General features: G+C 36.9%; 17 protein-coding genes and 1 long non-coding RNA gene across 30 annotated transcripts in view; 11 read left to right on the top strand and 7 right to left on the bottom strand.

Moving 5' to 3' along the window:
* Nucleotides 1-108591, top strand: part of LOC123321695 (slit homolog 1 protein-like) — a 145856-nt gene extending 37265 nt beyond the window's left edge. The window contains exons 2-8 of the mRNA XM_044909419.1: nt 9607-9655; nt 33602-33678; nt 54516-54601; nt 59166-59213; nt 85418-87130; nt 105746-106131; nt 106538-108591. Coding sequence (XP_044765354.1) covers nt 85445-87130; nt 105746-106131; nt 106538-108377 — 3912 coding nt within the window. The 5' untranslated portion in view covers nt 9607-9655; nt 33602-33678; nt 54516-54601; nt 59166-59213; nt 85418-85444 and the 3' untranslated portion in view covers nt 108378-108591. The remainder of the gene's footprint in view (nt 1-9606; nt 9656-33601; nt 33679-54515; nt 54602-59165; nt 59214-85417; nt 87131-105745; nt 106132-106537) is intronic.
* A 7839-nt stretch (nt 108592-116430) lies between these two features.
* LOC123321400 lies at nt 116431-118481 on the bottom strand. The gene is made up of 2 exons (XM_044908965.1): nt 118185-118481; nt 116431-117054 (listed from the first exon to the last, which is right to left on the bottom strand). Exon 2 carries the CDS (start codon nt 117051-117053, stop codon nt 116637-116639), a length of 417 nt encoding a protein of 138 aa, XP_044764900.1. The 5' UTR covers nt 117054; nt 118185-118481; the 3' UTR covers nt 116431-116636.
* Nucleotides 118482-119490: 1009 nt separating this feature from the next.
* LOC123321397 lies at nt 119491-122278 on the top strand. Its single transcript, XM_044908962.1, has 2 exons — nt 119491-121004; nt 121110-122278. The coding sequence occupies exons 1-2, from the start codon at nt 119510-119512 to the stop codon at nt 121898-121900; spliced, it is 2286 nt and encodes a 761-aa protein (XP_044764897.1). The 5' UTR covers nt 119491-119509; the 3' UTR covers nt 121901-122278.
* A 168-nt stretch (nt 122279-122446) lies between these two features.
* On the bottom strand, nt 122447-123481 carry LOC123321399 (GATA zinc finger domain-containing protein 1). Its single transcript, XM_044908964.1, has one exon. It carries the CDS (start codon nt 123337-123339, stop codon nt 122638-122640), a length of 702 nt encoding a protein of 233 aa, XP_044764899.1. The 5' UTR covers nt 123340-123481; the 3' UTR covers nt 122447-122637.
* A 3427-nt stretch (nt 123482-126908) lies between these two features.
* On the top strand, nt 126909-134353 carry LOC123321396 (chromatin-remodeling ATPase INO80). 2 transcript variants are annotated; one of them, XM_044908961.1, is made up of 22 exons: nt 126909-127222; nt 127292-127459; nt 127547-127719; nt 127782-127943; nt 128000-128338; nt 128403-128737; nt 128875-129173; nt 129252-129367; nt 129425-129803; nt 130002-130264; nt 130389-130657; nt 130710-131010; nt 131205-131297; nt 131380-131602; nt 131664-131791; nt 131848-132015; nt 132075-132233; nt 132289-132400; nt 132456-132553; nt 132610-132790; nt 133027-133179; nt 133296-134353. In XM_044908961.1, exons 1-22 carry the CDS (start codon nt 127171-127173, stop codon nt 133571-133573), a joined length of 4449 nt encoding a protein of 1482 aa, XP_044764896.1. In that variant the 5' UTR covers nt 126909-127170; the 3' UTR covers nt 133574-134353. The 2 variants fall into 2 exon arrangements, with proteins under 2 accessions (XP_044764896.1, XP_044764895.1); XM_044908960.1 differs by having other exon boundaries at nt 133278-134353.
* Nucleotides 134354-136407: 2054 nt separating this feature from the next.
* Nucleotides 136408-176920, bottom strand: LOC123321323 (beta-arrestin-1). 4 transcript variants are annotated; one of them, XM_044908790.1, is made up of 12 exons: nt 176646-176920; nt 173537-173687; nt 164996-165093; nt 150296-150326; nt 149487-149547; nt 142988-143181; nt 142071-142261; nt 141025-141306; nt 139028-139171; nt 138479-138565; nt 137436-137573; nt 136408-137134 (listed from the first exon to the last, which is right to left on the bottom strand). In XM_044908790.1, the coding sequence occupies exons 2-12, from the start codon at nt 173630-173632 to the stop codon at nt 137044-137046; spliced, it is 1413 nt and encodes a 470-aa protein (XP_044764725.1). In that variant the 5' UTR covers nt 173633-173687; nt 176646-176920; the 3' UTR covers nt 136408-137043. The 4 variants fall into 4 exon arrangements, with proteins under 4 accessions (XP_044764725.1, XP_044764726.1, XP_044764727.1 ...); XM_044908791.1 differs by lacking the exon at nt 173537-173687 and having other exon boundaries at nt 176646-176919; XM_044908792.1 differs by lacking the exons at nt 173537-173687; nt 176646-176920 and adding an exon at nt 166277-166389.
* A 2062-nt stretch (nt 176921-178982) lies between these two features.
* On the top strand, nt 178983-183925 carry LOC123321459 (ras-related protein Rab6). 2 transcript variants are annotated; one of them, XM_044909071.1, is made up of 6 exons: nt 178983-179215; nt 179796-179854; nt 181969-182128; nt 182189-182394; nt 182554-182620; nt 183500-183925. In XM_044909071.1, exons 1-6 carry the CDS (start codon nt 179146-179148, stop codon nt 183568-183570), a joined length of 633 nt encoding a protein of 210 aa, XP_044765006.1. In that variant the 5' UTR covers nt 178983-179145; the 3' UTR covers nt 183571-183925. The 2 variants fall into 2 exon arrangements, with proteins under 2 accessions (XP_044765006.1, XP_044765007.1); XM_044909072.1 differs by lacking the exon at nt 183500-183925 and adding an exon at nt 182743-182976 and having other exon boundaries at nt 178986-179215.
* Nucleotides 183926-184210: 285 nt separating this feature from the next.
* LOC123321458 lies at nt 184211-190208 on the bottom strand. Of its 2 annotated transcripts, XM_044909069.1 has the most exons (4): nt 189921-190205; nt 187469-187548; nt 186969-187246; nt 184211-185088 (listed from the first exon to the last, which is right to left on the bottom strand). In XM_044909069.1, the coding sequence occupies exons 1-4, from the start codon at nt 190019-190021 to the stop codon at nt 184345-184347; spliced, it is 1203 nt and encodes a 400-aa protein (XP_044765004.1). In that variant the 5' UTR covers nt 190022-190205; the 3' UTR covers nt 184211-184344. The 2 variants fall into 2 exon arrangements, with proteins under 2 accessions (XP_044765004.1, XP_044765005.1); XM_044909070.1 differs by lacking the exon at nt 187469-187548 and having other exon boundaries at nt 189921-190208.
* Nucleotides 190209-191751: 1543 nt separating this feature from the next.
* LOC123321363 lies at nt 191752-195705 on the top strand. 4 transcript variants are annotated; one of them, XR_006538857.1, is made up of 3 exons: nt 191752-192820; nt 193209-195027; nt 195295-195705. XR_006538857.1 is itself a non-coding variant. In XM_044908897.1 (3 exons), the coding sequence occupies exons 1-2, from the start codon at nt 194119-194121 to the stop codon at nt 195007-195009; spliced, it is 858 nt and encodes a 285-aa protein (XP_044764832.1). In that variant the 5' UTR covers nt 194047-194118; the 3' UTR covers nt 195010-195027; nt 195295-195705. The 4 variants fall into 4 exon arrangements, 3 of the variants coding, with proteins under 3 accessions (XP_044764831.1, XP_044764830.1, XP_044764832.1); XM_044908897.1 differs by lacking the exon at nt 191752-192820 and having other exon boundaries at nt 194047-194121; nt 194155-195027; XM_044908896.1 differs by lacking the exon at nt 191752-192820 and having other exon boundaries at nt 194035-195027; nt 195298-195705.
* Nucleotides 195706-196164: 459 nt separating this feature from the next.
* LOC123321364 lies at nt 196165-197344 on the top strand. Its single transcript, XM_044908899.1, has 2 exons — nt 196165-197118; nt 197219-197344. The coding sequence occupies exons 1-2, from the start codon at nt 196314-196316 to the stop codon at nt 197272-197274; spliced, it is 861 nt and encodes a 286-aa protein (XP_044764834.1). The 5' UTR covers nt 196165-196313; the 3' UTR covers nt 197275-197344.
* A 473-nt stretch (nt 197345-197817) lies between these two features.
* On the top strand, nt 197818-200977 carry LOC123321362 (COP9 signalosome complex subunit 2). Its single transcript, XM_044908894.1, has 8 exons — nt 197818-197980; nt 198348-198542; nt 198596-198721; nt 198778-199120; nt 199185-199323; nt 199543-199733; nt 199789-199930; nt 200113-200977. The coding sequence occupies exons 1-8, from the start codon at nt 197927-197929 to the stop codon at nt 200255-200257; spliced, it is 1335 nt and encodes a 444-aa protein (XP_044764829.1). The 5' UTR covers nt 197818-197926; the 3' UTR covers nt 200258-200977.
* A 3850-nt stretch (nt 200978-204827) lies between these two features.
* On the top strand, nt 204828-217493 carry LOC123321421 (sodium- and chloride-dependent GABA transporter 1). 2 transcript variants are annotated; one of them, XM_044909005.1, is made up of 10 exons: nt 204828-204957; nt 207810-208251; nt 213393-213494; nt 213990-214173; nt 214290-214661; nt 214722-214846; nt 214910-215154; nt 215305-215508; nt 215572-215739; nt 216141-217493. In XM_044909005.1, the coding sequence occupies exons 2-10, from the start codon at nt 207864-207866 to the stop codon at nt 216213-216215; spliced, it is 1863 nt and encodes a 620-aa protein (XP_044764940.1). In that variant the 5' UTR covers nt 204828-204957; nt 207810-207863; the 3' UTR covers nt 216216-217493. The 2 variants fall into 2 exon arrangements, with proteins under 2 accessions (XP_044764940.1, XP_044764941.1); XM_044909006.1 differs by having other exon boundaries at nt 204859-204953; nt 207804-208251.
* Nucleotides 217494-218538: 1045 nt separating this feature from the next.
* On the bottom strand, nt 218539-221611 carry LOC123321422 (ubiquilin-1). The gene is made up of 7 exons (XM_044909007.1): nt 221470-221611; nt 221176-221334; nt 220919-221102; nt 220277-220792; nt 219658-220010; nt 219202-219417; nt 218539-219080 (listed from the first exon to the last, which is right to left on the bottom strand). The coding sequence occupies exons 2-7, from the start codon at nt 221326-221328 to the stop codon at nt 218874-218876; spliced, it is 1629 nt and encodes a 542-aa protein (XP_044764942.1). The 5' UTR covers nt 221329-221334; nt 221470-221611; the 3' UTR covers nt 218539-218873.
* A 3472-nt stretch (nt 221612-225083) lies between these two features.
* Nucleotides 225084-239489, top strand: LOC123321694 (short stature homeobox protein 2-like). Its single transcript, XM_044909418.1, has 5 exons — nt 225084-225483; nt 232896-233116; nt 235776-235833; nt 238664-238884; nt 238943-239489. Exons 1-5 carry the CDS (start codon nt 225084-225086, stop codon nt 239132-239134), a joined length of 1092 nt encoding a protein of 363 aa, XP_044765353.1. The 3' UTR covers nt 239135-239489.
* A 390-nt stretch (nt 239490-239879) lies between these two features.
* LOC123322214 (ero1-like protein) lies at nt 239880-242346 on the bottom strand. Of its 2 annotated transcripts, XM_044910091.1 has the most exons (9): nt 242208-242346; nt 241915-242095; nt 241575-241838; nt 241264-241523; nt 241060-241205; nt 240607-241004; nt 240321-240457; nt 240214-240267; nt 239880-240138 (listed from the first exon to the last, which is right to left on the bottom strand). In XM_044910091.1, exons 2-8 carry the CDS (start codon nt 241999-242001, stop codon nt 240216-240218), a joined length of 1344 nt encoding a protein of 447 aa, XP_044766026.1. In that variant the 5' UTR covers nt 242002-242095; nt 242208-242346; the 3' UTR covers nt 239880-240138; nt 240214-240215. The 2 variants fall into 2 exon arrangements, 1 of the variants encoding a protein (XP_044766026.1); XR_006539077.1 differs by lacking the exon at nt 239880-240138 and having other exon boundaries at nt 240213-240267; nt 240630-241004.
* A 194-nt stretch (nt 242347-242540) lies between these two features.
* On the top strand, nt 242541-263728 carry LOC123322212 (protein MON2 homolog). The gene is made up of 17 exons (XM_044910090.1): nt 242541-242677; nt 242774-242902; nt 242957-243139; nt 243404-243608; nt 243721-243887; nt 243942-244139; nt 244201-244450; nt 244504-244648; nt 244981-245393; nt 245456-245569; nt 245623-246382; nt 246435-246597; nt 247082-247446; nt 247501-248517; nt 262352-262765; nt 262866-262948; nt 263003-263728. Exons 1-17 carry the CDS (start codon nt 242561-242563, stop codon nt 263164-263166), a joined length of 4887 nt encoding a protein of 1628 aa, XP_044766025.1. The 5' UTR covers nt 242541-242560; the 3' UTR covers nt 263167-263728.
* A 132-nt stretch (nt 263729-263860) lies between these two features.
* LOC123322215 lies at nt 263861-274756 on the bottom strand. Of its 2 annotated transcripts, none has more exons than XM_044910092.1 (5): nt 274555-274756; nt 267255-268057; nt 265550-265635; nt 265159-265322; nt 263861-264917 (listed from the first exon to the last, which is right to left on the bottom strand). In XM_044910092.1, exons 2-5 carry the CDS (start codon nt 267890-267892, stop codon nt 264585-264587), a joined length of 1221 nt encoding a protein of 406 aa, XP_044766027.1. In that variant the 5' UTR covers nt 267893-268057; nt 274555-274756; the 3' UTR covers nt 263861-264584. The 2 variants fall into 2 exon arrangements, with proteins under 2 accessions (XP_044766027.1, XP_044766028.1); XM_044910093.1 differs by lacking the exon at nt 274555-274756 and adding an exon at nt 269343-269494.
* On the top strand, nt 264823-265307 carry LOC123322216. Its single transcript, XR_006539078.1, has 3 exons — nt 264823-264946; nt 265009-265092; nt 265168-265307. It is a non-coding gene; the product is annotated as an uncharacterized LOC123322216 (long non-coding RNA).
* Nucleotides 274757-288358: the final 13602 nt, after the last annotated feature.

The raw sequence follows: 288358 nt of genomic DNA, 5'->3' as shown, positions 1-288358 counted from the left end.
AGGTTTTTGGTATTACGAATTGTAGCCGGGACTCCATCCTGTTCTGGACGGAGTATCGGAGCTAATCTACCGGAAATGTCAGAAAATCCAACGTCTTATCGTGATATCTCTGAATGTATCGAAAATGGAACATCGAGAGAAGTGCCAGTTGCACCCAATGGAACAGTATGAATTCTTGTTAGGCGAATATGCGCTTATTTCATTCTCACATCAACAGGGCAACACCAATAACGTCCATTGACATGGAAATCAACAAATGTTACGGTCCAAATCACCATAACAACATGATTTCGGTCTTATTCGACCTCATCAGAGCAACACAACTCACACTTCGATGTGCATTGATTGTACTACCGACAAATTTCAATCTGCGATATTTCTTGTTATATTTATCCGATCCAATTGAGGGCTGCGGATTCATAATTAGCATTGCCTAAGCTCACATATTGAAGCATAAAATCCCACTCGAAAATCTCTAATTTTTTGGTATAAAGTGAGCAAGGGGTTCAACCCCATTCAAATGACATATTTGTTCCTCTGGCTGAGAATGAGGGTGTTCTATCACTATCCTAGAATATGAAGTGCATGAAAACTGTTTTGTAGATTCCAAATAACCAAACAGTTGATGGTTCAGTGGAAAATCGTACTACAGAGAGCGTTTCAAAATGAATTAAAAAATGGAAAATAAAAAAATTCGATTTTCTCGAAAACAGGTTCGAAGATCCGAAGGTTTAGTATGAAAATATAGGTTTTCAAACACGCGAAGTCGATTGCGCATAAAATCGAAAGCCTAGCTCTGTTCGTTTAGATTTTCATGGTTGAAATGGTATTTTTCAAAAATTCTGCGATATCTCCTGTTCTATTTATCTGATCCTCGATGAAATGGACTATATGTTAAGGCTCCGAGTAATTAGTTCGATTTAGATCGTAACATTTGTTGATCTTTGTATCAATCTGAATTAATTTCGATTTTTATTGACCACCTTAATCCGAAGGCTTAGTCAATTGATTATACCAAAAACAAGGACTCACTTAACATAACAAAAATAATTAACATAGATCTGACTGTAACTTAAGCTAACCGGAGTATCGAATAAACTAAAGGAATAAAAATTTGGTGTACCTCCACACTCCTGAAAATGCTATCTTTATATCGAAACACAGTAGTGGTTTAATTACTCATTATCAGATGAATGTTCGATGAAGCTTTCGCATTAAGTATCAGCCACATCAATTCAATATATGATTAATGAATATGTTTACATACACGCAAGAGAATATCGGTATTCTCTTGGCACAGTCAGGGGATAATATGTATAATCATCATTAACTGCCAAACACAACAATGTAACCGATGTGAAAAGTACAAACAAGTATCTATATATTTCATTACTCACTGTAAATGACGCCAAGAAGATGTTGAAATATGTCAGAAAAGATTCTGATGATTCGAAGAAGGAAAGTTCTTGTAATATATAAGAACCCTTTCCTAAGGACGTGTACTGTCAGGAGCTTTACAGCAAAAACAACTGGTCCACCAAGAGACAATCCTTTTCATTTACATTTTCAGTGAACACAATATGTTGTCACTTTGAGACTGAAATACCTTTCGGTCCAGAATTCAGAAAGGCAATCGTCTGTGAATCGGCTGAAATCTCTCAGATTGGTGATCCGTCAATAAATCTTTAAATAAATGCGTTATTCATCGATTGATTCCAAAAATATTTCAAGTGGCTGCTATTGTAGCAGGTACAAATCTATTATTTGGACCACAACATGACTAACTTTCCTTAGTCCTATATCTTCCAATTTATCGTGACTCAATATAATAAAAGCATACCGTTTTCCACTTAATTATCTTAATTTTTGGAATGATATGATATCACATCGAAGGATGTAACCCTCCAAATGTGATGCCACGTCATGATAAGAATATGGACAGTTCTCCACCTCTTTTACGTTCGGTTGTAAGCTTTGACGGATTAATTAATCGAAAAGTTTTAAAACGTCGTGTGTTGAAATAATCGCAAAGTAATAATTTTCGCGGTCTGCACAGTACGGCAGCTGAATATTCTCATTATCGTCCCTATATCCCATGCAACTATAAATATTCACCTGACCACGCAAACATTTTAACCTGGCATTCGTGCGTATGTTTTTCACGTGTTTTTCCATACTTGCGTGATTTTTCAGTCATGCACCTATGACATCTGATAAAGATCCGACATTGGGGTAGACTCTGGAAGTAATGGGAAATTCGGTGTAAATATAATCAGGATATGGACAAAAAGCGTCATCTGGGATAACGGAATCTAACCTGAGAACTATCGCAGAATCGTTTCATATTTCTCGCAGAAATACGAGATTTGGAAACATCTTGAGCTGTAAGTGCTTGATGACAGACGAACATCTTTGGTCCCAATATCCTCAAATCAGTTGTGATGCATGTTTGTAGTAGATTGATAAGGGCTTCTAACTCCTTCTGACGACTTAGCTGTATGCGTGTATATTATTTGGCAGTTTTAATAATATGAACCATCTCCCTGAAGTGCTGTTGTTGAATTGGAGTGTCACTTTTTGTTTACTTTGTGGTGCAGGTTTTTTATCGATCAAGGGTGGATGAGTTGATTCTTTACATATATTTGTTGAGGGGAAATTGTTGTTATTTGGATATATAAGTGCCTGTATAATGTGAAGAAACGCTCTTTCTAAACCAGGAAGAAAATGCGAGCAACTTATGAATCAGATGATTTCGAATGCAGTTTTTAATGGAGTTCCACAATTATTCCATCGAGTTTTCGCTTCCATAAAAGCTTTCCGTAGGGTGAACCCGGCGTGTTCATAAATAAAAAATGGTCACTTAGGCTCGGCAATGATATCAACAACTTAATCGTTAGAGAGTAATTTATGCATGAATATTACTCACTTTGGATATTATTAGCACAAATTACTCTTGACATGCGAGCACGTCAAAGAGACATTTCGCATATGTAATGGACGCGAGAAAAGTGTCGAGCAAAATCGCATAAAACATGAAAATGCAAAATTTGCACTGTGAAAAATTCGAGCACTAAGCCTTTATGGAAATATCTGTACCGAATCAGATTACCCGGTGGAGTTTCCATGACAGATTTCCCTTTGTAGATACGGTTCGGGGGTCATTACTGTTTCCTACTCGAATCCCTGAAAATAAATACAAGCATTTCGAATATTATTTATCTCTGAAAGTGGTTCGCATTCGGCTCACTTCATGGGATTATTGCAATCACTTGAGGAAAAGAAGGGTGCGTTTTTTAAGAGGTATGGAATTTCAAAAATTGAATGGAACACGTGAATGAAACATAGTTTCATTCATAGGCTAATTTTTTCTCATCTGAATCTCTTAAACGTTAAGGTAATAGATGAAAATAGATGGAGATTTCTGAAGAATTAAACGACGATTTAAAATTTTAAAGAAAGAAGAGACATGAGACATAGGAAGACATCTTTGATTTTGTGGGATTCCTTCAGAAAACATTACCGTTCTCGATATATTATTGTTAATCCTAATTTTACTCCGATATGCTCGAACAATCTCGAATATTTTGAATGATCTTCCCAAGTCGGAATATCTCATCGAACGAAAGAGTCCTTCTGGCAATCTAAGTATCGAAATAGAAATATTCGTGCCTGTGCTATCGCCTCCATTTCCTTGATGGCATGTCACACCTCGCAATTTACCCCCTACATGCATACTGATAAGATATCACCTTAAACTAAAATTAAACGTTAACTTCCATTCTGACATACATCTTATTTACATTTTAATGTGCATAACGATAAAGGGTCTCTATTTCACCACGACCTCTGATCACGAGGGAGTCGAAATTGGCCTGGAGGAACCAACCTAGATGTGCGGGGTAGATGTAATCGATTCCGACATGATGTGCAAGAGGCGTAGTCGGAATCTCCATATAATTCAAGTGGAAAAAATATTAATTTCGGGGGAATCATCAAGGGATTCGGTTCTGTTTGATGTTTCTTCAATTGAATTGATTGTTGAATGAAAGTCGACACCAAAATCACATCTTAGAGGGGTGGAAGTACCAGTCAACACGAGACACAAAAGTTTAACTCCCATAAATTGACTAGCAGTACTAATGAATCGTTATTGACGGACTCAAATAACGATAGTTTGTACTTGCAAAGGGAGCAAGTGGATTTGCAAAAATGCCCAGTGAATTTATTGATGCCAATCTTCTGTTTTCGTTGCTCTCATGATAGAAATCTGCAGCATGATAAATATTCGAAATGGGCCAAGGGAGAAATTATTTGTCAAGTATTGTCCTCTGGAAAAAACAGCTTCAAATTTTCCATGAATGAAATGTGTATGGCGCTTGTAGTAAAGTTGAGCAATTCCTCATAAAATAAAATCTTTTTTTTTCAATGGAAATGACGCCAATTATAGTAGACCGAACTTCGTGCCCTGTAATAGGCCCCACTGGATAAAATACAGTCTTTCCGTAATTCATTGTCGGGGCCTGCAATAAATCCGGTCCAGAAAAATGGCCGCGGTCCCGTCGACAAGGACATAGTGCGACAGAAAATTTCGACGGGGCATACATCGATACAGGAATGCACATCGTTCATCAATCAAAATATCCTCCGAATGGTACTGGGATGTAAAAATATTAGTCATAAGAAAACCGTCACGGTCAATTCCACACTGACATAATAAAAAATCTGTTCTTCCGTCGTAGCAGTCTTGATTGATGTGTTTGCCGTTGACACTTTAAGAGGATCTATAAAATATTAAACAACATATCGAAAACAAACTTGGTCGGGCGATGAAAAACTGCACCCGCCTTGAGGGAGTTTCCAGGGCAGCATTCGCCTCTTTCAGCCCTTATACTTCATGGTAATTTATTACGGACGAATATTAACATAGACGCTCTGGAGATTTGATTGGAGCAGCTGATGTATTTTGCCTGGAATTAAGGTCTTAGGTTGTGAGCAGCAGAACTGACGTTAGGGCTGAATTGGGTCGCAATATTTGATTTCATACGATGCAATTTACCCTGAATACACTGGAAGTGAAATCAAAATAAGAACATTGCTGAAATTTCTTTCCATAAAGGCCCAAGCAAGCTTTTCTTAGACTTCTTGGTTACGTTTTAGTTGAGTGAATCTCTTTATGTATTTGCGACATTATAGTTGCTGTCAGGGCGAGAAGAATAACGTAAGGAGTGCCACAGGCTTCCCTTATTAGTCCTCATGGAGTTGAATCATCCAGGAAAGAAATTGCATCTAAGGATTAAACCAACAGAGCAAAAGATGGTTGCCGATTGGTTCTGGAAACAAGTGGTGCCTTGAAGTGGGCTCCACTATGCTAACTTGAAACTCGATCTTTCCATTTTTCCCAAGGTTCGGTGGATTAATCTTTACTCGGTTCGAAATATCTACATGGTCAGTTCTTCTGGGGAGGATACATTCATTCTATATGTGGTAGACTCTCATGGTTGGTAGATGTTGTAGAGCAGAAGGTTGTATACTTGCATACCACGCTCATTTTCACTTTATGTCAAGATATGGGGAAGATCACACGGTCTTTCTGCGGCAGAAAAATTCGCTGTGGGCCATAGCTGCAGGCCTTAGCTGCAGACATAAATCTACTTATGTTTTATCGACAATTCCAGCTGTCTAGTGTTTTGCTACATTCAGATTTGCGTATGCAGCATTGACCAAAACGAGAACAGGCTGAGAGGCAAAGAAGCTGTACAAAAATACCACAGCTAATCGTGCACAAATATAGACTCACAAAAATGGAAAATTTGTTAGAAACAAACATTCTTTTTGTTCACCAGAGATAGAAGGATTTTCAAGAAAGCAGTGCTAAAGATTCCTCGAGTTCTGCCAGGCTTTCTTAACACTCACACACATCAAAATTTTTCGACAAGCTTATGCGTAGATGTGTGATTTACGAAAAATATTGTATCTCGAAAACTATTCGTTAGAGGAGATTCAAACTTTTGCGAGGACATTCAAAACGCCGAGTACTCGGTTTCTATCCTTGGGAATATTGTGAACAATATTTTTTCACTGGAAGTCAAGCATCTTGTGGTGTGGTTATCGAATTTGAACAAGCACTCAAAAGATCCTAGCTTTCCTTCATTCCTTCAGTGGTAGATCAACGCCTCACCGCTCTGAACGATTGAAGGGTTTCAGGTAACTGCCTCGACCGTATCATCCAAACTTCACAAGAATTCCTCACCGATAAACACCTTCTGATGCCGCATCAATTCGTTGCTTGGGGCTCGTTTGTTTCGGGCGCAGAAATTGAATTGTCGACGGACCGTTCTGAAACGATCAGAACTGTTAGTTCGCCGGTCCAAAAACTAATAGAATCGTTTGCGAAACTTGTGTTCTACGGCCGGACAATCAATTCGGGCCCCTGTTCTATCGTGTCGTTTGCTAAATGAAAAATCAATCCGGGGGCTAATGACAAATTGGAACGATTGGGATGCTGCGTTAATGCGAACGCAAATGCATCAACAATAAACGAACTAACAACTGTTCTGAATAGACGGTAAAAACTCATTACAGGAGCTATTTCAATTCTGATTCAGCGGAGTGCCTGTTTCGGCTTATCGTCGGTGAGCACACTGTCGTTTTGCGTGCCGATAGAAGAACACCATAATATAGCTGGAATGACGGCACTTATCAGCTTCTTAACACTTGCCCATTTAAAAATGTGTTTGCATCTCGCGCCCATCGTTCGAGAATTGATGCTATTGTACCGTTATGTGTAGATTTTAGTCACGATAGTCAATGTGAATCTAATAAAGTAATGCTCCCCTGGCCTGAACAAAGCAGGGAATGTCGTCCCCCCTGTGTTAGAATACATAATGTATTTTTCGGATGGTTTCACACTCGAGCACTTGATCACACCCCCCATTTCTCGTAAGTCGCAAAAAAAACAAAGGGAATTTTTCACCATGAATTTTCCAACAAGGTTCTTGGGCGGCTTGTTTTGTTGGTTGTTGTCTTGCTGGTGTGATAAATTTTTCCAGTTAGTTTGTGCGAATGCCGATCGTTCAAGATCTTAGTGTTGTCATGAAGTTGTATCAGTTTCATTGACACCAAATTTGTTTTCTTCAAAATGTTTACTGTTAAATTTTTCCTGGGTACTGGATCTCAGCAGATGGCCTCCTCAGCTATGTGAAGCATGTATGGACAAGGATAACTGATCACCAAATTACTCTGTACATACAGGGAGTTTTCAAAGGTGAGGCTTTTTTTGTCAGAAGGTAGAACTCATCGAAATAAGTAGTTTAACCAAAAATTGTCTATATAAAATATCCAAGATAGCTAAAATACAAACCCTAGAAGTTCGACAAAATTTCATTGAATTTCAAGTACGGGACTGTGGAAGGTGACACCGGCATCGCAAAAACGAAACAAAACATAAACATATGGCTGGACAATGAGTTCATCGGATTAGATGCTTCAGGTCACCTCTGGAAGAATCATAATTGTTGTATCGTGCAATTTAGGGTGAAAAAAATGTAGAAAATCGAGGCAGTGTCTTGAAAGTGCTTATGTTATTTATGTTGAAGAAGTGCTATGATGTTTCCTCATTTCATCCCATTTTTACGACGATTGTTGGAATGTTCGAACAAGAAGATTGTGATGCCCATTGTGAAAAAATTTGTGAATAATTTAGACGAATTTTATTGGTGAGATTTTGAAGTATTATTCTATTTTCATACACTTGTGTCCTAAGTCTCTTCTGTCAGTTGGTATCGGAATGAGCCATTTCATAAAATCGAGTAAGTTACTAAAAAATAATAAGAACAATTCGGCAATCCTCAGTTTCCATTTTCATTACCACAATATCCTAAACGAAACCACATGGTCGAATCAGCAGATAAGTTTTTTCCCACTGTTTTGCGATAATTCAGCTAACAAACAGTCTGGGGTCGTATTAGGATCGATTCCAGTAATCATTTTCAATTTTTTTTTCAACTTTGTCATTGCGAAAGTTTTGTATAGGTGGTTTTTGGTGAAACGCTTCATTTTGACTAGTTCTACCATCTGTTGAAAAAAACCCTCACCTTCAAATACACCCGGTATGCTAAGCCTGGGATCGTGTCTGAAGCAGTCTGTTTCTTCTGAGAGCTTATGGTAGTGCTTGAAGAGTTTTGTAACCAACAGAAACATTGATGGATATCGTTGTGAATACCCCAAGGCTCAGTTTCATCGCCCACCCTCTTCTTGATCCATATAAGCGTGAACCACATCGTCACCTTCACTACACCAGTGACCCACCCTTAAATCTAACCTCCATGAATTTCACCAAATGGATTCCTTCAACGAAGATATCTCAAGACCATGAAAATCTTTTTTCGTGACTTCCCTTGGCGTGACTGTCAGTTCTTCGGTGTGTTGAAGTGTAACCAACATCGAGAAGTCCTTAAAAATAAGCCAGGATATCAGTTTAAACCTAGTAAACCCCTTTTTTCACATGGAGCACCCATTGCTTATCGATTATGGTACCTAACATGAGCCATGGCGACACCGGAAAAACTGTCTGGTTTGAGGACGCTTCCATCAGAATCGCTGATATGATTTTCCCAACTCCATCACTTTCTGACAGTGATTGAAACCACTCACTCTTGAGTTCAAGGAAAACCGCCGGCACCACCCCATTTCCAGATATTCCAGTTCGAATCGGAGAAGTATTAATAGCAAAGAGCTGCCTTCTCCATTTGGAGGCCAGAACTTCTGGCCGGCGTGAATTCCAGAAAATAGGAAATTTCACGGATGAATTTGAGAGCGGCTTCCGAACGAACTTTCGGAGATGTGTTAGCACTAAATTTAATAGGATCCCGAACTGTTCGAAAAAGAACAGATAGGTCGATCCTTCCCGCGCTCTGTACACATAACATCGATCCTGCTGCGATTCTTTCATCAACATTTTCGACGTTCTGAGGTGGAACGGGCGCGGGCAGCCAGCGATGCAGCGTGTATTCCGCGGTGGAACCTTTGCGATGAAAAGGAGGAAGATTATTTCTGCCTCGGCTGTGCTCCTTTGTTCTCCCGCCAGATACCGCCCGTTTTATGAAATGTTTAACGAACGATTTTGGGCCAACAATTTTTCATTAACTTTGATACGAAGTTGAGCGCGGAACAGGTGCATTTTAATGCATTTCACTGTTGGGCCTCATTCGGGAACGTTTCACGGCAGCTAAGCAATTTCTCCGGAGTCGGGAAATTCGGTATTAATGAGAGAAATGTGAACGAATCCGCGGACCGTCAGAAGTCTCGCAAACATAATAATGCCAATAAAACGTTTACGGATTTCATGAGCTGCCACGTCAGAAGATGAGTTTCAGAAGGGTCCACTGAGAACACCGTAGTCCTGTTAAAAATGGCTTCTTATTCTCTAAAAACAGAAGGAATTTTCTTCTACGTATTGAAGAATGTGGTTTTTACTGTTAAAAATCTTTTGGTTGGTTCATTTTTCAAAATTAAAAAAAATTCAAATGCCTTTAATAGGAGGTTTGAAAGAACCACCCCAATTCTCTGTAACTGATTTTGAGTATTAACCGAAGGTTTCTTTTGTAGGTTGTGCCACAAGGAGCGAACATCATCATCAAGAATTATCATATACCAGGTAAGTCTGACCGATCTTCAAAAATATTCCGTTCAATAACTTCATATCCGCATTTATCGAGATAGCGAGAATTCTTTCGGAAAACATTGTGAATTCATTTGAAATCCTTATCCTTATTTCTGCGGAAGTCGATCTTTTTTATCTACCCTTATTGCTGCAAAAGTCAATCTCTTTCAAGTGAAGCGCTCACTTCTGAAACAAGTTTCATTAAGTGCAATAGGCCGACACAAATATCTTTCCAAACACAGTTTTATACCGAATCGCGTCCAGCAGCAATCGGCTGTATCTCTATATCGTCTTCCAATTTTGTCATCGCCGGACGTTATATTATTTCCCCCAAATCGTTTTCTCAGCGTTATATGGTCTATTTGGAACTTTCACTCAAAGACGAAGTTCTCTTTTATCGAATTGCAAAGTTTGTTATTGTTGACCATTACAGTACGACATCTCCTATTTATTGGACTGGACAAAATCATAGAGGGAAGGCGGCGAAGTGTTCCTTTTCATCGACTATAATACGTCTGATAGGATACCTAGGCGAGTTCGCTAAAATGAAAAGGACCGGTCGAGTATGAATCGAAATAGGAGATTTTTATTTCTCATTTACTCCAAGACCAAAATTCTATTCACAATGGACAAAGATGTTATTATTTGGTTATATGTTTCTTGCATGTCCCAAAAAGTGAATTGTGGACATTTTAGTATGGACCATGATTCTTCTTCATGCCCGATGATAAAAAGGTTTTTCTTATGGGGTGATAAGTCGAAAACAGCAGGGTTTTGTCTAACTTTTTCTTGAGAACTCTGCAACCTTCTGTTTTATTCTTCTTTGATTCCAATTGAATACACGACAGAATTTTTTAACCAGGTTTTGAGCATACATTGTGTATTGAGAAGAGAGATCATTGAGCCTGACCAGTGAGAACGTTACTCTTTTCGCTGGTGTCAATTCGCAATACAAAAAAATTATTTGATCCTCCAAAAATCAACGAGTTCAGTAAATCGTAGTGAGTGGTGAACGATTAAGAGAACTACGTTCAAAGGTAGTACGAAAGTTCATAATTCGAAAACCCTATATTTCGATATATACCCCGTCATGGCTTGGGAACTTTTAACAACAATGCTATAAATTCATGAAATTTGCCAGTCATACAATGTATGAACAGGATTGGTGCTTTTACCCTAGGGTCTTTCCTTATCAAAATGAATCTGCGAATACAAATGGATTCCAATTATTTTCCCTATTTTCGTTGATATATTGAACGTGGCTTACTAAAGCGCCGATTGGGATACAAAGCTATAAATTATTTTACGGTATTAACCGCCATTGAGTATGAAATGTAGGAGATGTATTCTGGAGCTCTGAAAATTTTACGCGACTTTACTGCAGTTTCCGCATCATCACTGATGATGTATACCAAACGGTATACAGGGGAGTGCATTAAATAAAAATTTTCGTACTACATTATTCGTACTAGAATATGGAGGTTTGTTGACAATGATTTAAATGTTTACCATTTTTTTGATGCAATCATTTCCAATCATTTGTTCATTCCAAGTCGCGATTTTGAAAAGCAGGATTGTTATAGTTTCTTCTCGAGCTCGATTTATTAGGAAATAACAGAAGAAAATCACTTGATTATAAATTTGGGAATAGGTGACGCAGGATGCTCAATTCATATTTTGAATAATTGCGTTTTTTCTCAATTTCTCTGCTGTATTCGGAAAGTTCGGAACTCCCAGCGGTATCTGTATATTTTTCCACTCTAATCACCCCCCTTAGTGTCGCACTGTTTTCTATCTACCGAAAACAATTTATCTTTCGCGTCGTCTATTGTAATATCTGTGGCAAATGCGCCTTACTCCACCATAAGAAACTTGGCTCACTCTAGATTATCTCCTATAATTTCCTGAAAATTTCGGTCTGTTCCATGGGGGATTCTCTCGCGAACTCGCCTCAATCTGAAATCATTTTTCATTCGACTGAACCCCACTATTGACAATTCGTTATTGCTGGAAGAAACTTATTCCAATATGGATGGTGGGAGTTGTCGGAATCAGAAACCAATTTCAGTTATACACTTTTTGATGGGGACGGAAGATATTTTCGGAGTTGAATTATCACAATTCGAGAGTTGCAAGATTCTTTTTTCGAATCGGGCCATCGTGAATCAACCGGAATACTTCAAATCTCATCCGTCTAAAAATCAGGTTGTCCTACTACTATCCTTGGGCATGGAGTGCATAGGAGTTGTTTTGAAGATTCCAGAAATCCAAATAGTTTATGATTCAATAGAGAATTGCACTCCAGTGAGCTCTTCGAAGTCGACTCGAAAATGAAAAGTGGAAAAACAAAAAACATTATTTTCTCCTAAACAGTGTCAGATAATGGAAAGTTTGTTATGGAAATATAGGTTTTCGAACACGCTGAATCTATTGCAAGCAATTTCGAAAGCCTATCTCCGTTCGTTTAGATTTTCATCTTGGAAATGGCATTTTTCAAAAATTGCAATTTTCAATCTGCGATATCTCCTGTTATATTCGTCTGATCCAATTGGGATTTCCGGTTATATAATCAGCGTTGCCTAGGCTTCCACCTCAGCACAAAAACTCGATTTCGAAAATCTCGATTTTTTGGGTCAAAAATGAGCTAGGGGTTAGACCCCCCTAAAATGACCTATTTGCTACTCTGTCTAAAAACCAGGATGTTCTATTACTTTCCTAGGATATGGAGTGCATAGAATTTGTTCCGAAGATTCTAGAAAACCAAACAGTTGATGATTCAATGGAGAATTGCACTCCAGAGAGCTCTTCGAAGTCAACTCGAAAATGAAAAGTGGAAAAACAAAAAACATTATTTTCTCCTGAACAGTGTCAGATAATGGAAAGTTTGGTATGGAAATATGGGTTTTCGAACACGCTGAATCTATTGCAAGCAATTTCGAAAGCCTATCTCCGTTCGTTTAGATTTTCATCTTGAAAATGGTATTTTTCAAAAATTGCAATTTTCAATCTGCGATATCTCCTGTTATATTCGTCTGATCCAATTGAGATTTCCGGTTATATAATCAGCGTTGCCTAGGCTTCCACCTCAGCACAAAAACTCGATTTCGAAAATCTCAATTTTTTGGGTCAAAAATGAGCAAGGGGTTAGACCCCCCTAAAATGATCTATTTGCTACTCTGTCTGAAAATCAGGATGTTCTATTACTGTCCTAGGATATGGAGTGCATAGAATTTGTTTTGAAGATTCTAGAAAACCAAACAGTTGATGATTCAATAGAGAATTGCACTCCAGAGAGCTCTCCGAAGTCAACTCGAAAATGAAAAGTGGAAAAACAAAAAACATTTTTTTCTCCTAAACAGTGTCAGATAATGGAAAGTTTGGTATGGAAATATGGGTTTTCGAACACGCTGAATCTATTGCAAGCAATTTCGAAAGCCTATCTCCGTTCGTTTAGATTTTCATCTTGAAAATGGTATTTTTCAAAAATTGCAATTTTCAATCAGCGATATCTCCTGTTATATTCGTCTGATCCAATTGAGATTTCCGGTTATATAATCAGCGTTGCCTAGGCTTCCACCTCAGCACAAAAACTCGATTTTGAAAATCTCGATTTTTTGGGTCAAAAATGAGCAAGGGGTTAGACCCCCCTAAAATGACCTATTTGCTACTCTGTCTGAAAATCAGGATGTTCTATTACTTTCCTAGGATATGGAGTGCATAGAATTTGTTTTGAAGATTCTAGAAAACCAAACAGTTGATGATTCAATAGAGAATTGCACTCCAGAGAGCTCTTCGAAGTCAACTCGAAAATGAAAAGTGGAAAAACAAAAAACATTTTTTTCTCCTAAACAGTGTCAGATAATGGAAAGTTTGGTATGGAAATATAGGTTTTCGAACACGCTGAATCTATTGCAAGCAATTTCGAAAGCCTATCTCCGTTCGTTTAGATTTTCATCTTGAAAATGGTATTTTTCAAAAATTGCAATTTTCAATCTGCGATATCTCCTGTTATATTCGTCTGATCCAATTGGGATTTCCGGTTATTCAATCATCGTTGCCTAGGCTTCCACCTCAGCACAAAAACTCGATTTCGAAAATCTCGATTTTTTGGGTCAAAAATGAGCAAGGGGTTAGACCCCCCTAAAATGACCTATTTGCTACTCTGTCTAAAAACCAGGATGTTCTATTACTTTCCTAGGATATGGAGTGCATAGAATTTGTTTTGAAGATTCTAGAAAACCAAACAGTTGATGATCCAATAGAGAATTGCGCTCCAGAGAGCTCTTCGAAGTCAACTCGAAAATGAAAAGTGGAAAAACAAAAAAACCTATTTTCTCCTAAACAGTGTCAGATATTGGGAAGTTTGGTATGGAAATATAGGTTTTCGAACACGCTGAATCCATTGCGAGCAATTTCGAAAGCTTATCTGTTTTCGTTCAGATTTTCATCCTGGAAATAGAATTTTTCAAAAATTGCAATTTTCAATCTGCGATATCTCCTGTTATATTCGTCTGATCCGATTGTGATTTCCGGTTATGTAATCAGCGTTGCCTAGGCTTTCATCCTAGCACAAAAACTCGATTTCGAAAATTTCGATTTTTTGGGTCAAAAATGAGCAAGGGGTTAGACCCCCCTAAAATGACCTATTTGCTACTCTGTCTAAAAATCAGGATGTTCTATTACTGTCCTAGTATATGGAGTGCATAGAATTTATTTTGAAGATTCTAGAAAACCAAACAGTTGATGATCCAATAGAGAATTGCGCTCCAGAGAGCTCTTCGAAGTCAACTCGAAAATGAAAAGTGGAAAAACAAAAAAACTTATTTTCTCCTAAACAGTGTCAGATATTGGGAAGTTTGGTATGGAAATATAGGTTTTCGAACACGCTGAATCAATTGCGAGCAATTTCGAAAGCTTATCTGTGTTCCTTTAGATTTTCATCCTGGAAATGGAATTTTTCAAAAATTGCAATATTCAATCTGCGATATCTCCTGTTATATTCGTCTGATCCGATTGGGATTTCCGGTTATGTAATCAGGGTTGCCTAGGCTTTCATCCTAGCACAAAAACCCGATTTCGAAAATTTCGATTTTTTGGGTCAAAAATGAGCAAGGGGTTAGACCCCCCTAAAATGACCTATTTGCTACTCTGTCTAAAAATCAGGATGTTCTATTACTGTCCTAGGATATGGAGTGCATAGAATTTGTTTCGAAGATTCTAGAAAACCAAACAGTTGATGCTTCAACAGAGAATTGCACTCCAGAGAGCTCTTCGAAGTCAACTCGAAAATGAAAAGTGGAAAAACAAAAAAACTTATTTTCTCCTAAACAGTGTCCGATATTGGGAAGTTTGGTATGGAAATATAGGTTTTTGAACACGCTGAATCTATTGCGAGTAATTTCGAAAGCCTATCTCTGTTCGTTTAGATTTTCATCCTGGAAATGGAATTTTTCAAAAAATGCAATTTTCAATCTGCGATATCTCCTGTTATATTCGTCTGATCCGATTGGGATTTCCGGTTATGTAATCAGCGTTGCCTAGGCTTCCATCCTAGCACAAAAACTCGATTTCGAAAATTTCGATTTTTTGGGTCAAAAATGAGCAAGGGGTTAGACCCCCCTAAAATGACCTATTTGCTACTCTGTCTAAAAATCAGGATGTTCTATTACTGTCCTAGAATATGGAGTGCATAGAATTTGTTTTGAAGATTCTAGAAAACCAAACAGTTGATGATCCAATAGAGAATTGCGCTCCAGAGAGCTCTTCGAAGTCAAGTCGAAAATGAAAAGTGGAAAAACAAAAAAACTTATTTTCTCCTAAACAGTGTCAGATATTGGGAAGTTTGGTATGGAAATATAGGTTCTTGAATACGCTGAATCTATTGCGAGTAATTTCGAAAGCCTATCTCTGTTCGTTTAGATTTTCATCCTGGAAATGGGATTTTTCAAAAATTGCAATTTTCAATCTGCGATATCTCCTGTTATATTCGTCTGATCCAATTGGGATTTCCGGTTATGTAATCAGCGTTGCCTAGGCTTCCATCCTAGCACAAAAATTCGATTTCGAAAATTTCGATTTTTTGGGTCAAAAATGAGCAAGGGGTTAGACCCCCCTAAAATGACCTATTTGCTACTCTGTCTAAAAATCAGGATGTTCTATTACTGTCCTAGAATATGGAGTGCATAGAATTTGTTTTGAAGATTCTAGAAAACCAAACAGTTGATGATCCAATAGAGAATTGCGCTCCAGAGAGCTCTTCGAAGTCAAGTCGAAAATGAAAAGTGGAAAAACAAAAAAACTTATTTTCTCCTAAACAATGTCAGATATTGGGAAGTTTGGTATGGAAATATAGGTTTTCGAACACGCTGAATCCATTGCGAGCAATTTCGAAAGCTTATCTCTTTTCGTTTAGATTTTCATCCTGGAAATGGCATTTTTCCAAAATTGCAAATTTCACTTGAGAATTCGTCAAGACCGAACGGCAGCATCGAGCTCGATAAAATCTTCAGATTTTTAACTAGAAAAGTTGCTCTTTCAGAATATGTATTACATTTCCATCTACATTTATTTTTATTGAGAGAAAAACTTCTCGAACGTTGACTATCGAAAAATTTCCAAAAAGATGGAATCACTTAAATAATCGTCAAGACCGAACAGCTGTATCGAGCTCGGCAAAATTTTCAGATTTGTAACTAGAATAAATGCTTTTTCAGAACATATATCACATTTCCATCTACGATTACTTTTATTGCGAGAAAATCGTTCATACCTAAGATGAATTTCTTTGAAGATACGTGACTCGAAATTTGACCTTAGACAAATCCCGAAGAAGATGGCGTACCTCCGAAATTATAAGGGGTATAAAAAATATTTTGAAATGTTTTTAATATATTGTTATGATATTACTCCTTTCCATCTTTACATGATCTTGCTTGAGTTTTCCCACAACTCTTTTTGGAAGTATTGGCCTTAAAGATGCGCCTTCTGCAAACTATTAAAATGCATATTGCAAAAGGATATCCCTCACTACGAAGATTCACATCGTTGAGAACTCGAAACATTCTTTTTTTGCAGTCTTATTCAATTCTAAACTTTTGCTCCGCATTTATTGTACTCGAGCGAGCACAAATTGCAAAAACGCCGGCACCATCGACACCCCCGCGTACGGGACAAGGACAACCTGACCATTTCCCCGGCACATTTTCCCCGTTGTATGTAAATAAGCAGGAATTTGTGTCGTTATAGTAGCCGAGCGCGCGCCACCTATCGTTCCAAGTGGGCCGGCCGTCGTTTGTACAAAACCCGAAACATTTTTCCGACATTAAATCCGAATTTCGGTCGGCAATATGTTGAGGCATCCTTTGAATTATTAGGCCATATTTCGACGTCGCGCTCCACCACTTTCTATTTGGCTATTTCGGATATCTGCCAGAATAAAAGCTTTCCGTATATCAATCTGGTGGGGGCCCGGTTATGTTTTTCAATCACGTTGAAACGTGTTTGTCGAAAGAATTGCCCGCCGGCTCCCAGAAATTGTTCTAGAATGTTTGTAGTTATCGTTGATTTATCGAAAACATATATCAGGGAGATTTGGTGACAGTCCAGAAACGTGACATATCTCTTCTTTCTTTCGTTCCGCTTCAGCTCCATCCGAACCGCCACCCTGTGCGCAACGACAATATTGTAGCGTTGGGGAGGAGGTGGCCGCTTGCCACCCTAACAACTTCGCAAGATTACCCCGTGATTCTTTTGTGCTAATTAATACAATGGATAATTTCATGTTGCACTTGTTCGAGAGTCACCCCAGAAGGGAAAATTGAGACTGACGTACACTAGCACTTGCTGGATTCGAGGTGATCAAGAGGGAATGGGGAATTCTCCTCAATTTGGTTTAACACAGCGTATATGCAAGTCTAAACTGAATAATTATGAGTTTCATTCATGAATTTTTCAAATGCACCGTGGAAACTATTCCAAATCATTCTTCAAATATGAGGTTTTAAAATTTAAATCGCTTCGTTTCTAGTTTACGATTTGGCAACAGCGCCTATTAGAAAATAAAAAGAACAATGGCTTGTTTATAAAATACCAGCTGTTGATTTACAGCCATCATAAGCGCGTACCTACTCTCTAGCGAGTCTCAACAGCAACCGGCCATAAAAATCCCATAAAATTTTACGACCTTCCTTGTTCGTCGCAGACTTCATAGACAGCCATCTTTGTCTATCTCATCAAGATAGTGTATTTGTTGTCCTTTATTATCAACGCATATTTCAGTCGATGTTGCCAACTTATGCAATAGAAACGAAACGCTTTGAATTTCAAATACCCATTTTTATTTTTCATTTTAAAGTACTTAAAATAATTTTTTGGGAAACGATTGAAATGGTTATTTCAAAATGTGACGTTTAAGAGATATTTCATAGGAAATACAGGGAGTATTCCCTATTCAATACCGTTTTTTAAATCTTCAGAATTCTGCATCCGGAAATCCTTCATTGTCTTTGGCAGGACACCCAAGAATTGACACCTAAATAAGGGGCCGATCTAAGTGGTAGATGCCGAACACGTTTCGCAATCTGCCAATTTGTTCCGTCAAATTCTCAGGTCTTAGTTCTTGGTAGTCTCGCGAAAAAACAAATATTCGCACCCCAAAAAAATCACCAGATTCTAGCGCGTTCATCGTATTTCTTCTACAACCAAACCGTTAAACGTATGTTTAACGCTAACAAATCCCACCAACAATCGAAAACTGTTATACTGGCTTCGTTGTGTTCGTAATTTCCTGAGTTAACTTCTAAGTCACATTCTGACACAGCCGAAATCCGTTGAATATTCATCATGGAACTTCCACTCGAAAATGCATATCTTCATCAATGGAAAGAACCAAACATCGAATTCCCACCTCCGAAACGCTACCAGAGTGCGCTTTCGGAACTGTTTCACCATTGTCGTGTTACACGATCCGTCCAAATTAGCATACACATTCAAAACAGAACATTCAAATGGCGATATTACAGCTGATTTTCATATTAGAATGAACTTGTCCACAGTTAAACCGGCTCACAAAGGGAAACTTCTGGGGGTTGTCTGCCGAAAACACAATTACAAATCGGGGCAATCTCTCTTCGTTCCTCTCTTTTCGGCTGAATTTCAATTGTGATGTTGAAGGGGGGCGTTGATTGAGTTCACTGATCTGTGCACCGGTTAGAACAAGTTCCTTGAGGTTTTATTCCGTGTGAGGGAAGGTTCATGCCGGCCTGAACACTCTAGACGGCTTCATCTACCACAATGGGAGAAGGTATACTAACCTTTAGGCAAGCCGTTTTCATCGCCACTCTTTCAACTGCTCCGAACCAAGCAACTTCTATCAGGGCGGTTTAGGGAGGGATTACGGTTGGTGGTTTCCTTGTTATCTTCTCTATTTCTGCTCCAGATGCAGGCTTATTCGGCGAGAATGGACAACGGAAAGTCACGAGTTCAAAAAATGAGAAAGCACTGACATTAATCCAGTATTTTTCACAGAACCGTGCCATTTGTAAACCGGCAAAACTCCTTATACATAGATAGAGATCCTTCAAGTGGTTGAGAGTTCTGTTCAAGCTGATTTTTGTCACGTCTTAACTGAATGACCAAAAAAGCTAATCTGATGCTTCAGAAAGCATCAGGAGTACTGCTCAAATTTTAAGCTTCAGGAAGACAGTGTCCTCCTTCATCTACTCATAGAGATTTCTCATATTATTCCGTTCTGGATTATTCAATATCATCAGAGCAATCAGTCCAATCATGATATCTTGATTTGACTGATGTGCTCCTTAGATTTATGGTACAGTAATGTCCATAGCATCTGGTGCGGATTCAGAAACGTACCTGACTTCTGCGTTCACGGATACACATTATGTTACACCGTAATTATTCCCGAATGTCCGATGGTTATTAGGAGATTAGGGTCAAGCAATATTGGGGTTTGTGATGGAAGGGCATCGAACAAGGGTGGCTCGTTCAATAGAGATGAAGGCCTATTTCAGTCGCTTAAATACGCGGAATTTGCTGTATATCGAATTAATCGTGGGTGGCTTTCGATCTCCGACGAATTGGATACCCGGTTACTCATAGGGATGCAGACATCGTGAAATGAAGCAGCATCGATTTATCGATGTCTAAGATATATTGTTTCATTGGAAAATCGCCTGGAAAACATCGATGTATCGAAACATCGGTGTTATTCTGTTATAAAATTGAATTGAATTTGAGTTTTCAATTTTGTATTTTTCTCGACCGGAGTAATATACAGGGTGTCCCAGGAATAATAGAAATAAATTTGTATTTAGCATCAGAATCCCAAAATAAGACGAAAAGTTCCTATGGAGTCATGCCCGGAATCGCTACGTTGAAGAGCTAGGTGGCTTCAAAGATGACGACCTGATTATGGATTTATTTAATTTATGTAGGGAAGAGATGAACAAATAGAATTTAGCAGTGTTATTCGTAAAACACAGAGATGAACCTAGAACTCAATTCTTTACTAATCTGCCATAGCTATATAGGGGTGAAATCACAAAATCTGTTTTATTGTTCACCAAAACTGTTCATTCAAAAATATTCATTGAAAAGACGATTTTATTTTGAAACTTGTATGCTTTGGAGGAAGAAAACGAGTTTGAGATTAATCTCTATCTGAGAAATACCTCAGAGCAGACTTTCATATCCTTATCGCTGTCCTACATTGAAAAAATTGAATAAATCAAGAAACCATCTTTGAAGCAACCTAACTCTTCAACGAAGCGTCTCCGGACATGCCTCTATGGAAACTTTTCGTTCTATTTTGAGGTTCTGAAACTAAATCCACTATAAACTCATTGTTGCAAGTTCTTTGGTTGACTCGTGCAAATACTTTTGTCTGGAACTCCTCTGCAATGTTAGGTATAAGTGTCCGACTCATTATCCTGGCAGTAATTCGGCGACACATAAATTCGACGTGTGAGTAGTTCAGTTCCGGATGAACTACCGAACGGCTATCAATAACTGCTGAATTCGGCTGTCTTCAATAATGTGCCCATAAACACAAATTGAACACATAAAATTCACCTTAACGGTGCTTTGACGAGAGCCGTCAAATTTTTGCGTCGCTAACGGAATTTTGACCGCAGTCCTTTGGGATCCATGAATGGAATCCCGTCGCATGTACTTTATGCGTTTTCAGACCGAATTAATGTCCTGATGGCGCCTAATTTCCATTCATAGATTAGTCCGGGAGGAAGTCGCATCGATAAAAATTTTATTATACATAGGACACTGCACAATACCCCTTTGAATTATTCTGTTACTGATTGATATGCCTTAACGCCTAGCGAAGAGAACAATGGGCGGTCTTCGTATCATGGCGCTGGTCAAAAAGAGTGTCTGTTTTCATTAAACGCTGTTCGGTGTTTGAATACTAACGTGCAACAGAGGCTCTTCATTGTTGTTCGTAGTGCCGTCCCTTTTCGAGTAAGTAAATCGCAATATTTTTCACTTTAATTATTTTCTGCTTGCGATACCACGAAGTGAATTAAAATGGCATAATTTTGTCGTGACATCTGTTTGGGAATGAAGCGTTGATTGGGAGGAATTTTGGAAGTTCAAGTAGGAAGAAAACTCCATATTTTATGCTTTCTATTTTGACTGCCTTCTTCTTGGAACGAAGCACTTCTTTTCTAATTAGTGTTTGATTGTTTATATCCTTGTGAGATCATATTCTACTAGATTTTCACAAAAACTTAGAACAATACTACTTTAACAATCCACGTGCCCATAGTCCTGTGAAAATCTGATAAAATTTTTTCGATCATTTGTAACTTTCGGATTATGAGTCGAAAATGGCCCAAATGAAAAATTTCCATTTGTTTTGCAGGCGTTTTTATTTATTTTGGACATTCGATTTTCTCATTGTGATCTGTTCTAAATTTTGAGTGAACTATATTTCATATTTTCTTAAAGTTTTTCGAGTATGTATAATATTCGGAGGTAAGGGATGGTGATACCAAATTTCTATTTATATTTATGAGTACCTTTCGATAGTTGCGCATGTTTTTTGTAGCGATAAATTTATATTATGGATGTATTTAGTTGGTATATACAGGCCCCTATTTCGGCCTTCAAATCTTAGGAAATCCCGAACTTGTTGGGAAGAACCTGAGAATCCCACAACTAAATTTCCAAAAGTGTCAAATCGTGGCAAGACTATCGATGTTTCACATGCGGTATGTCAAATGCCCGAGTTCTATTCAACCCCTATTCAGATAGCCGGTATCTTTCGCATAAGGCAGAAAATAGCACATTAACTTCGGCCATTCTCCGTCATCGAATCAGCTTCTTTGTTTCTGAAGAAAGATGCTCCAATAATTCTTCCAGACCACACCCTCTCTACTCATCTGTCCACTTATCGAACCTAAATTATGTGATTACTATTGGGAAGGAAACCGTCAATGTTATTGACAAACCAGGCAACCTATGTGGGAGCTTTGGCTGTTTACTTGAGTATCCTAGATTAGCAAATTAAAGTGGCTGGACGGTTTTAAACACTTGAATACTTCGTGCTCAGCTGATTATTTTTTCGATCCAAAGATATTGCATGTTTCATCTGCTGACTTCCCCATGGGTAACAAAAAATGGTTGAACCGACAGTGTACAGTCAGGAGCCCACCATAATTGATAGCCTGTGGTAGCTAGGTGGTGTATGTTGATTGAAGCACCACGATTTTTTTGTCAGTGTAAGTAGTGGGTTTTTTCCAAGTCCATGATGGTTAAGGTCCAGCATTTCATTTTCTTCACTGCCAAACTGGCGATGTCATTCGAGCATTCTTCTCAAACAGGTTTTTTGTATCTGTTGCAAAGCGCTGATGATGTTGCTGCCCCAGAACCGCAGTTTCTATTGGTACCACTTGAAGTTTAATACACCCTACCCAGATTTATGCTCCACCCTGTATGGAAAACGTTACCGCAAGCTCAACGTACGTACGTATTACGAGCTGGGTGGAAATGGCGCGGTTACAAATGAATTCCATCCATCATCCGGCAAGAAATTGATATTACTGTTTACTCCTCCGGATACTATGATAATTCAGCAGTTGTAGCTGACAGACTACTTATTCAGAAGACCATCAAGCCCGACGCTAACACCCTTGATGGATCCCGCAGGATAATTCCGCCCGATATTCCCGTCTAATTGAAATAATTCGTGACCTCTTGGAGTCGCGGTAACTTGGATGTACAACGTATGGGGATTAATTAATAAATTAATAAATGTTTTCGAAGTTCGCGAATTGAATAACAATCAGAACCCTGTTTGATGTTCATTGTCCCGTCCTGTGTTTGCTTTCGGTTGGGGTATTTTGCTTTTGGAAGTTGATGTTTTATCCCCATGCAAATTTGAATAAATAATTCCTCGGTGCAAAACGGAGCTACGCAGTTTGATTACGGCTTGCCCTCAGAGACGTCCCGCTGTAAGAACAACAAAACTGGTTTTAAACGTTGGAACACTAATAACCCTGGATTTTTTTGCGCGACTCAATCTGCTGAAGGAGAGACGTTGAGATTGGGACAATTTTCGGGGAAATATTTGCCGAAGAGGTTTCTTTTCTGCGCTGTTGTTCCTAGGAACGAGAGTGTTTCATTTTACCAACATGTCTGTCACTTTGATTGAGCCGATGATTGTATCAAATTTGGACTCGTGGATGAAGAATGTTTCTACAAAAAATTTGGTTAATATAAATGATAATTTTGTTTAATTGACAATTGCTCCTGCTTCCCGCACTCTAGATATAATTCGGAAGGCGATATGATTCCAGTTTTCCCTAGTTCTAGCTTCATTAGTGTTTATATTCGAGCTTCGAATATTTCCGGGCCGATCGAAGTGTTCTCCTGATACCTCTCCCTTCCGGTTCTGCATTTTCCAGAACGGAAATCCGCCACAAGTACACTGGTTCTCAGATGTGTTAATTGGCTTTTCCGAATGTACACTACCGTTTCATTTGGCCCGCGGTAAACTTTTATTACTATCGCAGAATGCATTGGAATATAAAAGTTCATTCTTATCTCTGAATGAATGTAGATTTTCATGTTTCGCAGTCAGCTCGATTGTGTTTTCGCAGAATTGCCCAATTTCCCTTCTCGGATGGAATGAGGTCGATAAGAATCCGGCCAAATATGATTTTTTTCTCTGTTACGCCGGCGAAGGCTTCAGTTGATATTTGTTGAATAGATGTGCAGCCTCGTTTTAAGATTTCGTTTTTGCCGATGTGACTTTTATCCCCGCACTCCCAGTCTGAGAAGTGCAATAAATATGATACACACGTGAAGAGTAGCCAACCCTGCATACGATGAATGTTTGGACAGCACTTGCAGAATGAAAAGCAACCTGGTGGAAGGCAGAACTGGTACAATATTCTCACAACTCTCAGACGTATGTTGATGGAGTTATCAAAGGAGTAGTCCCACAGTTTCACTCAGCTCTGTATGATAATGCACTACCTCATCTGGGTATTCCACATCTACCGTTACTTCCAAGATTGCCTGATCTAAATCCAATTGAGCACACTTGGGACCAATTACAAAAGCCCTTTATGCCAACAGTTACAACCTTGGCAACATGTAATTCTCTTGATAACTTGGTGGAAAGCATACATAAAAGATGCCAAGCAGTTATTGATACACGTGGAGGTCGAGTCCCTTATAATCTTCCAGTATACAACTAATTTTTATTTCATCAGACAGATTATTCGTTATACAATAAATTAAGCAGCAGAACAATCCCTGACGCTGTGCCATTGCCAAAATAAATAGGCAATAAAACATAAAATTCAACCGTAAAAACCGATTAAACACCTTCGAATATCATCCGAAACTAACCGTGACCAACGAGGGGGGCGTATAACGTTTCCGATGCCGGTTACATATTTTTTTTTAATCCGGACGAAAAACGTAGATCATTCGGATTACGCTCCGGACTCGCACCGGAAACATAAACACACCGACACAAATTCGTGGATCTATAAAATCTGTACGTGTGTATTGTGTTGAGCGCGGTTTCCTCCCATTCGGCGAGATTTATCACAGGTCAATGGCAATCAGGTATTTGGGGTAATTTTATCAACCCCGTATTTCTACAAATTATCGAATTCGCTCGGCGGCTACGTCGCTTGAGATTCACGTACAAACGGCCCCCAAACATTGCGCTTCGTCGCTGCGGAAAAGTGAAATTGCATGTAATAAGGGTGATCGGACTTTCAAACATGACCTATTCGAGAAATTCACTCCATCGGAGTCACACAGAGTGGCCGATGAAAACGAAACAGCGCGCTGTTTCGATAGATCTGATTTTTTGCAGACTTGCAAAGCTCCTGTGAGAAAAAAGATTCAACTTTAAAAACACCACATAATAGCCGAAATTGGGTGGCTATTTTTTTTTGAAAAATTTGAATGTAAGTTCCATAAAAATGGAAATAAACCTGGGCCTGTATTCTTGAATATCAGGGAGTAAAACAACCGAGAGAAAAGTGAGAAGGAAATACACAATCGATCTGCTATTAAGAGAAATGAAAAATCCGCTTTATATTCGATTGAGCTCAAGAATATGGGCCCAGTTGTCCTTCCCTCACTTATTTCGAATCGAACAGTGTGATAAACAACAATTTCCATGCGGACAACAATCGATCTTCGTTCAGCCCTAAACTCGCCCTTACTTACGTCGACCGTTCCTTATTGTGTATAGAAATAGATACTGGAAATGCCGAAACGTCAGGCTTGCCAATTAGTTAATCAATTTATCGAGAATAGCATCGAACCCTCCCTCAAATATCAGTAAATCAGCGGAATGAAGTGGCAGACTGAAGTATCAGGGAAAATATGCAAATTTTGGGAGCGGTATAATCTCGCGACACAAGGGGTGGTTCCTGTGCGGTCAGCCCATACCGCAGCGTTCCCCGGCACCGTTATATATGTTTAGATTGCTTCCCTTATATTTACCCCATATACCAGTTTGCAGAATACATGCCGTTAATTGTTGAAAACGTTGTTTCAACCCAATTTGCAACTGTTTGCGAAGCTCAGCCGGTTGACGTATACTGCCTTGATAAAATTCGGCCGGTTTTATCGTCTGTGAAACACCGAGTGCAGTGATTTCCTGGGCTTCTCGGTACATTAATGCCCCAACTCGATGAACTTCATTTTTATTCGCAGACGAGTCGAAAACATGCATGTATTCATTGTATGTCGCATTTTTTTTTATCTAGCTCCGCAAAGAGCGCCGCCTCGGCTATCTGTGTACTGTGTGAGGCGATATTATTTTTTTGAATTGCGAGAATTACTTTTGTGATGGTCCTAATTTTTATGATCATACACAACAAAGTGTATGACTGGATGACAAATTGTCTGGGTATTCTCGCAGAAGATTGAACTAATCATAATAAATTATTTTAGTTAAAAGCGCATATATTCGAATTCCGATTAAATAATCAGATGCAGATGTGTTCAGTACCCTGAATAAATGAACAGTACTTACGATTGGTTCGTGGGATTTTCATGTATTTGTTATTTGATAGAAATCATCCCCAATATGGATAAAATGTTCGAGATTACCTAAATAATTTGTTTGCAACTATGCGAATGGGGCGTGACGGGGCAATTATTTGGCCTGTTGCTAGGATCAGATGTTTTTTTCTGTCATGAAAGCTCACCCTGCCCGAAACATTATGCTCTGCGAATGCAAAAATTTTTGTTACGCTAGTGTGAGACGCGAACGCTGACAAATGCTTTCCAGATATTTACAGCCTGAAGAGTAATAGAAAATGTACGTGTAGGCCCATAAAAAGCAGAGAACGTTTGTTGTAATCCACAAAAGATAACACCCTTGTGTAAAATATTATAGAAATATACATCCTCGGGAGTATTATGTTTTATATTTATGCCTAATACGTTGAAAAGGGGGCTAGAAACGCCCGGAAACATGTTTTACGCGAGGCAGAATTTGTTTCAACAGAGAATTCGTGTTAACGACTTGTTAGTGCGATTCTTTATTGTGTTGCTGAGCTGTTCTCGTATGAATATATTGATGGGAACAGTAACGAGCTTCAACCGAAATTCGTGGAAATTTAGTGTATTTATTGAGAGCAGGCTCGGTCATACAAGAAATGTCTACATTATGAAGAGAATCATTTCCAACGCTTTGTTAATGGTTCAACTTTTGTGTGAAGTGCTTAACAGATATATAATATTTCGTAAATAACTCGAGAGAGTCACTTATGTTCACTGCTATCTGAATGTGATCACGGTTTATATCATTAGAACTATTTATTTGTTGAATGAGAATTGTAAAGCTAAATCTGATTATTTGCGCTTCACTTCACAAGGAATATTCGCAAAAAATGTTGGTGAAATGGAAGAATTCCTGAATAGCCTTGAATAGCAGAAGGAGGATAACTTTCGAGAAGTTCCCTTCCACGATTACCAAAAAAAACTCTACAATTGCGGACAAATTACGGACAATGCGACAATATCCACAAAAAATAACGACTGTCTCGAAGAGATAAAGAAAGACGGAGCAGACCCCGCTGTGTTACCGTTTCGGCGAAGACATTAGGCAAAATTCAATCTAGATATGACAGTGATTGTCGAAATCTCGAAATGATACCGAGGGGTTGAATAGTAACAACAACCGAGATGACCGACATCAAGCACAACACCTTTCATTGCGCATCAAGCCGGGATAAAGACGGAATAAGAATTCGCCGAACATTGCTATCTCCTATACTGAAGGATTATTTTCATCCTTGCGGAGAGAACAACGTAAATGAGTGACGGGCGAGAAACTGGGGCATCTGGGCCAACAAAACATCCTGTCTTTCTAGGGACGTATCACTGGATGGAGGGTCCGTCCATCCTTTTTTGTTCGAATTCAACATCATTTTTAATCTTGAACTGGTTTTGACGAGGGAAAACTATTTTTCTTTTTTCGGGACTATCCCCATCACACTGGAATTGGGCCTACGGATAACTGGGATTATTGTGGGGAGGATTTATACTGGTGTTTCATTGTTGTTTCTGTTCGAACCTTTCCTAGGTTATTTTCGAGTACTATCAAGAATTTCTGTAGATTTCACGGTTGAAATATCGAGAAGGGTTAAAAACTAACCCTAAACAAAATTTGGGTCACTTTTGATTCTTTTAGAAGGAAATCTATCCATGTTACAATACAATAGACTTTATTTACTGGACTATTAGAAAGCGTGATTCCAAGATGGATGAGTTTGATTCTCGTTGAGATTTTTCGTCACATTTGCAGTCAGAAAGAGCGAAATGTGTAACGGATGAGTTTGAAGAAGACACTCCGGAAATGAAAAACCTACGTGCGAAATTTTCAGCGTTTTTTCATCGAATCGAGACACACCTCGCGTTATTGCTACCCTGTCGAGCTTTGCGGGAATTGCATCAGCTGGACACTTCGTCGAAGGGATATCTGTATGGAGTTTCGTAAATTCGTCACACACATACACACACACATTCGGGTCCATTTTACCGCAGCGGAATCAGCATAAGCGCCGGTTAGGCACATGTTCGATTTTTAATTAAGTCTCTGTGCGAGAATAACTCATTTCCTGAACGTCATATGAGCGATACGGGAAAATCTGTTCATATTTCTTCTGAAACAGCCAATCTGGCTGTTTGTCCCTGAAAGGAGATATTCGCATTTGGAAAGTACCTCGATAACAGGGTAAAATTTCTGACAATCAGCACAGTTGAGGGCTCGAGAGCATTCCAAAGGAGTTTTACATTTATGTATATACATAGATGCTTATGAAGCTTAGAGGTAGGAATCGAATACATTTACTGTATTTCTGAAGGTGTACCCTCCTTTCATTCTCGATTTCGATATATCATTTACTGTATCGCTGTTCTATTTTACTGGAAAATCTTTGTTCATGTCTTTTTCTTCAATTTTTAGTTTTACATTAATGTATACAGATGCTTATGAAGCTTAGAGGTAGGAATCGAATACATTTACTGTATTGCTGAAGGTGTACCCTCCTTTCATTCTCGATTTCGATATATCATTTACTGTATCGCTGTTCTATTTTACTGGAAAATCTTTGTTCATGTCTTTTTCTTCAATTTTTAGTTTTACATTAATGTATACAGATGCTTATGAAGCTTAGAGGTAGGAATCGAATACATTTACTGTATTGCTGAAGGTGTACCCTCCTTTCATTCTCGATTTCGATATATCATTTACTGTATCGCTGTTCTATTTTACTGGAAAATCTTTGTTCATGTCTTTTTCTTCAATTTTTAGTTTTACATTAATGTATACAGATGCTTATGAAGCTTAGAGGTAGGAATCGAATACATTTACTGTATTGCTGAAGGTGTACCCTCCTTTCATTCTCGATTTCGATATATCATTTACTGTATCGCTGTTCTATTTTACTGGAAAATCTTTGTTCATGTCTTTTTCTTCAATTTTCAAGCATTAAAATTCCTCAAGAGGATCAAACTCCCTGTACATTCGACTTCTACCTTTTATTCCTTAGTTTCACAAGTTTAAGTGTGAAATGAAAATAATGAACTGAACGGATTTTTCAGGATTCATAATAAAGTAGGTGAGACTGAACTACGTATTGAAATGTCTAGTGAAAAAAAAAATTAGATCCGTTACGAAGCAGGATATGTATCTCAAAAGAAGAATAGTCGCTATGTGAACGATCTAAATCTACGTCAATGCTCGTCTTGGGCGAGTTTTCCACAGTTTTTCGTTGAATTTTTTGCAAATTAGATTAATAATCTAGACGAGCTACCCACTTTGACGGCGAAAATTCCAGCCAGCGAGATTTCAAGGAACCGAGAAAGTTATCGAAGTAATTTGCAATCTACGAGCTTTTTCCCCCCCTTAACTAGTCCGAATACAAATTACGTTAAATCGTTGCAACACATTGAATTCATCAGCGTGACATGCAGCGCCCTAATGGCTGAGGAAAAATTGGGAAGTCCGAAGTAATTCAGTTTTTCGAAGGGCATTTCCTAACAAAAACGGCCCTCCGGTTGATTGATGAAACCTTTTTCCAAGTCTTCATTGTTAGGTAATACATCACTTGCTTCCAACATACTAATAAATGTACGTTTTCTGCGAGCGGGTCTGAAAACAAGAACCGTTTCGATATTTTTCTGAGCTGTTGAACGCTTAATGAATTCACGGTGGTGAAATTTGTGCCTCGAACTGAAAGGGGTGTTAATAGGCACCCAATTAATTCGCCCCGTTGATTAACGATTCGATGTTGAAAAATTGGCGTTTCTTATAGATGCTTTTACGGTTTGAAAATTCAACGGAACGCTTCGCTCCGAATGACCTCATGCTATCATCGTCAACAGAAAATTTGAAAACGCTGCTAATTTTAAATTAGGCAGAATTGCACAGAGGTCTCGATTCCCCTGAAGGTGAGAAGAAAAAAAATTTGGACACAGCTCGCCTGTGAAAAGAAAATTAATGGAAATAGAATTGAGCAGATATTCTAGTGACTAAGAAGCCAATAAAAAAAATTGTGGTGTTTAATGTCAGCATTATATCGGCCTACTATGGGAAATTTAATTTCGGAGATGATTCCAGCCTAAACGACTCAAGCTATTATTTGTAAGAGACCTTTTTTGTTCAGCTTGAATGAAAGTATCAAAAATTCATTTTTCATTGATATCATATCAAAAAGAAAAAAAGGTTCTTGTGAAACAGATATTATTGGTTCTTTCTATCCATTGCAATTTTAGGGAAACACCACCAAAAGTTCTGTCAGATTTCTGGTTTTTGGGGAAAAAATCAAAATGGCTTTTCAGATCCATCTTCAGGGAGAAGTTTAAGCAGTATATATGAGAGACCCTTATATTTTTCTACAGAGAATCACTCCTTAAATGTTTTCGCCACTATTCATTCACATATTTTTCTGCAATATCAAGCTTTCAATATAGGGTGTTTTCAAAGGTGTGGGGGTGTTTTCCGTTGGATGTTCATAACGATTTTTCAAAGGGTAATAGGCTTTTCTGAATCGATGATCGTTCATTGAATCAAATTTCGAATTAGAATAAATCGGAATGTATCGTTCCTAATGAAATTGACTATTAAACATTTCTGAATGTAACTCGGCTCAACCGAGGGAGAAGTGGAGCGAGAATAGCGAATGAACGAACGTTTTCCACATCCGCAATCGTCCCCCAAATTCATATCCAGTTTTTATGGTGGAATAAACCCGATCTACGCCAGTGACCGTGGACGATACCCGTCTGAGTCTATGCGGATATATATTCCGGATTGTATGTAGAAAATCAGTTATATCCTATTTTTGGCAGAGAAAAAGAGGAACAATGAAATCTCTCCGCGACAGCGAGAGATGCTCAGTTACCATCCCCGAAAAACGAACAAAAAGTTTCGGATGTAAAGTATTTGGCATCATTTCAATTTCGAATTAGGAGCATGTTCTGTTAATGGTTCTTCCAGCGATTTATCATTTTGATAGTGACAGAACGAAATATTGAAGCTCGCAGGATTCTCAGATATATATTTCGCATCGTTTCACATGCATGCTGAGTGGTTGAGTTGAATTTTTACACACTCTTATTTATTCAGACGGGAAGTCGCACCATTGTTGAGTTCTGTTTTTGGCTGTTTAACATATCCTTTGTTATTTTCCATTTCTTCATGTCCCCCCAAAAACAACATGAATAACTGAGTCTTCATATCTCAGTTTCCAAGGAAAAAAATTGAGTTATAATTTTCTGTCTTTAAAATTCTCACATCTGGCTTAGGGCATTTTTTGATCAGGTTAAATTGCTATGTCTCTTTATATTATTTTGAGGGAAAAAATAATTGTCCAACATTTCTTTGTTGAAAACAAATCGAGAATAGGACATGTTTTGCAGATTTCACCATACGTTAATTGGACGTCATCAGCTCACGATACCTCTATTTATTAAAAATTCAAATCGTTCATCCTATTCAGACGGTGACTCTACTTCCACTCATGGACCAGAGGAATAGAGCTTCTCGCGTGTCTGTTTTGTACGAGATAATTCTGAGTGCTGAAAATTTGATGAAATGATTAATTATTTCCTAGTTAATCTGTACCTCCCGTGTGCTACTATTCTGCTAATTTTCGGACACTTCCACTATCGGATTTTGTGGGAACGGTGCTTCAGAAATCTGCGTTTCATCAAGTTTATGCATTTGTAATGAATTCTATAGGATATAATTGAATTTCCAAGGTATAAAATTCCATGTTTCGAGTTCGCTTTGTCGAGTATTATCGACTGTTGTATAGTTCCGTGAGGAAATTTGTACTAGGTAAAATACATATTTATGTGTGGCACAAGAGATCGCCAAAGAAATATGATGAATTGATACAAAACAGTATTAAACTTGAAGAGAAAAACTTCTTATCTTCAAAGAAGGCAGCAAAGAAACCATCAAGAACAATATCCCAATTAATTGAATATTATATATTTCAATATAACAGTTTTCAAACATTTGAATTATCTGAAATTTTTACGGAGACAAAACTGTTGAATGAAAAATGGAAATTTAAAAACTGTGCCTAACATTCCTTGTATTTGGTGAAAAACCTATACAGGAAAAAATCACGGCTATTGGGAGGTATGAACAACAGAGAATATTGGATTCATTATTTATGAAGATTTATAAAAGAAAGCAATCAAATTGGCAGATGGTGGTAACGAGATCGCCATCTTCTCTGCACCAACCCACCCTTAAACTAATAACAACCGCGGGTTGGGCTGGTCCATTAAATAAAACAAGATTCCTTCGGTTTTTCATCTCTAAAGTCCTGCGAAGAAAATAACCATTTCTCGCTACACTACTACGAAGACATTACCATGAAAGCAACTACGCTGCTCGAACTGGAAGACATATCTATATGTTTTTTTTGGCGTCATATATTTCATGGAAATTCCGATGCTTTCTGCTCATTCCGTTTTATGTTCATTGCGATTTTTGGGGGCATAGAAAATTGTGGATTTGCCAGCGAGTCAATGCGCCAATGTGGATTTTCACGAGGGGTAGGGGCTGGGGAAATTCAACTGGGGTCCCACAATACCGTACATACTATTATTTCTTGGAATTACTGGAACGGGAAGAACTCATGAATATTTCCGCGTTGCACGATGTCGTTGCTTATATCCCACGGGGAAAAGAAAAGGTATATGTTTCCAGGGGATTATTCCAGGAATCGACGACTGTCTGTCAGAAAGAATTCTCTAACACTACGGTAGTAGACACGCTGTTGTTATTGTGATGACGAAGTGAATGATGGTGTTCTCTTATGGAAAAATGCTCAAAAGTTATTGTTTATTTCAGGCAGAATTCAAGATTTGTTTCAGTTCAATCAGGCGAGTTATCTTTAGAGTTACATTTTTTTATAAAAAAATTATACCCCCCCTTGTTCTTGTGGGAAATGATTATCAACTTCAGGTCGGTAGAATAGCAATTTAAATACGTGTTATTCCATTTTGAAAGCAGCGTTATTAAGAAAGAAAGAGTCCCCTTAAAAACGATCCAGACAGACTTTTTCACTCTTGTTCGGCATTCTTTTCACCGATAAAAGAAGCGAATCCACGAACTGAAGCGTTTTTTGAGCGCAATAAATCCATAATTGATATTCTGGATCTTTTCAGTTACCTGTTTCCCATAGAGCGTGAACCGATCGAATGTAATTAGCCCCATGATTTTCAATTCCGCCAAACATTTTTCCATCTCTTTCGAGATAAGCCGAGGGAATATGATTTTCCATTTTATATTCACGTGATATTTATCCAGCACGATAGATTCACCGAGGAATACATGGCGGATAATGATGTTGTACATCCCTTCATTTCATCTGCATTGTTAACCGAAAATTTTTTTTTTTCCAGAATATTTTATTGGACTCAGACCTAAGGATTGGAAATTTGAGAAGGATTTTCGTCTTGATTTGAGGACGTGGTTTTGGGTGAGTTCGCATGTCAGTAATTTTATTACGACCAATTATTTCAACCGTCAAACTTCTTAGAGTGTTCCTACTTCACCTTATTCTGTTTCTGCTGGGTTCAAACATTTATATGTTGAAAATCAGCCATAAACTTAGAATTCAGAGATTCAGAGATATAAGTTGTGATTTGAAATGAAATAACTGCGTGGCCCTTCCATACGTATTACGGAATCGCTATTAGAATTCGGTACCAGCAATTCAAAGAAGAATATCCTAGAAAAAATCCCCTTTGACCTTTTTCGTTTTCAGAATGTTTGTCCACTTCAAAGTCGCCCTGTGTCACTATTCAAATAGATACCAGAAATTCGGAGCTTGTGCACGACGAAATAATTCAACCATCGAATATTCAAAATGGGGGGTGGTAGTCGACTCCTTTCAATTTTCGGAACATCCTGTCGGGCGCATAAGTTGATAACCTGAAACTGTCGAGGATTTCTTCATCTCGGCTTCGGGATATACAGAAACCTTTCTCCGAGAATTCCCGAATATCTTATTTAAAAAAAAAGAGATGATCCCGATATCGGAACTTTCGGAGGAAGATTCGGAGATGACAAAAGGGAACGAATCCTGAGTAAGATACGAAAACACTCAATCACGACCTTATTTATGTGCTCGAATACTCTGAAGCATCATTATAAACTCCGGTGGAATTTCCGGCATCGGATGAAAAAATTATCTTGTTGAGCTGTCGAAGAAAAAAAAGTTGCGGTAAGCCGAAATCCGGCGAAGGGGGAGCGGCAGGAATTCGAGTTTACATCAAAGATAAGATCGTCGGGTTGAGTTCTACCGAAACTGACGAACAAAGAACAAAATGTAAGATTCATGAAATATCGTTTGTAATCCTTATCTCGTTTTTCCCTTGTCTTCAGCATCCCATGGATTCTGTGCGGTTCCTCAGTTTATAACGCGAATAAAAATACTGATTCTCATCTCATTTTGACGCCTGCTCCCGGTTTGATGGTTTACTAGACGAGATCCGGTGGAATGTCTAGATTTCCTGTTGGATTTTAGTTTATTTTGGACGAAATATCGACGTTTTCGTTTTCCGCAATAGCTCTCTCATCCCTTAACAAATGGGTTCTAACATTTTCCTCATACATATGCAGGAAGTTGAAGTTTAGGTCAACCGCTACCAAACCACAACAATATACGTTATTTGAATAATTTCATAATATTCGAAGTAACGTTACCGCAAAATATTCACAGGATCAGTGAGGCTCAGACATTCATACGTAGGTGTGTCAAACTCGTTAGGAGAGTACAAAAATGCTAGTAGGCTCTTCAAGGGCTTGCTTAAAGGACTTGCATCACCCCTACTCGCAGCAAAGGAAGGTTTCTTGGATCTGCTCCCGTTAAAGAGACACGTAGAGAAGGATACTGATCTACCGAAAATGTAGATCCCCTGATCTACCAGTACATAACTTATCCCACCCATTCCGTATGTGTTACATAATCAATGAGTGTTTGCTCTTCTGTTCATCAGAATCCAGTCGATCGTTATCTTTCACCTGTTGAAAATGTCTTCACACGATGAACAGGCTCCCATTCCATGCGTAACCGCTTTATTGCCGTCTGACGCTAAGTTCCTGCAAAAGGAATAAAAGTCCGATAATAAAAGTTCCGGCTCTTCAAGAGCATCTGGTTCACGTAATAGCGAATGCACGTATGTCGAATTACCTTCCATTTTCCACAGTAATGTGATGGAGTCTCGAATTGGCACACTCGAGTTCATTATTTTCATTCCGTGATGTGCAATGCAGAATCTTTTTGCCGCAAATATTACGTTTGTCCCTTGTCGACTGACCTTCCTCCGAACAAGCCCTTATTCCGTTAGATCCGTATAGATTGAATGAAAGGAAATGCGGTTGGGCGGCTGAGCTTTGATATGATTTTTCACTCGATACCATTCCAGTACGAGAAAGGATTACTGATCTCACATAGTGGAATATAAGTTGGATAAGAAAGAAGCTCGGGTATTATTATATCATTTCAATGATTTAGAAATGAATATCCAGTTGTTTTGAATTGGACTTGGATGAGTTCTTGAATTCATAGCATAACTTGGGATGCTGAAGGCTGGTCGGAACACAATTCCAAGTGGCCAATTCATTCAATGTTAGCCAAAGGGTGATAACAGGTTTTCTCTCAAGGTATACTTTGCCACTCGAGCTGTTCTTCAAAGACTAAGAACTGACACATGCCACAACGCCAGTAGAAGCTCGTTTTTTAACTCTCTCTGTGAGAAGGTAGCCTCTCAGCTCTTACTGTATGGCAAACCAAAGTTTTCGAGATGATACAGTTTCTCTCTCAAGGTATACTTTGCTACTCGATCTGTTCTTCGAAGACTAAGAACTGCCACGTGTCCCAACGCCAGTAGAAGATCGTTTATTAACTGTCTCTGTGGTAAGGTAACTTCTCAGCTCTTACAGTATGGCAAATCAAAGTTTTCGAGATGATACAGTTTCTCTCTCAAGGTATACTTTGCTACTCGATCTGTTCTTCAAAGACTAAGAACTGCCACGTGCCACAACGCCAGTAGAAGATCGTTTATTAACTCTCTCTGTGAGAAGGTAGCCTCTCAGCTCTTACAGTATGGCAAATCAAAGTTTTCGAGATGATACAGTTTCTTTCTTAGGATATACTTTGGTACTCGATCTGTTCTTCAAAGACTAAGAACTTCCACGTGCCACAGAGCCAGTAAAAGATCGTTCATCAACTCTCTCTGAGAAGGTTCTTCTCAGCTCTTACAGTATGGCAAATCAAAGTTTTCGAGATGATACAGCTTCTCTCTCAAGGTATACTTCGTTACTCGATCTGTTCTTCAAAGGCTAAGAACTGCCACGTGCCACAACGCCAGTAGAAGATCGTTTATTAACTCTCTCTGTGAGAAGGTAGCCTCTCAGCTCTTACAGTATGGCAAATCAGAGTTTTCGAGATGATACAGTTTCTTTCTCAAGGTATACTTTGCTACTCGATCTGTTCTTCAAAGATTAAGAACTGCAACGTGCCACAACGCCAGTAGAAGATCGTTTATTAACTCTCTCTGTGAGAAGGTAGCCTCTCAGCTCTTACATTATGGCAAATCAAAGTTTTCGAGATGATACAGTTTCTTTCTCAAGGTATACCTTGCTACTCGATCTGTTCTTCGAAGACTAAGAACTGCCACGTGTCACAACGCCAGTAGAAGATCGTTTATTAACTCTCTCTGTGGAAAAGTAACTTCTCAGCTCTTACAGTATGGCAAATCAAAGTTTTCGAGATGATACAGTTTCTTTCTCAAGGTATACTTTGCTACTCGATCTGTTCTTCAAAGATTAAGAACTGCCACGTGCCATAACGCCAGTAGAAGATCGTTTATTAACTCTCTCTGTGAGAAGGTAGCCTCTCAGCTCTTACATTATGGCAAATCAAAGTTTTCGAGATGATACAGTTTCTTTCTCAAGGTATACCTTGCTACTCGATCTGTTCTTCGAAGACTAAGAACTGCCACGTGTCACAACGCCAGTAGAAGATCGTTTATTAACTCTCTCTGTGGAAAAGTAACTTCTCAGCTCTTACAGTATGGCAAATCAAAGTTTTCGAGATGATACAGTTCCTCTCACAAGGTATACTTTGCTACTCGATCTGTTCTTCAAAGGCTAAGAACTGCCACGTGCCACAACGCCAGTAGAAGATCGTTTATTAACTCTCTCTGTGAGAAGGTAACTTCTCAGCTCTTGCAGTATGGCAAATCAAAGTTTTCGAGATGATACAGCTTCTCTCTCAAGGTATACTTTGCTACTCGATCTATTCTTTAAAGACTAAGAACTTCCACGTGCCACAGAGCCAGTAAAAGATCGTTCATCAACTCTCTCTGTGAGAAGGTAGGCTCTCAGCTCTTACAGTATGGCAAGTAAAAATTTTCGGGATTATAGAGGTACTTCAATCTAACCGAGCAAGGTCAGAAGATCCTTGTCAAGAAGAACACAAGCGTCGAAGATTAGAGTGGGCAACGAAGCCGATTTTACGCAATCCACTCGGGGATTACTGCTGGAGAGAACCAAGGTATTCCACATGTAGCATCACCTCCAAGATTCCCCGACCTTAATCCAATCGAGTACGTTAGGGACTAATTACAGACTTTTCTTGATGCCCACAGACCACAGCAAGAAACTCTTCAACAGCTCCGAGATCTTTGGCAACAAATTGAGCTCAAGGACTTGGTGGAAAGCGTGGATACTTACCTGAAAATTTTTACATTTATATATGTATTTCGAAAGTTAATTGGATTTTGCTGAAGAGAAAACATAAATTAATACATTATCCTTGACTTTTGACGAGTAGTCTGCTTCTTGAATCCACACTTCCTAGTGTATGTTAGATGGGACAAAATTCGAAATTTCTCACGATTTCAGTGCACACTTTCGCTCAGACTTCTGGTCTAGAAAAAGCGCAAAACGATTCCGCCTATTTTAATTCGAAGATAACTCCTCGAAACTCCATTATACGGAGCTATATCCGAACGGCTCCTTTTTTTTTTCCTTCTTTTCAACGAAATTTTTCGAATGCCGCATTCCGCCCCCGGGCTGTCCACCTCGCATGCGAATCGGAATGCCGTAGAGACTCCGGCAAATCTGAGATGATGTACAGCGGCGACGCATCGTTTATCGACCGCGAAACCCGAGGCTATCAAACTACCAATTTCTTATTTCCATATCATGATAGATTTTTACCATCCTCTCCAGATTTCAACCCCTCTCACCCCACCGCCCTCCCGGAGAATCGGCATCGGTTCCTTCGGCCAAACTATCGCGAAAGGAAGTTATATCGGATCGGCAGCCTCCGAATGCCGGGATTATCCGCCCCCCCTACCCCCCCGATCGGGATCAGAGCGCCCGCCGGATCAGGAAGGGGGGACCGTTCCTATCGTTTTTCGATTAAAAGTGAAATTTTCATTATATTTAGCGCGAAAGGCTTTGTAGTCGGATAACCACCGGATAGGATTCGCCCTTAATAAAGGGAAATCGAACCATAAAAATTGCCCTGGATAAGGGGGGAGAAGGTGAACATCCAGCTGATGGTTCCCGCAATTGCCACCGTTACTGCTGCATAAATGACTGGAAGGCCATCGCTGCGGAAAGTTCTTAGGGATTTATCAGGTCTTTTAGCATCGCCGAGATAATTCCTCCTTTATATAGTTTCAGGGAATGCCTCTTTTATGGGTTAAGATCTCAGGATAGTCACCAATACGTAGGTACCAGAGCATTTTCACTTCTAGTGACACTCCATTGGACATTTCCCTTTAACTGTGACTCAAAAATTGAAACCCAACTTTGCAACACGTTACTTATATTCTTTTGGAAGAAATTCATTCAGTCTTTTGGCACATATAAATATATACATAGCCACAATGAACAGATTGTCTTGGAAGAAAAAATCAGCACGATCCAAATGTTAACAAGGTTTCATGCATATCTACAATAAACACCATGGCACAGATGTAAAAAGCTCGAAGAAAGAAAATAACACATGACTTGAATGTGTCAACCGAAACTACCTCTCGGCAGTGGGCCTAGGATCATCGCAATTGGATAGTTGAAGAAAGGAGACGGTGTTTTTTACAGATGAGAACACACTTTTGTTTAAAAGGAAGGAGTTCGAAGATATTCAGAACAGTTTATGTTTTTTGGAGGTGGTTTCATATGTGTATGGGGTGGACTTGCTCGAACCGTGGACCAGAGTTGGTTGTTTTGAAGAACGCCAGAATGACCAGCCGAAGATATCACGATATTATAAATAAACCGATAAAGTCCTTTCTCACAGTAGTTGCCTGCTTAATGAAACGCTGGAAGCTCATGCTTCGGGGACTGGCTAGCTCGCTCTCCAGATATGTATTGCCCCAAGCATGCCTGGGCAGAGATATCTACCTAGACAACACTTCTTCCTAAAACAACCGATTAACAATATGAAGCAGCTTTATAACACTGCTGGATAGTTGGACCAATAAGTCCCAAAACGATAAATTGTGTCACCGAAAGTGTGCCTCGAGTTAGTTGGAACCAAGCAAGTAATAGCTTTACCTCTATATCAACTGAACTTACTCTAATATCTGATCAAAATAGACATCATGAAACGATCAGGTCAGTGATCCATTTGAATTTTTGGGCTGTGTTTTTCGAAAGATACGTCGTTTCTTACAGAGATTAGGGAGTTAGGTTAGGTTAGGTTACCTTAATCTTTGGTTTCTCATTTCCATACGAAATTGGGCAGCTCAAAAAAATTTGGGCATTTTAAAGTAAAACTGAAATTTCAATTTCTTTTCATTCTTATAATTTACCCTTGATGCAATTATTTATCACACATAAAAGGTGTGCATGACAAAATTAATCCAACAAAGACAGTTATTTTTTTTCAATAATTCATTGCACAAAACTTTGTATCTATTTTCATAGAATCGGTCTATTGTCGATTAGTATTTACTTTGGTGTCAACCTAACGAAAATATCTATTCGAATAAGTATTTGTAACTCACTGATATTTGGATGGAAATAATTTATGCTCTTTTTTCCATGAATTGAAAGTGTCGGTGAAATTTCTGCGACGCCTGTTTCATCTTCGAGTTTGGCATCCGTCCTACAAGTTTTCGTCATTCATGAGGTCGGAAAATCCGAGAGTTTTCATCAGGGGTTCCAACGGTTCCGAAGCATCCCAAAACGATCTGGGATTCATTTTGCGCTCCCCCATTAAAACGTACTCTAATTCCGAGATCAAAATTCAAATCAAACTCTAAATATTCCTCCCATACCGACCCATCCTGGTTTTCCTGGAATTAGCGACGAACACACTGCGAAATTTTATTAATTCAGTAAGCGGGGAACACACCCACAACACAATTATTCTCCAATTTCTCAATGTCTCCAGAAAGATAATTAATGAATGGGTCAGCGGCCACCCTTGTATCCAGGAGGCTTATTTATTTTTCCGTCGGCTCTTGGGCGTTTAACAGAAGAGGGAATTGGTAATGACGCCGCAGAGTTTATGCACAAGGACCGTTCCGGATGCGAGCGGATTCCGAAGCGATTTTACCGATACTTGCCTCGGTTTTTGGGTCGATGCGAATGTCTTTGAGATAGGACGACCTCATTATTAGAAGGAGTTCTCCGAAGAATCGAAGCCATTGGAAATGAACCAGTATCGTCATTTTGTCATTTTATTTTGCTCGGGAATGAAGGTTTGAGATCTCTAGTCGAATAGGGGATGCCATATTGTCTGAGGTTATTCGAGCCACTGAACTTGATAGTGTTTAAGGGGCCATTCAAGACATAAGCAAAATGTTAGTGATTTTTGTATACTGCAGATTCTCTCTCTTTTTTACTGCCTGGATAGTCACATTACGACATTGCAACATGATCCACTCATCAAGGATTGAGAATATTGCGTTTTCAGTAAGTTCAAAAACGATCATGATGATGATCATCGTTGCTGATCAGAATTTAACGAATTAGACAACTGTATAACTGTGGGGGTAGAAGAGAGTGTCCGAGCACCCTCGCGGAATGTGCGATCGTGTCGAAAACGCTGATTATAGTGTTCACTCCTCCTTTGTAGAACCGGCCTCCTAACACATATGACCCTTCCCGGAATAATTGATGAACTGTGTGTCAACAGCGATGCAGGAAAACACAATTAATCGTTCGTCAGAACTACAATTACCCTCGATAATGCCAGGGGGAGATGGGATATTTACTGAGAATTGGCGCTATGGCGAATATGGAAATTGTGGCTTCATATCGGTGTTGTTCCAAGGTGGAATCCTCCAATCAGGCTGAGATTATTGACTGCGTCCATCGGGAATTTCAGAGCGAAAGCTTTCAACAAGCTCCTTTGAAAAAAGAAGCTGATTCCATTCGAGCTGAAACAGTTACTGCCAGAGCGGCCTCATTTTCGATTAATTAAGGCCTATCCAGGATAGCTCCTGGAAATTTGCAATTCTTGTCGCCAAACTGGTGTTTTTGGTCTCTGGTCTCACTCGTTAACCTTCGAAGATGGGAATGGGAAAGCCAGTATATTTGTCATGATTTTCTAATTGTCCTCGATATTTTACCATGTTCTGTATGAAACGGTGGCTGCCAAACTGGTATTGTTGAAATATTAACCAAAAATAAAAACGCTTTGCTCTCTCGTGTAGTTATGCATCTTCAGTAACATTAGACTGTCAGATTTAGCAACGTTGTTTTTTTGTTGTTTGTATGTTCAACATCTGGAAGCTATGAGGAACATTTTCTTGGAGTGGAAACCCGATTCTTGTTCTTTCACACTTCACTCCAATCCTCGTGAGTGAAATATCTATTGCATGTGGCGTAACAGCGAAGACACCTATAAAACAGACGTTATGAGATACAGAACAATCGTTCGCAGAAGCCAAAGGATGGATTGTCAAGGAAGCATTTCAATATATACGTAAGGCGTCAAAGCGCTAACATCCGCTGAATTCTGAAATGATCTCGCTCCAGCAGGGAGAAATATAATATTTGTTGGCACCTTTCGCACGGAGATTGACGGAAAAGCGAGCGAACAATTTGTACAGGTTACGGCAATCATTTTATAAACTGCCCCACAAGAGTTAGGGATATCGTATTCAATCGTTTTTTAAAAGTATGTAATCTTCGAAAAAATCGCTGTAAAATCATTTAAAACTCAATAACAACTTGAATCGATCCAATAAAAATCAGTATGAGACATTTCGTCAATCTGGTCACCTTTTTTCTGAAGTTTGGTTCTGAAGCATATGCTTCATGAATGTTCTTATTTTGAAATGAAGTCAGTTTATCAACGGCTTCGATTCGAAACGAGTTTTCTGAAAATGCCAAGACGTAAATTAACAAACGCTGATGCTAATAGGGCTATCGGAATGCCACAGGGTGGCCTAACTCAGATTGTTGTAGCGGAAAGGCTCCAAGTCAGGCAAAGTGTGATATCTCGACTTTGGAATAGGTTCAGGGAGACAGGTTCCATGTTGGAAAGACCAAGGCTTGATGGGCGACGAAAAACAACACCTGCTCAAGATCGTTTCATCACCGTTTCGGCGAGAAGAAACCCTACATCTACGTGTAGAATGCTACGGAATACTCTTCAAAATGCAGCTGGTTCTAGACGTCCATTAAGAGGAGTTCCATTAACACGTGACCATAAGCGTCAAAGACTGGAATGGGCAAGGCAACATATCAATTGGAACGATCAATGGCGTAGTGTCCAGATATGGACGATTTTCAGATTCTCGAAGAATAAGGGTATGGACAATCCCACGCATACCCCGTAATCGTCGCTATGTCCAAGAAGTCCATCCATTCCGAGGGGGTAGTGTTATGGTATGGGCTGGGATATGTTTCAACGGGCCCACAGATCTACACATTTGTCTTGGAAATATGACCTCCTTACACTATAGGGAGCCTGTCATTGACAACGTTGTGCCATATTTTCACGCTGCTATTGGTGAAACTTTTCAATTTCTAGACGATAACGCTAGACCGCACCGTGCAGCCATAGTTGAGAATGCGCGCGAGGAGCTTGGTATTCCACATTTACCAATACCTCCGCACTCACCAGATTTGAACTGCATAGAACATACATAGGATATGCTCCAAAGAAGATTAGATGATCATCAACCTACCCCAGAATCCTTAAATGATCTGAGAGAGCTTCTGCCCCGTTTATGGAACCAAATTCCTCAAGAAATGTTCAACAACCTCGTGTGTAGTATGCAAAGAAGATGTCAAGCTTTTATTGATACCCGTGGAGGCTATACATTGTATTGATAGTCTTAAAATGCTTGAATTCTCTGGGAATAAAATATTTTACTAAATTTTTCTTAACCCTGTATACGCTGCAGACCAAAAGGCTAAAATTAATTTGCAAGTTGAAATCATATTAATATGAATTTTCATCACTAAAATCTAAATTCTTTTGCAATTTAAGTCAATATCCCTAACTCATGTGGAGCAGTTTATTTGTATACATGTGGATACTATCATGACGTGAAACATAGATTCTGTCAGACCCATTAACCTGTCTGGTTGAGCGGTTCCCCTGTTTTTTCTTGTTATATTTTCGTAAGCGCTTTCAAAGGACGCGCAGTGAAAACATTGACGTTTCATGGATAGTTTTGTTCGGAACGTTGTATTTATTTTCGGGCGTTTAAACGCCCGGGAACGAATCGAGTTGTCTGCAGTCTGTTTCAATGGGGGAAATAAGGCTTGAAGACTTTGGTTCGTTACTTCCGCCGAGAAACCACGGATATCGGAAAGGTCGAGTTTCGAAGCACGTAAAATCCAGAATGGAGCATAAAATTCCTTTCGTCAAACGTTATAATTCCCCCGGAATTTTCACAGCTCACGTTTGGACACAATCCGAGATTTGCAAATTTATAGCGCATAAACTGTATTATACTGCTATAAAAATCCAAATTTTATGGCTCGATAACTAGCTGATCTAATTATTGTAGGATTTGTCGGGCTATTTCAATCATTCTGGATCGTTCTCTTCAAAAATCTTGAAGGGAATCCCTTTTAATCAAACGAAGAAGTTGAGGTAACTTTTCGTTCGGGAAAATTGATTATAGATTTCCATAATATACGAAATCATAAATGATTTTGTTCCATTTCCACAATTTTCATTTGGCAGAATAATATTTATGATCTGTCTCTGTCTGGTTCGAGTGAAGGTAAATTTTCTGATTCGTTTGATCTTCACATCTTCAAATATGTGTTAAACAATGGCACCTGAACGTTTTCGAGTTCAACATGTGGTGCACGAATTGGATATTGATGATTTTCGCATGGTATTTATAGACGCAGTTTTTTGTTTCTTCATTGCGATTATCAGGTTTAATCCTAAGATGTCCCTGATCTTGGGTCTGGAATTCGATCCTCATGTACATTTGTTACCTCTTCTTAATTCTTGTCATCTTCTCGGATAACCTGTTTGTATATTATGGGATAACCGTGGCTATCTTTTCTGGATCTTAAGTTTGCCTTCTATAAGACTATGAGACAGATTGAAGATCGAGTTCTGGCATATCAGAACTATAGAAGTGAATTGCAAATTTTTGGTTGAAAATAACAGAAGGCGGCTTTCTCCAACGTTGGAGTGGGTCAGTAAACCGATCGAAATAGCCTAATTAGATTCATTTAATTTACGAGGCCCAGATCAGAGCAGAAGTTGAATACTGCTCTGATGTTTGGAGACGAGCATTCATTGAAATTATTGGATTCCAATCAGAAAACGGCAGAATGACTTATTGACTGCCTAACTTTAACAGCCAGTCTACTCTGCCTTTGAAATAACGTAGGAAAAGTTCTGACTTGCGCCTGTTCTATATATATATATATATTATCATGGTCCAGCTAGAGGAAGGGATGCCAGCGACTGCCATATTTTAACGTAGTATTAAGGCTGTATATTGTGCTAATCCCTATGCTTCTAAACCCTAAGAACTTCGGTTTACTAAAAATCTTTATTTCAACTGGAATCTGCTTCCAGTTGATGTAATTTACTGTGAGCAAAATCAAAATAGGAATGAGCAGGCTGCCACTAGGCACCAACTAGATGGCACAATTTTCCCCTTCTTCAGAAAAAAGCTAAACCTTCGGCGGAATTTTCAATAAAAGTGTGGCATATATGTTGAGACGTTTTGTTAAGGGAGCGTCTTATTTAGGCCTTCAATCGAAGGTTCATTAACATATACGAGTAAATATAGCGGATCACACACGAGCAACATGGTTGGCAGCCAGCGTAAAAAGGAACAAACGGCAAATAGCCAAGATCTTTGATATCCATGTTAGGTACTCTCGTGTATGGGTCGCTTACTTAAACAGCCAAAAGACCAGAAGGATGGTATGTCCTATCGTTCAGCTACATACACTAGTCGTTGAGAATTGTATCTTCCAAATTGCGCTCCCATAACAAAAATCTTGCACTTTACCTCCATGACTCCGATTAATTTGTAAGGGCGGTGAAAATTTTTAAGAGGGATAAAACTCGGCTCATCTGAAAATAAATCCCCTAGCTAGCCCACGGTCGGGGGTCTGCGACAACTCCACCACACTTGTACGCGGCTTCGCAGCTGTACAAACATCTCTAATTAGAAGAGCTCCAAGTTCTCAACCCCGTCAGAATCGCGAAACAACCGTCACCGACGACGTCGACAAGTATCTCCACATTTTTTTTTTGCATCGCGTCGACATCCGAACCTCTTAAATTCTCCTCCGCGCTACCGAGTGTGAAGGGCGGACCTTTTATTTCATTTCGGCCCTTTTTTTTTATCGCATTCTCGCTACGGCTACGTTCGCCCAAATGAAATATGTTGGGCTGTAATGAAAATGATCAGCGTCGGAAAGGCATAAAATGAAAGTTGAGGATGTCGCACTTGCCTTTTTGATATCCTAGTTATAACGCTCCGGGGACCGAGGGATGCGTAGCTCTCTTTTCCTGATTTTTCCGCCGCTCATTCCGATTCAGGACGTGTTTGTTTGTGTACGCTCCAAATTATCCTGCTGACAGGTCGTTTCATGAGGAATTATACTCCTCATCTTTCTGTCAAATCCCTTAAACAGATCCTACTCGGCAGCCGCTTTTACAGGCCGTGTACGTCATGATGAAGTGCGGATAGGCTACCTGGGGGAGCAGAATGTTCAGCGTGATTTTAGTCGATTTTAGGGGTAGCCCGGAGAGATGACAAATTGGATCACACATAACAAGGAATCACATATTATTTCATACTGTTCCACAGTAATCCTTAAAGTTCTCATGGGCTTGGTTACCCAAATTCGAGTTGAAATCCTTTTTTCTGCCTCACTTAGAAATAGGCAAGAATAAGTTCCATTCTAACTGAATTTTTGGCGGTCGTAACTGGTCATCAGATCGGTCTGTTTAACCTTCTTAAAACCTAAACATCTTTAATCTACGAAACAGAAAAACTTTTGTCGTACATCCAATTTTCGAAGTTTCCCAGTGATTCCTCGCTTATTTTCGTATCTGAAAAATAAACGATGTCGAACGAAGTGTGCGTCCTTTCAATATAGAGCTGCCAGTGTGTCATTCGTCAAGCGTTCCATGGCTCGTTATTATGTCCGATTCAATATTCGTCGTATAATCGGCCGGTGATGGATAGGTACGAACAATTTGGCCGGAAGTTCGAAAATATTATCTGGGCCAGATCTGTCACTCACGCCTATTAGGCCACAAACAGGTTACGCTGACATTCGAACGATGCGACTCGAACCGTGAGTTCAAATTTGACGGATCATTTTTCAAGGGAATTCATACTGTCCTCGAATCGAAATATTGGTTTACGATTTTCATGGTTTCGTTGTTCATATTTGAAAATTGAACCATTCACAGAGAGATGCAAATGCTGCTATGATTTCCAAAATCATCCAAATATTCCATTTTCCACTCAGAACTTCAGCAGGACATAGTTCGAAATTCGAAAGTCCACAATTTCTGGAATATGGTTTTTTTATGATTTAGTCTTCAATTTCCTACCCTGGAAATGAGTAGATCGAAAATGATATGGCCGATATCGAATGGTACTCAATCAATTTGAAGTAATTCAGCTAACTTTCACTAGTCAGGTTTTGATTCATTCTATTTACATCGATATTTCCTTACCGACCCCCATGCTTGGTATCTGCTGATGCAGATACATTCTCTTAGTGCTGATGTTTCGGTTCTGGTAATCATAATAAACTGACTTAGTGGCGTGTTTGTGTATCAATTCTAAAACTGGTCAATACCGAACCCTTCTGTCCCTTGTAACAGGTTTGGATCATGCTGGACTTTGGGGTTGGACGTTAATGAACCGGTTGCAAAATGGCGAAAGCGCAATGCCAGTCGAAGCTGATTCTCTCTTGTTTCGAACTTCTCCTTCTAGTGAATTAATTCATTTTTTGATGTTCTGACGTTTCTATTTTCTTCGTTTCTGAATAGCTCGGAAGGATGGAAATTTCGAAGCTTATCTCGAATATTCGTTCAGGTGATGATTGATAGATGAACAGTTTGTGTGGCGTTCTCGATCTGCGATATTCAGCCTGCCAGGTCTATAGGAAGAACTTTATCTGCATGCGTTACGTGTGTGTGATAGCAGCTTGAAAGATGACTGTTGGGGCATTGGTTTGACTTCAGCCCAGGCTGCGTTTTACAGCCTCGAAAACCCAGTGGAGTTTTTAAGATACAAATCTTCAGATTGTTATCTATAGTATACAACAGCATCAAAACAGCATGAATTCGATCTGATGGTCTGTGCTGGTGTTTCTCGTGCAGAATATAAGCTCATGTTGGTTGATTTAGTGGTTTATTCTTCATCAGTGGGTGATTGGAAATATTTAATTCATCAACCAATTAATTGATTGTCCTAGTAATTCCTAGTTCGATGAATCGATGCCGAAGTGGGTTGGCAGCAATTTATGTTGCTATTGAACTGGCTATTTCTGCCAAATTATGGAACCCACTCTCCTTGTATTCTTCGAATAACGGATCAAGCAGATGTTACTAACTCCCTGTGATACCAACTAGGTGTTGAAGGTTGATTTCTTCTATTGGTTTTTCGCGCTTTATTCATGTCATGTCATGAAGAAATTAATTCACGCTTTTAACAATTCTGCAAATGTTTTGACATTCAGAAGCGTTATCCATTGTCTTCCTTTCAGCAAGAAGATATTTCTGTGTTTCACGATTATCATCACAGGGTCTCGTTGCGAATGTTCATTATGAGAAAAATTTGATATTTCCTTGGATATCGGTTGTATGCATGCACAAAGTCTCATTAAACGGATATTTCCAGGCGCAGTCGACAATGCAAATGAGCAGAAGTGTTGAATAAACGCCCGGTTTGGTATATAGATCGAGGAATACATTAAAGCCTGGTAGTTTTATCTGGTTGATTATGAAACTTTATACGGCCCTTATCGGAGGCAGGCAATTACTCATTGTTTTATCATGAATGTCTCTTATATGAAAACCGAACGTCATGGCATGTTCGGGTCAGCACGAGATCTGAAATTTCGAGAGAACTGCTAAGTATGATGGATGAAGTAAAGTTTGCTATCGTAACTCATTCAAACCCTGTACAGAGTTGTTGCTTCGAGGGCCCGCGTGCTGTCGTGCCGCAGGATTGGCTTCGACCGGGCAAAAAATTCCGAAGTGAAATTTCTTCGATACGTATCTTGCCATAACTTTGCACCGAAGGTTTTTTCAAGAACGGAATTATTGCGTAAACTTGGTCGATAATTAAGTCGTTCCCTGAACACCCCTAGTTAAAAACAGATGCTTCACAAGCAGGCTCTATATTATACTCACTTCTCGGCCAGGAGTAATAAACTGATTTTCTAACAGGGCACTATGTGATAACCGTCGCTTTTTTAGAGCCAAAACCTAAGACGTTGTCATAATTTTACAGAAAGAAGAATAAATTTTTGTATCTGAAAAACTGATCGTTCAAATATTTGACCATATATGTACCCACAACCACAAGAAAGAGTTTCAGGAGAAAGAAAAAACCAAAAGAGAAATACCCTAAAGGAATCTTCCGAGAAGTATCTGGAATATGTTACACCTCCTCACTGGGATCCTTAAAGGACATTATCGCCTTAGGATGAGAATAGGTCTAGCAGAAACTCAGGAGTGCAGATCTTGTGGGAATGAGGAGGATTGAATTCCAGATCACTTGGTGACAGAATACCTCACCATTGCTAGCCAATATGAAAAATACTTTGGACGAGAAAGAGGAGAGAAGCTAGAAGGTAACCTCCTTGAAACCATCCAACATAATGGAGTTCATTAAAGCTTTGGAACTGGATGTAGACGACAGAAGGACGAAAACAGCTCTGATAGGGGGCACAGTAAACCTTAAGGTCGCAGTGCAACGAATTTCCCTTCAAAATCTACAATCTATGCTTATCCCCTTAATGGTAGATTCTTCATTCCAATCTTGAAGATTTTATTTCGATGGGTGTCACCCTCTTAGCTTTCGAAAACACCCTGTATGTTGTGAATGGTATTTCATCGTCGCTTAGTTTATATTTTTGCACTGTCGTGTAACCGGAAGGTCCGCTCTTGGACCTAAAGGCGTATCATCGGCCATTCAGAAAGCGCAGTTGCATCGAAAATCCATGCCAGGATTTCCAGATAAAGTGTTCGGTATACAAATAAATAAACTCATGGGATCCAGCACGCTGACCCCCATCGGGCGAACCGCCTAGTTGGGATCGTTCGGTTCCCGTCCAAAAAATCCTCCGCTACTATTTCTTTTTCATTTTGGCCTGGCGGTTTTCGAATCGATATTTCCGCATGAAATCTGGAAACGATTCAACTGTAGGAGGAAAAAGGCAAACATCGGGACGGGTCCTCGGATTGCCTCCCAGCGTTTGCAAGAGAATGGTAAATAGTTGGGAAAGTCTGTCACAGATGCTTCCTGAAATTAGGATAAAGCTCGCTACATGGAGGGGTCCACCTGACACTTGCAAAACCCTCGCCCAAATCGATAACAGACAAATTTTGGAGGTATCTTCGTGATGGCTCGACATTAACGCTTGCCACTTATCCGATGGCTTCGATTCCCTTCTCGACGTTGGAATTTTTCGACGACAAGATATTGTGGAAAGTTTCCAGATTTGATGGGGTGAGATTCGGATTGAATTTCGGAAATTTCTCTCCGATTGCTAGCGATAAGTTGAAAGCTATGACTCGCAAGACAGTTTGAACCTGTTCATCATTGACATGCTGCATTATCGGAAAATATTGGCTTGATTTTAGAGACTTCTTGTGCATGGATACTTTCGATGATGATTCCTGTGCTTACTTTTTATTTTTCTTAGGAAATAGGGATGTTTGGATCGAGAAAGTTTTCCATTTTCACATACCCTTCTCGGGTCAATGTATGTCGAAAAAGTATGCAATTATTAATAATTTCATTACTTTAAGGGATACCAGCCTAGACAGATGAGTTTTCATCCCTCTGATTTTTGACAGAGTGCGTGGTGTGCATTTTTTCCTGGGCTAGAAGGGAAAACTGACGGGTTTTCGTCAATCTCTTTATGAAGATAGGTGCCCAGCATCCTTGTTATTTCCTGAGATGCTGAGTGATTTAGATCAAACAGTCACATGGGAGCTCATCATTTTATATAGTAATCATTATAGGTAATCATAATAGGTAATCATTATAGGTATAGGCACTGGAAGGCATGGGTGATATCTTGTGTTGGAAAAAGATTCATCATATAAATGAAAAACTATATTCCGAAATTCATTTCATTCGATAAAACCGTTTGTGAGGTAGAACTAAAAATAACATTCTTTTATGGTTTTTCAACAGCCTGTATCTTTTAAACCGAGCTGATTCGAAGAAAATGGTAAGAGAAAAAAATGTTTCTTTTGGGCCTTAAGAATCTACTGTTGAAATATTTGTACGAGTCAAAGACTCACCTTGAATGGATCTTCCGCAAATTAGACTCAGAGGAGGGTAAAACGGGACCTCGATAAAATGAGCGTACTCCGTTCGGAGCATGAATGCAAGCGAAGCACATCTAACTACCGAAACGACAATCGAAAAGTAGAAAATGGCCATAAGACAAAGGGTCATTACGTCTGCAACTCACTCGAAGATCGAAGACGTTGTGACGTCTTATTAACAGCAAAATTTCTCATGGTACAATTCGGGAACAATCAATTGCCAAGATAAGGCTCCATCCATTCTCGACTGAACGTGAATTAGGCATGCAGAATCCGGCAATGGATTCGGAACCGTTTTATTGGGCAGCGTCAGGCATAATCTCTCGCAAAATTGGTCCCCGTAAATCATATTTTAATTGTAACGTACATTTTCTTCGTAGCCTGTGCAATTGGTTATTAAAATGTAAATGATGCCAGTTTTCGCGGAGTCAAAGCAGCCAGGACTTTTTCGTTCCCCTCCAGGATTATAATATCGGGCCCCGGTGTGTAGGGCCTTTATTGTCGTTTCGAGCATTCTGACAATAACTGTCCCACTCCAAGTTCGCATACCGAACGAAAAATATTGAACCATCAATATCGATGTTGCTCTGCTCCTCTGCGGAATGATATTTGGAGCAAATAATGGTCTAAATATGAGCGCTCTAAAGGGGGATTAAATCAATTGGTTCATTGGTCTCGGAAGCCGATTTCCAACAATTTGTCTCGCCAAATTAACGGAGGGGGGCTTGAAAAGTTTCACTGACTGACGCATTCATAATTTCTGTTAGGAATTAGTTTGATTTATTCGAGGAACTCTAACAATTAACCGAAAATAGAGACTTTAGAAACTGTGTCACCTGATAATAATTATATCAACTTTTATTTTATCATTATTTGGTAGAAAATATTCGGTAAAATATTCTGATGGTCAGATTCATCAAATCATATCGGTTTCACGAGATTCGAACGCTGTTTTTCCAATATAGATATTCATGAATATCATCATTATTTCTCGTTCTGTTTTTTTTTTCATTTTTGTTGCATTCAATTCAATTAATCTGTTAAACAACAACAACAACAACAAATCGATGATGAAAGATCATTTTGACCGGTATATAAAATTAATAATAAATTAATATCTTTATGAATATCAAAACAAAAATATGTAAACATTCGATAAGCCTGTCTAAATACATAGATACTCATGGCACGTTAGTTTCCATGTGCGTGGTTTATATGATAATAAATTGTTTTGATTTATTCAGCTATTATAATGTTATTAATGAGTATTTTCATTTATATATTTATGAAAACGTTTTTATGGAATGGATGATTTTTCCAATTGCAATTGCCATATTATCATTTTCTGATGGCTATCCAATCGGTCACCCATCTCTATTCTGTCTTTTATGAAGTAGTAGATGGAAAATTCAAAACTAGAACTCATTAATCTTCAACGTATCCTCTACTTCTCCCAATCCCCTCCTAGCCACAATGGGCAAGCATTCAAAAATTTTCATGAACTTCCGTGGATGGCGACTCCAATAAGACAAAGTCGAGTTCGGCATTCAATTCGACCGGCTATTTTTCTTCAAATATTGAATGAGCGTGGAAATTCCCTTCAATAACGCCGAAGATTGACTGCCCCCCAACGTTCTCGTCAGCTTTAGGGTATTTTACTCTTCTGAACGGAAAAGGTTCCGGGTTAAAATCGGTGAAATCGATGTGAAAAGACTCGTCTGAATTTATAAATTCCGTTTTCGAAACTCGTTGAAATGCCACATCCTATGGAATTTTTATCGATTGAAAAAATTGCAAGGGTTCTGGACTCTTAATCTTCACCATGATTTGGCCATATTCTTACGCATAAGGGATAAGGGTAGTGGGTTCATGAGATTTTTGCTTCTACGAGCCAATTCGTTGTGACAACTCAATTTTCGCTAGAAGGGCACATTTTGGGGGTAATCCATACGTTACTGAATCGAGTGTAATTTTCCATCAAGAAACAGCGTATGGAACTTCTAACGGCAAACACGTCCAAGCCATATTTTTCGGTAAACTCGATATCAATAATTCTTTCCTCGATAATATCGATGTTGAGCATTCCTTTGTACAAAACGAAAATTTGTATCAAAAACCGGAATTGCTCTCACATCTGTTTCACCTATACTTGGAAGAGATCGCTGATACTGTGATTCATCATTGTTCGGTAGTGCTTCGGAAGGTACTGTTCACGATTAAGCGAAGAAAAATGTTTTCCGGATTCTTTAATTGTCTTAAGGGTGCGTTTTCTAACCAATGAAGGTTCATCTGATTGGATCCATCAATATTTCACAACAAGGTACCTCTCAAAAATTTGTTCGATTGTAAAAGAATTCATCATTTTCAATTCTTACGTGAGAATTTGAAAATTGAGCCATTAAACGAGTGCTTCACGAAACTTTTCAAGTGCTTCTTCTCGTAACATATGGAGAAAAAAGAAACAAAAATCGTTTTATGTAGAAATTGCTGCTGCCTTGCCACAAGAAATTTCTTGCACGCTTATTGTCAGGAATCTTCTTCATCAAACAGAAGAAGTATCATTTTCGAGTTAGTCTTATGTTTTTAACAACAAGGAATAAGAATGTAGATAAAAAATTATCGATGATGTCATATCTCAAATTTGGGACACGCTGTATAACATGTCCTTCAATCAAAAAGAGCGCAATTTAGAATAGTAATGGACGTTTCAGAGCATATTTACAACAAAAACCTGTCTTCGATTTACTGAATTCTTTCCAAGTAATAAACTCTCACTCAATTCCATAAGTATTTTAGGTTGTCAATCAAATTCTGCTCACTTACGTCAACTACGAATATTGGAACTATTGGATTCTTCCTCCGACCCGAATACGAACCGAACGAAATTCAATCAGCATAATTCATTTTTTTTTTTGCCAAAGCGTATAGAACAGCACAGGTTGGTCATCAAACATGCAAATTAGACCAAATTCCATCTGCTTCTCGATTTCGTGTGGCACTAATTTCACAATGTTTGTGAGCCCGTATTTACCTCATTCGGTTTTTGCGGTTATTTTTTTGTCAATTCTGTTAAAAAGAGTTCTCAGTTTACTGAACGTATTGCTCTCGTTTTTGAATATCGAAGTGAATGTTGGTGTATCGATGTTTTGTGGCTTTTTGGTAGCAGATGCAACCTTTCCGAAATAGGTATATTGTTTCAAGGTTCGAGAGAAATAATTCGTTTTCCATTGGATAAATTGAATTGTGTTCCTTTATGTATCTGCATATTTTATAATTCGTTTTTCCCATTTCATCACGAGACTTTTCTTTTACAGATCAATATATAAGAGGAGAAGTGCACACCGAATAGGATTCTAGTAGTCTGGGGAACTTCCATATAGAAATTTCTTCTTCAGAGAAGGTAAATATTCAGTTTGTTCTTCACTCATCTGCATATAACCTGTATCTGCATCATTTGGATAATGAGATCAGGCCCTAGTTGCAGAACAGAATGTGATTTTATTTTCAACGCTCTTCGACTGATTCCATGCGAAATATATATTTATTGTCGCCGGTTAATTTCTTTACATAGTGATCTGAAAAAAGAAGTTCCGCTATTTTTACAGAAACGCAATAAATAGTGGACCTTATTAGTCCAAAGCTATTTCTTCCTTGAAGCTGTTCAGAAAATTTTATTTCGGCGTTTAATTTTTTAAATTGGAATTCTTGAGAGAGACCTAAAGTTTTCTGAAACTGTTAAAACCGATAAAACGATTTGAATTAGTCGCACATGATTTCAGGACTGGATTTCTGATTTTTTCATATCAATTCATACCTAACTTATAATGAAAAATTGTCCATTAATCTCACCGGATAAATATTGCGTTATTCCATCACACAATTATCCATTGAAAGTTTGTAGCTCAGTTTCACTCGCCATCGCGAGTTTTATATCTTCGTGACAGAGGCTTAAAATTCGCTGCCTTGGGCAAATCCAAGTTCGAGATTTCTGAAGATGATCGTTAGAAAATTCACCCTCTTCCAACACTTTCATTTTCTCCGAATGTTCAGCCCTTATCCCTCTCAGCTTGTGGCTGCGGTGGGAAATTCTTTTCTTTTCGCCTCAATAAAATCGATAATTAAACGGACTGTGCCTTCCTTTTCCCTCTTACCTTTGAAGTCGTTTAATTGCTATTGTTGGACTCGAAAGCTTATGTAGTAAAATTTGGATGGGGCCTCTAATTGTTCTTTAAATGGCTCTGGCATACGGACAACTTGTGTCTTTGTCTTTTTTGTGGAGGTTATCCTGTTGATGCAATTGTCTTTTGGTCTAGAAACGTGAAAAAACATTCGAATTCGACGCCGAGTCCGTGGATTGACGCGGATTTTTCGTTTCGATGAAATATCAATTTCAAAGTAATCCAATCTTCAACCTTCGTAGTTCATTCGTCCGACCAATCAGTGAACGAGTATCGATACAAAATTCAATTTTGGATTGGATTCAACCTCTCTCATCGAGCGTATATACACAAACAAATTTTGGAATAACTAGGTTGATAGTGAATAGGGGGAATGAATGGTTTTGGTTATGGATTTCAAAAAGCGCAAAAGCTCTTGAGTTGATATCTATTTTTGTTTCTTCATTTTCATCTTGATTTCCAGAATCTTTCCAGTGAAAATCGAAAAGGCATCCTTTTCAATAGGGAATACTCCTTCTGACGAAACAGATGTATTTTTTATGAAATATCTTTGAAACGTCACATTTTGAAATAACCATTTCAACCGTTTCCCAAAAAAATTATTTTAAGCACTTAAAAATGAAAAATAAAAATGGGTATTTAAAATTTAAAGCGTTTCATGTCGATTGCACAAGTTGGCAACATCGACTGAAATATGCCTTGATAATAAAGGACAACAAATGCATTATCTTGATGAGATAGAGAAAGATGGCTGTCTATGAAGTCTGCGACGAACGAGGAAGGTCGTAAAATTTTATGGGATTTTTATGGCCGGTTGCAGTTGAAGCTCTCCAGTAAGTAGGCGCATGTAAATCAACAGCTGTTATTTTATAAACAAGCTGATCGGACATTGTTCTTTTCATTGTCTGGTAGACGCTGTTGCCAAATCGTAAACTCGGAACCAAGCGATTTAAATTTTGAAACCCCATATTTGAAGAATGATTTTGAATAGTTTCCGCGGTGCATTTGAAAAAATCATGAATGAAACTCATAATTATTCAGTTTAAACTTGCATATGCAGTGATAACCCAAATTGAGGAGAATTCCCCATTAAAGATAAACGATGATATTTCTTCAAAAAATCGATAACGGATTACCGAATTCAATCATTCAATTATCGTCGTATTAACTCAAATGGATGAGTGAAATTTCACGTTCTAATCATCCTTCTTATATTGATATTAATTATTCGCATCCGAGTTCTAACCTAACTTCCTCGTCCTGGCGAGGAATGGAATTATGGAACTTCCGACAAATATTTTAACGCCCCATTTATTTTTAATCACTACCACACAGGGAAATTCCATCGTATTTCCATATTCGAAACTCCTCGCTCAACTATTTCCTCTAGGAAATTTAATTGCTCCGCCGTTTTCGTCGTGAATTTTTGAAATTACGTCCTCTTATACGACGGACTCATTGAAGTCGTCTCGGAGGCAGCGGAATTAGTTTAACATGCACTAAAACTCGGAAGTTCTCGGTTTTGGATAAATGATCCGCGAAGAAGGGTTTCAATTGGAAGCGATCCGGCCGTATAATTGAGATTCGACAAATGAGAAAGAAATAACGCTAAACTGCTGCGAATCTCACAAATTGATCCATTTTTTGCGCTATCGATTCAAAAGCAAGACGACCTCTTATCATTTTGTCCAAAAAATTCAATTATGGTTGTTGACAAAATCTGACCAATGATTTCTGAGTCAGAGGCATCTGAGTTTTTCCCCAATATTTGAAATATACTGATTCGCAAGAGGTTCAAAATTTTGAAACAGTTTCGAATGTTTTCATTTTTTTCCACCAATTTTTCGAATAAGAGAAATTTATATGTGTACTCACTTATCTAACTGATTCTCTTGCCTATTTCTTTATAACTTTCACAGTTTCAGATGGAAATTTGTGAAGTATTCGTAGTACAAAATCAGATCACTCAACGAATCTCAATATCACCTTATTTTTTTCGAGGGCTCGATCATTAGCAGGAATAATAAAAAAAACATCTAGTGTTAAACAAAATTTTTTCTTTTCGTCCTTTCTGGAACCAATAAAATATATACAAAGAGGGGGTATTGTTTCCAACGAGCGTTTCAGGTTCATCATTTTGCTCCCACAAATATAAATTTTCCAAATTTTATTGGACATTCAATCCGCACCAAGCAAGCCGTGATAATGCAGATTTCCGTAGTCAAACTGTAAGAGTTCCGATTGCACCCCTCTGATTTGTATTCACGTCAATAATACTCGTAATTCAATTCATTACCCTCCAATCGATGGTCTTTCTCGCCCTATATGTACAATCTCGTGTTCGCAGGTATACGATTGTGCATTCAGGGTTCATTTCCTACGGGGTATACGGGGAGGACATAAGCACACAGGTTCACGTTCAACAAGGCTCCCAAGACTCGCTGCAGAATATAATATATCCCGGATATACCCGGAAAGACAATCACCGACGTGTTCAAACTATTGCGTGTAATAAATCTCTCATTATATTAGAAGTCAATATGATTTATTGCCGATCGAATCTTTGCAATATCAATTTTGAAGGACGTATCATCGTAAGGATAATAGTAAAATATCCTTGTTTATCGATTCATCATTGATTGTTTGTGGAGTTACACAGGGTTAACAGCAACTAGTCGGCCATAGCTCACTGATGTGAAGCTGAAAAAAAAATCCAATTTTTCTCAATACGTGCCTGGATTTTTTCCCAGCCCTTCACTATCGTACAGTGTTGACCAACTGTACAAAATTCCATTACAAAAAAGTAACCCTATCATAAAATATCCACGATTGTAAGTGATCAACTTCGATAGGTCCTTATTAGGTGCAGTACAACTAGAAATAATTATGGTCGACCCTATAAAATATGGCATCGATTCGATACAGAAATTCAGTTCACCGTTTTCGCTTGAAGCGAAAATTGAAATTCCGAAATGGGCGGACATAAAATTTGAATCTTGCGAGTGAACCTACGAGATTTTATATCCCTTAAAAACCATTGAATTCGCTTTAAGGAGCCGGATATGTACATCCTTTGTCGTACCTTTCAAATTGTTAATTTCACGGATCGGTTCTTCCTCATAACCGTCTATCCCTGGGTCACAGTATCGCTGAAAAAGGGCGCTGATCAACCATTTCAAAACGGCTGATGTGTGGGGCGCGATGATCCCTTTCCAACTGCTTAGGCAATCGGGTTGATTTTTTGTAATATGCGAGCTGTCTAGGAAAGGAACCGTGCCACCCGAGGGAGCGATATAATCTGTGATAAATGTATATGTGTTTTATAAAATGGATGTTGTTACGAATATATAAGGAAGACATACAGAAGCGAAGAAAGTATTTCATAAAACAGCAGGCAGTAAAAATTGCCTTTTCCAGTGCAAAAGGCGGCGGTGACGGTCCCCCCCATATCCGGCCGTAATACGTTTTGTGTCCAGTGACTTGTGAAAGTCAATTTGCAAAATACCATTTATGACGATCCATTCCGCACATGTGGCTCCACTGATCTTTTTCGGGCCATTCTCCTTTGCGAGCTCACGCGTAGGCTACTGTTAATTATATTACTGCGAAGGGGTGGTCAACCCCAATTACTTCAATCCTGTAATTCCGGGAAAATTCACTTGTATATCCCATGTTTATTTGTCACATCAACAGATACAATCTGGCTGGGAATTTAGGTATCCGTTTGTTCTGTTACTTCGGATGATTGAAGGAATAAATTCAACATTTGACCAGAGTTTTTTTTAGGGTGATCTACGTCAACGGAAGGGAAATTGAAGAACAGAAGATATTTTCGTAAGTTTTCTTTATTTTATTTTTTTTTAACATTTTTGATTCATTTATTTGAATGAGGCTGCTATTCAAAAGTTAAGAGGAATTTATAATTCGGTATCGGTATAAAGCGTAAAGGGGGGAAGGGTGTTGCCAGAACACGATAAGTAGAATATTACAATAGTTTTCACTTTCGTCGAAAAGATGGTAGCACTAATTTCAATTTCACCAGGACACGAATTGTAGCCAATGGCGTGGCTTTTCGAGAAATTTTTGTATGTGGGAATTCATAGAAGAGATAATTTCACCTCGGAAAGTCAATAACATAAATGAATATTTGTTCTGCAATTAAAAAAAACGACGAATAAAAAAATTTCTGTCTTCTCGAGATGACGAACTGATTGAATTGAACTATAATGAAAACCCCATATAAATTAGTGGTTTCTGACTTGAGATATTCATTTTCTTTTTTTGAATTGACCACAAAAACCCATCTTAAGGTTATCGATACTTTTCGGAGATGGATATTTCTTCTATCATCTTATGATTGTATTCTGCTTTTCATCTGTAAGTTACAAATCTGTAGCATACGATCGATCTGTCAGTGTCCGATTGACAGATTCGTAAATAATGCAATTCTGGGAATGTTCCAGTAACTATCTTCTTCACAATGTTACGTTTAAACTCCTCACTTACTATAGTTACGGATTCCTGTAAGCTATAGATCACTAAAAACGTACAGAATTGCAATTTTCCTGTAAGCTTATGAAAAGTTACAGATTGGTTTACAGATGAAAGCAGAATACCACCATTAATTCTATTAACTTATAACGATTATACAAACGTCCTCTGGGACATCGTGAAGGAAGTTTTCATCAAGTTCAACCATTGTGTGTGTCAGAAATGGACATATTTGAATATCTTCAGTTTATATTTCCATCAAACAGTTTTGTGCAACTAAATATCGAATTTTCATCATGTGAATTGATGTTTAGTGCATACCTATGAGGTTTTTTCATAAGCTGAGCCCAAAATTTATATCTGACCGATAAAGAAGTTGATTTGCATCCATTGTCTGTATTCAGTTATACCATTCCAGTCCAGCATACTGTTTTCGAAGAGACCTATATTTTATTTACTCTTCACGAGATTAGTCTCATCAATATCAATTCCGAATAGGATTAGAATTTGGAGGGGAATTTACATACCTCCTCAAGTAGACATTAATCCCTTGCACATTATCCCCAATATAAACTTGAACCTCATCATCCGTAAATGTTGAATATTCATCTCCAGTCTAGCTTCAACCCCAAGCAATAGGGCGAGTAGATGGAGGATTCGAGCTATTCCACTCTTTTATGATGAAAAGGACTCGGATTATCAATTTCACGTCCTGTCTTGCGGAAGAAAAATAACGGGAGAAGTCGAAAGTGTCCGACCAAAGTGATAGGTCCTTTTCTGCGTCACTTTTTCTCATTTCAGCATCCTTTGACCGCAGCTGGGGCGGCGAAGGCGATTTATTCACGTCAGCAAGGTCAATAATTGATGGCAAAAGCCATCTTATGTAGAAATAGTGAGGGTGAAGTTGTTCAGGAATCCGACTTTTTTTTAGCCGACACCGGTCACCCTCTACCGGTTCCCGCGTGCACCCTGTTAATTATATAACGAGAAAGGGGTGGTCAACCTCAATTACGTCATTCCTATAATTCCAAAAGGTTTACGTAGTGCTGGTATGTCGGATGGTGAACTAAATGCGGATCTCCGACAATTATTTCCGCTATACTTTATCATCTGTTCACCAGTAATCACCCCTGCCTGTCCGGAATTGTAGCCCGAATTCTCAATTACAATAAATTCCGTTTCTCCAAGGGCGACGTCAAATTTTCAGACGTATTTTGCACAATGTAATTGTTACACGGCTAAAAGGAAACGCGTGAATGGGAAAGGTTCCCGACAACCCCGAAAATGAATTTCGGGTCACCCTTCTGCTGCGTTCTTTTATTAATTTATACTTTTAATGGAAAAATTGAAATTTCAAAGAGTTGTCCCAGTCGGACCCTGTTTCGACTTCCACGGGGGCGAAAGGAATTGTCAAAATAATAATAAGTCATCTGTCAAGGTGTTGACCTCCGGGTAGGAATGAATTTCACGGGTATTTACCCATTCCCTTATTTTTGGTGACGTTTTTGGTTGGTTTACCCACAAATACCCAACAAATTTCAAGTTTTTTACTTGACTTTCGTTGACAAAGTTCTAGGGTTTTCAATAAAGCTTGCTAAATTTTTATACATATATTATTTTCATCAATCTACGAAAATTTCCTTTCTGCCACTATGGGGGTTGGGAAGCCCTGAAATCTACCCCAGACGATATCGAATCGTATATCTTTCTTCGCCGATGAAACATTCAAAATTCTGAGGGTGACCTGCACAGTCTGTTCCATAAAATATCGCACGTTTCTCGGCTTGTAATAAATTCTCAATTCGTAAAAAACCCATTCTGTCACTGTGACACTCAGTTCGGACATTTGGACTAAGCTGTTTCCGTTCTCCTCCCTCCATTTCAACCATACATCATATTTTAAGACGCTAGGACTCCGTGAGAAAGAATACAATGCGGGGAATTAGACAGTTTATGACGCCATCGACATTTTGAACTGCCTCATCTCAAATATTTGTCACATAAAGTAACAAGGCTTTGGATGGATTTTCGCGAAATCAAACAACCCCGAGGTCCTGTGTGAAATCCTGGGATGTTCCATTTCGTTAGTTAAAATGTATACTCAGCCTCCTATCTGTACCTTGGGGATTTCGCGTCTAGGGCATATCACGGAGGGTAAGCCACTGCTCGGAGATCGAGAATACACAGGGCCTTCCAGCACTTCGATGTTTTACTTTTGCGTCTGCTGAGGCTGCATCACTGGTCTAAAATAACACACGATAAATTGAATTGAATTTAATTTTTTCGATGTCTAGCTCTATCATTGATTACCTATGTAGAGTGCAAGTCTTTAACTTGAAATAAATTCAGTATATCGAAGACTTTATTGGGTCATTTGAAAAGCCAGATGGTCTTCGATTTTCGTAACAAGGAAAAGTTTCCGGAAAATCGAGGTACGCTTGGTCTAATTTCGTTTGTTTTTCGACATCTATAAAGTAAAAAACTTGGAATATGAAAATTTCAGGGGATGGGTGTCGAAATGTTCTTTCTCGTACTTGATCCCAAAGGTTTATTATTGGAAATGATGAACCAATATCAACGCACGGAGATTTTCAACATAAACCCATAAATCTTTTCTTCTCTCGCCACGCGAAAGAAAAATTCCTAATAATTCCCCCTTTTATAAGGATTGATTCTCCCTTTCCACGGCTTTCACCTTCGGAGGAGTAGAGAGTTGTGGCGCACGCTACTAGGGGGATAAATGGCGCAAATAAATAAGAACTCGGTTGAAACAGAGTTTATTCAAGAATGGAGTGAAGTCGAAATATCTATACCATGTGTTGGGGATAAATCTCGAAGGGGGGTAGTATAATTTTACGGTCGATAAATAACAGGTGAACCTGGCGAAAGATTCATTATGATACGGCTGCTGAGGATTCGTTCACACTGCATCAGCGCCGGTTGCAATTGTATTGACTAATATGTAGTTTTATGAGAGCCATTCATCACCCCACTGGGGCTTCTTGACGAATAGGAAGCCACTCCAGAAGCGACCCCATAAAGCTTTAGACAAATCGTTGTTTTATAGCATGGCTGGCGCTAATTCCATTTGAAGGATGCCCCCCATAAATCCGGATAATTGTTATCAGAAAGAAAAACGCTGTTAATTCCAAGATACAACCTTCCATTGCTCTTCGACTCAACTCCGTCCGTTCTTACGGAGGATTAACTACGGAATAGCCTTCAAGCTAACTTTTTTTCCGAGATAAATCGGTTTGTTGGAAAACGAAAGTTTATTCTAACACGCTTAAAACTGATTGGCCGGACTTGACGTTCCGTCGAATGAAAATGTTAATTGATGTATCTGAATAATTCGTAATATACAGGGTGCGTGAAAAACTCTATCAAAAAGGCTTTCCATTGGATATTTCATTTTTGAGAGATGCCAATGCTTCAACAACGCATCGAAATTGTAAAAATTCACCAGGAATGTGGTCAAAATAGGCTGAAATGAAAGGAACCTGCATTTCACCGAAAAAATCATGCTGCAGTTTTTGACCAGGAGGAATCTACGTACTATATAGTTGGCAAAACCGTTGGTGAAAAGTTTCCAGGCCAAATGCTTTCTCGGCAGTTACACCTTTGGGCTTTTTTTGGACTTGGAAGATAGGTCATCATAGTGATAAGTGGCCATAGGAAATTGAAGCTCTCGAAAGTGAGAATTGATGCAGTTATCGACGGAATGGGGCCTGAAATGTGCGAAAATAAAATGGGAAATTTCAAAAAAGAGCATGGACCTGCAAACAACAGTTGTGGCCATATGGCCGATATCGTTTTTCATTATTAATGGCAAACCTTCCTCTATTGAATGAAACAAAATCGAATTATTTTCCACAGAAAAACGGCGCGTTTTTCCTATAAATCAAAACGGAACCCTGAATTGAAAAAGCCGATGGTTCTATCCTTCTTCGAGTCGTGATACAGATAGGGTTGCGATCGGCATCGACACCTATCAATTCTCCGTTAACCGTTCCGTTGTTTGTGATTAATTTTCCAACGACCTAATCTGAAGCATCTGCATATCAGATTCGGTAGAGAAAAGTACGATCAATTCCGTCTGCCATTAATCTAGTTTCCTGATGTGCTCCTACGCACCGCCGCGATGATTGAGGGCGTACTCAAATAATGGCGCTATTTGATAAATGAAACGAATCTGAATTATGCACCTTCACTTGACTACCCTACCATAAAGCAGTCATACAACCAGTTCGGTAGGGTAATAAATGACGGGGGAAACACTTACACAACACGACTGATGAATGCATGTTGATTTATTAACGTGGCATCGACGTAACTCTTCAACCATGATTCCACCAGTTTGATATCTCCCTACCTCGGACCAACTTCGTGGTATTTCGTGGTCTTCGACAATTTTCGTTCAGATCCCACCTGAACTACTCGATATATTGAGTTCTGAAAAAAAATCCTACTGGTGTAGGCTTAAACCGTATGGTACTCTTCCAGATTAAACCCAAAATGTAAGAGAACTCCCCACATACTCAAAGCTGATGGTTTTCGGTGGAAATTACTAAATTTTGGTTTGGGAATTGTCCGAAGACAAGCAAAAAAACGTTAATCTGGTTTTCGAGGCACTGGGATCAATTTATTCGAAAAATAAATCTGATTCAACTCAATGTCAATTCAGGTGTTCAAAAATGGTATGACAAGAAGTGCTGGTTTATACTTTTTCGACAAATCGATAAGTTAAATGAAAATGAGCGAGGAGAGAAGCATCCCATTGAGAGAAGGTCAGCAAGGATATTTATGGTTTTTTGCCAGTATATCAGGATACATCTCTGAATAAATGAAGAGCATTTTCTGTTCTTGTCCTATATCCTTAGCCAATCATAATGAAAATTTCAATCTTGTGGGTTTTTTTTGCTTGAAAAATATGATAAACAAATACGTTTTTTTAATTATTTTTTCAAACTGTCAGAATCATTGAGTTGAATCAGATTTCTTCATTTTCGATCAAATAAGACCGAAACCATAGTCAGCATCTTACTCTACCTTTAAGCAATGGTCTTGCTGTTGATACTTTGAGTGATACTTTATTAGTTCAAGTAACATTTATTGAATATCATGCAATGGATGTTATGTATCTGAATTAATTTTGACTATTTTCTATTATTTCATATTTCACCCTACCAAGGGTGATCTTGTAATTTAGTCCCCTCAGTGCCTACCCTCTTCCAGTTTTTCGGATTATGTTATATTATTTTGTCGGCCAGTGTGCGAGACCCTAATTATGATCGTTATGGCGAACCAACTTATTCATCTCTGTTATAAATGACTCTGGGAAATAATAGACTCCGTTTCGAATACAAGGGGCCAATATAACGCTGGAGGCTCACTCAAGAGATAAACCCCCCGAAAGAGTGTATAAACGAGATCCGAGATGAAAAATCGTCGGTATTCTTCGTCGGCGGTGAAATCATAAGTCATATTCTCAGCGGTTGAATTTTATCTGCGGAACCGTTTTGACGAATGGTCCGACCAGAAGGAGATGAACGTGATCAACTTTCACCGTGAGGGGTCAATATTTCAGCGGCAACGATCCCGGATTCCCTGAAATATTTTCGCTCTGATGTATCGTCAAAACCGTCGCTATCTGCGATGAGACGAAGAATATACATCCGCCGATGATGGATGCGACCTTAAGTATCGAGTAGGATCAGTAAACACTATTAACAACCAAGATAATCCCCCTGGGAGTAAAAGACTGATGTTTATATTCTAACTCGCCCATCAGAATACGAAGGGGGATGTATTAGCATTCCCGAGTACTCCAACCCTGAACCAGAAGATTTTCAATCATAGTGGAATAATCGCGGACCTCCCTTTCTTCGGCCACAAATCATTCTGGAGGGGTTTTCAATAAAACGCAATTTCCCTTTTTTTCTCATTATCTTCCTCTTCTAATACTGGAGAAAATCCGGTGACTACGCTACCGCAGAAGGAACGAAACTCTATGTCCGTTGACTAGAATGAGCTTTCAACTCATTTTCGGCGTTCGATTTCCTCATGTTCCCTAACCCTATCTTGAATGACTAAAAGAAGGCACAGTCAGAAGACTTCCCCATAAAATCAATCTAACATCGTGAAGCTTAGTGAGAAGAGTTCCACTCTCACGCGAACACAAGCGTCAAGGATCAGAGTGGACAATGGACACTGAGATATAGATCCCTCCAGATGCTATAAATAACCAGGGTATTTCACATCTTCCATACAATACCTTGCAGAATGGCAGTCAACGTCGTTGTGATTTCATATGTACTTCAGTCTCCCTAAGCACTGTCAGAAGACCATGATGTCAATCTTAGATGGAAAGTTGGATTAGAGTGGATATGTTGATAAAGTTATCAGCGCAAGATTTCACCAGGTGATGTCTGAATAAGAATGCCTATGAAAATTATCGACCATACTGAAATTGGGAAAAAAAGTGGAAGAAAAATGCACTTCTGCGGAATCTTGAGTGAATAACGAAATGAAGAGATGCCCAAATTCAAATGAACCGCGTTGAAACTTCCGGAGAAATATGTTTCGAAATTCGCAAAGGACTCGGTAATCGAATCAAACGAAGTCGGAATCCGCACCGAATAAGACAGATGAAAAGCAAAAACTCGGTTTTTGGAAAACGTAACGTCTAATCCGATTCAACCAAGGAGAAGTTATTGTTTCATCCCTTGAGTAGTTAATTTCACTGAAAGCTTCCTGTCCACTCAATTATTTCGTTATCTGTGATGAATCGCTCCGAAATATGTTTTAAAAGCAAAGTTTGTCGGGACCTGAGTGCTTCGTACATCGTGTTACATCAACCCGGACAACTTTCGAGTATTTATAAATTTTGATAACCGGCAACGGTGACTGTGCCACATCAGCATCTCGATGTTCTGGTGCATCCAACGAGATTAATCAATCGAGGAAATGGAATACAGGAACGGAGCCGTTTTATTCGCGAAAAGCCCCAGAGACCGAATATTCCATTGATTCGAATCGATTCGATATCAACCGATCTGATGTAGATAGATTTTTTTGCACGCTGTGAAGTTTTTGCCCTCTACAGCGTGCATCGATGGAAAGAGGTCAAGTGATGATTCTTAATGGATTACTGGGACTCGAAGGAATATCTGCTCTGAAACTCCTGAGAGGTGGAGCTCTTCAAAAAAAAAATTTCCTCCCAGCATGCAAGGAAGAACTGATGCCACACAGTGATATTCATCCTGTCGATTATCCTGGAAAGCATTTAGACTTAAACTATTAAGAGTATCAAGAGCTTTGGCTTCGAAACTCCTGGTTCTAGGATGACTTGTCTTCCTTCATTAGCTTTGTGTGTTGATCAACTTTATTACCCCTCTGTAGGCACCAGAGGGTTGTTCCTCACCAGGTGGTAACTCCTGTGGAACAAAAAACATTCGGCTCAACCTGTAGGTGTTTCAGGATCTTCACGAAACTACACGATAATGCATGTTTGTGAGACACGTACCCCCTAACTACTAAGTTGTCATTTATTCCAAATTACGGATGACGTTCGAAGTTTACTACCATCCCGACTATCCATCAGAATAAATAGATAGCGAGGTTCTCATTTACGATTTAATATCAGTTTCATTGATGACGAAAATATAATTATGCAGATTAGACTTGGGAAACTTATTTGCCTCGGGCGTAGCAACTGAGGGAGCTTTCTCGTTCTACAACCAGAGAGACTCATTGATTCCACACTGTATTCACTTAGGATGAGCCCCTCCCCTCCCCCATTGAAGTTTTACCCCAGTTAAGTTCTTCTCCGCGGAGGATTGATTGATATAAACATCACCGTCTGCTGCTGTTGTACTTAGCGAGGAAATTTGCGATATTGTACAATCGGATGATTAATCGAAAATTGGAGTTTTTCAAGGAAATCAATATTGGGATCGTATATTCCTTTGTGTTTTGAGGTTTCAATGACTGAAATTGGATTTGATTATTGATCAGGAACATCAAGGCGTATTTCTAGAAATAGGAACTTATATATTCAACAACATTATATTCCTTGCACTACTCTACTCTACCCTAAAATATTTTTTTTCTGTGGATTATGAGATAATTCTAGTACCTTCCCTGAAATATCGAAATGACTTCCCATTCACTGAAAACGAAAATAATGTGGGGGAATTTGTTCTTTGTTGCTACTGACATCGATATCCTAGTCGGCAAATTCGATACAATTGAGTCGAATAAAAACCACGCCGATCTGTGTCGTTTTTGTCATCGGCATATGCATGGTCGATTCTTTCGGGATCTGTTTCAGCTCCGTCGCAATTAATTATTCAGCGAAACCAACATTCCAACAGTCAAAGTCTAATCTACCTTCCATGAGCTCAAAGGGCGTATAAAACATGCGGTAAAAACTTTCAAAGCAATTTCTCAAGAGTATTATTTATGAGTAGACGTTTGTACACCACCTAGACTTCACAGCCTGGATCAATTAAAAGCAACCCTTAGCCAGCCTGGCTTCCCAGATATGAGTGTAGAATACACATTACCTGGATTAAATAACGTACACAAACGTTGATGATGGCGCAGCTCTGCACCGGAGATTGCGATCATTTTGTTCGTGATGAAATTCGCACATATTTCGTCGAAAAATCCTCCTCGCAGCATCGACGGTGTTTTAACGTTTTATTATGTCTGAAAAATAATTCAATCTGTGTCAGAATCGATGAAGTTGGTGCTTCCTTCGTCGATCGAAATATCGGGAATGCTCGCGGAAATCCTTGAAAAATTCTCCAATAAAATGAGGTCACGCTGAAAATTAGATAACTTTGAGCGACTGAATCTTGGTCAATACTAATCCACATGGAGAAATGGGAATCTGTGTCGGTGTGAGGGACAAACAGATAAGCGAAAGCTTAATGGAGGGTAGTATATTTCGATGACATCCTTCATTTCTCCCAAAATGATTAAAAAAAAAAGTTCTTGTAATAGTGAATTTTTCGAGATATACTTAATCTGAAATGGAGCCATGTTCGGCTTGCTATAAAATCACGAATATCTCGTAAACTTGAGATAGCTCGACATATATTGCAGTTTATAAACAGGACTTCAACTGACGGCGTAAAAATTATATTGCATGGTAGACCATGATTATTACAATGGCTATAGATACGTTGGAGCCTATCAAAATTTCATGCGACGCTGTACTGTCGACTAGAGACCCGTATATAGAATTTCAGGGTTTATACATAAATGATTTTATCGCGAGAAAGGTACTAACACGCTGAATACGTACGTAGATTCGAACTTTATGTATTCGGTGCTTCCCATAAATATGCGAAAAACTATATAATATTGAAAAGATATCGATGCTTGTATTTTACATGAAATATAGAGCCGCATGCATATCCTTTCAACCCTTATTTTCATTCGTAAATTCACACAATTATGTTCGATAGGAAACAATGTCGCGTCTTTGATTCACTGAATTCATTCAACGTTAGAGACTAGCATTGTATTGATAATTTTGTAGCCTTCTTTGAACATTTATACTCAGAATAAGGAAATCTTTTCGACCTCCAATAAAAACCAATTTCGTTTAGTGATTTTCTTGTCAAATTTTGTCTTGAATCTATATGATAAATCCGAAATTTATGTGATTGAAGGTGAATATAATTTGACGAAGAATTTCGATCAATTTTTCCTTATTAGAAATACATAGATGATCCAATATGTAGTAATATTTCAAACTGGAAAATTGGATTGACGCTCAAAAAATTTGCTGAGATTGTTATTTCTCGGAAACCCTTTAAAGGTGCAAAATGCATCTCAAATGGGTTGATCCTAAGTATACGTAACAGGGAACTTCCCAATTCAAGGAGAAGAAAAACCCTTACAAAGCGAGCGCTCAGAGAAAGAGGAACCTTTTTTCTCTTCAGCGGATTCGGAGTTAACGTCCAACAAAATTCCCAATTCGTTAATAACGAAGGCATGAATTTGGATTGGAGAGAGGTGTCTGAGGAGAATTTCGAATAAGTTACGTGATGTGCCACAATGCATCCAAAAATACTCCTTTCCTAACGCAAATTCGGAATACCTCAGGTGTAAGTTGTGCGGAAGAAAGGTATCGGCAAGAAGGAACCTGGGAGCTCAGAAAATTCTGTAGTTTTATAAAAAAACTAGCTCCTTCTCCATCTTCGTACGGGTGTAATCCAAAATGGTCGTAGATTGAAGTACATGTTTCCGCTGAATACCTTTAAAACAATTTTTGAACCTAATATTTATATCTGAGTCAGTAATTCTTTCTGAACATTTGCCTATAAACCGTGTAGATGAATCATCTGCCAATATGAGTTTCTTATTTTGTTCATTTGCAGTATAAACTCAGAGTTTTGTGTTTTTCTGTGTTATCTTCTTGTGAGATTCCCAGAAATACAAGGCCCATTTCTCTAGATGTCCTCGAATTAGAGGACTATCCTATAGGTCTTCGCGGATTTTTCAACAAATCGAAAATTCCGGAGAGGAGGACTGGGGATGATATCTAGGAGCCCATCTACCCCCAGCTGAGGGAACTGTGGTTTCATGATGGAGGAACTACACATCAGTTGTCCAGATGTTCTCACTCCTGATATAATTAATCATTTTCATGTGTATCGAACGCTGGAAGAATAAGACATGCCAACCCTTGTTAGTATATAAAGGGATGGAATCCCTTTTCGTCCCAGAGTTTGCGTGCGGTTTGGAATATCAGAGACTCTGATTTGATTCTCAGGTGGTTTTGACAGGGCAAATTGGCTGGCAAATAAGAGAAAACTACGAACGACGGAAACAAAGAGGATTTCTGATGTGGGGGATTTTTTTTCTGAAATGATATCCCTTATCTACACCACGATGAACATGGTGGTGTAGAAGGTCTGTTACTCTTTTCGATTTCAGCTTTCAGAGAAAACTGAATGAAAGTAGATGATACTTGATGAAAATTAATACCTACTAGAAAAGTTGCTCTTTCAGAGTATGTGTTTCTATTACCTCTGCGATGATTTTTATGGGAGATATGCATGTGGAAAGTTAAACTTTGAAAAATGCCGAGAAAGGTGGGGTCAGTTAAAAATTCGTCAAGAGCGAAAGGTTGCACCGAGGTCAATGAAATTTCGAGATAACCTACTAGAAGAGTTTTTTTCTGCGGTGTAATTTATAGTATTGTCAAACAATTCGGAATCACGGAAACAAGGAATCAAACTTACATCCTTATAATGTACTGACTATATTACTGTAATAGAGTCGTGAACGTGGGATATATGCTTGGGAAAAACTATAATAGGGGAAATTTAAATTAAACTACGAAGTGAAAGTTGAAATATTTATTTAGTCTTTGTTATGCATCTTTGTCAGGTTATAAAAATCTCGTGAAAATTAAAAAAACGTGTCATTCACTCGTTGTCCAAGCATATATCTGATGATACGATCCATTTCTTCCTGGAGTGTGGCATTCCATGTCACCTGCAAATTTAAAACAACATTATATTGCAGCTCAGTTTTTTCGGAATGCCAAGCAGCCATTTATGCACATGGAGGTTCTAAAACATACACACACTCATATACATATCTCATATTATAATATGATGATATTTTTTTTCAAGCATTTTGATACATCTAATATTTTCTAAAACGAAAATTCAATCCGTAGAAAAACAAATATTCCAAGTGTTTTAATGAACTAATAATCAACGCAGTTAACATACCGACGCCATAATATTTCGACAGTTATAATTTAAGTTTAAACGATGATCTTAATTGGTTCAGAATTACCTCTATCCGCTAAGTAGACCGAAACTTTATATGCAGCCGAAACTTTTACAAGCTTTTAAAGTTTGCAAAATAGACGCGAAGTTCAGTTTCAAATACCAGATAGTTCACCAAACACAGAAAATGTTCTCGAGTTAATCGGAATCGTTAGCATTCCATTTCCGTCTACTTGGCTCTGGATTTAATGTAATACCGGAATCGTTCTGTTGGAAATTTTTAATTCTACAAAGATCGTTACGTATAACTCGTTCATTATAATCTTTATTCGAATTCGTATAATGTTCCCTGGATGATATTGAACGATGGGACAAACATATTATGTTGATAAAGCATTCAAAATTTCGAAGTTTTTTTTAGGTTTCCTGAACTTTCAGAAAAACCAGGAATGAAATCGCAAGATCAACATATAACAATCATTTTGCAACGGTGATCTGTCATTTTGAGCAAATCAAACTTTCGTAGGGATCGTAACTCTATTGAATATCTCCAATGAATTTGAACAAAAGCGATAAAGCTCTTGATATCCGTCATTATTGCGAAAATTATCTTGAAAATATTGGCCGATTCCATGTGCGTTTGATTTTATTTAGAAGATTGTTTAATGGAGTGTCTATTATCTTCCTTTCACGTGGTCTTAATATTCTATATTTGTGTAAGAAATGGATGAAACCATAACGTCAACGCTGTAAATTTTCTGGCTCATAAATTGTCCCCGATAATTTCTGCGACAAAATCGGAAGCTTCTAGTATTTGGCGCCTACGATCTTGGTAGACTAACATTCCCCCATCTTGTTCGCCCCAAAGATCTATGGAGGCGGGAGAGGAAAGATAGGCGCCTTGTTCGGACAGCAAGGCACATATTTTACATGATAAGCTCGTCAATCAAAATAACCTCTAAATTATAGATCGTATATTTCAGCAATGGTCCCCAGTCCTGTGTTCGATTCCCCTTTTTGCGTATCTCGGAACGGATCTTCCTTTATTACTTATTTTCATAGCGCTGATTTTCCCCCAGCTATTAATGCTCATTTTAGCCTCATCTCCCGTCATAAATTCCCCCTCTTCGACCACGCGAACAAAGAATGCCCGCGGAGCCGCATCCGATTTATCAACTATATGTTTTTCTTGATGTTATGGAGCACCCACTTTCCATTTTGATAGTTCCATATCTCGCCTCCACTTATGGATGTTCGGGGGATCGCAACATACAAATAAACTCTTTTTATTTCTGGAGAATGTGCCAGAAACTGCGGCGATACTTGTTCCGAAGATAGAAAACATGTACAGGATGTTTCGAAATGTCTTTCACTTAATTTCAAAACTACTTCACATCCTACCTCACATTGGCAGAATAATGAATGAAATTTATTTCATGCCTCCTCCAAGGATAAATGGAGAAATAGAGTTTACTTCAAACTAAATAAAATAGGAACAAAAAAAGGGAATTAAAAAAGACACACATGCATAACACTATAAGAGCGTTTACACATTAACAAATTGTGGCCAACCAAAATATATTTTGCTCTTATGATTTAGCTCGAGTCAAGACTACTGAATGATAAACTGATTTATAATATGTGTAGCGCATTCATACATGCATATTCGATTAATGCTAGTTCACAACGCGAAATGGTTTATATTGTCCCAGTCAACATCTCAAATAAATCCCGCATAACTTCATGAATAAAAATTAATGTGTTTTGTACCTACTTGAAAACAATAAGTGTTAAAATGATATTCGATTGGGCTGAAATGATATTTTGTTCCTCAATTGATGCGGATTGTTGGCGTTACGAATGATGGAATGATGTCGACAAAATTCATGCCCCATGCAGCATTATGTATTAATAACATGCAATCATTTTACGGGTCACAATGACTGTATGTGGGATTTCATTATTCTGCTGACATTCTGCAATTTTCGTTATGCTATTGACGGACATAAATTAGTGGACATATATATTTGGAATACATATACTAACGCATAATAACTCAATTATCGTTAAAGATTCCGCGTATTATTTTCGGGGTTGGATTGGACTCCGCAGCAAGTGTTTTGATGTTTTATCTCACGGCCGTGATCTAACAACCTAATAAACATAAATAAACATAATCTAGAATTTTTATCAACGTTGAAATATTGTTCGTGATTCCTGAAAATATAGTACAATGTATGTAGGAACCGTTGTTGCATTGCTAATTCTTCTAATGGGGCCATAAAAGAAATATGCTAATAACTCTTGATCATAATGAAGGAGAATTTTTGTGCTAAATAGTAATCTCTGTAATGTTTATGCTTTCCAGTGAGTTCAGATTTATCACTGCTGCAGAATACTGTGGACTTTCCCACTTCCCCTATTCATTTTGAATTGTTTCGATGAAATATGCTGTGTCGCAACACCAACACGAGATCATTTGAAAGCGATTTCTATTTGGAAAGGGGATGTTTTCATTTTTCCTCTTCATGGTTCGTCCAAAGTGACGATAAATATGGAAATTCCTTCCAGTACTACAATTTTTCTAAATTTCTGAGATAAATATACCATTAAGCTGAAATGTTTTTCACGGTTTTCAGACAATTATTGACTTCTTAATTAATCCTGTTCTCCATAGACCTTCGTTATGAGACTTAGCCCTTCGATAAATCCCTGCAAACTCTGATTGTCAGTAAACAAGTCCCATATTATATATTTCGATTCAGCTCGTCGTGGGGGAACCAGTAAGACGGTTGGGAAATTTGACGGTCTTGAGTTAACGGGCGGCTGCTTGAAATTCAAGACGGCGTTTTATCGCGGACATCTATCGGCTTTTTCTGGAATGTATTCCGTTGAAAAAGACGCGAACTAGTGAGAAACGCGCCTATTCTCGAATTCAGATTGATCGGAAGACCGACGAAAAGGTTATCCCCAGCTCATTAGCTAGTTGGAAGGCTTTTCACGAAATAAATCCGAGGAGAGCGTGTAATTGAGTAAAATGAGCTGGGGATATGAATGGCCTCTCTGGAAAAGAAGATGGCGTCTCCCGTTTACTATTGCATCCCCCGGGATTATGGTGAATTACTTGGAATTGTCGTTTTTCGGCCTAAAACTACAGTCGAGTTTTTTCGGCATTGATCAAAGTGATAAGGCTTGATATATTCACCTAATCCGGGACATCTATCCCAAACCCAGATGAACCGTTTTGAGGATTTCCTGATGATAATTAGGACGATTCATCTTCGGTGCAGAGTGTTAACCCGAATTCAACTATTCTATTTCTATCCCCTGATAAGGAAGAAAAATCTCATCCCGCCAATTTTTCTTCAGTGTCCCCTCTTTCCGTTCTTCCCTGTTCTCCACAATAGAATTCCAACCGCTTGTTTGCTCTCAAGAAAAACCAGATATCCCGAATATATTTTGCTCTCAAGAAAAACCAGATATCCCGAATATATTTTATATACTGAGTAACGTTGAAAGAATATCACCCAATAATTTTGATTCATGTTTTACGATCTTAGATTCGATTGATATTTTTTGAATTATCCCTCTACACGTAGGTATGCCAAAAATCAAGTTGGATATTTGAAATTTTATTGGATATTCTGATTGAAGTATCACTAAATATATCACACAGATGACACTACTCAAGGCACTTTCCATTGTGACCTGTGACTTTGTATTTTGACAATAAGTCCCAGACTGTGAAGTCCATATTCCAGATTTTCCTACTTTCAATTTATTCAATAATTTCTGACATTATGAGGAAAAACAATCGTCAACGATTTTTTTCATTGCTGAGACATATCTACTTGATTCCCACAATAATCTTCAATGAGCTACAGCTCCACTGAATTCCCTTCTACGTATTCATTGAATTTTTCCCCGAGTACCTCAGCCTCGCCTCCGCTCTGGAGCAGGCTGTCTCTTGTCATGAAGAATTATTACTGTCTTCGAGTTGGCGTCTGAACGACCATCCGGGTTTTTATTGTTATTACAAACTTCGCTACTTCTTTCATTAATCGCTTCAGTGGATCAAATTGTCTCCCCTTAAATAGTTAATTTCGCCCTTTTTCACACACACTTGACACCATCAATTGTCCCGACTCACCCCTGTCCCATTTCCACCACTAAACTTGAGGCAGTCTAAGAAAATTCGTAGCATACGTCATGATGAGTTGCGATGAAGGACGATCAACAGAATTTTACTTTCACTCGGTTTTTAGAGAAAATAGGTTTCGCACTGATGTTAAATCAGGAGCTTTTTCGCGACGGGCATCCATCCAGATACTCAACTTCTCCAAAACTGCTTGACACTCAGAATTTCGCAGGAAATTTCATTTCTTTTCGGTGAGCTTTAGGAAAATTCAGTATCTGGATGAGTGGCCGCTCTGGTTATGAATCCGAACTTCACGAGAGTTCTCTGCTTGATTTTGGAGACTCAAATGTCTCAAAACTGAAAGTGCATTTCTGTATGAGGTCATTATTGTTTTTTCTCTCTCGATTACAAAGGTTTATTTTTGGGAGTACGAAAACAAAAATTCAGCGTTCAGATATCACTTTCGAACGCACAACGACAACTGTCAAAATTCCATAGCCTTCTTGTCGAAAACTACCGATTAAAGGTCGTTAGATAATAAGTTGTTGGATCGAATTGATTGTCCGTGTTATCAGGAAGAATGGAATTCAGGGAGCTACCATAACAGTCAAATACGAGAAGGTATGCCACTTCGTCAATGATGAACCTGAGCGTAAAATTCCGGAGTTTTCATGAATACCATTGATATTCATAGACGTTGATTCGGCACGATTCCGAAGGGATTTAGGAACGACCTGTGTACCGCGGGGGCAATTTCTTCGACGTTTCCCGCCCGAAAAAAAGGGTCTTGAGGGCGTAACTACCTCATTGTAAAGATTCAAATCAAGGTTGAAAAACATGCTAATGCGATTTTTGTATTCATTATATGCAGCCGGTTTATTTTATCGGTCGAAGGTATGTAAATATGGCAACTGAGAATTTAAATCGCGGTTAGACAGAAAAAAAATTAACGACCTCTAATTTGATTACGGGTCGGAGGCCAATCAATTAAGATATTTGGGCGGGTCGCAAACGACTAATTTTCGTTGGAAAATTGGCGCTTTCTCGTCACGAAATCAAGTATTGAATATTCAAAAGATAGTCTGACTTCCCGCCGTTCAATGTTACTAATCAAGGGCGGTGTTTTGCCCGTTCGTTGTCAGAATTCCAAAACGAACTTTCGTGTTCTAGTTAGGCCTAGTTGTATAAGCTATCCCAAAATTTACCAACGAGCCTACACTCTCAGAATATCGGGGTATTCCTGAAATACCGATTGAATTACAACACGTAGTGGCAGCATTATTTACACAACTGTATATTTGTCGTAGTTTGTTTTTTTCGGTTTGCCACTCCTAGTGTTAACAGTTTCCCAAGGAAATCGAATAGAAAATGGATGGGAAACGAAAATAACGTGTTTTCTGTGGAAAATTTATTCATTTTCACTTCCAACATTTCACTTCCAACAGGTAACAATATTAATTACAGAAAAATTAAACTTATTAACTTGAACAATGATATGAAATGTTTGTGTAATGGGGAGGAAATACAGTAACAGAATCATTGGACTACTAGATTTAGAGATTGAAGTACAAATTCATAAAAACAATACAGGTTTATCTATCTCCACCCTTAAAATAATTTAAAAAAAACAAACTTTCTAGTTCCAATTGTAGTGAAAACTTTACTTGCGCATTCGCCATTTTGCAGCGTCTGGACTTGCACAGGCACCTTGTTTGGAATGAAAAATATCCATAAATATCCCTGGAAAAATATGCTAAATTTAACTTTAAATTCATTCATTTTTACTTCCAACAGGTAACAATCTTATTACAGAAAAATCAAACTTATTGAACAATAATATGAAATTTTTGTGTAATGGGGAAGAAATACAGTAACAGAATCATTAGACTACTAGATTTAGAGATTGGAGTACAAATTCATAAAAACAATATAGGTTTATCAATCTCTACCCTAAAAATAATAAAAATGAATCAATCTTTCTAGTTCCAGTGAAAGCTTTACTTGCGCATTCGCCATTTTGCAGCGTCTGGACTTGCACAGGCACCTTGTCCATAAATGTTCCATAAATATCTCTGGGAAAATATGCTAAATTTAACTTTCAATCTTTTCATTTCGGTTCAAATTGTATTAAATCTGTAGCATTTTCATAGATAATCCATCTTACGTGGAAATAATCATGAAATGCAAATACTATAGGTGATGAACCGAGAATTGTGGAACGTTTCCAACAGAAAACACCTCAATTCCACGGAAAAGTAATCGAGACCACCAAGAGAGGATAACCGGCTCCGAATTATGTCACTTCTCATGATTCATGAGACGCATCAAATGTTGGTTCGATGTAGGAAAAAAACAGAACGCAGATAATTAAATTTGTATGTTTTTTACGAGTATGTTGGCGGACTGGAATCGGCTCACCCTCTAGAACCGTAACATAATGTCGAGCTTTCCGTCTGAGGAACAATTTTCTTTCCCTGACAGCCACTAACGTCGGTTAGACCGAAAATTTATTTATTGCAGGAGGTAGGTACAGCTCGCCGACGTATTACTCATTTTACTTGTCGCGCAGTGTCTCTCAGAGAATTTTATCGCTCCCCGCTCGGTGTGTTTTATCTTTTGATTAAAACTTGCAGGCTGCGGAAAAATCCGGAATGATATTTACGACCCCGAAAAGACTTTTCGGCTATCGAAAGGCCATCTCTCAAAATATTTTACATCGGATTTTAATGAACCCCGGTTTAATATTCGACCCCGTTCGGAGCCAATCAATCGCTCAGTGATTATGGCTCATTGGCTTCAGACAGAGTATTTCAAGTGGTCCTCTACCTCTTTGCTGGGCTCTCGTTTCACTCCGGCTTCGCCGTCGAAAGTGGCCGTGAATTCTTTTTCCATTTTTTTTTTGCGAAAGCACCTAGATTCCGAACATTCCGGCTGAAGTATTTAATGAGCATATCCAATTCGCTTTGATCGCCGACATATTCTTCTTCTCCATTCAATTCTGACGCCATTACGTTGTTCCGTATCAAGGGTATGTCCATTTTCGTCTGAAACGCGAAAAGTATCCTCTTTTGTCATTCGAACTTGCTGCGGTTGAAAGCTTTGGTAGCTTCACAAAGTCCTCGGTCTTGCATCGAATTGAAAAAAGTATGAATCGTGAAACTTTCTCGGTTACAATCAAGTTGCTGGTATGATTTCACCCCTTCGTATATGTGTCTGTTGTTTTCGCTAAAACGCACCATCCTCCAACACGTCACAAAGCTCCTCGTTTTCAGTCGCCCTGTAAAGAGATAGTAATTAATTTCAAGACACTCTCCACTGTGCTGGAGTTAGGAGTGGGTGGGTTCTAAGCTTGACGTGCAGAGTGAAGAACTCGTTCAAAATTGAATTTCACACTTTTCGACTGAAATGAATCCCTTGTAGTTTTACATGTGCTAAAGGGTGAATTAAAATCATTCTCTTCTGATACGTCTCGACTCTGATGTCTTCGTCATATTTCAACGTAAACTACGCATTCAATTCAAAATTTTATCGAAATTGAGGGAAGAGAAATTATAACTTGATAGAACGTATTTACAGCGCCTCCAAATTTGAGATAGACTCCATCCATTTTTGAATGCCAGCCCTGATTTTTTATGGCTATTCTTGAAGGGTAGGTAAAGTTATACATTCGTACCAAATATCAAATTCTTATTCCTGTCCTCTAAAAGATGCCAAGTGTATTTTAACACTTAAAACGATAGGGTTCGGCGAGAGGTTCAAATGGATTTAGTTGTATAAAAAACTACAGGTGTTACCATCTCTTAGGTCAATAGAAATGGCTCGCGACATTATTTATTGCCAAAATAGGGCTGGGCTTGTTTTCCGCCATGTTCAAAGCTGTCGCCCAAAACAAACATCGAAATTCGCGAACGGAAAAATAATCCGTATGTTGTGCGATCCGTACGAAAAATGTACAGAGGCGATAAAGCCGAATTTACATAGTGGGGTGTGTTTTCGCAGGCGGCGACCTTAAAATTTCGGATCTTTACAATCCTAATTCCGTCATTTCATAAACAATTCGTTTACAAATTAGGATTACCTACAATTGCGCTTTGTTTACGGTTCGAAAACACGCCATGCCAGTCGCTGTATCTACCATCTTGCTCCGGTTGAGTCAACATTTCGTTCATTAATCCGAATTTACATAATGTCATTTATATACTGCGCACAATGGAACAGGATGGCGGATTGAAATTTCAGTTCGGCTGGAGCATTCGTGCAACTCGAATTCGAAGCCCGTAATCGAATTTTATTATTTATTATTTAGTTTTGGTTGATTGTTCCTCGATGATGAACCTACGGAATCGGGTTTACAAAAAATAATGACCCCCTTTCGAATTTCACCTTCACTTTTTGAAACATAAAGACATATTCATAAAAAAGAATTTAAAAAATCCATCCTTCTGCCGTATAGGCTCATTAGCGAAACACTACTATATTTTGTAGTATTTTATATGAAAATGTAAGGTCATTCGCCGAAGGTTCCTTCAACCTTTTATCGATCAATCTTGAGGACTACTCCTGCTTATCACTCAATAGAGTACAATGACTCGAAGCTACACCAGACAAACCCCCAGCATTGTGGAATTTATCACATTTTAAATACAATTTGTTAAACCCAGTTAAAGTTACATTTGTTTTGGTTTTTCTAAAGCTACACTTGTAACTATTGAAGCAGAATGGAATTCGTTACGAATTTTGACCTTTTTAAGGAAGTGTCCTCTCGATATCGAATATTCTGGGGCTGTTTATCAAAGTTTAATATTTTATCATACCAGACCACCAAATGCTGAAGAATTGATACACTCTGTAGTGTGTGAACTTGAAGTGAAATCTAAAATTTTGACGGGAATATTCCTTCAACATCAGACATAATAAAATATTCAACCTTGATAAACGTCCGCATATACGAAACGAATAATATTCTGGTAAAATTTTGACATTTTCTTCAACTGAATGGATGGTCATCACGAATATTACAAAGTTCTGTAGCCCCCTTCAAAATGGGCAGTTCAGTGTAATCTTTGGGGGTTAATACTCAAGGGTGTAATGAAATATTCAACCGTGGTTAACCTCGTTTTTCGAATACATATAATAACCTTCATTTTTCTTCTAAATTTACGGAAATCACCAATACTACAGGAGTATGGCAAGGCTTCAACATCAGGTGATCTGGTGTGATAAAATATTTAACTACGATAATAGTAACTTTTCGAGTAAAAGATAGACCCTCAACAAACGAAATTGGTGTAAAGCATTGTAATAAAAATGTATTAAATAGTAGTACTTTTTTTGGGAAAAAATATAATGCAGTGGCAGAAATGAAGTAAAAACGTGTCATTCCCTTCGTAAAGTAACTAAATACCCACATGAATATTTCAGGAGGGAAATATTTCAGACGTTGTCGAGGCTAATCATAACGTCACTCGGACCCTAAATTCCTGATCATTAAATATTCATCATTTCATCCGAGATACGCCTTGAGGAGAATTCATTTATTTGTTTCCTAAAATTTGATTCGTTCCTTCGTTTGGGTTAGGACGGCCATAAAAAAAAATTGTGGGGTGGATTCGGTTCCGCTTTCACTGACAAACAAGATTTAAAAGTTCAACTGGGCATCGAATTGGATGCACAGGTGGTATCTAAAATGAGACAACGTTATGAGATTATGCTGGGAGACGGTTATGGCTGCTGGAAATAAATTGGAGCTCTCTCTGAACGTGCTAGGTGATTGCACATAAAAGGAGCATTCAGTATCTCCCATCTTTGATGCTCGGAACAGACAGGGGACTTTCAATCTCCCTATATTATGGGAGAATTTATAAGCCCGGTATTTGGAATGAGTGATGATCCTTAGATGCATTACAATATCGTTCGGTTCTTTGTTATTATGATTCGGGAGATTTGAAACATATGAGATGAAGATCCTTCAGGAACTGCTGTGATTCATACCGAATTTTCCTACATTTTCCTTATCTGTCAATAGGTTAGTTTTCTGGTTACTGAAATACTTATTTCCTCATTGATGATTCGAAATTCTTTGCAACTATAAAGATCGCCTGGTTTACAATAAATGATAAACGTTAATTATAATTTAATGGTCCATTAAGGTTTCAATAGTTCATTCAACGGGTATATAAACCTTTTAATAGAGGATCAAAATTTCAATGGACCATTAAACTATAATTGACATTCCTCACGCTCGCACACGTCGATTGGTCGTATACATATATACGTCACCTAGAAATATCGAAGTTTATCAGACAGATTGCAGACTTTTTGTCTGACTCTGCATTGAAATTTTTAGCTCCGACAACAAATGTTTTCCGTCGAAGTTCAGGTCAAGAGAATTTTCCGACACAAAAAAATATTCTTGTGAGTTACGAAATTTGCAGTCCACTAAAACATTTTCTATCAGTAGAAAAAGTTTTCCTGGCGACCACGTTGATATAATATCGGGCATGTTCAGAATTTTATTTATATAATCATAAATTGCGATGAACCTTCCAAATTTTACACTTTGTTTCCTCTGAAACCCGTTGGAGCTGAATTATTTATCTAACCCCATCTCCTCCACAACTCTTCAGCGTTTCCAATGGACTTAATTCGGAGAGACGAGAGTTTTTCACATTTGAACCCACTTGGACTTGGGCCGCTTTCGCAAACTGGACTTTTGAAGTTCTGGTCCTATTGACCCAATGAAATTACCACTCTCCCATATTGGCAGACTCATTTTCTTGAGTGTTCGCTCTAGTACAAATGATAAAGGATAAATTCGGGAATTGGAGATGAACATACACTCAATTCTGCATGAATAAACTGCAGAGAATTGATTTTCAAATTGAAAAGTCGTCGAATTCCAATTTCCACGTGAAGTTTAATGATGACATTCGTCGGGTTAGAGCTGTTGAATTTTATGAGGGGATGTAGCTAAAATTGTAACTGTCGGCGGGTAGAAAATGTAGAGTTTTCGGATCCTTCTGTTATTGACAATCAAAATAAAAGATCATCTGAAATTTATCCCCCCAGAATCGAAGAATAGATATATCAAAATGGGGGTGAAAGATGAGCAACCTCAATAACTTAATTATTGGGTTCACTCAAGCATGGAACATTTCTCCATCTAATTCCATTGAATCGTGCAAAGAGGACATTTTTCTAGATTGCCTTTTCCCAAACGGAAATCATAGATACAATCGAGCAATTTTCAGCTAGCGTCGAAGTTTCCCTCCGGACGACGGAAGAGAATTCTTCTCGGTCTTCTTTCTCGAAATTTTCGCGCGTTGATGAAAACGGCAAAAAAAAATTGGAAAAATGCGCATTCTTCCCCGCTCGAGATAATGGGATTCGCATCCGGGAAGTTCAGCTTTTTGCTCAAAAACTGGAGGTTTTTTTTCGCGTTTTTCGAATGGCGGATCCGCATTGCTTCAATTTTTGACCTCCTAGTCGGCGATGGGGAGTGTTTGTTCTGAAAGCGTATACTCCAATACAGCTGGGATATTTTCATTATTTTATGGCAATTAAATCTATTTTTTACTACTAGTCCGTTATTTGCTTAAGTTACGCTCGAAAAATTCTTCCATCGGTCTATTAGTTCCGAGGTAAAATCAGACGTTCTCGTATAAACACAATTCCATCAGAACCTCCGAAACTAATTTCCGTTTATTACACTTGTTTCTGTTTGTTCTCGAGCAAGTGAGCTTGATCGTCTATGTAAACATGAGTTTTTCCAAGGAGAATTACAAAAATGGCACTCATAATGGAGGAAAATTAGACCTAAATGTCACCTTTATCTGGGACATAGTTAGAATGAACACTACACTTATCCTCTCTCGATAAATAAATTCATATTTGAAGAGGCTTCACCTCTTCTGCTTTCTCACCTTTTCTGCCTGTATAAATTCAGAAAATTATATTGGTTCACAGTATTTCCATATAAAATTTTCTTCAGTTTCCGAAGAATTGAGGAGTTTTCACAAAAAACTTTCCACATTTGTTCTTAATATCTGAAGATCAATTGAAAAAAAATTCCGGCTGCCACTCATATTTTTTTCTGAATTTCAGGATGAAATTACAGCGAAATTCTTCATCATACTTAATAAAATAGGTATTTTGAAGCTTCTTTTCTTTCGAAACAATATTCAGTTTTCGAGAAACTTTGAATTGAAATTGACATCGAAGCAGATAGTGATGCCGATGTTGGAAAATGCGATGTTGACATTTTCCCAGATTTTCATTTTTATGCGGAGAAGTGTGTTAACACGGAGATCCTTGCCAAAACACTGAATAATTCATATTAAAACGGCAACTTGAGAATTTTCAGTGCAAATTATCTGTTCTACCACACACGTTTCGCCGTCCAGAAATTTACGAATGAATAATACATTCGACTCGAACCGGAGTTGTCGAACATCCAATAAAGAGAGAGATTCCGAAAAAGGGAGAAAACCATCTAGGCCATAAAAAGTATGACGATCCGACTGTAACGAATGGCTCTCCAGTGCATAATGCGGATTCCTATCAAAAAATTGTCCGGAGCTCAATTCAGAACAACTTTTTTTTCAATCTTCAACTCTTTGAAGAGGTTTTGTTCCCTTGATGTTTCGACTGAGCGGATCCATTTTGGATCGAACCAGAGGGACTATGAATTAATCCACTCTCGATTTCTGGTGTACACTTTTCTCTTTCGCCACTTGTGCAATCCATACCAATAGCTTTTGTCTTTTTTCTAACGCAGTTACATTGGATTGAATTTCAAATTATCCGTTTGAGCTTCAGAATGCATTTCGAACGGAAAAAATGCTACAAATCATCCCCATTTGAGAACTTGAGAGAAATATTTCGTCGGATATAATAATAATAATAATAAGGTCTTTATTTCCACAGAAATCTCAAGGGCAAGTTCACCTGGAGGTGTTCTACCACTTAACCCTTGTTACAAAAAAAACAATTGCCGTGAAGTGAATAAAAAAGCAAAAAAAGCACAATCATCATATACAACAGTGCATATAGAAAGAAAGAAAAAAATATATAAAACAATCAGGTTAGCAGGAACTGAGAAGGAAATCCTTGATCTTTATTCTAAATTTATCAATTTTGATCTGCTTGAATTCATGAGGAACAACGTTATATAATCTATAGATGTTATATCTGAAACTTCTCTCAAATGTTGTAGTTCTGTGGTGAGGACATGACAATAAATTTCTATATCTTATGTTGGCGTCGTGAACATCAGATCTGTACTTCAGCTTATTGAAGAGATAAGGTGGACTTTTCTTTAAAATTATATTATGGAAAGTGCAAAGGGCATAATAGTCAAAACGAAGCCTCATTGGGAGCCTCATTGGGAGCCAACTCAACTCTTTAAATTTGTGAGATACATGCGAAAAATGATTTTAATTCTCTTCTTTCTAATAAATTCCTACATACTGTGTCTTCTGTTTTTTATGTCATTAAGTAAACTTGTCCAACGATTATATCAGTTCAACGCAGACAAATTGGAAAAATATCAATAACAGGAATTTAATTCGAAAAGAGTGACATGCTGTCAGTAAAAACATTTCTAAAACCTGTAATTGATGTCCTTATTAATTTTCCTCTTCTTGTTTCAGATCTCATGAGTGTCAGGCGCGCTTGGCATGGGGGGTGAAACGACCCGACCCATGTTTTGGCGAAGGGTGCCCACTTTATTCCTTCTAGCGATGACTGGATTCGTTAGTGTGGCCGCTCTTTGTCCAGTTAAATGCCGTTGCAACGAGACAACCCTTTCGACGATCTGCACCTCCGCTCACCTGGAAGTGATACCTCTCCAGCTCAACCCCGATCTACGTCACATGGACCTGTCCAACAACAAGATCAGCAATCTATACTACGCCCTCTCCATCTACGAGAACCTACTCAGCCTGGATCTGTCGACGAACAATCTCAGCTCCCTCGGTTCCGACAAATTTAAGAGCCAGATCAATCTGCGAGTGTTGAACGTCAGTCGGAACACCATCGAGAAACTGAAGAAGGACTCGTTCAACGGCCTGAAGGCGTTAGTCACGTTGGACCTGAGCTATAACAGATTAGAGAAGCTGCATAATTTGACATTTTTAGAGTTGCACTCGTTACGTACGGTCGTGCTCAGCGGTAACCGCATCACGCACCTGGAAAGGGGCCTGCTTAAGACCACCAAGCATCTTAAGGAATTGGTGCTCGACAACAACCAGCTATTGGAAATTCCTTCGGCCGTTTTATCGGACGCGATAGGCTTACAACGGCTGATCCTCTCCCAGAACCTAATCTACAGTGTTGATGAGGGGAGCATGCCGACTCTTTCTGAGCTGCGATCTCTTTCAATCGACGGCAATGTGATTAGAGATATTCATCATGCCGCCCTAACCGGGCTCCCGTCCCTCGAACGGCTGGATTTAAGCGACAACAATTTCACCAATATACCTACTGCGTCCTTATCGAAGTTATCTAATTTGACTTGGCTCAAACTGAGTGGAAATTTCGTGGAAAAGATTCCGCCCGTGGCTTTCAGAGGCCTCTTTCAGCTGAAATACATTCATTTAGACCGTTTGGATCTGTTGGAGAAGATAGACGTCAGAGGGTTCGTCGACAATATCAACTTGGAACGTATATGGCTGAATGATAATATAGGTTTGAAGTCTATACCGACAAGATTATTCCACGGTAATCCGAAAATTGTACATATATCAATCAGGAACAACGCTCTGACAACCGTTGAAGCCACTCATTTCCCATTAGATCAATTAAGGTTGTTACAGTTAGGTGGAAATCCCTTGGAGTGTAACTGCTCGTTATTGTGGTTGTGGCATTTAGCTCAAGATCAAAAGAAAGTCCCAATTATCCAGTCCAATCAGACGTACGGCGTGCCTTCGGAACTCCACATCGATTCCCAAGACATAAATTGCGCCGCACCAGAAACGCTCCACGACAAGCGTTTGCTGGACGTTGCCGAGTCCGAGATAAACTGTTCCTTCAGCTGGATAGCCATAACGTCGGCGGTAATCAGTGTCCTGTTTGTTGTTGTGATCCTGACTGGTCTCGTGCTTTGGGGCCCGCTGAAAAGGAGTCACTTACGGGGTAAGGATCTGTCCCAGGGGAACGGGGCATTAAGCTGCGGCAGGACGGACAACTACGAACCGCCCAGAATTGAAAAATGCATCGTTTCTCCACCTGCGTCTCATCATCACGATTATCGCACCCTGTCCTCCTGGGAACATTACGGCTCCGACTACGGGAACTGTATGAGTAATATGAACATATACGAACAATTGGATTGCCACTTGAAGGATCGCCCACACATCGTTTACGTCTAGAGGAGAGGAATTGGGATGACGCTGCCCGAATTAAATTACTGGGTACTTCATTTTCACTCATCTTTATTTTTTTTTCAACCGAACGGAATACGGTTACCACCAAAAGAACATTGGCTGAACGGAAATGAAAACGTGTTCTTCTATTCCGCTCTGCGAATGTTGAAAAAGCTCGTAAAACGACAACAATCAGGGTACGAAGACATTTTTGCCTTCATAAAGATGGGGAGAAGGTCCAAACCAGTTCTGTTTTTTCCACTCTGGGGCTCAGGGACGGAAAAAATTGATATTTCCCTCATTTTCCATGTTTTTCCCCACCCAAGGGCCCCTGAAAGGCAAAAGACGGCCCTGGCCAGAGCACCTTAATCATTGGCAGAGAAGATATTTCTTCTCGAAAACTATACGTACCGTTATTGTTTATCGCTTATTGTCTCTCCAGAGTATCACATTACTTGATATGATTCAGAAGTGGGCAAAAATTTAACCTGACTCATAATTATTTACGTTCGAGAACTAGTATGAAGAACACATAAATTAAATTCGAAACGTGTTCACAAAATTAGAATATTTATACAAAAAAAGAACGATCTAGTTGGTATTCCAAACATTTCGAACCAAAATTCTGAAGAAACGAATTCAAATTTTAATACGTATTTTGTTTTTGTTCAAGTAATCGAACGCCAGTGAAGATCGGATAAGATGAAATTTTATATGGCATGTATTTGAGGAAGTTAGAAGTTCTCAGGAATCTGTGTAAGTGCAACATTATTTTCAAAAGGGGGTTTATTTTTTCGTTGGTTGTGGTTTTTTTTTTCGTCAACGTATAAATTATGGATATATACTAACAGAACTAAAATTTTTGGTTGTCGTTTCATGTATGTTTGTCAAGGGCAAAAATAATCTTCAAATGGTTTGGAATTATAATAGCAAATTAAAAAGTGGGAGCTTATTTAATGAGCCGACCAGCTAGCTAAAAAAAAAAGAATTTGGGAGACAAAATTTCATGATGAATTAAAAAAAAAATGACTTTTTTAAAAATCATAACCTGAGCTTTTTGGTTGTATGTTATAGACAAAGAAATTGATTTAGCTTTTATTTTATAGTATTCAGCCTTTATTTACAATCTTTCGTTGTTGATCCAACGTATCGTATGAGTTCATAAACGTTATACACATGAACAAAACTTCAGAATCAGTAAATCTTCAGTAGAAATTACCTGATTCAATTCAAGTATTTTCAGGTATACGTTCACTTACATACAGTAACACAAATACAGCTTTCTTTACCTTCAAACGAATAGCTGTAAAATAAATACGAGGCATTTATTGTAAAAACAACAATATTTGTAAAATATTTAATTGTTGTGTTATAAACGTATAAATAACAACTAAAAATACAAAAACATTATCTTCTCATCTTCACAGCACATACGTCCACAGCAGTGGATGTCCACAAAGTTTCTCTTGATTTTCAACCTTTTTTGTTGGAAGAAGTGTCGTTTTGAAAATAAATGCCCCATATTTTATCCTGAAGAAACTAATGTCGAGATCAATATAAATTGAATGAATAAGAGGGTTTTCAATATTGATCCATCACCAAGCAATTCAATTTTAGAAACTCAATCGAATTACATTCGAGCAAAAATCATTATGAATGAGATAACACACGACTATGATCTACGCACATACGCGTAGATAATTTGTCTTGTGATTGAACTGATAAAGAGGTGATTAGACTCCAGGAATATTGAAATAATCCTTGATTTCGCTTATCGGTTCATGAATCTCTCTCGGAGTCAAGAAGGGAACTAAAAAGAGATAACTCAGGGGAAACAATAACCAATAAACGAATACCGTAATCTAAATAGTCCATTATTTCTGTTTCCGTCTTCATTGGATTCAACTTTTATGCCATTTCCGATTTTCATTTGTGCCAATGATCGACTGATATAAATTCCCTCAGGATATTCGTTCATCCCCTGTTCACTTCTCCATTATAAGTGCCATGATACCAGGAATTCTGATGCGAATAAAATTCAAACGTTTATGGCGTCACATAGCATTAATTCGGAATCGTGGAAATCCAGTCTCATAATATCGAAACGAAGAACAGCAAAATTATATTTAAAGGAAGTACTTTAATGTGAACCAACGTTCCAATTTGAATCAGTTACGTTCGAAATTATTTGTGTATATGGATAGATATTAGGTCGATACATCACAAAAAAGGTCATATCTCTGCTACTAGAGCCAAAGTCAGTGGGTAAAATAACTGTCCAAATGTCTAAATGTTTTGTAATAAGAACAAAATTTGATAATTGTCTTCCTATATCCCCTAATTTAATCCATCTGAATGTACATCATGTCCCAATCCTGAAACAATTGAACTAGAAGAAGTTGAATGTTTATGTAAAACACAAACCCACCGAATTTTCAAGAGAATTTCCCAGCTCTTTTGAAATATTAGAAGGAAAGACTGAATGAATAGTTGAAAAGTGTCCATTTTGCTACTACCAAATATGTCGATTAATTTCAAATCACAACTTACGGACTGAGAATGAGAAATAGGGTGAAAATTAAAGAGCAATAAAATTTTCCTGTCTCAAATAATTGGACGGAGAGGTATAGAATGTATTGATCATTGAATCTATCATGATTATACGGATTATATCCTAGGATATACTGAGTTTTTTATGGGATCTACATTCTCGAAGAATTTCTCGTTAAGGAAGCTGTTTTTCATGCTTCTATAAACTCTATTAAGTACATAATGCTTTGGAGCTCTGAAAAATTGTTAATTGTAATGTTGTCAAATATTATCGCAATATTTTTCGAGAAGGTTCCCAAGAAGGTTATAGCATATAAATGATACCTTTCTGGTTTATTTCTCGATAATTTAATATAAATGAATCTATGTATGTCTTTATTGGACCATGTAACCCCCTTCCATGCTAAAGATATTACATGTTGAGAATTTATTTTAATAAGCATTTTAAATAAAAGATAAAAACATGTGTCATGTGTACAACTATTATTTACAAATATGACTCTAATTGTCCTCAATACTCTTATATTAATAATAACGTTCAGTTATCTCCATTTTATATTAGTTATGGATAATGTTTATTGAAATAAAATATTTAAATCATTTGTAAATTTATTTGTTGTTATTTTCATGCAACCAAAAGCTATAATTTACTAACAAGGGCGACATTAATTTATGATTTTGTTCGAAACCATTCTTTTTTTTTTTCATTGAGAAGCAGAAAGGAAAATATTGATTTGCATACCACTGAAATATGTATATTCAGTGAATCATGGGCGATATGCTAGTGAAACAAGAATATCAGAATGAGATTTCAGTTCAGTAGAGAATGGGTAGGTTAAAACAACTACGTAATTGTTTCTCATTGTCCATGCAACTTATGTACATGAAATGAACGATATGAATAGATTACATTATGTTTAATCCAAATTCTTCCTACTTAGATGGTACGTCAATAATCTTTTCAGAAATGGTATTAGACAATATTTTCACGAACTCATTAGACAATTAGGTATCATTATATTATAGTTGGTTCCCTTTCGATAAATCTTCGGAAACTATTACAGAAATATCCCTCTGAGATTTCTTCGGTTCACGGTTTAAGTTTGACCACTTTTTGTAACAAACTAAATCAAATATGGTCTATTAGCAATTGGCAGATCTATTTTCTTTGTTCAGTAGAATACATCTTGACTCTTAATTTTTTTCTCTTCAAAACATCGGTTTTTTTTTATTTTGTCCCTTGTTTTTCAGATGTTAGAAGAGAAAACCCATAATAAGTTGAAGAAAAATGCAAGAACCTCCAAAAATATCCTGCGATGAATAAGTATAAGCCTATGGTTGGTCCTACGATATCTCAAATCAGAATTTATGACGAAGTGTGGTATAAGAACACATCGAAGGTAATGAAAACATTTGGAAGAGGATGATTCATTCTGGTTGATTCATTTCATAGTGGACATCTGAAGTGATGTTAGATATTTCGCATTTCAAGAACTAGTTGTACGAAAAACCTCTCTCAGTGAAACACTTCATCAAGGGCAATAGGTATTGGTGTCAGTTTTACATTTGTACTAAATGTAATCTCTTGAAAATTTCTTCCTTACATACATCAGAATAATTTTAATGATATCAAAGTTGAGCATTAGTGAAAGTTCAATCTGTCCTATCGATATCGCCCTATTATATCGCGAAAAATTGAGGAAAATTTCAATCTTCGGGAAATTATTGAATGTTCCAATGTGGCAACTCCGAAGCTGACCGGTTTCCTGTGCGTTCGGTAACGCAGGCGTATGGAAAATTAAAATGCCAGATACGCTACTTCTTATTAGTAAACATAACAATCCGAGCAAGCACGTTTGTAAATGAGGTGAAGAAAGATACATAGTTTTGTAGGTGACACTTGTTTGTGTATGATATCCTTGATATAGCTTCGTAGACAGCGGAAAACCTCGGCTTGACGTAAATGGTGAGTCCATTTTAGTAAGGTTAGATCGGACCAATCGATATTCCTTCCATCTGAATGAAAATATTCCGAATTAACTGTTGTTTTTTCCGAAACACCGCAGGAATCTCATTCGACTGTATCAGTATTTTTGACGAATTTTGAAGATATTTTTAATTACCCAGAAATCCGTTGAAAAATAACAAATTTTCAGGAAACCCAAAAAATTAAATTACATTTTTTTCGTTAGTGTTAAATAAGGGGTAAATAAGTAATCAGACAGAATTTGAGAATTTATTAAGAGCTGCCTTGAAATGTGGATGATTACCAACTGGAAGTAGATGTTTTCCCAAAACTCTTCGGGTTTTTCGTGAGAATAGCCTAATATTTGCAAGGATTCCATTTTCTTTAGTGCATCCCCCTTGTGTCCAAAGCTTCACCCTCGATTTTTAAATGTTGACCAAAAACATGAATCATTACCAAATACTTCGCAGTTCCGGAGACTGGATTATATATAATAAATCATTCAAACAGTTTTCTTCGATTATTGCATAATTCACTTCAAACTTTGTGATGATACATATATTTCACCGTGAATTTTAGTAAATTTCGAGTGAACTAGAAGATTTCGAAAAATAGCGATGCTGTTTTTAAGTTGTTACGAATGTATAATGAGGGAAACTATCACTGATCATGATGCTTCATTTCTGCTGAATCCCTTAGTCTCCTAAGATAAACAAGAGCCCTTGTTTTGTCGGGATACAAATTTTTGTGGAACATGATGGTCATCACACATTTTCCATTGAAGAGGTAGCTTTGGACGTTGGGGCGTAGCAATTGAGGAAGTGAAATTATCATCAGAACACGCTTCCTTTCAAAAAATGACAAAAAATTTTCAGTGGATTTCGTGAAAATCATTTATTTGTCTAGTACAACATGAGTACATTTGTCCTCGATTGTTTTCATCTTAATATGAGTCTATACTGTTTTCTCTCCCTTCTCCCTCATCAATTTGATTCCTTTATGGGAATATTTCAATATTTCTATAAATTAAGATCTCATCAAGTTGGAAGCTAGTACTTAGCTCTTTTAAGTAACGTTGTGAAATTTCGTTCAAAACTTGGGTACTATCTGGTATTTACAACATTTTTTATATATTTTCTATGGTTACAATCGCTACGAACTTTTGCACGACTCTTCTTATCGGTGATTTACAGCTAGTTACCATTTTTAAATTTCATTCACAAGGATATTTTATTGGATATTGAGAAAACACTTTGAATTCCCCAAGAAAATAGCTTCAAAACTTCAATTTCTCAGTGTAGTTTAAGGGTAGGAGTTCACCGTTGAGGTTCGTTAATTAGCTTAATCAAAGTTATAAACATCTGGAAGTTTTTCAATATTCAAAAATACTGATCCAATAGACACAGCAAAAAGTAGTTGTAAAAAATTTAATATTATTCGTCAGATGAGGCTCAAATAAATGCATGAATCATCATAACGTTATTGTTGAGCCGATTAGATACTAGTTTTCAACTTGATCGGATATCTTTGCGAAAAAGCATTTCATTTCCAGATTTAAAGCAAACGCTCCCAGCCTCCCGACTTTTGTTTTTTTTTCTTCGTTTTGCGATCTACTAAAACCCCATTCTCGTGTGTGCAAAAGGACTGATTCGAAATCGGTTCAGAATTGACACAGCGAACATCGCCGGAAGACTTAATTCCATCCAATCTGCTCACGGTAATTTCCTTAAAGATCATAATCATCCCATGATTCATGCACTCATCTCGATCTGCAGCTTCTCAGTGTAATCCGCATAATCCTTCTAATTATTTGGTGAAATCTCATCACCGGTTGGGATGCTACGGTCCAATACCGAATAATCGATGTATTCCATATAATAATATGTTTGACTTATCCAAGTTCCACTCAAGGATACATGTTGAAGTTGGGTTCTAGAAGAGCCAAAGTTCTCTTTGAGTTGCGTGCCTTGAAGTTGTATCAAAAGCATTCTGATTCGGGAAGGGGAAAACCCTTTTGCGATTCTGCTTTCCAGTAAGGGATAATATTGGTCCATTTAACGATAATGGAGTTTTTATACTCCTTCCATGCCTCGAGATTCAGAAAAACAACATTGCATTATGTAGTAAACGAAAAGTGCTACATGGAAGCAATTTTTTCGCAGCCCTATTTCTAAGAATTAAGTGTAAGTCCCCAATTTCAAACATTCCTAGTACTCAGTTCTTGAACAGATCCCAAATGATAGAGTAATGTATATTTTTAGTTCAACGTCAACACCGATCACATTGATTATTTCAATTATCACCCATATCTTAAACGAATAACGGTTGAAGCATTCACACCGAGAATCGAAAAATAGATGAATTCATGAATTATCGATTGAAGCCTGAAAACAATCATAATGTACTGAATTCCTATTATAAATAAACGAACGGAGCTATTGTGCTGTATATCCATTGAACTCGTCAAAGTCATTGATGAATTGAATTCATTCCGTTCGAATTGAAAGTAAATAATAAAATCAGTTGCAATTCTTTTGATAATATCCAGCGTGGAGTGTCTGAAGAACACTATTTCCATTGAATGATGTAGGGTGGAGACACTTTGATGAAATGATTTCAAATTCAAAGTTTGAATTGAATTGTCCTATCTATCTATACGTATAGTTCGATTATCCTTTATTTCTGGAAAGGGTCGATTCGATTATCACTTTTACTCCTCAGCTCAATGAAGCTTACACGTTATGAAGAATATGCTAATGATATTCATTATAAACAACATTTGAATTTTTCGACGGTTTTGTCATACGATACGAAAATTGGATGCTGTTATGCTGATGATGAAAAAGAGAACATGCTAACAATAATTGATCATCATCCTTTGTTACCATGTCGATTCAATTACTGGAGCTAAAGACATCCTATCTTACTGTACATTCATTTTCCTTAGACTGGATAGACATAAACAGTTTTTCGCAAATGACCAAAGACAGAACTAAAAAATTCAGAGCCAAAGGAATATACATATTATATGATGTACTACGATTATACTGATGTACTACTTTTTTGTACTTTGAGCCACCCCATATTTTCAACGGTTTTTTACCTACAGTCAGCCTCTAAATAGTTCTAACCCTGTATACTCCCCATTTGACTCTTGGGATAGTCGGAAGTCAGATGTATTCATACAATTGACTTGAGGTTGAAAGAAATCGACAATCATTCAGGAATATTTTCTGTTTATTTGATTCATTTCTGGTAATCACAAATGCAGAACACAAAAATATCATTCAAAATATATACATATTTAAATCTATAAAAACAGAGAATGTCAGTTGAAAATTCGTCAAGAACGATCATGAAATTTCGAGATTTGTCACAATTCCTAAAAATTTGGGGTCAGTTGAAAGTTCGTCAAGACCGAACGTTTGTACAGAGATCGATGAAATTTCGCGATTTATTACTAGAAAAGTTGCTCTTTGAGAACTCGATAGAAATATTTTTTCGTATATCGAAAAATGTTTTTATTTTTCCACCTTATATAAGATTAGTTTCAACGTCATTTTCTTTCAAACATATAGCTTATATTACAATTATGAGGAAATCCCTATTTCATATCAACAAATACCTTACAGAATTTCAAATATGTATACAATTATGCCTTCGCCACATCATTACATAAAACTGACATTTTGTTATTTTTGTTTATCAGTAACCTTTCACGATATCCTACCTTAATATTCTGTTGATTAAAAACAATATATTTTGTAGAACTTTAAAAAATACCCTTTGTCACACTTAAGTCTGTAAAAGCATTCCAATTTACTATTCAACTTCAAATGGTTGATTTCTGGCCAAAATCCCCTACGAAGTGAGTTTATATCCTGCTAACCGCATCGATGTTGGTGTCATCTCGAGTATCCCTTCAGAAACTTTGTTTTCAGCATTTTGTCTGGCCCTATGTTATATTAGTTACGCTCAACCTTGTCAACTTCCACCCACAAAGTTTGCAACACTGTCAGCTGTAAGCAGAGGTTGTTAATTCGAAACAGAACTGTTGTTTTGTCGGAGAGATTACATGAAATCTTTTTAACCCTCCAACATCTACCTAACTTAAACCAATAGGGAATTATCCATATTCTTTTTTCTACCGATAACTATTACATCTATGAATATTTCATTGCTTATAAATATTGGCATCTCTCAGGTTTTGGATTCCAAAATGCAGATTGAATCTATATTAATTAGTTGATTCTTAGTATGATTTTGTAAGTTTCTTGAAGTTAAATATTGCGCAAAATGACGAATATATTCGTTCTTGGATTTCTGTCAACTCTGAAAATGTTCCACACTAGTGACTTGAATTTGTGAAAAAGTCCTCGGATAGAAGTGAAGATACATACGCATACGAGTATATTTCGATCAAACATCCCTAATAATAATGTAGTTTGGCCCTCTTCCAAATTTTCAAATTTTAAATGTAGATCTCTCAATAACAATAACCGTAGATGAAAATGTGATACATATTCTGAGAGAGCAACTCTTCTAGTAATAAAACTGAAAATTTTGTGGAGGTCGATGCAGCCGTTCGCTCTTGACTATCATTTAATTTTTAATTGATTCCATCTTTTTTTGTGGATAGGAGAGTTATATGTGTTTTCTGAATGTTTCGAAGTCGCTGATTCCGATTCTGAAATCGTTTTCCAGAAATGAGAATTATTTTTGATGCTATGGCTCTTTCAATTCGAGACCATCTGAAGGAACTAAATTCTGACTCTTGCGGGGATTTAAGATTACGTTTCGAGAAAAAAGGTGCAGAATCGGAATCAGCATGACATCGTTGAAATATGAACCCAATTTGAAAAAGATACGACACGAAAAAAATTTTCATGCAAATTTTATCCTGATGTATAGTAATGAAAAAATTTTCGATCAGAATTGAAAATTGAAGTTCTAGATATAGGAGAGTTAAAAATGTTTACTGAATATATTGAGGTCGCTGATTCCGATTCTGCACTCGTTTTCCAGAAATGAGAATTATTTTTGATGCTATGGCTCTTTCAATTCGAGACCATCTGAAGGAACTGAATTCTGACTCTTGCGGGGATTTAAGATTACGTTTCGAGAAAAAAGTTGCAGAATCGGAATCAGCATGACATCGTTGATCTATGAACCCAATTTGAAAAAGATACGACACAAGAAAAATTTTCTGGCAAATTTTTTCCTGATGTATAGTAAGGAAAAAATTTTCGATCAGAATTGAAAATTGAAGTTCTAGATATAGGAGAGTTAAATATGTTTTCTGAATATTTTGAGGTCGCTGATTCCGATTCTGAACTCGTTTTCCAGAAATGAGAATTATTTTTGATGCTATGGCTCTTTCAATTCGAGACCATCTAAAGGAACTAAATTCTGACTCTTGCGGAGGTTTGAGATTACGTTTCCAGAAAAAAGTTGCAGAATCGGAATCAGCATGACATCGTTGATCTATGAACCCAATTTGAAAAAGATACGACGCAAAAAAAAATTTCTTGCAAATTTTATCCTGATGTATAGTAAGGAAAAATTTTCGATCAGAATTGAAAATTGAAGTTCTAGATATAGGAGAGTTAAATATGTTTTCTGAATATTTTGAGGTCGCTGATTCCGATTCTGAACTCGTTTTCCAGAAATGAGAATTATTTTTGATGCTATGGCTCTTTCAATTCGAGACCATCTAAAGGAACTAAATTCTGACTCTTGCGGGGATTTAAGATTACGTTTCGAGAAAAAAGTTGCAGAATCGGAATCAGCATGACATCGTTGATATATGAACCCAATTTGAAAAAGATACGACACGAAAAAAATTTTCATGCAAATGTTATCCTGATGTATAGTAAGAAAAAAATTTTCGATCAGAATTGAAAATTGAAGTTCTAGATATAGGAGAGTTAAAAATGTTTACTGAATATATTGAGGTCGCTGATTCCGATTCTGCACTCATTTTCCAGAAATGAGAATTATTTTTGATGCTATGGCTCTTTCAATTCGAGACCATCTGAAGGAACTGAATTCTGACTCTTGCGGGGATTTAAGATTACGTTTCGAGAAAAAAGTTGTAGAGTCGGAATCAGCATGACATCGTTGATCTATGAACCCAATTTGAAAAAGATACGACACAAAAAAAATTTTCTCGCAAATTTTTTCCTGATGTATAGCAAGGAAAAAATTTTCGATCAGAATTGAAAATTGAAGTTCTAGATATAGGAGAGTTATATATGTTTTCTGAATATTTTGAGGTCGCTGATTCCGATTCTGAACTCGTTTTCCAGAAATGAGAATTATTTTTGATGCTATGGCTCTTTCAATTCGAGACCATCTAAAGGAACTAAATTCTGACTCTTGCGGAGGTTTAAGATTACGTTTCGAGAAAAAAGTTGCAGAATCGGAATCAGCATGACATCGTTGATCTATGAACCCAATTTGAAAAAGATACGACACAAAAAAAATTTTCTTGCAAATTTTATCCTGATGTATAGTAAGGAAAAATTTTCGATCAGAATTGAAAATTGAAGTTCTAGATATAGGAAAGTTAAATATGTTTTCTGAATATATTGAGGTCGCTGATTCCGATTCTGAACTCGTTTTCCAGAAATGAGAATTATTTTTGATGCTATGGCTCTTTCAATTCGAGACCATCTAAAGGAACTAAATTCTGACTCTTGCGGAGGTTTAAGATTACGTTTCCAGAAAAAAGTTGCAGAATCGGAATCAGCATGACATCGTTGATCTATAAACCCAATTTGAAAAAGATACGACACAAAAAAAATTTTCTCGCAAATTTTTTCCTGATGTATAGCAAGGAAAAAATTTTCGATCAGAATTGAAAATTGAAGTTCTAGATATAGGAGAGTTAAATATATTTTCTGAATATTTTGAGGTCGCTGATTCCGATTCTGAACTCGTTTTCCAGAAATGAGAATTATTTTTGATGCTATGGCTCTTTCAATTCGAGACCATCTAAAGGAACTAAATTCTGACTCTTGCGGAGGTTTAAGATTACGTTTCCAGAAAAAAGTTGCAGAATCGGAATCAGCATGACATCGTTGATCTATAAACCCAATTTGAAAAAGATACGACACAAAAAAAATTTTCTCGCAAATTTTTTCCTGATGTATAGCAAGGAAAAAATTTTCGATCAGAATTGAAAATTGAAGTTCTAGATATAGGAGAGTTAAATATGTTTTCTGAATATTTTGAGGTCGCTGATTCCGATTCTGAACTCGTTTTCCAGAAATGAGAATTATTTTTGATGCTATGGCTCTTTCAATTCGAGACCATCTAAAGGAACTAAATTCTGACTCTTGCGGAGGTTCAATATTACGTTTCGAGAAAAAAGTTGCAGAATCGGAATCAGCATGACATCGTTGATCTATGAACCCAATTTGAAAAAGATACGACACAAAAAAAATTTTCTTGCAAATTTTATCCTGATGTATAGTAAGGAAAAATTTTCGATCAGAATTGAAAATTGAAGTTCTAGATATATGAAAGTTAAATATGTTTTCTGAATATATTGAGGTCGCTGATTCCGATTCTGAACTCGTTTTCCAGAAATGAGAATTATTTTTGATGCTATGGCTCTTTCAATTCGAGACCATCTAAAGGAACTAAATTCTGACTCTTGCGGAGGTTTAAGATTACGTTTCCAGAAAAAAGTTGCAGAATCGGAATCAGCATGACATCGTTGATCTATAAACCCAATTTGAAAAAGATACGACACAAAAAAAATTTTCTCGCAAATTTTTTCCTGATGTATAGCAAGGAAAAAATTTTCGATCAGAATTGAAAATTGAAGTTCTAGATATAGGAGAGTTAAATATGTTTTCTGAATATTTTGAGGTCGCTGATTCCGATTCTGAACTCGTTTTCCAGAAATGAGAATTATTTTTGATGCTATGGCTCTTTCAATTCGAGACCATCTAAAGGAACTAAATTCTGACTCTTGCGGGGATTTAAGATTACGTTTCGAGAAAAAAGTTGTAGAATCGGAATCAGCATGACATCGTTGATCTATGAACCCAATTTGAAAAAGATACGACGCAAAAAAAATTTTCTTGCAAATTTTATCCTGATGTATAGTAAGGAAAAATTTTCGATCAGAATTGAAAATTGAAGTTCTAGATATAGGAGAGTTGAATATGTTTTCTGAATATTTTGAGGTCGCTGATTCCGATTCTGAACTCGTTTTCAAGAAATGAGAATTATTTTTGATGCTATGGCTCTTTCAATTCTAGACCATCTAAAAGGAACTAAATTCTGACTCTTGCGGAGGTTTAAGATTACATTTCGAGAAAAAAGTTGCAGAATCGGAATCAGCATGACATCGTTGATCTATGAACCCAATTTGAAACAGATACGACACAAGAAAAATTTTCTTGCAAATTTTTTCCAGATGTATAGTAAGGAAAAAATTTTCGATCAGAATTGAAAATTGAAGTTCTAGATATAGGAGAGTTAAATATATTTTCTGAATATTTTGAGGTCGCTGATTCCGATTCTGAACTCGTTTTCCAGAAATGAGAATTATTTTTGATGCTATGGCTCTTTCAATTCGAGACCATCTAAAAAAAACTAAATTCTGACTCTTGCGGAGGTTTTGTTTTCGTTTTGGAAAAGGGGTTGCAGAGTAAGAATCGGCACGAATATATTGATTTATGAACCCTATTTGTTGTAGATCGACTCCAAGAGCATGTATCTATATTTGTTACTTCACCTGTCCTTTTAATTCGATGTTTTTTGAAAAATCAATAAAGAATTTTCATGATTTCTGTTTTTTTTCCTTGAAAAATTTATGTTCCTCTTCTCCTAGTGTGTAATCTGGTTCATGAGAGCATTAAAACTGATGCACTGTGTTGATGAAGCAGATTGCACAGTCAAAATATTCCCTCACTGCACCGCCAGGGGGCGCTGCAGTCATCCGAAAAATTTTCCGATTTAGTTCCGCAGTGCACCGCCAGGGGGCGCTGCGGGCGCTCGGAAGATTTTTGAATTTAGTTCCAAAAACACCCGCCAGGGGGCGCTATTTTTAAAGTGGCCAAAATCACGACTTTCGCTGCACTACTCTTGCGATTTCAGGGGGCACTGTAATTGCAAAAATTTCGAGCCCGAGCACTGCAGTTCCCAGAGATACTTTTAGTACTGCACTACACCGCCAGGGGGCGCTGCGGTCGCTAGAAAAATTTTTGAATTTAGTTCCGAAAACACCCGCCAGGGGGCGCTATTTTTAAAGTGCCAAAATCACGACTTTCGCTGCACTACTCTTGCGATTTCAGGGGGCACTGTAATTGCAAAAATTTCGAGCCCGAGCACTGCAGTTCCCAGAGATACTTTTAGTACCGCACTACACCGCCAGGGGGCGCTGCAGTCGCTCGAAAAATTTTTGAATTTAGTTCCGAAAACACCCGCCAGGGGGCGCTGCGGTCGCTCGAAAAATTTTGAATTTAGTTCCGAAAACACCCGCCAGGGGGCTACAGGCGCTTTTGAAATTTTGTAGCCCCCTGGCGGGTGTTTTCGGAACTACATTTTTCGGGCGACTGCAGCGCCCCCTGGCGGTGTAGTGCAGTACTAAAAGTATCTCTGGGAACTGCAGTGCTCGGGCTCAAAATTTTTGCAATTACAGTGCCCCCTGAAATCGCAAGAGTAGTGCAGCGAAAGTCGTGATTTTGGCACTTTAAAAATAGCGCCCCCTGGCGGGTGTTTTCGGAACTAAATCCAAAAATTTTTCTAGCGACCTCAGCGCCCCCTGGCGGTGTAGTGCAGTACTAAAAGTATCTCTGGGAACTGCAGTGCTCGGGCTCGAAATTTTTGCAATTACAGTGCCCCCTGAAATCGCAAGAGTAGTGCAGCGAAAGTCGTGATTTTGGCACTTTAAAAATAGCGCCCCCTGGCGGGTGTTTTCGGAACTAAATTCAAAAATTTTTCTAGCGACCGCAGCGCCCCCTGGCGGTGCACTGCGGAACACAGTGCATCAGTTTTAATGCTCTCATGAACCAGATTACACACTAGGAGAAGAGGAACATCAATTTTTCAAGGAAAAAAAACAGAAATCATGAAAATTCTTTATTGATTTTTCAAAAAACATCGAATTAAAAGGACAGGTGAAGTAACAAATATAGATACATGCTCTTGGAGTCGATCTACTACAAATAGGGGGTTCATAAATCAATATATTCGTGCCGATTCTTACTCTGCAACTCCTTTTCCAAAACGAAAACAAAACCTCCGCAAGAGTGAGAATTTAGTTTTTTTTAGATGGTCTCGAATTGAAAGAGCCATAGCATCAAAAATAATTCTCATTTCTGGAAAACGAGTTCAGAATCGGAATCAGCGACCTCAAAATATTCAGAAAATATATTTAACTCTCCTATATCTAGAACTTCAATTTTCAATTCTGATCGAAAATTTTTTCCTTACTATACATCAGGATAAAATTTGCAAGAAAATTTTTTTTGTGTCGTATCTTTTTCAAATTGGGTTCATAGATCAACGATGTCATGCTGATTCCGATTCTGCAACTTTTTTCTCGAAACGTAATCTTAAACCTCCGCAAGAGTCAGAATTTAGTTCCTTTAGATTGTCTCGAATTGAAAGAGCCATAGCATCAAAAATAATTCTCATTTCTGGAAAACAAGTTCAGAATCGGAATCAGCGACCTCAAAATATTCAGAAAACATATTTAACTCTCCTATATCTAGAACTTCAATTTTCAATTCTGATCGAAAATTTTTTCCTTACTATACATCAGGATAAAATTTGCAAGAAAATTTTTTTTTGTGTCGTATCTTTTTCAAATTGGGTTCATAGATCAACGATGTCATGCTGATTCCGATTCTGCAACTTTTTTCTCGAAACGTAATCTTAAACCTCCACAAGAGTCAGAATTTAGTTCCTTTTAGATGGTCTAGAATTGAAAGAGCCATAGCATCAAAAATAATTCTCATTTCTGGAAAACAAGTTCAGAATCGGAATCAGCGACCTCAAAATATTCAGAAAACATATTTAACTCTCCTATATCTAGAACTTCAATTTTCAATTCTGATCGAAAATTTTTTCCTTACTATACATCAGGAAAAAATTTGCAAGAAAATTTTTCTTGTGTCGTATCTTTTTCAAATTGGGTTCATAGATCAACGAGGTCATGCTGATTCCGATTCTGCAACTTTTTTCTCGAAACATAATCTTAAACCTCCACAAGAGTCAGAATTTAGTTCCTTTAGTTTAGATGGTCTCGAATTGAAAGAGCCATAGCATCAAAAATAATTCTCATTTCTGGAAAACGAGTTCAGAATCGGAATCAGCGACCTCAAAATATTCAGAAAACATATTTAACTCTCCTATATCTAGAAATTCAATTTTCAATTATGATCGAAAATTTTTTCCTTACTATACATCAGGAAAAAATTTGCAAGAAAATTTTTCTTGTGTCGTATCTTTTTCAAATTGGTTTCATAGATCAACGATGTCATGCTGATTCCGATTCTGCAACTTTTTTCTCGAAACGTAATCTTAAACCTCCGCAAGACTCAGAATTTAGTCCCTTTTAGATGGTCTAGAATTGAAAGAGCCATAGCATCAAAAATAATTCTCATTTCTGGAAAACGAGTTCAGAATCGGAATCAGCGACCTCAAAATATTAAGAAAATATATTTAACTCTCCTATATCTAGAACTTCAATTTTCAATTCTGATCGAAAATTTTTTCCTTACTATACATCAGGAAAAAATTTGCAAGAAAATTTTTCTTGTGTCGTATCTGTTTCAAATTGGGTTCATAGATCAACGATGTCATGCTGATTCCGATTCTGCAACTTTTTTCTCGAAATGTAATCTTAAACCTCCGCAAGAGTCAGAATTTAGTTCCTTTTAGATGGTCTAGAATTGAAAGAGCCATAGCATCAAAAATAATTCTCATTTCTTGAAAACGAGTTCAGAATCGGAATCAGCGACCTCAAAATATTCAGAAAACATATTCAACTCTCCTATATCTAGAACTTCAATTTTCAATTCTGATCGAAAATTTTTCCTTACTATACATCAGGATAAAATTTGCAAGAAAATTTTTTTTGCGTCGTATCTTTTTCAAATTGGGTTCATAGATCAACGATGTCATGCTGATTCCGATTCTACAACTTTTTTCTCGAAACGTAATCTTAAATCCCCGCAAGAGTCAAAATTTAGTTCCTTTAGATGGTCTCGAATTGAAAGAGCCATAGCATCAAAAATAATTCTCATTTCTGGAAAACGAGTTCAGAATTGGAATCAGCGACCTCAAAATATTCAGAAAACATATTTAACTCTCCTATATCTAGAACTTCAATTTTCAATTCTGATCGAAAATTTTTTCCTTACTATACATCAGGAAAAAATTTGCAAGAAAATTTTTCTTGTGTCGTATCTTTTTCAAATTGTGTTCATAAATCAACGATGTCATGCTGATTCCGATTCTGCAACTTTTTTCTCGAAACGTAATCTTAAACCTGCGCAAGAGTCAGAATTTAGTTCCTTTAGATGGTCTCGAATTGAAAGAGCCATAGCATCAAAAATAATTCTCATTTCTGGAAAACGAGTTCAGAATTGGAATCAGCGACCTCAAAATATTCAGAAAACATATTTAACTCTCCTATATCTAGAACTTCAATTTTCAATTCTGATCGAAAATTTTTTCCTTACTATACATCAGGAAAAAATTTGCAAGAAAATTTTTCTTGTGTCGTATATTTTTCAAATTGGTTTCATAGATCAACGATGTCATGCTGATTCCGATTCTGCAACTTTTTTCTCGAAACGTAATCTTAAACCTGCGCAAGAGTCAGAATTTAGTTCCTTTAGATGGTCTCGAATTGAAAGAGCCATAGCATCAAAAATAATTCTCATTTCTGGAAAACGAGTTCAGAATTGGAATCAGCGACCTCAAAATATTCAGAAAACATATTTAACTCTCCTATATCTAGAACTTCAATTTTCAAATCTGATCGAAAATTTTTTCCTTACTATACATCAGGAAAAAATTTGCAAGAAAATTTTTCTTGTGTCGTATCTTTTTCAAATTGTGTTCATAAATCAACGATGTCATGCTGATTCCGATTCTGCAACTTTTTTCTCGAAACGTAATCTTAAACCTGCGCAAGAGTCAGAATTTAGTTCCTTTAGATGGTCTCGAATTGAAAGAGCCATAGCATCAAAAATAATTCTCATTTCTGGAAAACGAGTTCAGAATCGGAATCAGAAAATAATCAAGAAAAAATTATTTTTTCCCAGAACTCTTAGTGAACGAATCAAGTAGAGTAAGAAAAAGGAGCATATATAAATTATACAATAAGTGGAGTTCCTGAGGGGATGCTGTGTTATGTGTCCTCATTTCAAGAAGACTCTGAAATTCGCCAATCTTTCGGCAACACCTACTATATCTACTATCATGAAGTTTGTTATGAATGATCATGAACATTGCCGAAAGCTTGACGAATTTCAAAGAGTTTTATTACAAAGCCCACAATGAGGAAATCTAATCATGATTACAAGCCAGTCACAATACTCTTCTTCAAATAGACATAAATGTTTCTTAGTTGAGAAGAAAACAACCTTCTTATCAAATAGGAGACGATTTCCTAGTGCTGAACTGTCGTGAAGATCATTTTTTCGAAAATGTCCTTGTCCAACGAATAGCTTCAAATGATGGGGCACTCAAGCTGCAATATCAGGGTCCATTTCTAGTTCTGCATGTCATGTGTTCAATTATAAGTAGGGTAGGACAGCTGAAAAATGTACAAGGATATGAACAAAAAATTGAAGAAGATATAATTCGTACATCAATGCATGAGGTAACAAAGTGTAGCAGAGGGAATTTGCTTCTTCTGAAGATAAGTTTAAAGTCTCATACATCCGTGTTTGTAAGTTATTCCGATATTTTAAAAATTATGCTGTCGTTCTGGCAGAGACAAATACAACAAATGAGAGATCATGAAAATCGTTCCAGCCGTTTTCGACTTATAAATGTTAAACCGAATATGTCAAACTTGATGGCTCGATATTATTCATTCATTTCAAAGTTCCATTTTGTTGCAGAACATGAAATTCAACGTTGTTTTATTTTTATTGGGAGCATTACTGGCACCCTGCTTGTGCTTCAATGGGAATCTGGCAGAGCTCGAGTGTCCCGACGAATGCGAATGCCACTACTTCAGAATAAACTGGGTGACAGATTGTTCTGATAGCCATCTGTCAAGAATACCCTACGAGGATATCAGTTTGGACGTATATATACTCGATTTGAATGATAACAGTATCGCAGATATAGAACCTTTTCCCGCCAACATTAAAATGAGGCGACTTCAACTTTCTGGGAATAAACTGACAGCACTAGAAAGAAGAATGTTCGCTGGATTGTATTACCTCATAGACGCGGATTTCTCATACAATAATATCTCTAAAGTGGATCCCGATGCGTTTAGGTGAGTGCAGCACTTTACTTTATTCACAAATGAAAAAATGGTCGATTGGACATTGGTGAAAACCACTCATTCAATTTAATTATCTTCGAAGAAGAGGGAATGAATGTGTTTTAAAAACAAATTGTGGTTTAAGTTATCTGGTTTTTCTCAAAAAAATTATTATGAACTTCCTTTCTTAACATCTAAAATGAGAGGAATCAGAGTAAAAAATTTCATAACTGAATACTGAAATGCTTCTACCTTGAGAGTTAATTCTCTTCAAACATTTTTTTTTGTTAATCGTTATGATTCAGATGTACGAGGATAGAACCCATAATAATTCTTAGGAAAAATACGAGCACTTATCTAGTGAACCGATCATTTCCAATCTGTACTATGCTCTGAGAATATTATTTATTCTTTTCAGTGATTCAACAGGATTCATAACACTGGAAATGCATGGAAACCCCTTGGACCCGGTAGAAGGTCCATTCCTCTCACAATTATCCCTGCTGACTCTGGATATCAGCAACTGCGGTCTCAAATCCATTCATCGAGACTTCTTCGCCAATTTAACTTCTCTCAGCGACCTAGATATCTCTAATAACCCATTGGGCTCATTGCAAGATGGCATATTCGAACCGTTGGCCAGTTTGGAAAGTTTAAAGATGAACAACTGCAATCTGAGCTTTATATCTAATAAAGTGTTCGAACCTTTCGAAAATTTGAAACATTTGGAGCTCGACAACAACAATTTCCACAAAACGAATTGGATTCTTGTGTTGGACAAACTCATACGATTAGAACACTTGAATTTGAGAAATTCCGGTTTACGCCATCTTCACAAAGATATATTCAAAAATAATATATACATGAGAACCTTGGTTCTTGCCGAGAACGACCTAAACAATTTGGATGTCAGTTCAACACTTCAAGTTCTCCATCACCTAGATACGTTGGACTTGTCTAACTGCAATCTTTCTCTTCCCTTATCGGAGGATGCTTTTATAAATTCAACACGAATAAGAAGTTTGTACCTCTCTGGAAACTCCCTCTTCGCATCCGATTTACTTGTGGCTTTATCACCCCTCGCAGATTTACAAAAACTGTCTCTGAGCAACTGCGGCCTCAGTAGGCTTCCAGATATTTTCAATAATTTCAAAAGTTTGCACGAGCTCGATTTATCACACAACCCTTTGAACGACGTGTTCGTCAAACTGTTATCTCCTCTAGAGAATTTGGAATATTTGAATATGGGTTACAGCAATTTATCCCATATTGCTCCCAAGTCTTTTTCCAAGATGACATCGATGAGACGTCTAGTATTGGCAGGCAACGATCTAAACAACCTGGAAACTGGATTATTCGGGAACTTGACGAAACTGGAAAGCTTGGACTTGAGTTTCTGTGGACTAAAGAGAGCACTGAACGCTTCAATATTTTTCAACAATTTAACATACGAAGACATAACTGATCTTCAGCTGGCAGGGAATCCCTTAAAAGTACCACAAACAGGGCCCCTTTTGCCAAGACAACTTTCAAGACTTCGAAACCTCGATTTGAGTAATTGCAACCTTACATTCCTACCAGCGCAAGCGTTCCATTGGACAAGGAATATAACAACACTGATACTCGCTGGCAATATGTTCAACAGCTCTTCGGATTTCAGATTTTTGGAGCTTCTAGCAGATCTGCAATCTCTGGATTTGCGGAACAATAAGTTCACCAAGTTCGATTTGAGATATATCCTGCCCAACCAACACTTGAACAAGCTGAAATTGATAGGTAACCCTTGGAAGTGCGAATGTTACATCGCTGAATTGTGGGATTGGGCTGTGCTTCTACGGGAAGATCCACACATTTTGGAAGGTACTCTAGTAACTGCGGATAACATTAAGACCCCGAAAATAAGGGGTCAAAAACTGTTGACGTGTAGTTATGACAACGATAAAATTCCATCATCCCCCAACAATGTGGGAGCCGTAGCTCGTCGGAGATCCTTCAAAAACCCACAAAGAGTCTTTATAACCGCAAATAGAACTTGGGCCAAGTATGTACGAGAATCAGGCTGCGAGCAACGCGTCAACCATACAAGATTACCTAGATCAGCAGCGTATCAACGATCGAATTTGGGTCCGAACAATTGGGGTATGACAGCAATTAATACACTAGTAGTTTACGCCACCATCATGGCAATCCTTGGTGTGGCCATTATACTCACTAGAAAGCAACGAGATTCACCAAGAATGTTCAATAAAGACACCTGAATGTATTCATTGAAACAATAAATATTGAACGAAATATAGTTTGTGATAATTGTTGATTATACGAATTAGAATTGGATTCATTGTGCAATAAAATATTGTTCTTAGGATATGTATCATTCATTTCTTGAAGGATGTCGTGGATTGTATTCGTTGTTATACGTTTTTTTGATATATTTATGATTTGTACCGAAACTAGAATAAAAGTTATTTTATATGATTTCGTTTCTATTGAAGAACCCCCTCATAATTTTCCTTGACGTGTCATACGAAAAAACGTGCATAAAATTAATCGTGATTCAACATCACTGATTCAACGAATTATACCAAAACTTGAAGCCTATTAGAAATTCAGGATCTTCCAAATTTCTCCCAAGACAAAGAAAATTCCCAAATTAATATATTTGATCCAATCAATATAAAACATAGTTAAATTCATATGGAATTGCAGCAGTATTTGTAGTTTCAATAATGTTAAACCAAATTTAAAGGTCAATATGATAAAAATAGAAGAATAAATCATACTATAAATTCACTCCTGAAACCCTCAAAACAGTTTTGGATGATTGAAACATACAGACTGTTTCAAAAAAAGATGCTGATCTTCAAGCTTGTGACTCTTCAGTAGGTTACAATGAAAAAAGTTCTAATACTACTTGAGAAAAAAACATGAACATGAATGGCACTGGTGGACGTAATTTATCCTGATTAGGATAAAATATATTCATGCGTGGTTTGTATCCAGCAAATTCAAAAAAATATATATCCTGCTAAGTCTAAATGTTGAATTAACGGTAAATTTTACTTCAAAATTGTTCTAGTTTTCACTTGTATGACACAAGGCATAATAATGATAAAAACTATTTGCAGAAAATATTGCATTCGAAGGTAATCAATACAATTTTTTTAAAAAAAAAATGTTGCTTAACATTTGTTACTGAAGATTTCCGAATGAGAATTTTAAAAATGAATAATTTTGGCTATTCCTATATCAGGAACATTTTCTAGAAATATTTTTCATTGTTATCATTCGTTGTTTCATATTACATATTATGATGGAAGAGGAAACCCCAAATTTCATAAAATATCTAGGAATGTACCTATTAGAATTATACAAAAAAATGGTTTTATTGGTAGAACTGTAACACTTTTTAGCTTGAAATTAAGAGGCTTGTGGCGATTTGAACTTTCTTCAGAGAATCTTCCCCTTAAATATAAGCATCTTATTGTGAAACACCCTGTATATACAAATATGGGAAAACAACGGGTGCAACAATTTGCAAATGACCAAACTGTGGTTATAAATCATTCGAAAAATAATTGGGGCGTTCATAATGTATCAAACCCACGCATATATCAGCATCCTGATAACAACATGCTCCTTCAAAGGTCGTTTATGGATAGGGAGAATGACGTACATTAGTAAGAGGAGGCCTTGAGATAAGATCCTTGAGGGAATATTAATGTCAACAATACATTTCATTGAGAGACGCTTGAACTGAAGTTTATAGAGGGTGAACGTTCATTACAATGTTTAACAACTAGGCATCGTTTTCTGATAAAGGGTGGCTGAGGAAACAATCGACCAGGTTCATTCAATTTTTGAAACTGTCTGCCAATTTTCAAGTAATTGCCTTGATGTTGTTCCAAGGAGATGAGTGGAATTAGACAATGGTGGAGAACAATCAATTATACAAATTTTCGCAAGAGAGAATCAATGATATTCTGCACCCCCTCCGTTTCTAGAAAGTATGAAAATATTGGAAGTTTAAATGTTAAATGTTGCTTGATGATACATATATTTGTAAATTTTCAATTTATCAATAAGTTGAAACAAAAAATTTTCCAATGCGTTCAGACTTTGTAAAATGATTCCCAAAAAAGTTTGAGATAAAGGAAGACTACCAGGAATAGTTAATGTTTCAATCCTACCTACAGACCCAGCGATTTTGGTTTGGAGTGAATAATCTGAAGAAATCAACGTGTAACACGGACAACGGACTATGAAGCTCCACAAAAACGTTTCACCTGTTACATAAAATTCTCAAGATATTAAACTTATTCGGAGCAAATTTCGAAAAGGAATACTTTACTCGATATTTTATCCATAAAGAGTCAAAATAAATGAATGAAATGATTCTCAATGCCCAGCGTCTGTGAGTTAAAATCATAAAATTTCTCAGAATGAAAACTAAATTCCTTCAAACGGAATACATATTTTTGTTCACATGTTGATTTTAGCATCAAAAACGAAATTTTCATCAGATTTTTGATAGACGACAGACCTATAAACAATCAATCAATATAGGATTCCAATCCTCAGGTCAAAGGTGAATCCCTCTTGGGAAAATATGGACCTAACCAAATATTTAAATCGAAATCGGTTTAGTTCTCTTAAACTGGCTGATGGGCCAAGTTATTTGAAGGACCCTGTACAACAAATCCTTGATTATACATCTCATTCATGATATCTAAAGGAGTAAGTGGGGAGACACCTACGAATTAAGCTAGGCTTACAACGAGCTTATCGGCTGTTAGTAGCAGAAAGGTCTGCACACTCCTGATCTCGCCCTTGCTTACTATGGAGAGACTGTGCGTGACGTCGTGACATTCTAGACCGGACTAATTGGAAGTGCAGTTTGTTTGAGTGCCCATGCTAGGCTCTTTAATTAGACAAATCCTGAGACGAACCCTTCACTCCCGCATGGGCGTAACTGGGGGAAACAAGTGGAAGTTCCACTTGCGGGGAAAACACGATAAATTAAAGAAAATATTTCACACGAATCCCATTCATTCTAACTTCAGAGCATCCACATTTAGGGAATTATCTCTCAACAGTGTGGTTATTCAATAAGAAGCGAATTTTGGAATAAAATAAATATAATATCCAAATAGAAAATGAATCGTTCAATGCCAATTTTATACTAATGCTGAGTTAATTCTGAAGAGAGAAGAACTATTTCGAAATTTCTTCTTTCTGGCACAGCCTCTGGAGAATGAACTGCTCGACAAAAGATGAGGATAATGAATTAATTTTTCAAAAACTCTTCAATAAGCCGAATTCCAAAGAAATGCAGTGTTCACAGTAATATTTGAAAAAAAATTAATATTAAGAACAACCGAACTACAGAAAATTTCAAAAATTCACTCTTTACAAAGTATGATCGCCACGTGCATCAACAACTGCTTGTACCTTATATTCATCCCAAGGGTTGTATGGGCATCATCATCGAATAAAGCTTATCTGGGCATAATAAAAATTCCGTTTTTAATTTCCTTGAACCATTTGATGTAATTGAAAATGAAATACATTACGCTTCGCAAAAACTGGTCTTCTCAGAGAATTCCTTGTTTTCTAGACAGATAAATTTTTCGAGAATATCCTCTAGAAATTTCATGGACCTCAGTGCAACCGTTCAGTCTTAACAAATTTTCAACTCACCCCCATCTTTTTGGGAATTTTTCGGTGGTTAACTTTAGACCCGCCTATCGCCCAGATAAATATGTAATCGTAAATTCCAATGTGATATATATTCTCAACTTTTGTCGAGCAGTTTAATTTCCAAATGTACGCATGACGAAGAACGCTAAGAGGAAGACTTTCAAATGAGGTATCGTATTGCATAAAATAATTATTGTATTCGAAAACAATCGACGAAGACGACAAAACGCATAACAACCAAAGATGTTAACACTTTTATATGACTCATTTGCTTTCACGAAAAAATCAAGCCTGATAATCAATTTTTGTCATTTATCATCAACAGAAGTGAATAGAACAAACTACCCTCAAATGATATTCTGAGTTGCTTATTCAAATTTTAGTTTAGAGTTCACTATACCGAAATGATAGTTCACCAACGGTTCCATTCCTGCGGTTTCATCAACAATTACTCACCCCCAAATAGATAACGATAACAATTCGGCGATGTAAAGGGTAACTGCTCTGTTTTCACGCTATATTGAGATCATAATGGGTCCCTTTTAATTAAAATCCAATCAGACTCCCCTTTATTTTTGTGTGCAGTGTATTCTCCCCCCGCACTTCACTGACAACAATTTCCCGCCATCTTTATTCAATGAATGAAGTCACATACAATTCGCTTTCAACATGGTATTTACTTTTCATTACCGTAGCCTCTGCCTTGAATACAATTAAAATACAAACCCATTTCAAAAACTTATTACCGTTCGCGAACATGGAGCTCACCAGATGTTACCTGCTTGTTACGTGCTATCTCAGCTCGATGGAGATGCCACCTGGGTATAAGGATAATTAGAACACCGTGTGCTCTACCTGTCTATGCTTACTAGACGTGAAGCTACCCCCATGAACATTAACAGTCCATTTTGGTTTATCATTTCCAATAATGAACCTTCGGAATGGAGAATGAAAGAAAATACAACCACTGCTGAAATTTTAGGTAGTATTCATTTTAACAATCGAAAACAGTGTTATTCGGTAGCGTTGTACCCTTTTGTTCGATGTCGGAAGTTTATGAGGAACTACGAAAATAACCTCGAAAAACCGTGAAAAATTCCTATGATTTTCCTCAACGAAAATATCTTTCAAGTGAAATATTTCGCCAAATATCGAAAAAATGGAACGTTTTGAGCTCTCAAGATGTAGATTGAAGAAAGATTCATTATTTCTTATAATGATTCATGACAGCAACCAATATTTTCTGAAATATCTTCGAAAAACTGACAAACTCTTACGATTTTCTTGAACGAAAATTTCTTTCAAATAGAGACCGGAAGCAAATTTATCGAGAACGTCCAATAATTTTTGTAAATATCATCGGAAAACTGTGAAAATTTCAATGGTTTTCTTGTTGAGAATATCTTATAAATAAATTTCAGATTTGAACTTACCTACTGGTCACTCCAACTCCATATACTACAGGTAGCAACGTTGACAAATGATGTATGTTTTGATGGCCTCATCCACACTTCGAAGAAACTGGAGCCACTAAAAAATAAATAGTATTGTATATTGGTACAAACGTGAAAAAATTTATAGACCCGGATAAAAAAATTTCCATATCAATCGTGCCAGATATTTTTCGATACCGAGAGAGATATATCTCTTTAGATTGAGAAAGCATTTTTTGAGCACAAGAAAAAATATTCTTTGAACATTAGAAAAAAAATGGAGACGTTGAATTGACTCAAATAATTAAACCTACAAACATCATGTGTATAAAGGGAGGGAAAGCATTTCGAGGAAGTCTATTCAGTAAATGAAACCCTAAAATTCATAAAGATTTTCATTGAAATTACAACTCCCAATAAATCTTCATTTTTTATTTACAATCGTTTGAAATATTTACTTACCCACTGATTACTCTGTACGCTGGAAAATTCTGTGTACGAGTTATGTTCTGACAGCCTTTCAACCGAACTCATCCGAAGAAATTTCAGACACTGAAACAAGAAACAGATATTTTTCGAGACCGAGAGTGATATATCTCTTCAGATTGAGAAAACATTTTGGGAGCACAAGAAAAAATATTCTTTGAACACGAGAAAAAAAATCGAGATCACATATCATGTGTACGAAGGGAGAGAAAGCATTTTGAGGAAGGCTATTCACTAGATGAAACCCTAAAATTCATAAAGATTTCGATTAAATTCACAACTCCAAATAAAATCTCCCTTTCTTATTTATGATCGTTCGAAATATTAACTCACCCAACGAATACACTGTACTCTGGAAAAACCATAGTAGACAAGTCATGTTGTGATAGCCTTTCAACCGAACTCATCCATAGAAATTTCAGCCACTGAAACAAGAAATATTATTGTTAGTACAAAAATCAACTTTTGTTTCACAAGTATGAATGTGAAAAAAATTTTCGACCTAGATAAACAAAATTTCCTTATCAATCGTCCCAGATATTTGTCACACGAATTGTGTATAAATAGAAGGGAAACATTTTGAGGAAAGCAATCCAGTCGATGAAACCCTACGAATTCATAAAGATCTTCATTTGAATCACAAATCTCAATAAAACCGTATTTTTATTTTTTACACCATTTCATATATGAACTCACCGACTGATCACACTGTACAATAAAACAAGCAGTAGAGAAGTAATATCTCTCTTTCAAAACCTTCCGGAAAAATTCGAGCCACTAATAAAAACACACGTTAATGAGTTAACGCAAATATGACGACTGAACAATGACATAGAAGTTCTCTATGTCGTTGCCACTGAACATCTGTTCGATTGTTTGATATTGGCGAAAATGTGGGAATTATGATTCAACGTTTTGTCAACAACTTGGATACCAGTTTTTTCTAACATAGAAACGTGTTCGAAACTATAGGCGGGCACAATCTCAGTTATTATTCTCGAATACCTTCCATTTTCGTATGAAAATTCGAGGATTCATGAAAGGGTGATACCCTGGAATTATATTTTTTTTATAAATGCTCTAATGATCAGTCACTGATATTGAACCCAGGCACATCAATGCTTACTTTTTTTCATAGAAACTCGCAAAATAAACAGAATTAAGGAATGGATTATCCTGATTTGCATTTAGGGCTAGTTAAATATTAAAAATTGCGATTAGATGGTCATGTAAACCTATAAATGAAAACAAAAAACTGCAACTTGATGCTCTTATCCTCTCTCTTTCCATTTCTGCTGTTCTGGTCATGATTCGACCTGTTTATATGGAATACAGCCTGCATTAGAAAAATCACATATCTCCTCATTTGAATAAATTGGCTTGGCTAAACAATGTCGAATTATACTCGATTTATATGAACAAATTTTATCAATATAGCTTCAGCTTTTAGCAAAGGAGAGAAATAAACCAAAAGAGGAATAAGTTAGGCGAACTTGGTCAAAGTTAATATAATGTTAGCAAAAATTCCTTACTCCCGATAAGTTCACAATAGGAAAATCCAACATAATTTCAGGAAAATCGGTTTAAAATAAAAATCCCAATGAGACACAATTACTATGCAATACATCATCTCTGAGCTTTGGCATCGAACCAAGTGAATCTTATAAGCCTACAAATGCAAATATTTGAAAGTGTAGACCCTAAGGGTTCGGAACTATCAAAGACCCAGGATCCTAATTCCTTTCGAATAATTTAATTCAAAACATGCACCACTCTATCCTCTCTGATATCCAATTAAAACCCAGGGATGGTCGATAAAAATCTCGGTATACGTAAGTTTCTGTATCCAGGGAATGGAAACATAAAGTCCTCCTATTATACTTCAATTAAGCGAACAATAAAACCTACTGAAGCGATGATTCCTCACTTTTTTTCACAACCCCTGCGGGTTTATCTTCGGCTGATATCGCTCGGGTTTACCCTCAAAACATTTTCACAAGAGACTACGATGGATGAATGAGAAACTATCGGGAAAGTTCATTCACTACCCGAAATTTGAAATTGAATATTGTCATTAATTTCAGAAGTAATCCTCTGGATCACTTTCGAAGTGGATAATGTCTTTTCAAATTCCTATTAACTGTAATTTCTGCTGCACGTTGTATCCAGCTCCCATCAGCTACAATAATACGATCGTTGAATATTGAGTTATGCACTTAACATATATAATTAACATCATGGCAGCTAATACAATATTCGATAGATGTCCTGCTAACAGATCGATAGCTTATGACCACATCCATGTTTCGACCGGTCAAGATAAGCTGGTTTGATACGAACATTATCCCTGGAAACACTATATGAAGTTCCCAGAGTAATAGCCATCCAATCAATCGTTTCATATTTCGAAAGCAACAAACACAAGGGACAAACAGTGATCTGTCTAACTAAGTAGTATTAATTATTGAGAAGTCCGCGAAAGCTATTTCCCAATTTTCAAACAATACATCAATAGATTAATCCCTAGAGATGTAGAATCGTTTTTCGGTGACACCTGTTTTCTGCTCCTAATTCTATCCAATCATTTGAAAGGTTTCGAATCTGGAACTCAGAAAATAACCTCATATATTTCATTTCTGATTGAAAAAGCTGAAAATGTGATTTAGACTTATTTTCAAGAGTAAAACGCAGGGCACATGTATCACAATTTTTATTAACCGTAATTCTTTGTACATAAATACATATTCTAATACTCCTTCGTAGTTTCATACATTAGGGTAAGAAGATTTATTGCAGTTTGTATTCCCTTACAGAGATCATGGACAAGTTTGATCATCGTGAACGTCCCATTAAAAATACTAATTGCAACAGGGGCCATCTGTATGATCAACGACAATGTTCTCAAAATTTTGGAACTTTGGACTTTTTTTTTAAACCGTCATCAGCATAGGTGTCGTAAGCCTTCATCAGCATCGCCAAGATCGGTTCGACATACTCGAGCGATCTCTTATTCCTATCGCTCAAATTGATGCTTCTGTAACCGTCAAATTCTGAAAATGGATTCAAGCAGAAAATTCCAAAGGCGAAACAAAGTTTTTCAGCCAACAGCGGAAGGGATAAGAAGGCAGTGATACCGGCTGTAACAACGAACACTCCTGCTCCAAGGGCGGCTATGTTGGCCATGGAAAATGGAAGTTTTTCAATCAGTGATGTTTGTTTTTGATCCTTCACCTCCAGTTGTGTAGCAACTGATGCCGAATGCACCGTAGCGATTGTCATTGCTACAAGGAAAAATAGGGCAGTGCGTTTGGTATACATCCTGAAAATAAAGCGAAAAACATATTAAAAAAAGAAAATTCATACGGGAATTATAACAATTTTCAAAGATATTCTTCCAATACGAGAGGAACCTTGTTGAAAACTGAGGAATAAATCATTAAAAATCTGCTATAAAGAACATTTCTATGAGATTTACAACATTTTCGTAGAAACTGTGTTAGAAAACCTGTTCCCATTATTCTGATTTTCTGCATCAGATTAAAGTGTATGTTGAGAAAAAGTATCAGGAAGCATTGGCGTAGTTTTCTTATTCATAAAATTCAGTTTCTGCTAGGAGGGTTGCGAATTGTCATAGTGGATTTTTCGTGTAGATGAATTCGATGAAACATTCATAAAGGCAAAGTGGAGTATTCGAAGGCATAAAAGATCTCTCGACTTAATAGGTGCGCGGCACAGTTCATTCCTTGAGAGTCAATAGGACGAATAAAAATGGAAATAAATTTCGTGGTGCAAACTCTCAACCAGCACATTCAACAATTGTATGGTTGATTTTCTTCCTTCGAATAAAGAAAAACGTATCACAACGAATATTGTGCAACGCTTTCCAATTATGGTAATAGATAACGAGGTTTAAACTTTTCAACTTCCCTACTGCAAGTTCGAAGTTTTGGTGAATAACTGTAATGATTCATGTCATGTTTACTGCGAGAGTAGCATATTTTTCTTCAACTATAGGATTTGCTACAAACCTAATTCTTTCCGAACAGATGAAATTTGGACCAAAGTATTGATTTGTAACCATTATGATTGAACTTTAAAAAAATTTATTCGCAATCTGTAAATTTTTATATAAATCTCAAGCTTTAGGTGACATTTTTTTATTCCTCATTTTCAAACTTTCGAATTAAAATCACGGTATTTATATATCTATATATCAGTAATCACCAGGAGGACAGACTTACCTTGGTTATTAAATAAAACCAAATATAAATTATCGTGAACACATAATAAACAAATCGAAAATAAGATCCTACCTTCAATAAATTTCAGTTAAAGTTAAAGTGAATATTCTTCATTTACTGCACCGTAGGAAGGAGCTTCGAAATTTAATTCCTGGCCCTTTTCGGTGGTTATCAGATCAACATAAATTTGAGAAAAAAATTTACTTACTTGAGAGAGCGCTGTGTTTACTTCGAACTCACTTCTGGAACTGTCGCAGAATTGAAAAATGCCCCCGAATAAATACCCGAAATTGTTGAGCGAAATACCTTGACGGCGAGATAACAAATTAGGGGGGTGGGTGCAATAAAGAATCTTAAATGAAAGAGGCGCCACTAAATTCTCCGAATTTTTTACAGCTTTCAAAGGCAAGTGACACTATTTCCGGTGTTATCTTGCTTTCGCTGTAACTGCAAAAAGTTTGTTGGCATTGCTGAAAAGAATGGCACTTGTTTCAGGATGATAACAACAATGAGCATCCGTAGATAAATTAGGAGGAATTTTGAAAAGGGTCTCGACGTCTTCGTGAGTGAAACACAAGAATTCCATAAGATAGAAAGTTGGGATATATGCGATATTGGCGCCAAAATTTCTTTCTAGTCGAAATAATTTAACTTAAAGTCTCTTAGCATCAATATATTCGAATGAATATTAGGTATATTCTGATTAATTTTTCTGTACAATTATCAAGGGGTTAATCGAAATTATTTTCATTATAAAACGTTTCAATAATATTTTTTTCATCATTACAAGACAAATCTGAAAAGTGTACCTATCCGATAAATGCATGAAGTACGCCCCAACACAGAACGATCAAAGGATAAAAATTTGTTTCGTATTATGAAGATCTGCAAAGGGCTTTTGAGTTTTTCAACATTCTAAATTTTTTACAACAGTGTATATCATCCACAATCAATTTTTATTTTATTCCTCAGATGCTTCAGATGCTGGGTGGAAAAAGTCATAATAAGAAAGAGAAGAATATATGCTTCTCATTGATTCCTCATTAATCGATTTCAAGTCAGCGATCTATTTTGAAAAGAATAAGACACTAACTAATGGACTGGAAATAACGATGAGATTTATATTTCGAGAAGCTATCGAGCAAAGTATAATGTCAGAGTTATTTTTAGGAATACAATACACTATACTTTCATCAGCAAATTTTGTCATTTCGTCTCCTGAATTTTCCTAGAATGGTATAAATTATGTTCAGATTTCCAAATTTAATCAATTATAGTTGTGCATGACTGTAGTTGAATGGAGTTCAATCTTTGAACGAAAATTTTGAACGTTCAATGCTTTGTTTGCTTTCAATTTCAATTTTTTTACTTTGGAAACTTCTCTTCATGACATTTTTCCCGATTGTCCGAATTCTTTCGAGAACGTAATTCACATTACGTTTACTAAACTAGCATATGTATACACTTTTATTCCACTCTTCTGATAAGTTTTTTTAGCCTTATCAGGAACAACAGATGTCATGAAATGTTCGCATGAATCTCATATTATTCGTTTCATTCCAGTCCGCTAAAATTTTTGTTGATTTTCCAAAAATCGTTGTAGATATTATGAATGTACCTTATAAATATGTTAAAATTTTACCGATCGAGCCGAATATTTCAAGAAGGTGCGGCGTTTGCGATGAACTTCTAGTGATACCGCCGATCTATTCGTGCAAATCAGTGTCCTTCATTTGCGGGCCATGTTTCGAAGGCTACAGATATTACCTAGACGACGACGACCTGAGGGCAAACGACCGTCCGATCCGTCAAATACTTTACGAGAACTTTGCGTCCAGGGTGAGCTTTCCCTGTTCCTATTACCCCCATTGCAGGGGGGAAATGTCCTTCGATTACGGCGCCAAGCTGCATTACAAGGAATACTGCTTCGCTAAGGTGCTATGGATCTTCAAATGTCCAATATCGAGGGCGAATCGTTGGTTCTTGCGACCTGACCAAGACTACTGCTTCTGGAGGTACAAACGTAACAACTTATTAGAGGATGAGAACGAGAAGTTGTCGAAACACCTGAGACACCTTCACGGTGAATATGTATTAGAAAGACCGTATATACTGCAACTTAGGGACTTGAAGAATTACGCCCAACCGCGACGAATCTTCCTGTTGCTTCTAGAAGAAAACGATCTGATAGCTGCCCTCCTGACGGAGATCACAATGGCAGACATCATCTTCCGGTGTAGAGTGAACGATTCCGTGGATAAAACCACGGCCACCAACGATCCTTATGAATGTTGTATAAGTCTAGTACCGCCTAACGAGAGATTCAGTTCACTGGTCGATGTTAAATTCGAATGCATCCCATTCGATAGCAACGATGTTGAGTATCCGTGGCAATCTCTCAGATTACCATTACGCCATTTGATAGAAGAAACATCGTTCAAGATTTGCGTGCTTCCTCGTTCGATCATGGTGCGCTCCATACCGTACCTTCATAGAGATAGACAGCTGCTCAGCAATGCAGGTGTCGAGGATGCAATGTCGGAAGGCACCCTGACAGCCTCAGAAAACGGTATGTTGACGTCCGAGGGCACCATGTCCATCGCAGACTCGAACAAAACAGATATCGAACTCTTTTCATATCCCTCGTCGAACTCCGAAGATCGATCAGTGGGATTCACAAGGAACCCTATCGAACTTTGGGAGATCGAAGAATTCGAAGAAATTCCTCAAGAATCGCCTACCAAGAACGTCGAAGAATGTCAAGTGTCTGGGATTGATCTACTCGTGGATGCCATTTACGTGAGCGAACATACCGAGGAAACGGAAAAGACGTCTGTCAATAGGAATCTATTCAGCGCTCCGAATGATGATGCACAATGTTCTTCATCCGATCTTCTTATTCCTCAGCTATCTCCTTTAACATCTTCAGCAGAAGTCACGGAGCCTGCTGCTATAGATCCAAATCTCCCATGGATCCCAACAACGATCGCAGATTTACCACAATTAATGGAGTGCGTTTCCCTAGAAGATTCTAAGTGCGGAGAAAAGGAAAAAACAAAGAAAAAATCGCCATATGATACCACACCGGATGAAAATGTATATCATAAAACTGAAACAGAACAGCCACAACAAGAGCGTGCATCAGTTAGAAATGATCTTTCAATAAGTACCAGCCCAGCTGCTCAAAACTCAAGTTCCCAATCTCCCAGAGAACTAGTGAATACTCCAAAATACGAAAATAAAGAAACATGTATGAATATTTCTCCGGAATCAAATAGTGATTGCGAACGCAATGAATTCACTCCATCCAGTTACGAAGGACCTCAAACTGAACCACAAGAATACAAATCGATGAACGTTAAGAAAAATCAAGCCCCAAATATTGCAGATGTTCGTGAATGTATTCCACCAAGTTTGAATCATCCACTTTCGCCTGCTCCGATTTTAATCCCATTAGAACACTCACAGAGGGTATCCAGGAATGATAGCGGTGTTTCAGAATATTCTTCATCAAAAACTTCGATTCCAGATGATCCAACACAACTCAATTCCTCAGGACAGCCTGAAGGAAGGATGAATACCGATATGAAAACAGAAATTCTATCTGAAAACGATGCGATCAAAAAAGTTTCTCAAAACGAGATCGCATATATCACATTCGATGACAAAAGAGAATTGGAGGAGATATTAGCTAAGATTTCATTGAGCGAAAAAGTTAAATCTCCAATCAAAGTCAATGAAAACGACTATTCTAATGGATTTCATGAAAGATTTTTATTCGATATGAATGAGGACGATGAAGAGCTCGAAGAAACTGATCGGCATTATATACGCGAAACCGATCTAATCCCTGCTGTTACTGTTACCGAAAGAGGATCAATGGGAAGTATGTTTGAATGTAGTGAAAAAAATTTTGAGAATTAAAAAATGCAGTTTGTATGAAGAAAACACAATATAATAATTAATGAAGAATGAGAAGTGCAGTGCTCTTGAAGTGATGCAACAGATGAAAAAAAAAACAAAAAAGTTGGCAAGAAATGTACTCTGAATGAAGATTATCATTTTATATCAACAATAAGATATAACCAAAGTGTCCACTTGTTGAAATTCTAGGTACAATCATATTTTCTAATAATTTGTTTGTTCGATTCCTTATTGTATTTTATATTTATGTCCTAATTGATAGGTTTCTGACCAATTTATAATTCATATTTTTATTAAGAGAATCTTTTAATAGTCGAAATCACTGTATTTATTCTTAGACTGAACCTCAGCAAAAATAAATATTCCTCTTTATTTGTAGATCATATTTTATAATTATATACATATTCATTACTGTAACAATAAAAAAATGATAACTAACATATTGGTTCAATTGATCAACTACTGATGAAGGGGTTGATATGTTCCAAAAATCAGAAGTGGGTTGAAAAAATCTGAATTATCAGAAAAAAAAAATTCAATGTTTTCCATATTCATTTATTTCAACTGAATGAGAAATAACAAGACATTTCACATATAAACATTCATAATAAATTAAAGAAATTTGAAATATCCATCAAAAATGCATATCCCCAAAAATGCAATTGGATGGATAACACAACAAATAGCTCAACTGCAGTCTAACAATTTCATTGTAATCTCAACATGGCCAATAGAAATCATCGTCCTACAGCAGCAGCACTAGCAGTCTGAATAGATTTCAAAGAAGTCCATATATAACCTGGCACAGCAGGGGCACTTATGCTAGGATAAGGGGTTGTCGATGATTTATAGTAATCTGAAGGTGCATGCATTATGAATTCCATACATCTTAGGCTTCTTGGTAGTTCTTCCTCTGGTCCTATAATATATGTTGCAGCATCAAAACGTTCATTTGGTGGCGGACTTTCTTTAGTAGGAAGCAACCAAGTTATGACTGCACTCTTTTCACAATACTGATCGGTTAATAATCCCCTTATCTGGGCATAGTAATAGTCACCATCATCTTCTCCGATCAATCTAACGATATCACCAACTTGATAATAAAACCCCTCGCAAAATACAGAGTCACTTGTTACAGGCGTTGCAACAGCCTGTGGAGCTTTCAATGGAGTTCTTTTAAACAGAGAACGTCTTCCTCTACCTCTAGGTGCACCAAGCTTAGGGAGAGCAAATGGATTTAATCTTGTAGACCTAGTTGATCGAGTTTTCTGTTTAGATGGTTTGACATCGGTCGAGGATCCTTCTTCTTCTGTTTTAATGCTTTCTTTAGTTTCGTTCACACAATTTAAGCATATAGCTCCCAAATTTTCAGCATTCGTCCATAAAGGAGACTCGGTTGCTTTGCATTTGAGACAAACAGGCGTACCTCGGAGCGGCATTACATTGGATATTTCAAAATATTTCTCATCAATCAATAAATCTACATGTAGGCATATTATTCAATTTATAAGATAACTTTATCATTTAAGAAATATTCGAATTTCAAAACATTTTGACGTTTACGTAAAAGTATGGTTAGGATCTGTAGATCATAGAGCAAGAAAATGTTTGTGCTGTTCTCAACACTTCCTCTTTGTTCTTCACTCCACACCAAACAGGCAGAAGAAAAATTGTGGTGAATTTGTATAATTTCATTTTCATTCTAGTTATCTTAAGCTACTGAAATATTAGTTTTTAAAATATAAATTTGGAGTTTCGAAATTTTTGAATTGCCATCTGACGTTCGTTCCTGAAGGAAAAACAAGTTCCGTCAGCTTCATATGATACTCCGTGGTTTACGAAAATTAATTACTGAGCATGACAGCGTCTATAAAGTATTTTGAAATTTTTTGTGAGAAAATCCTCAGTAATTATTAGTGAATAAAATAGTTCCTTGTGCAAAAGTTTAAGTGTTGTTGACAGACCTTCACGGGTGGTAAGAAAACGACTTTAAATAACGTGAGGCGATGAGTTTTCTGATATCTAAAGATGTCGAAATGTACAAGCTGTAAGAGACCCAAACAAACCCTTTGGAAGAATTATTTCAAAAGATTGCTATGTTCAGATTGTTCTCCAGACGTGGAAATTCCTGTTCATGAAACTTTTCGTGATGAAATTCAATTAATTGATCTCAGCTCGCCAAAATACAAGGAAATCGAAACATGTTCTTTAAATTCCTCAATTTTCACCGAGTTACCAGTTGGGTTTTTGAAATTTGGGGGTGAAGAGGCGACTTTGAAGAGATTCTCCAGAAATGTGAACGAATCTCCAAAATCAGGGCGTCCCCTTGAGAAAATAAAACATAAACAAATCACTTCCACAATTGAAACATTCTGTTGTGAGAAAAATTTCGAATGCCTGAGCAAGACTACAAATCCTTCTGAAACCGATAAAGCCGACCTTATATCGACTGAAATACAGGGACGAGATAGAGGTTGTTATAATAGTCCTATTTCTGAAAATGAAATACTTGACGAAAATTTGCCAAGTGCTGAATCAATTATGGAAGTGTTAATGAAAGAACTTCTATATGAAAATAATATATCGAATGCTAATGAAGGTACATTTTTTGATGATTCCGTGAACGGGACTAATTATGGAGAAATTCCATCTGAAAAAGACATGGAAGAAAATTCGATCCTTCATTTATTGGAGGAAGAAGTCTTGAATAAAGCTATGTTCGTTGATGATGTAGAGAGTAAATTGAATGATTCACAAAATGCTGAAGATATTCAAAATCCCACTTCCAAAAATCGACATCAAACTGAAAGTTATTTGGAATCAGATTTTACTGTGAGGCGAACGGATAGCCAAAAGAAATATGAGAATAAATATTCTAATGATAGTGCTGAAAACTGTTCTGTAATGAATCGTTATACTAAGAAGAAAAATGAGATATGTGACAGACAGCTCACACCTGCTAAGATAATAGACAATAATTCTATTTCACACTCTTTATACGATCAGATCCAAAAGAAAATGAAGAAATCTGAATTCAGAGCAGTTAACGAAACTTCTTCAACTGAAACCAATGAGAAAAGTATAGTGTCGAGGGATCCCTCTGCTATCAGAATATTCAAGGATGAAAACTCCGGTTTGAAATGCGTTATTTTGGGTAATAAACTGTTTTTCAAAGTTACAGATCCTGTAACTGGAAAGAAATATTTCAGGACTATAAACGACGTAGCCAAAACTGGAAAAAATATCAATGATTTCGTTAAAAAAGAGTCGGCCATTGAGGGTCTACCAAAAGAAAAGAATTTTCAGGAACAAGATACCGCAATGAAGATGAACAAGACAAATCTCAGATCCAATATTAATAAACGCAGATTGCTGAGTGAAAGTTCTGTAAAATCTAATTCTATGTCTACAAAAATTAAATCGGAATCATCACATCATCATTCTATTATTGAAAATAAGTTACAGAGTAGAAATTTTGAAAATCTTGCATCCCACCAATTACTGTCCAATGTTGATAGAATTGAAAACCGTCCAAGTGATCTCAATAACAATCCAAACAGACACCAAAATGGTACCAACATTCGAAGATCTTGTTCAAATAGTCAAAATCTAAAAAATCAGAGTTACAAAATTACAGGGAATCCGAGACAAAATTTAGACTATCGCTGTTACTCGAATGATGCCGAGAGAAAACACGCAAACAAAAAAAAGTATGCTAGTCAGCAATCAGATCAACAATATGAATCTCTCAAAAGTGCCGCCAAAAAAGCTAAGAGAAGTGAAAAAATGAAGAATACCGGCGAAAAGGAGGAAAAACAAGTTTTGGGAGATGGATACCGTAATATGTTCTTTGAAAAATCTGGTTTCAATTTTAAAATAGTGGATAATAAACTATCTTACGGAATAAAGAAGTATAAATCTAGTGTTCCAAATGATTCTACGCCACATGTTGACGAAAATAACTTGTGTGGTTCCGGTATTTCAATTATGGGGTTACCGAAGGAAAAGACTAAAACTGAGAAGAGGACTGCAGCAAACTGTAACAAAAAAGTCAAAATACCCGAAGAAACTTATATTCCTTCGCAATATACGGATAACACTAAAAAAAGCAAAACCAACTCTGCTCCACTGAACGCTACCACAAAGAAAAAAGACTACCCTTTTCACAATACTGTAAGAGTTACAAAAAATAACGCCGAATCTAAGAAGAATATTGGCACAAATAACCTAAGCCAGGCAACTCTTGCTGATTCCAAAACAACTGCAGATGCAATCAAAATCCTCAAATCCGAACATGACTACACTCTGTTAATGTGCGACGAAAAAATTGATGAAAAAGGATATGAAGATCTTGTTTCTGGAAGAATTCGTTCTAAAAAATTCCGTACCCCTTCTTCTGAAAATAGATATAGGAACAAAGATCCACAAAAAAACAAAAAATTTGAGAACCTTCATCGACTTAGGAAAAACGAAGATTCATCCAAATCATGGAATCCCCATTTTCCCACCGGCAGTTTAGACCCAATGTCAAAAGTTTCCAAAAATGTTCGTGGTAAGTACTGGCCAGCTTCAATTAAAATTAAATTTCGTCGAAATTCTACACTCGAATTGTACAATTATTTAATATATATGTTTTCATAAAAACTGTAAACGCAAGAGCATCAGATTGTATTTTGTACTAAAAGAAAACAGATTTCAATTATTCGTAGAAAGATATTCCAAATTTGTATAAAATTGAACTATTCTGCTTCAGCACTTGGTTCATATGACTACGCAAACGCAGTTGAATTGTTTCCACCAATAAACTAATCGCCAAAGCATGCGCGTTAGATAAATGTACCGCGGGAATGTATATTCGGTAGATTACGTTTATAGTATTCGTAATCCAATCAAAAAGATTACAATGAATATTTTGAAATACTTTGAATATATTTAAATGAATACGGTATATAAGAAAAAAAAACGTAAGACAGATCAATCTAAGAAAGAAGAACAGCGTCGTTTGACGCTAGAAATGTCAAATAATGTATTTGGAATATGGAATTAAAAACACATAGGAAAATAATGAATTTTTTACCATTTTATATTGTGAATTATCCTACAAATTCAATCAAAATGAAGGGAATTCAAAAACAGAGGAAATTTTATTGAGTGCAACTTCAAAAAAGTAAATTAAGCAAAGCATAACCTATATTAATTGGTTTTTTATTTTTATAAAATATACTGTTTTCGAAAGTTTTTTTTCTATTTCTCAACAATTATATTGAATAATGGCCAATTCGTACCGGAAGAATGTGGATAAAACGTTCAAAATTCTGCCAGGTATTTATGGATATGAACTTATAACTGCAAAACAAGGCAGGATAAATAAACAGTGTATCTTTTTTGTAGAAAAACCGAAACCCTGCGTCAAAAGAAAAAGTGCGAAACCTTTACATTTAGCAAGGGTCGAAAAAGCTTTAGATGTTAATCAATTTCTACACAGCCTCAAAGTTTCTACAGAAGACACCAGTAGTGATAGTGATGAAGCTAATAACGAAGAATTGTTGGGTTTCAAGGGTACATTATTTTCCTGGACTATTCCTTTTCTCTGAATTTTCAACCAATGCAATTTCATAAGTTCATATTACAATTTATTTTTTGTAGTTGCGGACTTTATAACACCAACCGATTACTACAACTTCAGCAATGTGTCCGGTGATAGACAATGGTTAGCAGATATATTACAAGAAAATACAGACAGTCCACCTGAGGAGGTACAGTACCAACATATTTTAAAGTTGCATTCATATCAAAAAAACCTCAGACAGGGAAAAAAGGTAAGTGTCCAGGGAAACATGAAGTCACAATTTAGATAAGCAAGGATGTTGATTCTTTCCAGAATTTCAATGATTATATGTATTATGGAGCTGGATTAGTAAGCACAGTTGATCATTATGCTGCCACAGAGAAAACCATACCTTCACCCTTATCAAAGAAAAAGAGACGTGATGAAACGTCTGAGACACCTTTATACCCTTCAAATATGCTAGAAGATATTGCTGTATGTAGAAAAGTAACAATAAAATGCAAAAAATTTTTATATCCTTTTGTTTTCAGGAGGAGCCTTGTTTAGATTTGAACTTAGAAAATGGATTAGACTTCCAAACTTTTGATGAAGACTCGTCTAATGTACAGTGTAATTTTAATTCGTCTAATATGTCCTTATCATCTTCATCAACTGGTCAACAACGAAAAAAAGTTAAGAAATTTAAAGATGAGGAAGCTAAAAAGAAATGGGAGGATATGATGACTATCAAAAGAAAAAGAGTTTTCTCCAATTTGATCAAAAAAGAAGTTGGTAAACAACAAAGGTCGAAATCCAATAGACATAAGGAAACCCTTCTCCAGTGTAAAAGAGTTGCACAACAGTGTGCCAAAGTTGTCAGGCAAAAGGCTGTAAGTATAAGATGTGAATCATCTGATCCACTTTGAAGGTTATTAATCTTGTTCTGTTTATCAGGTTTTATCAGCCAGAATTGTCAAAGAGCAGCAATGGCGTATGAAACGTCTTGCTAGGGAAAATATTGCTTATTGGAAACGATCCAGAAGGTTAGATCGTGAAGTGAAAAAACGAATGGAGAGAGAAGCAGAAGAACAGAGAAAAATCGATCATGAACTAATCGAAGCGAAAAGACAGCAGAGAAAGCTCAATTTCCTAATTACTCAAACTGAGTTATATGCCCACTTCATGTCGAAGAAGTTGGGCACTGCATCTGCTGAGGAACAACTGAGGATATTGAACCAATTAGACGAGGAAAAAAATCCAAGGCTAGCAGCTATCGATGAATATGATAGGTAATTTGATACTCAAAAGATCAAAAAATTGAATTGTTGAATATGTAGCTTTTTTCTATTTTTACTTTTCATTTTCTTATTCACATAATTCCCCTCAATTTAAACCACATTTAAGTAGTAAAAATTTCTATGTGTAGCGAGATCATGAAAGAGAAAGCCAAAAAGAATGCCGAAGAAGCTTTCCTAAACGAGCGTACAAGGACAAAACATTTTGATCTTGAAGCAAATTCCTCATTCATAGAAGATTTGGATCCAGATGGGGAGCAACCCCAACCAAAAATATTCAGGGGAAAATTGAAGGGATACCAGTTGAGGGGAATGAATTGGCTAGCTAACTTGTACTCTCAGGGTATAAGTGGCATTTTAGCTGATGAGATGGGTCTGGGGAAAACTGTTCAAAGTATTGCGTTTTTGTGCCACATAGCAGAGAAATATGGTGAGTATGGAAAAACCACTATGCAGAAGTTTCCTCATAGTATTAGTTGTTTCATAACTCATCTGGAAAAATTTTCAGCTGTGTGGGGTCCATTTCTGATAATATCTCCAGCTTCTACTCTACACAATTGGCAACAAGAAATAGCGAAATTCGTTCCATCTTTCAAAGTTGTACCTTACTGGGGCAATCCGAATGTGAGTGAAGCAACAGTACAATGTACAATTAAGATAAAATCGACAAATTATTTTCAGGAGCGTAAAATACTAAGACAATTCTGGGATCAGAAAGATATTTATACCAAAGAAGCCAGTTTCCACATTGTGATAACAAGTTATCAGATTGTCATTACCGACATCAAGTATTTCAATAGGATAAAATGGCAGTACATGATATTGGATGAAGCTCAGGCTATAAAGAGTACCAGCAGTATGAGATGGAAGACCTTACTAGGTTTCAGCTGTAGAAATCGATTACTTCTCAGTGGAACTCCAATTCAAAACAGTATGGCTGAGTTGTGGGCTCTACTACATTTTATTATGCCAACCTTGTTTGATTCACATGAAGAATTTAACGAGTGGTTTTCCAAAGATATCGAAAGTCATGCTGAAAATAAAACTGGGATTGATGAGAGTAAGTAAGGCTTAATAGTGCATAGCAGCACGGGGTTAGTGTAAAGTTATTCTCTTTTATATTTATATGGTGGTACTACATGTCCTGATGTTATTTTAACAAAAAAGGGGGTTTTGAAGGATGCTATCAGATGGCTGTGTATTTTGGGTTGCTGACTCCCGGAAATTATTGTTTAATTTAGTCTTTCAACTTTTTCAGAACATTTATCAAGGCTTCATATGATTCTGAAACCTTTTATGCTGAGAAGAATAAAGAAAGATGTGGAGAATGAACTTTCTGACAAAATAGAAATAATGGTCTACTGCCCGTTAACTACTAGACAAAAATTATTGTACATAGCTTTAAAACAAAAAATAAAAATAGAAGACTTAATCCACTATAGCGTTGGAGGTGGAGATGCACATAGTGTAGATAAAAATTTCACTTCTAATTTAATGAATTTGGTTATGCAGTTTAGAAAGGTGAGATGAACGGAATTTATATTTCGTCATACATATTTATTTATGAAGGGCTGAAGGACCTAGGTCGATGGCCATAAAATAAACTTTTTCTCTCTTTTTCTCTATTTATTTATGCTTGTTTCAGGTATGTAATCATCCCGAGCTATTCGAAAGAAGGGACGCTAAATCTCCGATAACACCAACATCTGTAATGTACCACGTTCCTCGGTTGATATACGATCTCAATTTGCCAGAATTAAACTTTTTGTTGATGCAGAAACATTTCTTATTCACTTGCAAATATATAGCTTCTGCTGTTATCAATGAGTCCGATACTATATTCAATTTCTGTATGGATATGCATTTAAGTTTCAATGAGATATACCAAATTTTCCAAGGGAATATTCTTAAACGGTAAGCTTTGAGTCTTAAATCACAGATATTTTGCTAATCTGGTACTTTTCAGGTGGCAACACTACTATTATTCACAAAATAAAGAAAGGTTGACAAAATTTATTGATGATTGGAGCTCACCAGTGGATCGAAAACCATCATTGAATATTGTATGCCATACATCACTTACTGATGACCTAACCTCAAATTTGCTGCTTCGAGACCTAATTTTCACTCGCAACAATTGTGCCAGCAAAGTGATTTATGGACATGCAAGGCATACTTATTTTTCTACATCCGAACAAAACTATATGGATAACTTGGGAGTATCCCAAGAAATCGATATGGAAAGCAGTAAGACTGATGATATACAGGTACGATAATTTTTCATCGTTTTCTCAATCATTTCTACTCGAATGTATGTGATTTTTCAATTCTATGAGGTGCATTTCACAAAAAGGTGGATCTACTGAAAAAGAAATCTACTAATAAGGTAGATCTTCTGGCTCACTCAATTCTAATCTAATGCCATCTTTATAATTGAAATATTATATTCTTGTATTTTCAGATATCAAAATTTGGTGATAGTAATATGAAATTTATCAAGAAAGAGTATATTTCTTCAGAATTGCCTTCATTTTTATCCAGCCTAATACCAAAGGTAAATAAGATTTCCATCTGTCAATAAATATTCAACCTTGTTAATTTCTGAATGTTTTACATGAAATTATAATCTATTTCAGATACAAAATTGTAATATCACCCTATATTGCTCCTCGAGACGGGCTGCTCATGCATTCAAAAGACACACAGATGAATTCTCTTATAGTTCTCTCAATTTTTATTGGACTGAAGCAACCGGTAACGAGGCAAACAAATCTCCTGCAAAGTATTTGTATCCCACTGTATATAGCCCTATCGATATTTTAAAACCAATCAACGGATGGTCTAATATCTATATCCCAGGTATAATATAAAGAAATTCTCTGTTAGCAACTAGAAAAAAAGGAAAATTATTCGATTGCAGATAAAGAAACTTTGGTTACCGATGCAGGTAAACTATCGGTTCTTGATAGCCTACTGAAAAAGCTTAAGAAAGAGGGTCATAGAGTGTTGATTTATTCTCAGATGACGAAGATGATTGATCTTCTTGAGGTAAAGTGAAAACTTTTACTCAGCTAATTTTCTGTAAAATTATAAATTCATTTCAGGAATATATGTGGCATCGACATCACAAATACATGAGGTTAGATGGTTCCTCTAAGATTTCAGAAAGAAGGGACATGGTTGCAGATTTTCAAGCTAGGACTGATATTTTTGTTTTCTTATTGTCAACAAGAGCTGGGGGCCTGGGAATTAACCTCACTGCCGCAGACACTGTAAGATTCACACCGATGTTTATAATTCGCAAAGTATATCACCAATTTTTTATCTCTAGGTTATATTTTATGACAGTGACTGGAATCCAACTGTAGACCAACAAGCTATGGATAGAGCCCATCGTTTGGGGCAAACAAAACAAGTTACAGTCTACAGATTGATATGTAAAGGAACAATAGAAGAAAGGATTCTTCAAAGGGCAAGAGAAAAGAGTGAAGTCAGTATTTTTTTGAATGCACCTTGTTTCCATATTACTGTATGGTTTTTTCCAGATTCAAAAATTGGTTATCAGCGGTGGTAATTTCAAACCAGACACATTAAAACCGAAGGAAGTGGTATCTCTTCTACTTGATGAAGAAGAACTAGTCCAAAAATTCCATAAATGTAAGGATGTTTTCATTTAATTAATTCAGATCTGAATTTTCGAATTTTTTTCTAGCATCCGCTAAGGTTGAGCAAGCTGTAGTGCCGAAGATCGAGCCTATCCTAACCGTGCAGGATGCTGAGAAACGTAAAAGGATCGAACCTCCGTTCAAGGTATGTTTTTGACCTTTATGTTATTCTGAATCTGATAAATAAAATTTCATTCCCAGACCATTTCCGCCGCTGCTGAACCAAAAAGGCTTAAAACGCACGATACTAATTTCGAGGATCAGTTTTTGAATGTAGATAGCACCCCTACGAGTCCTCAAAGTGTAACATCTAACGATGTTTTAACGGATGACCTCTCTGATGCGAGCTTTTTCGAGGACAATGAAGGATCTCTCAGCAGCAGTAAGTCAAATGCATTATATCGCTTATGATAAATCATACATACTAATCTACCAAATGAGTCATGTGACGAAACCATCCGAGGCTGTCAAATTAACGTCAAAATATTTCTCGGAAAGATACTTTGAAAATTTTGAGAATCCCGACGTAGAATGTTGTAGATGTACTTAGAAAGCCAAATAATTGAGCATCTACCGATATTGTAGATCTACCAGCTAACTAGTTTTCTACTATTTCAGAATATACAGTATATAATGTGTATGGGTCAGCAGTTAAGCCAAGAACACCTGCTAGGGGATCTTCAAAGAGGGGAAGACCAAGAGGTTCCAGAAGAGCTTCGACCCTGAATAGAATAAATAGTGGTTCTGCCACAAGTGGAATTTTCACTTCAGGTAAGTCAAATTCCTCCACCCATTTTCATTTGATGGAATCTCATGCATTTGCTCCTTTCGAGCTTCTGACTTGTGAAATCATTTATCTCGATATTCAGGTTCAGATATGAGTATAGGGGATGGAAATGCAGCTAACTCGAGTAACGCAGCGGCAGAAAACTCTGGTGCTGCTGGTATGTCTTCTCCTGTATCAACAGTCCGTCGAGGTCCTGGAAGACCCAGGTTGAAACCTTCTGGTCCTCTGAATACAAGTACTCGTGGCACTTATAAGCCAAGAAAGCCAACCAGGCCTTTACCTGTGCCTTTACCCTCTGATGGAACAAACACAACTAGTAGTACCAGCCACTTATACTCCAGTTACGTGTTTGATTTTCCGGAACAACCCGATTCCTAGCAGAAAAAGTGTATATGGGACAAGGTGAAAAAGACTTGAGTGACGATTTCAACTACCACCAGAATCTTTCAACAATGATGTTAATTTATTGAATGTTTATGAAAGTTCTAATATTCTGTACGAGTAGTTTTTTTTTCGAATTTTCGAAACAAGGATGTAATTTATTGTTTGTATCTTGGAATATCAATCGGTATTCTAACACACAAGATGTTTATTTTCCTAAAACTGAAAATTATAAGAGAGGACTTCGTGTACATTTTCCCCCCTATACCAACTGTTTGAGATGTAAGTTGCTTGTTTGGATAGGATTCTGTCGGATTTTTGTGGATTCAGTATTATATGTACGAGTAAATCCTGTAAATATAAAGAATATTCTGATAAAATTTCGTTCTGTGATGAAAATTTTTGGGCATACATCATACTCCCCCAGTAAGAAACTATTTTCTCGTCAGAATATAACCTGAATGTACTTTTTCACAATTTCAATATCCGGCCATACATAGTTGTTTTCTGGCATATTTTATATTTTTAGATAACTGTATAATATGTTATCCCCTTTTTCAGTTTTTCTTCAAGGTTTTCAGTATTAAATCGCAGGCGCATTTCTTACACGTTTAATGATGTGGCCCAATATTTTCTCTTATATTTACTTTGTTTAATTGTAATATAATGTACTATATGTACAAATGTATTTAAAACAGCAAAATGTCTGTGAGATGGATAGATAAATTAAACAGTGTATGTCCTTTTTATGGTGAATAAAGAGAGAAATATATTGGATATTTCGTTTTAGTTCATGATTTTTCCTAACATATTTCCACCAGAGTGGAAAAACCACCCAAAATGTTCACACAAAATCAATAAAAACTGGTCTTACCAAAATAAATAAGCCTGGCAGTACTGTCGTTTCATTGCTTGAAGAAACAGATGAAAAGAATGTTCATTTTACATTTCAGAAGAGTACTACTATCACATCTTCCATCACTATCGGTACCTCAAATAAAAAAAAAATTGTTTTACTGATCTGAGACAATAATTTTTTTCAAGTCATTCCCAACACCTAGATAAAATAATAATTCCTGTCAAATTTAAGAAAATGAAAGGCACAATGGCACTGATGATCAGTACCATTGAGTATTTAAGTTAATACTCAATTTCAGTACTCACGGACAATTACAAACCAAGATAGCAGCAAGAAGATATAGAAAGGAGGCGCAATACAGATACGATTTGAAGGGGGACACGAATTGGGCGAAAAGGTTAAGCCTACTTTTCTGATAGCTAGGCCAATACGCGCTAGTGTTACGTAGCGTGTGGCAACAGCCGATCTCCTATATCTTCTTAGGTTCCCAACCATCACATGACAAGGAGATATGTAAATACAAAATTTAGAAGAATTATACCAGCTTATTATCAATAGTTTTTGTATATAAATATAGTGTAATATCTCTTTCGACGATCATTTTTATGGTGGGTTTATGCAGAGTTCCTAAAAACTAGGGCCTAAGAAAGGTTTGACAATCTCATTGGTAGATTGGTTCATTTATAAGGAACTCTGCATAAAATCAAGTAAGATTACCCTCTAGTTAGATTCGCATTTAAGGTTGAATCGCCTTATAGGTATATTCTATGAAAAAAATAGGAAAGAAGAAAAACTTTGAGATTTAATAAGATCAGAACCAACCAAAACAGATTCTATTGGATGAATATGATCTTTTTCAAATTGAGATTCAGTTGGTAGGGAGTTTTCAAATTAATTTACTGTATAATCTGTAGTCGTATAGTTCAGAACAGACTGTAAATTGTACTTATTACCTGAAATTCAGAAAACTCAACCCATGGTATGAATTTCATAACCCGAAACCAGTAGTTGGAAAAAATCATACTCCTCATAATACATAACATAAACAAAAATATTTCTTTTGTTTCATTTGATACCACCACCAAAGTAAAAGTGTCCCGAAATTTCCCGACAAAAATATAACTTAGTGGAAGAAATAATGGACTCACTTTGTCGCCAGAGTTTATTTCAATTAGAAAATATCAAATTAACACTCAAAGTATACCACAATCAGAATCTTCATACTCTTCAAAAATTCATTACAATTTGCGTTGTTTTCAATTTTCACCATCAAAATGCTTTAGAAGATGGAGAATTATTTAGCAACAATGGATTCCTGAAATACACAAATAAATAAATGCGAAATAAATAAATTCATAAGAGCGACATAAAATTATAAATATGCTGACCAAACAATAAAGTGAATGCTCCAAGTTTCAGGGGGTTTTCCATCTGCAAAAACAGTATAACTCTCCTTATCTACAGGTACAGAATAAAAGATGTACTGTCACCATTTCATTATCACAAACACCACTATAAAATTACAGAAACTCTGATTAATTTCAAACATCTTGATATAATGGGCATTTTCTATCTACCATCACAGTTTTTGCTAATCTTTCAGTCTAAACCCTGTTCAGGTAAAAACAATCAACCTTTGTATCTTTGGGACTCTTTTACCAGTTGTAGAATACTTGTGAATAACTTTCCACCTAAATGAGGATTTGATATAAAAGTGTTATAAAATTTCTGAAATATTGAGAACTAAAAGAATGGGTGTAAAAGCAGAAGTGAAGAAACTAGCCACAAATACCTCAGGTTGTCCTCCTAGAGACTTTCTTCCAAAGTGCATTATGAACCAGCCTGGGTGTTTTCAGGATTCCCGTATACCTGCTAACCTCTTATGAATTTATTCTTTTGTGCTAAATTATTGGCAGACGGTATATGTATATAAAATGTACATATTATTTGTACTAAAATAGTTACTATAATATATTTTGTTGAAACATTTTATTTATAAAATATAAAATCGAAAGTGTTACTCATAAGAATTTTTATCCTTAAAATTCAATCTGTAGGAGAGATGATGAAGAACACCGTAAATTTACATATAACACTTAACGGTTAGTAGTTTGTTAAAATAGTCGACAATGCCACAAAAGAAAAACATGTTACAGGTATACACAACTAACCTCATATGAAATTTCGGAATATTTTATTTGATTAAAATTGCTAAAATGTTCAGATTGTGGAGGCCTTTACAAAAAAAAACAAATTTGACACCTCCACCGGAACTTACCAAATTACGAAATCGGTAAAGTACAAATATATGAACTGAAACACGTATTTACACCAAGTGGGTATGTATTAGGTGCAGAGACAGATGCAGCGAGGGAAAGGGGGGCCAGTTTAGATGACAGGGAGGATGGGAGGATGAGGGTATGAAGGGTTGCTCTAAACATATAATAATTCATGTGCAATCCGTTAATTAACTGGCAGCACAGCCATTGACTAGGGCACACAACGGGATCATGGGTTACACCTAATCTTAACTACACAATTAATGTCGGTACAACTTTAGGTTACAAATGGACGGGGCCAAAATAGCCGGCACCATGTGTTTTTTTTTTCAAGCGTCAGTTTCTCCACCTTTGAGTCGAAGCCTAGCGAAATCCTCAAATATTATGTCATCATCGTGATCCTGGAGCGTGTTTTCATCGCTGGAAAAATATAAAGATCAAGAAAAAACATCCACTTGAAATCATCGGTATTGTTTGAAACAATTAGTAGAAAATACAGAATTCTCGAGTGACAGCTACTGGAGGATACAAAGTGGAGAACAATATTAGGTACATATCTTGCATTAAAGTTCCGATCTGCACTTGATACTCTCAGCAACAATTGAGAAAAGAAATAGACAATTTTCCTACTTCAAGTCAAAAAGGGACACGAAAAATTACCTCCTGAACAACAAGAAATATTAAATTTTGTAGGAAATTATGCTTTTTATTCACAACTTACGGATCAAGTTGAATTAGATTTGTATCGACAGGAACATCAGTATTCATTTCAGTACTGCTACGGCAAGAGGGAGATTCTGGTGGTTCTTCCTCAGGTTTAGGATGCATCAAAATGAAAGGTAGCTCAGCTACCAGATCGCTGAAAGAAAGGACTAGAATTAAGATTATGATTGGGAAAAAAATAATTATCGCGAAAGAAGCTCCAATTATCCCGATCCTGGAAACTCCGAGATCAGCGTAATTCCTTAGGGAGATTTTCGTAGCCAGAAGGGCAACGCTGACACTGCGATTTCAATATCAATTCTAGGTTCATCCAATAACTCGTTGACGTCCCTTTTCATGAAAATTTTTGGCGTTCTTTATTGTATCTTTTAGGGGAGTTCCCTTCAATTTGGATGAATGTTGCTTGTTCAATTTCCTCTGATGTATATAAACGTTTTTTTATTTTTATCAGTAAAATATCCAGCTTGTGAAATTTTCCCTATCAAGTCTTGCAGATCTTGCATCAGAGTAGATAAATTTGTGTTCAACGAACTAGGACACCGTATTGCAGAGCGTCACATAACAAATCGACTTTTTAGACCATGTGACGTCTGCAATAAGTCAGATAGCAGGACGCCGAGGTGTGAAAGTCCTTTAGATTGAACTCTGCTAACTGTGGTCAGCAATTCCTAGAACGAGTACATCCCTAAAAGTGATGAAATAGTAATGACCATCTTTATGGTCGATAAAAGGAAGCCGCAAATTGTGCATCCAGTCTATAGGTTGGTTTTATATGAAATGGTTTCACGTTCAGATGGTCCCGTATACGTAACTTTTCCCAGCGGTAAATTCAAACACGCCCTACGCTGAAAAATTAGTTGTTCAAGACAAAAACTGGACCACTTCGAAAAAAAAATATGATTATTAAAAATTAAAAATCTTGTGGCTGAATTCCCAGATAATCATAATATTCAACACATCAAGACCTGTACAGATAGGATTATCGATTATGAATATTCCGAAAGTATGAAAAAATGAATAATACATCAGATAATCACTTACCCCCCAAGGGCTCCCAAACAGAGTTTGACTTTGACCTTATACTGTACTATAATTCCTAAATTTTCTCGTTGGGCTGGATCTGCGACTCTATAAACAGAACAAAATTGAGCGACAGCGACCGTAATAGGATCAATCCCGAAAGTGACAACATATCATGCTGAAAAAACATGCAGGTGGCAATGAAATAAGGATAAGTTTAATCAATGCATTTACTGTTAGTTGACTTTTCATTTTCGCCAAAGAAAAATCAGTGTTAGATAGATTAAATGAATATGGCAGTTGCAAAACATTTAATTGGTTTAGTTTCGTTTTTGTAACGAAGGACATGACGTAACAATTCATTGAACTCTTTCCATTTCCGAAACGAGCCGAAGATACTATTTACCAAGAGCCTCCCTGTTGGAACATTTAATTAGGGAAATAGTGTGGAGTCGAGTTTTCGATTTTTTTCCATCGAGTTCAATGTAGTGCTCGGCTCCTTGTCCTTACAGTGAGACTGAAAACATTGAAGCTCCCCATCTATATATGCATATTCATTGTTAAACTTACAAAGTACTCGATGCTAAATTTGTATCCTCGTGCTTTAACTGTCCGTCCAAGGCAAGACCCCACTTATCCTTATTATTGGCCAGGAGGGGGGTGAGGGTGAACACCTTGCTCAGAGTGAAACCCGGACCAATGGGACACCCCGCTCTACTCAAAACGGGAATAACACACTTCAATACATGATCAAAAAACAGAGAGGGGATGGATGTTTGACATCCGCCCCCTTCGAATTGACATTTACGTCAAAAACTCGATTTCGCATGCAAAATGTTTACTTTTGAGGTATGGTAAGCGAAATTTTCAACTTGTCCAAAAGAAGCCATCTGCGTCGAGATATTTCTGTGGGGGAGGGTCATAGCACAACATTATTCGTCGATGTTGTACCCGTTACGACAGTAATCGATATGTTGATACTTCACGATATGATATACCTGTACTATTATCATGTTTTTCAATAATGACTGCTGATGAAGATTGCGAATAAAAAATGGTTGTGTATTATAGAAGCATGAAACAAATTTTCAAACAATCGTGCCAACGTCAAACGCACTTACAGCATCGTGAAAATAAGACTTGTGCTATGGCCCTAACACATCGACGAACATTAAAAACTCCATAAAAATTCGGCTCTTAAGTTTCGGATGGCCCATCGAAACACTCGGAGCAGAAGCTCCTGATGATGCAGCTGCTAACAGCTAAAACAAGTTGTAAATTTTTGTGCATAGGTAAAACACTTTTTAAGATGGCAGTCATCCCTCCATTATAGACTCACACTGTGGAAGATGCCAAATTCGTATCTTCGTCTTTCAGTCGACCGTCTACGGCCAAACCCTTTTTATCCTTATTATTGGCCATGGTCGGTAATATATTAAAAACTCTGTTCATTGTGTAGCCTTGAGGTATTGGAAAACCTACCCTATAAAATTCCACTCTTTATATCGATTCAATGATTCACGCAGTGAAACTACCAACTTCATAAGCAACCCAAAATTTATCTTGTTCTACTAGTTAGTTTTCCTTATAAACTGTAACTGAAAAAGATGCTGAATGATGAAGGATAGCTTGAAAGACTGGAATTATTCAACACAATAATCAAGTAACGAAAAAAAATCAATGAAACATGCAGAGAATAGTTTGCTTAAGACAATGCGATTACCTTCGACATGGCTACGCTACGGTTCAAAAACATAGTCATAATCTCACTTGAAAAAATTAAAAAATACTGAACCACATTTCCAGATAATTAGTTTACTGTAGTTCGGTATTCTTCAACACCTATAATTCGGTGATTTATTTCACGATGCCTCATTTCCGGAAAAATGTTATGTCGTTTGGAGGATTCTGACTCCCTACTCTCCGTTTTTAAGTTCGCAAAGGTGGTGGCATGATTCAACGTTAGTGTCTCCGAAGAAAAAACTTTCCAGAAGTCTGTATGAAATATTGCGGCAGACAATAAAACTCCATCGCATACTGAATAAATTGGTTCAGGATTCTGTTGTTACTTGAGGCACATTGGCCAGTATTTCATTTTAATAATTCAAGAACATTGAAGTATCGACTCAGAGAGACAGCTACATGTAAAAACGGTGCATTTACTAAACGAAACAGAAAAATGTTAACTTCCACAATTTTTATCCGATCTTATTCTTGACGATCCCTTCTATCTACTTTCTGGGAAAGCATAACTCATTTTCTTGTCGATGGCAGATAGTAACATAATCACGAAGCATCAGTTCATGATTCATGATGATGATTTAAAACACTGTTAAATAAATTCTTCATGTGTTAGCTGTCGCGACTACCTCAAATATAGCTTACGAACGTCTTTACCTGTTTCTGTAAAGAGTTTCTACAGACGTATTAAACTATAGTCCTCATGGCCTACTACGACCTCGTTTTTTTTTAATTACATTTTGTTTCGAATGGTTTCAATGGACGCCTCTGTTTCTATAGATGAAACGGAAGGTGTAAAATCAAATTAAACTATGAAATGCACTTACTCGCTCTCTATTTCGGCCACAGTACATTTGTATTGCGCTGTTGAGAATAAGCATATGTCGGCGAATTGTCTGACGGAAACCTTGATCTTCTTGACGGACCTGTTCGAATTGTTCGCTATGTGAACGTTGACTGCGATGTTTTCACCGTGATGATAAAGTTCCTTGTCCAGGGAAGCCTCTAAATGAAGCTTATTAGGGCTCATCATAAATTCCTTGCTAACTTCCACGGACGGCTGTTCCCCTTGCTTGCTCGGCGCATACATTATTTTACGTATTGCTAACCTGTAAATTATCGAGTTTCCCCGGTCACAAAAGGCTTCAGTTAATCTTGGGGATTTTAATGAACTTGCACACAGAAAGCTTAGCGAATTAAGTGTGTGACTCAAAAAACATCTTCGGTTTAAAAAGCAAGAAAATTCCCGAAGCGGCTGACGAATGCACGCCGAAACGTAGCAGAGAATAAAAAAGTTTCCACACAATTAATTCACGTGATAGTCACTTCTTATCATAAATATTGTTAATTTTCTGATTCCACCAATAAGTTAACGAATATGTTGGACACGTTTAACTGTTCAAACAGAGCCATTCTGTTTCTAACAGATCATAGTAATTCAATGAAGGTTCCTAAATTTTGGCTTTTCAAAAGTCACACGGTTTGAAAAATAATCAAAGATAAAACTTATTGTTGCTATATCATGCATCGAATTCTGTCGTTTCGTTAAAGAAAAAACAAAGGCAGAGAAATCATACGCTCTGGGTGTACAGGTCTAAGGTCGCTGATTATATAAGCCAAAGAAGTCTCCACTGTTATTTGTAGTCCGTTGTCTAGATTTGTTAACAACGCACATATTGACAATAAATAATGATGGATTAAATCCTCCTTTGTTGTTCGGAAGTGCGAGGTGTAACGCCAACAAACTTTATAACGACATATTAAACAAGCCGGATACACCAATAACGAGTGATGTGATGTAACCTCAGTATTTAATATTGACAGATTCCGATGCCACATCAAGCAAAACATACCGATGTTTGTGTCATCTCACCTAACAGAATTCCTCTTATGGGGTTTATCCTCCTGGTTTTCGCCAACGAAAGCTTTCAATTCGTAGTCCACACCGCATGGTTTGCCGGTATCACCTGGGGCTGGCTGCAGTGTGACCGACGCAGGACAATGTGGAGGCAATTCGAAGTAGAACGGAAAGGCATTAGGACCCAGCTTTTTGATTAGTCGCTCCTGCGGAAGAACGCGAATTGACAGATTGAGACATGAAATCGAAAGAAAAGCAATATACTGCTCGATGTCAGTAGTCGGTATAGTGAAGGAATACATCCTTGGGTAAGCTGACATCGAGTATAGCATAAATTGCAAACATTTCTGCCGTAATAATCGAAGTAGATTTTGTCTCAACGACCATTACATTTTAACACTGTCGCTGAAGGTGATGCCGAATGGAAACTCACAGCATTGAAAAGGACATATTTAAACTATGACACAATGAATGATTCGTTTTTCCAACACAATAACGTGTATGGCAACCTTTAGCGCTTATGATATACGTAATCCAGTCGGGATTGGATATTCCTTTTTGATGAGTCACTTGGCAAGGGCCACCCCAAACCTCCGCGTAGTTTACCATTGCCTAGGGTGGAAACATGGACGCTCATGGGGGCGGCCTTGGCGCCCCCTGGGATCTTGAGATTGTGAAGCAATCGTAGAGCACTAATTTTGACTGCCGCAATAATGGAACATAACATGAATCACCCCAAACATATTCTATCATATTCAAGATGTTGATATTGTCATTATTTTTTTCCCTTCCCTAATTTAGATTCACACTTTTCTTTAGATATTTGCCCTCAAATTCATAGTTGAGTATGTCACATGATTTATGTCATATCGAAAGACGTTATTGGAATAGCTGAAAATCCATATTTTTTCTCTCATTACATCCAACGTTACCTGCAATCTTGTAGGAGTTCTTTTAGTGGTAGAATTTTTCGGCGGGTATATTTGTTCAGCGGCTAAGTACAGATCCTTCCTAAATGTTAAACCAAGAACGTCCAGATCCTCCCTGCCATATCTAAATGCAGCAAGAACATGACCAAAAACTTTCCTATCTTTAACATAGTCCGGATCTATCAGCACTACCCCATCTGAAAAAAAAAAAGATTGAGGTAAAGTAATGAACAGGACAAGCTCATCAACTCCAACATCACAAACTCGTGCTAATATATGATAAAAGCCAATTTATCCCCGACAATATTTGCGCGATATGCTTGAGCACAGAACCTCCCCATATTCAGATATTAAACTCGGATTAGAATAGATTGTTTAGGATAATTGAATACTTAAGCGGAATATATTGGATCGAAGATCAATCTACGCGAAATCCATAATGATAATTAGACTGGAAGGAAGCGAGTTAATTAGAGTTCGAAAAAAAAAAGGTAGGATTGGGACCCTCAAGTTTGTCGTATACAAAAACTTCGGAAAGTATAAAAAGAGAGGAAACTTCGTTTCGCATCTCTCAACTCGATTTTCAAGAGTTCGCTGATAAATTAAGATGACCTGATTTTTTTCAATTCGAACATGTTCGAGAATTTTCAGTATTCTAGATAATTTCTTATCGACATCGATTGTTAGACGTTGCTTTGAACGAACACGATTATCAGACTCTTTTGTCGAGTTTATATAGAAACTACGAAAAGATATTAGAAATCAAAAACGTAATATTATCCGGTGGGCAGGTACGGCCCTGACGCGGTGCGACATAATCCTTTTAAAAGAATAGCGTACTTCAATCCCGCTGAAATAGGAACTCCACAAAGCTTTCCATAAATTCGAAATGACAAACTCGACGGCGACATAATTTAAAATTCTTTGCCTTTTATCAAATCAAAATTACGGCGGAGGCAATTTCAGATAAAGTACCCCACTCTCTCTATATTCGTATTCAGTTTCAGAATTCAAATGACCGGACACGAGCTCCAACCTAATTCGGCCATTTAGACCGGATAACTCTTTCGAAAAATTTTCATTTATTCGAATTCGTGACCGTGTCGGAACGGGCGGAAAAGTGGGGTCTTTTTGACGTTTGGCTGAGCCTCAATACTGTCGTCGACTGCATTAAGGGCAAAATGGATATCGTTTTAACTTTGAATCCCTGCAAAAAAAGTAGCAAGTTTGACATAATAGCGTTCCACTTCAACTTCAGTTCCCGCATCTAGGCTTATGACTTTGATAGAGAGAAGGCTAATAATGAACCATCACTTGAAAACTACTCGGGCTAAGCTCATGCGGCAAAAAGTGTCATACAAGGCGGATCGGAAATGTCAACCAAGTGGATAATTTTCGTACAAGTAAAATATATAATGGAGATTAAAAAAACTATTCTGTATATGTACCTATTGTTGCATTAAGTCGTGGTTAACCTGACTGAAATGGCAACAGTAAGCAAGACTGCTGTAGAGCGACAACGTAGTAGAGAAATGAATAAAATAAAGATTCTACCTCTTCTGTTATGAACACCTCGAAATGAAGGTTTTAATATCGAGTGGAGCATTGGTATCAATGGAATGTTTTGCCAAGTGTCCCTCAAAACATTAGTGAGCTGTTGTAATGTCTACGGTGGGACTGGTGAGTGGCGTAATTGCGATAGATTGCCAAAATGAGTGAAGAAGGGATTTCGTTGCTTCTTTGATGATTCTTTGCTTCGGTTCTACCAGGTGTAATTTTGAAATAATATTCATTGAAGTCATTCTTGAATGAGGGTACTCTTGATTCGTCAATCAAAAATTCGTTTTCAAGTTACTTGAAATTTAAGATAAATCTGTTATTGAGAATAAAACAACGAGGATGATTTACTTCTTTCGTTATTCGATGTGCTGAAATCCAGTCAAGAAAATTCTCGAGGATAGAATTACAGAAAGCCTCACATAACGTCCAAGTGTGTAACTGACTTGAGCATCAAGAGAGTTATCTTTTCGGGGTATCTGATATTCCGGATATTCCTTAGGAATGCTTCGTCGTGAATACATCAATACCATATGTCCCCTTTGTTAGACTACAAGGAAAGGTGTAGAAAGCCTTTGAAATACACCTTTTGCAATAGGAAACCTGGCTACAGAGATGTATCGAACTCAATCGTTAGAAACTACTAAAGAATTAGTCATAGAAATTTATATTTTGAAAAACCATCAAATATGTAACCTGAGTTTCACATCTTGGGTTCCAAAAAGAATTCCATTTGAGGAGCATGCCAAGTTCTTGGCTTCGGTAATTATTTTATTTCATTTTTCTTACGCAAATCGGTGCGGAAAGTAGGACCACCTAGCTAGCTAGTTTCTAAATGTTCGTACAGTATTTTCAATGATTCTAAATACATTTCCAGGAGAAATTATTTATATTATGATGTAGGTTAAGCTGGGTACAGACGTGTAACAGGACGATGTTACGATACGTTGTGTTGCATGTCTGTACCCAGCTTTAGAGGAGAAGTACACAATCTCGAAGTTTCCCTTCCACGATAATAATGAAGCGAAAAACAAAGTGAAGAATGCTTTGAAACCGTTCTGCACGGGGAAGGTACAAAACAAGTTCATGCCTAGTTAGTCGGCGACGTTCGCAAAAACAATAAATAACGAATCATGAAATAGTTCGCTTTGTTACCTATCCGTTATAGACGGCCCAGGGAGAGACGGAAATTGATATTTCCATGCATAATAAAGCCCTTTTGGTGAACGACAGACTCGAGGAAATTACTTATGGAGTACAACGGAAACAGTCGTTTCTATCAACTGCAAATCAGTTAATTCAATTTCATACCATTGTTTGTGGTGCTCCCCCCCGTCCTCAGTTCGAGAAGTTCGCGTTACATTTCGCAATATCACCTCCAGCCTTATTTACAAAGCAAGAAGAAAAACTTATTTTGTTATGCTAATCAACTGACGGACAACCGGAAAATGAACTTCCTCCCCTGTAGGAGGAAATAGGGAAATACTTTTTGTCACAACGGGCGACCTTTCGCTCCTTCGCGTTCGTAGGAAATATACCAGATGTTATTCAGAAATCGAGAGGAAAAGAATCGATGTTCCCTGGTGAACCGTGAAGGACGGTCGCTAAAGCCTCAACACTACGAGGTTGAAATAATCCGTCATTCCCAAAGGGCCTTTTTGTTCGTTCAAAAGAGTTTCCCAAAAACCACATTCGAAGACCAGTTCGATAACCGACAGTTCCTGGCTGGTGAAACTACATCAGATGAGAACAACACATATGTATACAACGTCCTAAACAAGAACTCATTCCTTAGGAGTACGAAATGAAAATAACATTGTTTTTTAGGCAAAACTAGAAGCGGAAATGGAATTCCTGGATTCCTCTAACCATTTCCCATTCGAAATATAGGGTTGGGGTTGTAACACTGAGGTTTGAAGCGATACAGTTTTAAATCTGATCTTAGAAGTTGTCCCCCTGGAATGAAAAATCAACCTGTCCTAGCTCTGTACAGGACGGCGTAAGATTTCAGCTCCTATTCCGTTTAGAATTTCGACTTCAAACAACAAGCTCGTTTTTCAAATCGAACGCCCACCGTACCGTGAAATGTCGATGTGAAAATTGCCGACAAGAAAAAAAAGATCGACGACCAATTTCCCCGACGGCAAATACCGAGAAATGAATCTCAGAAACTTTCATCCCCTAATTTGCATCTCCCGGAATGTTTGGAACGTACAGATTATAGCCGGTTCGACTCCTGAACGTTCATTATTATAAATTGCGTGTTGTAAGCCGAGTTCGATTGTTCACTGATTTTCCGTCCCATCGATTTTCCCAATAATGACCTGAAAATTGTGGTGTAGATTCTGCGGCCGCTTGCGGTTTTCTTCCGGTACACACAGAATTCCTAAAATTTCCCGAGGCGCGGAAGGATTCTGTAAACAAGGATCGCCCGTAGAGCAGAAGGTAAGCATCAACTTGTTTGAACTTTGGGTATCAATTTTGCCCTCGTGAAATCTAGTACGGATTTCCAAATGAGCATCGTGAAATTCTGTTTATGCTTTCCGCCATGCAAAAGGTCATCACGATATTGGAATTATTTCCCCCTTCAAATAATAATAAGTTTCGAAGTAGCTTATACATATAACAATTACAAAGATAAACCTATTTTTTATCAACAAACATCTTCATCAATGGCCCATACACCAAGAATTTTAAAGAGTTTAAAGTGAAATTTTGGAATACTGGCTATTTTCGATCAGACCGGAAGTTTAGCAAAGATGTATTTACTTCAAAGTGTAAGTCATAGCCCACGATTTCCATTGGTGAAATTTCAGTAATTTTAACTCCTTAATTCTGGAGGTATTCGCCTGTTACACACCTTTTAATAACTCTGTATGTACACACCAACATACCAAACACAAACACGCCCGCAAGCGCTACACACATGCGCGCATCAGACAAACACACACGAGTGTGCGCGGCTTTCTTGTGGAAAATATAAGCCGAATAAAATGTGACTGTTGAATCATTGTAGATGATAATATGGAATTCTTTCCATTTCAATAAAAAATAAAAGGCATTTTCCGCATTGTGGTCGAAACGAAGAGAAAAGGAAAGCGAATCCTGGCGCCCCATTGCGGGTAATTCGCGATGGATTAACGTTTAATCGAGGTCAATGTTGAACGAAACCTAGATGAATATTTGCAGAGCGGCCTCTCGCAACGACAAATATTAAACCGAAATTCCCAAACATCGGCATAGACATGAGAAAACAAAGCTTTATATAATCACTGAATTATTTAATTAACGTTGTTTAACATGTTAGTAAGCAATCATGTAATCGATACACCTGGAACACACGTACCTAATATTTCAGAGAGTGGCGTTCTAATGAGACGGCCAGATGAATTATTGAAGCTTTCCATCCGACGTGGAAAATTGGAGGTTCGTTTTATTCGCCTATTTTTACCCCTAGCAAACTGACAAGAACTTGAAGCTGGCAATATTCGCTGGAGTTCACTTGGTTCAAAATAAATCAGCAAGGTATCAAAATCGGTTGATGCGTTGTTCATTCAGAAGGCTTTCTTTCCTCATTTTTGCCTTTTAGACAAGAATTTATGCGCGATTGTTCGAAATAATAAACAGAGCGGTCTCCCATACAGGTACTGACCTAGTGAATCACCACTTGGTTCCCCAAAAAAATTATTTTCAAAAGTAAGAATGGGCAAGGTTCGTGAAAAATTTGAGCACTGTCTGGCGGATATTTTCTGAGATTTCGACAAAAACAGCGACCTGCTCCTGTATCGACGAATATCCATTTCCAAAAATGCGTATAAAATTTCATTTTTATCGCCGTGTCTGATGAATATTTCAGCCTGATAACTTTTCGAGTACGTTTCATAAAACAAGTTACCCTCAGTTTAATTACTTTTTAATCAATGGAATTTGAATTTCACCTCGCTCTATTCATATCTATATATTTAATTTGTCGGTGAACAACAGACAAGTTGACTTGCGGATTCATCACATGGTCACCCTTGTCGCTTTTGACGCTCACGTTATAAAACTTTCTATATTATCTCGAATATAATGGAAAATGAAATTCAGAAACAGAGAATACGGAAATAATGGAAATTTGCTCCAATTTGATTCTTTGTTTCCAATATAAATATTTTGGAATCGAGCAGGCGGAAACCTTCATAAAAAAAAACACATTCTTCGACACATATTGTGAAAAAGTGGAAACAAATATTTAATATTACGATAACACCGTCCACTGTCACCATGGACTCCGTTAGCTATGGACAAATAATCAATTTGTAATCCTTTGATTAACCGATCCGATATTTGTATTCAAAGAGGCAAACTTGAGGCACGAACTGCATAAATACATCCTCGGCTTGCTAAACAAAAATTCGATCCATTCCAGTCGGAGAAATGATGGAAGTTCGACTCTTTCAACGAACTTACAAGAGCAAATCAAGAATGGTTCTTGAGAAAAAAATTACTACCCTACACTGTATATGTCTCATTCATGCATTCACCATAAATTGTCATCTGCCTACATAAAATTTTTACTCTTGAAACTTTTTATGGGCTTCTCTCCCAATTTTTGAAACACAAGGAATCGAAAAAATTATCGTTTTCAAAATACGTTGATATTATATTATGTCAAGTACCATTTTTTGAAACAACGTTGCCTAATGAATGATTTGAAATAACGTTTCGGGGCCTGGATCAGACTTCATCATCAGGACTCTTATTCAGAATTTATTTCGAGAAAAATGCATGCTCCCCCCAAAATATCCTTCAAACTATGGATCAAAGCCGTTTGATGAAGTTTGGATACCAATATCCCGAAAATTATCGATGTATTATGATGGGAATATTTTAATTGGCAATTACCAGAGACAATACAATAATTTAATAAAACAAGAGCATATAAAGAATGAGGGTTACTTACCGATAGGATCAACATGCGATATGTGATCAACAAAATCTCTTTTTCCTAAATATACTGTTATCTGAAAAAAAAAAAGGAAAATAAATACATAAATATAAGATTGTGTCGTTCATATCAATATCTCAAGGAAGACCCTGCGAAATTTACCCAAAGATATAGAGACTGAGAAGAAGTTTATTATCAATAAATAATCGACAATCCTCAAATGTACCCTGTTATTCATAACATTCGAAATCTCGAAAACGATGAGATAATATGAAAATAAATATGAAAAATCAGTTCATTAATAGTTTTTTTTTCATTTACCCTTCAATTTAGAAGCTATAATGAACCTGGACGACAAAATTTTGTCGTATAGCAAGAATTAAAAAAAAATTCAATCCTGGTGATCTTCTGGAACGTCGACGCCCATTTTCGTCTGGCCACCCTGTATAACAAAAAATGAGAATAGACGGGCAGCATGTTCCATAATTTCCCCAGATAAATAAAACTCTATGGGGCCAATCGAATGGCAATAATTATCTCGAAATGACATAGATACATACATACGTTCATCGTACTGACAGAGCTGCACTTGAACGCTTAGAACAATTAGACACGTTTCATTTGGAACGTTTCAGTTCGATCATGTTTCACGCCAACACCTCCCAATGGCGGTAACTAACCAGCAATTAGTTCACATTGAAAGTGGTCAGCCAATTGCAATGATTCGATTGCAAAAATTATATGTTCGTTTCAAACCCACCCACCTTCAGGGAGAAATTCACAAAAATTGACTGAAAATGATGGGAATATTTGGGTTAACTTACCTTTCCGTTCGGAGAACTCTTCTTGAATACTCTGCAACAAAAAAAAAAGAGAATTCAGTCACCTTTGAAGAAATACCGTTTAGAAAAAGTATCTGGCAACAACTGGCATCAATTCACACCTACTTCTTTCTACGAATCGAAGTTTTAGGTTTGGTGCCCATCGGACACGATGATCACGTAGATAATCGTGACACAGTTGATGTCGCAGCTTTCATAGCTGGGGAACTAATGTGCTATCGGTGGTGGTTTACGGGTATCGCCCTAACAACCCCCATACGGTGGTAGAACTTGAACAATTAATGCCTAGACATCGATTTCGATCATGTACAAATTTGGGTATTGATTATGATATGTAGAATGAAATGCGGAGAATATTCTCAACACAAGTTGCCTACTGACATAATGAATGTACCAACTTGTGGCTGGCCTCCCAAACTAACTGTTGCTGGATAATTAAAGGAGTATACAGGGATGGAAAGTTTAGTGGAACATTCGAAACTGTGTAATATTTCTGAAATAATTCTCCATTCCATACGTGGGATTATCCGACTTCCTGCCTCTTAGGGGTTATTTTACAATGAAGGAAAAAAGTTTTGTTGTAAGCCCTGTTGTCTACAGATCACCAACTTTGGAAGTTGGGGTTGAAATAACTGTAGGCTGGTTTAAAATGTGGTCACATCAATTTATGACAAGAGGGCTGCTGTCAAATGATGTCGTAACTCATAACCAAAATTCTCTAATTGCTCAAATTTCTCAACCCTCAAATCTTTCTTCAACAGAATGTAACTTTTATATGAATTTATGTGAAGAGCCTGAATATGACTTATATTTCGTAATCGAACTAACTATTTCAGAAAGAAGGGTCAGGAAATACAAATTTCGAGTTCTTATATCAATTTTCTAATTTGAAAAATTGTTCTGATGCTAATTGGTTGATTTCTCTAAAGTTTCGTGATATCATTCCGGAATTTCGAAGAATGTCGAGAATAATGATGAACCAAAGTAAGATATATGCCAAATATGATTGCTTTGAATAGTTCCATTAAGGAGATATTCAACGAAAGTAAGTGACATAAAACAAAAAATTATACCACCCCACATCCGTTAAGATTAACCCCGCTTATCGTTGCACATTACCAACGGACGTTCAATCGAATAACATCGAACCCGCGTATTCATTGTCCACCACCTTCATTACCACTCGGTGGTATGTTTTCGATCTCATAACAACCCAAAAAAAAAAAACAACGCACCGACTGACCAACCCTGTTAATTTGATCGCCTTTGTGGCATAGCATTCGTTTCAATTAACCCCTTCTTTCACGTAGCGCGGAATACAGCATAAATTCGAAATTTTCATTTGATGCGAGACGATGTTCATTCAATCGGACGTGTCGTGAACAGGGACAGAATCGAGATGGGACAGCGAGAAGGGGGCAAAAAAGGAGAGCTTGCCGGTTGCGTAATATTTCATGAATTTTTCAAATGGGCTCTGATGGGGGTGAGAGCGAGTGATGTGTGACAGCAACCCCGTCTCTAAATAGGCAATTAACTCCAACCCTGTCGCAGTCGTGACATTTTTTCAGCCAGTCCGAATGTACTGTATCTGTCCGCTCATTTTTATGCCGGAAATGATCTCGACGATTAGGACTCCCTTTCAAACGGTACACGAAAAATTTGTTTTTATCACAATCTGATGTATCTGTTCTTTTGATATTTGGTTATGTTGGATAGATTAAACTTTTATTGAAAGAAAACACTTCCCTTGCGTCAGCAATACTGGCTCACGTAAGAAAAACGTCCATATAGGAAGCGAATGCACGAATTCTTGGGAAGAGAATGCACGAATTCTTTTTGAATTTTCCACTGAAAAAATGAAAATTTCCTCTAGCAAACAATCAATAATAGTGTAAAATTAAATGGAAGAATTTGGGTCCCATTCAGACTCACCCTGTGTATATGCATCCTCCAGTTCACTTGTAAGAGAAATGCGAATATTTCCGAATAATTCAGTCAATCGCATTTTCATTTTGAACCGTCCCGCAAGTTTTGTTGATTACGACGGGATATTGGTTTAGGCGAGGCGTGGAATTTTTTTAAGGTTATTCGATTATTCAAATGTCGAGGGAAATAAATTGATATTTTCCTTCGTTTAACGCCGAACGGAAGACGAAAAAACGACATCATCTACAAATCCACGCGAAGAGAATTTTCTTTCACTTGGCAGTTATCAAAACCCGAGTGGGGAAAGATTACGCCAACTTTTTTCATCAAATCTTTGAAAGAAATATATAACGAAGAAAATGGAAATCCTCATTGATATTATGGATCTTTCGAATCAAGGCACGAAATGTTTTAACCGTAGAATACGTGATACTGAAAATGACGACTTTTGAAAAATATTACTAATTGAATTTTAAAGAATCAGATTAGGCAAAACTATTGGATATAAGTATTATATCCACATGTCGCTGTGGATTACGTAAAGTTTATAATTAGGCGAAATTTTATTAGCTCATTTAATTGCAGAACAATCATGCAATTTCAACACTGACGAAAGTAGTCATTTCATAATTAAAAACGCAAATATTTAACACAATAGTTTATTATCCGATTCATTTTCTGTTAATGGCCTCTATTTTCTAATAACGGAAATAATTCGTGTTCGAGCATTTATCACGATATTAACGACATTAATATGGCAAATTTGACATATCTCCGAAGGTAAATCAAGACGAAACGGTCAATTGTTGATTGCGAAATGATAAAAAACTAGAGATAAACAATATTATTTTCCGTCTCCACTACAGATGTGATTTTTTCTGAATCCAAGAGTATGGCCGATATACTCAAACGTTTAGTATCATTTACGAAAAATAACAATATTGAAAAACAAACACTCACTCCAATCCACACTCGTACATCTCAATTTGGATGCTCTCAACATTTGCAACGATCCAAGAGAAGGAAGGCAGTTATATGTTTATTTAAAGTTTCAAGATGTGAATGGGACAAATAATGCAGACAATGTAAACAACTAACACAATGGATACCGTATAGAATGTATGAAAGAAGATAGTGAAAAGGGAACCAAAATAATGAGCTGAACCTTTACGATCTGAAAAATAAGATAAAATGAAAATACACTGTTTGTTATTTCAAGTTTCGCGATTTCGAATTCAGCAGTCTGAAAATGATCTATAAATACAATTATTCAGCTTTGTCATACGTTATAAAATCTCTGAGGAATTTTAAAAACAATATCCATGAGTTATGAACGAATTTTTCACCTTAAAATTGTGGCACATATCAGTCAAAAGCAGGGAGAAAAACATCGGAAAATTAGTCACCCCTCCAGGTATCGAATTACAATTATACCAAGTGACACAGAAAACAGATCACTGGTTATAAATGTATTACAACAATTTTTTGTATCGATCAAAATTTAAGAAAAATCCACCCATAGGAAAAAAGGGGAAAATGTGTTGAAACTCCAAATAAGGTGATCGATTTCCACTTCTCATGTACCTCATGTCGAAGTGGCTATAGAACCTGTGGAGTATGGAATAAACAGAGTAATCTTCTCCTCATAATGCCCCAGACTTGTTCTACGTGTGAAAGTTCAGGGGATCTAGAAGGCCAAGGCGACAAATCGGCTTGATCGTCTTCAGAACAAGCCAACGTAATTCTGGCTACATGTAGTCGTGCATTACCTTCTTGGGGGTGATTTTCAAAGGAGATCGTTATTCTCGAACGTCCTGTACTTCTAGCTCTTCCTGTGAGGACTTGATTCCACACCTGACAACAATATACTGCCCTATTTACAGTTGAGTAAAATAATTCTTTAATTTGCAAACAGATCCCAACTTTTGTCCATTTCAGCTGAAGCACGAATTTCCACCAAGAAAAATCAGTCTTCCTTTATTCCCAAAACATTCATTGAAATGCCTCCGCACGAGAATCAACGGTGAAAGATTTCAAGAGGGTATACCGTCTTTCTGCGTTCGAGAACACACCGAACAAACAGATTTATTATCGAAATTAAGGTTTTCACTGCAAAACGATGAGAAACTCGAAGAAGAACTCCATCCTCAGAAAGCAATTTAATCTGAAGCCATTAAATTGTCGCCTACCTTGGCGTCCAATTGATTCATGGATTAAGTAACAGCAAGAAAGTGGAAAAATTCAGTCGATATTCTCATTCCCATCCTCGGCTCCTGAATCATTACGGCTATGTGAAAAGGATGAAGGATTGGGGGACTTCGGTTTCGATTTCATCAACAGAAGGTACACACAAATGTAATTCTATAAGATTGATACCTCAGTTTTGAATAACAGTTTTTTGTTGCGCATCTCGTCGTGCTGAAACTGATAGTGTTTGCGAACGGGGAAAAAATAATGAATGGATACTGTAATGCTCGTCTTGGAAAAGAACAGAATATTCGCTTTTCGAGCGAACGACGAAAAGATTGGAATAAACTGCGTGAATAATAAAAATGGGACACTATTTTTTTTTACTTCATTATTGTTATCGAGTTTGATTGTTTATTCTGAGATGTCGTCATATCCAAAATTAGCCACCGAGGAAATTTCCAACAATAGAGATAGTGTTGTATTTAAATCGTAGCTTATCCAAAATTTATGAAAGGGAATGGATGTGGGAGGGTCAGGAAAGTTGCAGAAATGGAGCAGGCTGGTCATTATCAACTGGTGAGCTAACGAAGTTGGCCCAACGAATTGTAATCAAGTGAGGAACAGACCAATTATGAACGCTGCAAAGTCTGCTGAGTTCATAATTTCCACGCACTAAGAGAAACTTTTCCAAAAATTGTTTCGAAAAGGGCAATTCTGAGTTGATGATGGAGGATCAGGAGCGTCAGTTGAGGGGCGGACATCGCCATCGAAAGAGTTAGAAATGGTCCTTCTACTGGCATCGTAGCACGTAGCTCTTTGACGAGCAGTTCCAGTGGCAAAGTACCTTAAGTGTAAACGTGAAACACATTAGCTGATATTTAATGAATTGGCCACCCTGGACCATCCCATTTGACAAGCTGCTCATTATAACGGTCGATGTTCTACTCAGGAAATGTTGCCACTGGTGTCGAATTTTCGAGCAGCAGTAGAACTTCACATAGCACAAACCTTTGCTTTCTGTTAATAACTTTCTTTTACCAAAAATCCTTTTTGTCGAACAGCTCCCAGCAGCCCAAAATGAGAAGCGAACAAGCTGTCATTTCCAGTTCAGGGCAGCAATGTGAGTTTTCCATTTCTCATGAGGACAAATTGAAAAAAAAAAGGGAATAGGTGGAAGCAGGAATATTTCGAAGGGTTTGGAAATAATAACCTTTTGTGTGGAATTCGCAGCGTTCACGAAATCTAATTATGTAGTTTAATCAACAGCCTCCGAATCGAGCCCCCGACGCGGTTTCCGACGATGCGAGAATGATTCCTGAGAAAATCGCTCATCGTTTTAGTCAATCGCATCGAAACCACTTCGTCGAAGTGAACGTTCCGCTAGCAGGCACTTGACGTTGCGATAAAAGCGATATTGATCGGGGAAAAAAATAAGTCTTCCGCTGATTACATTGTGTCCAAAGCAGCAACGCCACTGGAACAGGCAGTGGCAGTGGTTTGCCATTGAAATCTGTATGCATCGGCGATATTTCGACGTCATTAACGTATCCTGTTTATTCATTGCTTCGCAAGAAAAGACGAAATCAAAGACCTCTCTCTCAGCGACAAGATACACATTGCGAATATCGTAAAAAACGATTTTTGACGCGCTCTGGTCATGAAATTAGGAGGAAATAGTCCTAAATTCTCGATAAGTTCACACGTTGGACTACAAAGGTATAAACTAAACCAATGAATTAAATCATTCTGAATATTTACTCATACAGCTGAAACACAAAAAATAAAATAAAGATTTCCGCTTGTATAGAAATTTCTCCAGCGTTTTAAGTCATACACCATATGTCAGAAGCCCGGAGAGGTAGGAAAATATAACCATAAACAACATAAAGAATACATGGATATCAAATTGCAGATAAACATGTTCAACAAACGATAATCACATGATGGATTTCAATAATAGAATGTTATTGATGACAGAGCCTGATATTTTGAACTGCTCGAAAACAATAGACTATAGTCGGCTGAATTTGTTACGAAAGAACTTGAAAAACCAAAAAACCCTCAAATCCCCCAATTTTCACCAACCCAACCACTAGGGGAAAGAATATCTTTCAAATGGGATGAAAGAATGGTATCAACTAGCTCAGAACTACGCCCAATCATAAAATATCAACTTTAATATTTCCATAGCCTACTTGAGAACGGATTCACATTGAAAATTCATCTCGGAAGGCTCTGTTTGCAATGAAAACAATGTCGATTCATTTCACAGTGGATACGAAAGGATCGTCAGTCAAGGTTCCATTTAAACCTCAACGTTCGAATTCCAAGAAGGATATGGGGAAAAATCCGTGATACTTGGGTTATATCAGGAATCGTTTACCAATTACATCATTCCCAACAGAACGCCATCGCCACTCAAAAATCATCTTTGGAACGTTCATTCCGATCTCGAAAATGTTGTTGACCATGGCGCTTGATATCCACATTTCCTTATGGCCGAGGAACGTGATTCTGTAGAACCGATAAATGCATCGAGTGGAATGTTTCCAAGATACGAAAAAAAAGCAATATGAGGAAATATATTTCTCAAGATGGAATGCGCCTTTTCAAAGGTTTGCCCAACGATTTCAGGCACCCGGAGAAATTTATTATCCGGTTCTTCGAAAATACCGAGAACCATAACGCTCAGTTCGTGAAAACGTTATCAAAAATATTGACATAAATGTTGGTTCTTCCTGAAGTCTTTTAGTCCTTTATTCATTCAAATTTGGGAATTGAATGAGCCAGAAATAAGTAATTTTCAATACTGATAACTTATGATGTTTTGAGAAGAGACAGCAGCGAAGCACAAGTAGCAATAAAATAGATATGAACTTATTTTCCCATAATCTAAACAGAAACTTATACTCAAGTATCAATCTCTCTCCTATCGAAAGTTTTCCCCCCTGGTGCGAGTATCAAGTTTCAATTTAATTACAGCACTTCCTTCCAATCAGGCCGTTGATCAAAGATGAGATGTCCCTGGAAGGTTTCAATAAAATCTCAATCGATATTTGAACGCTGAAGTGGTTGATCTCCAATGTGATATCAATTAGACTATGAAAACCCGGTAGAAAGGCAGCGTTGAATAAATTGAGATTGAAAATGTTCTCCTGGGATAGATTGACACGGAATCGCTGTTTCGGATATTCGACATCCGTCAGGCTGACACAAACGCAATATTGGAACGGAGGGAAAATCACGAGAAGGGACCATAAACCACAGGAACGACATTAGAAGACGGTTTTTTCTTGCTCAACGAAAGCAGCCATACGTTAACTAAATCCAGAGTCGAAATTTTACTGTTCCAACATTCGGATATACCATGAGGAGTTTTTGGCAGATCCCTTCAACCTGAACACCCTATATTCAGGGTGATTCATGAAGGGTGAATGTCTTTACTTTGTGAGTGGACTCCTAAGCCAAGAATAAGTCATGAACTGCAGAAGCAGAAACCCTATCAGAGTTGTTTCAGCTGTCTCCTGCAGCTTGCCATCCAGTTCTGGGATCTGATATGGTCCAAAAGGAGGTAATCTCATTGCTCTTGCAATGATGCTCTGTCACCAGGTGATTTGGAGTCTCATCCTCCTCCCCACAGTATCTGCAATCGTCAGTTCTGATTAGGTGCTTCCTGGGGCGACAATGCCAGTGAGGAATCCAGTAAGATGTAGCATACCCTTGCTAAGATCCAGATAATTCTCACATCTCGCAGTCTTGGAAGATTCCTCCAGAGTAATTATCTTTCAGGTTTTTCCTTCCCTTGAGAGATAGAATTCACTGACACTGAATTGAAACCAAAAAATATCCAAAGAAAAACACATGGTCGTTTCTGGGACATGGAAAGATTGAAATTAATTCGAATTAAAATGAGTTGGTGCTGGTATTGTTCCAATATATCTATCCGCTCAGAAGTGATGGTCAATATTTACGTAGTCGTTTTTGTACAATATTAGTGCCCAGAAATTTATTTTTCTTATGCAAGGTTAAGTCAGCTTGCATAGCATTACAATAATGGAAGCATAACATACACATTCCACAGTAAGTTTGGCGCATTTTTACAGAGTAATAACATGAGGATCCTATATTATATTCTGCTTTGTCGTGGTCCCACTATATTGATTCGGTTAATTAAATTACTTCGTCATATATGTGGGCTGTATCGATTGTTGTTATTTTTCTTGCGTTGATGTCCAACGCCTTGTGTCCACTTATAAAAAGTAGCCTTTACTCAAGAAAATGAGTGTATCTTAGGTTAATTGATATTTAAATGATAAATTTTCCTTCGTCTAGGTTTTTCTGAAACTTCGTCGAAATGTATTCATAAATGGTCAACTTAATGAAAATGACTGCATTTAGCGAAATTTTCTGAGAGAATTCTTTCGGGATAAGGTGTTATTTTCACCTCTTTTGTTGAATTATAGCATATCCAGTTGTCTAGTTCATTATCATTTCTTCAACTGAAATTTTCACGTCTCCGAACGTACAAAACTCTTGGTCCAGAAATCGAGGAATTTAGGCGAATGTTCCGCTGTAATCTGCTTTACAACTCTCACCGCAATTACTTCACTATCATTTTGCAATAGGTTGCCTTAATGACTAGTCGTTCCATTTTGTGACCGCATCCCATTCGGTCTGATATAACTCAATTCCAAATTCAACAGAGAATTATGGGACGCGGAGACCTGGAAGCGGCATAATATTCAAGGGGAGATTGTTCCATTTCATCTTTGACGTGCGAGAGGGGCATTGGCGAGGTGTAATTTTCTAGCTCATTCCGGACAGATCAACCACGGACGCTTTCCCCCAAACGGATCGTATGATGAACGGGAATTTTCATTTTGGCGGTCTTGTCAAGAAAACAAGTGCATAAAAAAATACACATAAAAACACAATAGCAAAAAAAATCTATTATTAAGGGATATTAAAAAATTCCACAACATTTTCAGCAAGCTGTCTGAATCGGAGAATTATGGACGTGCAGCTAAAAAAATTAGGAAAAAAGAAGTGAAAATTGTACCTACAAGGAAATAATTCCAAGAAAACTAAAAAATTATTGCTCATCTCGGGACAGATCTTGTTATTGATTATTTCACAATGATGCTTTTTCAAACTATTTAATTAGGTCAAAAATAAAGGTAAATTTTTTCGCAATAATGAAACAGGATGGAAAAGATTTTTCATATTTTTTTTTGCAAACAAGAAAAACAAAGGAATGCGAACAGCAGATGGGCGGATGATTTTCTATCAGTTCCGTTACATTATTAGAAATATTCCGGTTATATTGAACCAAAATTCATGCCCACCTATCACGCTAGCGGCGAAGGCCTTAATAATGAAAAAAAAAATTCAAATTTCTCGCGTTTCTCGGTATCTCATACCGAACTACCCCTCAATCTCCGAAATTCCACACAGCCTACATATAAAATATGTTTCTGTAGAACCGTAACGAACCAAAAAGTTCCCGTCTGCTCGAGAATATAATCCCCATTTCCCTTTCATTGCGGCGATATTGGGAAAGTCACAACGTAAAGCATTTGTAACTTCGGCGGGATGAAAAGCCCAAAATACCGGGACTTCTCGTTTGGCAATGCCGATTTTCGCCGCACTTCAATGTTGATTCTAAACAGCGGAATCAATCTGTTCAACATTTACCCACGCTTTCGCCCACAAGGACTTTAGATAATTCGTTTCCTTGCAACGCGATTCCAGGGATTTTTTCGCGATTGAAAAGGGCAAATATGACACGTGGTTCTGAAGCGACAAAATTTTTTTTTTTCATAACTATCCCTTATATTTTTCCAAAAATTATGTCTTGATTCTTATTCGTATTTCGGAATCTCAAAACTTTGGATTCGAAGATGTGTCATAATTGTTTTGCCCCTGCTATATGATAAAAATAATACTGATGGAAAGGGGGATGAGCTTGGGAAATATTGTGAAGCTTTGCTTTTTGTTCCAGGGAGAATTTCATTGGCGCAAACAGGACCATTGCCCTCGTCATGCGAAAAGAAACTCGGCTTAATCAACTTCATCGCTAATTGCTAGAGATCAGTTACACACTTTTTCCAGGCAAGTTCGCAAACGGTTGTTTTTCCCGAATTCAATCCAATTATATCCGGGAGCATCATTTCTCGATCGCGATAACAATAGCGGAAATATCCAAGACAACGGGCCCGAAATGTAATGAAAGTTTCCACGTAGACGAACATAGAAATCCATTTCAGCGGAGATGCTTTCACGTTTCTCAATTGAATAACCAACTAATAATTGGCTTTTAGAGGCTATGTCGTATACGTACACGAATTGTTGAGACGGCCTGATGAACCTAATTCGAGGAAATGCGGTCGAGATGCAAAAAAAAAACCTTTCACAAAACATGCATGTGGTGTGCGAGGGATGGTAGGTAGAGGTGGACGTTTTCCGGATAAAATAGTTGACCTTCATAAGGATTACGTTGCACTGCGACCTCAGGATCTATTGTGCCCTCCATCACAGCTGTTTTTGTCCCATCCAGTGTCTGGGATGGCTTCAAGAAGGTTAACTCCTATAGGTCCTTCAAGATTATGGTCCAAAGCTATTTTTGCGTTGCCTAGCAATGGGGAGACATTCTGTCACCAGGTGATCTGAAGTTTCACTCTCCTCCAAGCAGAATTTGCTAGACCCATTATCATTAGGTATTTCACGAGACGACAGGAAGGAACCCAGTAAGGGTCTATGGACCACATACCTCCTATATCTTGCAGTGTAAATGTTCTCAAGGACTTTTTGAAGTGTTCCAGTCTCGGAAGATTCCTCCAGTCCCCAGTACCTCTCTTTCTGTTTTTCTTTCCTCCAGAAAATTACTCTGGAGAAATCTTCCAAGACTGGATCGCTCCAGAAGGTTCTTTGGAAAATTTAACACTGCGAGATAAAAGAAGTATCTGGATCTCAGCAAGACCAGACACCTCCACACTTCAGTTAACTTCTATAGGTCCTTCAAGATTATCGTCTAAAGCTTTATTTGCGTTGCCTAGCAATGAGGAGACATTCTGTCAGCAGGTGATCTGTAGTTTCACTCTCCTCCCAGAGGAATCTGCTAGACCCTTTCCCATTAGGTACTTCCCGAGACGACAGGAAGGAACCCAGTAAGGGTCTAAGGACCAGATACCTCCTATATCTTGCAGTGTAAATGTTCTCAAGGACTTTTTGAAGTGTTCCAGTCTCGGAAGATTCCTCCAGTCCCCAGTACCTCTCTTTCGGTTTTTCTCTCCTCCAGAAAATTACTCTGGAGAAATCTTCCAAAACTGGATCACTCCAAAAGGTTCTTTGGAAAATTTAACACTGCGAGATAAAAGAAGTATCTGGATCTCAGCAAGACCAGACACCTCCACACTTCAGTTAACTTCTATAGGTCCTTCAAGATTATCGTCTAAAGCTTTATTTGCGTTGCCTAGCAATGGGGAGACATTCTGTCACCAGGTGATCTGAAGTTTCACTCTCCTCCAAGCAGAATTTGCTAGACCCATTATCATTAGGTATTTCACGAGACGACAGGAAGGAACCCAGTAAGGGTCTATGGACCACATACCTCCTATATCTTGCAGTGTAAATGTTCTCAAGGACTTTTTGAAGTGTTCCAGTCTCGGAAGATTCCTCCAGTCCCCAGTACCTCTCTTTCTGTTTTTCTTTCCTCCAGAAAATTACTCTGGAGAAATCTTCCAAGACTGGATCGCTCCAGAAGGTTCTTTGGAAAATTTAACACTGCGAGATAAAAGAAGTATCTGGATCTCAGCAAGACCAGACACCTCCACACTTCAGTTAACTTCTATAGGTCCTTCAAGATTATCGTCTAAAGCTTTATTTGCGTTGCCTAGCAATGAGGAGACATTCTGTCAGCAAGTGATCTGGAGTTTCACTCTCCTCCCAGCAGAATCTGCTAGACCCTTTCCCATTAGGTACTTCCCGAGACGACAGGAAGGAACCCAGTAAGGGTCTAAGGACCAGATACCTCCTATATCTTGCAGAGGAAAAGTTCTCAGGAACTCTTTGAAGTGTTCCAGTTTCGGAAGATTCCTCCAGTGCAGAGTAATTCTCTTTCGGCTTTTTTCTTCTCCAGAGTAATTCTCTTCCAAGACTGGAACACTCCAGAAGGTTCCTTTGGAACTATAACATTGCGAGATAAAGAAGTATCTGGATCTTATCGATATAATATGCTACACCCCCTCACTTAGGGGGGAAGGAGGATGAAACTCTAGGTCACACCTGGTACCTCGTCATTTCCAGCCAACGCAAGAAATGTTTACGACAAGTAACTTGCAGGAGCGAGGAGTCATTAGGACTCTGGAACTCGATGAAGACGATACAGCAGGGAAAACAGCTCTAATGGGGTGCACAATAGATCGAAGAGCAACGCAACTCCCCCTTAAATATAGAACCATGAAGAATTCACAAAGTTCTGTTACTTTTCGTGACTGGATAAACGAAATCGGAATCAATCATCTTTCACAATATTTATCCGGGTGTTCTCGCATATGTATTTTCGAATAACTGAGAGGAACGGTGAAAATATGGAAATTCCCGACTAACTGTTGGGGAAACATATCAAACATCAATCGCTCCCGGATGCGAAAAATTCAATATTCCAGGCCCCTCTGAGCCTCATTCAACACGAATTATTCGAAATATCAAATATTGTCACATCGTTCCTTTTTCAGTGATTATCCTGTAATATACAATATTGGAAAAAAGCCGTCATAAATGTTCAATCAAAACGTTGCTGAGCAAACTCGGATCCCATTCCGTTCGGCCCAAATTCGGATATTGGAATATAGCCTAAACTGAATAATAAAAAGATCAAATTCTCATCTGAAGATAAGCCTACGTTCTAGTTACTGGGATGTTATTCCAAATAGTTTCATATTTCATCACAGTTGTTAAGTGGAAAGAAATGATGTTATTCGATACTTCAAAAACGCTACAAATTTCGCAAATTGATATATTATTTATAGAATACCTTCTTCATTGTTTAAAGACCAGTCTGATGCTTTTCCCCGTTAAATTTACAAATCTTGGGAGGTTAGTATCTTGACAGTTCCATCCTGGAGGATTCTGTCACGTTTTTCAATCGTTTCATGAGGTTTTTCCCTCTTTGATTAGGGATAGTTTTGTTTTGATATCAAAAACACCCTCCATTTTCTGATCGTTAAATGGACTTTAATAGCCCACAGCCATTCGTCAATTCGCAAAATCATTTCGGCTTTGTCTACACTGATTATAGATTTTTTTGCGGATAACGAATTCAAAGTTATCAGCTTATTTATTCGAAGGCAGGGAGCAGCGTTTTTCGGATCACCCAGAGATGTTGTTTATTTAAATTCGACTAGGAAAATAAACATTTCACTATCGCTCAGAATTCGCAAATTCGATCTCCTACTCAACAGAACTAACCGAAAAAAAAACTAGCGTGGAAAAACATAATGTTGAATAAGCTAATTATATATCCAAACGGGGTTTTATAAAATGTAAAAACGTTAGTATTGACCTCAATTTTCCTTATTTTCATTTAGTTTCGTTGGGTAGCTTTTCCGCGTTGCTTGATCCATCAGATTGGACTTCAATCAGATTCACCGAACGGTCAGTAATTAAACGCCAAATATTGGAGGTAAATTCTACCGTGGAAATTTCAATCATTCAAAAATTAACGGTAGATATTTGAACGGACAGAACCTCCATCTAGAAAGTTATGGTCAAAAAGTAATCTAAGTTAATTTCATTGAATATATTCTTTCTCTCTGATCCAACAGTTAATTTGATGAATATGTATGAATGAATAATATAAAAATATTTCGTTGAATAAGGATGAACCTTCAAAATGTTTGATCCAACTCTTATTTTCGAAATTTTTTCTCGGTAGCAGCGTTGACTGGTTATAAATTTGAAAAGACAAAGAGAGCAAGAGCTCCTGACTTCACGTGGATGCTCTTCTTTCTTTTTTTTGTTTCGTTCGGGTAACAATAATGAATTACAACGAGGGGAAGGTCACTTTTTCCTCATTGAATAAATGAAAATTTAACGTCAGAGCCCACTCTACACGTAACTGATGTGCAGATCCCATCTGAATTCTCTCAAATTCAATTTCTGGTTTCGAACTCTTGGTCCAGCTAATGTACGGGTATTTTATTGTGTTGTGGTATTCGCACATCACTGCAACAGCTGCGTTGAATGTCAGATGGTCAAGGAATTAAGAGAGGTAATTCAATTCTGAATGATCGTTGTATTAATTGATAATTTCAGCGTGCAATTCAATGACGGCATACTACTCATGTGTCACTCCGATCTATATCGAAAAAGGTCGTTTCCTAATTCATTCTGGAATTGCCAACGTCAACGAAAATGTCAGTTATATTGACACCCTACCAGGCAAGCCAATTCGGATACTGTGCAATAAATTATTGAAAACGGAATTAAATGAAGATTAGCATACACTCTAATGGGCTGTGGTGTTTGTGCTTAGATCTGGTTAATTGATAGTCTGGGGGTTCTTACCTTGTCGCCTGTCGTTTACCACTACCGTCATCCATATCAGGGCTAGAAGGGGTCATTGTGGCACAGGCAGGGTCCAGCGGCAAGGGCCCTTTGTGCCCCTGAAAAAAAAAGTGGCATAAATAGGTGATCATGCCTGATTCCAAATAAGACTATGAATTTTTTCAAGTGGCATGAGAACTTTCATGGAGGAGCTCACACACAGTATTACAAATCGAGAAAAATAACCTTTTCTGTATTTACGCTTATAACCAAATTCCCACAGGGTGCATTTGAAGGTCAAGCTTTTTTCCAACAGAAGGTAGAACTGGTCAAAATGAAGCGTTTCACCAAAAATCACCTATACAAAACTTTCAAATCGACTAAGTTGAAAAAAAAATTGACAATGATTACTGAACTCGATCCTAATACGACTCTAGACCGTTTGTTAGCTGAATTATCGCAAAGCAGTGGGAAAAAACTTATCTCCCGATTCGACCATGTGGTTTCGTTTAGAATATTGGCTCGTTCGATATTAACGTGGTAATGAAAATGGAAACTTAGGATTGCCGAATTGTTCTCATTATTTTTTAGTAACTTACACGATTCTATGAAATGGCTCATTTCGATACCAACTGACAGAAGAGACTTAGAACACAAGTGTAAAAAATAGAATTATATCTCACCAATGAAATTATTCACGACTTTTTTCACAATGGGCATCACAATCTTCTTGTTCGAACATTCCAACAATCGTCGTAAAAATGTTATGAAATGGGGAAACATAGCACTTTTTCAACGTAACTAACATAAGCACTTTCAAGAAACTGCCTCGATTTTCAACATTCTCACCCTAAATTGCACGATACAACAATTATTATTCTCTCAAGTGACCTGATGCCTTCAATCCGATGAACTTGGTACTGAACCATTCATTGTCCGGCCATATGTTTATGTTTTGTTTCGTTTGTGCGATGCCAGAGTCACCTTCCACAGTCCCGTACTTGAAATTCAATGAAATTTAATCGAATTTCTAGGGGTTGTATCGCAGCCATCTTGAATATTTTATATAGACAATTTTTGGTTACACGACTTACTTCGATGAGTTCTACCTTCTGTCAAAAAAAACCTCACCTTTGAAAACATCCTGTATGCAGGATATTTTACAGGATGAGAACTCATCAAAATAAATCATTTCGCTAGAAACCACAAAATAATGATGAAATTACGGTCAACCTTTTCATTCCAATGCGATTTTTGGTGGAAATGTTTATTTTGACCAGTTCTGATAACAAAAACACTCACCTTTAAAAACACCCTGTAGAGTTAGAGCAAACCGAAATCGGTTCAGAAATAACTTATGCTTATTTCAGAATCTAATATTTCACATCAATTCACTGTAAAAACATCTTTGGTCTCGACGTTCAATTCCAAATTGTGGAGTGTGTGGACGAATGACCAAAGGATGTTCTTGAAATTCGTTCGAAAGGAGTTGTTAGCAAATGCGTATATTGGGAGCGACATATGGAGTATTTTTAGAGCGATTCTTATTTGCAGGGATTACCTATTGCAGATAAAATGTGGAAGTAAATATTGAATGGTGCGATAAGAAATTCTGTGTGTGTGTGTGTGCGATGTGATCGGTGGAAAGGCTTTCATCAATTCGTCAAATAGACGAATTCAGTGAGGAATTGTGGGGATTAGACGAATTTTCGGATTTCCCAGAGGTGCGGGGAAATTCTTTCGCCATGAACCTGCCACTCTATTTTTCCCACGTTACACTGTGTGCCATTTTATCTGGTGAAATAAATTTTTTGTTCTTACTGACGTAGGTACAAGTCAATTTATGGAACTGCCTGTTTATAGAAAATGGTTAGTCATCGAAGCAGTGGTATTATGGTGACAAAGTAGTGTCATCGTCTGGATATGCGTAAAATTCATTAACATATCTGATGACGTTGAAAACAAGAAGCTATTCGCTCTTCCCAGGAGCACGCAATATTTCAAATTGATTTCGTTTGTAGGTGCACATTCAATTAGGCAAGAATTACCCTTCAATAACCTACTCCCGTAACTGAATCCATTCCCCCCATTCGATTGGTAACGAATTTTTCGAGTAATGAGCCGTATTTCATCTGACATCATTTTTGCGAGTCACGTACCTCTTAATTGGGCCCTTTGAGCGACACGATCGGCCCATTTGAATTCGAAAGAACGAACGCGGACTATTGCGGGGGTGGGAAATCGGGGGGTGGGTGGGTGTTGATGTGAGGGATCGATTTTGTCGAGGGTGTTTTTCCCTGTGTACAGAACGTCAGAACGGAATGAAACACCCAAACATCATGGATATGACCATTCTGTTTGCTCTATTGAAAAGGTGATTGATTTCGATTTTTGATTCACACTGCTCAACAATTGATTAGGGGTCATTACCTTCCATCAATTTATTTCAGGAATATCGGCGTCAAGATGTTTATTTTGATCAGATACTTTTTTTCTGGAAGGAATGAAGGATGGAAGAGTTCCATAGAAGAAAATTTTCAATGGAAAATATTAGAAATTTGTATAACAGAGAAGAAAAATTGAATGGAGAGAAAATTGAAAGTCTCAGTGAAGCTAATCTTGGTTGTTCCAAATAGATCGTCTCAAGCATTCTACCCTTCGAGGCATAGTTTTGATGAGACAATTCATGCAATTCTGAGATGAAAACTAATCCTAGTGACAGTTTCTAGTTGAAGAATCTTCAATGCTAATGCCTCAGTTATCGATCTATGAAATTCATTTTCGAAATGTTCTGGAACCATCGTCGAAAAAACACTTCCCAAGCTTCATCAAATATTTCGTCTCCCACTCCACATACACGTATAAGATGATTTCGACGAAGTTTGAGTCAACAAATCCGTGAAGCACAAAGTTTCAGCCCCTGAGCTTAAAATTTCAGCAGAGCTTTCATCTCCATATAAACAGTGTTGCACGTATGCTTCTGGAGAACTTCATGACACTCGACGAGTAATGGAATTGACTTTAAAATAATGAAGTTCAGCGAAAACATGAATGTCACAACATCTGATAAACTTGTCAATTTCAGTAACGGAATGTGAAAATGCGGAGTTCAATGAACATCCAATTTGGAATCACAATAAATAAAATCGCCCTGGTGATGTTTGCTACATCATTTTTTTTCAGTGATTGCCTCGTTGACAGCCAATGTAACAACAAAGGGGAATATTTAATTTTGCGAGTTATGTAGGTCAGCAAGGGTTGATAAGGGTAAACGCGCCCTGAAAATATTCAATTTTTACGATTTGCCATTGTGAAGGTTACCTATTAGGCTTATCGGGAAACATCAATCGGCGAATAGCATAAACGAAATGACAACAATCCAATTACCCTATTCGTTAATATACAAAAATAAAGCGTAAATCCTGTAATCGGAAATGACAGTAATAGGGAAAACTGGGGGTGTGGAATAAAGGAAAGTTCAAAATCTATGCGGGGTTGTTTCCCATTCAAAAAATTAAGTTTAATTTTCACAGGACTGCACGATAATTTTTTACCAATGGGTGCAGCCACCGTTTGAAACGAAAAAATGAAAACTCTCTCGTTCTTAGGAAGACGCGAGCAAAAAGTAGGAAAAAGTTTTTTGTCATGAAACGCTCAAAGATGAAACGTAGACATTGCTAGCATAGCATGCTTCACATATAGCCCTTCTATTGATGAAAAAATCAAATTGAAGAAATTGTTTCTTCTGTGTTCAACACTTAGTTTATAATATACTGCTCCCACAAACGTTGAGGAAGTTCAGAAATGTTGTGAAGTTACCGATTCTTGTCCACCCAATGTTCATTTATGAGAAATCAAATCTCTCTGGAGAAAAATTGATCAAGGCTTCTTCAACAATCTGATCGAAAGTATGCAAAGGCGTTGTCACGCTGTGGTTAATGTTCGAGGATGCCACACTGAACTTTATTTTATACAAGAAATACCAAAATTTAATTTTCACCTGAAACTGTGAAACTGGGTAAAAGCATGAGTTAGATAAGTGAGTAAACATGCAGACAAAATTTCCGAACCTCCTTGACTTTTGTGGAGCAGTATATTCGATTATGTGTTTCCATTTTCCACTCAACAATTCGAATTCAGCCGAACGTAAGGGCGCAAATAGAACGATAACATTCCACCCGCACAAATCGAATACGACATTAAAACGAATCTGTGGCAATAACACTTCATCGGGCACATAATGATATTCTACATTTTCCCAGCGTCTCTTTCCCATTGTCGTCCGGGAGGGGTAGGTGGTTGGAGGGGTCAACGATCCTGCCTGTATCGCTGGCCCAGTTGTTACCATCCCCGAGAAATCTGATGTGTTTTAAAAAAACTCATTTTCCTCCTTAAACGAAGTAGGACTTGAAAGCGTAATACCGCTGCTTCAGGTCGAATATTCGATGTAATACATCAAACCGACAACTCCGGAAAATTACTCCCGTCTTCGCGGAAAAAAAATATTTTCCATAAGGGATGTGAACCGTGCTGAAAGACGACATATTTGCGATTGTCGCAGGATGTGAAGGTTAGAGATATTGCAGGATTCAATTTTATCGTCGAAGGGCAGGAATTCTGACCTGAATACGTCTTCGAATTCACCAGATACGAACGACCAAAGTGACAAATTTGCTTCAGCTGGAGCTATCGAAACTAATGAAAATCCGAGGGTAGTAGTACATCAAATAACTGTATCCAAAGCTATTAAAACGTAATATCTGGACGTAAAATGGGCTTTGATGAGTATCGTAAAATCCTCAGCTATGCGGTTACCTTCCAGAGAATAATCATACACTGAATGATATGAAATGATGAATATTAACCCCACGAAAGCCCCTCCGAAATGAACAAACTGATCTTTATTACCCTACCTTATTGGGCATTTCCCAAAGCAAATAAACAGAACGGGAATTATGAATTTTCCAACGGGAGCAAACAGAAGGTAAAAGAATAGACCATCCCTATATTCCAGATTGTACCTGCTGAAACTTTTCATTGGGGACAAGTTCAACAGAGCCCGCCTTTGAAGTGGATCACAAAATCGAGAACCAATGCCAATCTACACACAAGTAGGTTTCGAAAAATATTTTTTTTATTTCCTAGTGTCCAACAGACAAAAAAGTTCAGTATTTGAGAAAGTGGACTTATTGACCTTTTCATCGAAAAATCGCAGTATTTTTCGGATCACCTGTAGAGTGATCCGATACACTGAAAAAGATTCGACAACTCTTCGGGAATTCTAATTGAATTGATAAATTTATCTCGAACCATCACAACCATGAAATTTGTCGAAAAAATGGGCGTCTAGAAGGCATACAAATTATCTATGACAAGTTGGGTATTTCGAAATCAGAATTTCATTTAGATTCGGAATATGATATGAAAATTTGACGTTCTTATTGGAAAAAGCAGGGTGATACCGTGTTTCACCACTTTCGGACTAAAATTTCTAAGAGTTTGTTGTTGTTGTTGACTCACCCTGTCAATTCAATTGCTTTCTATAAAATAACCTGGAAAATTGCTCATATATGGAAACTAAGGACTATCTAAAACAACCTTAAACAAAGGGAAAATGTAGCAAATGAATGATTGGTTTGTAATACGTGGTGAAATCAAATTGATTCATATAATTATCCTATAAAGAAGTTATTGTATCCTTTCACATCATTCATTCGTCGTCCACGTTGAATTCGAAATGGAAACGTTATTAATCTTACCGAGTGGATGACTCATCCATCATCGTCCACGTTTGTCGGACTGTGTCATCATCGATTCAAATTTGAAACGAGTTTTTTCACATGAGTTTTCAATGGAAGAAATGCCGCATCTGCAGGAGCAGATATCGACGTTCAATCTTCATTACCCGATTTTCACCATGGTTTTTGTTCTCCTTTTTCGCCAAAAATCGCGTTGCAGCTAAATCATGTACAGGGTGGGCAAATTCGTTGTATATTCGAACTGGACGAAGGAAATGGCGTAAAAATTACCTGATAACGAAATATTTATAACGTAATAGCAATACTTCACATTTTATGTATTGAGTATAAAACTTAATGTCAATTTCCTTCATTGCTATTACATTTTGATATATGAGAAAAATCAATAAAAAACAGAAACATACACAGTGCAGACACATCATTTCCTCAACAAAACTAATTCGATAAAATAAAGCTGCTATTGTGTTGTGATCGAAATAACGCAACCTCGAACAAATATTTTGAAAATTCTCATTTCTGGGACGCTCTATAAAACTCGATATCAAATAAGTATTATAAATAGAAAAACATAGCAGATAGACAGTTCGAATTATGGAACTACGACTGAATGTTTTCCAATGATAAATAGAAAAACCATTAATTTCGCAAATCTATTTCTGGACACATTGAAAAAGCTATGCAAATGTCGATAATAAGGATTATCCGACTTGCTCGCAACATTTACTTTAGAAATGAGATTTTTCGCACACTCCGATGAAAGCAGCCAATAGATTTCGAAGATGACTTCGGTATAAATAACCAACGATTTCATGACAATCCAAAGTTCTGGCATTTTTCAATTAACCCAAACTTTATCTTCCATGAATCTGAATCATAATTTCTATTTCTGATCCAGACTGGAATTTGGATTTTGCCTCATAATTCTTAGAATTTCTATAATCTTACAACAACAGTTTTATGGGAAGAAATAAAAGGAAAATAAATCGATATCATCAATAGGAGACTTTGCTTTTGGACCTGATAATTTCGAGATTTTGCCTTCAAATACCGAGAATCGTAATGGAGCTAGAAGAGCTACCAGTATTAATCAGACCTCTAAACTTCCCGAATCAATTATTTCTCAAATTCTGCATGAAACATTTTTGAACTATGTGTTCCAAACTTTCATAAAAAAACCACTTGTATCCTTTCCTTTATTTTATTGGGTACTATACTGGGTACTGAATTTTTCATGATTCACGATGCATCGAATGTTCGTTATATGGTTAAACCATCGTCCAAGCTTTCGGCTTGAAAAAGAATTTCGAAACTGTTGAACCCGCGAATCTCGATAAATTTAAAACGCCGATTTTCAAATAGCGGAAAATGATGAAAAGCTCTAAAAAAATCGCAGAATTTCCCGATTCTTTCAGAGCCTTCAATATTCAAGGAGTTGGGAAGCGTTTATGAGATAAATATATGAATAAGGGGATTATAAATGCCTACAACTCAACTAGGAACATCCACCACGTTTCTGTCCATGCTTATTGCTGGAAAGCAAACTTGAATTTATTTCAACGTAATCCGGTTGCGTTCCCATACGGCGAGATTACCTGGGGATAATTAATTCTGGAGGGGTAGTTTCTAAACCGCAATGCATTTTCCATGAGCTGAATGCGCTTTCGCGAATTTCAACGATGAAAAATTGCATTCGGTGGAATTTTAGTGAAGATCTCTCGTTCACGGTCCGATAATTCCAAATGAGCCTTCTGGAGAGATAAGGAACCAGGGGCGAAACAGAGTTCTGTACAGGTCTCGTAGAAGGGTTAAACATGAAGTTTCCGCGAATATTTGTCGAATTAAACATTCCACTTTCAAGATGTTCACAACGGAGCCGTATGCCTCGAATATTAATGCAAGACAAATAAAAATTCTCAAATGAAACGGAGATTGAATACGAAAAGCATTCCCGGTTCTGTGCTTCGCTTCTGTGCAGCTGAAATTTCGGTGGAATAAACTCAAATGAATATTTTACATACTAACATACCTAAACTAGCAGAACAAACTTGGGATTTCAGCCAGATATTCAGTATGGAAATCAAATAATTCAGTTCCAGCTTAAAATTAACCTAGAAGTATAAAGAAATCCAAAATTCCAAGGTGGTCCTCCTTTTACAGGGGCAATTTTTTTAGTTCAGGAGTTAAAAATTCTTATATCGAATTCAACAAGAGTTCATTTCGTCAGTGCCTATCTTCAAGTCAAACGGCGTTCCTTGCAAGAAATTGAGTTTCATTCTTTCGGTAGCACCTTGAAATAAATTTCTGTTTACCTTCATCCTCGAATTTCCCTTATTGCCCTCTACGTCTTACACCCGACAACGTGAATAATACCAGAAGCTGGACGATTTTTCATCTTCATAAGGTATTTCTAGAGTATTCAATTTCACCGGAACGTTTATGTAATCGGGAGAATGACTAAATGGAATGTCTCCGATGTTCTCCTAATTTCATATAGCAAGATAAATGGGAAACATCAAGACCTTCATCTAGAACGTTTCCAGTGCCGTATAAACCAATGAGTTTAGTCGATTTATAAGATGATTATTGCCAGCGAAATTTCCAACCAAAGCAAGGGCTTCGTCGAGAATTAAACATCTACTGTATCAAAAAGTATAACCCAAAATGCCCTCTTTCAGAAATATAACATTTCATCATTTGAAACCGAACTCTGAAAAAATTCCAAATATTCGATACAATTGGGGTTATGGAAGTCTACAAATTCAAACCTAGTCGTTTGAATTTTCTACTAAATCCCACTACTTACATTCAAAGCATTCCCAATCTTTCTAGCAGAGGTATCTGGATTGGCCCCAATCATGTTCAAAGCATTTTCTTCTAGTTCCACCGATTTAAGTGTCATTGGCCTTCCTTTCCCTCCATTCCGTTCAAATGTTTCATGAAGTCGTTAACGAATACTGCAAAAGGTTTTCAACTGTCAGGAATTTGGCCAATTCGAAATCGCTTAATCTAAAACCTATTTAGGAGATCCCATCACACGATTCGTGAATTGATGGAGGCAGCCTTCGCTACTTACGCAATAATTAAATGGAGGTGCGAACATATCTGATGAAAAACTATCGATTATTTTGTAAAAAATAAGGGAGAAATACGATGGAAATGGAAAATTCTTCAGGAAACCATACAAGATCATATAATGAACGTGGAACGAAATTTAAAACTGATATGTCAACCATTCACAAAATTTGTCATTTATTTACTTGCTGAAGATGGACCTCAACAGGTCCGAAACATTTCTAATTATTCAAATAAAATTTGTGGAATTCCCTTGTCATTTTCAGTGTATATTTTGAGACTTTCAGAATCTGAAGAAAAAAATTCACCCTGCAGACTTTTTCTCGCAAACTACTAAGATCATTCGATCAATTAAATACAATAATCGAGTATAACCTTCAAGCTTACTGCTCTAAACAATTGTGTAAGCTGTTTGAGCGTTTTTTGAGCTAGAAACAGGATTACCTACATGAATTTTCACCAGGATGGGTATATAACCACTAAACGTGTTTGGCCATTGAAATAGCAGATGAGATATGATAGCGAAACACGTGTAGTGGTTAAATAATTAATCCTAGTGGAAATCATTAAATTCAGTTTAATTATGGATGTTCATCAATTGAATATGAACATATTTTTATGTGAATTTCAATTCCGTGACGATAGCTACCCCTATCAGGTATCGAATAGAGAATGTGGGTCGAGAAACGCCCTCTAATATATACCTATATACCGATTCGTTCTTGATGTAAAACTACCACAATGAAAAAAAATCGAGTTGGAGGAAAATTCACAGCGTTTCCTAGTATCGATGCTATAAAATAGTAATGAATGTATTTCTTCTGAAAATTTCAAACAGGTGCGGTCTACAAAATTTTTCCTTCGATACTGAAAGTAATGAGTCAGAATCGTAGGGAGATTCCTGTCATAAATGAATACAACTTTTCGTTCTTATCAGAGTGATACCCCAGAAGGAAAATCCGAAATCCATTTCTTCACGAAAATCGGGTCTGGAATAGTTTGAGGTTGCTTATCTGAAAAGTGGGTATTGTTTATCTGAATTTTCTTTATCAACTGCTAGAACGTAATTATAAAATGTTTTCTTATTTCACAACACTCAAGCATCTGCGTCAATGCTTTGGGTATTTTACCTTGAACTGAACTCCCATTGATTGATTCGGTGTTATATTCATTCTCAATTCAAAAATAACGAAACGTTTCATTCTGGTTGTTTTCAATATTTTCTCACGATCGTTCCTTCAAATTCGTGACGTTTCGAATTAAGATAATAGTTTGATAATTATAGTTGCAATTAGTCGAAGTCGAAACCGAATATAAACATTGGTACATAGGTTGATTGAACTTTTTCGCTATTTATGTTTAAGTAGGTACTGATTACTGCAAATGAACCGACAATGATAATAATATTTTCGAGCACCGATTAATTGATTCGAAATTATGAAATGCAACTCTTAGGAGTGCATTTCTAGATTAAATTTCTGTCGTTTGAGGATACACAATGGATTCTCGAAGAACCTAGTATCAGTAATTGTATTTTTTCTTGTTTCACAACCAATTTTCTACCATCAGAATGAGCGATCATTCCATCCCTAAAAAAGCCTATATGAATTTTTTTTCATTTTTTTAATTTTTGAGATAGGAATTTACACAAATTTTTCCATTTTTATAGAATTAATGTAATCAAAAGAAAATAAAATAAGTGATCAATTAAAGTAAATGATAAATAAAAGATACGGGTAAGATTGAAATTGTTTCAATTGCGATTGTTTTGAGTTTCATTAGACAGCACGAAAAAAGTCTTTACTCCTGTAGTGAATCCTTACATTATATATCTCCTTATTTTCAATGGTTCAATTCCAGGAAAGGACGGAGTGATTGGTTTCATTCATTATTCCAGGATGAAGTCATTGTTTTGTTAGTCAGGATAATGAGCAGTCCAGATAAATTATTGTGGGAGTTGATCGCTAATTTCGAACAGAATCGATATCCATTATAACTTATAACTGGAGAGTATTATTGAAGCTTGACAAATTCGAGTTCATCGACTTCACATTTGTTCGTCGTTGGGAAATAAACAGACTTCTCAGATTGGGCGCATCCACCACAAGTTTAATCCATAAAGAAATTTAAATAACAACTATACAGAAACGACCAAGATAAACGGTACGAAATATAAGTTCAACAATAAAATACCTTTATGGTTTCTCTTCGACATGGAAATCGGAATTTTCCGATATAAATTGGAAACGTATACGTTCAAAATAAAAAAAAATTCAAATCCTTCCTGCGCTTTCAGGAATTTTCTTTCAGTTTTGCCATTTTCGTAGTCAAAATTGATTTTGATCATGTGAATGGATAAATTCCATTCCTTTCTGAAGAATATCCACCTCAAATATGATACATGATTATATTTTATTTTGAAAATTTCATGTTGAAAACCTCAAGAGATGGCTGGATATTTAAACTGAATACAAATAATTCAAATTAGCTCGGGCTAAATATGCCTCTCATTAACCCTATTCCATCCTGAATAAGTTGACGATTACTTACTATATAGAAACTGACAACCGGTATCGGAATAAAGCCCACTGTATACAAAACAGAGATCTTTAATTGCTTGATACAAGTGGATCCTCCCGCACAAGAAATAAGAAAACGCGTTTAATTCCACTGATGAAATCAATCTATTTTCAACTGATTTCCACGGACTTCCCAAGACGTTGAAAATGACGGTGTTCTACCGGTTTAACCGAAACTAAACACAAAAAATTCCTCGAAGACATAAGGAACAAGCGAAAGAAACTTGTCGGGGAGATAAATGATGAATCATATCTACTCACAAGTGTGAAATTTTCTCCGAAATACTGAAACGTGAGTGTTCTCGTCTCCAGCTTTGGCTTAGCCCCGAAATTCGTGTGCACCTTCAAATATCCAATGATCTTCCTGATAAAATGTAACCTCAGTTCATTTTTAGAACGAAATACACCATGTTTTATCTTTTCTCTATACAAGTACTCTCACGATATACTTCAGTCAACGTTCTTCGATCACTTGCACACTCCTCAGCGTGGAGTACAAAATACTAAATGGAAATACATCAAGAATCGAGTAGGGAAGGGATACATGTAGTGAAAAACGTATTGTAGCCACTTTTAGTATAGTAGACTTTTGCGCAAGTCTGGTGTGTGGAGCTTTGCTTGCTGTCGTTAGGTAAAGCTCTCCATACATGTTAAATAGTTTCCTCGAAACAAATTCGGAAAATTTGAAACTGATAAGTGAAAACTGTGGAAATCGTATACCTCTGCCTCCACTTAACCAGAAGTTATAATGAATAACGTTCATTTGTCCGCATTCACTTATCGAAAATGATGATACTAGCCAAGAATGAGCTTTTTTCATTCGGAAAAACGGTGCAAATTTCACACAATGTTTCAGTATATCCAGATGAATCATCGAAATAATCCAACTTTCAGTTCTTCAAATTGAAATCGAACGAAACAATTTTTTTCGTGCTAGATTCCATAGGATCCTACTAATCGGAACTAATGAATCAGAAGAGCGCTATTAATTTCAAGACATAAAATTGGATACTTATAGTATATTCAACATTCATCAACATAAAATCCACCTCTATTCGAATAATGAATCAGGAACACTCACATCTCCCCTCTTTCACAAAGCGCATCCGCCATTAGTAGCTCTCTTTAAATCATTACAATATTAGTTAACCACTTCGAAACCATCTTCATAAGGCTTTTATTCAAGAATAAACTGATTATTTCTCAAATTCATTCTCGATTCAATGAACTGTAAACTCTCGGAAATCATCTCGTTTTCATTTTATGTGGTTCAAACGAGAAGATGACTGCCATCTAGTATGGAAAATTTGAATTGATTCAAGAAATTTCACGGATCTCTGTCTAGATATCCTTGAAATTTCTATTCTAGCTTTGAAACTAGAACCCTTTTCCTCATGGAAAGGGTTGTATGTCGGGTCATGTCTATTTAATAGGTCACAGGGTTCAGGTGAAGGTTTTCACAACCCCTCAAGGACATTGATTTAATAGAAATGGAATGAAATCGAAAAATTCAATTCCTTTTTTGATCACTATCCAGACATCTGTGGAAAATCCTTGGAAATAATACACGACAAATCATACACAAACACAACTGATCCTCAAAGATTTTCACAAGGTGTTTTCATTAAGCGAATTTGAAAGAGTTGAATCAGTGTATAAAGAATGAACGCACGAGTAGTGATCTCAGCACAACATTTTCATAGTTTTTTTCCATCTACCCCTAACATTATGGCTAATAATGGGTAGTTTAGTTGAAGGAAAATTCGAAATAATCCGGCAGAGATTCCTACAAGGGTTTTGTTCAAATGAATATGTTTGTGTGAAATATCATGAAAATGAAATTTTTCCTTCGAAACATGCATGAGAAAATATTATGTATGTGTATGCTCATATATCATTTTTTTTATGAAGGGGACAATTAAAAGCATTATTCAGATAATTCCTTCAGCTCCATATTTCAACAAGAAAATAACAGAAAATGGCTGATCATACATCGAAAGGATCTCAAATATTTTCCTTCTTCAAAGTATAAAATATTTCATTGAAAATTGTGAACTCATCTCGTTGTCAAGAAGATCAACGATAAACGTTATTTCGTCCAATTTATAGAGGGTAGAAACATCATATCCTTTAAAATTTAAAATTAATGGAAGCACGAGTCCATTACCCAAAATTGAAATCATAAATTTCATAACTAAATGGAAGCGCCTGTGCGCATGGATCGAATTTTCACATTGCTCTGGTATAATAATTTTTCAGTGGATTAAGAACGAAGTAGAATTTTTTGATAAAATTCAATACTTTTCATAATATCCGAAGGAAAATTATTTGAATATGTCGCAAACGTTCCTGATTAGAAAACTGGGAATAAATGAGTTTTTTCTATTTGGCACGCAAGGGGGAAACTGAAAAGCGTCTAAGCAAATTTTCACTTGGTGGTCCGTTCATTAAGACCCCCAATATACTAATTATTTTTCGTAGACGACTATCTCCCCTGCTCCAATTTCCCATGACCCAAGACAAGATTGTTCGAATGGAGAACGTGTTTTATGGGCTGCGCAATCTCCCTGCTGCCCATGGATTAAAGTTGGGTTGGTTAGCACTTGCGCTGGCAACGCTGCTATATTTGTTGCTAGCGATCGTGGCGAGTGTCACTGACTTCTGTCAGTTTTAGAAAGTAAATGAGTTTTTCCTGTGATAATTAGATTTGTGAATTAAATTTGCAAGGTTTTTCCGAAGAAGTCACTTACTATCAATCAAAATGTCGACATCAGGGGATTTTGGAAATCCTCTTCGTAAATTTAAGTTAGTTTTCTTAGGAGAACAAAGTGGTAAGTTTGACATTTTGTGATGAGTTGTTAACCAGTTACAGGCGTAGGCAATAGATCAATACTAAAAAAATTCGATTCAAAACGATAATTCATTATTCTAACTTCAATTGAGTCAAAGGACCAAAAATTGCAATAAGTTACTTCAGTTTGAATGTGATTATAATTGAAAAATTCACTGAAACATGGAACTTTGACAGTTGATTGAGGTTATGTTTTGTTGCTTTTCTAAAATTTTGCTGAATTCGGATTAAATTCCAATCTTGTCTCAATCTATCAATGTCCTAATTTCACAGCAGCAGTTTTCGTTAATTGCTTAAAATTCACCATTAATGATGCAATTTTGAGGGCTTAGCTTCCTCTACTTATCTATCTGTTTGTTTATTCAACAGCAATTTTCATTTAATACCTAGTTGATACATATTGTTTTACTTTTTTACGATAAGATGGGAATATCCGCACTTTTTATGTAAATGTGTAGAAAAAATTAACTTTAGGACAAAGTAGAAGAGTAGAAGATTTAATTTTAAGATTGGTCCTGAACTATTTTGAATTACATGTATGTGTATTTTTGTATTTGCAGTAGGAAAAACATCCCTTATAACGAGGTTCATGTACGATAGCTTTGACAACACTTATCAGGTGAGTTCTCGTAAGGGACCCACTAACATCATTTTTATTTAATTTATTTCTGTTTTTATAATGAACTCATTTGTTATAATTTTTCCAGTTCTGGTGGAAAATAGAGCGAATTCAATTAAAGTCTATGTAAATTAATTAATAAAAAAAAACAATAAAGATTTATCAAAACGCGCCCACTTACAAATGTGCATAAAATAACTCTTATCAGAATTTTCCATAACATTAGAGAATGTATTGAATTCATTGATTTAATATCATTTGATAAGGTGACCTGCATAATTTCATCCTACACGAACATCCCACTTCAGAATAGAATTCTTCATATCATCTGATACTACAAATATTGTCTCACAATGTTGACGGAAAACCGTAATAACGGATCAAATTAAATTTTCTTCTGGAGAGAATACAACAATTCATATTTCAATAAATTAGAATCAACGATCTTTGGTTCTCATGGGAATAGGCAGAGGCACATGAATAATTTCAAAGTTCCCACATACCCACAGGTTTGATTTGACCTGATTTTTAATCAAGTGATGAATGAACATCCAACTTATTCTGGATATTAAGATTCATCTGATCCATTGTGTGATGAACTCGTAAAAAATAAACTCCACACAATTCGGATCCTAATCTCACATCAAACACGCAAAATAAGATGACAATCGATTGAAAAATCAATCTCATCCACCTTTCTCCGAGGTTTTTCGAGATGATTTGAACTCTCACGAGTGCTGAAACGCAATTTGATACTAATTTTGCTTATTCATTCGTGATGAACCTCCTGCAAAATCCCTCAATGATCTGCCAGTATTTCTTCCACTATACTAGTCTAAAACAAGTAAGAATCGGTTTTTTCATTGTTATTCGAAAGGTTCAGCTCGTGCAGTAGCAATTCAACGTTGGATAGAAGAAAAACATCAAATTTTATTCTCCTCCCAATCACGTTTTTATTGTTGAAAGACGAAGAAGAGTTTTCCCGTGTCTGTGGTGGTGTTGACTAATTTATTTGCTTATCGTACGATGGTTGGTCGATATTTCCTGGCTGAAGGCAGTCTTCCACATCCGATAGTTTATCGTTTGGAAATCAGGAAACTCGTGCTTCTCCCTAGAGGAGTTTTTCCATCTATAAATCCCCCCCAAGTGAAATTCAATTATAGTTCTATTACGCAATGGGTTTCCCTCATAATTCAATAATGAGCCTGTGTAATTTCAAAATAGTGCTACTCGACAACCTTAGCTTTCGGCACTCATTTTCCAGATTTAAGAATTAAACATTGAAAAAATCTGCTGTATAAAATGGAATAGCTAGAGGGAAAATGTAAAATTGCAGCATTTTTCAATTAAATTTTTTTTCATCTGCAGATTCATTTATTTTTATAAGGAAAAACGCCCTAAAATTTCATATTTAGAAATTCCCACTTTCATTCTGTAGATATACCGTGAATGTACCAAGTTTTCGAGTGGTGGTTTTTCCGAAATGGTAATTTTCAAATATGCTATTGCAAAATCTTACCTTTCAGTTGAATAAAAACTGCATTCGATAAGCAATGATGATACGTCGATATTTTTCTGGGTTTCGAGGTCTCTCCGTTCGAGCATTCTTCATACGATCTGACGGAATTCCTAAAATAGATATATCGAATTGTATTGAGTCATTCTATGCACGCGTAGGTTTATAGTTACATGAATGGGTGGTACATGGGAGAAAAATCTGAGATAACGAATTATTAATAGAGATATTTAGAACTATTCGCTAATTCCGACACAGATACAAAGGAAATGTGTTGAGATAATTCGTGTTTATGTATCTATATTACCACTTCTCTATTACGGCGAGAACTATCGCAGCGCATAATGAAATTTTCATATTTCAAACACGTATCGAACACGGTTAAATCCCAATGGGCTCATGTGAAAAAGGGTTTCAAAAATATACTGACAACACTCAAATATAACTTGATTTTGCAATGGCTACTAGTGATCCTACATATTTTTATTTCAAAAAAGTTTTTGGTTCCACTGAAATAGCGAAAAAAATATTGCAGCCGTATTTTCAGCTATGAAGCCGAACATAACAGGAAAAGCATTTCATTTGATTCCTGTTTCAGGCAACTATAGGCATCGATTTTTTATCAAAAACTATGTACCTCGAAGACAGAACAGTTAGGTTGCAGCTGTGGGATACAGCTGGCCAGGAACGTTTCAGATCCCTAATACCATCATATATTCGGGATTCTACAGTTGCTGTAGTAGTGTATGATATAACCAGTGAGTAAAACGATCATCTACAGCTAGCGAAAACGTAAATGTGTCATTTCATTATTTCAGATGCAAATTCCTTTCATCAAACATCCAAGTGGATTGACGATGTCAGAACGGAAAGGGGTAGCGATGTAATAATAATGCTAGTGGGCAATAAAACAGATCTGTCGGATAAAAGGCAAGTTAGCACCGAGGAAGGTGAAAGAAAGGCCAAGGAATTGAATGTGATGTTCATTGAGACCAGTGCGAAGGCAGGCTATAATGTTAAACAGGTAACTTGAACAAATTTCAAAATATTATCCCATATACAGATCTACAAAACGGGTCATGCGACGAAAACATCGGAGGCTGTTAAATGCAATGTTGATTCTGTTTAAATTTAGTCAGAAATTTGGACACGTTGTTTCTTAGTCGATTTTCATTGATTTCAGTTATTCAGAAGAGTAGCAGCCGCTCTGCCTGGTATGGATTCCACAGAAAACAAACCGCCAGAAGACAGTATCCTTTTTGATAATATGTCAGCAGTGTTGCATGCCTTTTTTCATTATCATTGCTCCTCCAGCATGTTTTCATGTCTTCAGTTCACATTTTCCCTTTATTTTCCTTAATTTTATTGTTAGTGCAAGAGGTTGTGTTGAAAGATACGCCGAACGAGGTGAAAGACCCAGATGGCGGGTGCGCTTGTTGAATGGCAATTTTTTCTACAGAGACGTAGGCAATAATTGCTTGTGAATGTTTTCGAACGAACTTTCTGCTCTTGGTATTAATATATTTAACTCCTCAATTTGTATAAATTAAGATTTTATTACCTGTTTAATTAGATTTATTTATTCAATAAATATTGCCAAAAACTATTTTCGTTGAATTTTTCAGCTAGAAATAGATATATATTTCATTTATCATTATGCCATAGAATTGTTAAGGGGTGCTCAAAGGCATGATTATGTAGCTCAATATCAGAATAGAAAATCAAGACTTCTATGTGTTATGTGCGATATTTTCAAAAATTACTTCAATGCCTTTAGCGCTTCTCTATCCTGGTTGTGAATAATTTTGGAACTCGAAAGTCGCTTTTCTAGCATGTCTTTTTCACCTGTGTGAAGAAATATGTGCCTTTGTTCTTGATTACAGTTGCATCAAACGAAGCAAGAACAGTGTATTTCAAAAGAATACTCTAAATATATTTTCTAATTGATCAAGCTTTTTTGTATGATTCCTAAATTTTTTTAAATTCACTAAACGAAATAAACTGTTCATGGAAAACCACATAGCATGTAATCATTATCGTAGATTCACCATAGCATGTTTTTTTTGGCCTAATAGGCCAAAAGGACAACACCGAAATCAAAGGGGTGGTTTCCTTAACCGCGAAACCAGCTGTTGACTTGCAAACTCAACCCCAATTGCAACATGACCAACAAGACTCCGAGGGAGGATGTATGTGCTGAACGACATTCTAAAATTTGGTTGACACGGATTAGTTGTAAAACCAAAACAGTAGCCTCTGCCTTCGTTGAAGTTCTTATGCTAATAAGTGTGAACTTTATTTGCAAATTGCACTTTTTCATGTGGCATCAATTTCCACATAGGATTTCAATTCAATAACTGCATATATGTAATAAGACTTTTAATAATGTATAAATTGATTATTATTATGCAAATTTTCTATTAAAATGATTTAGCCTATTGGAGAAATTGTGCTTTTATTTCTTAGTAAATAGGAAATAATTTCGAAATTCTAGGCTTGTCCAAATCTGTAACTGATCTGTTGTATGGTTCTGAAATACATTTACTGATATATAATGTGAATAATAATTCAAACTATGGACCAATATCCTTGAGGCATAGAAACACTGCTATAAATTTCCTTTACGAATCGTTTAGAGCTCTATGAATGAGAGACCTTAGGATCTTTTTAAATTGAAAAAGTTCCCAGAAAATAATTGTCTCTTTGTATCCACAGCTTTGACGACAAAGTATTCATTTATATAAAGTCAAGTAATCACAGATATAACGTTTTTGAATCGATATAGAAGCAAAAAATCCCGCCGTTCAAAAAAATGAAACTTGAGTTTTCTCAACTCTCAATAAGATATCGAATAATTTATTTGTAACAAGTATATATTGCCGAAAACATAACTGAATATATCACATAAATTTTAAGATAATGGTGTAGGTATACTGTGCTAATAATCAACTACTAGCATCAAAATGGCATAAGATTATTCTGGTAACGCATCTCCTAAAAGTACTTCTTTATCTAATTTAATTTTTCTAAGCTTTGGAATAGGACTAGGTTCTTTGGAATCGTCATCTTCCGAATTTTCTGTTCCATTTTGTTCTGAAGCGCTATTTTCTTGGTCTATGTATGACAGTTTAACTTCGTCAATAGAAAATTCTTTTTTCTCATCAGACTCTATATTTTTGGTTTCATTATATACTATCACTTCTTCTGAACCTTTTTCTAGTTCTTCACTTTCTACATTTTCCTCTTCATTCTCTATATTATCATCAATATGATTTCCTTTGATATCATCATCATGTTCAGATTTTCTCATATCTTGATGATTTTCTGTTAAATCTTCTTGGGATACTGATACGCTGGGATTACTATAATCTGTTTCAACTTGATCATTTTTATACCCATTCAGTTCCTCAGTTACATTATTATTTATCTCTCCACTATTCGTTCTGATCAAGACGTCTGCAGATTTTGTGGTAAACTCAGTCTCTTCTAAAATCTTTGTTTTGACTCCCGCCCGTATATTTGGGGAACTTCCCCCCATTTCTATAGAACCTTTATTCAACGAGTCCATTTCCTTATTGAAATTATCCAGGCACTCACGTAAGGAATGTGAATAAGTTACATCGCCACTATATTCGCTTTTATCGTCTATAGTATAGTCAGTTTCTGATGACGTAAGACTCCATTTTGAGGACCCCCTTGTTTTGAAGCCATAGTTTACCTAAAACAAGCATCAGAAAATATACATTAGGGGTTAGGAGATTTTCCAGACAAAGAATAATATTGATTGAAAGTAGAACGCTTTGTCGAGTCTGTTCACAATTTAGGAGATTAAAACAAAAAACTTTTAACATCAATAAAAATCACAAAAAGGGGGTGTCATAGCTCTGGAGTTTTTTTACAGGCTTCAGTAAATTTTGGGGAGATCTCATATTTAAAGAGGTAAGTATAGTGCAATACAAATAATCACGAGAAGACAATATCGGATATTCGAGCCCAATATCGTTTGATGCGATTTTCGGCTCAAAATTCGAAAATTATAGACACTGGATTGAAATGAGTCTCGTTTCTAGGAACTAGCCAGCAATAAGGAGGTCATAACGAGTGTTTGGTTTTTGAATTTCATGTTTCGGATGATGCATCAAAAAATTTGTTAGGATACACACGTAGATCATCTACTATTCCTAAATATTTGACTAAACATTCGAAAATATTTTCCTTTAACACCAAGCGAGGTAATACGATTTATCGTACATTAGGATTGTGATCGCTCAACCAATAATTATAGAATTACCGAAATTATTCGCATTTATATTTAATTGAGTCGTTCAAACTGGTTGAAACAAGTTTCGTCTGATTTAAGTAGACGAATATAATGAACTGAATAAATTTGTGGGCAATAATTCACAGGTGTACATATATCCAATTCATCCAATTGAATTCCGAAATAGATTATTGTTAGATATGGGTAGAATTCACCATGTAAAACTCAATTTTTTGAATAATTCCCCAGTCAAACAGACCAAAACCGAATGTCCAGCCATTTTTCGTACATGAAGCAATAGAGGTACGCTTTTAACGTGAATTTCGTGCAGTATTTTTGGATGAAATCTATTTGTAGAACAATGACTGAATTAAAACGTTTAAACGTGGACATAAAGTGAATGAATCTTCAATTTTCCATTGATTCCTTCGAAAATACATGTGATGCTACACCGTTAATTCAATTCCTGTCCAACAAAAATAAACTACTGGAATTCCTTCTTAAGCAGTAGAAAAATTCTTTCAAACATTATGTACTTGATAACTCAATCCTCAATCGCTCTTCTAGTATTAAGCTGCTTGTGAATTAGACAACTGTTTATTCTCTATATCAATCCATTTGCAGATTTGAAATGGTTCATTTTTATACCGGAGCTATAAAATTTTTGCGCACTCTAATAAATTATAATTAATTTTCAAGTTCATAATATTCAAACGAGCCATTATCGTCAGATGAGGAAATTGCTCCAGTATGATATTAATCCTAATAAAACGAATTGGATTATTAAATTTGCTGCTGCATCTCTTGCATCTCTAATGTTATTTTCATCAGGACTAGGTCGCAAGATTTGCAGAGTTCATACCGGTATCATCAGGTTGCGCCTTGCAAAAAATTCAATTCACATTCAGCAATTTAATTTAGACTATTCGGTCTCCAAGTGAATACTCGGAAGGAAAACACACGTAATGATTTTTCGTCCTTGCTCTACCATTGATGCTGATGCAATCGCAATTGAATGATATTATATCCCTACTAAAACGAGAAGGAAAACTTTATCCTATGTGAACCGAACTAACTAAAAACCCAGCAAAGACATAGGGCCTTCCAACTGTTCGTCGCACTTTTCATGTCAATAGTAGCACAACTGTTCTTTTCAAGACCTCCCCTTAAGATCAAGTTGAATCTAGTGCTTGGACTACTTGGTTTTAAAACAACGTTGCAGACAAAGAGTAGAGTTTGTGATATATAGAAATTTTTTTCGCATTCATTTTTATTTTCTAGTGATACGATACCTCATATAGGTTTCATTCTGTGAATCTGCGAATTCGATCACTTACGTCTGGATTAGAACTACAAGGTGGTATTGGGGCCCTCTTTTTCGATCTCCTCCTTCTGTATGGGACAGGGGGATCTTCGAAAGGATTCAACCCTTCTTCCTCGGCAAAAGGATTGCACCTTTCATCGTACGTCGAGTCATATGTGTTGTTTAAGGACGATCTCGAAAGACGTTCCTTGAACCTTGACCTTGGTAAAGGCGGGGAGGTATAAGTGCTATATGTTGGTGGTGAAGGAAGTGACATAACATTGTTTCGAAGTGTGTTATAAGAATGAGTATCTGAAAATATTTTATATGGTACAATACTGGACAAAACAATATAATGCTTAAAATGGAGGAATCACTTTTTAAATTTCTAATTTATCGGTGTTTTTGAGAAAAGCAGGTGATTCGTTGATAAATGATTATATCGATCGTCCAGAAATAATGAATTCATCAAATTCCACGTACGTACAATTCTATTCAATCCAAAAAATATAAGAGAATTGTTTGAAAACATACCATACGACCTTCTAATTTCGACATCTTCAAAATCTGAATGCTTGGTGTCCTTCGTCTTTTTTTTTCTGAAAGACTGACGTCTGAAAAATCAAAATCTGTTCATTTATAATATATGACAAAGTTTTAAGCATAATCAGATGAAAATTTGTACTATTTTTTTAACTTAATTAAGAAATTCCTGCATTCTTTGACGAGTCTAATTAATTCATGTTATTCCTAGATATAAAATCTTTAGAATAGGAGACAAACTTTATTCTATAGAAAATCCTCAAACTTCTGATGTGCTCTGAATTCTGACGAATGAGTGAGATAATACTTAGAATAATTCAAGAGTGAAAGATTTGTCACAATGTTTATGAGATCTACAAAAGTGAAAATTCATTAATTGACAGATTTTCTTCTGATGGGGGAAAGAGGCTCTTTAATTTGGGCCTTTGAATCTCGAAAATGAAAAAGCGAAAAGTTAATGTAGGTAGGTACTATTTCTATCATTCAATTTCACATAAATTGAATTGGATCAAATCGATACCTTTATCTTTGAGAAATTTTCTCACATGGCAATTTCTAGATTAATGTTTGCTCTGCTGATGGGTTATCTAATCATCGATTACCAATAAGATGATAAACTCATATTCTAATAGGGCATAAAACATGAGACAGATCAAACTGTTTGTTTTCCGGATTTCCAATCGAGTAAATTAAAAGATCGTTACAAAGTTTACACTGGTTGCAATCATATATACTTATTTACATCTGTAAAATGGAAAGAAAATCTTCGATGACAATTTTGAAAATGGTTCATAATTTCTTTCGTCTTCTGGAGTTTTGCACAAATTACTTGATATGATACTCATAGGTATGATGCTGCAATCTTACTGTCGTTAGCATCAGTTATCATACAAACACATACCTACTCAGGTCAATTTTCAAGTGAGAATCATTTTCTAGTTGGGTCATCAACCTCAGATCAAGAGATATGACATTTTGCTTTGAACAATTTTAGTTTTCCTCCATCCGTACAAAAAATGAAGTGAAAACATACAAAATCAATGCAATACGCATTTTCGATTTTCACTGCAAGCGGCCAAAAGGCGTGTTTCCCATGAAAATAAGTCGCATTGAATCGAACTCTACAAAACTTTTACTATGTTTGATTGTTGCCTAATGACAAAACTGCCATTGATTCAAAGTTGTCCTCGATTCCTTGAATCGTGAGTTATATTATTCAACACGATCGAAAAATATATCGGATTCCAATGAAATCTGCATTTGTATAAACATTTTCGCGATATGAGTAAATTGCCTATATTTGATATTCCTTCTTTCTTTTCATCATTCAAGATCCAAACCGCTTTTGAAATCTCGAAAGTTTGCCATTTATAGAATGTTTTAATCATTGAGAAACGTTGAAAATTCAACACAGATGTTCATTTCATTTCAGGAGTCTTCGAAATGGCCAATCTCATGCAGCAAAACGCATTATATCAAATAATATGTTTATAATTATGATAAACCATTTATTTGCCACATTTGTGGCAAAACAAATTTCGAGTTTCATAAGAATCTTGCATCAACACTTTCAAATACAATGTTTCCTGTTTTGTTCCTCAATTTTCTACTTTCAAAATGAGTGAATCTCAACGAAAATGTAGGAGAATCATAGTCGGACGGTATACCTTATTTTATCGAGTTACTCCCTATACTTTTCGTGAAAACAAGTTCCAAGCGCACAATTTCGAAAATTCCAAAAGTTTATTGTAAAGACGAATGATTTGATAGATAGTCTTTAATTAAAAAATTAAATTCAAATTCGATTAAATCAAAGAATTCAAGAATAATCAGGATGATCTTCGAACTAGGAATCTATTGTGATCCTGATGTTTTTTTATGGAAATCTATATAACCAAACAATTGGGAATTCTACGAATCTTATCGCTCTATTTTGTAAAAAATAAAATATGAAGTTAGTAGCATTTGCGAATAATATATTGCCTGATGCAATTTAAAACCAAAATATTGAATTGACTATTTTCTTTCCGGATATGAAACCCATCAGCAAGATAGCTGAACATTATTTTTGGAAAATCATATTTGGTTAATTCAACTGATAGAATTGAACTGGAACAACGAACAATCTAGTCAAAAGCGCTCTTTATTAATTCATTAATTCAATGAATAACATTAAAGTTCTTTTATCATGCAAATGTTTCTCAATTGAGAAAGTAACAAAAGCCATGTGACAAAATTATTATACGTCCGAATTCCGCTCGGAAAAAATTATTAAATATACGACGGAGGTCTGAAGCACATTTCAACAATATATCAAGAGCAAAAATTAAATCATGGTATTTGAAATAAAAAAAAATTATTCCCATTGGCGTTTTCTGAAAGTTTTATTTTCTGGAACGATAGCCACAAATTTTTCAATGGATAATTTGTTGGCTATACTTACAAAAATCCCTTGAGCTCCCTAAAGGACCTAGTTAAGGTCTTCCCTAATTTCTTCTTCTCACTTTCTTTGAACGGATTCAAATGATCGGGATATTCACTCATATTAATCGATATATTCGCACTCAACACATAACCTGAACTTAATTTGGAGTAGATGAATTTGCTTCTCCTTTGGCCCCCACTAAGCAATAAAATGACGTGCCAAGGTAGGTATGAAGTCGAGCATTGTCTTAGGACTTTGTAATCTGTATCTGTACACAAACATGACTGTTTGAGTACCACTCACTACCAAATATAACCAAAAGCGCATGTCAGACTGAATGATTTAGCGTTAAGTAAGTGTTGCATTTTCCGATGGTACTTATTTTTATTTATAACCATTGATACAGGCCATTGCAGATCAGGATTCGCCCGATGTTCTTTCCTGATCGCACCGTCTCACGTTTGTGGCATGAATTTTGTCTCGAGACTCCTCAAGCTGATGAGAGTGGAAGCTGTTCTCTCGAGAAAAAGTGCAGCAAATTATACACTTCCCAATATTTCCAAAATTACTGATCCGATAAAGTTCAAAACTGATAATTGACTCTAAAATAAGGTTTTGGAGGTTCATAATTAATATTTTTCTAATAGCAATTTCATTGCAATTTTAGAAATTTTTCCACGTACGACTTAACGAAAAAGTAGGAGTTGAAAACTCAAATTCTTTACGAAATTCGAATATTTTTTCGAGTAAAAAAGCAATAAATTCTCATGCATTCTCCAGAATATCCACTTGGAAGCGATGCAAATTCGTGAATTTCATCATCATTCAAACGGTTATATAGAATATGTTCATTTGCATTTTCGGGGAAGAGAATGACTAATAGTTGCGCGAGTCCCAGGAATAGAAAATCGAACAAACTCAGTCACTTCGTTATTTTGGAATCTACCTTCGAAATAATCACGTGTTAAGACGGTCCTGTTCGAAAAATACACCCAGAAATCGGACAATGTTTTTTAACCTCTAATAATAGAAATGAGCAACTAAATTCGATTGACTATTGTGTCTGCGATGCTTGCAAAAGTGTATGCCTAAAGGAAAACAGCAAAAAATCGATTCAACCTATCATTTATTTGATTTTCACTAATTTCGGTTGGATGTGTGAATGTTATTTCTCTGTGGGCGATAGAAATTAGGGAGAGGAATGCTATTTCAAAATATATAGATGCATTTGAGGTTACTACTGGACGTTGACTATTTTTATTTGACGATTCGTTAACGTGTGATGAAAGTAGGAAACATAGTTTTCCTAATGTAAAGTAATTTATGAAAATTTCCCTCTTGTAGTTGAAAGATGAATGCAGGGACACGTTAATCTATCGATTTATTTGACTATGTGAACGTATGATTTCACGGATAGAGGAAAACAAATAAGTTATTCGAAAAAAATTCTTATTTACCTATTTTAACTTCCGCCAAATGAATTAATTTGTGAATAATTGAGATTAGATAATCCGATTTCTTTATTCAGTGCTAAGCTGAAGGTTTATGAGCCTTTAGCTAAAAGATATAATTTTTTCATGAAGTTGTGAAGATATACATAACGTCCATACCTCTTCATTGAAATGAATTTCATTTATTACATTTTTTCATTCATATTTAAGTAGATTTATGTTGTTTATAATTTGTGAGTAATGTAAGAATTATGGGCATAGATATATTGACATTTCTCCAATTTAACAGGTAGTTTATTTTGCGATTTTCTGAAATAAACAGGAAATCCGTGTATTGAAAACACGCCATCCTCCACTCACAACGGAATTCTCGAAAAAACGGTGCGAAAAATACGAAGCAACATTTCAATATCGCCGTTCTAACGTGCAAAGGCACATACTGTGGTCGTTCCCTTATCAATTCAAGGAAACAGGTGGATTAATGCCAACATGAATTTTATCATTTCAAATTCTTCCAGATCATTGTACTGTGTTGTTATTGTGCCGTGTTCTTTTTGTGAATAGCCTACACAATGGCTAAAAAGTTACTGACTATGGAGGACATATTGAGTGAGGAATGCCTATGTGGCGTTTGTAAGGGATATTTGTCGATACCCCCGATTGTTTATTCGATAAAACTCGGTGTATACGTTTGTGGGCGTTGTTACGATGAAGAAATGTACAGTACCGACATCGTTATACGACAGGATGAGTACGAGAAAACAGCATCCACCTTCTTATTCCCCTGCTCTAATGACGACTGCGACCAGAGGGTGGGATTTGGGGAACACGCGAAATTTCACGAGAAAATCTGCATATTCGACCAGATAAAATGCCCGATATCGAATTTTTTCCGGGGTTTCCTGAAACCGAAGGAAATCCCTTGCTTCTTCCGCTGCAGGGAGGAGTCGCAGATGATAGAGCACATCAGGATCAACCACTCTGACTACATCTTACCAGCGCCCCAAATGATCCGGTCCTCCGATGTCCTGATGGACTCCGCGAATCGTCGAATGTACATCACGATTTTCATCAACGAATATCAGTATAAAATGGCGGTTTTGACGAGGGAGAAGACCTCGAGAAGGATGATACTCAAATGTAGAACAATCATGGACGAACATCAGTATTGCATGGTGGGTATACAGCCTCCGATAAACGATGCGATACAATGTTTCTCCTGCGTTCCATTGGACAGACCACGATACGAAAGAGATGATGATGACGAGATTTACTCAATAAAATTTTCACACTTCAAGAAGGAGACAACTTTGAGTTTCAAAATAGAAGAGACAGAAATTTCGTTGATGGGGGAAGATCAGGAAATCCTGATGGATGCTATTAGAAGTTTGGCACGTTATTGAACGATATTTACAGAAGATGACGAATAATTTTCTACAATTTTCAAATCAATAGATTATACAAACAGTAAGTATATTCGTTTTGGAGTTCCAAACATTCTCAAGTTTCGGAGAGCCAAATATGAACAATAAAACAAGATTGCAAACCAATTAAACTGATATTTGTAGTCTCATTTGTTCTGATAAGTTTTTAATTTTTCCTCGGACTTTCCGAAAATTGTGATTTGTTCATGTCTCGTCAAGAACTATTTTTGGGGATTGGTATTATATCAAGTCTTCTGCAGTTCGTCGAAAATCTAGGAAATACAACGATAAAGATTTAAACTGAAATTGTGCTGAGCTCAGATTTCCATCTTCCTGGAATAGAGGGATTTAATAACCTGAATTTTCTCCCGATACACTGAAGACAATATAATCTGTTTTAAAAATACGTAACTCATTTCCTATTTTTTCAGGGATCAACCTTGGTGCTGCTAAAAGGAAATTCAATCTGACATCGGAGGCTAAATATCCAATAAAAACGAAGGAAGAATTTGTGGAATTCAACAATCGCAAATCAATCATGACTGGAAATAAATTTATTTATTAATAAAATCAAATTTATTGGTTATAATAAATTTGTTACTCAAAATAAAATTTATTTCATAGAATAAATGAAAAATTTGAATTATTTCAGTTCCATTTTGTATTCCTCAACTCATCGAAATTCTCGATCAGATTAATTTCAAGTTCCTTGAATCAAAATTCAGTAACTAATCGTAAATGAGCGATACGAAGTCTTGATCAAAAGGTATTACATTATAAGAGAATAACAAAATTATCTCAAAAAATTCTGGTATACAGGAACTATTTGCCCGACGAGGCTCAAATTCTGCCAGAACCTTCAAACCTCGAATTTAGGACAAAGTCCAGCTTTCAAATTGATCGGATTCATGGAAATTTTGGGATTTTTTTCCTAGATGATAGTCGAGCAATGTTGGGCGGGTTCACTACCTGGATGGACAACCGCCCTTGTATGAATTTCAATAAGCGCTGACTTCACCGTCGATGCTTTTCTCTTTTCATTTGAAAATATATCTGGATATATTCGTGATTTCACAAGAATCGATCGAGTTTATTATCGACAAAATTTATTATTGAAAGCAAATTTTGAAGAAAATCATGAGAATATACTGAGAACACGAATCGGCATTACGCCTGTGTATAAAACTAACAACCATCTGTGTGAAGTTTGTAGCGTTTTTTTTAAACTAAATTTCTCGATAATTACCATACGTTCAGATAATTTCGTCCAGTTCTCCAACGATCCTGCAGAAGACCTGTTGAAGCTCCCATCAGAATCAGTGAAATTTCAAATACGCAGACATGTTATCTTGGACCGTATCAACAACTGAATCGAATAAGTCTGAAAATACCGATTTGAAGTGTGGCTTGTGCAAAAAAGATTTGTGTGTACCACCAGTACAATGTTGTGATTCGAAGAGGTTCATGTGCGGAGTTTGTTACGATTCCCGCTTGTATTACCCGGACGCACAACGGGAAAAATTGGACAAGGTGATACCCCAAAAATTATACGACTTATACGTCGAATCTCAGTTTTTCCCTTGTGGCTATAATAATTGTTCGCAACTCACAAATTTCGGACAAGCGTGCTTCGAACACATGAAATATTGTCCACACCGAAGTTTTTCATGTCCAGTGTCAGATATCAATAAATATTACGCACCACTAGATTACAACAGGTGTGATTTTGAAAGCACAGACACAGTGGAGCTGTATTCGCATATTGAAAAATCGCATCCGGACCTGATCGTGAAGAATAAAATCAATTCGAAGGAATTTTGGAGACGTCCCCATGGTCTTTTCGTTCTGGAAGACAAAGCGGGCGTCATCTCCGTCATCTACATAGACAAAGTAATACCGAATTCTTTGCGGATTTCTTGCAGGCAAATCAGATCCCGCGTATCCGATAAATGCGTGATCGAAGTGAACATGGGTAGGAAAAAAGAGAAATACGTTATCAATTGTAGCGAATATCTTGGAGCTCTCAAGAAAAAAGGGCAAAAATTGTTGAAATATGTCACGGTGGATGACAACCCGATTTATTTCTCAATTGTGCCTGAAAAGGAAGATGTCACGAATGTAACTAGCGACACTGAAGACTATTTGCCCCCATTAGGAAACAATGAAATGGAGAATCGCGAGGTGAACGAGGACTGGATGGTTCTCAGGGATGATGAATTAGAAGAAGTTTAAAAGGCATACCTAACAAGTGTAAGAATTTAAATTTTCCAACGTAATTCTGAACTGAATTATACTTCAGTTGGAAATGTTTCCTCTCATTATATTAAAGAATTCATTTCATTAATCTTCCAAAGTATGCATGAAGGAAAAAATCTCCTTGAATTTCACTCCCAAAGAATAACAGAAAAATTTCTAGAAATCTTCGAAAAAAAATCATCTTCATATATTTTCTCTGTTAACCGTAAGGTTCATTGTGATTTAAAAAAAAAACTAAAGTTCTTTCTAATTTTTTTACAGCAGAATTATCAACCCCTCAAAGCCCCTGCAGAAAATATTCAAGTATAGCACCAGAGTAAGAAGTATGCCAAATTGTTTCAATATTTATCTTAGTTTGTCAATTTATTGGGAGATTTTATGTGTTCATCATTGTCATTTACATTTATCTTATAAGTATTACATTTTCTCGATTTTGATTCCTATTCTTTAGACTGTAGATTAAATTTTATCAACTCATTTTTGTTTGTTCAGAAGCAAAAATTAATAGTTTAATCCAGAATGTTAGCTCATATTCCTATCAAGCAAGGAATAAGTAGTGAATTACTAATCAAAAAAGTCCGAATACTTCTGATATAAACCTTTATGTTTCATATAATATTTACTTGTACCTTTTGTTAACATTATTTACTGGATAAACGTTTGAAGTCAAAACACTTTGTGTTTCCTTATTGGAGAAAAAAGTTCATTATATTATTTAAGAATTGCCATAGGAATTTCCCAGTGAAGCTGATACTACTACATTGACTTTATACAAGTATAAAGTCACTTAAGAATGAGATATTTCAATATTTGTGGAAAAAAAACTGCATCGGGAAAACTCCCCAGTTATAAGGTAGGTTTCGCATGAGGAATATATATATTTAATAAAAATATGGGAAAATTGAAAATCTTCGCCAATACACTCGTATCCTGAAATATCTACCATTATTAACGTTCATTCTTTCCTTATGTGAGTCCTGAAATGGAAGTTACTACTAAACCAAATTTTGTTGGATGAAAGATCTGAAGCAGAGATATCAAATTCTGACAACGAAGCGAGTTCAGATTCACATAAAACCTCTCGTATTTGAGGCAGTTCGAAATGATTCCGAAATTCACTACATCGTACAAATGCTCATCACATCTGAAGCATAAGTTTATCGACTTTTTATGAATTTCCCTCTCTGTCGAAACTTTACAAGAATTTGAAAACATTGTTATGTTTGTTTGTTGAGTCGCACACGTTTATCGGGTTACGTCGTGTTTTTACTATTTCAAAAATGGATATGACTTTCGAAAACGTCCCAGGTTTCACATTAAATTTACATCCAAGTGAAAAGTACTTGTGCAGTGTTTGTAAATCGTACATCTTGATGCCACCAGTTTTTTTGAATCCCAAACACGGATTCATATGCGGATACTGTCACCAATACAAGAGATTTTTCCTCAACAAGGACGAAATGCTTCTTCCCCAAGAATTATACGAGGATTTAGCTTTGTCCATGAGATTTCCCTGTGAATTCTGCGAGTATTTCGTTGTTTTTAACGGACTAGCAGCCACGCACGAGGTCCAGTGTTCGAAGAGGATTTTCCGATGTCCATTATCGGACGTGAATAGATGGTTTTTGGGCCCTGAAAAACCATGCGATTGGCAGGATAACGATGGAAAATCGATGGTTGCACATGTGAAGGAAAAACACAAAGAATTCATACTGCAAAGTCCGTTCGAAATAAGACTCAGAGACTTGAATTGTGGAGAAAAGCAAATTTATATAGCAATATTGAACAACAGGAAGATCATCTCAATAATGGTGGAAGATGACGAAGAACGAAATTGCATCATTTTGAGGTGTAGATCCAACAAGGTCGGACATCCAGAACTGAATCATCAATGTAGAATCGAAATTATAAGTCCAAATTCTCCAAAAATATTTAATTATGAAACGAATGTTTACCCATTGGGTGCTAAAATTATTGAAAGGGGAAGGGACACATGCACTTTGTGGATGGGTGAATTCGATGAGGATGGCGTTCTTCGACTTAATTTTGCACCTTCCCTGCTCGAACGGGGTAGGCCGCGAAAAAGTTAGTGCTAGGTTTTTAGCTATTAGTATTCTCTTTCCTTAAGTTCTTCATGAAAATATAATACTCATTCATAAAAGAATTATAAATTTTTTCTTTTCAGGTCTACCGCAAAATATTGATTATAATAAGCAACCCTACCACGACCATTGTTATTAAGTTCAAAAGTTGTCTAATAATTTCATGTTTTTAGATTTTTGCTCATTATCATTACAATACATCAAAAAGTCATGGTCTTTCATTCTTCAGAAAAATCCGATTTTCTCTCCGTACCTAGGAGAGTACATTCCCGTATATCTCAAAGGATACAATTGGAGCGCATCCGCCATTTCGTTCCAATGAGCTATTAATTGCATTCGCCTAAAAATGCAGCTGGACGTTGTATTTTTGGTTTGTTAAAAAGATTTTGGGTGAGAGTAAAGTGCTATTTATAATTTCACCAATTGAAATCATGCACAACATTTAATTATACGTTTTTTCCGTCCTGTCATGACCCTTTCACATCTCCCCAAGTTAAATTCCTACACTTATTACCACTGTGATAGGGAAATATGAGAGAAGAACTCGATGCTGACATGTTCAAAAATAATTCTCGCATATAATTTTCAAAAATTAAATTAAATTCTCCTGTTTCCACAGGACCCAAACGAGATGGAAAACTAATACCAAAGAAGAAGATGTTCGCCATAATTGTTTTCCCATTTTATTAGGTTAACACTCTGTGTCAATTTTCATCTAAGATTCTTAGCCTAAAACCTCAAAGCCTGTGATTTTTAGTAATTATTTAAACAAAAGTTTAGAAACAATCACAATGTCCGATCCGGAAGATGATTTCATGTGTGAAGACGAAGAGGATTATGGACTGGCAAGTTCAATCTAATGAAATACAAGAGCTTCATTAAATGGCGATATAAGACTAGAATGAATTTTTGTTTATTTTGTTTGGTCATTTCTGAACTATTCACTGGAGAATAATGGGAACAGTTTAATCAAATCGGAATTCCCATTATCCACAACCAACTATTAAATTCGAGTCTTTAACGATCATGAATATTGAGTTAAAATAGTAGAATTTGAGCAATTTGTTATCTTATCCGATCCCTTCATGAGATTTGCAGATTTTCTGTGAATAATAAATGGGAAAAGACTTTCCACAAAAAGATGATATAACGGAAATTATCATGTTATGCTGCCAATAGTTTTCATCAGTTCATTGATTTATTTTTTTACAGGAATATTCAGAAGATAGTAATTCCGAACCAGATGTAGATTTAGAAAACCAATATTATAATAGCAAATCTTTGAAGGAAGAGGAACCAAATGCAGCACTTCTTTCTTTTCAGAAAGTTTTGGATCTGGAAAGTGGAGAAAAAGGAGAATGGGGCTTCAAAGCTCTCAAACAAATGATCAAAATCAACTTTAAATTAGTAAATAATGTCTCGTACTCAGACAACACTTTTCTCATTTATTTCCATTATAGGGAAATTTTGAGCAGATGATGGCCCGGTATAAACAACTTTTAACATATATTAAGAGTGCAGTGACACGAAATCATAGTGAAAAATCGATAAATTCTATTCTTGACTATATTTCAACATCCAAAAATGTAAGACTCGGACATTGTGTGAAACCTATCAATTCATTTTGTCTTTCTGATTTTAGATGGAACTACTGCAAGATTTCTACGAGACAACTTTAGAAGCATTGAAAGATGCCAAAAATGATAGACTGTGGTTCAAAACGAATACCAAATTAGGAAAATTATATTATGATAGAGGAGATTTTAATAAGTTAGCCAAAATACTGAAGCAATTACACCAGTCTTGTCAAACTGATGATGGTGAAGATGATTTGAAAAAGGGCACCCAGTTGTTGGAAATTTATGCTCTAGAAATTCAGATGTATACTGCCCAAAAAAATAACAAGAAATTGAAAGCATTATACGAACAATCGTTGCATATTAAGTCGGCTATTCCTCATCCATTGATAATGGGAGTTATAAGAGGTGAGTCCCACCGGCTCTCTATGTACTAGAACGAATATTGTATTTATATTATTTATATCACTAGAATGTGGTGGTAAGATGCACTTGCGCGAACAAGAGTTTGAGAAAGCTCATACAGATTTCTTCGAGGCCTTCAAAAATTATGATGAATCTGGTAGTCCACGACGCACCACCTGCCTCAAGTATTTAGTATTAGCAAATATGTGAGTAGACTAATTATGTAATCATCAACATATTATAAGGATTGCAATAGGATAAATCAATATGAAAAAAAAAGATGTTGTTCAATTCTATAAACTATTGATCAGAATTGATAAAGGGATAGTTTGAAGTTTCGAATAATTATTTTTTAACTATATTGTTCAAACTATCACAGTAGTTCCGATGCACTAAATAATTTCACTAAAATAAATTTTCAACAGGTTGATGAAATCTGGTATTAATCCATTTGATTCTCAAGAAGCTAAGCCTTACAAAAATGATCCAGAAATTTTAGCAATGACAAATCTGGTCAATGCATACCAAACGAATGATATAAATGACTTTGAGAGCATATTGAAATTGAATAGGCAGAATATAATGGATGACCCATTTATAAGGGAACATATTGAAGGTGATCTCATTCACACCCTATTATTTTTCTTGTGCTTGAACGGTTATTTTTGCAGATCTGCTACGTAATATAAGAACACAAGTACTTATAAAGCTCATCAAGCCGTATACTAGGATAAGAATACCTTTTATATCGAGAGAACTAAACATTGATGTTACCGAAGTGGAGAACCTTCTAGTATCTTGTATTCTGGATAAGTAAGTGAAAAATCTTATTTTTGGCATTTATACAAATTGAAAATATCTGTTTACCCAGAAGAGAATAATGAAGCCAAAATTATTCATCATAATTCAGAATATAGTTGAAGTTACTTATAACACAAAATATGTAAAGTATGTGTGAAATGTATTAGTATTAAGATTTGTTTTTTTTTTTTCAGTACAATTCAGGGAAGAATGGATCAAGTGAATTCAGTGTTACTTCTAGACCGTACTAGCGTGAATTCGGCAAGATATAGTGCATTAGATAGATGGACAAACCAATTGAACACATTACACTCATCAATCATCAACAAAATGGCTTAGCTATGTGAATGTATATTTCATAATGTAGGCGCACTATATCTGAGAACGTTATTTTTTGCGTAATTAAGAACAAAGTTTATTGAGTTTTTATATTTCTAAGAATATCTGAAAATTTACCATATTGTTCATTAAAATGTGATGATGAATAATTTCCTCAACCTATTTCTGTAGAGGTAATGTTGCTTCATTATTACTACCTCTACGTAATACTGTAATAACATTGGTTTTGATCATAATCAATAGGGTAATCGAAATATTCTTGCTACCTTTGTTTTCTGTTGATTTTTTTATCAGTTTAGGTGCGATTTCGGAAGAGTTTAGTTATTCACAATTGATGAAATTGATTTGCTCAATATTTCAGATATTGTTAGTAAACAAGTTGTGTGGGAGTTTTAACATAATTTTGAAATATCTATTGTCGATAAAAACGAGGGGAAAAATAACCTAGTAATTATACTTCAACTCATTAGATTTGTTCCTGCATAGGTATAAAGCATCAAAAAATTTTCTTTCTTAACCTTGATGGAACATATCTACTATTTAGCTAGCCTCAAAAAAACACTTTAAGCAATCAATACCCTCCAGATGATTTGAAATTACGATGTATTGTTGAAATATTTCTCCTTATTTCATAGTACCAATATTCAGGAATTTTGATTCATGTTTTAGTTCTGATTAACACCTGTACTGTTTATAATAAAGTGATCTGTATTTTATCAATTTGATGTTTTATTTATTGGAAAAAAAGGTTACTGTGATCAAATTCAAAATATAATAAGTACTTGAATAATTTTTATATCAATTTTACGCTGGAATACCATAGATGATATCTATCATTAGTTCTCAACAAAAACTACTACACGTCATTTGAATGAGAATACTACAAAAACTTGTCATCGGTATATCTCCGAAGTTATGAGAGGTTACATTGCAAAATGTTTCGATACTGTAGAGGGGGAACAATAATGGCACCTTTAGGCTCTCACCCCGATCGACCCACAAATAAGAAATTCTAATGCAAACTGTCTCATTACGCTTTAGACAGTTATTAAGATCGACTTTCCGAATCATAATCGTTTATTGTCATGAAAAATGGATTCCATGTGGCCGAACATTTTTATAAGCTTCTCCTAATATTTTTTAAAGCATTCTAATGAGCTTGAGCCATTTGAATTTCTTGTTTTGGGTGGCTAGAGCAGGGGTGAGTGCCACTATATTGATTCCCTTCTCTACTATTGGAAATTCTTAAGTACATTTTAATACATCTTAACTTCCGAGATATGCTAAAGACATTTTTGTAAACCCCCTTTATTGAACATATTTGGCATACTCAAAAAAAAACACTAGAATCAATGGAGAATATGATTTCTGAGTAGTCGCGACGAATACTTTCCACATAATACGTTGATCTTGATTTTTCTTAACGAAAAATAAATTCACTACAGAAATAAACCAGCATATATATAAAGATTTGAACCACCGACGCATCCACCATTTTAATCCTTAACGAACGTGATAGGTGAACGTTACGATATCATACCTATTAGGTACACTAGATGGTATGAATGAGACTGTAATGAAAAAAAAAAAACATGCAGTGTAGGCACCGAAGCGACAATTTAATTGTACCATACAGAACGAAAATAATTTTTGAATAAATTTAACTGCCACGAAGATACCGGGATAACTAGAAATGCAAATGAGATTATACAAAATTATTGCCTATGAATGAAATTCACGTACGTATATCCGATTTTGCAATTTAGTACTAGAAAATCTGTAAGAAGGGGTGTTTTTTTGAACAAACATATACAAAAAGGTTTTTGCGCTCTTGCTCCTACAGGATCAAGAACGTTAGGTATTATTTTCATCATATAAATATCCGTTATTTTCGAATTTAGAGCTCAAACAATCAAAAATTCGTGGCCAAATTCAATTTTTCTCAAAAACACTCTGTTATTTTCCAACGAAAGAGGGTTTTGATAATCTTAGGGTAGGCTTTAGGATCGGAATGCGTCAGTTGAATTTGTAAATCCGTCCGATGGTTTAAAGCATCTGAATTTTTTCCAATAATTGAGAAAATACCAATGGAATTGAAACAATTTCCAAGAAGATTTAAAAAAATTTGATCCCCGACGCGAATTCCGAAATCTCCTTTTCCAGAAGTCGAGAGGCAGTATGGCCCCTCAATTCTGTCCGATAGTTTATAATAATTGCTGCTATAAGTTAGTGTCAGACAATTAAAACTGTAATATATATTGTATGTGGCTCATAGAGAACAGTGTAGAAATGATTGCTCGGTTAGGTACATCCTTTTAGGGTGACGGGAAAGGAAGTAGCAATGGCAGGATATATGTCACATGACCGGATATCTATGTGAACTATCCACGAGGGATTTCTAACGATAAACCTACTTCTTCAGGAGAAAACATTCGAGGAGCTTTTCCCATCGATCCTTCGACATATACTGGTACATTTTACGATAATAGGATATTTTCCTTGAGAAGGAGCACAGGAAAACATTGAAGAATGTGCAAGGTTCACCATTTCTAGGATATTTCAATCGATTCCTTTCTCCTATGAATGAGGAAAGACCAAGTTACTAGAAAAAGGGATCCTAAGTAATTGAATCGGGAATATTGAATAGATGTGGCCGATGTTCGATGAAAATCCATAATTGTACGAGTTTTAGTTGAATTGAGAATGCACAGAAAATAAAAGAACAATCAAAACTAGATCGCTTACCGATCATTAAGAAAAATTAAAACTCCCAAACAGTTTGACTATCGACGAAATAAAAATTCGAATTTTTCAAACTTGAAACCAAAAACACTCCAAATTTCATCGCACCAATAATCTTCAGAATATTCAGTTACAATTACAAATCAAAATAGAACGAAAGAAAATTCTTCGAAATATTTCAAGATTCACCATCATCCACAAACAAAATTGAAAAGTTTTTAATGATGACCTGACATTCCTTTTGAAAATTTGCTTCAATTTTCGGAAATGACTGAAACAAAATATTGTTAAAAAATCTCAGATCAAGATGGTATTACATTACATGCACGGAGACGTTTGGAAAAACCTCATCGGCATTCCCGTTTCGAAAACTAAGGGTAGCCTGGGACATAAGAGGGATGAAGTTAAGGAATGGGATTCGTGGCTTGTTTTAATTAGGACACCCTGTCGTATTGAAACGCTTCTGTTTTTTCTCACACTGCCCACCAACGACGACAAACCTGTGAATAATTGTTTATTCAATGAACCATAAACTATCCCACATATATCTATCAAGTACTCTGAGTTCTTGTTTCGAGGATATTACCAATTACGAGAATATCTGAACTAATAATGAATGATAGAAGGACAGTTCCTAGTTGGTTCCATTTATTTTTGTTCGATAATGCACATAGACAAAGTTGGGCCCATTCAGATAGTGAAAGTAGGAATGCTTTAGGAACAAAGGGATAGATCATTTTTTAATGATGGCGAAATGAACAATAAGTTGGAAGAGCAATCCGAGCAATCATTCGAGTTAAAAAAGTTCCCTTCTATACATTTAAACTTCAGGTTTCAAATTTCAATAACAATAACGTCGTCGAAAACATTTTGTAACCGGTACACCCGCTGCATAAACAGGGTGGAGTATAGAAAGTAAAGCACAAAATTAATATCTTCGGTATTTACTGTTTCGTAGAAACTGCTCGAGCAGATCAATTTTTATTTTAAATCAAGCAACTGTTGATGTATGATTGAAACGTTTGTCATGCACCCTGTAGGAGGGTGGCAAAACACTAATTTTTTGGGCTAGGAAGGACCAAATCATCCTCAGCAACAGAATGACTATCCATTTCTGACACAAAAAGTTAGCTTGGCCATTTAAAAGAAAAACTCACATGACAACCCATAACAAACTTCTCAATTATAAATGAAAAGTTGCGTAATTTAAAATAAAAATTGACCTACTCGACCATTCTTCTAAAAATCATTAAATACCGATGTCTGCAGGATCTACCTACTAGACGTATCTATACCTATACAAACAGATACACCCAAATTACTAGCCTGATCTACCTTGTAGCCGGATCTACATGTTCAAGATTTGTTAATTTTTGGCTGGTTAGCTGGATATTTTTAGTTCTAGTTTTAGTTTTTAGCTCCTACAAATTTTGAAAATAAATTATGTTACTGAAGCATGGATACTTTATTGCAGTACTCGTCCCTGCTTTGTTTCAGATGGTGTATGAATCATTATTGCAATCACGAAATTAAAAAAAAGAGCGAACGCAGTTGCTCCGTTTTTCTTTTCATGGCGCTCAATTCAAAAATTGTCGGAATATCTCTTCCACCAGTCGGAAAACTATCTGGGATGCTTCCGTAAGCTAAATATGGGATAGTGTTAATTTGAGCTGGCGAAGAAGTGATTCACCTCTCGCCTCCAAAACGTTTTGACCCTCAGTTTCTAATTTGCCGGCACATTTTGGCCATATCATTCTGTACATTGCAGTACAAGATATCAAACCCCCTCTCCAGTTTGGAGAAGATTGGTAGAAAAGGGGATACGAAGAGGAGGCAATCATCTCCAGCCCAGAAGCAGTAGAATCAGTGGTACAGCGTCATCCGATCAAGCCGAGTTCACACTAGGGTGGCCGCGAGTGTTTGTGATAGTGAATGAAGCACGTGGATTATTTTTTTCGGTAAATAAACTTCGCTATTCCTACTAAGCAACTAAACATTGAATTCGGAACAGTTTTCCAACTGTTATCAATGGAGAAATGTGTCAATGTGCTATTATTTTGATTTTGAAAATTTCCCGCCCAATCGAAAGATTTCTGGAGATTCAAGTTTTGATGTTTTCACTTTGAACTTCAAGGATACCAATGATCAAAATGATCCTATATAAGAAAAATGAAGACTCTACGTAAGAATCTTCCAAATATCGTGTATGGAGAATAGTTTTAGGGAATATAAAAAATCCACATATTCATATTCAGTGCATGAGATCCTCAAATAAATTCAACGAATATTATCCCATCACTTTTTTCTCTTTCAACTGCCATTCAGGCAAATATTATGATCTTATAGATGAAGCAACACGTTGGTTTATTTTTTCAATTTCCCCTGAATTTTACAATAAACATGGAGGAAAACATCAATTCCCAAAAGATTCCACTGTACGGACGGAGTGGAAAGTTTTGCATTTAGTTTTCCCATATTTCCCAACTAAGAGCTCGCTGTTAAATGTGCTATCTCCAACTCTCAACCCCCTTTCCCACATCGATTGTCGATTACGATAGTATCGCCATCTAACGGAATTTCCCGCAACGTCGGAAAAACTTATCACTTAGATCCTTTGTTGAAAACAATGAAGCTTTGTTTTGAAATGCGGGTCGTTAAGATGGACTTTTGCTACAGCAGAACAATGACGAAAGTTCTGGTACGCTTCAAAGAAAATTCCCTGGTAAACTCTGGGAAATTATTTTTCTTTTATACATGGCGAACAAGAGGTCGGCGATTATTTTCCATTCGGTGATTTTAGAATTCTGTTGTAGTTTCATTCCATTGAAAAATAGTTTTTAATTAGATATTCCTTTACTATTTTCATTGATTTAACTATGCTATGCACGGTATTATATTTATTTATGTAACATTGATTTTTAAAGTGTAGAGACTGGTTTGGTAATAATCAGTCGGATTTTCAACGTGATGATCAGAAAATATGTGAATATTCATGTTGATTTTGTCAAGCCTAATATTGATGGTAAAACAAACACGTCAATGTGTTTGTTTATCCCATAAAATCAATCCCTATTCGGATTATGATAATTAATAAAGGGTGAAGCCATAATAATTATGCATTCATGAGTATACTGCGAGCTTCGATCGGTGGTGAATTTTCATTTCAAAGTCGAGAAGAAAAGGAAACTTGTGTACAGAAGAAAATTTCCTCCATCCAAAATATACCAACGGGTCCTGATTCAGTTTCAGTCAATTATATTTCGAGCGAAAGAATTCTCATTTCCCGTTTCTGAGAGTTTCTCCCATGTCAAGCTTTTTCCTTGCTTTCGAAACATAATTTTCCGGACTAAAAGCAGTTCGATGATGTGAACCCTGCACACAGGGGGAGAGAAAATGCTGAAAATCGAACCATCATGATGCCGTGTAAGATAGAATAACGATTTCTAACGACTTTTAGCGGTGCGAAAAGGAAGCCGTCAGTTTTCCCAGACCGATAAAGGGCAGGTATTTATGGGCTGCGAAATTTTCCTCTGGCCGATAATAAACGATTGCGAATGATGACTGAATGAAGAGTGGGTCTGACACTGTGCATACATTGAATCTACTCCGTTCAATATTGTATAACTGGGCATATCCGTCTACAACTTGGATATATGGTCCGAGTACCCTTCTCATATATGACATATTTAAAATGAGAATGATAGGGACGGAGGTTTAAATAGTGATACATCTATCTCAATGTGCCAGTGTATAACTGGGATCTTCCATCTAATCAAAGCGTCAATTCGATAGCACTTCCTCAATTTCTGAGCAATATGGAAACCACCTGATAAAGCGACAAAGAGTTTTGTATGAAATATTACAATTTTTTTTATGTTTGCCTCCTCAACTTCTTCAACCTTCGAAATGAATAGATCGGTACTTAGAGCTGGGAGGACCGAGTCCTGATGGCACTCGATTTTGGCAGTTTATTCAATGGAGTTACCTCCATTATTCGAAATGAGAATTCTGGTTTTTGAGAAATTCGATTTTCCATTTTCGACTAAAAAGATCTCCTCATCCTCATCATCATCAATTCCTTCGTGTGGCGCAAGATTATGGATCTCCCGTCGTTTTTAGTCTCATTTTTCGGCCACAATCGATGACAATACAGATAATGGACCAATTAAATAACCTTGAGTTCGGATATAATCGCTTAGACCGAACGGAATTATCTGTACTTATACATTTTTCGACTTAAAACGATTCATTTCTACCCGAGCATGTTATCATCTTCCTTTTCGTCTCCTTCCACTATCCTTCCTGAATTTCAAGAATTTTCCGATTGCACAATCTCGACGATCCTATCCACCTTGGAATCCCATCAAACGTGCCCTTCATGCACGAGAGATGTAGCAAATTCGAGAAGGTTGACAGTGGAGGGTTGTATTTGTTTCACTACCAACACAATGGTAATGTTTCTTCATCGGTTAACTTGACGACCAACCCAATACCTCTTTGAGGTGACTATGAAGATTGTCGAATTTCTTCTTCGTTAGCTAGGCTCATTGTTATAGATTTGCCTTTATGAAGAGAGCATTTTTTCCGCTGCGATGATTTTTTAGACTGTATATTTTCCCCACATCTCCATTTTTGATTAAAGATTCTTGCGAAATATATCACATCTCAATACGATCTTATGAAGCAGGAAAAGTAGCTTCGTTCGATTTGATAATGATGTGATGGTCTTCCCCAGTCACGAATGATCTAGGAACAAAGAATCAATGAACGGAATTCACCAACCCCTTCTAATTATAACCGTTTGTTTTAGGTGAATCAATGAGCTGACATTTTGGATCAATAAAACTGTGTTCGGTACTAAAAAATGGTCGAAGAAAACGAAGAAATGCAAGACTGCCTGGACAACACCCTACGTCTGAACCGGCACGAAGAAATCGAACTACCCACACTTACAAATGCACCAAACTCGTCTAATCAACTACCAGCAACAAAAAACAGCACTTTACCAGGCAGGGGGACGTGGGGTAGTAAATTAGACTTTATTTTATCGGTGGTGGGGCTCGCCATAGGTTTAGGTAACGTTTGGCGGTTTCCCTATCTGTGTTATAAAAATGGGGGAGGTGCCTTCCTCGTACCGTACTTCATCACCCTCATATTAGCGGGCATCCCTATGTTCTTCATGGAGTTGGCGCTCGGTCAAATGTTGACCATTGGAGGGCTAGGGGTCTTCAAGATCGCCCCCATTTTCAAGGGTAAGTAGCCAGTGAAATTTAAGCTTAGTCTCCATCTCGTTCGCAATCACAATAGCATCTTCGGGAGGTACAAGTTTCTAGATCAAAGGCGGTTGCTTGAGATCTATTATCTATTGTGTCCCAGATCAGAGCTGTTCTTACGGTTACGTAGTCAAGACGCTTGGTCTGGCGATAGTCAGTCCCTGTCGTGGTTTTCGAACCACCTGTATACCATTCAATGGTATTTTTTTGAGGATTTGGAGGAGACCAATTATACAGGGAATACCCTGTATATGACTCCACACGAAAACTCTTTTTAAATCCCCTTTTCAATTACTCGTGCAAAAATTTCAGGGCGGATATGATATGTGGTAGAATTTGATAAAAAGAAAATTACCATACTCTGTGAAACATCCCCCAAAGCCCTCGTGACCCCGTTTGGATCTACGTGCTGCATTATATGTATCTCATAACATTATGTCAGTTGACATATATATGAAGGGGATGCAGAATTTATGGATTCATGTCCATGACTGGAATATAGCATCCCCCAGAGTTATCTCTATTGGCGCACGTTGGTATTTCCTCGTTTATGAAAACTGCGATGCGTTAGTGGCTCCAGAAATTTAGTAATCTGCTGAGAAAAAGCGAGTTGAAATTGCACAGATTCATAATTTTCGTGAAACCATCGTTGGTTCCTTCAAACCCACGAAAATCGTGAAAATTACGGTTTTACTTTTCTGGATGAGGAATTCCAAGGGATGATTGCCGATATCAATAACCCCAAATCAAATGCTTTGTCATAATTTATCGTTATCACTCATTTCTCGAACTAGGAAGATAATATTACGAGAAGACTAAAGATGCAGGAAGCTATAAATTCGGCTCACGACATATAAAGGTAGTGAACGGGGTCGGAGAAAGGGGTGGCTTAATGATTCAGATGCTAAACAAAATATTCCAACTGTGATACCGAACAGAAACCTGTCAGAATGACTGATGGTGGCATATCTGGATTCGAAAGCAAGGGATCCTTTGTACATATTAGTCAGATTTGTCAGATGCTGTGGGTTTGAAACCGAATGATTAAGCGTTAATATTATCTGGAATTTACCCAGTTCCATACTATATTCAATGAAATGTAGAACGTATCATAATAGGATGTTCTCAGCAGATATTCGTAATGGTTTGTCATTGTTGGTTGTTGTATATATTGTTGTATTATAAGTCATGAATATGCTATATGGTGCATGGTTGCAAAATGGCGGATGTGGAACTCGGCTTGAATTCAAGTTTCAGCCCGAAATCCGTCATCACGATATTACCACAAGCAGTTTATATATATGATAATCTCAGAGCACTTCTGTGAAAAATCTTCTCATTGAAGACTTCAATCGAACTGAATCTCCTAAAAATTTAAGGTTCAGCTCAAGAAATCAGAAACGAAACAAAATTAATATGATGTGACGAAAAACAACAATAAAATCACAAAACTGCACATCAAGTATTCATGAGTAAATTATACAGTTGAAATAAAATAATTAGGACCGACCGTATTGAATGAAGACCGGGAAGTATAAGAAACCTTTGACAGATATGAATATATCCAAAAAAAAAATTTCATTATGAGGCTTTCTAAGATACCACCATCCCATTATCAAAGTAAACTTGACTAATATATGAAAAATATCAATGTAACCAATAAAAATTGAAACAAGTTTTCCATTTAAGCAAAATATCGTCCATTAAAATGTTCATATACATAAATCAAAGCTAAATTGTTACGAAAAAAATGAGTAAAAAGCTGTAAAAACATTCATAAACTCATTGCATGTGATACTAGTGGAAAAACATTAGGTACGTATTGAATATTCAAATAAAGCAGTGGAAAATCATCTTAGAATATTCTATGCGGTAGGAATAAAATCATTCCAAATATAAAGAAATATAAGAAAGTCATTTTTGATTCATCGTGGTTTACTAGGAATATGCGAGTAACTTTGCTCAACAACACGAACATATATTCTTGTTGTTGGGCATTCAATAAATATTCGAATCGAATTCACGAATGCACAAAAAATAATTTTTTATACAGTAGGAATAAATTATCGTTGAAATCAAATGAAAAAAAAACATTTTTCAAAGTAAATATTTATTTGTATACAACAGTTTTTATCATTCATCGTGGTTGTCTGTATGAAAGTCCTTGAATAATGCATTCATATTCATCCAGATGGTATAAAGTTATTTCTAAAATTGAAATTAGAATGCTGGGTGAGCAGAAAATATTTTGAATGTATTCAATGAATACTTCAATTCCCTAAAAAAAATTAAATTAGTTTCAACTAGAAAAATCCATGGGAAAATGTACTTACAACATGATATCCAAGTACCTAAATCCTGAAATTGAAATGAAAGTAAATAATTTATGAACAAATTCGTAATGCTCTAAGTAAATAGAGGAAAATTCTAATGAATGCAATAAATTCTTCAACAGAGTTCCTGAAAAAAAATATATAAATCAGTTTCCACTAGAATAATCAGGAATGGAGAAATGTACATCGATGTGTGGCAGTCAGAATATGCATGTGACACACATATAAATACTGACACAAAAGGAATAAATGACAATTTTCCAAATCATAATTGATTTGAAAAATTTTCATGTATTATGAATAATTGAATGAAGAAAAATTCTCCACTAAAAGTGTCATAAAGGAACTTGAAAAATTTCCTTATAACTAGATAGAACTTCTGTTGTCTGGAAAAGGGAAACAATCCTCGACACTTCAAAAAGTTAAGAAATTCAGAAATTGAAAAAAAATCGTTTTGCCCCCCTGTGTATTGACGACCAACCTAAAGGGTGTTATCTTCGACCTAAAGTATATTTCGTATCTTTTCTCTAGAACTGCTATTATAAACTTCCATTATCCGAGTTACCCAAGTTATTTATTAGCCAATATTGGTTAGGTCCATAAAAAGGATCCAGCTCAGAGCCAACAGGTGTATTATAAGTTTCCCATCTCCAGACCACGGAGAAGAGATGGCACGAGGTTGACCCAGTTATATATACGAACTAAGGCCTTAAAGACTGGACCGGACCAGTACATAATGGAAAATTTATAACAAAAGGGGGATTACGAAGGTGATCCGTACTGGGACAGAGGTTTAAATAATTCGAGTTCATTCGAAACGATGAATGGAAAAAGCTGTAGTTTTGAAGAAGAATGGGACAGCAGATTTATAAGATTCATGGTTAGAAATTCCCGAAAAACTCAAATCTGAATGTTCTCAAGGAATTTGTCGATTCTGAGATCATGAGATTGTGACTGGCAGAGAATGTAATGAGGACAGTAGGGGTGTTTAGTTGGAACACTCTGTATAGAAAAGGGAGAGAGGTCCAACCGCTTTGTCTGTAACCCCAGACCAGGGACCCCTTTCAGGTTCTTGCTTTCCGGGTCAGAAAGCTCCTGGAATCTGCAGTGGGCAGGAGTCGATTCAATTCTCCTGATAGGATCTCTTACGGAGATCCTACTGCTACCCTTCGAACACTACCCGAAGAGCTACAACTATACAAAAGAGTAGGAAATGTCCAAAATATACAATAACTCTAAAATCTCATTTTCTTGTCCGCCCAGAAATGATGAAACCGGAATTCTCAACGACTTGGGGGTAAATATTTGCCTGTGCTCGACAGGATAATGCGGTGGGGCGCAGTAATTTTCTTGGCATCGCAACATTATCTCAACTTCATGTTCGTCGCAACGCAAATATTCGAATATAACACACATACAGTCATGCTTCTGCAGCCAGTGCAGGAATTCCACATCGATTTTGTCCCCTTAAGCATATTTCTGCCTATTGGCTGTTCCAAATTTTACCTTCGGAGTTGAAAAGTGAAACCTAAGGGGAGAGTTGAATTCGAGACCCGGATTCAAACCAAAGGGGACCTTCGCCAGCGTGAAAGGGGAGAGTTTTAGGGTCGTTGTAACACATAAATTTACCGCTGCGTTTCAGCACCGTTACACGTGGAAATTCGTTGGAATACTTTGATTTGATATCATGGAGAGTAGAGAGTACGTGCAATGAAACATTTTTATTGCGGTTGGATTGAAAAAACTAGAGGAAGAGATTTCACATTTCGAGAACTATTATCCAGTGATTTTTCAATCCTATACTGAAAACTTCAACGGAAGTTCACAAGAGTTAAATTTTTGGTTAACCTTCTCGAACGTCAAGAAGTTATTCTGCTACTTGTATCAATAAAGTTTTTGAGGAAATACTGGCTGTTTCTATAAGAATGTGAAATTCAATCAAACTCATGAAAATTACTTGAATTGTGACAAAAAATCAGGTGCAAGAGGAAAAGTAATAAAACACACGATTGTAGTTGCAAAATGGCGAAAGCGCATGTTCTATTTGGTCAATACCGCATACCGCCAGTCTGCCCCTTGGAGAAAAGGGACCTCAATTTCAAATACTTGGTTTTTCCTTCGTTCAGACCCTATAGCGTTATGAAAATAATAATGGAAAAAATTCTATTGGCTCGATTAGTTTTTTGGTGAGACTACACCAGGCATATATATGCCTGGTGTAGTCTCACCAAAAAACTAATCATTCATAATACAGATATCTGTATGAATGGTAAAAATTCATTCATTATGGAATAATTAGCCCTGAAAACTATTTATTAGCATAACTAATGAAATTCATCGTTGATAATGAATGGAATAATGAGTGAAAACTATAAGCTATGGACTGGATTCGACTATTTTCCCCAGCGGTGGAACCCTCGTTGTTTTTTTTTTCGTCGGATTTAATTTCAGAAATTCATTGAAATTCTCAAGTATCGATTATAACTTATTATAACAACGGAAATTTTTAAGGAGTAGATCCAATGAATTCACTCTAGAAACAAATTCCTGATGAACAGCCATCACCAATTGAAATAAAATAGTATAGGGTTGCAAAATGGCGAAAGCGACAATGTTAATTATTATACTTTACTTATTATTTGCACAACCCATCAAACACACCTCCCAAATCAATAAAAGTCAATAAAATATTAAGCTTTAGTATGAATAACATTGCTGCTAATGTCACTGAGTATATTGTGAATGATCGGAAATATTGTTTTTTACCCTCTATGTGTTTTCCAACAGGTATTGGATATGCAGCAGCCGTCATGTCATGCTGGATGAATATTTATTATATCGTTTTATTGGCATGGGCAATCTTTTACTTCTTCATGTCGTTGAGGGCAGGTAAGAAAGAAATTTACATCAAGATTTGGTTCATAGTATGTAATGATAATGTTTTATCGCTCAATTCTCCTGTCTTCTCGCGTAGAAGAAGGCTCGATTCTTTAATAACTCAAAAATCATATTCGCATTATCCTTCATCATTCTATATACTCTAGTGAGCATCCTTATCAATTGTCGAATAAATATAGAGTAGGTTGGAAGCTAACAATAGGTAATTGTTGCACATATTTACTTTTCATTTCTATTAATAATTCTTACATAACCTATCAGATGGAATTTTCCTCAGGAAGAAATGAATTACGAATGCGTTTCGAAATTGAATAATATGAAGCACTGCAATACTTATTACTGCTACTATCATTGCATTTCAATGGATAAATTGAGGTTTCGAATCTTTCCTTTCCTGATAAGTCTGGAGATTCTTTGAATTAACCGTCCTTTAGTTCATATTTCTTCCCGAGATCGAATTTCACCATTGGAGTTAATATGTTGCAGATGTACCGTGGAGAACTTGCCACAACTACTGGAATACTGAATTCTGCGTCAATCCATACGATAGAGGATCTCTTCCTTGCTGGGAGCAGTCTTATCCCAACAACACCATAAGCAAAATTTGCGCGGTCAACAACCACAACATTTCCATAACTGAACTTACAGATCCGGTCAAGGAATTCTGGGAGTAAGTGTAATCGATACTCTGGAATGTATTCATTGAAGGAATAAAATCATCTAATGTCCACATCTTATGTTTTTTTGCCATCATAATCATTCATAATATTTTTCCTCGGTCTTCAGGCGTAGAGCACTTCAAATTTCCTCTGGTATCGAGCATGTGGGATCGATTCGTTGGGAGCTAGCCGGAACCCTCCTTCTGGTATGGATCATCTGTTATTTCTGCATATGGAAAGGTGTCAAATGGACCGGAAAAGTTGTGTACTTCACCGCTCTCTTCCCATATGTACTTTTGACAGTATTACTTATCAGGGGTATCACCTTGCCTGGAGCGATGGAAGGCATCAAATTTTATGTAATGCCCAACATGTCCAAACTGAGAGAATCTGAAGTGTGGATCGATGCTGTGACGCAAATATTCTTCTCCTATGGTTTAGGTCTTGGAACACTGGTGGCTCTTGGAAGCTACAATAAATTCACCAACAATGTGTATAAGTGAGTCCTGGATTCTGGATTTATCGTGAAAAAATATTTTCTACTGTTTTGACATTCCAGAGACGCCTTGATTGTGTGCTCAGTCAATTCGAGCACCAGTGTTTTCGCTGGATTCGCTATATTTTCCATTGTTGGTTTCATGGCGCACGAGCAGCAGAAACCAGTTGAAGAAGTCGCTGCTTCAGGTAAAACAATTTCGAGACTTTTCGCCCGTTTTGGAGGCTTAATCAAGCCTTCTCACATTTCAGGACCTGGTCTGGCCTTCTTGGCATACCCTTCGGCTGTCCTGCAACTGCCAGGATCTCCGCTTTGGTCATGTCTTTTCTTCTTAATGATATTGCTGATCGGTTTGGATTCCCAGTTTTGCACGATGGAAGGATTCGTCACCGCAATCATCGATGAATGGCCCCATCTTCTCAGGAGAAGAAAGGAAATATTTATTGCTATTGTTTGTGGCCTTTCCTACTTAGTCGGTTTGTCTTGCATATCGCAGGTAATTCGAACGTTTATTCAGTAACATTTTGGCTAAGGCGATGAAATAGGGGTCGAAGTAAGCAGATGATTACTTCAACTAACCATTGTTAGACCCATTATAACTCATTGGTTACGACACTAACTTATGATATCTCTTCTACAATTTTAGGGAGGAATGTACGTCTTTCAAATATTGGACTCGTATGCTGTCAGTGGCTTCTGTCTTCTCTTCCTGATATTCTTCGAATGTACGGCAATATCATGGGCCTTTGGGTGCGACAGGTTTTACGATGGCATCAAGGAAATGATCGGATATTATCCAATCAAATGGTGGAAGTTCTGTTGGACAATAACAACACCAGCTATTTGCTTCGTAAGGCAGAATTATTGATATCTTTTACTGCTTATTTATCTTGATTGAACTTTCTACTTTCAGGGTGTTTTCATCTTTAATATTGTACAATGGACTCCCGTTAAATACCTCAACTACGAGTTTCCTCTATGGGCGCATCTGTTTGGGTGGTTCACCGCCTTGACTTCCATGTTATGTATTCCTGGTTACATGATTTATATTTGGATGAAAACTCCAGGGAGTAGGGAAACTGTAAGTGATACATAAGTCAAAAAGCACTCATTTTTATTGTTTTCCAAAAAAACCAACGAATTTCCGGTGAATAAGTCAAGATATTTCATGTTCTTCATAACTCATTTTATTCAAAATATCTATCGGAGCAAGAACATATAAAAAGGTACCGCTTTCAAAATTCAGTAGGTAGACAGATGTGGACGAAATGAAAAAAAATCCATTTTTCCTATTCTTTACCATATAGTATATGAAACTCGAAAGAAATCTTGAGCTTCATATACTAACTCACTTAAAAAAAAAAGTTTAGTACCTACATTGGGTTCGAGGTAATTCGAGAAATTGAAGTACGTGCATAAAATATCATAAGAAGCTCATATAGTCAAGTGATTCGATGCTCAGAAGAATATTTTGTTTTCCAGAAAATGAGATTACTCGTCAGGATAGATGACGATGTTAAGACACTGAGGGCGAAAATGCAAGCATCTGCCGTCTGAATTCTCGAACTTTTGATTTTTTATAGGTGCCGAAGTTTCGTTAAACGTAATTCAGTTGAGTTTAATTATGTAAGCATATTAATAATCCAAATAATTTATTTTAGATTAAAGTGTTAAATTTATGGGTTTTAATATATTGTATAGTTTTCGAGGTCTATTTCGAAGAAGTGGACGAATATTTGACAATTATTTTTATTTATTGTGCATTGAAGTTTTAATGTTTGTTGGTTTCAAAATATTATCGATATCAATATAAATGTCTTCCAGACTTTTTTCACAAAAAACACCTCATTTGATTGTATAAAATTAAACTGAATTGAAACATGAGGACCAACGAAAATCAGACCAAGTACTGCACAAAAATTTAGATTCTTTTTATAAATTCAGTTAGACATGTGAAAGCAAATATTGAAAAACTATTTAAATAAAATTGTAGGAAAAAAAACAATTCACGTCCCATTAGTCTTTACACCAAATCAGTCGAAACATTTCATTAGTAGGTATTTCATGAAAATCAAATGAGGATAGGTACATATATGAAGGTGTTCAAGTGAAAAATGTCATAAACGTAGTTAAATATTCAAGATATTTGATGTGGTGTGAAAATATATATTTGTGGCTTCAGTGTTTAAGTGTTTTAAATTTTCTAAATTTTAAACTATAAAAATACGGGCTTGCTTATGTAATCAGATTTCACATTTAAATAGAAATATTAACTACATAAATTATTTGAAATTCTAGTACCAAACTGTTAAAGTCACGTGTTCTCACGGCCTAATTTTATTGGACTAAAAACAGATGGATTATTGATTTATGAATGACCCATTTGTTTGAAGTTCACCTTTGTTGAATATATTCGAATCTTCCAGAAATGTTTTGAGTACTTTGCCACAAAGTGGCAAACGTAGCCTAATTAGCTTTATATTATTATATATTTATAGTGAATGACAATATATACTATTATTGTGGCTTCAGAGATTCTGAAAATGCGTTAGTAAAAACTATAGACAATATGCTGAAACTAGGATTGATAAAGTATTCTTGAAATCTCAATGTTTCAGAAGAATCTCATTAAATAACTAACTTTTCTCTGCAGTGTGTCATTAAATGAAATATATTCATATCAAAATATTTCGCTCTTCCATAAATGTTGTGAATTGTGATTAGCGTGAAAGTATTGAAAAAATATGTTTTTGATATGTTATTTTGTCTATTCATATACCAACTATAACGAAATATTGTAAAACAATTCATATCAATAGAAGTTTGTGATTTAATTATATGTCTTAATTTTTTGTTCCGAGACTCATTATATAGGTCCTTGTGTATAGTTATAATCAAAAGAATCAATTATCATCATATCATTATGTTTGGTCAAGATATTGCAGTTTATTAATAAAAATTCAATGTGAAATTCGAAAAGTTTTTATTTAAATCCAACATAAATGATGTAGAATAAACCCCAGGAAGCAGTCTTACTTGTAGTTAATGCAATTCACCTCTTGGTTAACTTTCATACAGCTTCTCGATATACTGAAATATTTTATTTAAATATGTTTACTGAAAATTCAAGCATTAGACAACAAACTCCCAAGCTGAAAAATAAGGGACAATTTTTGGCATCACTTCCACTAAAATTAGCGTTCGATCCTAAAATTGCCAGTTGCAATGATATCGAATATTCATATAAAATAGCCAATACTTGATGAGAATACAAACTGTTAACGTTTGCACTAATTCATAAACCACTCGAAGTGGTTCGCTATGATAAGAATCTTCAGAGTACAACTAAAATAAGTATTTCAGTTGAACTCTGGTATCTTCAGATGTATAGTTTTCTTCAACTACCTGAAAATGTTACAAAGAAATTAAGTTATTATGTAATCAATTCAATAAAAATTATAAAAGTATCATGATTAGAAACCAAAGATGAATCATTCAGTGAACACACAAATATTTCATTCAAAAAGGTCTGAAAATCAAATTTTTCATCTGAGAATGGTAAGAGCCAAACTCACTCCGAAAACTTTGTTGAAAAACAGAAAGAACAGTTATTAGCAGGTCATAAGTTGATGAAATAAATAATTTAGGCACTTTTCAAAACTATTTATTAAATCAGATATAACAGAACAAATATAAACAGACTGTATCCTTCCTTTGTTTTATTCATTATCAATTGAAAGTCGCCCGCAAAAAAAGAACTGAAATTTTAGGCACGAAGGGTGCCTTTCACCATAATTATAACCAAACTATTGCTAGTGGAATATATCAATGTTCCGCATATACATGTAAGAACTCAAACATGCAAAAACAAAACTAGAAATTTCATCCTTTTTTATATTTATTTCTCAGAACACTTAAAACTTACAAATAGAGGTCTAAATTAGTTCCGGCTATCGAGCTCTGAACTCTCAGAACAGTCTATATAATGCCCTTCATAGTTGAAGAAACAACATTTTGCCAACCCTTGGAAAGAAAACATAACAGAAATTGAACACCAAGGATGAAAAACATTCTCGATCATTAATTGAAAATCCAACGCTCATAGCCTAAAACTGAGTTTATATCATCTCATATTAACCCAAAACTTCTGAATGAATAACTTACAAGAAAGAGAAGTCAAATAATACACGTATACAAACGATATCATGAAATAGGTTAGCTCATCGACAATTGTCCCAGGGCCAACAGTCGTTCGACGGCTGCGTTGATATCGCCGAACGTGGCTATCAGAGCTTGAAGGTTAGCCTCGCGATTGAGGAAACCCATAGCTGTGAGCTGTTCAAGCTGCTGCTGGTATCGCTGTTCCGGCGGCACGTTCGGATTGTTTCCTTGCGTCATGCCCGCCACCATTCTTGCCATGAACTAAAAATAAAGGGTGCTAATGCAATTTAACAATTTATCCAGAGAGTGGTTTGACTTTGTCATTTTTGACAGATGTCAAAGACCTCTCACTGGATGCCTCTCGACTTGAGAGCCTACTTACTTCAGAAAACGTATCGTTAGGTTGAGTAGAAGGAGTTGTAGTGGTGTTAGTAGTTGGTGTTGAAGCAGTTGTGGCTGTTGTGGTAGAGCCAGTGGTGTTGGTTGTCGTTGTAGAAGCACTTGGTGGTTGTGGAATGCCGAAAGTGTTGACTAGGCTTGGTGCAGCTTGTCTCAATGACTCCATACCTTGCTGGATCTGCATGATTGCGTTGATGGCCTGTGAATATGTTAAACAAGGCTATAACATTCTGAAAAATATACATACTTTTCTATTAGGATATAAATCTTCAAATAGGAAATATGCATTTGCATTGAATGACATGACATCAATGATAGATGACAGGATTATTTGCGCACGCTCGAACTCCAATGTTTTCATTTTTGTAAAACTGTAAAACAATAATGTTAATTGCGACATCATGAATGAAAAAAAATGTTATTAAGGATTCGTTAGTACCTGCGGATTGGTCATTAAATTCTGCATTTCTGGGTTCTGTAGCTGCTGAAGAAATTGAGGCATGTACTGGCGCATCTGCTCCTGAAGGGCGGGGTTCCTAGAAATCAAAGGATTATCTGCTAGGAAACTACTAGCCATGTTAGGATCAGCTTGCATCGCTTCGATTATGGAACGAGTATATGGAGCGTTGAACATGCTCTGAACTAATTGAGGATTTTCTGCCATCTGTTGCAACAAACTAGACATCTGTGGAGTATTGAGAACTCCTGGTCTAGGAGTAGTAGGTGATGTTGAACTCGGGCTTCTCCCTCCACCACCCCAAGGGTTAGGCAGAGGTTCCCGATTCTCAGCTCCTAAAACAGAGATTAAATGTATTTCTCTGATCAGAGCATTCAATTTCAATCAAAATTCACCAAAAGATATTTATTGATACAGTTGATATAAAGTATAGATCATAAGTACAATTAAGATATATAGAGAGCAATTTGAAATGGTTTAAAATAAATGAAATTTCAGGTTCAAACTTGAGTGAGTGCCAAGTCAAAACAGGATTAAAAGTTTTTTCATTTTCAGAGTGGAGCAGAAGATCGGTTGATAATATTAAATAAAATATAATTACCTTGTTGTGGATTTGCACCAGTACTGTTATTATCTACCAAACCTGAGAATGGATTTCTGATGAACTGCTCAGCTGTAGCATTCAGCATCGGTTCCTGGATATCCCTATACATCCTTTGTAAGGCACTGTAACCACCAGGAATACTCTCCAAGTTACTTATTGCCCGATCATGACTCCTCATCAATTCTTGAAGCATGGATGGATTTCTGGCCAATTCCATGGTTTGACGTAACAACTCTGGATTATTCATCATGTGATTGATTTCCGGATTGCGTTCCATCAGCTCTTGCATCTGAGGATTGCTTGTTATCAAGGATCGCATATTTTCTGGATCGTTCATAAGAGTTTGAACAAGAGGATTATCTAACATCTGCCTGAGCATATCCGGATTGCTGAATAATTCAGTTTGCATCCTATTCTGAAGTTCCATAAAATTATTCGAGTTGACACCCATTGATTCTAAGCCAATGAGACCTCCCAGCGGACCAAGGCCAAATGGAGTAGCATTCACATCAGCTAAAACCGAAATCAATGTTGCATCATTGATATAAATCATAAAATATGATTGATCGATGTTGATTGTGAAGTGTTTCCCAATTGAATTTTCTTTCTCATGTGGGATTGAATATTGATTAGTCTTACCTGGGGGTCTAGATGGACCAGACTCGTTAGTCTTAGGCTTAGCTCTAATCACTAGATGAATTGTAAGTCCATCCTTGATGTTATGTTGGGTCAAAGTATCTCCATCTTTCATTATTTTGCCAGCAAAGATAAGGCATAATTGATCAGGTTCCGAATTGAATTTTGGAGCAACAATATCTTTGAACTGAAAACGCAAGGCGAAAATTTTGAAATAATGATTACAGAATGAGGTTATCAATTACATTTCATGTACGTACCTCTTTGACCGAAGCATTCTCAGCAACTTCTACGACTTCCTTTTCTTTGGGTGTTTTAATTGTGACTGATATTTTTTTCACTTCCTCCTGGGGCTCATTTTCCTCCCGTTTTTCCTCAGAACTAGGAGATTTTACCGGATCTTCGTCAGCCATCTTTGCCTGTATTAGAATGACTAGTAAAATTCGAAGTTTCAAGCATATAACACAATGATGACAACATAAACTATGTATTCGTGGTCTTAGAACTCATCAACGAATTTCAATGATAAAAATGAGGTCAAATTAATAATTTACCTGACAAATACGTAATAATCCACGACACTTTCAAGATAATATACAAACCAACTGTCAATTCGAAACCATAGATGAAACTAGGAAATTAATTGGAAACATTTGATACACGTCACGCAGAATTTTCCTCTGCAGAATAACTTTCAGAAGAGAGTTTTCAGGTTTCCCTCTTGGGAAAAACATTTAATGAATAATGGAACACCATAACTATGATATTAATGTAGTTTTCCTTCTGTTCCCTATTAAACAATTATTATTTATCATTGGTTTAAGCGAAGTATTGGGCTTATTTTCATTATCTTGCTACAAATAATAGTAACAAAAAAAGAAACATTGAATCCTTCTATATAATTCAAATTATTCGATTCATTCGAAAGATAATGATGAGGACAGAAAAATGAAGGAAAAGTGAAAATTTCATTCATCTTATCTTGGGTTGCCTAACTTCGAATATTCAGGATGAGGAAACTCAGCTCTCGATTATACTAGACCTGGGTATTGTATAAGGACATGTCCTTATGGACAACATTGTCCTTATACAATGACCTGGGTCCATAATCCTTAAGTTTCGTAGCCATTATGCTCCAATAGCCCTCTATGTACAGGGTTGTCGCTTTCACTTGAGAATAATCGAGGGAGTAAAGTCAATGGAGGCGTTTTCCACACTTATTAAATTTTCCTGAATGGAAAATGCTGAAATTTGATCGATTAGAAAATAAATGTTTTTCGCCACAGTTTCGAAGTTTGTGTCTTAGTAAAGGAAATCATGAACATAGGTACTATGTGCCACAGCTTCGAAGTTCGAAGTTTGTGTCTTAGTAAAGGAAAGCATGAACATAGGTACTATGTAAATGCAAAAAACTGTATTTCCGCGATCGATAATTGAAAGAGAAAAATTAATTCTCATCATGCTCGGTTTTTGGATAGACCCAGTTTGCCAAGTTTATTATACATGTTAATAAATTTGACGTCTTCGATGTCCAGGCATTTTGTTACACAAGTACATGAAGATAAATTTTTGTTTCCGCAGACAAATAATCAAAGATAAAACTGACATTGTTTCACCATGGCATATCCCATATCCTAGCCCTAGATAAAATAATTCTACTGCCAAAAATTCCCTCGCTATAATCTGTTTTCTAATTGACGTAGTGTTCTGGGACTCCTGTACATACTCAAGGAATTTAGAAAAACCCTTAGGCACCTCTGATCAACTAATGGTTTTGAACCGTGTGTCCAGTGGTTTTAAATGACACTGAAATCGAAGCTGAAATATTTGATGAAGGTATTTCACTTAAGATAAATTCCTGAAAGACTTCATTTAAAAAAATAGAATAGTATTCGAAGAAGATGTTTCAATCGAAGAAAATTAACCTAACACATCCAGTACGAAAAATACACATCATCAAATTTTGGAACTTCGTTTTGCCATTGAGTTTAATTCTCAATGGTTTTAGTTATCCTGCCTTACGATGTGTTACAAGTAAATTTTTATGTTGATATATAATTGTAAAATTTTTATATATTAATGTGTAAATTTATAGGCTGAAGGACCTCAGGTCGATGGCCAATTGCTTATATGCTTATATTTGCAATAAACGACTGTTACTACTACTAAAATGATAATCGAATAAAAACCGTTATGTTAATGACAATAACTTCAGAAAACTGAAAGGCACGATTTCTCTCTGAAATTTTCAAGTCTACTCTGCATAATCTGGATATACTGGAAGGGTTATCCAATTCATTAGTTTTCAATTTTATAAACAGATCAAAAGAAATTTGCATTGTATGTCCTGTTTGAATCTCCAAGAGTATATAATAAGTAATTGAATCGGTACTCATTTCCTATATCTTTGTATATAGGTACAGAGAATCCCCAGTAGGGTATAATAATCTTGAGTTTCAAAGCTATCCAGAAGAAAAAGAATCACCAAATTTGGAGAAATGACAAAACCTTCTTCTTCTTGCCTTTTTCGGAAACCGATAGAGATAAATGTATTTTTAGTATGGATATCGGATTCTAAGGAAAACAGATCTTCAATTTTCTGGCTTCAATCGAATAATTTTGATGGTAGAAAATCAATCTCGAAGTCTATATTGCTTCCTTCACACTACTTCACTGCACTGAATAAATTTTCGAGTACCTAAACAAAATTTGAAACCTTGATTTTTTCAACCATACCAAATTTATAATAAGAATCTTACTGTGAGGTCATAAGACCTTTATTCAAAGTGGAGTATCTAAAAAGATGAAGGTAAATTGATGGAAAAAGAGACAACCAAAATATATTGATGTGTTAAATATTTGGAGTTTTCGAATAAATATTAATAAAATGAGAACTATGAATTGCCAGGATTAGACTCGAGAAACGAAGAATAGTAAAAATTGGAAAAAAATTTAATCACCAGCTGGGAATTGGCTTCTTCGGCCTACAAAATGTGTAGAAAACACCTAAGTATGCATATTGAAGAGTTGAAGAATATAGTTTGTTGTTTTCCGACTGACAGTAAATGGAGTGAGAATGAGATCTCTTAGAATAGATAATTTTTTGAAATTATTATTCTTTCTTTTTGAAATTATGTTGATCAGATACATAGGTAAACGTTATTTTGCTTGAATGGTTTTTTCGTTTTCTTACATGGAGATTATATTTGTACTCATACAGTGTTTTAAAAAAATTTGGAAGCCCGAAGAACGAATAAACCAACTCCGAAAAGTCGCACAAAGACCTGTCCAATTTTTCCGATTTTTATGTCTCGAATAAAATATTAACATCAATTATAGAATAATATCCATACCAACTGGGTCAAAAAAGTTGACAAAACTGATTTGCTGATAAGTAGATAAATGAAGCACTCCACTATAATACTCAAATAAATGGCAAAGCTTAGATTTTCCATTGAAATCTGACGAAAGCCTCAGGATAAAGCATATGTAGATTGCCTCAATTGTATATGTATTATTGAAAAATTTTGTTTCTTTACGTAACATCACTTAGTGATTTTCGGTAGTTGTTTATTAACACCCTGTGTGCATGAACACACTTTACATTTCTGGAATTGCCTCCTGTCACGACCGACTGAGATGTAAATCATGGCACCGGGCGCAAAACGATGAAGTTATTTGTGTAAACATCATAAACGCGTAGCCCCAAAGCAGCATCAAATTATCATTCTGGAAAAATAAAAAAACCGAACTTTTTATTTTCCTCAGCTTAGTCGTCATAAAAACAAACGCTAGAGAGACCCCCAAATGAGTTCTGCGGCTCGTAAATTCATTAATGATTATTATAAATCTACATAACTTTATTAAGGGATGCCCGGCTTGGTAAAAATGTCAGCTACTTAGTGTAACTTTATTGACTTATATTTCTCCCCCATAAACAGAAATTCCCATTAAGCTCCATGTAATTTTCACTTCCGAACTCCGGATTCCCCGGATTCGATTGGCGGACGAGGACACCCTTAAATCTTTTAGGGGCCGGGCTTCGTTACGGTACAACCCCCTATCCGATCCAACATGTGATGTGTTACCATGGCACCCGGATTTCTGGGATAACTGGATGTTTTATTCAGTTTATATGTGTTTTCGGAACTCTCAACATTATACCAAAATGGAAAAATTAACCAATTTCGTGTCTCAAACGTTCGAAACTAACCTCAGCGACAACAAAATAACTAACGGATGTCTAAATCTGACCAATCCGGTCAAAACGGAAATTTCCTGTATGCCGGAGGAAAATCAGAGCCAGAATAGCGAGATCAACCAGAAGAGACCGAAAAATTGGCTGATAAGTGATATTTCCCGTACGACATCTTCAGAAAACAGCTCGGATTGCGAGGTTGGGGACGTTGTTTGTTTCAAGAATAGGTTCAACCTGAAAATCGTATCGAAAAACGGTTACATCTCACCGTCTTCGTTCGATGTTAAAAAGAGTGATTCGAAACATGAAAGTGACAAGAAACTGTCCAGCGAGAACATGCTCAAGACCATCCTCAACGAGGAGAATAACGGTAAGTGATCCATTTCAACACTTGTAGAATAAGGGTTAAGTCTACAAGTCAGAAGAAACAGACCATCAATCAAAAATGATGTAAAATCTCGAATTTTTTTTATATCTATATGTTATCAATTGAAAAAGAACGTTTTGATAATCATAGCATACTTCTATATGTTAAAAAATAGCACCACTCACATTTTTCTCTGCGTCCATTCCTGATTGGTTCAAGTGTTTGCAGAAGATCGGCCACAGCATTTTTATAATACATTGAATCATGTTGTACACCTCGTGTGTTAACTTTTACTATGTATGCTTCACCTTTGAATCAGCCCTATGAAGAATTATCAAGTGTTTTGAGGTCGGGAGATCTCGAAGGCCATCTAATAAGACTACCGCGACCAATCTCTAAATATTTCCTCCAACTGAAGCTTGATCTGAAAAGCAAAATATTTACAAGGTCAATTGTGCTGCTAGTATTGAATAGGTACTTATTCTTCGTGAAGAGAAGATATTCCGACTAGCAAAAGTAGCAATACCGCATCTTTATTAGTATCAGTGGATGTGAATACTTGACAATATCAGATCAGCTGTGCCAGTATCACTATGAAAACCAAAATCAGCCATCATATTTGACTATTCTAAATTCGAAAAATTGTTTGGTATTTTTTGATATCTTCAATGTGAGAAATTTTGTTAATTTTCAATCACGCTATAATTTGAAAACAAATAAAATCGGATAATAAGATTAAGGTGTTTTTTCATTACTTTCACGCGTAAAATGCTCGTCTAATGTTTGGTCTGTTTCTCTTAACTCAGCCTGTATATTTACCGGAAAATGATATCGATATGCAGTGGTTTCTGTTTCTTAGATTCTATTCAGTGAATATCATGTTAGATGAGAGTTAGTTATATACAATATTATATGGGGTGTGCAATTAACATCAGGCCCAATTTCACATAGTGATTATACAAGCAATTTCAACAAAAAGTTGTTAAAGAGTGTGGTCCAATTATCTTCCGTTGTAAAGTTATATTTTGTAACATACCTACGACAAGTTTTCCACTAAAGACATATTGAAAACTATCATCTTAATGACAATTCATTGTTACCATTGTCCATAGGAAAGATTTCAGATTAGGATTAGTTGTCAAGATAAGCTTTGTTTTGAGTGGAAAAATTGTGAAACATCACAAAATATAATATAACACAACGGAAGGTAATTGGACCATACACTTTATGGGAAATTTTTGTCGCAACTCATAATACTCCGGAAAAAATGAAATTGTCAATACGGAACTACACAGAGAACAATACAAGATCATCTTCAATTCTGATTGACGAAAAAATGTACCATGAGCAGTGAAAATAGTTATCTTCATCAAAAATTATTAAATGTTTCGACTTCCTCTAGTCTTGGATTTCTTCTCCTTTTCCTTGCTTAGAGCTAAGGCTATTGGTTTGTTGGCTTTACTCCTGTGTTCAAATTCTCTTCCAATCAATTTTTCCTAGGGATATAAGCGAATATCACGTTCTAGAGAATGTTGAATAATCTATTTCATTTCACCCTACTCATCGGCTACTTTTTTCCATGCAAACCAATCGGTTTGATGATGATCAGCAAAAGCCTTCTGAATAAGCAGAAAAACATGTTAAGATCACCACAGGTGTGAAGCATGAAAATAGTAGTACTTGACCAATAAGGTGGAATTTCACTTTACTTATACCGGTTTATGCCAAAACCAATTTCAATATTAAATTTGTCGAGAACAAAAAATCCTGAGGGATGAAGTCTGGATCCAAATCGGGTAATGGCATAATAAAATGCCAAGTCGTCAGTTCCAAAGACAGATTTCAATAAGATTAATGGAAAAAAGCCCCCTATGGGTTGGTAAAAGGTTCATCGATTTGAACACATTACCGCGTTTTGAAGTATCCCCATGGGTGTCTACTGAAAACGTTACTCCGAAAAAAGTAGTGATAACGCTTAAAACTGAACTATAGAATTCTTGTAGACATAACTTCCGCGGCGAATCCAAGTTGTTTGGAAAAAGATCCCAATCAGGAGTGAGACGTCTGGATTTGATTTTTCATTTGCCCGGTTCTAAATCCAATAACAACCTCCTCTCTACTTTTAAAGAGGACGAAAAACAAAATTATGACCAATAGTAATGACCGTACAAGTTTTGTTCGTTATATAATGGGCCTGTTCCGATATTGCTGGTTTTACTGGCCCGCAATCGAATAACAATAGAACTCGAACCACTGGGCCAATAGGCATCGTTTCTGAAATACTGACAGTACTGTTCAGGAATATCGGAACAGACGGAATAATTACAAATTACTATACGTCAATGATGTATTATTGAAGTTATACCGAAATTTGTTACGATATACTCGATTCAGAAGCGCTCATATTCGTGATTGGTGGCTATGGAAAATCATGGCTGAGTAAGGCGGAGAAAACGAATTTCCTAACGTAGCTAAATGAAAATTCCCAACGACCTGCTTGAATCCGATTGTCAGATTGCATCCGCACGTAATTAACGTTCATCAAATCAAGTCTTGTGTGCATATATAACATTGCTGTCACAAAAATCAATGCTAACCAGATAATCCAGGAACAAACACCACCCTATTGAGTAACATCCCCTATTGATTCAAGGATAATCCAGTTAAGGTCGCGCAAACAAATTGCAAATAAAGATTTAATTCAATATTGTATTGGGGGTCGAAACTGAAATTTAAATAGGTACAGATTCTAGTTCTTCATTAGGAGACTTCACGAGGAGAGGGGGGTGGGGGTGTAGAAGGGTGGTCATTCCTGTGAATTATTATACGACTGGGGTTATCTGTCTGTTCGGGTGGAAAGGCCTTCGTTCCGCTCATTTTTTGGTTTGTTTCACTTACACATTGAAGGGTGCAAATCGGCTTAAAAATTGGGTGAATATGAACATATTTTTTGAGGCAACATAAAATTATTCTATGAGAAAATCTTTTCGAGGGGGCTTCGAACAAACCTGAAACAGTTTTCAGGTTTCAGTAAAAGACTGAAAAATAGATATTTCTGATTTAATCGAAATTAGTGACCAGATGGCAAGATTTTGATATGAATTATAGCTTTTCAAATACGCTGTATCCATTGTAAGTATTTTCAAAAGCCTGTCTCTCTTCGTATGGATTTTCTTCTTCGAAATGGCATTTTTCAAAAATTTGAAATTTCAATCTGCGATATCTCCTGTTATATTCGCCTGATCCAATTGGGATTTCCGATTATATAATCACCGTTGCCTAGGCTTCCACCCTAGCACAAAAACTCGATTTCGAAAATTTCGATTTTTTGGGTCAAAAATGAGCAAGGGTTTAGACCCCCCTAAAATGACATATTTGCACGTCTGTCTAAAAATCAGGTTATCCTACTACTGTCATAGGATATGGAGTGTATAGAAGTTGTTTTGTGAATTCCAGAAAACCAAGCAGTTCGTGTTTCAGTAGAGGAATGCTCTCCAGAGAGCCCTTCAAAGTGAACTCGAAAATGAAAAGTGGAAAAACAAAAAAATCGATTTTCTCATAAACAGTGTTAGATATTCGAAAGTTTGGTATGAAAATATAGGTTTTCGAATACGCTGAATCTATTCCAAGCAATTTCGTGAGCCTATCTCCCTTCGTTTAGATTTTCATCTTGGAATTGGCATTTTTCAAAAATTGCAAATTTCAATCTGCGATATCTCCTGTTATATTCGTCTGATCCAATTGGGATTTCCGGTTTAAGAATCAGCGTTGCCTAGGCTTCCACCCTAGCACAAAAACTCGATTTCGAAAATTTCGATTTTTTGGGTCAAAAATGAGCAAGGGGTTAGACCCCCCTAAAATGACATATTTGCACCTCTGTCTAAAAATCAGGTAATCCTACTACTATCATAGGATATGGAGTGCATAGAAGTTGTTTTGTGGATTCCAGAAAATCAAGCAGTTCGTGTTTCAGTAGAGAATTGCTCTCCAGAGAGCCCTTCAAAGTGAACTCGAAAATGAAAAGTGGAAAAACAAAAAATTCGATTTTCTCGTAAACAGTGTTAGATATTCGAAAGTTTGGTATGAAAATATAGGTTTTCGAATACGCTGAATCTATTCCAAGCAATTTCGTGAGCCTATCTCCCTTCGTTTAGATTTTCATCTTGGAATTGGCATTTTTCAAAAATTGCAAATTTCAATCTGCGATATCTCCTGTTATATTCGTCTGATCCAATTGGGATTTCCGTTTTAAGAATCAGCGTTGCCTAGGCTTCCACCCTAGCACAAAAACTCGATTTCGAAAATTTCGATTTTTTGGGTCAAAAATGAGCAAGGGGTTAGACCCCCCTAAAATGACATATTTGCACCTCTGTCTAAAAATCAGGTAATCCTACTACTGTCATAGGATATGGAGTGCATAGAAGTTGTTTTGTGGATTCCAGAAAACCAAGCAGTTCGTGTTTCAGTAGAGAATTGCTCTCCAGAGAGCCCTTCAAAGTGAACTCGAAAATGAAAAGTGGAAAAACAAAAAATTCGATTTTCTCGTAAACAGTGTTAGATATTCGAAAGTTTGGTATGAAAATATAGGTTTTCGAATACGCTGAATCTATTCCAAGCAATTTCGTGAGCCTATCTCCCTTCGTTTAGATTTTCATCTTGGAATTGGCATTTTTCAAAAATTGCAAATTTCAATCTGCGATATCTCCTGTTATATTCGTCTGATCCAATTGGGATTTCCGGTTTAAGAATCAGCGTTGCCTAGGCTTCCACCCTAGCACAAAAACTCGATTTCGAAAATTTCGATTTTTTGGGTCAAAAATGAGCAAGGGGTTAGACCCCCCTAAAATGACATATTTGCACGTCTGTCTAAAAATCAGGTTATCCTACTACTGTCATAGGATTTGGAGTGTATAGAAGTTGTTTTGTGAATTCCAGAAAACCAAGCAGTTCGTGTTTCAGTAGAGAATTGCTCTCCAGAGAGCCCTTCAAAGTGAACTCGAAAATGAAAAGTGGAAAAACAAAAAAATCGATTTTCTCGTAAACAGTGTTAGATATTCGAAAGTTTGGTATGAAAATATAGGTTTTCGAATACGCTGAATCTATTCCAAGCAATTTCGTGAGCCTATCTCCCTTCGTTTAGATTTTCATCTTGGAATTGGCATTTTTCAAAAATTGCAAATTTCAATCTGCGATATCTCCTGTTATATTCGTCTGATCCAATTGGGATTTCCGTTTTAAGAATCAGCGTTGCCTAGGCTTCCACCCTAGCACAAAAACTCGATTTCGAAAATTTCGATTTTTTGGGTCAAAAATGAGCAAGGGGTTAGACCCCCCTAAAATGACATATTTGCACCTCTGTCTAAAAATCAGGTAATCCTACTACTGTCATAGGATATGGAGTGCACAGAAGTTGTTTTGTGGATTCCAGAAAACCAAGCAGTTCGTGTTTCAGTAGAGAATGGCTCTCCAGAGAGCCCTTCAAAGTGAACTCGAAAATGAAAAGTGGAAAAACAAAAAATTCGATTTTCTCGTAAACAGTGTTAGATATTCGGAAGTTTGGTATGAAAATATAGGTTTTCGAATACGCTGAATCTATTCCAAGCAATTTCGTGAGCCTATCTCCCTTAGTTTAGATTTTCATCTTGGAAATGGCATTTTTCAAAAATTGCAAATTTCAATCTGCGATATCTCCTGTTATATTCGTCTGATCCAATTGGGATTTCCGGTTTAAGAATCAGCGTTGCCTAGGCTTCCACCCTAGCACAAAAACTCGATTTCGAAAATTTCGATTTTTTGGGTCAAAAATGAGCAAGGGGTTAGACCCCCCTAAAATGACATATTTGCACCTCTGTCTAAAAATCAGGTAATCCTACTACTGTCATAGGATATGGAGTGCACAGAAGTTGTTTTGTGGATTCCAGAAAACCAAGCAGTTCGTGTTTCAGTAGAGAATGGCTCTCCAGAGAGCCCTTCAAAGTGAACTCGAAAATGAAAAGTGGAAAAACAAAAAATTCGATTTTCTCGTAAACAGTGTTAGATATTCGAAAGTTTGGTATGAAAATATAGGTTTTCGAATACGCTGAATCTATTCCAAGCAATTTCGTGAGCCTATCTCCCTTAGTTTAGATTTTCATCTTGGAAATGGCATTTTTCAAAAATTGCAAATTTCAATCTGCGATATCTCCTGTTATATTCGTCTGATCCAATTGGGATTTCCGGTTTAAGAATCAGCGTTGCCTAGGCTTCCACCCTAGCACAAAAACTCGATTTCGAAAATTTCGATTTTTTGGGTCAAAAATGAGCAAGGGGTTAGACCCCCCTAAAATGACATATTTGCACCTCTGTCTAAAAATCAGGTAATCCTACTACTGTCATAGGATATGGAGTGCACAGAAGTTGTTTTGTGGATTCCAGAAAACCAAGCAGTTCGTGTTTCAGTAGAGAATGGCTCTCCAGAGAGCCCTTCAAAGTGAACTCGAAAATGAAAAGTGGAAAAACAAAAAATTCGATTTTCTCGTAAACAGTGTTAGATATTCGAAAGTTTGGTATGAAAATATAGGTTTTCGAATACGCTGAATCTATTCCAAGCAATTTCGTGAGCCTATCTCCCTTAGTTTAGATTTTCATCTTGGAAATGGCATTTTTCAAAAATTGCAAATTTCAATCTGCGATATCTCCTGTTATATTCGTCTGATCCAATTGGGATTTCCGGTTTAAGATCCAGGGTTGACTAGGCTTCCATCCTAGCACAAAAACTCGATTTCGAAAATTTCGATTTTTTGGGTCAAAAATGAGCAAGGGGTTAGACCCCCCTAAAATGACATATTTGCACCTCTGTCTAAAAATCAGGTAATCCTACTACTGTCATAGGATATGGAGTGCATAGAAGTTGTTTCGTGGATTCCAGAAAACCAAGCAGTTCGTGTTTTAATAGAGAATTGCTTTCCAGTGAGCCCTTCAAAGTGAACTCGAAAATGAAAAGTGGAAAAACAAAAAATTCGATTTTCTCGTAAATAGTGTTAGATATTCGGAAGTTTGGTATGAAAATATAGGTTTTCGAATACGCTGAATCTATTCCAAGCAATTTCGTGAGCCTATCCCCCTTCGTTTAGATTTTCATCTCAGAAATGGCATTTTTCAAAAATTGCAAATTTCAATCTGCGATATCTCCTGTTATATTTGTCTGATCCAAATGGGATTTCCGGTTTCGTAATCAGCGTTGATGAGGCTTTCATCCTAGCACAATAGCACAAAAACTCGATTTCGAAAATCTCGATTTTTCGGGTCAAAAATGAGCAAGGAGTTTGTTTAGGTTAGATTGGGTTAGGTAATGCAATTTTTGGCGAATTTTTGACTAGTTTACGTCTTTATTGGGATTTGAAAGTTCGATCTACTTATTTCATTCCTTGTTTCAGCCACCAAGGATAACAATTGCGAGAACATCGAAGATTTGAGCGACAAGAACCGATCTGAGGTGAACCAGAAAATCCTGACCAAGCAGAGAAGATCCCGCACAAATTTTACCTTGGAACAGCTGAACGAATTGGAGAAACTTTTCGACGAAACTCACTACCCTGATGCTTTTATGAGGGAGGAATTGAGTCAAAAACTCGGACTCAGTGAGGCGAGAGTCCAGGTAGGTGCCAAGAGCGTTGGGCCTATTTGGCGATGATTATTAAGCAGTAAATAATTGATTGGTACTGCAATCACGCATTCGCAATTTAGAGGTGAAATTTTTTGAGTGTTTAAGGATGGCAGAATTTATTCTGATAACGAATTCCTCATCAACGGGACCGACCTAATCGTTTGAGAACAGTTTCGACTCAAAATTCGAAAATGACAAATGATAAAGCTCTAACTCCTACTTAATTACAAAGGCCCCAAAATGAGATCTATCGGTGTGGTTATATTATATTTACTCACTGACGTTCAATGAAATTTAGTTTGAATAAGGAATAATGATATCAATAAAACTGAAATTCTCAAACTCAAATGCTCTCAGACAAATTAACAATAATTCGATTAAAGTTGAGCCATTCTTCAGAAATATAGGCAAAATGAGTTTCAATTAACAACGGTGGGTGTACTAAGGAAGGCAGATAATTTACAAGAGAACACTGGAGTTTTGTTGGGCATATACACTGCTTAAACAATTTGATTCGATCTCTAAAATTCAGGTTTCCTTTCAAACTAGATTTGATTCATATATAGAAATATTTTCACCATTCACCCACCCAGACAAAAAGTCAGCCGGTGACATATCTAGGGAATTGTTCGATAAGATTCGTAGTTCAGAAATTCGTTCAAAATGATAGCCTCGTGAGATGGGCGTTATCGTATTGGAAAATCCACGTTGCTTTTCAATAATTTACTCTAACTCAGAGACTCATTCTTTGCGGAAACGCCCTATACACGGTAGAAATGCGATAATACCGATGGAGAACTTGAGGAACGCCAGTTTCCGCCTGAGGAAAATCCATCTCTAATTGAGGCCAGTGTAGGTAGGAACTGTTGCCGAGAACAAGAAGGAAGGTGCAAAATTGGGCGTGTTGCCCCTCACCTCGAGCGGAAAGAGGGTGGCAACGGCATCTTTAAAGCATCCCCAGGGAGAAATTAGCGTAGACAACACTCGACTTTAATATCGCGCCCCTAAGGTATAATAAACCCATAACAAAATGGGGTCTAAATTAATTTAATTCCATTACCGTAATGAGGATGCCAAATACTGTAACTAAATAAAGTGAAAATCCATGCTGCCGGATTTTCTGCATACCAATTACACGGTTTGCTGACTTGCAAATAGCCAGCCGGCAGTCTGATCGAATCCATTTAGCTGATGGATTCGGTCTTTAGATTAAGTGGATTTTCACACATATATACAGGCCACCTACATCTTCATGAGTTCAGACGATCTAACTGGTTTTCCAATTAAAAGTTTAATTTTGAAGAGACCGGTATTTTGTCACTGTCATATAAAGAGCTATCTATTTGTGACTGGTGGTAGTTGGAAACTATGCCACTGATTAAAATGGAACGAAATATATGCGCTTTAAAATCGAAATTCACTAAGAAATTGTGAAAATTTTGCTTGAACTCATTGGACCTTTCCTTAATGGAAAATTTCATCAGAAGAGATTGATTCTGCAAAAGTAGCAATCTTCCTCTATCGAATAAGGCGAAAATTGAGCTTTTTCTCTATGAAAAACGTGTTTCTTCTAAATATCAAAACGAAACGAGACCTACAATTGAAAAATCCTGCATATATGCAGCGAATCGAAAATGGCACGAATTGATAAAAATTGCATTTCTATAAAATTCATGAATTTCTCCCAATGTAAATTAACACTTGATCTTATAAGACATAATTCATGTGTCATTAAACCTCTACTGCGCAATTCAAATCTTTCACTCTAATTAAACTTACCTACATTATAAACGTGGTGATCCGGTGCTAATAAATAGTTGACTTTATTCACTGTATTGGTTGGAATGGATGATTTCAAAAGTTTCCCTTCGAAATCTTCGAGTTTCAGTGGCAATATTCGCGTTCCTTCCTTCCCAACGCCAAGCCCAGAGCTTCCCCTAAGTGGAGGATCCTTTCAGAATAACGTCGATACATTCAGTCCAATGTAAGACCTAATAAATATTCATTAAGTCATTAACTGCTAATAAATATCGTTAAGAAGAGCAAATCGGGTGGAACTGCAAGTCGATTCGGCTAAACGTTTTCGATTAGCTCTTTCTAATAGAATGCTCTACCCTTGTTTTTGCTGACCCTTTTTACATTAGGTTATTGGTTTCGTCTGATTCATTGGGAACTAATGGCTTAGCTACGGATTATATGGCATTTTCAGATGACCATAAAGATTTAGATGCTGTTAGGAGAATCCACTTGGAACCTAAGTGACGATAAGATGATTTAGAACCGGAGGGTCCGTCTATCGGAGTGACACTTGTTTATTAGCATAAATAAAAAGATTCACCGAGAAAATGGGATATCAGGGAAATATTTTAGCAATCAATTATCTTAAATGCAATGGCAATCGGATCCAAACGGAATCAATCAGTAAATAACAATTATATTTTGTTTCACTAAAGGGAATGAATAAAGTCATTACCTTTGAGAATATTCTGGGAAGAGTATGAATGTTTCTTGAAACTTCTTTTGGTCTCTCCCAATATCTTAAACACTAGGAATATAAGAATAGAATTTTTGTTTGCAGAATATGCCTTAAAAGTTATACGCCAATATATCAGTACGAGTCATATTTTTATAAATTCCACTTATTTTCCAGGTATGGTTTCAAAATCGCAGAGCGAAATGTAGAAAACATGAAAGTCAATTGCATAAAGGTGAGTAAAAGTATAAACACTTTTTTCTTTTGAATAAAGGATGATCAAAATTTCTTTTCGATATCCTCGATGATTAGCAAATGATTTTTAAAAAATACAAGGAATTATCTTAATTTTGGGGTCGATACATGAGTAGAAATGAGTTGTTGCTTTCGTATAAGAATTTTTTTGATGTGGCATCAATAATCTCAAGACTTTTATAAGAAATTTTACGTTTCTTGTTGAATTAAATTTCAGCAATGCTACGAAATATTTCCCTTGAGTGAGTGGCTTTCAGTGGGGGCCATTATTATCCCCCCCTCTCATCCGGTCATAAGCTGAATCCACAAAAAACTCAAAATTTACGTATCCAAATAGGTATTACATATAATGAAAATCAAGGTAGGCTGAGATATTAAAATCGAGTGAAATGTTGAATGCGCCTTCTTCAAGTTCCATGGAATACAGTCCCTGGCCAGTTTATTAGACGCACTGAGAATTTTTTTTATATTTACTGGTATTGCCCGAGGAAAAAGCAGAATATTTGAGTTTCATTTCCACAGAATGTCAGTTTTATCTACGACTCTCATTGAATTGTTCTATTTGGCATTTATTTTTGATGTTGTAGTATTAGTACTTAAGTATGAATCAGTACTATGTCTTCCAGTGGACGTCTTGCATTCTGCAGGTTCGGACGTTATTTCGATAATCCACATATGAAATCATTATCTTCGAATGCAGCAAACCGAACAATTCTGCATTGATAGTATGAAGCTCTCATAGCTACACAGGGTGGCTCAGCAAAATATTAGAATTTCATTTTTAATCATCAATAAATCAATATTTTTTATCTAATATGATATATTATATGTGAAAACCATTCACAGATGAAGTATATGTAACATATACATTCAATTTAATAATTCAATATTGAGATTTTGCATCGAATCAATGCGTCTAATAATATGGCCAGGCACTGTATAATAGAAGATAATTCGACAGAAAGACCGAAACACGTGTATAGCTCGGATAAGAAAACTGATGAAATGAGGGAGAGAAGTAGAAACATTTTTTCTCCGAACAAATCGCAATATTTTATAGGAGTTTGTTTTGCAGTGTATCGCATCCATGGAAATAAAGCAATATATTTCTTCCCTGCTCGGAATAGCGCAATAATTTACGCCAAAAATCGCGTAATAGCCACGTAGGAGGGGCCGAGAATGTCTTAAATTTATTAAAACATTCGCAGTCCACCGAACAGTTCACCCCGTCAGTGTAGCGGGGGGTAAGGGGGTGTGGAGCTTACCCCCATAATTTCCACTGGTCATGAATTTATCATGTCTCCGCGTTTCCCTAGCCAAATCTGCGGTACATAATCGAATTTATATACAAGACAGCTTTAAAAAAATGTAGTTAAGGGTAGGTTTTCAATCAAATAAAATAATTCCCCAGGAGGGTGATTCCGTGTTGCGCTCAGTTATTTCTGTATCGGTTAGCTGAGGGGTCTAAGACGATTCGTCCAGTCCGAGGTCCATCCCTTGGGGGTTGTAAATAACAATTACCGACTCGCATGGATATCAACACCCCAGTCAGACCGAAACCACTTTGCCGTATTCTGGCAGATTACTTTGCGATTACTGCACATAGTCTAGCCAGATTGATGTACAGGATGATCATTAATACCGGTCATTTAGTGGAAAGAAATGACAACCAGTGTTTTGATTGATACAAATGGATATATTCCAAAAGTGAATGATAAGGGTAACTCGTTTCGATTCTCTATCGTCAATCCTTCCTATACTAGAAATGCACTTGCAAGCATGTTCAGTTTGTGGCAATTAAGTCCATTACCTGAACGACATGCGTCGACAGAAATTCCTTCCATGTAGAATATAAAAAATCGTTTTATGGTATATTTTATGGGACATTAATGATCATTAAGGAATCGTAAAAATCCGTGTTTTTTTTTATCCTGTTTTTGTCCTCTCTCACCTAATAAGGATAATTTATGAGGTGCGAATTCAAACATAAAAATATTTTTATAGAGCGAAAAAAATTCGGATACCTAGTCAAGTCGTATGGGTGAAACGAACCGCGCTCGTAATCTCCATTGAAACACATGTTTCTGCCACTTCAATCAATTTATTACTACTTATGTGTCGGCGTCTATCGTAAATCCTTCCGAAAGAAATATATGCACGTGCAAGCAGGTTGGGATTATGGCAATTAAAGCTGGCGTTATCTAAACGGCATGCGTGGACAGAAATTCCTTGGATGTGAAATATGAGGAAGTGTTTTTCTTGTATATTTTATGATGGAACATAAATATTAAGGAATAGTAAATGTCTGAACCAAATTGGCAGTGAGGTCAAACGATGGATTCGGTTATACGGCGTTGCAGTGGCTGCAACTACCAAGCGAAGTCACATTCTGTAGCTCTGCAGCAGTGCTACAGAATAAGAATGATGCTTGGTAATTGTGTATGACCAGTCACATTCTGCAGCCGACGCACTACAGAAACCGTATATTTAGGAGGTGTAGCATTTTATTGTTATTCTTGCCTAATTCGTTGAATTTTTTTCGCGCCTTAAGCGTAGCTAGGTAGTCAAAGGTCCTGGTGCAAAACTGGGGTTCTAAATGAATTGATTTGTTTATATCAAGTCGAAATATAGCAAGAATACTAAGGAGTCTATTTATTATGTTTTCATCATTTCGAGATCCTTGATTCTACCTATATACGTTTTGCATGGCTTATGATCGAATCCAAACGATCTAAATATCGATTTGTACCTTCAAACAAAGGAGGTTTTTCGAAGATTGTGAGAGAAAGTGACTCAGTAATATTTTTCAGGTATGATAATGAATCAGTGCGAATCTTCAACGAGTTCAAGTCTGGAACAGTGCAGAATAGTTCCTTTCATGAACGTATCCGCAGCTCTCAGAGGTCTAGCACTTCCAGTGGACTCTGTATCACTCACCAATTGTGATAGTGTATCATCTAAATTATTTTCATACACGGACGCCACTGCCTTCACGTCTTTCGATTCATCATTCTTGTCCGCTGCACACCACGTATGTAAAACCGACTTTACTAAGACATAAACATTAAATGCCCCTTTTCGATTTTCAGTATGCTACAGCCGTTGCCATGAACGAGACATCTACGAGGATCTTCTGTCATCCCAGATATTCCCTAGGTTTCGCAGCCATCTCTGAGGCGCACAAAAATTCAAGCATTGCGGATTTAAGACTAAAGGCGAAAAAACACGCCGAGGCAATACGATTAGCAACAACGTCTAAAGAAAACGATAATTCTCATTAGCTTCCTTTTTATAAAATATGCGTCTTTAATAATCGGTGGAATAGATACCTACACAAACTTTCTAATATTTCTTGTGAAGCAGAATCTTAATTTCAGAAACTTCAATTGAAATATAGTTAGCGATTGTTGTTGTAACAAATTGAGCTTCATATCGGGACAGGAACTCAAGGTGTATAGGAAATGAATAAATTATGTTCTCTACTTTGACAAGAGTTTTTGCTAACATGTTCCTCTTGAATTCCAGAATGAACGCATTGGTAAAAGTGTAGATATGTATAAATGTATATAAGTACCATCTTCCTATTTTGCTAAGCATGTAGAAGTCAGCTATTCATTTACATTGAATAGAAATAATATGTCTGTAGTATCATTAAATATTTGCAGAAAAGTACTGTATGGTTCTAAATAAAAATAGAATAATAAATTAAGTTATTCTAACAATTGATAATAGTCTTATTTCTCCCTCACATTACCAAAATGAATAATTATACTCAGGACACAAAAAATGAGCAATATTTAATGTTTATAGTAAAAATAGTAGCTTCATTGAATGAACATCAACATAAATAAAGAAAAACAAGTATGGAGAATGTCAGAATCCTGAAATCAGTCTCTGTTCATGTAACTCCATTCTTCATTGATTATTTAGTGATGCCACCAATTTGAGTTTTCCATCTGCGAATGTTTCAAATCATGGAAGTAATATTCACATACGACAAAATATATGGCAAAAACAAGAATCAAAAAGCTTCAAAATTTTTTATTCCACAGACATGACATTAAAGAAATAGTATTTTTCTACCAGACATTTACAAAAATATAAAAATAGTGATGTGATCATTTCATATCCACTGTCTTTTTCAAGATTTTTAAGTCTCAAGTTCTTAGTACCACTTCTGAAAGAAATAATATACAACTAATATACGTTTTTTCCTCTAATCTTTCTCAATTGAATTTCCATCTTTGTTATAAGCTTGAAATGAAAAGATGATGGATGGTTTTGCCTAAAAATGAAAGGGTTATATATTAGATATTGATATCTCCAGTTTCAGATCAAAAATTGATACTTCAGTCTATACCTTCATCGTAGTATGAATCGAAACTCATCAAGTTCATAAATGCTAGTAGATAACCTGAAAAAGGAGACGGCATTCATAACATGAAGAATAAAAAGCATGATACACACCTTCCAATACTATTCAAGAGAGCCACAATTTCAGTTCTGAGAAGCTGAAAATTTTTCTTTGAAGTACCTTCCTCCATTTCAGCATTATCAAATTTTCCAGAAAAGAGGATTTTGAGAGCAGTTCCCAAACCCTGAACCTGATAATTCCAACAAATTAGAAATATTTTCAATGATGCAATAAATTTTATTAATGATTATCATCAGTGTTGCCATCATAGTCTAATAATACAATAAAACAATATTATTAGTCTATGGTTGCCATCTACACTTTGAGGGATGCAATTACCTGCAGTTTTCCCCAAAGCTTACATTTTTCACAACCTACACAATCCATTATGGACGATATATTTCTGAAATGCTGCTTGAATTCATGCTTCAACTTTTGATTCTGTTTGTGTCCTGCAAACATTGTAGATTCATCAAAATGGTGAGGAAAATTACGAACAATAGTAAGTAAATCTTTTATGGCAAATCTGGTATCCCAGTCTTCAGATTCATTTCCAGTGTAGAACTCTTCCTTTTCCAAATAGGACGATGCTTTCTGAAGTGCCCTTAATTCTAAGAGATACAAGAAGTATAAGTTACGAAGCCAGGAGGGCCCTTGACCATTTGTCATTTCAGGGGAGAATTTCTTGTGGAATTCCTTTAAATTATGACCCCATTCACCCTGTGGATTTTTGAAACCTGAAAAATAAGAATATTCAGCATGAAAACAAATTTCTTGTAATTTTTCACTCACTTGATTCTTGCAAGAGATATTTGGCGCAAACATGTATATTAATACTTGCATGAAGACCAGAAATGGCTCTGTAAAACACCCTTTCTTCTAAGCACATATTATTCAAAGAGTGACTATGAATATATGAGTTTAGCTGTCCATTTGGCCTATCGCAGTAAGAGAAAATTTAGGAAAACATGCCCACAAAATATTCAGAAATTATACCTAAAGCAATTTTCTAGATAAATAGTTTGCCATATGTGATGAGCAGATTCTCCTTTATAACCTGTATACCTTTCTGGGTTGAGAAGTAAATCTACATAATTTGAATCTTCATCAAAATCATCCAAAAGGCAAAAATTTTCCTGAGCATCATCATATGCACTCCACAGAGCGAAATCTTCCCGAGCTTGATCACTGATCGTGGTATTAATCTCTCCTAATTTATCATCCACCCCATGCTTACAATCGGCATCTTTAACATACTAATACATCATTTTTAAAAGTTATAAACAATAGATTGACTGTCCAATTACCTTATTTTCAACTCCAAACCTTTTACCATCTTTTTCTTTCAACCCCAATGGAACTTCATTTTCCTTACAAGGTTCCACATGGCAATATATTATTCCGCACTGGCTATAATCTTGCCAGAAAGGACATTTTTTGAATAAATTCACTTTGAAGAACCGAAAGTAATCCTTTTGAAGAAGACTACGCAGTCTTGGATAAATTTTAACATTATTGAAATGATCTACAGTATCTACATTGCATGTGCAATCATCTATTTTACCCTGCAACTAATTTCGAAAAAATGTAATCTCACAAAAACAAAAGATAGCTAAAACAAAAGATGGCTTGATGTATCCTGATTACCTGACAAAAACAGTCATCATCTTCCTGTGAGCCAAAATAACATAGCGATAATTTTAAGAAAATCAAAAGAACGAGTAGTTTCTTCATAATAATTTATATTACTCCTATTAATAACGTGGATTTCTCATGATTACTTGAGAGAGGCTTTCAGAACCAGTGATTTTGTTTATCTTTAAGTAACCTACAAAAGAAAAGACAACAAATAGTAATTTTAGGCACTGTTTCGTTTATTACGACGCTGGACTGGATGGAATTGCATATTAAATAACGAAATACTATTTTTAACCACTCACGACTCATGAGAAAATAGGAAAAACTCCATAATCAAAATTAATTGATTAAGTACGCCAAAATTTGAATCTGTTTGACAACTGATCAGATCCAATCATTTCTGTGAGCAGTGCGATCACACTGATCATAGTTGGTGTTGACATGGCCCAATTCTGAATAGTTTTTTATTCAATTTTTAATTATCAATAAAAGTGTTCTATTCTTTCGTGAAATTAAGGTTTTCCGAATAATAAAACAAGCATCTCAGAATGTAGATGATGACATATTAATCAAATATCTGGGTTACAAGGGTGTTTTGCGGTTGACATTCGCCAGCTCATCTATTTTGTTGGAGTTCTTCAAAATAAAAACTATTATGGCATTTGAAGGAAACATTAATATCGAAATATCTCCGGCCTTTATAGATGTCTTGCAAAATGATTTCAAGAATCTCTCTATGGAATGCAAGAAGAAATATCCTCAAGTTAGAGAGGTAGGTTATATTATTAGATGGTTGATTTGAATTTTCTCTCTAAAAATTGCTATCCCATCTTCGGAATCTTGGTTTATTCGACTTGTGACTTTACAGGCTGCCGAAGAAGCTATATTGAAGCTGAAAAGCGTTGTATCAAACCCACAAAATACAATGTATATCATAAATCAAATCATCTATCCCTTATCACAAGGATGTGAAACAAAAGATGTAAAAATTATAAAAGTAAGTGAAACCAATGCTTTAATTGAAAGTGAGATTGAATTGCATTTTCAACAGTTATGTCTTCAAATCATGCAAAAACTAATAACACATCAGCTTATCGACCAAAAGGGTGCTATGTTTATTACGAACACTCTGTGGCTGTTAATGGAATCTGGTATTGAAGAGGTGAAACTTCTGCAATCTGCCACACTTCTTCTTACCACAAATAACATAGTCCATGGTGATACATTAGCAAAAGTGAGTATAATTTCTAGTTGTCCTTATGACTAACGGGTATTCAGAAAAATTAGTTGTCAAGTAGGCTTTGAAATTTTTATGGTTGATTATCTATGTCTAAACATAGCTTTTATCTGTACTACCACATTATTTACAAAATGAAAATATGTTACAATAGAATCTGAGTGTTTTGCTACAAAAAGTGTATCAATCTTCAAAACTCCATTCCCTACTTGTCAACCAATTTTTTGAAAGCAGGTTTTAATGTAGCAATTAATTTTTCAGACTCTAGTTCTATGTTTTCGTTTACATTTTGCCAAAAATTCTACCACAATAAACACAGCTGGTGCTACAGTTAGGCAATTAGTTTCTTTAGTTTTTGAAAGAGTGGTTGCAGAAGATGAACATATGTCGAAGTTAGAGCATCCTCCACCACCTAGACAGATTAATTTAGAGGACTTAAAAAGTCCAAGTCCTCATGCTCCAAAGGGTGGGTACTTAATTCTTGAATCTATGGCCTAATGGTTATATTTTCTGAGGATTTAAAATAGATGAGTTACTTCATTTGTTTGAGATTGTAGAATTTTTATGATGTTTTCTAGGTTTACCTGCTTGTGCAGCTGATGCTTATTTACTTTTTCAAGATTTAGTACAGTTAGTACATGCAGATCAACCATGTTGGTTGATTGGTATGACTGAAATGACAAGAACCTTTGGCTTAGAACTTTTAGAATCTGTTTTAGTTCAGTATTCTCAGATTTTTTATAAGGTAACATACAAATTTTTGAAAATTTCTCGAGATTTCTTTATTGTTCAATTTTAGAATGAGGAATTCAGCTTCCTTCTGAAAGAGAGGGTTTGTGCATTAGTCATAAAGCTATTCTCCCCAAATATAAAGTATCGGAATACAATGCCACAAAATGTTCAGCAAGCCACACCATTTGAAAAGCCATATTTTCCAATAAGCATGCGCTTATTGAGAGTTGTGTCAATATTGATTCAGAAGTATCACAGTCTTTTGGTGAGTTCCTGCAGTTGAATCTCTTATTATTATAAAAATTGTATAATCTGATAAATCTTAGGTCACAGAATGTGAAATATTCTTGTCTCTCATCGTGAAATTCTTGGATCCTGACAAACCTAGCTGGCAAAGATCTCTGGCTTTAGAGGTTCTGCATAAAATGACTATTCAGCCTGATTTACTAAACTCTTTCTGTTCCTGCTACGATCTCAATAAACATACAACCAGTATATTTCAAGATATTGTCAACTCTTTAGGAGCTTATGTTCAGTCTCTCTTCGTTAATCCTCAACTCCAAATGACTGGAAATGGTAAAAATACAAATGAATCGACCAGACAGGTTTTTTTACACTGATTTTTGTAGGACCAATGGTTCAAAGTCAAGCTCCTGGTTATATTGGAGGAATACCTGCCACTCCAGGTATATCTCCTCAACCTGGATTTCTCTTGAGAGGTGTTTGGCTTCCAATAGTTACAATTTTTCCTACAGGACACGCCAGACCTGTCTAGTGAGTTTGAAGTTTGACTTATCATCATAACTCAACATTGGTGGGAATCGGAAAAACGATTTTTCAGTTATAACAAGTTAAAAAAAATGTTGTGCGCACGCAACAGTTCGCAATTTTTTGCTTGCTCGGTATGGGGATTTTTCTAACGTGTTTCATTTGATGTAGCTGCCAATTGCCAAAATTTGGAAGCAAATATTTTTCACTTACTTATTTTTATACATCTAGACGCGAGAAAGTAAAATACGACTGCTCGGTGGCGTTTGCACAGGAAGTTGAATTGTGATTACTTTGCCATTAAACATTGTAGTTGTTCATTTGATTTAATTTTACAGTTTGGAAATGCTCGATAAAATAGAGCCTCCTGCAATACCAGATGGTTATGGCATATCGATAGCATATGCAAGTCTTCTAGAGATCATAAGATCCCTTCAAATAACAATATCAGTCCAACCTTCACAGAACCCAGAATTGAAAATCAAAGATAGAGAGTTGCATTGTCAACTGATACAGTCCAGTTGGTGTGGTCTGTTGTCTGCTCTGAGTCCCCTCATCGATGCCAGCACCGAAGAAGCAATCACAGAGAATATACTAAAATCGGTTCAGACCTATGCTGCCCTTTGCGGGGAATTGGATCTTACAGTGCCTAGGGACGCTTTCATTACAGCTATTTGCAAATCTTCTCTACCCCCGCATTACGCTTTCACAGTTTTGAATACTGTAGCTTCTGGCATCAACCTAAGGGCCGGTACGTTTTGCTAGATCACCCAATCTTCTAATTGAACTATATCGACTGTTTTGACATTTTAGGTCTTCGTGAAAGCCAAGATTTGAGCAATCTTGTTCCTCAATACTCCGACCTAGACTGTAGGTTACAAGTGGTTGCCGTTGGAACACCTTTGCCAACATCTTCTGTGCCTGCAGGTATGGTAATTAGATCTTGAAGTTTCTCAGGTTTTGAGGTTATTACTCAACAGGAACACAACAAGGACCTGTGATGTTAACTTCGAAGAATCTGCAATCTATGAGGGCCCTATTGAACTTAGCGCATTGCCATGGAAGTATTTTGGGTACAGCTTGGCATCTTGTCCTAACAACTCTTCAACATCTGGTGTGGATACTGGGTTTGAAACCGTCCACAGGTGGTAGTTTGAAAGCTGCAAGAGTGACAGCTGATACGAACAATGTTATAACGACTTCTGTGATGGCTGATCTTCCTGTTTTGTCTCAGATGCTGAGTAGACTGTTTGAGTCTAGCAGAAATTTAGATGATGTCACCTTACATCACTTGATTGATGCGCTATGTAAACTATCGCAGGAGGCCATGGAACTTGCTTATTCCAATCGGGAGCCGTCTTTGTTCGCCGTTGCCAAATTATTAGAAACCGGGATTGTTAACATGAATCGAATTGAAGTTTTATGGAGGCCCCTTACGAATCACCTTCTTGAAGTTTGTAGACACCCTCATATTAGGATGAGAGAGTGGGGAGTAGAAGCTATAACATACCTAGTGAAATCGGCACTTCATTACAAACATGCTTTACCACTTAGGGAAAACCAGAAGCTCCAAACACTGCTCTTGGGGCCCCTCTTCGAGCTGTCTGCTATTCCTCATGGGGACGTTAGACAGAGACAGTTGGAATGCGTATTGCAAATCCTGCATAGTGCAGGAGAAACATTATCACACGGTTGGCCACTCATTTTGGGTATTATAGGTGCTGTGAATGATCAACATGGGTAATAAAACTTTCACATTGCTTGATTATTTGGTGTAACCAACTATTTTCAGGGAAAATTTGATCAGGATTGCGTTCCAGTGTTTGCAGCTTGTGATAACAGATTTCTTACCTGTCATGCCATGGAGGTGCCTGCCATTATGCGTTGATACAGTCTCTAAATTTGGGTCCCAAACCCAAGAACTGAATATTTCATTGACAGCTGTAGGTCTCATGGTAAGTTACTGTTACTGCTTATCCATTTTTATTCCGTGACCTTTTCAAATCAAAAGGGAATGTTCAATGAAAAATACAGGGAGGTATACTTGGGATGAAGATCATACAGAGTGTCTAAACAAAAATACCCTACCTGTTTAACTTGTCGCTCAACAGATTTTTTCAAAAATTAAAACCTCGGTAGAGAAATAGTTCAAAGAGCTTTCCATAATTCAATTGTGTGGCTGGTTATAAAGGGTGGCGTATTTTTGTTGGTTAACAATGTATATGAATAGATCGTCATACTCGGCTAGATGCTGTATAATTTGCCTTGATGAAATTTATCAAAACTATTCAATGAAAAGTTCCTTTTGGAAGGCTAGTGAATCAAAGGTACTGGTAGGAATTTCAATTTTATTGCCTTGGACAAATCAGTGAGTTCACTTCCAATAAAACTTAACATTGGTGCATTTGTCATTATTTTGAAACAATTGTTTTTCTTCAGTGGAACATATCCGACTATTTCTATCAAAACCAAGGAAAATTGAGTCAGACATTGATAGACGACATGACTGTCCTACCTGATTTCCCTGGTACCTTGAACATGCCCAGTTTCGACAAACTCTGGATGTGCCTCTACGCCAGACTGGGCGAACTTTGTGTGGACTCGAGGCCCGCAGTCAGAAAGTCCGCTGGTCAGACCTTGTTTTCGACCATATCCGCACACGGCAGTTTGCTGAAACAATCCACTTGGCAGGCGATTCTGTGGCAGGTTCTGTTTCCTCTATTGGACAAAGTTAGAACGTTGTCGAATTCGGCTAGCAGCGAAAAAGTTGACGCGGGAGGAAATATACTTATTCATCACTCAAGGTAAACTGTGTAAGATTGAAACTATAATGCATCCTAATATTCAACTCGTTACAGAAATACAGCACAAAAACAGTGGGCTGAAACGCAAGTTTTAACATTATCTGGAGTAGCTAGAGTTTTCAATACGAAAAGACTGTTGCTCCAAGCGCTCGGCGATTTCTCCAGGGCTTGGGCGTTATTGTTGGAGTTCATCGAGTATGCAGCGTTGAGTAAAAACAACGAAGTCTCGATAGCTGCCCTGAAATCTTTCCAAGAAATACTTTTTCAAAGTAAAGGACAACATGGCGAGAAACAAGTGGACGATAAAGAAATTTGGCAAGTTGCGTGGAAGATCTGGATGAGAATAGGCACAGAGATAACTCAACAATCAACTGAAGTGGATTCCGGTGAGGACATCTACGTCCCAAGTCAAGCATTTCTCACAGCACTTGTTCAAATATTTCCCAACATATTTTCGCACATCAAACACAATTTTGGGCTGGAGGATCTTAGAAATTTGAACAAGGTTTTATCGAACGCCGTTAGCGTTCCCGTTTGCGGCGAAACGGCTCCTTACATCATTCCATCTAGCTCTGACCTAACGTTGACTCCTTTACATGACGGCATACTCCATGCCATGGACTTGATACAGAAAGAAGTAGTTTCGAGGAATTTGGGTAAAATGCTACCGGAGATTTTTATTCAGCTTCTCGTCTTTGCCAAATACATGTGCACCCCACCGGCGTACAGTAAAATCGATCAGAAGCAAAATAGGACTTCGGAATGGGTATCTATGAATTACATTCCGTTTGGTGAAAAGGCGACCATGATGGTCGTTAAGTTGTATGAAAAGACTGCTGAGAATCCCGAGGTGGTCAGCGCAGGTATTCTTCATAAAATAATAACCACTTTGCACACGCCATTGGCTCTGAAATACGATTGTTCTTCGAGTTCGATTTGGAAGCTGGCAGCTAACAGTTTAATCGCCGTATTGAAGACTGGTATAAAAGTGGCCAGGAACCATGGAAATCAATTCGCCCCTATGTGGGGTGAGTTATCGGCTGCTTTGAACGATTTCCTCTTTCCAGATAGGTGAGTGTGATTTTTTCGTGTTTGTTTATTTTTTGGAGTTTTTCTGTGCATAGGGTGTCAGTTAAAATAACATTTTATTTTTAATTATAAAATAATTATTATTAAATATTATTCTGTTCCGATGCATCCTTCACCGTATCGATGAATGTGTATCATCCTTTCATTCTCGGTTCCGATGCATCCTTCACCGTATCGATGAATGTGTATCATCCTTTCATTCTCGGTTCCGATGCATCCTTCACCGTATCCATGAATGTGTATCATCCTTTCATTCTCGGTTCCGATGCATCCTACACCGTATCGATGAATGTGTATCATCCTTTCATTCTCGGTTCCGATGCATCCTACACCGTATCGATGAATGTGTATCATCCTTTCATTCTCGGTTCCGATGCATCCTACACCGTATCGATGAATGTGTATCATCCTTTCATTCTCGGTTCCGATGCATCCTACACCGTATCGATGAATGTGTATCATCCTTTCATTCTCGGTTCCGATGCATCCTACACCGTATCGATGAATGTGTATCATCCTTTCATTCTCGGTTCCGATGCATCCTACACCGTATCGATGAATGTGTATCATCCTTTCATTCTCGGTTCCGATGCATCCTACACCGTATCGATGAATGTGTATCATCCTTTCATTCTCGGTTCCGATGCATCCTACACCGTATCGATGAATGTGTATCATCCTTTCATTCTCGGTTCCGATGCATCCTTCACCGTATCGATGAATGTGTATCATCCTTTCATTCTCGGTTCCGATGCATCCTTCACCGTATCGATGAATGTGTATCATCCTTTCATTCTCGGTTCCGATGCATCCTTTACCGTATCGATGAATGTGTATCATCCTTTCATTCTCGGTTCCGATGCATCCTACACCGTATCGATGAATGTGTATCATCCTTTCATTCTCGGTTCCGATGCATCCTACACCGTATCGATGAATGTGTATCATCCTTTCATTCTCGGTTCCGATGCATCCTTCACCGTATCGATGAATGTGTATCATCCTTTCATTCTCGGTTCCGATGCATCCTTCACCGTATCGATGAATGTGTATCATCCTTTCATTCTCGGTTCCGATGCATCCTACACCGTATCGATGAATGTGTATCATCCTTTCATTCTCGGTTCCGATGCATCCTACACCGTATCGATGAATGTGTATCATCCTTTCATTCTCGGTTCCGATGCATCCTACACCGTATCGATGAATGTGTATCATCCTTTCATTCTCGGTTCCGATGCATCCTACACCGTATCGATGAATGTGTATCATCCTTTCATTCTCGGTTCCGATGCATCCTTCACCGTATCGATGAATGTGTATCATCCTTTCATTCTCGGTTCCGATGCATCCTTCACCGTATCGATGAATGTGTATCATCCTTTCATTCTCGGTTCCGATGCATCCTTCACCGTATCGATGAATGTGTATCATCCTTTCATTCTCGGTTCCGATGCATCCTACACCGTATCGATGAATGTGTATCATCCTTTCATTCTCGGTTCCGATGCATCCTACACCGTATCGATGAATGTGTATCATCCTTTCATTCTCGGTTCCGATGCATCCTACACCGTATCGATGAATGTGTATCATCCTTTCATTCTCGGTTCCGATGCATCCTTCACCGTATCGATGAATGTGTATCATCCTTTCATTCTCGGTTCCGATGCATCCTTCACCGTATCGATGAATGTGTATCATCCTTTCATTCTCGGTTCCGATGCATCCTTCACCGTATCGATGAATGTGTATCATCCTTTCATTCTCGGTTCCGATGCATCCTACACCGTATCGATGAATGTGTATCATCCTTTCATTCTCGGTTCCGATGCATCCTTCACCGTATCGATGAATGTGTATCATCCTTTCATTCTCGGTTCCGATGCATCCTTCACCGTATCGATGAATGTGTATCATCCTTTCATTCTCGGTTCCGATGCATCCTACACCGTATCGATGAATGTGTATCATCCTTTCATTCTCGGTTCCGATGCATCCTACACCGTATCGATGAATGTGTATCATCCTTTCATTCTCGGTTCCGATGCATCCTACACCGTATCGATGAATGTGTATCATCCTTTCATTCTCGGTTCCGATGCATCCTACACCGTATCGATGAATGTGTATCATCCTTTCATTCTCGGTTCCGATGCATCCTACACCGTATCGATGAATGTGTATCATCCTTTCATTCTCGGTTCCGATGCATCCTACACCGTATCGATGAATGTGTATCATCCTTTCATTCTCGGTTCCGATGCATCCTTCACCGTATCGATGAATGTGTATCATCCTTTCATTCTCGGTTCCGATGCATCCTTCACCGTATCGATGAATGTGTATCATCCTTTCATTCTCGGTTCCGATGCATCCTACACCGTATCGATGAATGTGTATCATCCTTTCATTCTCGGTTCCGATGCATCCTACACCGTATCGATGAATGTGTATCATCCTTTCATTCTCGGTTCCGATGCATCCTTCACCGTATCGATGAATGTGTATCATCCTTTCATTCTCGGTTCCGATGCATCCTACACCGTATCGATGAATGTGTATCATCCTTTCATTCTCGGTTCCGATGCATCCTTCACCGTATCGATGAATGTGTATCATCCTTTCATTCTCGGTTCCGATGCATCCTTCACCGTATCGATGAATGTGTATCATCCTTTCATTCTCGGTTCCGATGCATCCTACACCGTATCGATGAATGTGTATCATCCTTTCATTCTCGGTTCCGATGCATCCTACACCGTATCGATGAATGTGTATCATCCTTTCATTCTCGGTTCCGATGCATCCTACACCGTATCGATGAATGTGTATCATCCTTTCATTCTCGGTTCCGATGCATCCTTCACCGTATCGATGAATGTGTATCATCCTTTCATTCTCGGTTCCGATGCATCCTTCACCGTATCGATGAATGTGTATCATCCTTTCATTCTCGGTTCCGATGCATCCTACACCGTATCGATGAATGTGTATCATCCTTTCATTCTCGGTTCCGATGCATCCTACACCGTATCGATGAATGTGTATCATCCTTTCATTCTCGGTTCCGATGCATCCTACACCGTATCGATGAATGTGTATCATCCTTTCATTCTCGGTTCCGATGCATCCTACACCGTATCGATGAATGTGTATCATCCTTTCATTCTCGGTTCCGATGCATCCTACACCGTATCGATGAATGTGTATCATCCTTTCATTCTCGGTTCCGATGCATCCTACACCGTATCGATGAATGTGTATCATCCTTTCATTCTCGGTTCCGATGCATCCTACACCGTATCGATGAATGTGTATCATCCTTTCATTCTCGGTTCCGATGCATCCTACACCGTATCGATGAATGTGTATCATCCTTTCATTCTCGGTTCCGATGCATCCTACACCGTATCGATGAATGTGTATCATCCTTTCATTCTCGGTTCCGATGCATCCTACACCGTATCGATGAATGTGTATCATCCTTTCATTCTCGGTTCCGATGCATCCTACACCGTATCGATGAATGTGTATCATCCTTTCATTCTCGGTTCCGATGCATCCTACACCGTATCGATGAATGTGTATCATCCTTTCATTCTCGGTTCCGATGCATCCTACACCGTATCGATGAATGTGTATCATCCTTTCATTCTCGGTTCCGATGCATCCTTCACCGTATCGATGAATGTGTATCATCCTTTCATTCTCGGTTCCGATGCATCCTACACCGTATCGATGAATGTGTATCATCCTTTCATTCTCGGTTCCGATGCATCCTTCACCGTATCGATGAATGTGTATCATCCTTTCATTCTCGGTTCCGATGCATCCTACACCGTATCGATGAATGTGTATCATCCTTTCATTCTCGGTTCCGATGCATCCTACACCGTATCGATGAATGTGTATCATCCTTTCATTCTCGGTTCCGATGCATCCTTCACCGTATCGATGAATGTGTATCATCCTTTCATTCTCGGTTCCGATGCATCCTTCACCGTATCGATGAATGTGTATCATCCTTTCATTCTCGGTTCCGATGCATCCTTCACCGTATCGATGAATGTGTATCATCCTTTCATTCTCGGTTCCGATGCATCCTACACCGTATCGATGAATGTGTATCATCCTTTCATTCTCGGTTCCGATGCATCCTACACCGTATCGATGAATGTGTATCATCCTTTCATTCTCGGTTCCGATGCATCCTACACCGTATCGATGAATGTGTATCATCCTTTCATTCTCGGTTCCGATGCATCCTACACCGTATCGATGAATGTGTATCATCCTTTCATTCTCGGTTCCGATGCATCCTTCACCGTATCGATGAATGTGTATCATCCTTTCATTCTCGGTTCCGATGCATCCTACACCGTATCGATGAATGTGTATCATCCTTTCATTCTCGGTTCCGATGCATCCTTCACCGTATCGATGAATGTGTATCATCCTTTCATTCTCGGTTCCGATGCATCCTACACCGTATCGATGAATGTGTATCATCCTTTCATTCTCGGTTCCGATGCATCCTACACCGTATCGATGAATGTGTATCATCCTTTCATTCTCGGTTCCGATGCATCCTTCACCGTATCGATGAATGTGTATCATCCTTTCATTCTCGGTTCCGATGCATCCTACACCGTATCGATGAATGTGTATCATCCTTTCATTCTCGGTTCCGATGCATCCTTCACCGTATCGATGAATGTGTATCATCCTTTCATTCTCGGTTCCGATGCATCCTACACCGTATCGATGAATGTGTATCATCCTTTCATTCTCGGTTCCGATGCATCCTACACCGTATCGATGAATGTGTATCATCCTTTCATTCTCGGTTCCGATGCATCCTTCACCGTATCGATGAATGTGTATCATCCTTTCATTCTCGGTTCCGATGCATCCTTCACCGTATCGATGAATGTGTATCATCCTTTCATTCTCGGTTCCGATGCATCCTACACCGTATCGATGAATGTGTATCATCCTTTCATTCTCGGTTCCGATGCATCCTACACCGTATCGATGAATGTGTATCATCCTTTCATTCTCGGTTCCGATGCATCCTACACCGTATCGATGAATGTGTATCATCCTTTCATTCTCGGTTCCGATGCATCCTACACCGTATCGATGAATGTGTATCATCCTTTCATTCTCGGTTCCGATGCATCCTACACCGTATCGATGAATGTGTATCATCCTTTCATTCTCGGTTCCGATGCATCCTACACCGTATCGATGAATGTGTATCATCCTTTCATTCTCGGTTCCGATGCATCCTACACCGTATCGATGAATGTGTATCATCCTTTCATTCTCGGTTCCGATGCATCCTACACCGTATCGATGAATGTGTATCATCCTTTCATTCTCGGTTCCGATGCATCCTACACCGTATCGATGAATGTGTATCATCCTTTCATTCTCGGTTCCGATGCATCCTTCACCGTATCGATGAATGTGTATCATCCTTTCATTCTCGGTTCCGATGCATCCTTCACCGTATCGATGAATGTGTATCATCCTTTCATTCTCGGTTCCGATGCATCCTACACCGTATCGATGAATGTGTATCATCCTTTCATTCTCGGTTCCGATGCATCCTACACCGTATCGATGAATGTGTATCATCCTTTCATTCTCGGTTCCGATGCATCCTTCACCGTATCGATGAATGTGTATCATCCTTTCATTCTCGGTTCCGATGCATCCTACACCGTATCGATGAATGTGTATCATCCTTTCATTCTCGGTTCCGATGCATCCTTCACCGTATCGATGAATGTGTATCATCCTTTCATTCTCGGTTCCGATGCATCCTACACCGTATCGATGAATGTGTATCATCCTTTCATTCTCGGTTCCGATGCATCCTACACCGTATCGATGAATGTGTATCATCCTTTCATTCTCGGTTCCGATGCATCCTACACCGTATCGATGAATGTGTATCATCCTTTCATTCTCGGTTCCGATGCATCCTACACCGTATCGATGAATGTGTATCATCCTTTCATTCTCGGTTCCGATGCATCCTACACCGTATCGATGAATGTGTATCATCCTTTCATTCTCGGTTCCGATGCATCCTACACCGTATCGATGAATGTGTATCATCCTTTCATTCTCGGTTCCGATGCATCCTACACCGTATCGATGAATGTGTATCATCCTTTCATTCTCGGTTCCGATGCATCCTACACCGTATCGATGAATGTGTATCATCCTTTCATTCTCGGTTCCGATGCATCCTACACCGTATCGATGAATGTGTATCATCCTTTCATTCTCGGTTCCGATGCATCCTACACCGTATCGATGAATGTGTATCATCCTTTCATTCTCGGTTCCGATGCATCCTACACCGTATCGATGAATGTGTATCATCCTTTCATTCTCGGTTCCGATGCATCCTACACCGTATCGATGAATGTGTATCATCCTTTCATTCTCGGTTCCGATGCATCCTACACCGTATCGATGAATGTGTATCATCCTTTCATTCTCGGTTCCGATGCATCCTACACCGTATCGATGAATGTGTATCATCCTTTCATTCTCGGTTCCGATGCATCCTACACCGTATCGATGAATGTGTATCATCCTTTCATTCTCGGTTCCGATGCATCCTTCACCGTATCGATGAATGTGTATCATCCTTTCATTCTCGGTTCCGATGCATCCTACACCGTATCGATGAATGTGTATCATCCTTTCATTCTCGGTTCCGATGCATCCTACACCGTATCGATGAATGTGTATCATCCTTTCATTCTCGGTTCCGATGCATCCTTCACCGTATCGATGAATGTGTATCATCCTTTCATTCTCGGTTCCGATGCATCCTTCACCGTATCGATGAATGTGTATCATCCTTTCATTCTCGGTTCCGATGCATCCTTCACCGTATCGATGAATGTGTATCATCCTTTCATTCTCGGTTCCGATGCATCCTTCACCGTATCGATGAATGTGTATCATCCTTTCATTCTCGGTTCCGATGCATCCTACACCGTATCGATGAATGTGTATCATCCTTTCATTCTCGGTTCCGATGCATCCTTCACCGTATCGATGAATGTGTATCATCCTTTCATTCTCGGTTCCGATGCATCCTACACCGTATCGATGAATGTGTATCATCCTTTCATTCTCGGTTCCGATGCATCCTACACCGTATCGATGAATGTGTATCATCCTTTCATTCTCGGTTCCGATGCATCCTTCACCGTATCGATGAATGTGTATCATCCTTTCATTCTCGGTTCCGATGCATCCTTCACCGTATCGATGAATGTGTATCATCCTTTCATTCTCGGTTCCGATGCATCCTACACCGTATCGATGAATGTGTATCATCCTTTCATTCTCGGTTCCGATGCATCCTACACCGTATCGATGAATGTGTATCATCCTTTCATTCTCGGTTCCGATGCATCCTACACCGTATCGATGAATGTGTATCATCCTTTCATTCTCGGTTCCGATGCATCCTACACCGTATCGATGAATGTGTATCATCCTTTCATTCTCGGTTCCGATGCATCCTTCACCGTATCGATGAATGTGTATCATCCTTTCATTCTCGGTTCCGATGCATCCTACACCGTATCGATGAATGTGTATCATCCTTTCATTCTCGGTTCCGATGCATCCTTCACCGTATCGATGAATGTGTATCATCCTTTCATTCTCGGTTCCGATGCATCCTACACCGTATCGATGAATGTGTATCATCCTTTCATTCTCGGTTCCGATGCATCCTACACCGTATCGATGAATGTGTATCATCCTTTCATTCTCGGTTCCGATGCATCCTTCACCGTATCGATGAATGTGTATCATCCTTTCATTCTCGGTTCCGATGCATCCTACACCGTATCGATGAATGTGTATCATCCTTTCATTCTCGGTTCCGATGCATCCTTCACCGTATCGATGAATGTGTATCATCCTTTCATTCTCGGTTCCGATGCATCCTACACCGTATCGATGAATGTGTATCATCCTTTCATTCTCGGTTCCGATGCATCCTACACCGTATCGATGAATGTGTATCATCCTTTCATTCTCGGTTCCGATGCATCCTTCACCGTATCGATGAATGTGTATCATCCTTTCATTCTCGGTTCCGATGCATCCTTCACCGTATCGATGAATGTGTATCATCCTTTCATTCTCGGTTCCGATGCATCCTACACCGTATCGATGAATGTGTATCATCCTTTCATTCTCGGTTCCGATGCATCCTACACCGTATCGATGAATGTGTATCATCCTTTCATTCTCGGTTCCGATGCATCCTACACCGTATCGATGAATGTGTATCATCCTTTCATTCTCGGTTCCGATGCATCCTACACCGTATCGATGAATGTGTATCATCCTTTCATTCTCGGTTCCGATGCATCCTACACCGTATCGATGAATGTGTATCATCCTTTCATTCTCGGTTCCGATGCATCCTACACCGTATCGATGAATGTGTATCATCCTTTCATTCTCGGTTCCGATGCATCCTACACCGTATCGATGAATGTGTATCATCCTTTCATTCTCGGTTCCGATGCATCCTACACCGTATCGATGAATGTGTATCATCCTTTCATTCTCGGTTCCGATGCATCCTTCACCGTATCGATGAATGTGTATCATCCTTTCATTCTCGGTTCCGATGCATCCTTCACCGTATCGATGAATGTGTATCATCCTTTCATTCTCGGTTCCGATGCATCCTACACCGTATCGATGAATGTGTATCATCCTTTCATTCTCGGTTCCGATGCATCCTACACCGTATCGATGAATGTGTATCATCCTTTCATTCTCGGTTCCGATGCATCCTTCACCGTATCGATGAATGTGTATCATCCTTTCATTCTCGGTTCCGATGCATCCTACACCGTATCGATGAATGTGTATCATCCTTTCATTCTCGGTTCCGATGCATCCTTCACCGTATCGATGAATGTGTATCATCCTTTCATTCTCGGTTCCGATGCATCCTACACCGTATCGATGAATGTGTATCATCCTTTCATTCTCGGTTCCGATGCATCCTTCACCGTATCGATGAATGTGTATCATCCTTTCATTCTCGGTTCCGATGCATCCTTCACCGTATCGATGAATGTGTATCATCCTTTCATTCTCGGTTCCGATGCATCCTACACCGTATCGATGAATGTGTATCATCCTTTCATTCTCGGTTCCGATGCATCCTTCACCGTATCGATGAATGTGTATCATCCTTTCATTCTCGGTTCCGATGCATCCTTCACCGTATCGATGAATGTGTATCATCCTTTCATTCTCGGTTCCGATGCATCCTTCACCGTATCGATGAATGTGTATCATCCTTTCATTCTCGGTTCCGATGCATCCTTCACCGTATCGATGAATGTGTATCATCCTTTCATTCTCGGTTCCGATGCATCCTTCACCGTATCGATGAATGTGTATCATCCTTTCATTCTCGGTTCCGATGCATCCTTCACCGTATCGATGAATGTGTATCATCCTTTCATTCTCGGTTCCGATGCATCCTTCACCGTATCGATGAATGTGTATCATCCTTTCATTCTCGGTTCCGATGCATCCTTCACCGTATCGATGAATGTGTATCATCCTTTCATTCTCGGTTCCGATGCATCCTTCACCGTATCGATGAATGTGTATCATCCTTTCATTCTCGGTTCCGATGCATCCTTCACCGTATCGATGAATGTGTATCATCCTTTCATTCTCGGTTCCGATGCATCCTTCACCGTATCGATGAATGTGTATCATCCTTTCATTCTCGGTTCCGATGCATCCTTCACCGTATCGATGAATGTGTATCATCCTTTCATTCTCGGTTCCGATGCATCCTTCACCGTATCGATGAATGTGTATCATCCTTTCATTCTCGGTTCCGATGCATCCTTCACCGTATCGATGAATGTGTATCATCCTTTCATTCTCGGTTCCGATGCATCCTACACCGTATCGATGAATGTGTATCATCCTTTCATTCTCGGTTCCGATGCATCCTTCACCGTATCGATGAATGTGTATCATCCTTTCATTCTCGGTTCCGATGCATCCTACACCGTATCGATGAATGTGTATCATCCTTTCATTCTCGGTTCCGATGCATCCTTCACCGTATCGATGAATGTGTATCATCCTTTCATTCTCGGTTCCGATGCATCCTTCACCGTATCGATGAATGTGTATCATCCTTTCATTCTCGGTTCCGATGCATCCTTCACCGTATCGATGAATGTGTATCATCCTTTCATTCTCGGTTCCGATGCATCCTACACCGTATCGATGAATGTGTATCATCCTTTCATTCTCGGTTCCGATGCATCCTACACCGTATCGATGAATGTGTATCATCCTTTCATTCTCGGTTCCGATGCATCCTACACCGTATCGATGAATGTGTATCATCCTTTCATTCTCGGTTCCGATGCATCCTACACCGTATCGATGAATGTGTATCATCCTTTCATTCTCGGTTCCGATGCATCCTTCACCGTATCGATGAATGTGTATCATCCTTTCATTCTCGGTTCCGATGCATCCTTCACCGTATCGATGAATGTGTATCATCCTTTCATTCTCGGTTCCGATGCATCCTACACCGTATCGATGAATGTGTATCATCCTTTCATTCTCGGTTCCGATGCATCCTACACCGTATCGATGAATGTGTATCATCCTTTCATTCTCGGTTCCGATGCATCCTACACCGTATCGATGAATGTGTATCATCCTTTCATTCTCGGTTCCGATGCATCCTACACCGTATCGATGAATGTGTATCATCCTTTCATTCTCGGTTCCGATGCATCCTACACCGTATCGATGAATGTGTATCATCCTTTCATTCTCGGTTCCGATGCATCCTTCACCGTATCGATGAATGTGTATCATCCTTTCATTCTCGGTTCCGATGCATCCTTCACCGTATCGATGAATGTGTATCATCCTTTCATTCTCGGTTCCGATGCATCCTTCACCGTATCGATGAATGTGTATCATCCTTTCATTCTCGGTTCCGATGCATCCTTCACCGTATCGATGAATGTGTATCATCCTTTCATTCTCGGTTCCGATGCATCCTACACCGTATCGATGAATGTGTATCATCCTTTCATTCTCGGTTCCGATGCATCCTTCACCGTATCGATGAATGTGTATCATCCTTTCATTCTCGGTTCCGATGCATCCTACACCGTATCGATGAATGTGTATCATCCTTTCATTCTCGGTTCCGATGCATCCTACACCGTATCGATGAATGTGTATCATCCTTTCATTCTCGGTTCCGATGCATCCTTCACCGTATCGATGAATGTGTATCATCCTTTCATTCTCGGTTCCGATGCATCCTTCACCGTATCGATGAATGTGTATCATCCTTTCATTCTCGGTTCCGATGCATCCTTCACCGTATCGATGAATGTGTATCATCCTTTCATTCTCGGTTCCGATGCATCCTTCACCGTATCGATGAATGTGTATCATCCTTTCATTCTCGGTTCCGATGCATCCTACACCGTATCGATGAATGTGTATCATCCTTTCATTCTCGGTTCCGATGCATCCTTCACCGTATCGATGAATGTGTATCATCCTTTCATTCTCGGTTCCGATGCATCCTACACCGTATCGATGAATGTGTATCATCCTTTCATTCTCGGTTCCGATGCATCCTACACCGTATCGATGAATGTGTATCATCCTTTCATTCTCGGTTCCGATGCATCCTTCACCGTATCGATGAATGTGTATCATCCTTTCATTCTCGGTTCCGATGCATCCTTCACCGTATCGATGAATGTGTATCATCCTTTCATTCTCGGTTCCGATGCATCCTACACCGTATCGATGAATGTGTATCATCCTTTCATTCTCGGTTCCGATGCATCCTTCACCGTATCGATGAATGTGTATCATCCTTTCATTCTCGGTTCCGATGCATCCTACACCGTATCGATGAATGTGTATCATCCTTTCATTCTCGGTTCCGATGCATCCTTCACCGTATCGATGAATGTGTATCATCCTTTCATTCTCGGTTCCGATGCATCCTTCACCGTATCGATGAATGTGTATCATCCTTTCATTCTCGGTTCCGATGCATCCTACACCGTATCGATGAATGTGTATCATCCTTTCATTCTCGGTTCCGATGCATCCTTCACCGTATCGATGAATGTGTATCATCCTTTCATTCTCGGTTCCGATGCATCCTACACCGTATCGATGAATGTGTATCATCCTTTCATTCTCGGTTCCGATGCATCCTACACCGTATCGATGAATGTGTATCATCCTTTCATTCTCGGTTCCGATGCATCCTTCACCGTATCGATGAATGTGTATCATCCTTTCATTCTCGGTTCCGATGCATCCTTCACCGTATCGATGAATGTGTATCATCCTTTCATTCTCGGTTCCGATGCATCCTACACCGTATCGATGAATGTGTATCATCCTTTCATTCTCGGTTCCGATGCATCCTTCACCGTATCGATGAATGTGTATCATCCTTTCATTCTCGGTTCCGATGCATCCTACACCGTATCGATGAATGTGTATCATCCTTTCATTCTCGGTTCCGATGCATCCTTCACCGTATCGATGAATGTGTATCATCCTTTCATTCTCGGTTCCGATGCATCCTTCACCGTATCGATGAATGTGTATCATCCTTTCATTCTCGGTTCCGATGCATCCTACACCGTATCGATGAATGTGTATCATCCTTTCATTCTCGGTTCCGATGCATCCTTCACCGTATCCATGAATGTGTATCATCCTTTCATTCTCGGTTCCGATGCATCCTACACCGTATCGATGAATGTGTATCATCCTTTCATTCTCGGTTCCGATGCATCCTACACCGTATCGATGAATGTGTATCATCCTTTCATTCTCGGTTCCGATGCATCCTACACCGTATCGATGAATGTGTATCATCCTTTCATTCTCGGTTCCGATGCATCCTTCACCGTATCGATGAATGTGTATCATCCTTTCATTCTCGGTTCCGATGCATCCTTCACCGTATCGATGAATGTGTATCATCCTTTCATTCTCGGTTCCGATGCATCCTACACCGTATCGATGAATGTGTATCATCCTTTCATTCTCGGTTCCGATGCATCCTTCACCGTATCGATGAATGTGTATCATCCTTTCATTCTCGGTTCCGATGCATCCTACACCGTATCGATGAATGTGTATCATCCTTTCATTCTCGGTTCCGATGCATCCTTCACCGTATCGATGAATGTGTATCATCCTTTCATTCTCGGTTCCGATGCATCCTACACCGTATCGATGAATGTGTATCATCCTTTCATTCTCGGTTCCGATGCATCCTTCACCGTATCGATGAATGTGTATCATCCTTTCATTCTCGGTTCCGATGCATCCTACACCGTATCGATGAATGTGTATCATCCTTTCATTCTCGGTTCCGATGCATCCTTCACCGTATCGATGAATGTGTATCATCCTTTCATTCTCGGTTCCGATGCATCCTACACCGTATCGATGAATGTGTATCATCCTTTCATTCTCGGTTCCGATGCATCCTTCACCGTATCGATGAATGTGTATCATCCTTTCATTCTCGGTTCCGATGCATCCTTCACCGTATCGATGAATGTGTATCATCCTTTCATTCTCGGTTCCGATGCATCCTACACCGTATCGCTGAATGTTTACCATCCCTTTATAATTTTAAGTATTTTAACATTCTTACTAACCAATTTCATCTTTTTTTTTCTATTTTGGACAGTTGCGCTCCTTTGGATAAAGGTATTGAAGAAATGGTTTCAGACGAAGCAACGGACTGTCAGCTGATAGAGCTTCTCCGGACGGAAGTTCTTCCTTATTCCACTGTTATTCCAAAAGATTTTATAATGCAAGTTGTTATTTTATTGAATAAGGGGTCCATTCATTCTGCGACAAACGTCAAGTCTGACGTTGAGACTGAAATAACTTTAAGAGAAGAATTTGCCAAAACTTGCTTCGAGACTTTGCTTCAGTTTTCTTTAATGGACGGGGACAATAAACCATTAGTCATGAGCGATGAGAAGCACAAGGATATTGCTGGACAATTGGCTGTCACATCTCTGTTACAACGATTCCAGGAGGTGCTGAAGAAGTATATTGATGATGAGAAGTTGAGCGGCAAATGTCCTTTACCTAGGTAAAATGGTTGAAAATTATCAATGTGAAATGCTTTTCATTTCATTGTATTTCTCGATTTTTTCACAGCTCATCATTTGATTTTAATTTTGTTATTTTAGATATCGCCTATCAGAAATATCATTCGTGCTAAAAGCTGTTACTACCTTGATAATATCAATGAAAAAAGCTTCTTTAGTTAAAGGTAAGATATTTCGATTAACTAGATACATGGTGTGAAAAAATAGTTTTTCTCTAGATAATACGGCTTGGGAACATCTCATTAGATTGTACCCATATCTTGTGGAGTGTACTACAACATCATCAATGCAGGTGTCTAGACCTCTTCGAGAAGCCCTTCTACAATACTGTGATCTTCTACAACCACCCCAAAATAAAAAAGCAAATGGGGTAAAAAATTGAATTTTAATTTTGTAATGTACCTGCAGGTTTTCATATCAGAACTTGATTATCACTGATTAATATGACAAATAAGTTTTGGGAACCAACATCGAATTTATTACTTGAAGTTTTTCTTTCCAGAAACCGGGTCAACTTTTTTAGTAGTAATGTTTTAAATGTATAAATTGAATTTTTAGGGTGCTGAAGAATCTAAGCAGAAATCCCAAAAGCAAGAATCCATTACCTATAATTCTGAAGATTGTTCAATTCAATAAATTTCAATGTTTCTTTACTAGCATTCATAGTTTCAAGGGATATGTGTGATCAACCTAGAAATTTCTAAATGGAAAATTTGAATGTTTCCTATGGAATCTACATATGTTTTGAAATGTTACAAAGTTTTATTAATCGTTCTTTTATCATCATGAATATTGTTCCGTATGTTCAGTATTGTCTTGAAAAATCTGTTTCTATTGAATAACAGACTTGGGTTCATTTTGTTACTTGTATTATATTATGTAAATTAACCAAATTATCTATTTATTATATATCTACTTAGTAGACATTAAAATTTTTCAAATAACTTAATATTTTTATCACGATTCCTGTAGGGTGATGACGGAGCTGGATCTCAAAACTGGCGACTATAGGATACCTTCACCCCTCCTATAATCTAATCTGCGGTTCCTTGGGTTTTGAAAAAATGCATCTGAAGCTTATTAAAAATATATTTATTCATTTTCAGGCAGTTTCCAGATATATTTGCGTTATTTACAAAACCAGAGTCTATATTCAAGAAATGGTGTTTTAACTTATAGGTACAAAGTTGAAAATTTATTCTCAAAAGTTATATAGTTTGTGACACACACCTTTGGAAGGAGTGCTATTTTGTACTTGTTTCAAATAGATGTATTCCAAAAATATCTTTTTATTCAGGCAAGAGCGGCATTTGTTTCAAAAATAATCGTATCGTGAGTTTTTATAAGGAACAATATGAATAGCTTTTAATTTTGGAATACATTGTTACAATGAATGAGAAATTATCATTAGAAATATATAATCAAACCCCTAGCCACATCAGATATAATTCAAATAAAATATATTTCAATAAAATACGATAGCTGATAGTGACAAGAAAAGTGACTGGATACGAGAGAGAATGTACAGTTTTTTTACAAAGAATAGTTATTTTTTTATAAATCAAAAAGTGACTACTTAAATATATAAATGATGTATTATACAAAATGAATGTTGAATAATTGGAGGACCTCTCATCAAATATTTGAATTCTGTGAGGAACACATTCAAACTCCTCATCACCCTGATGCGCTCAGTTCATTTTCAGCCTATGTTCGTGATTTTGGATTTTCGACGTTTCGGAACACACGCGAGGCCTAGATAGTATGCTGGACTTTTTTTTCATCTCCACCAAGAGAGTATCAAACCAATGTGGACAGTTCATGGGGCGAATTGGTGGTGGCAACACTGCTAAGATCCATGGTTACATTTGGCATGCCTGGACTGACACTTCCGCTAGCTTCTCTTAGGTGAGAATGTTTGGAAAGGTTCAAATTTTCAGCAGTTGGAGGGGTTGTCGTAGATGGTCTTATAAATATTGCACCATTTCCATGTACACTTGGCGACAAGTGCAGACTGTGGTTGTAATTGCTTATGTGGGACTGATTAAGTTGGTTTAGCTGGGTCGTACTCGATGGAGATGTTATGTTGTGGAAAGAATTGTGTTGGGCTAGTTGTTCATGGTGTTGAGTAACCTGGAACGAATTTTCAAATGAATATCTGTGTACTTATGACCTCCGAAAAACAGACCGGATTTGATTTTTAATCTAATTTATTATTTTGAAGGCAGAAGATGTGTTGCAGTCATCATATCACGCGAGTCGAACCATTTTGCAGAAGTCACGTTACCGGTTACATACATTTTATTTAGTAGGTAATCTTATTATTGAGAACAGAAAATGCTTTAAATTCACTAATTTGTTGAGTAATCCTTACCTGTTGCAGAGCTAGTTCTTTCACAGCGTTAGTTTTTTCTCTTTGCCAAATAAATACATTGTGAACCATGGCACAACCGCAAAAAACAATTCCCAATCCAATGAAGACGCTGGTCACTATGGCAGGAGTGGAATGGAATTGAATGAAAGTGTACAATATAATTCCTAGAAAAAATAAAAGTTTTTATTGATTGCATAATTTGAAATTAATTTTTGTCTACTTCACAACCTACTCAGTTTTTTTATACAAAATAGTTCTTCCTTTCATTATAATTTCAGGAAATAATACTGTTTTATATCTGTTTCACCTTTGAATGCTTTTTTATGTGATAACAATTCTTGTATATTAAGCTCGGAAATGACTGAATTTTTCCTCGAATAAAGATATTTACCTGTTAAAAATACTGGTATTGAAATGAAAAATCCTCCCACAGCACAAACTCTACTCAAGGATGACTTTTGAAGATATTTGTTTGTTCTGAAACAAATTTACGGATTCAAAATTACATTCATCAACACTTTAAAAAATCAGCCATTTTGTTTTAACATTCGTTATTTTTCAGGGATGCCTTAGTTCAGATTTTCTTGAAAAAGGATATAATATACATATTTTTCGATATTTTTCCCCAATTTCATTTTTTATTTTTTCTCTTGTTTGTATTTTTCTTAACACATATTTCATCTCTAATGATCCTGGGATTTTCTTTCCTATATTGGCGTTTTCATATAATTCCTTGTTTTTATTGTTACAGCAAATATTTATAAGTAATTTGAATATTTCAGCCATTTGATGTCTGATTCATTAATTCAAATGAAAATCTTTGTTCCTTTTGGTCTTGAATTTCATGTGGTTTCTGTTTCGAATTCTTGTTCTCACCAACTATTTTTCAGGTTTCGATATTGAAGAAGATCAAGACTATTATCTGTTTTCCGACGAAGCACTTTTATAGAAACACCATCCAGAAAAATATGTCGATTTAGCGTGTTCACGCTCTATTTCTTGGAGAAGTGGAAGTATTCCGGATTTATTGTATCTTATTTAGCTTTCACGTCCAGAATACTGAATGATGCTAAGGAATTATTCATTGGTAATTAATGAGACGTATACGAAAATTAATTATGGATTAATCGGCAGGTTATTTCCATTGGCTTACTAATTTCTGAAATAAGTAGGTATGGATGTGTGAAATACAAGTACATAGATATATTCATATTGCTTTGTTTATATTTTACTTGTCTTCTTGTTCCTACTTCCATTTAGAAATTGTCCATTTAATGAATAATTTTGTAGAATATTTCTGTTGCTGCGAACATCACAAGTCATATTTCGTAAATGCGTCATAACAATTCAAGGATTTCGACTAACAATACCTTGATTATTGCAGCACTGGCTGTCTTGATACTTATTATACTTATTTCTGGGAACATGCAATGCAATGTTCACAATAATATGTAACCGTTAATGACATGATAATTTTGGTGCTTCAGTATACCTCGAAAAAAGGGGGTCAAGAACAACATAAACTTTCGCAGGAATGTGTACATTCATAAATTTTCAAAGATTTGAAGTAAGATTATAAATGATTTGATACTACATTGCAATTCTAAGAAAATAAGATATATATATTCTTGTCTTCGAACAATTATGTTCGGAATGCTGACCAAGCTGGTATATTCCCGTATTTTATAATCTTTCACCAGTTTACGAAAATTTGCATATGGGTTCACCTTGTTATACACCTATAGCGAGTGAAGCTGCATGCCTGAAAATACCTCTTCTACTACGGGTGTTAGGTTACCTAACAGACCAATTTTTACCGTTACCTACAACACCTCGGATCCCTAATCAAGTCCAATTCGACCAGTTTTCATTATAACAGATAATTAGTGATTAGAAAGGTAGTAAACAAGTCTACGATTCATTAGGAGTTATTCCACTTAAGAGATGACATCGGATCACGTTCATTTCAACAAATGATTGTTTCGAGAATTGAATATACAGTGCGTCACTTTGAAACGGGGCACTTTGAAACGTACTCCGGAGTATGAATCAGGTTTTGAGTTAGCCTTTTATAAAATACGTGTTGCTTTTCTTACCTGTCATTTCCTCCATGTGGCCCTTTGACCAGTTTAACAGCGAATAAGAACTGAATAGCGCAAACGAGAAGGCAGCACAGATTTAGAGACAATGTCAACGCGCACAAAGCTAATGTAACTTCGTAAACCACAACATACTCCTCGGCAGTTATCACAGTCAATTGTTCAGCCCTCAACACCTCCCTTATGTCGTTCGCGGTCACTGGCGAAATTTTCAACAAAAATATCAAAGACAACAACGCGAGCAATAAACTGACTAAACACAATAACCCCAAACTTACTAACATTTCTTTGACACCAACTTCGCGACTTTTCGCGATAAACTTGTTCATCGAACCCCCGCGACTGCGCGTGCGCGATATGTTCAAGCCTCCATTCATAGTCTTCGTGTCCAGGGCAGGCGCAGATGCCATCCCGTTCCCGATGCTGTGGATCGAGTGCTTGGAGGTGTCCAGGTTGGTGGTGACGTGCAGCTGGGATGCGTTCAGGGGATACTGTTGGGACACGGACCTTGAGCTGTTCAAATTGGAAGACCGATACCTGTAGGCCGATGTATCCAGTCTTGATTCCAAGGCGTTATCTTGCCGGGGGCCTCGGTTTCCTACCCCCCCATTTGCGTTTAACATATGCTTTAACATTTCTGTTAGGACCGTTTAAGAACATTGGTGAAAGCGAAGCAGACTTGGGACGAAGCATTAAACCGACTAACTTTTCCTGGGACTCTTGCGGGGTGACTCCATGTTCATGTTGCAGATTCGTTCGTTTTTCAATTCGTTCTCATATTACGTTCGATTTAGAAACATCTGAAAGAAAAAAAGGTAATTTTTGAAAAGAATTGGACACATCTTTGGTTATAAAGTTTCTTATAGGACTATGCAAAAAACCGAATTTTGTGAATTGATATTATTTCCCTTGCACATAAATTGTTCCACCATAATATACCGTTTGTCTTGATTTTAAAATTAAAGAAGTATTATCGCAGATGGGGTGATTTGAAAACCTTTCAGACGTTTTTATATTTCAATTCAATGGGTGAAACAATGAATAGAATAGTTGCTTCAAAACTGTGTCGAATTCCTAAGTAAGCAAAATCTTCTTTCGGATTACCTTTCTCCTCATTTTAGGAGAAGAACAAATAAACGTCTCTCACGAAAAGGGGGAAAAGCAACTGCCATAAAATGCGTACCAGTTTTAACTTATCGAATTTCACGGCAGTCCATTTTTTGCTTCGTGCGTTAACACAATCTGAGAACCTTGAGGACATTTATTGGACATTGATCTCGACACCGATGGGGCTTCACCATTAATTTCTTGTCTGGATGTTTGTCGAAGCCAGTATCAGGCTCTCGGTATTTTCAGGCATTTAATGTTGGTAGATAAAAATTGAATGTGATCATAATTCGAATTGATAGTTCCTATTGATTTTCATTTGGAATTTGTAATTTAGTTGATAAAACGGACTCCGGAGCATTTCAAACTGAAGATAAGGATGCCTACCTTGTGGGAATAACGCAGATGCAGCTGCTCAAATATGGGCTTCGGAGGTATCTGATATAAAACATTAATTGTGTCGGATTTATCGCGGCTTTGTCGTCTTGGAAACGTTTTTCAGTACATAACAAAAATAAAAATAATTTTATTTTTCATACCTCTTCGTTAAGTTGTTTATTCGTTAATATTGAAATGGTCCATGCCGAAATATAGTGTGGAAAAGTAACGCGCAAAATTTATATCTTCGATATTTACTATTGTGTGGAAAAATGGAGGGTGCTCGAGTATTTTTTAATGGCAACCCGAAATTAAAACATTTCATCACTATAGAGTAGGGTTAAATTTGCTTTACGTGAAAAAAACTCAACTATCTCCCACCCCTCCTAGAAGGCGAATGACACGAAAAGTTGCGTATGTGATTTGAAATAAAAATTGACCTGATCCTTTTTTTTACCCTGTAAATGGGAAAAATGAATGAAAGCCCTTTCATATTAAAATTAAAATGAGGAATTTCTTCCCTAATGAAATAATGAACTAACGCTACGTATGAGGAATATCCTCTGGTCTCTTTCTTGCGTTTCGACACGTTATACCTACCTATAAATTACGTGCAACCAAATTTGGTTCGTCAATAATAATAGATCGTATTGTGTGGAATCCAAGGAGAGAATTATTGAGTTCTTATGAAATTGATTATAAACGTTCGTGAATTGATTTTGAAACTCTATAAGTGTTCACACATCTGCACCTCTTCACGGATTAACGGAAGTATTTTCTCATTAAATCGGAACTGCAAAACAACGCAGGGATTGTGTTACATAGTGCTAAAAATAATTGAGACATGGGTGTAGTTGCGAATTATTCCTTAGGACCATTTGAGTATATGATATGCGATCCTTGCAATCTGAGAGTTTGGGCAAATGGATACATCCTACCATCTTCAATTCATTCCAGTTCCGTTGGGGAATGAGTTTTGTTGCTCTGACGAGGTCAAATGAGACCGAAACTGTGGCAGCATCTAGTCTTTTTTATCTAGTTCGATTTAGATCGATGCATTCTTTGATCTTATCAGCGAGTTTTATTTACCGGGATTTAAAGCGACTATAATGTATTTGATTCACAATACGTATTTAAGTGATGTTTTGCGTCTTGGCAGACAAATTCCGATGTTATCGAAATGGTGACATGATCAATCAATAATAAAAAAGGGTTGCATTTCTGTTTATCAAATTGTTTTTCAATTATGTATTTTATGTTTACTTGTCCCTAGCAATATTCAGTTTTTCTTTATATTTTGCAATATTTTTTGGTGTATTTTATCGTAAGCAACCAGAAAAAGTGAAGAAATTCCACAAAAACTTTAAACATAATGGGTATATGCTGAGACTGTACGTGTCTACAGTTAGTACGCCAATGGAACTCTGTCACGGTTGTAAATAAGGCGCGAAAATTGAAATTACCTTGCATTTGCAGAAACTTTGGTTTATACTCAATCATATCCATATTTTTGTCAGTTGACGAGTGCCAATGGTTAGGTGCGATTCGAAGAAGCCGATGCTCGTCAGTATTGTTGCAAAGTCTATTTTACCTTTTGAACAAATTCTCGCAAAAATCATTGATCAAACATTATTTACTTCGAATTTTATTGGAAAGATCTGGGATTCAAGACAGATGATTATCATAGTAAGTGAAAAATTTCAAAGCAACTTGTCACCTAGATATTTACTGAATGGCTAACTGTATCATGATATATTTCCGTACACATAAAAATCACCAATTTGCCAATAGCAGTCGTGAATTTTTTTTATGCTTCGTTTTCCCAGTTCCAAACCTGCTTTTTCTGGAATTTTAAGTGTATGAGTAGTATAAATGCATAACATAGAGCTTTCGCATTCAACTAACCTAATACATAAAAATTTTATATTATTTCATAATTTCATTTTAATATAGTACATATGTGTGAGTTTGAAGCTCCACACGGAATTTTTGAATTTATTAGAGTCAATCTTCTGGAAATATAAAAAACAAATCGAATTGAAGACGTATCGAACTTGATAAAATAAATTTGCAATAATTTATTTGTTCTTCGAAAGTCAATTATTCAGAATTAAAGTTCATTCATGCGAAATCATCAGCAGAATATTTCGTCACAATGTGAAAATGACACAGTATTTCGTATCGAATTCTCGTATTTTTCAGTTGGTTTAAAAGAAATTCATAACAATTCTGTTTGGAGTAAAAAAAATCCGGTCGAAATGTTCATGAAATATCTTTTTGTAAAACAATATCGGTCAATCAAACTCGCCCATTTTCTGGAAAACATGGAAATTTACTGAATTAATTTAATTTAGTTGAATAAGATATTCCATAGCTTCCTGTAACAAGTAAGGTAGGGAAATTGAAAAAAAAAAAATGATTAAAAGTTTCATTAAGACGGTATATTACTTCTTAATTAAAACTCGAATTCCAATGCGTGGTAGCATGATAACTTTGAATAATCTTTCGAAGGAGTGGTTTCATACTGACATCAAGTATTATATGGCCTCTCCGTAGGAGAGAAGAGAACTCACCTAACTGTACGCGCATTTACCATCGTACCTCTGCAGTTACCTAGTACCAATTAGTACCACTGGGAGTCCAATACATTTATAATCAAGCGAAATGGAAGAAAACTTAATCATTACATTCACTCACAATAATAATTTCTTAATCATCGGGATAGAAACGGAAGAAGTGCAAAATTCATCCGCGACTTTATAAAGCATCCGAAGAATGTGAATGATACCAACTATCCTTAGAAAGTGACCTTCCTGTTATGTACCTGCCACTACTGGAAATGAACCTGGAGGCATTTACATAGAGGTGAACAGTTTCTCAAAGGTTTCATTATATTTACATCTCCCGAGAAGAATTCTGTTATCGATTATGAAATTTCTCAACGTGATTCTCCGAAGATTGTCGACTTTGCTTGTTGAATAACAGTTTTGAAAAGGGGTCAAAAATTATCAAGATCATGAATGCTTCATATTATATTTATCGCAATGTTATATTCCATATGCAATATTTTGCACTTCCACATTGCTTATTGAAATTTCAAAAACTGTCGAACTTCAGAATTGGTTCTCATAAAATTATCTCAATCTTGGAGTGCAGAAATGCGCACGAAGAAATGAAAACATCTTGAATTCGGAGTTTTCTTCAACCACCCTGTTTTGCTCAGTATGAAATTCCCACAGAATGATTCGATCCATTAAATTCATTTTTTCCTAAGGAATATATAGAACAACACGAATCACGAATTACTGTACTTGCTGGATCATCATTTGGGCTGTTTCATCCCTGTTTCCCCAGAGATGATAGAAACAGCGTAAAATTATCCAGCAAGTACTTATTCTCCATCATTAAGAATTTCACGTAAATGAATCAATTCGTTTTTTTTGTTCATATATGTTCCATAACCTGATTATTATTTTCAGAAAATGTGTTCATCAAGTGTACATGCACAGAGGAAGAGTGGTTTGATATACGTAAGCACCGTCTCAGTAGACAGCTTTGATGTGCCACTGATGCCTGCATGACAAATTGCCATTTTCGCTTATCTACCCTTGTATTTCCTAGCAGATGTCAGTCAATCAATGATAATAACAACATTAAGAATAATCATAAAAATTGCCATCATCTTAATTTCCCTACAATAATGGTTATTTTATTTCAGAAAGGTTTGCTTAACTGTTTTTAGCCTATTGAATAAAATGGAGTATAATTGAAGAAGGATCAGACATATTTTTCCCGATTAGATTATTATTCTAGCTGCATGTTGTAGCATGTTTTCTGTGTGATCTATTCTTTATCATAAAAATGTGTGTATTCAATAGTTTTTGAATACATCTTTTTATCAAGATTGCGCGAGGTGATACTGTGAATAGAGGATTTCAGAAAATTGTGCTCATACACACAATATAAAATTCCAATGTAACTTGATTTCTCGAGTGAATGATCATCTCCATGAAAGTAATGAAAATGATGTGTTGTTAATAAAGGTTTCAAGTGTCTTTGTATCAGAAGGTCCTTTTTCAGTTTTCATCATAACTAAGTGTGAACAGGAAAAATATACGTCAGACATCCTTGAATATTTTACTTGATGATGAGTCATCCATAAATTTAGGCTTTTCACAGAGGTGATATCAATAAAAATCAAACAGGTGACTAGAGGCAGGTGGTATTACCACACTTGATCTTCCTCATGCTGTTCTAACGATAGAACAGTTGGACTTTAGGTTCAGTAAATTATATTCCAGATAGTATTCGATGGATTGTATAGATTGTTCGCTATTTTATGCATATTTACAACTGACAATGACGACACGTTCTTTTTTTAGTTATCAATTACATATTGTTCACTTAATTTTTTTCGATTTTGCAGTTTTTTCTACTTATAGGTACTTGATTCCACATTCGATAAAATAATTAAATGTTACATTAAATGTAATATAACTTAATTCTGATTCCACATCAATTATGGAGTACGAAAAAGCTTCCCCAAACAAGATAAATAAAAATAATTATAAGTATAGAAAAGTAAAGGAAGATTGTATGAATCTGTTTTCGAAGCTGCACTCAAGAAATTCGAAAACATTTTGACCTTCTTCCTGTGTTTTCACATAGTTTTGCAGTTGAAACTTATTTTCGCAAACTAGTCCCAATACATATCTATCTTATTTAACACATTAATTTATAGCGATTGTAGGTTTAATTTACTCACTCATAAAAATAGGTATAACTCGTACATTTTTGGGTGGTACGTACACCTACACTCTGATATGGCACGGCAACACAAAAAACTATTTTAGGCGAGAGAAACCAGCGACTTAATATTGAAAAATGATTGGACGTTTCATCACTTGACACGCTCTAACTATTCCGCGGTTTTTGTGGTTTATAAAAAGAAAACATATAGGTATTAGCACAAGCCGGGTTCGGAATCCAATATGCACAAGAAACCTGACAGACGAAGAAGTCCAGTACGTAAAAAATTTACCTGGCTATCGAATAACCGCCGCGGTTTAACCTGCCCTTCGTTACCCTATGGCTTTTATTGTAAGGGGTGGAACACACCCCGAACGAACGACCCTCATAAAAAAACGTGGTTATTCATTCATTTCCTGAAATTCCATGTGTTTTTGCACCTGCTAATAGGTGTTGCTCGAAACCAACCGAATTTATTGGGTGCAAGAATAATCGGCCTTCGGATCCAGTCAAAATTATGCGGAAAAGATATTTATCGGCAAGATAAAGCCGCGGAGGCGTTCAACGACGTGCAGAATTGAATTTAAGGCACTACCAGGTCTTTTCTTCGGCATGACCTCGAGGTATCTGGGGTTAGCTGTGGAATTAGCTAATTGATAGAGAGAGGTATTCACGAGTTCGGCTAATTTATTCACCTCCTGCCAAATCAGCAAGGTTTCCACAGCTGACCAGACCGTCATTCATCAAATGTCCGAATTCTTATCGTTTCTACAAACTTCATTAGAGTCGAGAGATAATTATTCAAATGAGGAAACAGGTACAACAACCTGATCTAGAAATTTATAGCCAATACACGAATCCCTTGTAGATGTTCCGTACACGTATTAAATTCGTACAATTCGTGTATTTTCGATTAACAAGGCGAAAAATAACCGTTCTGGTCGTACTCAGTTAATTGAACAGGTAAATACCGATGTTGAAGCTGAAGTTTATTGAGTTCTAGGATTCACCATGTGTACGTGGCTTTATTTTCTATTCAATTCGAAAAAATACTTGCGTTTACCTTATCTGTCTGTTCCAGAATGACCATATGCGCTGATTCAGTGCTAGAAAAGTGTTATTTTTCGTTCGGACACTTCAAAAACACTAGAAAATGCGCGCACGCTACGCGCACTAGTCGTACTAGCACACAGATGGACTCACATCTTATATTTTTGTAACGGCAACTTCTCAGAAATAACCGACGGAATAACAGACATGCGGTAGAAGCGACGTACGAGGTTAAGGTTGTCAGACAGTGCTCCAAAGACTTGGCTGCCATCTACGTGCTTAACGGTGGTAACACCTGTAATTTGGGCGGGGAACTATTTTTCCACCATTCTTCAAAACGGTTACACCTTGCGAAGAATTTCGTATCTATCCGAAAAAAAAAGAACAGTAACGCGGAAAGTTGTGGCCATTATCATTTTTGTATAAGCATTGCATAAGGACATGTCCCTATACATAGGTATAATTATACAAAACCCAAATTTGACAGAGTTATTCTACAGGAAATTCGCAAAAAAAACCATGGTCCAATTATCTTCCATTAAAGTTTCTAAAAATTCCTGAGAATAAAATTTGAAATTTTCTTGAAATTTCTTGTTTTGAATGAAAAATTGTCAAACGTTACAAAATATTCTTCACAACGGAAGATACTTCGACCATACCATTGAGTACTCAAAGACCGCACCTTATGGGAACATTTTTGTATCAAATTCACTCTGTAGAATCACTCTGTGAAATTGTGCCAGAAATATCTTGAACGTAATAAATTAAAATTGACAGAAAAACGAAACGATAATAAATAAGATAATAAGATTGAGGCGTTATTAGATACCTATAATACGGTAGGTTATGTTGTCAATTTTTATAACGCCTCAAATTCTTATTATTATTTTCTTTTTTGTTTGGTACTTCAAATAACTTAATTAAAACTTATTACATTCTTTTTGGTCGAAGAGTGACTAAAACCGTATCGTTTACACGCAAGCAGAATGATTTTACTACGATTATCCTTTGGTTAAATATAATTATTAGAGCATCTCCTAGGACCAGAGTCTATCTTAGGCCAACCAAACTGAGATCCGACTTGCGCCAAACTGAGCGCGAGAGCTTTTTAATGATTCCTAATACATAATCTGATTGTTTAAAAAAAACGAAAGTCAACGATTGCTCGCTCGTTCTTAATTTATCATAAGGACCATTGAATTTGATGAAAAAAAAGTTGTTCCCTACTTTTTCTCAGTGGCTTTAAACTGGGTTTAACATTTTTCATAATTTTTCCTTGGAATATAGTTTCGGATACTTCCTGATTATTCAGAATTTTGTCGTTACTCTACATTGGGATATAACGGTTAATATTATCTTTATTGCGGTCAACAATCTTTGTAGATTAATTATTACATTCAACGAATCGCACGTGGTCATAAATAATTATCAACTCAAGACTTATAGGTACATGAGATTTATTGGATTTGCTCGTAATTTCCTATTTAGTTCCTAATCGAAATGTTTTATTAGTACACCAGAAAAAAATGTTCAGAATCTAGTGCAAATGAAATAGCAAACTTAACTGCCTTCGTTCAGATTTGAATCGTGCATGGAAATGCCATTTTTCAAAAATTACAAATTTTTAATTTTGGAAAATGGTGAAAAAGGAGCATTTCTAATAATGTTAAAACCAGAGAAGTTGTTTCGAAGTTTCTCAAAAAGGGGTTGATGGTTCAAAATTCAAATGCACCTCAAAAAGTGTACTCATAAATGAAAAATGGAGAATTGAATGATTCGATTTTCTGGAAAATATTATCCTTTACATACAGAAAATCAACCTTAAAAATTTCATAGCCAATTTGACCGCTAAATTCTGAACGCTCCATATGAAAAAAATCAATTATTTTCTCTTTGAGTATTGAACTGTCATCTATGTGTCTTTTACATTATTACGTAATATATCCCAAGCAATCTTCTTAAAACTTATACATTTATATTGTAACTCTTGACTTCGTTCCTCTCACACTAGATGTCATAACCTGTTTCGAATGAAATACCTGGTGAATTCACTGCTCGGTTATCACTGTGAACCTTCGAGAGGACAAAACTGTGAGCAGGTAGAGCTGGAACCCTTATTACAAAAGCCCTTTGAGGCAAAAGAACTTTTGAATTGGCCCACCTATGTGTCGGTGTCATAATTGATAGCTGAATTCTGGAGTTTAATTAAGCCTAATTCTCTCGAACCTCTGAGGCAGGAAGTACACTCTTCCCAGCTCTCCCTCCATTATTTAAGAAGCGAAGGGTTGAATAACGAAACTCAATCATGGATGACGTTGCAAGAAAAATACGCTCTGGCAACAACGAAAAATAAAGCTCAATCGGCGATCATAAAAGTAATGAAGATAATAGCCGATTTCAACCTTCCATTTTGTTTCAATGTCATAATAATAATAATTACGTTGTATCAACATATGCTTCACGACTCCATGATATTCATGTTCACCCATAATGATTTGTCGATTCTTAAGAATGCTGTTCATTATTGCCTAATCACCTAGTCTCATCATCTTCCATATCTCTTGTACTTGGTCATCTTTTCAGTTATCAAAATAACTTTCTGATAGTCTGAGTGGGTTTTCTCATTTTGACACTGGATTATTGCTATCTGTTGGAAAATACTGCTTTCGAAGAGGTGCCAAATGATTTTTTTTTCAATTTTTACGTCTTATCTACAAACGTAACTGATCTGAACCAACACATCTTATTCTTGATTAGTTTGTATCAAAGTTTTCTGATGCAAATGAGATCAAATTCTTGGGACTTACATTTTTGGACTCTGGATGCTTTTTTTAAATGACCATGGGCTCCCTCTCTGTAGGATACTGCCATTTCAGTAAAATACTCTACTTCACAAGATTTTGAGTAGATATTGATCAGTAGTACTTACTACTGTCGCATCATAGAATATAAACCGATAATTTTCTGTGAAATTAGCAGCATCTACGAACTCATTCTACAGGTTCTAGTCGCCAATTACCCGAGGAAAATTTAAATTATCTGCACGTACCTACGTACATTTGTGCGGACAATTCCTGAAAGGAAGTAGAAAAGGGAGTAGGCATTTTAAGAGAAGTCCATAATGAGGGTTTTTCGTCAGTGAGATTATTAACATCGTAAAAATTTGAAGCGATTCTGCTGCAACTTCTGTTTTTATCTGTACGCTCATTAAATCATCTCGGCAATATGAAAAATTCCTAATTTATATTGGATAGACATGATTCTTATTAATGAATTCCAGACATCGTGAGAATGATATTCACGCATACTGCATCACTTATATATCGTTCACGGTATACGTAGGCGTTGTAGGGGCCATTAAATAAGTAGCGCGTTTAAATTCATTTTGTACCGGTTGATGGGTCCGACGCAGGCGCAACCCGATAGTTCAAGGATATTTGGGGACCTACAGGTGTCCCTCTCATGTTATTAATTTTTTATGGAATAAGAATTATGTGAATTTCGACTAGCAACAAAAAAGTGTTCTAGGATATTCGAGAATGCCCATCATATTATGAAAAAATCTTTGCTGATACGAAGAAGTCCTCAATGTACCTCCAGTCGATCAATCTCTCTAATCCTAGACTTATGATTTATGGAAATCAGTTTTGTGATGTGCCTGAGGGAGATTCTCTAGCTTCCCAAATCACTTTGAGTGGTTTTCGATTGTCATCTGAAATACTAAAGATTCTAACTACATACACACTTATATCTTTCAACGAATGCATTTCAAAACTGAAAAGATTAATTTCCATCACTTATAAATGAGCTTTTTCAATATTCTTCAGACAAGTAACTTCCATAACCAGAAGCACACAGCAAATTCTGGCTCTACGTGAGTTATGCAAATCGATTGAAGCATATATGATGATGACAATCCTCAAAGTGTTGAAACGGTGAGTTAAACGTGGAAGACAAATAATATAGTTGAAAGCAGAAACTATGCGTAAAGACGATTGAAAATTTTATTGGAGGAAGTTTCGTGCATGCCAAACGCAAGAGAAATGACACGCACATTAAAAGTGAGTCAACAAGCAATTTCACATCGTTTAAAATAGTTGCGAATGATTCAAAAAGAAGGATATTGGGTTTCATATGGAAAACCGAAAGAATTGATTTTACTAGTGTGACATGATGTTAGCTCATGCTTATTTCTTATTTCCCGAATGTTGTTACTGCAGTTTTCCTAAAAAACTTTTGGGATCCCGAGGAACGGCTTTCGATAGCCCTAACAAGACAAGAAGCCCAATGGACATCCATTTTATTGCCATTAAATGTCCAATATATTTCAGTTCAAAACAAAACCATACTGAATGAAGGTGAGTACAGAATTATTTGCGGATTTCACCGACTATATCCGTTCTTTTATTTCAGAATTGGGTGGAAATCCAGGTGATAGGACACGAAGATATATCATGGTCTATGTTTGTGTATATAAGAAAATATGAACCACTTGGGATACAACCATATAAATTTTTATTCAACAGATGCTGCTTCAAACCCTTAAAGATTTTGGAGGTTTCAATGGAATGTCATTATTTAAATGATGAACTATATGAGAATGGGTAAAAATAATTAGGCAAATTCGTTTCTTCAACCAAAAAAACACCACACTCCTCAAGCCCTCATGTTATTTTGAAAAGTTATTCAGATTGTTTGGTGTGAAAGTAACAATAAAGAAAAATAAAAATCCATGCAATCACCCGATGAAGTCTTATTATTTGTTTCAGCTATTTCCTACTTAATCTTCTTGAAATCATGTTGTATAATTATTGTTGAGTAGTCATTGTATGTGATGTTTCCTGAAAATTTCCTGCCTTTTTCGATTTTATTTTATCATCGAAGAAGATGTTCGGAATCGCCTTAAAGTTTACTTATTTTTTAACATAGCGGAATTACAAAAACAGAAATGAAGAAAGTGTAGTTGCGGACCTATTGTGGAAATATGCACGGTAAATGTTTAGTGTTACCAAAAACATTGTCGCCCAGTGAAAAGTCCATCATCACCAAAATAGGTACCACTATGAGACTTCGCGTATCATCAAACTTTTGTGTACCAAATTCGGTGATTTTCGTATGATCGGATTATGAGATAAAAAAATACTTTTTATAGGGGAGAAATTCAGGGGTATGTAACTCCAAAAGAGGGGGCCTCCTATCAAAATTCTAATATAGGGGTCTCTTATCTCCGTGTTGGCATTTCATCCTAAAATAGGACTGTGATATTCGAATTCGTTGAATGCGATTATTTCCAAGTTCTGATCGCGAAGTTGTGTGGTTCATTGAAAACAATAAACAAAGGTACGGTATCCATATGTATCACCTGATCTACGCCACTGTCCCCGTATCGGTTCGAAATGCCGCTGGAATCGAACCTTATAAAATTGCAAAAGCCGAAATGTTTGCACCATCGTATCTTCGAGAAACTGAAGCTGGCCGAACCCCGATCTTGAGTTCCCGCCTACTTTTTACTTATATCTGAGCTCATTAAGTGCTATTTGTATGCCAGCCTCGTCTCGTGCTTATATGGCAGAGGCAGCCATCATATGTCCACCGCTTTTTTGTCCAGACTCTATTTCCGTTCAAGATATTTCAAATGGGTATGTTCTTAGCTTGAATATACGATTTATTGTTCTATGACGGATTGTTTGCGATGTCTTTGCGCTATTAAAATAGATTTCTTGCGATTCTCCTCTGTGTTCTATCCGTTGTTCCGTGCATCATCACATCCGCCATCTTGACTTCTAATACATACAATATTATCATACACCCCATACTCCAAAGTGTTGATGCAACATACGTCCATTTCTTTCTGACAGTCGCTCCTGGATGTCTGAGGCTTCCTATGATGCCCGCCATTAAGGGAGAAACAATTAAATGAATGTAATATTTGGCGTTTTCATATACTGATTATAATTTGTTTTTTCCAAATTGATTCAACACAAATGGAAAAAATGACGAAACAAGCTCTGAGGTGAGGTTTTATCCAGTGCGGTCCTCATCTAGGTACTAAGCTACCCCAACACTGTTGAGAAAAATTATTTCCCGCAAAATTTGAGCGCCGATTTGAGGTACAAAATTTTTTTTCATTTTCTGGTTAGACGATCTTCATAAAATCTTCCACAAGTCTTCGAATCGGAGTATTAGCTGAGTTTCAATTCACCCTGCCTGCACCCTTCCTAATTAAAGGAATTTGAGAATGGTATGGAATTTGTTACAGAATATCATTTTAGAATTCGAATTTGATTGGGTGTTCAATTCTTTCAGACATTTTCAACGTTACTTAGTAAAAGTGGAATCAGTGTCCTTTTTCGATATGTTAACGGATCGATGAGCAGAATTTGCAGGGCCCTCTGTAGATCACATTATTCCTGGGAATGTTTCATCCTCTATTTCTATTCTGAGTAGCCAGTCGTTTTTTCTTCATTTGAAATCTGAAGGGTTTGTCAAAAGACAACCCTTTTCCATCTAGAAAAATGATCTAGGTTCAACGGAAGCGAGTGAGGAAGTGACCGCCGTTCAATTCTCAGGAATTGAATTTATGGGTGTACCTACTTATTACCTAAAAACCGGTTTTACGCGGGTACCATCAAAAAGTTTGTTGCTCATCTTCAATGGTTTCATCGTTCCGAATTCACTTGACCATTTCACCGGCACAAAGGTTCCTACCCGCTTTATCATTGCCGGACAAAGGGCATTCGTGGGAATACCCCTTCGCGCATTAAACTGACCCCCGTAGGAATTGACCCTTGATCTGGACTGGTCTAACCCTTAACGGATTATTGAAAACTGGACATACGAGTTATGCTAGTGACACATACTTCCACAACGTGAGAACTTTCATGTTCCGAATGGACATTTAGCGGTGCTTTTTGAATTTTTCTAAACCGATTCGGTAACCAGGTCGGCCCTTATCCTTTGGGAACGTTTTTCGGGAAACTCATACGGGTCAAATGATAAGGCGGGGTTGTTCCTAGGGACGGTTGCTTCCCTCGAGTCTCCATGAGGTGGAAACTTCCGAGGGTAGAAAAAGTATCCCCGAAAAACACAGAAGAAAAATAAACAAGGGATTTAACCTTAAATTTCCAAAATAATATTGTTGTTTTTTTTCTTAACCCATCAAAGGTACTGAAGCAAAATGAAGGATGTGATATTCTGAAAAAGGACAATATATTATTGAATTAAAGGCATATTATCGAGCAGGTTATATAAAAGGCAACGTAGACGTCCAATAATTCAAGTAATTTGTCACATTTAAATATTCTCTAGCCACATCCTGTGAAAATGAAAAATCCTTCAGCTATCATGAATCATTGTTTCGAACAAACAAGAGAATTCTCGCTTGAAAACTGAAAAAATTGGGATTATGAATATTATTATTGTAAATGAAGAGAAAACTGAGTATTTCGAATTTATGCTTATTCCCGATTTCAGGTTTTTCCTTTGTGTTTGATTCAATAATTTATGTATTTCGAATGCCGTATGAAAATGAGGGTACATATCTGTTTTTTAATTTACCAAATAGTCAGTTACATTGGCGGATTTTCTTTCTTAAACTGAATACTGCTCCACTATACCTAGTATCATCATAACTTCCAAGTCACATAAAAATTGATTCGTGGAGCACTCGCTCGCCCTGTATAGCACGAAAAAATATCACGTCGGCCAACACATGTCAATGCGAATGCGGTGAAAATACTCGTGTTAACCTGAACCGATAAAAACGGTACCTTCTAGACCATAATGACGTCGCTGAAGGAAATAAAAGACAAGAGCGCCCATTATCATCATGATGTCTGTTTTTGAAACAGAAGCTCTTTCCGAGAATCTTAAGCGGTCAGTTTTCGAGAAAATGAGCTCGTCAACGGTTCAGCTGAGAGAAAATTGAGGTTTCGACTGCAATGATTCATATTTCACGCCACAGAAATCGAATATAGAATATAAAATATGCAGGGCAGAAGATACTCGTTTTATTACCTATAAGAAAGAAAGAAAATTTCTGTTATAATTTTTGCTATGATCTCTGACTCATCAGTTCTGTTATCTTAGCTGCTTTTCCCGAAAAGGGTTTTTTCTTTTTTCTAATAATTGCTATTCTTTTTTCTCAATCTATACCTCATCACGTCACAAAGTCATGCTTCTCCTATGTTTGATGGAACAAATCTCTCTCAACTTTTTTCACGTGAAGAAAAATGACTGATACAAGAGTTTGCTAAAAAAGTCCCAGAGCTACTGTAAAAACAGTTGGATCCCTTCTTAATTGAAACCCTTCTAGGGGTTGAGTGTATTTAACCTTCCTGATGTAAAGTGAAAAATCAGGACCCCACAAAAAACAGAACCAGTTTGTGGATTCTCCATTTTTCACGGAACCATCTTAGGTTTTAATACTGCATACATTATACCTGGGTTAATTTTAAATTGTTATGATGTTAGACAGATGGAGAGGTATAAATTTGAAGGCAGAAACATAAAGGGCTATGATTAACAAAAAAAAATTGATTTCCTGAAAACATTGATATATCATTATTGATACATTAAAATACGAATAGACAGTGTGATTCTCGAAATAATTCATATCGAAAAATACGTGGAATATATTTGTTTCTGAAATTTGTATGAAAAATTCCAACATATTATTGTTTTTTTGAACGAATCTTTTACAGGTCAGTGTTGATTATCAGCAAATACAATCTGGTCGGAAAATGTCTAAATTCAATGTCCCAAATTAGTGGAGTACCTAAAATTGTGCAGTTTTCCCCCAGAATACCATAAAGATAACCCGCTTAGATTTGGAATGTTATACAGCCGGAATTGAATCTAGGTATTTCTTTTCGTGCTCCATAAAGTCAGACATATGGCACATTGCAGTAGTTTTTATAGTCGTTATCATTAAATCTCTTCTAACATGAAGTGTGTGTATGAAATCGTTTATTTTCATTGTCTTTTCCTCATATAACGAGTTCCTCGTGAACATCTGCTGCATAATTTAATTAAAATACAACAATACATAATATTCTGATGACTGTTTTCTGAGAAGACGACAATACCGAAATGGAATATTTACTGAATTGGTGCACATACAGAGCGATCGGAGGAATCCACATAAAATTGGACCTGTGTAATATTTGGAATCTGCGAAAATGCGATAGATTGTGGTTTTTCCCAATGTTGATTATAAGGCACACTGAGGAAAATTACTATCGATCTTATTTTTCGTACACGCAACTCATATGGCCATTGTCATAAAATGTTTGTCTGATAGGCCTGCAAAATCTTTGTTCTTATACAGTGACAGTCAACACTGCACGATGTTGATGTGTCTTATAGAAATTTTGGATTCTCCTAGACCAGAATTTCTAAGAGTTATCAACCAGGATAACAATTCCATCTTGTTGACTGATTTGTACAGTATCCCTTCATCAATTTCGGAAAGATCTCATTGTTGAATGGTATACTGTACAATCAGTTCTCGAAGAATACCATCATCGCAGACAATTTTAATATTTTGATCATTTCTACTACATCGTTGATAAATCGGTATAAAATCGGATATAAAATATTTCATAACTGAAATATAATGTGTAATACTTTTTTTCCAGCAGTGTTAGCATTCCTTGTAATTTTCATGAGGGTTATATTACTTTTTCGCTATGATACATAGGTGTAAATGACAGAAGATTTCATTATTATTAGATTCAATTAATAGAGGAAATGCAAGGAAACCTCCCCCAATAATTAATCCTCTCAAGAGAAATGGCTGAGAAGGTGCAAATTATTCGACTTATCAGTGTAAAGCTCATGTAAGAACAGTGAAAATTACATTGTGAAGCACACACCACGTTATACATCCGGCGATAAAGAAAATATCCAATCAAAATCTCAACGAATAACTTCTGTATAGCCTGTTAATTACAGTGAATTATAAGTAGTAAGTGAAATATTACAACAAGCGCACCACGGTGGCAAAACTAGTTCACATTTTTAACCACTATTATAATTCCTTTGAAATATTCGATGTAGGAGCAGAATGAGTTGGCCGTATTTGTATTACGTTCCCATTAATATAAATAGAAAAGATCAAAGGGTATGTCGAGACTATTTGTTCAGCATTTCCTTCAATGATTGAATACACACTATAACATTATTCAAAAAGCAACTCAGGTTACTCGGGTAAATAATATTGTTCTGAAAAATCGATCGGACAAGCCAATTCTGTTCACGTGAATGACATCCTTTGAAATCCCCAAAAAACGATTTCACCGATTCCTACAACAACAACTATAAAATCTCGACAATAAAAGATTGAAATGATTTTTTCTTGAAGTTCTCAATTCGTTTTGCAGAGTATTCAAATTTGATAATGAACTGATTCAGAATTAATCAGAATCGTAGGGTTATCTAACCTGATTTGGTTCATCATTCATAAAAATATGCCTTTGTAATTGATTCACTATACAGGGTGGATGATACCCTATTAGATGTTCTTGGAGAACTAATCAGAATTTTGTGCTGAAACTTTGCATGTTGGGGTTTTGACTACGAACGGTTGTAGCCAAGTCGATGGAAAATTGACGTTTATTACTAAAAGATTTGGTCTTTCAGAATATTCATCACAATTAAATATGCGCGTGTTGAAAATTGTCCTTGGAAAACTCCCGAAAAAGATGGGGTCAGTTGAAAATTCGATAGGGGTGTCATTAATTAGGGTGTAAGATTCGAGGGAAGATAGAGTGTTAATAATGGATCAGAAAAAATGCCAGTGTAAGATGTTCATCTTGGAGTTTTCGGATTTGCATGTACATATTCTATTCTTGACTAAACCGATATGATCTCTCTCGAACTGTTCGAATTTACTCGTGTGAGTTGAAGTCCTAGATCGCAGTATTTCGTGTTAAAAAAGTCTAGGGATAGGCTCTCAATGTATTGCTATTCGTATGCTTCGCGAACCATTTCGCATGTTACAGTTTCTCCATTCCATAATATAATGCACTAAATGTACGTAGTACATGATGCAGGATTTATAGAACAGAAACACTGATATCGCATGTAGGTATAAATATACTCAGTAATATTCTGTTGTACTCGCCTATTATATCTCGAATAAGTCTGCTTCAAGATATGCCTACAACGTTATTAGAAGGTTTCCTTTTACGTTACTTGAAATATAGGGTACATCGCGACATCCACACAGGGCGTTCCATCATATCCGTCATTGCAGGCTGTGTGGAAAAATTCACTACAGAAAAGGAGATTACTTTTCAGAACGGAAAAGGCTCATGATGATTCGCTAGATGAAGATTATACATTATTTTCACGAAAAAATAACAAATTTCAGGTCAACAAAGTGAAAAATCGGTTTTTTTCATCAATTGATAGTTGAAAATTGACATAATATTACCGAAATGATTAATGAAACTCGAAGTAGTATATATTTCCCCAATAGTAGTTGATATTTCGATAGTTACCCCTAAACCCAAGTTGAAGTTATCACATTTTTTCATTAATTATGGGGAGATTTTCAAACACCATCATTCTGTATGGTTGAAATTTCAAAATAGTTTCGTAACACACGACATCTGCTACGAATAGACGTGCAAAAAGTTCATTAATCGAACGAAATGAATGTACGCCAGAACTCTTATGCCTCTCCAGGGATATAAAAAGAAATCCAACCAGAAGTTAAGGAAGCACTTAACAGTTGTCCCTCATTTCGATTCAGGTTGAGAATATCACCTCGTTCAACAAGTATGTCTCGGGTAATTCTTAGTCCATGTAAAAATGCGCAACCATTACACAATGGCTATTGTTAATTGCGAATCATCTGCTATTGGGCTAGATACTCAGTGACAGTCGAAGTTCTACAAACAGAGCTCAATTTTTGACAAATCAAAGACTTTCTCAGAAAATTATGACCCTCTCCCCCGAAACTTTTACAATAAACTTTTTGAGACATTTAGATTTCTAAAAACGCATGAGAAATATTTCCCTGGATTCCAGACTAATAGAGGGTTGCTCGATAAATTTGGTACAAAAAAAGTACCACTTGACAACCGTTGATTTCCATTTCGTCTTGGATGTAATATTTGATGAAATTAGAATTGAATTAATTACGATTCAGTGCGTAATGATTTTCACATTTCATTCTTATTAGACTCAATCAATTTGAACACAAAGAGAGAACTCTTTTCTTTATTGATTTTAACGCGAGAACCTTGACTCTTTTCTCGATATTCACCTTCATTCTGCTGAAAGGGGCATATAATACCTACCTGTTCATTTTTTGTTCGCGTTCACTTTCTGTCTTTCTTCTAGCTTATAAACAGTCGTTGTTCATCTTTGTCCTGCATCCTCCAGGTGAAGTAAACAGAGATCCCTGTCTTACATTAACCATTAGTCGAGATTTTACGACTTTGCCCAAACCCCTCTCGTTTCCAAGACATTTTGAAAGAATATCTAAGACTTAAGATAAGTTCAAGGACATTCGTATAATCCTATCTAAATTTAATTCGATATTTCGGGCCCGTAGGTCGTTAATTATTCGAACTGCCTGATTCATAATTCTTCCTGAATGTGTTTCAGATTCGTAAGATGCAATCGAGATGACAACGAATCGGTTCTGAAGACGATTTGAACGGAGAACCGAAAAAAAATTGACTGACTGCCCTGATTTGAAACATATTTTTTTCTGTGGGGCCGAACAATACTTTCTCTTGATGGGTCGGATATTTTTTCTGGTGGCCGATGCGTATTTTCACTGGGGGTCAAAAAATATTTTTCCTAGGGGTCGAAAAATATTTTTTACAGGATGGAAAAATATGTTTTCCTCAGGCTCGAAATATATTTTTTCTTGGTGTCTGAAAATGCTTTTTCTAGTGGTCGAATAATATAATGTTTCAGTTTGTATTCAATGCTTCGTTAGATTAGAATACTCCAGTACCCCTGAGATTTGATCATCGGAGGTATGGCTTTACCAGTGCGTTTTTATAAAAGCAATGGTAACCCGTACCTTTTAAGATCAAGTCGACGATCAACAGAATTGGAAGGAGAACTCCATTTTTTCATAATTTTAATTCTAAACCTAGGGATTCATATTGTTCCTACTGAAAATAGTGTTTCGACCAGTATCTACGACCTGGTCATGGAACGAATGTTATTTTCTGATTTAGAAAAAAATGCATTCCTTCGATGATTAGGTGTAGATATCAGAGCTTCCACAATGAATAAAGCTACAAAAGCTTGTTTTGTAATGGTTTACCTTTAATATAGCATATTTACATTTAATATCACATCTATTCATTACATGAATCGTTTAGATAAGATATAGTTCTACTTTTTTCCCTCCCCATCCCCAAAAAATTATTCATTCATCAGTTGTTGTAGAAATTCCAAATTTCTAATCAAGTGAGGGATATTCAGCAAGAGCTGGTTTCGCATGTTATTGCTGATAGTTTCTTGCATGATCAGATATTTGATCTTCCCAACAACTGGGTGATGTTTTGGAACTAATTTCGACAGTATATTGCTGTCATGAATTTACTAACATAATTTAGTTTCCTCAAATGCTTGCAAATTGCAATCTCTTGATGTAATTTATTTTGATATTCTAAATAAACATAATTATCGATTATAATTATAATAACAGTCCTTGATGTTTATATCATTATTTAAGGGTTATGTTGAGGGACATCGAGAAATGTTAGGAGTGTCGATCTAAGAGGGTGGATGCATTGGAGCTTGATAAAAATGCTTCTGTGAATCTCACTCTCATAGACAGGGGC

Source organism: Coccinella septempunctata, chromosome X, assembly GCF_907165205.1.
Source record: "Coccinella septempunctata chromosome X, icCocSept1.1, whole genome shotgun sequence".
In the NCBI taxonomy this organism is placed as follows: domain Eukaryota; kingdom Metazoa; phylum Arthropoda; class Insecta; order Coleoptera; family Coccinellidae; genus Coccinella; species Coccinella septempunctata.
Note: the sequence above shows the minus strand (reverse complement) of the source record. Positions and strands in the feature narration are given on the sequence as shown.

Coding starts and splice junctions, on each gene's coding strand:
- LOC123321396 (XM_044908960.1), top strand. CDS start 127,171: ATGGCCAATTCGTACCGGAAGAATGTGGATAAAACGTTCAAAATTCTG. Junction 127,223..127,291: donor AACGTTCAAAATTCTGCCAG/GTATTTATGGAT, acceptor TCTTTTTTGTAG/AAAAACCGAAACCCTGCGTC. Junction 129,174..129,251: donor CCACATAGCAGAGAAATATG/GTGAGTATGGAA, acceptor AAAAATTTTCAG/CTGTGTGGGGTCCATTTCTG.
- LOC123321362 (XM_044908894.1), top strand. CDS start 197,927: ATGTCCGATCCGGAAGATGATTTCATGTGTGAAGACGAAGAGGATTAT. Junction 197,981..198,347: donor ACGAAGAGGATTATGGACTG/GCAAGTTCAATC, acceptor ATTTTTTTACAG/GAATATTCAGAAGATAGTAA. Junction 199,931..200,112: donor GTATCTTGTATTCTGGATAA/GTAAGTGAAAAA, acceptor TTTTTTTTTCAG/TACAATTCAGGGAAGAATGG.
- LOC123322212 (XM_044910090.1), top strand. CDS start 242,561: ATGGCATTTGAAGGAAACATTAATATCGAAATATCTCCGGCCTTTATA. Junction 242,903..242,956: donor AAGATGTAAAAATTATAAAA/GTAAGTGAAACC, acceptor CATTTTCAACAG/TTATGTCTTCAAATCATGCA. Junction 245,570..245,622: donor AACATCTTCTGTGCCTGCAG/GTATGGTAATTA, acceptor ATTACTCAACAG/GAACACAACAAGGACCTGTG.
- LOC123321397 (XM_044908962.1), top strand. CDS start 119,510: ATGAATCTCATATTATTCGTTTCATTCCAGTCCGCTAAAATTTTTGTT. Junction 121,005..121,109: donor GGAGTGCGTTTCCCTAGAAG/ATTCTAAGTGCG, acceptor AGCCACAACAAG/AGCGTGCATCAGTTAGAAAT.
- LOC123321364 (XM_044908899.1), top strand. CDS start 196,314: ATGGATATGACTTTCGAAAACGTCCCAGGTTTCACATTAAATTTACAT. Junction 197,119..197,218: donor ACGGGGTAGGCCGCGAAAAA/GTTAGTGCTAGG, acceptor TTTTCTTTTCAG/GTCTACCGCAAAATATTGAT.
- LOC123321458 (XM_044909069.1), bottom strand. CDS start 190,021: ATGAGTGAATATCCCGATCATTTGAATCCGTTCAAAGAAAGTGAGAAG. Junction 187,247..187,468: donor CGAAATTAGAAGGTCGTATG/GTATGTTTTCAA, acceptor AAATATTTTCAG/ATACTCATTCTTATAACACA. Junction 185,089..186,968: donor CTTGTAGTTCTAATCCAGAC/GTAAGTGATCGA, acceptor TGCTTGTTTTAG/GTAAACTATGGCTTCAAAAC.
- LOC123321323 (XM_044908790.1), bottom strand. CDS start 173,632: ATGACACTTAAATCGGTGGAACTAGAAGAAAATGCTTTGAACATGATT. Junction 165,094..173,536: donor AGATTGGGAATGCTTTGAAT/GTAAGTAGTGGG, acceptor TTTTTTTTTCAG/GGGCACAAAGGGCCCTTGCC. Junction 149,548..150,295: donor AGAGTTCTCCGAACGGAAAG/GTAAGTTAACCC, acceptor TTTTTTTTTCAG/ATAACAGTATATTTAGGAAA.
- LOC123321400 (XM_044908965.1), bottom strand. CDS start 117,053: ATGTATACCAAACGCACTGCCCTATTTTTCCTTGTAGCAATGACAATC.
- LOC123321399 (XM_044908964.1), bottom strand. CDS start 123,339: ATGCCGCTCCGAGGTACGCCTGTTTGTCTCAAATGCAAAGCAACCGAG.
- LOC123321421 (XM_044909005.1), top strand. CDS start 207,864: ATGGTCGAAGAAAACGAAGAAATGCAAGACTGCCTGGACAACACCCTA. Junction 213,495..213,989: donor CTTCATGTCGTTGAGGGCAG/GTAAGAAAGAAA, acceptor AATATGTTGCAG/ATGTACCGTGGAGAACTTGC. Junction 214,847..214,909: donor TGAAGAAGTCGCTGCTTCAG/GTAAAACAATTT, acceptor CTCACATTTCAG/GACCTGGTCTGGCCTTCTTG.
- LOC123321694 (XM_044909418.1), top strand. CDS start 225,084: ATGGAAAAATTAACCAATTTCGTGTCTCAAACGTTCGAAACTAACCTC. Junction 225,484..232,895: donor CCTCAACGAGGAGAATAACG/GTAAGTGATCCA, acceptor TCCTTGTTTCAG/CCACCAAGGATAACAATTGC. Junction 235,834..238,663: donor TGAAAGTCAATTGCATAAAG/GTGAGTAAAAGT, acceptor AATATTTTTCAG/GTATGATAATGAATCAGTGC.
- LOC123321459 (XM_044909071.1), top strand. CDS start 179,146: ATGTCGACATCAGGGGATTTTGGAAATCCTCTTCGTAAATTTAAGTTA. Junction 182,395..182,553: donor CAGGCTATAATGTTAAACAG/GTAACTTGAACA, acceptor CATTGATTTCAG/TTATTCAGAAGAGTAGCAGC. Junction 182,621..183,499: donor AAACAAACCGCCAGAAGACA/GTATCCTTTTTG, acceptor CCGCGAAACCAG/CTGTTGACTTGCAAACTCAA.
- LOC123321363 (XM_044908896.1), top strand. CDS start 194,119: ATGTTATCTTGGACCGTATCAACAACTGAATCGAATAAGTCTGAAAAT.
- LOC123322215 (XM_044910092.1), bottom strand. CDS start 267,892: ATGTTAAAGCATATGTTAAACGCAAATGGGGGGGTAGGAAACCGAGGC. Junction 265,636..267,254: donor CCACATGGAGGAAATGACAG/GTAAGAAAAGCA, acceptor AATTTGTTTCAG/AACAAACAAATATCTTCAAA. Junction 264,918..265,158: donor AAGAACTAGCTCTGCAACAG/GTAAGGATTACT, acceptor AATTCGTTCCAG/GTTACTCAACACCATGAACA.
- LOC123322214 (XM_044910091.1), bottom strand. CDS start 242,001: ATGAAGAAACTACTCGTTCTTTTGATTTTCTTAAAATTATCGCTATGT. Junction 241,005..241,059: donor ATATCTCTTGCAAGAATCAA/GTGAGTGAAAAA, acceptor CTTATTTTTCAG/GTTTCAAAAATCCACAGGGT. Junction 240,458..240,606: donor AGCTTTGGGGAAAACTGCAG/GTAATTGCATCC, acceptor TGGAATTATCAG/GTTCAGGGTTTGGGAACTGC.
- LOC123321422 (XM_044909007.1), bottom strand. CDS start 221,328: ATGGCTGACGAAGATCCGGTAAAATCTCCTAGTTCTGAGGAAAAACGG. Junction 219,418..219,657: donor ATTTAATGACCAATCCGCAG/GTACTAACGAAT, acceptor ACATATTCACAG/GCCATCAACGCAATCATGCA. Junction 219,081..219,201: donor CTAACGATACGTTTTCTGAA/GTAAGTAGGCTC, acceptor CTTTATTTTTAG/TTCATGGCAAGAATGGTGGC.